The 288,358-nt window shown below is 38.8% G+C and overlaps 1 protein-coding gene and 1 long non-coding RNA gene across 3 annotated transcripts in view; both read right to left on the bottom strand.

Annotated features, from left to right (window-relative positions):
- Positions 1-127,625: 127,625 nt before the first annotated feature.
- LOC107969310 (uncharacterized) lies at positions 127,626-276,514 on the bottom strand. The gene is made up of 5 exons (XR_008540539.1): positions 276,225-276,514; positions 262,323-262,417; positions 244,785-244,938; positions 214,653-214,744; positions 127,626-127,848 (listed from the first exon to the last, which is right to left on the bottom strand). It is a non-coding gene; the product is annotated as an uncharacterized LOC107969310 (long non-coding RNA).
- Positions 276,515-286,099: 9,585 nt separating this feature from the next.
- Positions 286,100-288,358, bottom strand: part of MAP2K6 (mitogen-activated protein kinase kinase 6) — a 140,482-nt gene continuing 138,223 nt past the window's right edge. For both annotated transcript variants that reach the window (XM_523699.9, XM_063799916.1), the window contains exon 12: positions 286,100-288,358. This exon is cut by the window's right edge and continues 9,937 nt beyond it. The gene's annotated coding sequence lies outside the window, so the exon portion shown is untranslated.

The following is a 288,358-nucleotide window of genomic DNA, read 5'->3' as shown; positions in this document are numbered from 1 at the left end:
ATAAATGAAATCATGTGGTGTTTGTCTTTCTGTGCCTGGCTTATTTCATTTAACACAACGTCCTCCAGTTTCACCAATACAGTCACAAATGACAGAATTTCCTTCTTTTATAGGGCTTCACACTATTTCATTGTGTATATGTGTCACATTTTCTTTATCCCTTCATCCACTGATGTACACTTAGGCTGATTCCATATCTTGGCTATTGTGAATAATGCTGCAATAAACATGGGCGTGCTGATATCTCTTCAAAATATGAATTTCATTTTCTTTGGATATATATTTAGTAGTGAGATTTATGATGTTAGGGATCAATTTCATTATTCTGCATGAGGATATACAGTTTTTCCAGCACTGTTTATTGAAGAGACTGCTGTTTCCTCATTGTGTGTTCTTGGCACCTTTGTCAAAAATCAATTGAGCATAAATGTGTACATTTATTTTAGGGCTCTCTATTCTGTTCCATTGGTCTATGTGTGTTTTTTATGTCGGTATCAGACTGTTTTGATTATTATAGCTTTGTAGTATATTTTGAACTCAGGTGGTATGATGCCTCCAGCTTTGCTCTTTTTGCTCAAGATTGCTTTGGCTATTCAGGGTCTTTTGTTGCCGCATATGAATTGTAGGATTGTTCTTTTTCTATTTCTGTGAAGAATGTCACTGGTATTTTGATAGGGATTGCATTGAATCTGTAGATTGCTTTGGGCAGTATGGACATTTTAACAACATTAAAGATAACTTTGGATAGTATGAACATTATAACAATATTAATTATTCCAATCCATGAACATGGGATATCTTTTCATTTATTTGTGTCTTCTTCAATACAATTCTTGTTTAATTTACTGTCAGGCTAGTCCGATTGGTAGATTATACAATATAATAATTTACTTGAAAAATAAAAGAATCATACATTTTAATAGATCTAACAATCCAGAAGAAATAATTTTATGATTCATGGAATTAAGAACATTTTGGCCGGGTGCAGTGGCTCATGTCTGTAATCCCAGCACTTTGGGAGGCCAAGGTGGGTGGATCACTTGAGGTCAGGAGTTCGAGACTGGCCTAGCCAACACGGTGAAACCCAGTCTCCACTAAAAATACAAAAATTAGTCAGGCATGGTGGTGTGCACCTGTAATCCCAGCTACTCGGGAGGCTGAGGCAGGAGAATTGCTTGAACCTGGGAGGCGGAGGTTATAGTGAGCCGAGAATGTGCCATTGCACTCCAGCCTGGGTGACAGAGTCAAATTCCGTCTCAAAAAAAAAAAAAAAAAAAAGGAATGTTTTGTGTTGGAGGCAACTTCAGAGACTCTCTAGTTCAACATTTTTTCCTTAAGGATTACTTAAAAATGTTTCTGACAGATAGTGACCCAGCTTCTTCTTGAACACAAACACTACAGATTTGTGTGTGTGTGTGTGAGAAACTCTATTTGGGGGAATGCTTCATTTCTTAGTTTTTCCTTCCATTAAGACAAAACATGACTCCTCATATCTTCTAGTTATTAATCCTAGTATTACTTCTTTATAATGTTACATTGATGAATCTAATTCTTTTTCCATAGATTACTTTAAGTGTTTGAGATAATTATGATTAGATTCCTCAGCCTTTGAATTTTTCAACTGTCCATCATCTGTCTCTATTTTTTTAAACTATAAATAATGTTCAGTCATCACCACCTGCTAGCCCTTTTCTGTATGTGGTTCAATTTAAAGTCAATGTATTTCTAAAAATGCAGCATTAGAATTAAACACAAAATTAAAGATGTGATCTTTTTGATAGGGGGTACAAATATTCTGTTATCTGCCTACTTCTAGACTAGTAAACTTCCATCCAAGCTGTTTAGTGTTAGCTGTTTTTAAATTTACCATATTAAAATACTATTCATAAGTTCCTTACAGTTATCTAAAACCTCCAGGATTATTACTAAATTATTATAAATTATTACTATGCTATTAACTTTCTGATACTGTGTAAGTTAATAGCCGTTTGTAATGCTATTAAGGATATTGAGACTGTCTTCTCACCCACCCACCCCGCTAAAAAAAGCTGAAAGTGGTTCATTAAGAAAACTTATTTTGGGCTGATTATCTTCCCTACTCTTTTTCTTGGAACGAGGCAATGTAGACGGTCATGTTTTTTCCCACCATATAATTATTCCATGCACATTACTTTACCTGGCCTACAGAAATATCCATGAGGATCTTTACTAAAATATTTGTATAAATAAGATTTAAAGCATTTGTTCCATCTATCAATATAGTATTACTTGAAAGAAAAGAAAATGGGAAGGAAGGAAGGAAGGAGAGGGAGGGCAGGAAGGAAGAAAAAAGGAGGAAGGGCAAAAATGTGTCAGGTTTCAAAAGAGTGGATGTTAGTAAACCCTTAGCAGCCCCTAAAGATCCTTGCTTTCTTTCTAAGTGTTCATTAAATAGGCAGTTAAAAAAAAAAAAAGTTAAAGCAAACACATAAACAAAAAACAAAGAAAACAAATAAAAAGTTAGTACTTTTTATAAAGCATCACATTTCCAGATTTATAAACTTGGTTAAAAACTTTGCATTCTTGTTTAATTTATTTTCAATTTTTGTACTCAAAGAAGTATAGCCTTTGAGAAAAAGGATACAAAAGTCACAGACAAAGGTAAACCTCCTAGGATCACCACTTGAAAGAGAAAGCCAAGCCCTCACCCCAAAATTCATTTGACCGCCACTTTTGGACAGGGAACTGAACTAAAGAAGTGACTAAAATTGCAGTAGGCAGAAATATATTAGTGAGCACAACTATTTGCACATTGTATATAGCCAATTAGTTCGTATTCTGAATAGCACTTTTTGAAGAAGAACAAGTCACAGTATCATGATCTTTTCTTTAGATCCCTTTCATTTGTCATTTTTGCCTTGGGACAATCTGAGCTAATCCTCAATCAAGGCAATAATGTTAGATAATGTTTGTGATTTTATTTCTCAAGTAAAATTTCAAATACCTAATATAATACATATTCTATTTAGGATTATTAAGGAGATATAAAATAGCATTTAGGTCTTGTTATCTGATTCTACATGTGATTCTTAAAGAACCCAGCTTTGCTACCAAAGGGAGAAAAGTATTTTATTACTTAGAGAAAATTCAAATTTGAGTCTTCTCAGGGCAAAGTCAAGTTGAGGGTCATGTAGTCATGGGAGATTGGTTGATGGTCAAGAAGGCTTTCAAAGTTTTAGAATTATGTAGAGAGTGTGTTGACTTGTGTGAACTGAAAATAGCAGGACACAGATTATAGATAAAATATAATAGCAAAATGATGGTTAAGAACTTGTACTATAAAGTTAGACTATCTCAGTTTAAATCAGAGCTTCACTACTTACTTTGTCACACTAGGCAGGTTATTTTAAAATCTCTATGCCTAAATATACCCACCTGCAAAATGGGATAATAATGCTACCAACCTCATGTATTGTTCAGGGGATTAAAATGATTTAATGCACATAAAGTACTTAAACAGTATCTAGTATACCATAAACATTCAATAATTGTAAGCTATATTCCTACAATTTTAACCATGTAACTTATGCTTTTAAAAAGAGTAGACAGAAAGACATATAAATCTGTGTACAATGTTTTGCAATGTCTACAATGGTTTATACAATAAGTTACAATTGTTTATTCAATGGCTTTTGTAATTGTGTATAAAAGCACATGTTGCTTTTATAATCGGGGTAGGGTAGATGGGTAGGTATTTAGCAAAAATGTTTGTTTTTCTTCTTTACTCCAGAGTTCTGTCTTTGGGGTTATATGTGTATTAAGATGATATTTAATGATCGGCTTTGTCAGTGGTAACTAGGCACAACAACAGCAACAGAAAAAAAAAAAAAAACCAGCTTATGCAACTCAAACTCACATGAGACTGATTTGTGTCAAAGAACCAACAGAGTAATTTATGAGGCTCTGACTGCCAAACAGACTGATATTCATGTTGGCTATTCAACACATTCTCTTCTTAGTAGAGAAATTTACTCCAGAAATGACATGAAGATCAAGCTGCCTGGTGAGTAAGAACTGGGAAGAAATCTACAGAAATAGCCCCGCTCACGCAACCAGAGGTTCTACCAGTTAGTTAGGATACCTTCTTCCCTGAAGGGCCATGAAGACATACTCCTTCAGTCTTTTCCAAGTTTTCTTTTCAGTTATTGGATAATATCAACATCAGTGTTTTCTGTTTACTTCAGAGAGAACAGCTCTAATCATTTGTCTTCAATTGCAATTGACCTCCTATCAAGAAAGCTGTGACTGTACCTCCTAAGACACTAATGGAACCCTTGGTTCACCATGGTTCCCAAAGAGTAAAGATAACGTCTCTAAAGAAACGATCCTATCCCATTCATTATTTGCTATGCTGTGCCATAAGATGTATCGCTAAATGTCTTTACACATAATCACAAAATAGAGAATTAAAGATATCTCTAACAAAGATATACAAATGCACATGGATGGAAATGCTTATAAAGTGATGAATTCAACAACAATCTCAGTATATCTGAGTACCTTCATTATTTCCAGAAGCTCTACTAATCTTAAATTCTGCAGATGCATAAAAATTTATTCTGAAATCTGAAGGTGTTGAATTCACCTCATGAACTCACCCTACCTGCCTTCCATCACAGACCACAGATTGAGCAGCTCATCCTTCTAAAAGATAAGAATCTGAAAATCCATACACTTGATAGGAGAAAGGTAAAAATGAGATGCATGGAAAAATATGTCCACAGACAAATTAACTGACTAAAATACTATGGGAGGAGAGAGAGGTTAACACTGGCCCAGTGAGATTTCAGCCTCAACAGCGTTAGACAGTATACTGAAATATTACAACAATGATATGGCTCATGCTGAATCACAAGAAAAAGAATATCTGAGTAATTATTCTGAATGTTCTTCATTTTAAAAAATACATGCAGAAATATTCAGAAAATTCTGGAAAATTAACACTATTTTTTGTATGTTTGTAAATATTTCCCAAAATATCAATCTCCAGGATGTATGGTCTTCTCATTTTTGATTTGGTTAAATATGCCAGTCACACTTCAACCAAAGCTGTTTGCATATTACACAAATAAATCTTAATACCCCCCACACACTTGCATTTGAGAAACTGTTCAAATACCAGATGAAGCCAACTGTTAAATAACAAATCATAATATTTGTTAACTAACTTTTAAATTGACCTGCTGTTTTCCCCCTCTAAGCTAAATGAGTTCCCTGTGTCATTATTTTGCATGTGCTCGAGAAACACATTGTGTAATGTCTACAAAAACATGGCTGAAGGTTTTTAAGTTCTTAATTTTAAAAAAAACTAGTGACACTACTGGAGAAATAAACATGATGTCTAGGAACGGGCTCTTTTAACAAATATGAGGAACAATTTTCAAGTTGTTGTAAGTGATTCAAAATTCTCAACTTACATAACACTGATCACTTTGCAAAGAGTTTAGGAAACATAACACATTCAGCTTTGGACGTTTCACAAGGCAAAATGTCAGATCCCCTCAAACCAAATATGATAAAGGCAAGCACTTTATTTTCCATAGATCATAATACAAAACAGTTCATGGATTTCAAAGGGAAACTAGGGGTCCCAGTGTTTTTGTGTGTAATGGGCCAGATGCTGCTTCTGTGCCCAATTTTGGGGCAACCTCCCCGAGAGATTTTTATGCAATTCCCTAAACTGGATGAATATTTGTTCTCCTAGACTCTCACACCAGTTTATTTTCCCAGTGGTAAAAAATATTTTTTGTGTGCCTACTTGTGTACTTCGTCTCTTCCTTAGTAGATGGGATGCTTTTAACAGCTGAAACCCTGTCCTATTCATTTATAACAAGGCTTCCTAGAGGTTTTCCATTGGCAGAGATATTCAGTAGTTTACCTTTCAACCCCCCAGCCACCTCATGCTTCATTTTATTCCTCGCTCATTTTGATATCTTTGTACATCCTGCTCCTCTTCTCCAAAAGATTGCTCATTTCCCACACTCTATTAGCCTCGTTCACACACATACTCTACTTCAGCACTTCTCATGTTTACGGTACTGTGTTCGTACATCTGTCTCCCCGTCTCCAATTTGTTAGCTCATTGATGATAGAAAACAAATAAAATTTTATTTCTCTTTACCTAGGGCCAGGTGCATAGTGGTCATTCAATAAGAAAACAAGTTATTATAATGGTTAAGAAATCAGGCTCTGGGATCAGACTAGACATGTAAAACTCCAGGCTTTGCCCTTTCTAGTGGTATGAACTGGACCATTTAAAAAATTTCACTAAGCCTGTTTCCTCATCTATAAAATGGGGCAAGTTATAGAGTCCACCTTATAGAGTTGTTGGGAAAATACAATGAGAAAAAATAAAGCAGTTAGGAAATACACAATGACTCTTAGATATTAATACATTCATGGAATTAAGTGTAATTTCATAACCTCTGCCAAATCACCTATACTCTAGGATGCTATATCCTCAATAAAAAATAATCATATGAAGGGTATAAAAAACTTTTATTCTTATGCCATTATAAAAAAATTAAAATGTTATTAGCTAGAAGACAGGACCAGCTACTAAGTAGTTAATGCATGTTTAAAATGCTTTCAGCTGGGCGCAGTGGCTCATGCCTGTAATCCCAGCACTTTGGGAGCCTGAGGCAGGCAGATTCCTTGAGCCCAGGAGTTTGAGACTAGCCTGGGCAACATGGTGAAACCTCGTCTTTACAAAAGATGCAAAAAAATAGCCAGGCATGGTGGCGCACACCTGTAATCCCAACTACACAAGAGGCTGAGATGGGAGAATCTCTTGAGCCTGGGAAGTCAAGGCAGCAGTGAGCGAAGATCGTGCCACTGCACTCCAGCCTAGGCAACAACTCTGTCTCTCTCTCTCTCTCTCTCTCTCTCTCACACACACACACACACACTCTCTCTCTCTCTCTCTCTATATATATATATATATATTTACATATGCGGTCTGTTTTAAATATTTTAATTAAGACAAATTATTTCCTTCACTTCAAATTTGCCTTAAAAAAGAAAGAAGAATATATTAAAATAAATCAATATAACAAAGGAAGTCCATTTTAAAGCTGTATGTTACATTTCTGTTTTCACCATGAAGGAATAACTGGCACCAGATTGATCTTCCCATCACAGAAAACTAGAATGTAGAAAAAATGTATTTGTAAAATGGCTTTCAAACATTTGGCAGCTGGCTGGGAAGGACTGTGGTCTTCAAGAGAAGAGAAACAAATGAAATGATTTCTCTGATCATCCTGGCTTTCTATCTTGAAGGCTTTACTGAAAACCAGCACATAGCTCAGATACCCAGAAAGGGCATGACATTCTCCATAAGCTGGAGAGAAATGATGAGAGGGAAGGGAGGGAAAAGGAGAGGGATGGAGGGAGAGAGGCAGGCAGGGAGGGAGGGAGGGAGAGAGGGAGAGAGAGAGTGAGAGAGAGAGAGAGATTGATCTCGGAACTCAGGAAAGCAAAAGCAGCTAGAATTTGTGGAGCTATGTACCTGAGAAAACTATTTAGGAAAATACCTCCAGAAATCTTCGTAAGAGTCTTCTTAAGCCTTTGGCTGAACTCTAACCTGCACGTGCATAGGGTGAGACTCTGAGATTGGATAAAAAACAAGCAGTTGGAAAAGAACAATTATTTCTGGAGCTTAACAAGTAGGAGTTATATCTGTTCTAACCAATCAGTGTAAAGGAAACTTGTTGATCACTAGGGCATTCAGTGGACATTCATGAAAGACTATGTTTCAGAGGAGGACTAAATTAAGCCTATACCCAACTCTACATAAAGTAATAATATAAAGCATGTGGAATAGTATTAAAAAATTCAAGGACCAAATATACAGAAAAATCTGCAGACTCAGAATAAGCAAAGATTTCTTAGCTAGGGCATAAAATGAATGAACAATGAAAGGAAAACAATATGTATCAATTAGACTTCATCAAAATGTAGAATTTCTGCTCTTGAAAAGACACTGTGAAGAAAATAAATGGCAATTTAGAGACTAGAATAATTTTCAATATATCAACAGAGAGGTGGAATACAGAGACTAGATAATCTTTAGAAGATTTGTATCCAGAATGCATATATTTATATATACATAGTCAAATATTACAAATGGCTCATTAAAAAATAGGTCAAAGATTTGAACAGACATTTCACAAAACAAAATAAAGGAATAGCCAATAAGCATATGTTCAATATCATTAGCTATCAGGAAAACACAAACCAACAGTGACACTTCACACATATGTAATGGCTAAACTGAGAGTCCTGAGTGTTGGCAAGGGTATGGAGCCATCCAAACTCTACTATATTGCTAGTGGGAAAAATGATAAAATCACTTTGGAAAGCAGTTTGACAAGTTCCTGTAAAGATGTACATCTATACATTTACCATGTGACTTGGTAATTTTAATCCTAGAGAAATAGAAACCTATGTCTACACAAAGAATTGTAATTCAGTGTTTATAGCAGATTTAAACATAATAGTCAAAAGTCTACAAACAGTCAAAATGTTCCACCTCAAGGGAATAGATGGCAAATTGTGGATATTCATGACATGGAATACTAGTCAGCAGGAAAAAAGGAACAAGCTACTGTTATGTGCATGTATCTTGTACAGGAATGAATCTCAGAAATATGCTGAGCAAAAGAAGACAGAAGCAAAAGAGTACACACTATATGATTCTATTATATAACCTTAGAATAGGCAAAACTAATCTAAAGTTATGTAAATTAAACTTCTGATTGCTAAAGGTGGGAGACTGCAAACAGGCATAAAGAAACTATTTGCAGTGACAAAAATATTCTGTACCTTGATTTAGAAGGTGGTTATACAGATGTATACATTTGTCAAGTTGAACTAAACATTTAAAAGAGACACATGATTATGTGCAATATTGTAAGTTGTATTTGATTATCTATAAGCTATAGTTCAATAACATTAACATTTAAGTTTTCATGAAGAAAATCCTCTTGTGTGAATAAAGAAATAATCCTCTTGTATGAATAAAGGAAAAAATAATAAATAAGATTTTCTTAAATTTATCTTTTTTCTTTTTCTACAAAAGAGGCATTATATCATAGCTATTTAATACAAAGCTTTAGCAGTGGAAAAGACCTGTGGTCAAAATCCTAGCATTGTACTTTACTAGATACAGACTTTTGGCCAAGTTACTTTACCTCCCTATACCTCTGCTTTCTCATCTGTAAAATGTGAATAATATTACCTCCTGGGAGAATTATTGTACAACTTCATTGAGACAATGCCTCCAAAGCATTTAGCACAATGCTTGCATATAAGTACTCATTACCTATAGCCATTATTATTTTAAATGCTATTATTAGTTATTTCATCATAGCATGATTTCAGGAGGAACTTATAAATAAGCATATACGTCAAGTCTATTTATCAAGCCAAAGTAAATAATAAATAATGACTTGATCTTATAATGATATCAATAACTAGAGGCTTAAGCAACAGCTCGAACTTTTAATATCACTTGTTTGCCCCCACTGAAATTACAATCAATGAAAGAAGAATATGGATTTTGATTTCTGAACAAACAAGAATTACTCAGCAGCTCAGTATAACAAAACATAGAACTTCATCTCCAGCAGAGGAGGTCCCTGTTGCTAATTAGAATTTTCACACCTTAATAGCTGCAGTGTCTAAAGCTCTTTTTTAGATCATTGTATTAATGTTGCTGGCTTAGATGTCAATTCAATACATGGCATGGAAAAACATTGTCCAACGCAGCGTTTCTTACCCATGGGAGTCTATAAAGCCCTGGGCTTTTCAGGAGTTCTGCTACTTACCCGAAACTGTAGGCAAAGCTGAGCAAATGTATTTATGAATGTATTTTGAGGATGTGGTTATAAGTCAGACATTTAAAAGAGTCTATGAACCAAGCAAAGATAACTTAAAGCATCCTTGAGAGACAAACACATTAGTAGCCCTGAAGGTTCCCCAGAAAATATCCAGGAAAACGTCTGAACACCACTATTGTTTTCCTATTTTTAAAAATGGTATTTCATTTGCTATAGTAAAGTGTCTTGGAAATTCCCTTGATGTTGATGATACTAGATTAGTCCATGTGACTGAGTGATCATACGAAGGGTAGCCCCAGATTAAAAGCATTGCATAGAACAAGCTGATCGGAAAGGAATTCTATTTTTAGCCTCCAGCTTTGTCATATGTCTAATTTTCCCTGTGGTTACAGTGGCCCGTTGCCAGTGTCCTCTGAGGATGACTGGGCTGAGGAAAATAGGGATTCGCTTCCTACTGCTGACCACCAACAAAGGCAGGATATATTGGAAATCCTGGCATGAGATGCTATTCTTTATTATGAATATTATTATGTTATTTCATTATTTTTTAGGTGCTGAAGGGCACAGTCTATTTTTGAAACACAGAGGAAGAAAAACAGAAATCTTATATGCTACAAATTTGTAGACTTCAGAACCCAAACAGGACTAACATGCTTTCTCCTTCGCCTTGGAGGTGGAGGGGGTGCTTTGAAGGTTGTCCTGGCATGTTCTAGGCCCTGGACTCCTAGAAAGTTTAGTTACATAATGGGCACCTGTACCTTCATAGGGTTTATCTACCACCCTGTGAAAGTTGTCAGAAAGTTGTCAGAAGGAGTCACTAATGTTAAGAAAATCATGACAGATAGGGCCAGTGAAGGCCATGAAGAGAGGATTCTCACACTTGTATGCTTGATAACAACAACAACAAAAATGAGACAATCCACAACCTTCACAAAGACCATAATAACTTTACACAAAATATACTTCTGCCAGGACATCTGCCCAGCAACTGCCTCCCTAACCTCGACTGTCGTCACTCTTGTTATTGATCTTTGTTACAAAGGATAATTATTTCAAAACAATTAAGTAATACTCCTGAGTTTTTCCCTTTAAAAACCTTTGTCTTCCTTTACCTCCCTGAATATGCACATATTTACTATGGCATGCATATATTCCCATCGCAATATTTTATTCCCAAATAAGTGTTTTCTTTTAGAAAGCCTCTGTTTGTTATTTAGGTTGGCAATCCTTTCAAGTGCATATATCTTACCAAGACTTCCAATAGATTTTCCATTTCCTGTTCATCCATTCCAATAATACAGTATCACCCATATAGCTGACCAGTGTAATGTGCTGCAAAATACCAAGGTGACCCATATCCCTTCAGACTTTATTCTGATTATGGGAGGAAAATTAGTTTGGCCTTGGGACAAGACTATAAATATATACTGTTTTCTATCCCATGCAAATTTGATTCTGTACTGTTTCTGGTTGTCCTTCCTAAGAGTGATGGGAAAAAAATGTATTAATTAAGTCAATGGTCACATGCTATGTACCAGAAGCCATATCAATCTGCTCTAGCAAAGATACAGTATCTACCACCACTGCTGCCATCAAGAGGCTTCTAGTTGATGGAGTCTGTGATAGCCCACTGTCGTTCAACAGAGTCTGTGCAGCATTGTAGCAGGCCCTAGAATGGTGGGTTAAACAGAGACATGATGGGGATCATCATTCTTGCAGCTTTTAGCTCTTTAAAGTTGGCATCAATTCTGTCATTCCCCCTGGAATTCAGCAGCATTATTTTTCATTTACCTCGAGTAACATTTACTGCTTTTGGTAGACAGATCTGAGTTTTTACACACACATAAATTTTTGTAACTATACTGTATATAGGATACAGGATAATTCCAACACACCAAAGAATTCTCTTGTGCCATCTCTTTCATTCCAATCCCCCACAACATGCACACATAGACACATAGACACATATCTAACCTCTAACCTCTGGCAATCACTGAGCTATTCTCTCTCTTGCTTTTTCCAGAATGCCATGTAAATGTAATCATACACAAGTAATTTTTTGAAACCGGATTTTTTCACTTAATAAAATGCATTTAAAATTAACCCAAATTGCATATAACAATGATTCATTCCTTTTTCATTGCTGAGTAGTATTCTATTGTGCAGATGCACCGTAGTTTATCCGTTCATCTACTGAAGGACATTTAGATTGTTTCCAGTTTGGGAAAATTATACATTTTAGAGCTGTTTTAAACATTTTTGTACTGATTTTTATGTGAATCTATTTTAAAATTTTTCTGGGTTAATGTATTTATCATCTATTGCTATGTAACAGATTATGCCAAAACTCAACAGCTTAAAACAATATGAATTTATTTCTCTTTATTTCTTTGATCAGGAATCTGGGCATGGGATGGCTGTGTCTTCTACTTCAAATCTCTCACAGGAGGCAATCAAGTTTTATCAACTGGCCTAGGGAAGGATTCAAGTCTTGGGTCTTCCATGGTGGTTAGTAAGACTGTTCCATGTGGCTTTTGGATGGTCTGAACTCATTCAACATTGTCAGTGGGTAGGTTTTCTGACCTTCAGTTGCATATCCAATTGGCATGTCCACTTCTCTGAGCCTTTTGAACCCTTCCTCTACCATTTTCCATGGCAATCCTGGCATTGCTACTTCACTTAGTAGTGGCTATCACCTTTTACTTGTTTTCTTTTCTTTCTTTCTTTTTTTTGAAATGGAGTCTCACTCTATCACCCAAGCTTGAGTACAATGGCGCCATCTCAGCTCACTGTAACCTCTGCCTCCCAGGTTCAAGTGATTCTCATGCCTCAGACTCCCCAGTAGCTGGGATTATAGGTGTGCACCACCACACCAGCTAAATTTTTTGTGTGTTTGTATTTTTAGTAGAGACAGGGTTTCACTGTGTTGGCTAGGCTGGCCTCAAACTCCTGACCTCAAGTGATCTGCCAGCCTCAGCCTCCTAAAGTGCTGGGATTACAGGTGTTAACCTGTAAAAGGAGGCCCGGCCTCCTTTTACTTGTTTTCAAAAGTCATTCTAGCAGCATATTAGTACCATCTCCCAAGGTTGCTAACAAGGTATAAAATCCTACACTACAGGAGGGATATCCTGTATCAACACACTCTACTTCATCCAACTTTACATATTATCCCCCTTGATCCACTACCCTCAAGATCCAGCCCCAGATATACTACCCTGGCTAGGTCCTGCAACTCCTTCTGTCTATAGTCAGTGTCTTCCTTAACTAATTTATCACTTCCTCAGCTGGGCCAATGCCACATTGCATTTCAAATCTATTAGTCTATTGGCTAGCAGAAGAGGTGAGAGTATCATCTGAGATTAATCAAATGCAGATAAACCTCATCAGTAAAAAGTGGGCTACTTCTGCAGGGCCAGAATGTCCAAAGAGATTCAAGACTCTCATGTGCATCAGCCCAGGTATAACCAACCCAACTTTCAGGGTCTCACTCTTTCCCAATAAAGGCCCTGACGATGGCATAGTAGATCTGTTGGGATTAAGAACTTGACTTTCTCTGGAGCTTAGCTACTCTTGAAATTAAGTTCTATGTTATAATCACCTTTTTCTGTCCACTAGCTAGAGATGTGAAACTTTATATGTTGCTATGGAGACTGGCTTTCAAGCTTTACCTTATATTGATTATTCATCACAGGCTTTTTGTTATTTTCTAATAAATTGATAACCATCATAAATAAACATCCAATTCCACAGTATTTATAATTAATACCCTCCTCCAACTTCTAAAATGGATAAAACAGTGTTTTTCTAAGGACATTTTCTTTCACTGATTTCCCATCACAGTCAGCTTCCTGGGTCCACTTTCAGTGCAACTTCTAATACCAACTGTCATAGGTCAGGTTCACTAGGAAATAAACATTGAGATTCTGAGTTTTATGTGTAGCAAGTTCATTGGAGAATAAGGACAACAGGATTTGGGATAGAGAAGTGTTTAACTGTGATGCAATGCAAGAGATGCCTCAACCAATCCAGTCGGGGGTTTTAGAACTTGGAGAGTTCTTCAGAGTGATCCCCTTGGAGCAAGAGGACAGAGCTTTGTGCTCTTACGTCAACCAGTCATTGGATATGGGTCATCCACAGGGATGGAGCATAACCTGGGATGAGGCAGTTTTCTTACACTGAGGACAGTTTCTAGAGAATAACTATGCTGCTGGCCATTAATGGGCAACACCTCTGGCAGCTAGAAGAATGAGTTCCTTGGTTCTGAAGTGGGGATCAGGGCAGTGTTTACTGAAAGGCATAATCCCAAATTGTTTTAAGTACTTATAACTTATGCAGATGGAGTTAAAGAATGTAACAGAGAGCCTTATTTCCATTGGAGATTTGGGAATTCCTCTTGACAATAGGCATTTAAACTAGGGGGTAGGGGTGTTGAAGGTAAAGCATGTGTGACAGTCCTGGGGTAGGAAGAGCTGGGCAACTCGAAATCTAAGATTTCTGGAGCACTGATTTCAATTGGGAGAGGATGAGAGTAAAGATGTAGGAAGGTAAAGGTCACATGGAAATTTATAGACCACTTAAGAGTTTTTGGATTTTATCAATGGCAATAAACTACTGAAGAGATTAAAGCAAGAAAGTGTCATTATTATTATTACTGCAGTTAGAAAAGCTCACTTTAGCTAGCTATTGTATGCCAAATGAATTATAGAGGAGCATAAATAGAAGTTAGGGAACTAAGAGAGTTTGTAATAACCCAAGTTAGAGATGTTGATTTAGTGTGACAGAAATAGGTTTAGGAATAAGTGGACTGATGTGATATGGATTTTGGAAGAAGACTTGTTGCTTAATTACAAATGGAGAATGAGAGGGTGAACCTTGTTAGGAATGATGTCCCAGTCTCTTCCTCCTCTGTAGCAAAAGAGAATGAGGAGAAATGACCTATAAGATGAACTAAAAATAAAGAATTTTACATTATGTATTCCCTCATAAAGATACTAGATTGGTACCAAGAAAGAAACAACATAGTTTAAGGACATTATTTTTTTCTAGACTCAAATTGGGCAGAAAAGAAAAATATTTTGTCTAGCTGAGCCACAAACTGTTTCACCTTCACTTTTGAAGAAACTTTAGGCCGGGCACTGTGGCTCACATCTGTAATACTAGCACTTTGGGAGGCTGAGGCGGGTAGATCACCTGAGGTCAGGAGTTCGATACCAGCCTGGCCAACATGGCAAAACCCCGTCTCTACTAAAAATACAAAAATTAGCCAGGCGTAGTGGCGGGTGCCTGTAATTCCAGCTACTCAGGAGGCTGAGGCAGGAGAATCACTTGAACCTGGGAGGCTGAGGTTGCAGTGAGCCAAGATCACGCCACTGCATTCCAGCCTGGGCGACAAGAGCGAAATGCCGTCTCAAAAATAAATAAATAAATAAACAAACAAACTTTAGCAAATCCATGAGGTTTTCCTTATCTGCTGGTTTGTTTAGGACTAGGTTTGGAGACTTACTGTAGGTGGCCTTTAGAGAGATTTTATGAACAAACGTGATCCCTGCCCTCCAGAAGCTTATTAGAGAAATGAAGTCATCTATACACTGGATGTGTAGTGAGTATCCTAGACAAGGAAAAAGAGGAGGGAAGGCATGGGCTATCCTTATAGCTATCACTCCCGTGTTTATTTCCTCCTTTCTATTTTTTTTTTAAAAAAAGAGAAGATAAAAATGTTTTTTAGTGAAAGAAAAATTGCTAAAAGGCCATACTGAAAAGTACATAGAAAAAAATGTGGCTTTAACGGCAACCAAAAATATCAAGTCCAAAGACTACACTAGTGTTACAGGATTCTTGGGGTGTCAGTTTTTGGCCAGAAACCTCTGTGGCCAGTGGCACCTTGGCCCGGGTTTTTCTCGGGCCTGCTGGGTTCGTTCTGCCACTTAGCCTGGTGGGCTGCGCTTAGCTCATGCTACCAGCCTGGATCCCACGCCTGCCAAGGGCAAGTCAACCACAGAGCGGCGAGGGGTGTGTGAGTGAGCATGGACTCTGGCCACTGCATAATCAGACATGCCAGGTGCTGCAGTGGGGTGGGCAGCTCCAGGTGCCGGCATGGGTGCCAGCTCTCTGTGAGGCTGTGGCTGGATCAGACACACTGCAAGCAGCTTCCACAGCTAGCACTGGGGAACGTGGTGGTGCACAGAAGCTTGGAGATGCCAGGAACCACAGGATTCCAAAGAGGGAGTCACAGCTCTGGGGAGTTCCCAGATCTGGGCTCCCCAAAGGGCTGCAGCTCTTCTTTCCTTCTCTTTACCCACAATGTGGTAAGCAAGGGACATGTTTCAACCCTGTTTGTGTTATAGCTCCTTTAGCCCCACCATTCAATGGGTTCTGAGTTCTTGTCCTGTGACCATGAAGAATGAGGTACGCAGAGAAGTGGAGGGTGATCAAGGTGAAGAGGACCATGTTGAGTGATAGAAGAGCTCAGTGGAGACCTGCAGTGGGTAGCTCCTTTCTGCAGCCAGAGTGTCCCAACAAGTGTTCAGCTCCTAGCAGAGAAGAGACCCTGAAGTGAGAAGCTCCTCTCTGCAGGCAGGTCATCCTGTCATCTCTGCAGCTCTCAGCAGAGAGGAGGCCCTGGAGAGGGTAGCTCCTCTCTGCAGCTGGTTGTCCTGACATCTCTGCAGCTCTCAGCAGAGAGGAGGCCCTAGAATGGGTAGCTCCTCCCTGCAGCTGATCATCCCAATGTCTGATGAGGTCTGTCTGAGCCTGGAGCTTTTATGGGTCTTAGATGTGAGGAAGTGCATGCCAGTTGGTCCATGAACGGCCATGGGCAGGCCCAGAAAAGGTACCACAAGTTCCTACTCCAGTCTGCAGGACTGGCAACCCAGGCACCAGCCTTGAGGCCCTCCCTGGCCTGAAGGTGAGGCCTCACCAGGGACCCAGCCCCTTCCACCCAGAAACCTGTTAGCCTCCTGCTGCTGTTCATGGTGCCCAAGCTGTAGGTGCCAAGGGGTGCCTGAAGGCCAGCACCAAGCTGCTCTCAGTTCCCCCTAAGCTTCCCCCCATGCCCGTTGGTGCCCAAAGTTGGCACCGTTGGGCCAAGGTGCCAGGGAGCTGGTGTGTCAGCACTGCCCCAAGTGTGTGCACACCTAGCCAGGCTGCAACAGTGCCTGAGTACAGCCTTGACTTTGCTTCAAAATCGGAGTGGATGCCAACAGCGGGGAGAAGCCAGGCAGTGGGAGCAGGCACTTCCGAGCCTGCGAGTGAAGGGGGGGCTTTCCCAGGCCCCCAAGAGTGCAAAGGTACCTGGGTTCACAGTCATGGTTTGGGAAGGTGCTGCTGTGCAGGAGTGAGGCGGTGGGTGAACTCCTGCCTGCTCCGTGGAGGTGGAGGCCTGGGTCTACAGCCATGACTTGGGTGGCTGCAGCTGCACCTGGGAGGGTGGGCCTCCTGCCTGCTTCTGGGCCCCAGGAGCACGGAAATGCCTGGGTCTGCAGCTGTGGCTTGGGCAGCTGAAGCAGCACCTTGGGAGCCTCTGCCCTAACACAGAAGGGGCAGGGCTTTGCTTGTTTCCAGCTACCACTGGCTCCATAGACTATGCAGCCAGGCTGCACCTCCCTGCTGCAGCTGGCATGGTGGCAGCAGCTGCTCCAGATGGCCTGCCACTGTCATCACTAGAGTTTTATGTAATGGCACTTACGAGGCTATGATTTGTTTCAGGAGTTTTCTAGGAGTTGAGGTTCCCATCAGAAAACTCAGAGGCCAATAGACCTTCAGCCTTTCCAAATCCTGACTCGGTGCATCAAAGCACACGTCCAAGCAGGCTCTACCCAGCCTTCTCTTCACAAACTCTGCAGATGAATGAGTAGTATGAAGGGGAAAGAAATAAAAGGACCCGAAGTTAGGTTTATACAGTGCATGTCCAGGAGTCTACTTTAGGCAGTATTAAAGGCACTGTAGTCCAGTTTTCTCAAATCCCATACTCATTCTACAACTGGCTATCTACGTAACCTCAGAAAAGTTCCCTAAGCCTCCATTTTCTCATCGGAGAAATGAGGACAATAATGTTGTCCCATTAGAGTTCCTACAAAGATTAAATGTGACCACTGATACAAAGAGTAGAGGCTTGCTCCATCAAGGCTTCTCAATACATGTTAGCTGTTATTACCAGTACCACTAGGCAGAGAAGGAGGATACAAAAGTAGTAAAACAGAGTCCTTGCAATTCATTAAGGAAAATAAAACATTCATATAAAATAATTTTATGGCCAATAGAGGTAAGTCACCATAGGACTCAGCGATATCAAACCAAAAAGGTAGGAATGAATAAGTGGAATGTTTAGGATTTCCAAGTAGTGACATTTTGTCATATAAATAGAAAAATAAAGAAGTTCACTCAACACATAATATAAATTATTCACCAAGTCACCCAAGAAGACCATAGATATTCAATAATGTCAATTACCTCTACATCTATGTTCCAGTTACTATAAGTGGTTTCATAGACTATCTTACAGAAGAAAACAGGGTTGGGGATAGAATGAATTGATACACAACAGTATTTTCTGTGAAATAACTATTAACTTGGTAGCAGCGGGATTTCTCTGTGACCTTGGTTGCTTGCAATGCATGAAGAACAGGAAGTTAATTAGCAAATGAGGCAGAGAAAAAACCATTACTGATTTTCCTTTCTACATGTGCTCAAAGGTTAGTAGGAGAGGGGAGAAAATGGACTGACAGTCCCGTGATGGTGAGCCAGACCACTCAGCCTTTGCTGTTTGGAGCAGCAGCTGTGGCACAGAGTGAGCAGCCTGTCACCAGAAGAATGCAGCAATTCCTGGGCATAGAAAAAATGTTGTGAAAGTCTCTTTAAGGGAAAATGCACACCCAGCCATTGAAAAAAAAAATGGAAACAAAACATAAATAGATTCAGAAGTGTGGTATTTTGATTGCTGAAGTTTAGGAAATGTGGAAAATAAGAAAATGGAGATGAAATTAAAACGGAATCAAATTATCCTTTTTAATTTATCCATATACAGAAATTAGATGCTGGTGGACTCCCAGGGAAAGTTCAGATTCCCACAAATGATTCAGAGCTTGGTTTTAAGTAGCAGCCGATAAAAAGGAGCCATGTGGCTATTTTGGTGTTCGCGGTTAAGGGAGGCTTCAGGGCTACAAAACAGTCCAGTTTTTAAACCACTTTAAAATAAATAATAGAAAATGACTTTACCAACTTACCCAAATCTGTTGACATTATTTCAGAATTCCTTAAATATCCGTGTGTAAGAAAATTCTTGTGAACTTAAAGTGACGCTTTTAATAGTATTAGTTATTTTTTGTTAAAGTGCCCAGGGACCTTGATTGCCTGTGAGATCCAAAGACCTACAATGGGCTATCCTTTCAGTAGAATCAGGAAAATCACCATTTTAAGAAGAAATTGAATTTTTCCACCTTAAAAATTCATGTACTAAATTGCATTTACAGAGATTTGAAGAGTGTTATTCTACTGCATGTAGAAAGCCACGCAAATGATTTTGCTGCCTTAACTATTTGCCATCTCTAAGCAGTTTCACAAGGAGATTGACCTGGGATACACACCCACTCACCTGGCAGAACTCTGAATGGGGGTACTTACAGAAGGCAGCTACTATAAAAATGTTGGATTTAAACTGTTACATGTAAATAAGAAAAAGAAAAAAATGAAAATATTTTCAAATGTACTAGAAAATGAAAGTTCTGAGTGCACTAAGCTAGCTTCTTAAAAAGTTGTTTTGGTAAACAGTAATTTCAAAAGAGGCTTGAGGAGGTCCATACCATATCCCACCTCTAGATTTGCAGGATCCTCCCAAGTCAATAGGGTTCACTCACTCGGTAAGATATCTGGAGTCAGGACACACAGGAGTCAGCCTGCTGTTCTCTTTTTCATCTCAAGGAAAGCGAAGAAAGTGCAAAGTTATTTCACTAGTCCCTGGAGGCATGCCCACATTTTTACGGAAACATCTTTAGACACGAGTCTCCAAAAAGATAAGAAGTTCTTATGCATGACTCTTCTCCACTCCTTTATCCCACTCTGAATGTGTGCATTTGGAAATGATTGAAAACATGCCACAAATGTGTTTTTGACCTGGATGTCTTTGAGTTGAGGCATCCCTCCTTTGAACAAGTGCCTAAGACACGGGTTGAGCACTGTGGGTAAATGTAAATATAAATACACACTGTCCATGCATATTATGTAACATTTACATTTACCTATGGGAACCAGATGAGAGGGCAGACTGAGGATCTTAAAAGGAGATACTTCTTGGAGACAATGACTTCATAAAGAATATGTGAAGGAAATATCACAGGCAGGATAACAAATTTTGTACTTCAGAAGCCTGATGTCAATCAGCCTTAATTAAATCAAGACCTCAGGATTTCTGATGTTTCTGTGAATGAGTGAGCAGTAGATATGTTTTAAATATTGTAAAAAGGTTCCTTAAATAAAGACTTTTATGTCAGTTCAAGGCATGAAAAAGATTCAGGATATATCCAAGGACAGTTTTCCCAGTGGGACATATCACATCCATCTTTTATTGTATCATGTCAACCTGTCTTCTTTTTTGTTTTGTTTTGTTTTGTTTTATTATTATACTTTAAGTTTTAGGGTACATGTGCACAATGTGCAGGTTAGTTACATATGTATACATGTGCCATGCTGGTGTGCTGCACCCATTAACTCGTCATTTAGCATTAGGTATATCTCCTAAAGCTATCCCTCCCCCCTGCCCCCACCCCACAACAGTCCCCAGAGTGTAATGTTCCCCTTCCTGTGTCCATGTGTTCTCATTGTTCAATTCCCACCTATGAGTGAGAATATGCGGTGTTTGGTTTTCTGTCCTTGCAATAGTTTACTGAGAATGATGATTTCCAATTTCATCCATGTCCCTACAAAGGACATGAACTCATCATTTTTTATGGCTGCATAGTATTCCATGGTGTATATGTGCCAGATTTTCTTAATCCAGTCTATCATTGTTGGACATTTGGGTTGGTTCTGTCTTCTTATAAATATTGGTAAATAGTTAACTGAGACTCAGAAATAAAAGAAAAAATATCAAAATATAAGATTACAGGCTATGTTCTAGAAATGCCACATCAAAACCATAGACAAAGCCAGCTTTACAGCTGTGAAATCATACTTAAAAAATACTTTATTTTAGTCACCAAACTCACAGATAACTATGATAATTTTGTGTAAATAGTCAATGAACACATAAGTCACCTCTATTGACTCAAGTTTATTTCCCAATTTCCATCGGAGCAATGGATGGATGATATGTGCTTAATATTTGTTAATTGTGATTGAGTTTGATTAACAAGATAAAATAGCAATTGAAAGTGAAATTATTTTTTGTCTGCACCCATCAACTACCCATTCTCCAGCTGACTTTATATGATCAAAAATATGTAAAATGTGGATCTCAGTTAAAATTGAACATAAGGTCAGGCGCCGTGGCTCACACTGTAATCCCAGCACTTTTGGAGGCCGAGGTGGGTGGATTGCTTGAGCCCAGGAGTTCAAGACCAGCCTGGACAACATGGCGAAACCCCATCTCTACAAAAAATACAAAAATTGTGCAGGCATGGTGGTATGCACCTGTGGTCCCAGTTATTCAGGAGGCTGAGGTGGGAGGATCTCTTGAGCACAGGAGGCAGACGTTGCAGTGAGCAACGTCACACCATTGCACTCCAGCCTGGACAATGAGAGTGAAACCATGTCTCAAAAAAAAAAAAAAAAAAAAAATGGAACATATTTTCCCATCCAAACATTAGCCCTCTGCCAAACTTAGAAGAAAGTGCATCTTATTCTTCTACTATAGTCTCCAAAGGCAGCCGCAAGATTATAGTTCTGAATGTAGACAGAACTGAGAACATTGTGTTCACTTTTCTGTTCTCTTCATAATCATTCCAACAGGGATAGTTATCAGTGAGAAATAGCTGGACAATCAAATGACAGTAATCACAAGAGTGTAAACAAATCAAGGAAGGCAGGAGGGTGGGGAATGAAAAATGAGGTTTTTTCTTTCAGGGAGTTCATGCACTTTTTGAACATCAGTTGAGTTTAAATAAGTCAATTAACAGGACACCAAAGATAAAACCTTGAAGATTGCTAAGGTCTCAAATAACGTCTCAGGTCACACACGGATAGAATCAGCAGGAGAAAATTTAATCATATATAATAGTTAAATTTTCTGTGTGTGTGCGTGCGTGTGTGTGTGTCTGTGTGTCAACACCAAATCTCAAAGAAATTTCTATGACTTCCCTTTCAGAAAATTTCTTACCACCTTTCTTCTATGAAGTGTTAAAATCAGTATTGTCTAAATAATTTTATTCCAAAGAAAATTGGTTCTTTGGATTGAAATCAATTGGGGACACACCAGTTCCCTGAATATCAAGACAATTTTGGCTAAAATGGGAAATATCACCTATTATTTTTATGTAACTAACCAAAGAAACAGGTGGATGATTATGAAAAAAGCAGTAGCATCCAAGAAAAATAATAATCAAACATTTTACAAGAAAGCCCAAGGAAATTCTGACACCTCAGTTCACGTCATTCGCAAACTCTATTTCCCCTTCCGCCTATCTGCATTGACATTTTACTTCACTTTCAAAGTCCCCATGTCTTTCCTCTATAGCACAACCAAAGCACCAAAGTTCATTTGCCTTCTAAATATTTCAAATTTACATTTCAACAAACGAAAACCATCAACAGAGTGAAAAGACAACCTACATAATGGGAGAAAATATTTGCAAACCATACATCTCGTAGTGGAATGAATCTCCAAAATGTCATATATGTAACTACTACAATTCAACAGAAAAAAAGAAACCTAATAACCAGAATTTTTTGAGGAGCTAAGGGCTTGACTAGATAGTTCTCTGGAGAAGACATATTAATGCCAACAAATATATGAAAAATGCATATCAAAAGCACAATGAGATATCCTCGCACATCTGTCAGGATGGCTATTATCAATAAAACAAAAGACAACCAGTGTTGGATGAAGATGTAGAAAAATTGGAACCTTTCCACACTATTGGCGGGATTACAAAATGGTGCAGCTGCTATGGAAAACAGTGTAGAAGTTCCCCCCTTAAAACAAAAATAGCACTACTATATAATTCAGCAATCCCAGTTCTGGATATTTATCAAAAATAATTAAATTATAATGTGGAAGAAATATTAGCATTTTTATGTTTATCGAGCACTACCTCATAGTAGTCAACATTGGAAATGACCTAAATGTCTTTTTTTTTTTTTTTTTTTTGAGATGGAGTTTCACTCTGTTGCCCAGGCTGGAGTGCAGTGGAACGATCTCGGCTCACTGCAAGCTCCGCCTCCCGGGTTCATGTCATTCTCCTGCCTTAGCCTCCCGAGTAGCTGGGACTACAGGCACCCACCACCGTGCCCGGCTAATTTTGTTTTTGTATTTTTAGTAGAGATGGGGTTTCACCGTGTCAGCCAGGATGGTCTCTATCTCCTGACCTCCTGATCCACCCACCTCGGCCTCCCAAAGTGCTGGGATTACAGGCGTGAGCTGCCACCTCCCGGCCCCTAAATGTCTTGAGAGATGAAAGGCAGATAAAGAAATGTGGTATATACATACAATGCAATACGATGCAGCCTTAGAGAAAAGAAGAAAATTCTGCAAAGACAACATAGTTGAACTTTTATGAAATAGGCCATCCACAGAAAGATGCATACTGCATGATTCCATTTCTATGAGGTACCTAAAATAGTCCTATTGATAGAATCAAAGAGTGAAATGGTGGTTGCCAGCTGCTGAGGGGAGAAGGAAATGGGGAATTATTAATCAATTGGTATAAAGTTTTAGTCAAGCAAGATGCATAGGCTCTAGAGATCTGCTGTACATTGTACCTAGAGTCCATAATAATATATTGTACACTTAAATTGTTAAAGGAGTAAGATGTCATGTTAAGTGTTCTTATCACAATAAAATGAAATAAAATTTACATTTGATTATGATGGAAATGAGATATTACAGGGTGAGTAGCTGATACCTAAAAATTCATGCAACTAAGTAAAATTTTGAAGTATAGTGTATGTTGAAGTATTTTCAAATCATTATAAAAACTAAGGAAAATGGTACAGAATGAAAGTTGGCTAACAATTTAAATGAAAATCACATCCTTTAAAGACAGCAAAAAGAGATAGATGACTAAAACATAATTAAAGACTAATCATTTTAATTGCTTCTGTCTTATGGCTGGGCAAAATGAAGTGAATCCATGGAATTGTCAGGAATTCATAATCAAATTAGCATCTTTGCACTTGGAGAGTTCATTGCATGACCTTATACTTCTTCATTCCCAAAGTCTGAAACCATGTCTCTGTTACGATGAAGCACAGACTTGGCCCCTGCAGCATTTTGAAATGTGTTTGGTCTGAACATGCACAGGCTATCAGAGACCCAACCTTAAAACCACAGAGGATTCTAGAGTAACCTAATGCTTTCACCTGTCTCTAATCAAACCCTTTCCACATATCCAGAGTTTGGTTTTAATTTTCTAGTGCAATCAGGGAAAACTGTTGAGATTTTATATTTTTGGTCTCTCCACATCAGCACGAATGGTAATACATCATCATTTCAGTTGGTTTATATTATTAATCACCTTCCTGCTTACAAATGCCTCTTGTAATTTGTGTTCTCCAAAAGAATCCAATAAAAATAAAGAATGGGGTGAAGTAAGCAGGCTTCTGAGAAACAAAGCAGATTAAACGCTGTGCTTTCATGACCAGTGAATATTTTCCAACAGCATATATGTTTTTGAGTTGTTATAAAAGAACTCATAGCAATCATTGGAACTCATAGGGGCTCTTTGTTTGTCTGCAATTACATTCTCCTGAACTAGTGTAATACTTCTACTTTGTGGAGCCACTGTTTTGATCGTTCTGGTGAGAGGCCTGATTCTTAAACTATAACATTTCACTTGTAGATGTTTGTGGTTTCTAATATTAAATCAATTGAAAAATTAATATCAAGAGCAACTAATTTTGGTTTTGTCTCTCTCCTCTGTCTGTCTGTTTCTTTTTCTCCTCCTCCTCCCCTCTCTCTCCAGATACCAACGTGCCTGTTGGAAGCAAAGTGAAATGTCTTATTAAAGTGACTTTTTTTCTATATTTTAATCTTACATATAACTCTATACACTCTTATGATGATTTTACATTTAAGAGTACCTTATATGGCATTAGTTCCTTATCTTTAGCTGTTTCATCCCGCCCATTACATTCATCCAAATAAGATTAATTAAGTCATTATTATATGCAAGTCATCCCTCACTAGCAATTGTGGGATTGACTGCAGGATGCCTGTAGATATCAAAATCCAAGGATGCTGAACTCTAGTATATAAAATGGCAAAATATTTACATATAACCTATGTGTACTCTCCTGTATACTTTAAATCATCTCTAGATTACTTATAATACCTAATACAATGCCTACACATGACTTCATTCACAGGGATTCGACATAGTAGTACGTTTAGCATGGCAAATTCAAATTTCACTTTTGGGAACTCTGGAATATTTTTTTCTAAATATTTTTGGTCTTCAGTTGGTTTAATCTGCAGAACCCATGTATATAAAGGGCCCACTGTACTAGCACTGGGTGAAGCACTGGAGACGTAGAAGTATAAATAAGGTATCACTGACCTCCAGGAACTTACAATCAATCTCCTTCATAAGCACATCTATTCAAGAGAAGCCTTTGGAGAATGCAATTATCTTACCTCCATCAGCTTCTAATATATAATCAGGCACTTATGGGTTTATTAAAGAAGAGTGGTAGTGATACCAGTGTGCTAAGGGAGGTCCTCAAACACCAGTGGGATGTCAACCCCAGTGGTTTCAAGGCTCTTGACACCATCGTGAGAAGGAATTCAAGGATGAGTCAGAAAATAGTGAAAAGTATGGAGACGTATTGCAAAATGAAAAGTACACAAGAAATAAAGAGGGGTGTGGGTGCACTCAGGAGAGTGAGTTGTGCAATGAGGTTTGAGGTTTCTACCTTTATGGGTTTGTTTAACCAAGGAGTGGAATATTTATGAAGATTCTTGGAAAAAGGTAAAGATTTCTTGGAAGTACGGTGCCACCCATTTTTACACTAGATATACGTGTTCCCAGAACTGTCCTGGTGCTGGTGGGTGTGTAATTGAGAATGTTAATGAGCAGATAATGAGGTCCTAGGTGAAACCTAGGTCAAATCTAGCACTATGTAGGGACCAGTCAGTCTTAGCCAGCTTGGCCCACACTCTGGTTTTTTAGGGATTTATCAGCTATTACCTAACATACACAGCTATTTCACTGGCTTCCTTTTGCTAGTCATGTAAAACTGCTGCCTGAAATTTTCTATTCTCCTGCCATCACCCTGTATTATTCCTGTCTCAGTAGAGTAAAATGATAACTCACTCTTACCCTCACGCTTACATCATATGCATTTTTTCTGGTAACCAAGTGGTAGCGATGCTGTCAAATTATTTTACATTATATCATAACGTGTAAGGTATAGTGACAAAAACTGAAGTTTGGAGTCAGACACAGCTTTTGATGCTGAATCTGTATTTTTGTTTTACCTGGGCTGGCGCTGCCTTTAGAAGGAGTCATCTGTACTTGATTGTACTTCACTATCTAATTCTAAACTCATAAGCAATCAAAACTCATTTTCTCCCTGATCATATCTCATGTTCAAGCAAATCCAAGTATTTTCAGCCTCAGGAAACACACCTTAACTCCTAATCTCCATGACTTTGCTCATGCTATCTCTTCTGCCTAAAACATCTTTCTAATCACCTGTGTCTGGCTACTTCTTGCTCATTGTTTAAGATGATGCCTAGATGTCACCTTCACAAAAATTTTTTTTAGTCCTGAAGATTGATTTTAGTACCCTTCCTATGTACTCTCATAATAACTACCAATTCTTTCTCATTGCAGTCTAAATGAAAAAAAAGTGATTTATTTATCTTTCCTACATAACTTCATGGTTTTCTAATATCTATACATTTGATTTCTAATATGAAGGTAAGATAATCAGCCTAGAATCAGTAGGCCATATATAGTATCATTATTTTAATAACAATGATGAATTTGCCTAAGCCAAATATATACCCAATCAGCAGGCTTAAGGAAGAGGAGTGACCTCAGAGAAAAGGTAAATATTTCAAAGAGTCCTACATAGTTCCAGCTAAAGAGAAATAAATCTCTAACTAGATAGTAGATAATGTAATTTCGACAATGATAAAGAAATTGTATTATCATGATAACCAGAGTAATCTCAGAAAATAGCAAAGACTAAAACTGCCCATGAAGACATAATGGAGAACTAAAAGAAGTCTGTTTGCATTACAAATTCATCGATTTTTAGAGGTCGTTCAAAGTTTTTATTACACAAGTTTAGAACCTCAGGCCAAGAGATGATATGATATTCGGAACTGCCTACTGTTTTGATGAATTATATTAGTCAGAGTTATCTGGAGAAATAAGATAGATAGGATACATATTATATATCCTATTTTATAATATAAAATAAATATGATATAAATATTAAATATTATATAAATATTTTATACAAAATGAAGATTATAATATATAGTATGCATAGAACCAATAGTGTGAATGTGTGCATATACACATGAGATTTATTATGGGAATTGGCTCACAGTCTTATGGAGGATGAGAAGTCCCATGATCTACCATATGCAAGCTCAAGACCTAGGAAAGTCAGTGATGTAATTCAGTCTGACTCCAAAAGCCTAGGAACAAGGGAAGATGAGGATGTAAACCCCAGTCTGAAGGCAGGAGAAGGTGAGATCAGATGTCTCAGCTCAGTGAGCCAAGAAAAAAAAAAAAAAAAAAGCAAATTCCTTCTTCTTCTACCTTCTGTTTTATTTCTTCTTTTTCAATGGATTAGATGATGCCCCCCGCCCCCGCCCCATTGCGGAGGGCAATCTACTTTACTGAATCCACCAATTGGAATGGTTGTCTGATCTGGAAACACCCTCACAGATACACCCAGAAAGAATGTTTACTCTGAGCATCTCATGGCCCACTCGAGTTGACACATAAAATTAATCATCACATGAATTCGACTTTGTTTCACAGGCCAAGCACTCTACAATATCAGCCTCAACACTAGGTCATCATAAACAAGAAAGGTACCAGCTAATACTCAACCATTTCAGTGGTTCCTACTCTTGGCCGAATGTCAAAATGAAATTGGGAGTTAAAAAATAACGGACTCCTGGATCACATCTCAGATCTTACAAGATGAAAATTTCTTGAGCGTAGACAACAAGCCTAATACTTTTTAAAGTTCCAGGGTATATTCTTACATATCTTTTCTCATCTCAGTCACTGGACCAGCACTGGGGAACCCTCTTATATCTGAGACACATTTTGAGACACAGCCCTAGAAAGAAACCTGAAAGGCATGAAGTAAAGAAAATAGGTGAGGGTCAAAATCAGAAAGATCTATCAAAATGGTAACAATAAACAGGGAATTTGAAATTAGTAAATAGATATCTTTTACATGGCTAAAAATAAGCCTTCATATTTTAATAAGTTGTTTCTATGAATGCAGTGAGAAAGCTCTCATAGATAAGGTCTCAATAGCATGCAATACTACAATATAGAGGAAGTTATATGAATATTTGTATGCTAAATTTGTCTCAACTCACAGATACAATGGTGTATGAAATACAATACAGTACTTATTTTTCCACTTCATACACACAAAAATACAGGATTATTGGCATGTTAAGGTTTTCCTTCCATTTTCAATTGATGGTCACCAAAACAGCTGTAAACAAACTAATCTTTCAGAAAAGTTTTTAACAAAGCAAAAAAAAAAAAAAAAAAAAAAGGAAGAAGTCTCACTCAGAGAGGCATTCTCCCAAATTACTAAAATTATATTCATTTCAGAATTAAATACTGAATCATCTATTGTGCCAGCACATTCAGCATTTCAGGCTTAATGTGATTGTATTTGTTTACAATTCTTGTTATTACAAAACATAATGCTACTGAGACATGTTCTAACATTTAAAGCAATGTCTGGACATTACCCGCGTAGTCACAGACTGGCTACAGTTTCACTCATAGCTGAGTTATGTGCTATGCCAGCAAGAGTGGTCTGTTTTCTGAGCAGTAGGAATCTACATTGCTTGTCTACATTTTTGTAAATTTTCTCTAAAGATAATAATTGATGGCTACATGTCTTCAGCCCAATAAGAAGAAAATTGGAGAATCTGTTCATTTTAGGCAAAAACAATGATGCTTGATGCTTTAGTCAAGGATGTTTATGACCTTATTTTATTTAATTCATAGTGCATATAGGTTATCAGTCTATGTTATTATACGACAAAATTAGTTGACAAGACATTAGAATACTGATCATCAATCAAAAAAGCAACCCAAATAATGAATACCTAGATATGCTAGTTAGCTTGGGTCACCATAACAAAATACCAGAGACTGTGCAGCTTAAACAACAAACATTCATTTTCTCAAAGTTCTGGAAGCTAAAAGAATGAGATCAGGATGCCAGCATGGTTGGGTTCCGGTGAGGGCTCTCTTCCTGCCTTGCAGACAGCCGCCTTTTCGCTGTGTCTTCATGTGATGGCGAAAAGGAGGGGAAGCAAGCTTTCTAATGTCTCTTCTCATAAGGACATTAATCCTATCATGAGGGCCCCACATTTTTGACCTTACCTAACCCTGATTACCTTTCAAAGGCCCCATCTCCAAATACCATTTCATTAAGGGTTAGGGCTTTCATGTAAGAATTTGAGGGTGAAACATTCAGTTTATAACCCTGCTGTATATCAACAAGGCCACCCAATTATAGACAGATTATTGGGCCAAAATACCCAGGCTACTATTACTCAGTGGAGATTGAGGTAAGGATTCATGTTTAACGGCTTTAGACAAGTTAAGCCATGTTCCTGAAGAATGGGTAATCCATTTGATTGACACATGCTAAGCAGAGAGATTTATCTTAAAGGGTTTTAAACATGACTCTCATGGCCTTGGCCAGATAATTATTAATACTGCATAGAAAAGGAAAGCCTGGAGTGATTCTGTTAGAGAAGCAGAAAAATAGAGCTCTGTCCTGCCATTTTCTATAACAAGGAGAAAAGGTGGCCAAAAATTAGCAGAAAATATTAGATGAAAACAATGGCTTCCCAGGAACATGGTTAATATATTCAATATAAACCTTACACAGGTACATAAGCAAAGATTACGAATGCTTTAGTAGTTAATAAGTGTCCTGAGCAAGAATTGTGTAATTGTATTAGACTAAGTGGACTATCATAACAGATTCCAAAAATCTATAAGAAAATTTCAGTTCTGGCCTGAACTGTATCTGTAATGTTAATAGTTAAGAATTATCACCAAATTTCTAGGAAGGAAAAACTGAAGATTCATAATAGAAAACAATTTCAATGCCAAAATTTTCTTGAGAAAGTTGAGAATATTTCTGAAGTATAAATTCACATATTAAATTATGTATAGTTTCAATTACAAACTATGCTATTAGTGAATGTCAATACATTTTTTCCACCTTGATATAAAGTCCTGAGTTAAAATACCACTCTAACATTTCTTACCCATGAATAGCTGCATCAGATGAACCCTTCCTATTAGATTCAATTTTTAGGAACCCAGAGTGAGCAAAAACAAAGCAGGTTGCTCTCCTTACAATTTTTTTTTACCCAAACTTATTTCATATTTATATGATAATAACTGCTCAAAATAATAATGTTAATAGTAAGGATTAAAATAAAAAGTGCTAACAATTCTAATTTAAAAACAAAACAAAACAGTGATGCCGATGATTTAGTTGTAAAAGATGCTGGTGGCCAGCGATAGAGATGTCTGGAATCCTACTACATGCCTAAGTTGCTATCTGAAGACAGTATACTGCAGAGGTTAGCAAATACTCTTAGATTATAACACTCTCAGTGTTTCAGAAGCTTTTTCAAGGCAACGATAGGCCAAAAGAAATAACAATTCCATGTACTAAGTCAGGTTTAAATGACTTAGATATAGTCATCTATAGTGTCTAATAGATGTTGCTGTGTTTCTCTAGAAAAATTAAAATATCCCAAAGTAACTCCAGGGGTTTGCTTACATTATCCAAGAGTGTCTCAGTACACAGTTTGAGAACCATGGGTATATTGCATAGGTTAATTCAGGTTTTCGAGCCACACTACCTGGATTTGAATCTGGTCACCACTAACGATTATATATGTAACCTTGTGCAACTTGTGTGACTTGTAGTTAAACTTTCATACTTTGGTTACTCAATTATAAAATGGTTTGATAATAATACTTTATGGAGTTGTTATTATGATCATTCAATCAATAAAATCTATGTACAATTAAAATGCCTGGAACTTAGATCAATAAATATTAGCTATTTTGTTATTATTGAGCATGATATATCAAATAATATTCTCATTCTTGTGATTGCAATAGATTTATAGAATACAAGAGATTCTTAGAAAAAGCTGTACATAAGAATGGATACAAGTTTTCACCTCTCCCTTATTTGTAACAAGCTGGAGTTACAAAGTTCTGAAGATAATCTTACCAAGGGATTCTCATGGGTATTTCCTCCCAAAACATACCAGAAGCGGAACTAAGTCTTCCATGCTGTTCCTCCTTGAAATAAAATTCTTGTGTATTTTGTTTTTTGTTTTTTTGAGATGGGTTCTCTCTTTGTTGCCAAGGCTAAAGTGTAGTGACATGATCACAGCTCACTGCAGCCTCTACCTCCCCCAGGTTCAAATGATGCTTCCACTGTGGCCTCCCAAAGTGCTGGGATTATAGGCGTGAGCCACCACGTCCAACCCCTTGTTTTAATTAGTGCTTGAGTCATGCAAATAGTTGGAGTTTCCTCAACTATAATGTCTCTATATCTTTAGCATCTAATTAAATGCAAAAAGAAATGCAAGAAGTTAGCCAAGCTTTTGACTGTAGACATGAAGATTTTCCAGCCCACTGAATGAACTAGCATTTCACTCCTGCACTTTTATCAGCAGAAAAAGGTAGTGAGATTATGATGCCTTTGAAAAAAGAAATTGCCAATAAAGGAAAAGAGTAAATGTAGTGAAATTTTGCAGATATGTGTGTAGTTCACTGCATGTACTTTGTTTTGTTTAACCACTTAATTGGTTTATAGTTGTAGGATATAGCTTTAGAGAATGGAAAGCACATGAATTCCAAAGTGTGGTCATTGCCTAGCTCATTTTTAATACTAACATGATCTTTTGGCAATTTTGTGATGATATAAGCTATATATTTCTATTACAAAGATTGTCTTTTTAAGCTTTGGCAACTGGTTTACAATCTTCCTCTTCAAATTAGGAACCCATAACATTTGTAACAACCTCATTATCTGTATTATCAACCATGGTAGATTAAATTATTTGTTCACCATGTTTCCGTAGAAGCAAAACGTACTTATTTTGCCCCATTGGTTTTGGGGTAGGTCCTGTAGCTTTCTTTGACCATTGGAATTTAAATGAATAGGAGGTATACTGCATATGGGCTGAACCTCAAGGTACAGCTTTATTGTTTGATTCTGTCTCATTCCTTTTGTCCTGACCAACAGAACAGCATATTCCAAACACTGGCTGCTTAACGGGTTTGCACACAGACCTGAGCCCAGCAGAGCCAGGTCATAACCAACTTCATCCTGACATCAATGAAAGAGGATGTCTTTTTTTGCAAGCCCCTGAGATATTGAGGTTGTTTGCCACCACCGCAAGAGTTGACTAATACCCATTAAAACTCTACTTGAAAATTACTCTAATCTCCTCTCCCTTCATGGCATTCATCTCTATTATTCAAAAGCTTACTATACATGTAATCATTATTCCCCAATTTCTTTACTTCTGAAATTTTAATTTCCAGGATTTTACTCCCTTTCTTACTACAATGTCCTGACTCTTCAGATTCTCCAACTTTTTCACTTCTTTGCTCCCTCCGCATGCAGCCTTAAGATGAATTGAGATTTCTGTATCTTTAACATCTCATATTTTATTCACTCCATTACCCAGTTCATGGGCCCTACTTCTTCCTCTTCCTAGCCTGGTGCCAATGGTGCTTCCTTCTATACTATTTATGCCATTAACTCTCCAGGGAACAATCCTACAATTGCCCCCTCTCTTTTTCTATATCCATTCTAATTTATTCTGGAAAAAGTCCACACACCTATTTCTATCAATGGTTACTATTCTAGTTACTATTGCTACATGTCGAACTGCTCACACAGTTTTATTTATTGTATCCTTTGGATCAAGACGTTGCCCACACAGTTTTATTATTTATTGTGTCCTTTGGGTCAAGAAGTCAGGAGTAGGACTCAGCTGAGTGATTCTTCCTAGTGTTGTGTAGTTTATTGGTTACAAATAAGACATAAAGCCAGCCTGAATTCATGAGGAGGAGAGTTAGACGTTACGTTTTCAAAGGAGGATGGCAAGTGTTACTGAACCAAACTGGGTTATTTTGTCTGCACTCATTGGAAAACCAAACACCAAAGCACCAGTAAACTGGGAAGGACATAGGAAGAAATGTTCAAATGTGTCTCCTTGAGCAGGGCTGGGTCAGGTTTTATAAGCATAGGCTGAGATGTGATTTGATTGGATCTCACAATGAGGTGATGCCAAGAGGCATGATCTGACTGGATCCTCCCATGGGGTGACAACAAGGCTCCATTTGATTGGATCCTGGATTCTGCTATAGGGCATCTGTTTTGTAATTCAGTCCCCACTCAATGTGAGCACTTACATTCCACCCAGGGTGCACTCTTGGTTCATCTGGGCATGCTCAGGTTATGTGACCTTCAAACTGGGGGCACAGGGCAACTGAAAAACATCTCACTGCTTCATGACATAAAAGTTGAACCAGATTGGTCTGGTGTGGTTACACAAGGCCACATCTCAACATTGCACGTAGAATGGTTAAAATTGTTGAAACCATCTATGGAAAATACAAAATGCCATTCTAGCCCCCCAAAAAGTGGATAAATGGCTTTAATAAGTTTGAATGATGATATTATATTCATCTCATATTTGTCTCATAATTATTATGCTTATAATTTATTCTGCTCATAATTATTTGGGTCATAATCTCATTTCCTAACAAAATTTAAAACAAATGTTAAGTAACAGTCCCGAATATTGAGAAAATCAGTAGAGTCCGCTTATTTTCTAGGGGCATGGGAACAGCAGGCCACACAGACAATGTTCTACAGGTCAGGAGATCTGAATTAGAGCAAGTAGACCTGAATTTGAATAAAAAATAGCAAAGAAAAAATAACAAATCTGTGCAGAAGACTTTATTTTTATATTACATCTCATATTAGAATCAGTGGGGAAAGTCTCAATAACTAAAACGTGCTTTCTTGAAGGCTTGCTTTCATTACCTTACATTCATGACTGATAACTGTGTGTCCCATCACACCAGGCAATTTCACACACACCATTTCATTTAGTGCTCAGTTGCGTCAGGTGAGAATTATGATCCTGACTTCCATTGAAAAACATTGTAGTGAAAATAGAGCATGTAGACACACTGTAGTGTGTAGTGAAAATAGAGCATGTAAACACACTGTAGTGTGTAGTGAAAATAGAGCATGTAGACACATTGCAGTGAAAATAGAGCATGTAGTTAGTAAGTAGAAAAATAAAGATTCAAAAATGACACCTTTGTGACCCAAACCCAGTGCATGGTCTACAAACATAAGATTCATTCTGAAGAAGATGCAGAGAACTCTGTGAGTAGTAACACTAAGAGTGACAGGATTATATACACAGGGTAGATAACAACTGAAATAGCATAGTAGCAATTGCTAGAGAAGAAGTACTCTCACTGACCCACATGAAGGGATTTCTGGGCTAAAGGGATGCATGTTCAAAATAAGATTGCATATTCATGAGCTAGCCCTGCCAAAAGGCTGTACTAACTTATTTGGTCACAACTGTGAAGGAGCACGCATCTTTCTCCCACCCTCACCAACACAGAGTAGAACAAATTATTTTCTAACATGTATCCTTCTCCTAGACAAAATATATCTCATTTTATTTGTAGTAAATTGGCTATTATTGATAATGTGCACCTTATATGTTTATTAATCACGTGGATCTCCATTTTTATGTATGTATACTTCATTCTTCCTGGTGCTCTAGTGAGAATACCTCTCCAGCAGCACACTACTGAGAAATGTCTTCCAAGTCCAGTATCTCAAAGGAAGTCTCTCTTCATCTCTGAGAACAGTGGGCCATTCAGTCTCCCTACACTTTCCAGCTTAAAATATTCATAACCCCCCTCTAAAACTCCATACAAAGAAAAGCCTCACATCTCTCATCACCCTAGTGTTACAGATCTTTGGGGTGTCCCTTTTCTGACTGGAAACCTGTGGCCAGCGGTGCCTTTGCCCAAGTTTTGCTTGGGCCTGCTGGGCTCATTCTGCCCACTCAGCCTGGCGGGTGGTGCACAGCTCACGGTGCCAGCCTAAATCCTATACCTTCAAGAGAGACACAAGTCAGGTGTGGAGCAGCAATGGGTGTGTGAGTGGGTGTGGGGTCTGGCCACTGTGCAGTCAGACCCACCAGTTGCCTGCCAGCTACCATGGGGCAGGCAGCTCCAGGTGCTCTCATGGCACTGGCTCTCTGCGAGGCTGTGGCTGGACCAGGTGGACAGCAAGCCACTTCCCTGGCTGGCCCCGGGGAATGCAGTGGCATTTGAAAGCTTGGAGATGCCAGGAACTGCAGGGCCCCAGAGAGAGAGTCACAGCCCTGGCTCAGGGAGCTCCCACGTCTGGGCTCCCTGAAAGGCTGCAGCTCTTCTCTCCTTCTCTTCACCCACAATGTGACAAGAAAGGGGCATGCTTCAGCCCTGTTTGTGTTACAGCCCTTTTAGCCTCACTATTCAGCAGGCCCCAAGTTCTTGTCCTGAAACCAGGAAGAATACATTATGCAAAGTGAAGGGTGAGCCAGACAAAGAGGAGCTTCATTAAGCAATAGAACAGCTCAGTCTCCTGAAGGGGGCAGCTCCTTTCCACAGCCAGGGTGCCTTGTTGAGTGTTCAGCTCCTAGCAGAGAGAGTAGCTCTGCTCTGCAGGCAGGTTGTCCCAACAAGTGTTCACTCCCAGCAGAGAGTGTAGCTCCTCTCTCCAGCTGGTCATCCCACCATCTGTGTAGCTCTCAGCAGAGAGGAGGTTCTGTAGTGGGTTGCTCCTCTCTGTAGCTGGTCATCCTGATGTCTGCAGCTCACAGCAGAGAGAAGTCCCTGGAGTGGGTGCCTCCTCTCAGCAGCCAGTCGTCCCAATGTCTGCTCAGCTTTGGCTGAGCCCAGGGCTTTTATGAGCCTCAGAAGGGAGGAAGTGTGTGCCAATTGGTCCAGGGGCAGCCATGGGCAGGCCTGGAAAAAGCACCACAAGTTCCCACTCCAGTCTGTGGGACTGGCATCCTGGCCCCCAGCTTTCAGGCCCTCCCTGTCCTGAAGGTGGGGCCTCACCAGGGACCTGTTCCCTTCCACCCAGGAACCTGCCTCTCTCCTGCGGCTGTTCATGGCTCCCAGGCTGTAGGTGCCAAGGGGCACCTGTAGGCCAGCATTAAGCTGCCTTCAGCCCCCTCATCAGCTTCTCTCCTATGCTCATCAGCATCCAAAGTCCGGAGGTGGCCAAGGCAGCAGAGGTCTGGCATGTCAGCATTGCCCTGAGCATGTGCACACCTGGCTGGGCTGTGACAGTGCCTGGGCTTGGCCCTGAATTTGCTCTGAGATTGGAACAGACACCGACAGCAGGGAGAAGCCAGCAGTGGAAGCAGCTACTTTCGAGCCTGCAAGGGTAGGGGGAGCCTTCTCAGATCCCCAAGAGTGCGGCAATGCTTGAGTCCACAGCCATGGTTTCAGCAGTTGCAGCTGGGCCTGAGGGGTGCAGGACTCCTGCCTGCTCCTAGCATCCCCAAAAGCACAAGGAGGCCTGGGTCCGCAGCCACAACGTGGGCAGCTGCAGCTGTGCCCAGGAAAGTGGGGCTCCTGCTGTTCTTTGGAGCAGGAGGCCTGGATCTGCACCCATGACTTGAGTGGCTGCAGCCCTGCCTGGGAAGGTTGAGCTCCTGCCTGCTCCATGCAACAGGAGGCCTGGGTCTGCAGCCATGGGTTGGGCAACTGCAGCTGTGCCCAGGAGGGTGGGGCTCCCACCTGCTCCTGGGCCCAGAGAGCACAGGGGTTCCCGGGTCCGCAGCTGAGGCTTGGGTGGCTGCAGTGGCACCTGGGGAACTCTTGCCCCAACTTGGAAGGGGTGGGACTCCCACATGTCCCTGGCTCCCACCGGTTCCATGGAGCAGGCAGCCCCAGCCATGCCTCCCTGCTGCAGCCAGCATGATGACAGCAGCTACTCAAGACAGCCCACCACTGACATCAATAATCTCTAAGACTCCAGCATGAAGCCTCATCCATCTTCACCTGGAAACATAACCTTAATCTGCTAATCTAACCTTGTATCATGTCATCTTCCCTATAGTCCCAAACTCTTATTTTGACGTATGGAACTTGTGGCCCAAGCATGGGTAAGCACCTCTATATCTTCAATCTCTATTCTGATTTGTTCTTTCACCTTTTTTCTCCTAAGTCCACTTTAGGTCTCCCTGAGAACAGTGCCAGCTTGGCAGTTCTTTCACTGAAAGTTGATTTTTGTTTAAACCCCAAGTACCTCAGTGTCTGGAGGTGAAGGGATTATGCTTTCTTCCCTCCTAGTTGTCTCTTCTAAACTCTTTTCTCTCCTTCCTCCTTTTCTTTCCTTCCTTGTTTGAACTGAATGCAGCCAGAACATACCTATCCCTTGCCTTTATTATCATCATCTATGATCTCTCTCTCTCTTTCTCTCAATTTCTCTCTCTGTCTCCCATTTGTTGGATATTCTATTCATTGATTCACTATTTTCCTCCTTACTCCTACTTCTGTCGTTCCTGTGTGACTTCAACATGAATCCACATGAATGTCTCATCAACTACCTTTTCCCCTCAATCTTCACTCCTTTCCTTCAATAATCTTTTCTTCAGCCTTACTTCAGCACTCCCAGGGTCCCAACCTTGGTTTTGTCATTCCTAGTAACCTCATGGTCTTCATAATTTTACTTTAAGGCACCCTACTTTCTCATTTCCATGCCCTATTTTTCAAACTTACTTGTACTTGTTTTCTCATGCCAACCATTCTGTGTGTGGTCAGCTAAACATATACTTTGTTGATCCAACAATCTTTTTGTTACTTTTATTATACCTTTCTGTGTTCGTCTGCTAGTGCTGTCCTGACAGTATCACAGACAGGATGGCCTATGCAACAGAAATTTTTTTTTTCTCACAATTCTGGAGGCTAAGACTTTGAGGTCAAGAAGTCAACAGGGTTGGTTGGTTTCTTCTGATGCCTCTCTCCTAGGCTTGTAGATAGCCATCTTCTCCTTCTGTCTTCACATGGTCTTCCCTCTATTTGTGGCTGTGTCTTAGTTTATACTTCTTGTGAGGAAATGTGTCTTTTTGGATAAAGGCTTTTCGCTAATGGCCTCATTTTAACAGACTTGCTTTTTTTTTTTTTTTTGAGATGGAGTTTTGCTCTCGTTGCCCAGGCTGGAGTGTGCAATGGCACGATCTCAGCTCACCGCAACTTCTGCCTCCTGGACTTGCTTCTTTAAAGGCCGTGTCTCCAAATACAGTCACATTCTGAGGTACTGAGGATTTGCATTTCAATGTAGAATTGAGTGGGACACAATTCCACACATAACACTCTCTCATCTCCACAGTTCCCTCTTTATCCAGCTTAGATTCCATGTTCTGTCCCTTCAGTCACTACTTTGCGAAATCCATCAGCCCCTTGCCTCTATCTTCCTCTGCTACAATAACCTAGGAAAACCCCAAACTCTGTGAACCCTATTATTTCTTTATTCCATACTTATGCCCATGTAGTATACCTGGCAGGAAATGTATACACACATACATACAGCCACGCCATTTGGCCTCCATTTAAATTAATAACCACGGGTCATATAAGCACTTAATACTAAGCATCTTACCACGTCTAGTGTTTTTCTGAAACAATTCTTTTATACTTTTTTGTATCACCTCAATTTCCACCACCTTCTTCTCTTACCACGGTTTTAGCCTCCAATCTTGCCTCTAACTACACTGTAGGGGAAAATAGTTATACTTTGAGGACTTCCTTAAAGAATACCACCAAGTCTAGTGGCCTATGCATGTCTGATGGACACTGCCCGCCATACTCCCTGGCATAACCACATCTTACAGTCGGCCCTTCCGCTTCTCTTCTGGGTTCCAGCTCCTTTTACCTAATCACCAGTGAGGCTCCTTGGTTTTAACTGACCTGTCTTTCATTATCAATTTCTTTCTCCCTACAGGGTCACTTCCATCAGAATATCAGCAAGTTTAGAATATTTTATTTTTCGGCCAGGAGCAGTGGCTCACACCTGTAATTCTAGCCCTTCAGGAGGCTGAAGTGGGCGGATTACGAGGTCAGGAGTTCGAGACCAGCCTGGCCAACATGGTAAAACCTCATCTCTACAAAAATACAAAAATTATCCAGGTGTGGTGGTGGGTGCCTGTAATCACAGCTGCTTGGGAGGCTGAGGCAGGAGAATCACTTGAACATGGGAGGCAGAGGTGGCAGTGAGCTCAGATTGTGCCATTGCACTCCAGTCTGGGCAGCAGAGCGAGATTTTGTCTCTTAAAAAAAAAAAAAAAAAGAATATTTTATTTTTCAAAGTGGCTTGCCCTTTATGCACTGCCACATTTTTTCTCCCCATAAAAGTAAAATTTCTGAAAGAATTGGCCATTGTGGACTTCCTTGTAACCTAATCTCTCCTTAGCCCTCTTTGACCAAGACTCCATCTCCACCACTCTACTGAAACTGCCTTTCTTAGGGTCACCAGTGATGTCTTGTTGCCAAATCCAGGAGACACTTTGCTGTATTCATTTTACTCAGACCACAGTAGGAATTTACACAGTTCGCTGGTCTTAGTTACTAAAACACCACCTCTTCTCGCTTCTGCGATACTCATGCTCCTGGTTTTCCTCCTACCTCACTGACTACTCCTGCTTAGCCTCCTCTGATGGCCACCACCCCCTTCTGCTCAGTCTTTAAACCTTTGAGTGCCCCAGGGACTAGTCCTAAGCCCCCTACTTTGCTCTTTCTATACTTTCTTTGTAAGTTTTGTCTCCAGTTCCAAGCCTTTAATACTACCCTTCTGCTGATAACTCATTTCTCTAAGTGTTTATCATTTCCCTAAGTTCCGAATTCAGATATCCAGCTGCCTGATGCATATCCATACATGTGTCTAAGAGGCCCTTCAAGTTTAGTATGATGTAAGCATATTACAGGTTAAGAAAAGTATTCCTAATCCATAACCCCACTTCACAAAACTCCTTGGTCCAACTCCCCCTCGGATTACTGAAATATACTCTGATTCATTTCCCTGTCCTCTCTCTTGCCCCCAAACCTCCCCCAAACACACATAGCAGCTGGGACAATCCGTTTAAACTCACGATCTCAATATAAAACTCTCTGTTGGCTTCCCAATGCAGTAGGATGTTAGCCCTAACACTTTACAATACATACAGTGCTTCACATGACCCGGCCTTGACATGCATCTCAACCTTAATCCCCTGCCGCTCTCCCCACGTCCTGACATACAGGAAGCCAGATATACTGGCTTTCTTCCTGTCCCTCGAACAGGCCAAGATCTTTCCTATTTCAACGTCTTTGCACTTGTTTTTCTCTCTACTTGTAGTGCTCTGCCTTCCATTTTTATACACAAGTACATATTTTCACATTTGGGTCTCAGCTTAAATAGTCCCTCCTTATTGAAGTTTTTCTGTCCACTCCCTCTAAAGTGAGCTACCAATTACTTTTAAAATAATCACCTTATGTTATTGTTGCCATAACACTTATAATCTGTTGATTGTTTGTTTGCTTATTTATGATGTTCCTTGCTTCGAAAAATGTAAGCTCCACAAGGAGAAGGTTTTTTCTTTCTACCCCTGTAAATCCCCTGTGCTTAAGCTAATACCTATCTTTCTGTATAAATGTTTATTGATTCAATGAACAAATAAATGAAAGAATGAATTCTGCCTCAAGAAATTTATCCTAATAAGATAATTGAACTACACATACAAGGATGTCTATGATAGTACTATTCAAAAATAGCAAAGAATTAGAAACAATCTAAATGACCAACAGATCAACTCCATGACTTGTATATTACCTATGTCACAGAATAATGAATAAAAGAATAAGAATTGAATAGATTTCTATTTATTGACTCGGGAAAATGTTAACTAGATATTGTTGAATGAAAAAAGCTATGTAACCAAAGCCCAAAGTGTGCACCCATTTATATAAAATTATGTCTACACAACATTATATTGAACTATGCATTAATACAATGTATGTATGGACAGATGTCCAGAATTATGTCTGGAAACATTAACAGTGATTATCTTTGAGAAATCTGGGACTGATTTTTACTTTGTTCCTATACTTTTTTGAATCATTTCAATTTTTATATGAGCATCTATTGTGTTCACAATTAGAAAAACAAAGACTAAAATTTCTACTACTAGCCTTTGGCTCATCAGATTGACAATCCTAGGATTTTTCCAAGTAATTTTTGAGAAAAAAAAAAAGAAGTTTTTCAATATACTTCTTCTAAAGATCTCTATTTAAAGTTTATTTTTCCTGTCTTGCTTTTCTTATTGTTATTTGAAATGTGGAAACACTGTAAGCATTGCAAAACAATAATAATAAAATAAATCAAAAAAATATTATTAGGCTAAGCTTTTCAAAGTGTATTTTAATGTAGCGTCAAGCATGTTCGCATTTTTATTACTGATTATAATGTTCAACAGTCTGTGACACAACAATTCAGACTTCTTGGCAGACAGACCCCTGTTTCCATTTCTTTTAGTACAAGATGTAGGGTGTGGAAACTTTCTACTTCCTTGGAAACTCTTCTGAAAACGGGTTTTCACTCAATGCAGCCTCTAAGTGTTTAAGAGGTGACTGAATTTCTGAAAGTGGTCTGACTGTTTTAGTGCTGCTGGCAACCACTGTAACTTTCACACTATGTGAAAGGGGGAAAAATCCATATTATTAAAAATTTGCCCTAGATCTCTTTCCCATTTCCTTCTTTTTTTTTTTTTCATACAGAGGCCAAAATATCAGGATAATTTTTCTATGGAAACATTTAAGCTCAGCATCAAAATATTTGCTTATATGACTACATCTCTGAATAATAATGATCATATTAATCACTTAATTGTTATTGAAAAGGCAGCTACAAAAAAAAAAGATGCCTAAATTCCATGCAGGTTTTTCTTTTCTTTTTTTTAACCTCTGTACTGACAAATAGAATATCCATTTCTATTCAATTTCCTGAGGCTCAATAGGATACCTAAACCCTATATATTTTTTATGGAAGAAAACAAAACAAAACAAAAAACCACTGTCTTTAATTAACTTTTTAATTGGGAAAAATATATTATAGCAATTTTTTTCAAATTAAAATAGTCTCTGTCTGCTCCGATCATTCAGAAGTTGGCTGGTGTATTAGTCCATTTCAGCTCCTATAACAAAATACCAAAAACTACGTGGCTTGTAAAAAACAGATATTGATTTCCCACAGTTCTGTAGGCTGGTAGATTTAGTGGCTGGTGAGGGCTGTGACATTCTGGCTCACAGAGAGTGACTTGTTGCTGTGTCCTTACATGGTGAAAGGCATAAAAGGGCTCTCTGGGGTCTATTTTATAAGGGCACTAATCTCATTTATAAAGTCTCCACCCTCATGACCTAATCACCTCCCAAAGTTCCCACTTTCTAATACCATCACCTTGGGGGTTAGGATTTTAACATACTAATTTGGGGGGAACACAAGCACTCCGACCATTGCATTTGGCTTCCTAGGACAAAATCCTAAAACTAGGCAACTTTTATGTCTGATCTGGATGTAGCTATTTGCTTTGCTGGAGTAACAAGTTAGCGTTCCAACTTCCTAGAGAGTCCTTTTGCATTCTCTGCTGATGGAGTTCAGGAAGAAGCTGGCCATGAACTTTTGGGGACACTGTCTCTGTCCTCAAAGCTATCTTTCCCACTCCCTTAGCAGGGGGAAGAAGATAGGTAGACTGTGGTGAAGGATCCAAATTATCCAACATGTTTTAGGGCATAATCAGAGATGGAATATAGGTTTCCATCTGTGTGTATCACTGATTTTTTTTTCAATTCCAATATCTCATCAGCTCCTATGACTTTGATTATCAAGTCATCATTGATGCTCTATACATCTTAATCCCCAGCTTCATTTCTCACTTCATTCCTGAACTTCAGGTCCATGTTGACAAATGCCTTCCCGAAAATTCAGCTCATCACAAATTGAATCCGTCATGTTCTCCACAAATTGGATTGCTCTCTTTTGAGTTCTCTATATTGGTTGATATGCATCACTCAATATCCATCAGTGCTGATATCTAAAATTGAAACTTAAAAGTCATGGTCAACTCCATCATGGTCAACAGACCTTCCTCAAGACCTGTAAATTCCACCCTGGTGATGTCTCTGGTATCTATTCTTAGCTTTTTATTCTAAGTGTCATTTTCACAATCAAGTCCCCATTATCTCCTGTCAGGTCCAAGAATTGGCAGTCTCTGGCCTGTAGGCCAAACTTTAGTCCACTGCCTCTCTTTGAAACAAAGATATTGGACTGTTTGTGGCTGCTTTCACATTACAAAGTCAAAGTCGAGTAGTTGTAACAGGGACTATGTGACACATAAAGTCTAAAATATTGACTATTTAGCCCTCACCTTCATGGTCTAAACCATAGCAAAAGCCTTCAAAAAGTTTACATTGCTTATGTAAAATACCCAATAGGAGGAACCAATAGATAGTTACGCAGAGAAAAGGAAAGAAACAAACACAACCTTTCAACCCACAATAACCACTATAAGTCTTTCTGTGCTTTTCCTGGGCACATAATATTATTCTTTACAATAATTGAATCTTATTGTACATACTATGTTTCCCAAGTTGAGTCTTATCTTTTAGTAATATTAAATGAGTTTTGTCCTGATAAGTTTTTACAGTTATGTAATATTCAATATTATAAAGATTTTAGGGCTCTGAACTTTTTTAATAGGCATTTTCAAATTACTTTCTGGACAGGCTGTATATTTACATCACCACCAGGATTGGGACTTAAAGCTAAACCAAGTTTTAGCCTCTTCAATTCTAGCTAAATATAAGCATCACTTTTTATGATATGGTAACTCAATGCTATTTTTATTTTTACCTCTGTGATTAATAGTAAAATTGAGTATTTTATAATATGTTTAATAACCACTTGCATTTTTCTTCATGTGAATTGATTAGGCTTATTATTTTCCACTTTGCAATTTCAGTGAACATCTTGACCTTAATTACTTACTAGTATTTCCAATAAAACAAAAATAATCGTGGTCCACAAGATCACAAGGTAATGTACAGTGATGCACAATATCAAGATTCTAGATATGGTTCTTTTTTTTTTTTTTTTTTTTTTTTGAGACAGAGTCTCGCTCTGTCGCCCAGGCTGGAGTGCAGTGGCGCGATCTCGGCAGACTTATGAACTAAATAACTAGTTGTCTTATTGTATTAGTCAATTCTTGCACTGCTATAAAGAAATACTTGAGACTGGGTAATTTACAAAGAAAAGAAGTTTAATTGATACACGTTTCTGCAGGCTGTAAAGGAAGCAAGACACTGGCACCTGTTCCACTTCTGAGGAGGCCTCATGAAACTTACAATCATGGTGGAAGGCAAAGGGGGAGCAGATACGTCTTACATGGAAGGAGAAGGAGCAAGAGAGAATGAGGCAGGAGGTGCTGCATGCTTTTAAACAACCAGATCTTATGAGAACTCACTCACTATCATGAGAATGGCACTGGGGGGATGGTGCGAAACCATTCATGAAAAATCCACCCCCATGATCCAACCACTTCCCATCAGGCCGCATTTCCAACATTGAGGACTACAGTTTCACATAAGATTTCATGAAAGCACAGATTCATATCCATATCACTTATCCACAGACACCCAATATATGCAATAGTCATTGTTAATAAAACAGCCATAATAATGTAAGACTTTACATACATTTATTCACTTCAAATCTCACAACAGTGCCATGAGCACATATCATCCCCATTTTATAGATAAGAAAACTGAGGCACAGAGCACTTAAGAGATCCAAGGGCTCGCTTGGCATCAAAAGCCATCCTTTTAACAATACACTACGCTGCCTCCTATGCTGATAGTAAAAGTAGGAATCCTCTGTTTATCTTATTAGCCTTAAATATTGTGGACAGTGGCCCTTTAATTTTTTTTTGTTATATGTGTGCTTGAAGGAAATTTTTTGTTATATAGAAATTTCCTATGAATACCTATGAATACATAGTTAAATATAATCATATTTTCATATTTATTTTTTCTTTCCTTTTCTTTTTTGACAGAGTCTTGCTCTGTCTCCCAGGCTGGAGTTCAGTGGCGCGATCTCGGCTCACCGCAACCTCCGCCTCCCAGGTTCAAGCAATTCTTCTCCCTCAGCCTCCCAAGTAGCTGGGATGACAGGCATGTGCCACCAAGCCCAGCTAATTTTTATATTTTTAGTAGAGGCAGGGTTTCACCATGTTGGCCAGGCTGAGTCAAACTCCTGACCTCAAGTGATCCGCCTTGGCCTCCCAAAGTGCTGGGATTACAGGCATGAGCCACAGCGCTTGGCCACGTATTTATTTTCTTTCTTTCAGATTGTTTAGAAAGACATGCCCAAGCATAGAATTTACTTATTTTTTTCTATTTTGACTATAGTTGTATTTTCAAATAATTGTTACATATCTCTGATTGTAGAAAACTTAACTCTACGTTGTCAATTCCAAATCATCACTCACTGAGGCATCATGTGTATTCTTAAAATCTCAATGTAGTCATGCAACATAGCTTCCCCAAAATCTTCAGTAACATCCCAGATCATACAGAAAAAAAAGAAAAAATTTTTTTTTGAGATGGAGTTTCACTCTTGTTGCCCAGGCTGGAGTGCAATGGTGCATCTCTGCTCACCGCAACCTCCGCCTCCCGGGTTCAAGAGATTCTCCTGCCTCAGCCTCCCGAGTAGCTGGGATTACAGGCATGTGCCGCCATGCCTGGCTAACTTTGTATTTTTAGTAGAGATGGGGTTTCTTCATGCTGGTCAGGCTGGTCTCGAACTTCTGACCTCAGGTGATCTGCCTGCCTTAGCTTCCCAAAGTGCTGGGATTACAGGTGTGCACCACTGCACCATCTGATAATTTTTGTTTGTTTCTTTGGCTTTCAAGATCTTGTAGGATCTAGTTCCAATCTACCTCTAATACACTCCTCACTATTTCTCCAATTTTCACTAGATAAGCTGTTCAGCATTTCCAGAAGACACCCCATATTTCCTATCCTCCTGCCTTTTCTTATTACCTGGTTCATTTTTAGAGGATGACCTCCCAAATTGGACACCTTATTTGCCATCAAGCTCAAATACTGTATCTTCTCTGCAGACTTCTTGAGTCCTTACTAGGAATTATCTCTTAGGTTGTCATTTCATGGTACACATGATTATTGCATCAATTACATGGAATAATAAAGCCCACCCCACATCCTCACAAATGTTCATTAGCTCCCAAAGGGCAAGGACCAGATCCTACTCAGTTATCTTTCCATTACAGAGCTCAGCAAATGAGCAAATACTCAATAAAAACATTGTGCAAATCAAATGGAATGAAAATGCTTGTGTCAGTTCACTCATTTGTCTCTAATGCAGTTCTTTCATCTCCTATTTTATCTCTTCTCTATTCACATCATTGTGTACCATATGTGAAGTTATCTGCAGCAGCATTGTAATGCATTATTCATATCCTAGAGCCCTTTTATGGAACGATTAATTTGAGGAATAAAAATATTTGGAAGTTTTCAGCTTTCTCTTTTACTCACATTTTGACTAAAAACGTTGGATAGCTATTAGCAGCAGGACTCTTAAAGGTAATGACATCTTATGAATGTGAATAAACTGTAGTCTAAGACATTTTAGGCAAAAAAGGTGTTTTGAAAAACTGACTTTTCCCGAATCAAGTTGTTTTAAAAAATACCCACAATAACATAGTCATAAATATTTGCCAGCTGAAAGCTATACCTCTATGAAAATTGAGTGTTCAAAAAAAATGCTGTATGTATTTTTCAGGAACCTGAAGTCGTACTTACCTTATTTCTTTTATTAAATAGCCTAGTAACAAAATGTGTACTCCTTCAGAAGATGTAGGGTATTAGTTGAAGCTGTACTAGGCTTCCAGAATTGCAGTTCTCTTCCAGCAGTACTTCACAATTAGTATTCAAAAGCACTCATATAATAAAATAGAGATTATCTTATTTGAAAATACTATTTATGTCTTTTTCTAAAGAGGGCTTCCTTTTAAAATTAAGCATCAATCTCTGAAGTGAAATATGCATGTAACGGGCATAAAGCAGTTAACTGGAAAATCTTTTGTGACCACAAAACAATTTGGGAATACTAAGAGAGCACACATGTGAGAGCATCTTGCAGTCAAAATTCAACTAAGATGAATTTCAAAACTACTGTAGACAATAAACATCCTTCCCCCAACTTCAGCAACAGATATTTTAAAGCAGTAAGAATACTTTTAGGAAAGTTTAGCAAAAGAGAGTAAGTAGCAGAAATGGACATTTCTGCACTGCACTCATTGGATACATTTCAGGATCTCTGGTTCGGCACACGAACTTGCCACAGCCTCTTTCTTCCATATCATCATCTTCTACCGTTCACCCTTCATCCCACCCACACCAGTTTGTGCTTTTCTTTTTGCCTCAGCATATTTTGGACTAAAAGGGCCAGAGATATTACAAAATTAAAAGAGGGTTTGGGCCTCTGAATTCTATCGACAGGAAACAGGCTGAAAATACTACCACTCAATTGCAAACACAGGGCAATGCTCATTGAAAAGGAAAGATGACTGGGTGTGGTGGCTCACGCCTGTATTCCCAGCACTTTGGGAGGCCGAGGCTGGCAGATCACTTGAGGTCAGGAGTTAGAGATTAGCTTGGCCAACATGGCAACACCCCGTCTCTACCAAAATTAATACAGAAAATTAGCTGGGCATGGTGGCGGCTGCCTGAAATCCCAGCTACTCAGGAGGCTGAGGCAGGAGAATCGCTCGAACCCGGCAGGCAGAGGCTACAGTGAGCCAAGACCGCACCATTGCACTCCAGCCTGGGCAATAAGAGCAAAACTCCATCTCAAACAAACAAAAAAAAAAAAAGGAAAGAGTACTCAGAGGTCAGAGCCAAGAGCCATGGAGAATCATTTCTAGGATAGAGGACTAAACCCTAACCTAGAAAGCCATAACTGTGTCCAGATGGATTTCAGAATCACTATGGACTAGGGATGAAAGTGTCTTCCAATTTCTTCCTTTTTGAACTGGAGTGACTATAGCAGTTATCCTATGCCTAGCCCACATTCCATCATTGTATGTTGAGTGTGTGGTGAGCAGATAATTTGTCTTCATTGTTCACAGGCTCTCACATTGACAAAAACTGTATTAGAGGATTTGTAGTCAGTGAACTGCAAGGAGCCTCATGGACTTGGATCTAATGCACTTGGACCTGATTTGGATTGTGGGATCCTGGACCATGAATTTGAGCATAATGCCATAACAGAATGAGATAAGGGGAGCCTTGAAGAGGATAGGAGTTTATCTTACCAGTGAAAAGGTTTGAATTGTGTGGCCAGAGAGCAGACTGTATTTTCAGAAAATGTCCACAGCAATTCTTCCAGGCCAGAATCTTGCCAACCCACCAGAAAGCAGTAAAGCTGTATTTTCCCTACCCTTGGAGCCAAAGAGCCTTTGTGACAGCTTCAAAGAACAGAAGTTGGTGAAGTAATGACGCAAAACACCTAAGGCGAAGTCATAAACAGATACAGCTTCTGCCTGACTCTCTCTCTCTCTCTCAGGATACTTACTGTTAGGACTCAGCCACCCTGTTGTGAAGAAGCCCAGGCCACATGGAGAGGCCACATAAAGCTGTCCCAGGCAACAAACCCAGCTAAGTTCTCAGTTGACAGCCAGCCTCAAAGGGCAGATGTATGAATGAGTAGCCATTAGCAACTGCTAAATGCCCTTAAAGACTCTTCACTGGCACTGCTGCTTTTGGAAAGCTTTCTCTTACGCCCATGATCTGGTGTGGATTCCCCTCCTCTGGGTCCCTAGCATCCTGTGCCATTTCTAGTGGCACAAATCACACATACATTGACTGTTAGGTTAGTATCCATCTCCCCCATCAGAAATAAAGATCTTATTGACAATACCTGCCTTTTTTATTTATATTCTCAGCACTTAGCATAATGCACAGTGGATAGTTGAACAATGGTAAATAAATGTGTTGGACCAATGAGGTAATAAATATAAAACCAGAAATAATAAAAATAGCATAAGTGATTAACTAAGATAGTTGAACGAGGACACCAGCAAACCATTAAATTTGTTTTTAGTAGACAGACACTCTGAGCACACTCTGCAAACAGACAATAAGACTGATACCAAAGTCTGAGGTATGGATGAGAGAGGGATGCCAAAATGACCAACTCAGTGTTTGCCGCCAAGGGGTTTTTTATACCTTGAAAGATCATTAGGAGTCCCAAAGAGATTTTGTTTGCATGGGTTAAAATTTTCGGTATCTGCTACATTAAAAAATTAACACTGAGAATTACAAAATATATTTGTTTACTTACTCATCTTCCAATAACAATAAGAAACCAATTATATGCTAATATAAATAACATTTTATGAAAAATAACTATTATTCAAAAATAATTTAGTGAGAAGAGTGGCATTGCTTTACAATTTTGAAAATTCCTTTAATGTCTGGCAGAACAGAGAAGGCCAGATTCTCATACCAGCTTGGGCATTCCATCTGCTATGATATATTGTTTTGGTTGACGTATATAAAGAAAATCCATCCACACACAGCTATGTAGTTGAAAAAATTAACTGTCTCAGATAATTGTGATACTTACTTTGATACCTCATCAAAACCCAAGTGATAATTTCCTAAGGGTTAGTTGCAATATGGAATCTAAAACAATATTAATGACCTTTCACTCTCAGTTATATTAAAATCCATTGATCTATCCTGCACTTTGAATCGATCTTTTAGTTGTCCACAAGTTTGTAACATCATATATTGGTCATTTAGAAAATGTTGATTCATTGAGTTATACAGATTCTTCAAGTATTAACATATTTTATAATTCAATATCAAAAATTCAAGCTTGACACTTTCCCAGTATTTAAAGACTTAGCTGATAAGATCAGAAGTGATATTAACAATGATTAACAAATATTAACAAGGATATTAATAATGTTTAACAAATATTAACAATGATTAATATTAACAATGATATTAACAATGATTAATAGTAACAACGATTAACAATGATATTCACAATCATTAATATCTCTGATTGTATCAGCTAAGTCTTTAAATACCAGGAAAGTGTCAAGCTTGTAGTAACAGGCATGGTTTTTAGAAATTCTAATTTTGGTTGAAAATCTGAATTTTTAACATTAGCATCAGATATTGTTAATTGTTTCCCTTGAAGTGAAAGACTCACTTGATCCTTTTCAAGAAAATGTCACTTAAATACTCAAATCTGAATATCCACAGTTTATCTCTCAGCTGTTCTTTCAAGTAAAAATTGTGTTCTGTGAACAAAAAAGTGTCTATTCCAGCTCACAGCCCAAACTATCATGCACATACTTCTTCTTGAGACAATCATCATGCTTTGGAATGCAGCAGAGGTGCTTAATGTGAATTTCCCATTTCATCACACAGACTATTGGGGGCAAAGGTAATCAAACTTTGAGATGTAATAAAGTCAATAATTATTAAAGCTTTATCAAGGACATTTGTTAGTAAAACCGATTCCTTTCTTTTTTCCTTCCTCCCTTCCTCCCTCCCTCCCTCCTTTTTAAATTGTATATTATTGCTATTGAGGTTTCAGCATCAGTAGCTTAACTCTCCATTGCTTTTGCAACACCAGTAAAAATGTCAACAGAATAAGAGAAAATATTGTCTCAGTGTTAGAAAAATAGTTTCAGCCTCACAAACCTCCTGCAAGGACTTGGAAAAAATTATACTTTTTGCTTCTTCTTCCTTGCCCAAGGCTCCACGGAACACACTCTGAGAACCATTGTACCATCTTTACACAGTCCTCATTAAGAGCTTTATTTGTTTTCTAGCATTGAAAAAAGGGTAACTTGCAGAAATGCTATGTAGTTAAACCTCAGATTTTAAAATTCAATGTACCTGTCATCATTTTTAGAACAACATTCACATAACTCTGTTAACAGAAATTAACATTTGCATCTCAACTAACTAATTTGATGTGAACAATAATATTATATTAAAATACAAACAGAGAAACAGGATAGGGAAAAAAGAAAGACGAGTAAGTCTGCGAGTTTGTAAATAATAAAGAAATTTGATACTGGCACCTTATTACAAAAAATGTGCTAATTCTTCTCAGATATTAGGTATTACTATATATACCTATATATGGATGTATGTCAATGAGTCTAAATAGACATATAGTTGTAACCCTATGTAAGGTTGCGTACAATTCCTCCCATAATGTGAGTTCAATTCTTTTCAAGAAGAATCTTTCATCTTTACACAGTTGCAAGGTAAAGTGTCTGTATTGGTTTAATTGTGTTCTCCCTAAATTTCCATATTGAAGTCCTAACCCTTTGTGCTTCAGAATGTGACTCTAATCCAAGATGACTGGTGTACTCATAGAAACAGGAGATAAAGACATAAACATACACAGAGAAAGGATCATGTCTTCTGTGAAGACAGACGAAGCTGGCTATTTACAAGCCTGAAAGAGAGGCCTCAGGAAAAAAATCAACTCGGCTGACACCTTGATCTCAGACTTCTAGCCTCCAGAATTGTGAGAAAACAAATGTCTGTTGTTAAAACTACTCAGTCTGTGGTATTTGTTATGGCAGCTCCAGCAAACTAACACAGTGTCCTTCAAGTTAGTTCAATAGAGGTAGTTCAGTGGAGCAGACTAAATAGACATGTATTATGCCCTTAGTGTTCTCATCTGGTAAGATCAGCTAAGGGAGGATACTCAGAACCAGCGGAACTTCACATTTTGAAACCTCCAAACTCTAAACCTCAGCTGAAACTTTTCCAACATGGAAGTTTCTTCTTTGGGGAAGTGTATTAGTCCGTTTTCACACTGCTAATAAAGACATACCCGAGACTGGGAAGAAAAAGAGGTTTAATGGACTTACAGTTCCACATGGCTGGAGAGGCCTCACAATCATGGTGGAAGGCAAGGAGGAGCAAGCCAAATCTTACATAGATGGCGGCTGGCAAAGTGGGAGCATGTACAGGAAAACTCTCGTTTTTAAAACCATCAGATCTCGTGAGACTCATTCACTATCACGAAAACAGCACAGGAAATACCTGCCCCCATAATTCAATCACCTCCCACCAGGTTCCTCCCACAACAGGTGGGAATTGTGGAAGTCATAATTCAAGATGAGATTTGGGTGGGGACACAGCAAAACCATATCAGGAAGTAAGCAAGTTCTCATATGTATTATTTCTCTGACAACTCTGTTTTGTTTGATCACAAAAAGAGAATCCAACCAGAAATATGCCATGACTTTCTGTCACCTATTGCTTCTCTCCTATCTACTGTGATCTCTAAATTACTTACATTTAATGAACCAATGAGCTTGAACCTATTTCACATCTCTCATTCATTCATTCATCTTCTTTGTCATTTTAATAATTGGAAAAACCTACTGAGAGCTAACTAGAATTAAAGAACTATTCTATATGCTGGCAATACAATTAAAAACATAGTTCCTGCCATTATGGAGCTTACATTCTATTAGAGGAGACAGAAGATAACAACAATATCAATATCAAAAAGAATAATATGCCAGCTACTTAGATTTTTCTTTTTTAGACAGAGTCTCGTTTTTGTCACCCAGGCTGGAGTGCAATGGCATGATCTTGGCTCACCACAACCTCCACTTCCCAGATTCAAGTGATTTTCCTGCCTCAGCCTTCTGAGTAGCTGGGATTACAGGCACCTGCCACTATGCCTGGCTAATTTTGTATTTTTAGTAGAGACAGGGTTTCTCCATGTTGGTCAGGCTGGTCTCGAACTCCCGACCTCAGGTGATTCACCCACCTCAGCCTCCCAAAGTGCTGGGATTACAGGCGTAAGCCACCACGCCTGGCCTTGCCAGCTACTTAGATTCTATGAAGAAAAGTAAATTATGCATAGGACAGAGACCAGGTGAAGCAATCCTATGTTACTTAGGCATCTCTGATGAGGTGAGAGTTAAGCCCAATCTGGAAGGAAGTACAGGTGCAAGTCAGGCAGATATCTAAAGAATTTCATTCTAAGTAGAGGAAGCAGAAACTTCTAAGGCCCTGAGGTGGAATTTGTGGAAGAATTTGGGGACACCTGGATTAGAGTATGCAAGAAGGAGAATAACAAGAAAATAGGTTTGAGATATTGGGAGTTAGCTTTGGAGGTTACTCTAAGGAGCATTTGATTTTTATTCTTAGTGAAATAAGAAACCATTATGCAGAGAAGTGATCTAATCTAACATTTTCTTAATTTATTTATTTATTTATTTATTTTGAGACAGAGTCTTGCTTTATTGCCCAGGCTTTGGTGCAATGGTGTGATCTTGGTTCATTGCAACCCCCACCTCCTGGGTTCAAGTGATTCTTGTGCCTCTGCCTCCCGAGCAGCTGGGATAACAGGAGTGCACCACCATACCCAGCTAATTTTCATATTTTTGTAGAGATGAGATTTTGTGGTGTTTCTCAGGCTGGGTCTCAAACTCCTGACCTCAGGTGATCCAGCCTTGACCTCCCAAAGTGCTGGGATTACAGATGTCAGCCACCATGCCCAGCCTCTTAATTTATTTTTTTTAATTGACACATAATAATTGTACATACTTACCTGGTACAATGTAATGTTTCAATAAATGTATACATTGCATAATGATCAAATGAGAGTATTTAGCATAGTCATCACCCCATACATTTATTATTTCGTTGTGGTGAAAACACTCAAAACCCCCTCTTCTAGCTATTGTGAAATATGAAATACAATATTGTTAACCATAGTCACCCTACTGTGCAATGGAACATCAGAACTTCTTCTTTCTAATTGTAACTTTGTACCCCTTAACTAATCTGTCCCTATCACTGCCTCCTCTCTCCCTTCCCCATCCTCTGGTAACCGCTATTCTACTCTCTACTTCTATGAGATCAATTTCTTTTGCGTCCATATATAGTGAGATCAGCTGGTATTTGTCTTCCTGTGCCTGGCTGATTTCACTTCACATAATGTCCTCTAGGTTCACCCATGCTGCCACAAATAACAGGATTTTATTCTTTCTAACGGCTTGCATTTTCTGGCCCAGTGTGGTGGCTCACGCCTAATAATCCCAGCACTTCACGGGGCTGAGGAGGGTGGATCACTTCAGCCCAGGAGTTCAAGACCAGCCTGAGCAACATGGTGAAACCCCAACTCTACAAAATACACTGCACTCCAGCCTAGGCTACAGAGTGAGATCCTGTGACAAGCAAACAAACACATTTATAAAAAGAATACAAAATAAAAATAAGAGCCTGAATAGTATTCCACTGCATATATATACCACATGTTTTTATCCATTCATCCATTGATGGACACTTAGTTTGATTCCATATTTCAACTATTGAGAATAGTGCTGGAATAAACATTGGAGTGAAGTTATCTCTTTCACACACTGATTTTATTTCCTTTGGATATATACTCAGTAGTGAGATTGCTGGATCATTTGGTAGTTCTATTTTTAATTTTTTTAAGGAACCTCCATACTCTTTTCCATAACAGCTTTCCTAATTTTCGTTCCAACCCCTAGTGTATAAGTGCTCCCCTTTCCCCACATCCCTCCCAGCATTTGTTATTCTTTGTCATTTTGGTAATAGCCATTTTAATTGGGATAAGGTGATATCTCAATGTGGTTTTAATTTGTATTTTCCAGATGATTGGTCATGTTCAGTATTTTTTTCATATACCTGTTGGTTGTTAGTAAAAATATCTCCTCAGGACTTTTGCCCAATTTTAAACAGGATTATTTGCTTTTTTCTGTTATGGAGTTAGTTGAGTTCCTTCCATATTCTGGATATCAACCCTTTGTCAGATGCATAGTTTGCAAATATTTTCTTCCATTCTGTACATTGTCTCTTCACTTTGTTGATTATTGTTATCATTTTTTGTTGTACAGAAAGCTTTTTAGCTTCATGGAATCCATTGTCTATTTTTGTTTTCATTGTTTGTGCTTTTAAAGTCTTATCTGAAATATCTTTACTTAACCCAATGTCTTGAAACATTTCTCCTATGTTTTCTTCTACTAGTTTTATCAGTTCAGGTCTTATATTGAAGGCTTTATCCATTTTGAGTTGATTTTTGTATGTAGTAAGACACAGCTTCAGTCTCCATATAGATATCTAGTTTTCCTAGCACTGTTTATTGAGGAGGCTAATTATTTCCCCAGTGTACATTCTTGGCACCTTTGCCAAAAACCAGTTGGCTATTAGTGTATGGATTTATTTCTGTGTTCTCTATTCTGTTCCATTGGTCTATGTATCTGTTTTTATGTCGGTACCATGCTGTTTCTATTTCTGTACCTTTGTAGTATATTTTGAAGTCAGGTAGTGTGATGCCACCAGCTTTGTTCTTTTGGCTCAAAATTGCTGTGGTCATTCAGGGTCTTTTGTGGGTATAGGTGATTTTAGAATTCAAAAATCAAGCAAGAACACACACACACACTCAAAAACACAAAAGAAAACCACAAGCCAATATCTCTGATGAATATAGGTGCAAAAATCCTTGACAAAATACCAGCAAAACAAATTCGACAGCACAGTAAAAGATCATTCACTATGGCAAGTGAGACTCATCCCATGGATGCAAGGATGGTTCAACACACAAATCAATAAATGTGATATATCATATTAACAGAATCAAGGACAAAACTCATATGACCATTTCAATAGACATAGAAAAAGCATTTGATAAATGTCAACATCCCTTCATGATAACAAAAAAAAACCTCTCAACAAACTCAGAATAGAAGGAATATACCTCAGCATAATAAAGGTCATATGTGACAAACCCGCAGCAAACATCATACTTCACTGGGAAAAATTGAAAGCTTTTTTTCTGAGATCTGGAATAAGACAAGGATGCCCACTTTCACCACTTTTATTAACATAGTACTGGAATGTCTAGTCAGAGAAAGAGAAAGAAATAAAAGACATCTAAGTTGGAAAGGAATAAGTTAAATTATTCCTGTTTGCAGACTACATTTTCTTACAGACAGAAAACTCTAAAATTGCTACTATGAAACTGTTAGAACTAATAAACAAATTCAGTAAAGTTGGAGGATACAAAATCAACATGCAAAAATCAGTAGCATTTCTATATCCCAATAGCAAACTCTCTGAAAAAGAAACAGAAAGCAATTCCATTTACGATGGCTACCAAAAAAAGATACCTAGAAATAAATTTAACCAAAGATGTGAAAAATAACTTGCAACGAAAACTGTAAAACCTCAATGAAAGAAACTGAAGAGGATATAAATAAATGGAAGACAATCTGTGTTCTTGGGCTGGAAGAATTAACATTGTTAAAATATATGTACTACCCAGTGATCTATGGATTCAATGCAATCTCAGTAACATTCTACACAGAAATGACCTAGCTTTTTATTAGGACCCCTTTGATTGCCATTTAGAAAATGGACCAGAGCTGAAGCTGGAAGATCGATTAGAAGATTTTTGCAACAAGCCAGGTAGGAAAAATGACAGTGGCTTTCTGCAAATCTCATACTTGCTTGACAAGGGTCACCTTGGACCCTTTACAAACTTCGATTTAATCATTCCACATTGTATACATTTATCAAAATATTGTATTGTTGCTCCATAAATGTGAGCAACTATAATTTGTCCTTTAAAATAATATCCATTTAAAAAACAGACAAATAAAAAATACAAGACTTGCAACATTTGAAAAAATTTGGATTCAATACGCTTGAGATGGAGCTCAGCAATTCATGTATTCAATAAGTTTCTCAAGTGATTCTTCTCACTGGGCAAATTTGGAAGCACAGGCTTGGAGCAAGTGGAGAGGAGAGAGGCAGAAGACATCAGAATCTGGATAGATATTTTGAAAGTTGAATAGACAAAAATAGATGCTGACATGACAAAGGACAAAACCAAGGCTGATTCCAAAAGCTGGGGCCATTTAGAGCCACAGAACTGGGCAACAAATATGGGTTTTCTTTTGGTAGAAATATTTGGGGAACCCCTAGCAAGGACAACCTACCTAAAAATTTTAAAAGATTTGCTTGAATCCCCACCTCCAACCCACTGAACCCAGTAATTTGTATTGACTCTTGACCCACCCTATCCATCACATCCACCCTGCTTAGAAGCATGGGCGAATAGACAAGGCTGAGGAGCTTGTTGGAGGGGGTAGAAACAATGGGTTCAATAACTTACAATAACTTCTATGCATTCTTCAGGCAAAGCAAAAATTATCAAATTAAGTGACGTTTAGTAAAGCATTTTCTCACATTCTTTTAAAACTAATCTCTTTTTCTTATTGTGAATCAACACATTGGAACAATACATTAGAATCAACACACTGGAATTCAATCCATTACTATCAATACACTGGAATAAACCATGTGATGGCTGATTTTTGTCAACTTGACTGGGTTAAGAAATACTCATAGCTAATACAACATTATTTCTGGATGTTTGTGAGATTGGCATTTCAATCAGCAGACTGGGTAAAGAAGATCTGCCCCCTACCGATGCAAATTAGCAGCATCCAATTGTTGAGGACTCAAATAGAACAAAAGACAGAGGAAGGGCAAATTCTCTCTCTCTCTCATCTTCATCTGGGATGTTGTTTTTTCTTGACTTCAGAAATCAGGGCTTCAGGTTCTCAGGTCTCTGGACTCTGGAACTTAATAGCAATGGTCCCACCAGTTCTCAGGGCTTTGACCTCACACTAAAAGTTACATCCTTGGCTCCCCACGTTCTCAGGCCTTCGAAATCAGGCTGGATTACACCACTGGTTCTCCTGGTTCTCCAATTTGCAGACGGTAGAAGGTGGGACTTCTAGGCCTCTGTAGTCACATGAGTTAATTCTCAAAAGAAATCTCATAGATATGCATAGATCCTATTGGTTCTGTTTCTCTGGAGAATCGTGACTAACACAAACAATAGTACAAGTTGCTTCACACTTTAACTTTGGGTAACCTTCTTTACGTAACAAAAGCCTGACTGGACAAACTAACTGAGTAGTTAAACAAATAATTCCTTTTTCGCATAGGAAATAGCTAAAATTCTTCTTCTAACCCAAGAGAAAGAAACCTTAAATTTGATATGATTTAAAAAAGAGATTTATAAAGTGATTCATGTTTTCCTAGTGAAGAAAAGTAAACTTATCCATTATAACTCTGATATATCTTATTTATGGAGAGGCGCTCATTGTTTTGTTCCTCTGTGTCTTTCTGTACAAAGGCCAATGCAGTTTATACCATCAAGAGCTGTCTTTCTGAATGTAAATCACATTTAATGGTATCACTTACACATAGAAAGTTTTCCATTTTCTTTAACTTACAGAAAATAAGATGAAAAGAAAAAGACTCCATTTCCCAGAAGTCATGATCAAATTTCAGATGACTTTTTCTACTCCATAATAAGCAAATATCAAATTTAAGCCAGAGAATCATCTGAAAAGGCTTGGCAACATTATAAGAGATCATAGTTTTGAGGAGCTTGTTGGAGGGGGTGAAAATTCCAAGATTGATAACTTACAGTAGCTAGTATGCATTATTCAGACAAAGCGAAAATTGTCTAAGTGGTGTTTTATAGAAAAATTGTTATCAGGTTAGTTTAAAATGTTGAATCTCTTTTTCTAATTGTGAATCAACACATGTTTACATGCAGATATCCAAATTTTACACTTGATCATAGGAGTAGCTAAAGACAGATTACAACATTTTATTCCCAGAAGCCATTTTTCTTCCATTGCATTGGCAATCTCTTCAAGTTTTTGTGGGGCTTTTTAAGCAGATGCTTTAAGTTGCAATTTGAGTTACCGTTCGCATTTCATTCTACCATTGATTGGTAGATTCCAGGCACCCAGAATCTGCTAGAACATTCCCACCCTTCATCACCTTTTGCTAAATATTTGATGGACACGAAAGCATCCCATAATAGTAGAGAAGTAATCAGCTAACAAAAGGAAAAAATTATCCTTCCCAGCATCATTCCCTTTTTAACTCTTCCATGGGCATGTGCTTCTTTTCAAAATTCATGAATAAACAACATGCAGGCCGTCTCAGCCCTGCCTTCTGGGAGCATTTATCCATTCCTTTCTTCAACAAATATTTAGCACCTTCTCTATGCTAGACAATTTCCTGAACATTGAGGGCCTAGTGACAAGAAATAAATTTGTTACCTTTACAGAGATTATATGCTGGTGAGAAAATGGAAAATTAACAAATAAAAATGAACAACAATGCAATTTCTGATGGTAATGTGACATGACAAAAATAAACCATAATCTTTTAAAATTTAATTTAATTTTGTTGTTGTTGTTGTTGTTGTTGTTGTTGTTGTTGTGACAGAGTCTCGCTATATTGCCCAGGCTGGAGTGCAATGGCGTGATCTTGGCTCACTGCAACCTCTGCCTCCAGGGTTCAAGTGATTCTCCTGCCTCAGCCTCCCAAGTAGCTGTGACTACAGGCACCTGCCACCATATCTGGCTAATTTTTTTTGTATTTTTAGTAGAGACGGGGTTTCACTATGTTGGCCAGGTTGGTCTTGAACTCCTGACCTCGTGATCTGCTTGCCTCGGCCTCCCAAAGTGCTGGGATTACAGGCGTGAGCCACCGTGCCTGGCCTAATTTAATTTTTTTTTTTTTTTTTTTTGAGACAGGGTCTTGCTCTGACACACAGGCTGGAATGCAGTGGCTGGTATGATCACAGCATGATCACGGCTCACTTTCCAGGTTTAAGCAATCCTTCCACCTCAGCCTCCCCAGTAGCTGGGACTACAGATACACACCACCACACCTGGCTAACTTTTTTCTTTTCATAGAGACAGTGTCAAGCTGTGTTGTCTCGGCTGGTCTCAAACTCCTGGGTTCAAGCTATCTGCCTGCCTCGGCCTCCAAAAGTAAAAGCAGAATTTTAAAACAGAGAAAGGCCATTAGTGAAAAATTGGTGAAATTTGAATAAAATCTTCGGTTTAGTTAATATTACTGAAACAACATTAATTTTCTGTTTATGATTATTATACTATGGGTAGGCAAGATATTAACATAAGGGGAAGTGGGATAAGTGGTATAGAACTCTCTTTTTACTATTTTTGCAACTTTTCTCCAAGTCAAAATTAGTTCAAAATAAAATTGAAACAAAAATAAACAAAGTAGAATAAGAAGAAAAAGAGTAGGCCTGGCGCGGTGGCTTATACCTGTAATCCCAGCACTTCAGGAGGCCGAGGAAGGAGGATCACAAGGTCAGGAGTTTGAGACCAGCCTGGCCAATATGGTGAAACCCCGTCTCTACTAAAAAAATACAAAAATTAGCTGGGCATGGTGGTGGGCGCCTGTAATCCCAGCTACTCAGGAGGCTGAGGTGGGAGAATTGCTTGAACCTGGGAGGTGGAGGTTGCAATGAGCCGAGATCGCGCCACTGCACTCCAGCCTGGGTGACAGAGCAAGACTCCATCTCAAAAAAAAAAAAAAAAAAAGAAAAAAGAAAAGGAAAAAAAAAAGACTACTATTATAATCCTTGAATTATACAAGGAACAAGAGGTTTCCAGAGTTCATATGAGTCATCCGTGGCAGAGATGGGAGCAGGATGGGGAAGATTTTAAAGAAAGAAACAAATATAAAAGACAAATATAAACAAGCTTCTATTAACTATAGAACTATGGTAGTGCTGGTATTTGAAGTAGGAAGATACATATGAATAGATACAGATACTGATAAGGAGATAGATGTAGTTGTAGATGCAGACATAACCTGTCCTGTAAAAGGTAAAACTATTGAGCCTGCACAGCATTTTCACTGATATGCAGTCACACGATGGCTATTAATTTGCGGGCAGAGGACAAAACAGGTATAACTAGACTTCTTCTAATGTGAAAAAGCAAAGGAGAAAAGGGTGCAATCTGAAGAATCCATTAAGACATAGAACCGGAGCTGTGTGTATGCTAAAAGAAGTTAGAAGTTCACGGTTAAGGAACAGAAAACCCTAAGTCAGCCTTAGTCAAAGCCAGGCAAATTTTTTTAAAGAAAAAGCTGCAGGGTTTAGAAGCACGGTGTTAGCCATGCAGTCAAAAAGATGTGTATGAAGGACATGGGTTTTAGAGTTAGAAGCCTCACTTCAAATAGCAAGTCTGTTACTGTCTTGCCTTGGTTAAGGTTTCTAACTTATCTGAACCATAGATTTTCAGCTGTAAAATGATCATAATAATTATAACCATTTCTTAGCATTGTTATGATGAATAATATGAGAAGATTTAGGAAGTGTGCCTACACAGTATCTAGAAGTTTAGTAACTGATAATATGCTTTTGCTTCCCACCTTCTCCTTACCAATCACATGTCTGTATACCTCTCCTATTCCCAGAACTTACACCAAATTTTCAGAGAGCAATGCTTGCCATACAGCAAAAAATGACATGACTACAGAGGCTCTGGGGCAGAAGGCCAAGAGAAAGCAAAGGTGCACACCTCATAGATTCTGACAGAAACATCCTTTTCTTCCAGATAGCTACCAACATTGCCACCGACATTGAATCACATATCACGTGGGGCACTGCAACGTGGTTTTTTACCATGAAATTTATAGTGTTTGTCGGCTTTTTTTTTTTTTTGAGGGGGGGAGTTGTTTCTTTTCTACCATCTCAGATTAAGAATGCAAGAAAATAATGGTGATTAGTTTGTACAGGGATTTATTTGATGTTAATTCCTGGTTTTCCAAGTGTTTGATCAAATAAGACAAAATGTGATAACTCCCCAGAATAAGAAATTATTGTGATATTATACTCCTGTGTATATAAGGATGTTCCATGCTACATATCAGAAAAGATGAATTTAACACTAAAAAGATGAAATGTTATGTGTAAGTCCTCACTTCTAATCAAAAGTACAAATTTCAAATATAAGAGCTGATATGAAATCAAATCTCCTTAGAGAAACTAATTAAGGCAGCACACCACCCCATTTCATTTCTCCAAAAATATGTTTAGTGCCCCCTCAATTATGATTTTCATTCATAAAAATAACAGATGAAGTAGGGAGTTGATACAGTTACCTAATTCATTTGGACTTCAAACTTACAGAACAGACAAGACCATGTAAAATTCCCATGAAATAGGGGCATGTCATCCATAACCCACAGAAGTGATAGCTTTCCATTCCCTACCACATGCATCATTTTTGCCATTCTCTTCCTTCCCGTATAGTCTTCTCCTAATCTCACCTTTCGGGCTAAGGAGTATAAATGGAAATTAGTGTATAATAATGGGAATAATCTCAGGAGTTCTATTTGTGTAAATGAACATGTGTGAGAATGTTTGGTTTTTGGCTATACAAAAGAGAAATGCAGATGGCACAGGAGAAAAAAAAAGGACTATTTTTGGAAATGGCATTTTTTAAGTTTGAGGCACAGAAAGTGTTCCATGGAATCCTTACAAAAATATGAGAGATTGAGAGATCAAGGTTTGGGAGAAAACCACCTGCCATCACAGACCTTTATTTCTTCTTGACAACTCATCAAAACAGAGGTGCTGAGGGAATGCAGGGGGAGCAGAGTTGGCAGTGTGAGGAAACAGACAAGGCAGAGGAAGAGAAGACATGATTGCGGTTATTTTGTGATCATTGTTGGCGCTGCTGCCCACCATTGAGTCTCACTCCAGTGGCAGGAGCATCCTGTATTTGCTTTAAGGGGAGTACACTCCCTTACTTTCAGCCTTCATGTTTGTGGTGGAGCTAATACCAGTTCTCAGCTCCAAGAGTGGAGAATGACGCCAGGTGAAGGCAATCAGTGCATTTCATCTCCCAGGCCACAAATTCAGATGTAAGCACCTACCCCAGGCTAGACCAACCAGAGCCCCAGGCTCCATTTGGAGATTCTACTTGAGCTTTTGAGGAAGTCAACTCTCCCTTCAAAATTTCCCAAAATATCATGTTGGGTAGTTGCCACCACCAAAGTGTGACAATAAAGACATCCTAGAGAAACTGATGCCAGCCTTTGAGCCTAATTCAAGTGATGCAATAAGGTACAGGCAGACCTCAGAGATATTGTAGGTCTGATTCCAGAACACTGCAACAAAGTGAATATTGCGATAAGGCACGTCACACAAATTTTTGGTTTCCCAGTGCACATAAAAGTTATGTTTACACTATACTGTAGTCTATTAAGTGTGGGATAATATTGTATGTAAAAGCACAGTGTACATATCTTAATAAAAATAATGCTAAAAAATGCTGATCATCATCTGAGCCTTGAGCAAGTCATAATATTTTTGCTGGTGGAGGGTCTTGCCTTGTTGATGGCTACCGATTGATCAGGGTGATGATGGCTGTGGCAATTTTTCAAAATAAAACAACATTGAAGTTTGCTGCATTGATTGACTCTACTTTGCATGAAAGATGTCTCTGTAGCATGCAATGCTATTTAATAGCACTTTACCCACAATAGAATTTCTTTCAAAATTGAAGTCAAACCTCTCAAATCCTGACACTGCTTTATCAACTAAGTTTATGGAATATCCTTTTGTTGCCATTTCAAGTACGTTCACAGCATCATCAGCAGCAGTTTCCATCTCAGGAAATCACTTTCTTTGCTCATCCATAAAAGCAATTCTCCCACCATTCAAGTTACATCATGAGATTGCAGCATTTCAGTCACATCTTCAGGCTCCACATCTAATTCTAGTTCTCTTGCTATTTCCACCTCATCTGCAGTTACCTTGTAGACTGGTCTTGAACCCTTGAAAGTCATCCATGAGGTTTGGAATCAATTTTTTCCAAACTCTGGTCAATATTGATATTTTGACCTCCTCCCACAAATCATAAATGTTCTTTTTTTATATAATTTCAACTTTTATTTTAGAATTAAGGGTAAATGTGCAGGTTTGTTACATGGATATATCACACAATACTGAGATTTAGGGTACAATTGATCTTGTCACTTAGGTACTGAGCAAACAGTCCAAAATAGTTTTCCAACCCTTGCCTCCCTCCCTTCTCCCCGTCTAGGTGTCCCCAGTTGCCATCCTTATGTCCATAAGTGTCCACTGTTTAGCTCCCACTCATAAGTGAGAATATGTGGTATTTGGTTTTCTGTTTTCACATTAATTCGCTTAGGATAATGGCCTTAAGCTGCATCCATGTTGCTGCAAATGACATGATCTCATTGTTTTAATGGCTGTGTATTAATCTACACATTTTCTTTATGTAATCTACTGTTGATGGGCATCTAGGTGGATTCCATATCTTCACTATTGTGAATAGTGCTACAATGAACGTATGAGCATGTATTCTTTTGGTAGAACAATTTATTTTCTTTTGGATCTATGCCCAGTTAAATAGGACTGCTGGGTTAAGTGGTAATTCTATTTTAAGTGATTTCGGAAATTGCCAAATGGCTTTCCACATTAGCTGAACTAATTTACATTCCCACCAACAAGGTATAAGTGTTCGTATTTCTCTGCAGCCTCACCAGCATCTATTGTTTTTTGACTTTTTAATAATGGCCATTCTGACGATTATGAGATGATATCTCATTGTGGTTTTGATTTACATTTCTCTGAGGATTAGTAATGTTGAGCATTTTTTCTTATGTTTATTGGCTGCTTGTAAGTCTTCTCTTTTGAGAAGTGTCCACTCATGTCCTTTGCTCACTTTTTAATGGGGTTGTTTTTTGATTGTTCAACTGTGTAAGTTCCTTACAGATTTTGAATATCAGACCTTTTTTGGATGCATAGTTTGCAAATATTTTCTCCCATTCTGTAGGTTGTTTGCTTACTCTGTTGATAGTTTCTTTTGCTGTGCAGAAATTCCTTAGTTTAATTAGGCCCCATGTGTCAATTTCTTTTTTTTTTTTTTTTGGCAGTTGCTTTTGAGGACTCAGTCATAAATTATTCCCAAGGCCAAGGTTCAGAATGGTGTTTTCTAGGTTTTCTTCTAAGATTCTTAGAGTTTGAGATCTTACATTTAAATCTTTAATTCATCTTGAGTTAATTTTTGTATGTGGTGAAAGATAGGAGTCCAGTTTCCTTCTTCTGCATATGCCTAGACAGCTATTCTAGCACCATTTATTGAATAGGGAGTCCTTTCACCATTGCTGAGGTCGCCTTTGTTGAAAATTATATGGCTGTTAGTGTGCAGCTTTATTTCTGGGTTCTCTATTCTGTTACATTGGTCTATGTGTTTGTGTTTCTGTACCAGTACCATGTCTATTTTGGTTATTTCTACCCTTCTATTAATAGTTTGAAGTTGGGTAATGTGATGCTTCCGGCTTTGTTCTTTTTGCTTAGGATCCATTGGGCTATTTGAGCTCTTTTGGCTACTTATGAATTTTAGAATAGCTTTTTCTAATTCTGTGAAAAAAAATGACATTAGTAACATGATAGGAATAGGATTGAATTTGTAGATTGCTTTGAGTAGTATGGTAATTTTAATCATATTAATTCTTCCAGTTCTTGGAATACTTTTCCAATTTCGTGTCATCTATGATTTCTTTTACCAATGTTTTGTAGTTCTCCTTGTAGAGATCTTTCCTCTCCTTGGTGAGATGCATTCCTAGCTTTTTGTTTTGGTAGCTTTTGTAAATGGGACTGTGTTCTTGATTTGGCTCTCAGCTTGAATGTTATTGGTGTATAGAAATACTACTGATTTTTTTATACATCACTTTTGTATTCTGAAACTTTACCAAAGTAGTTTATCAGTTGCAGCAGGCTTTTGACAGAGTCTTTAGGGTTTTCTAGGTATAAAATTATATTGTCAGAGAAGAAAAATAGTTTGATTTTTTTCTTTTCCTATTTGGATCCCTTTTATTTCTTTCTCATGCCTCATTGTTGTGGCAAGGATTTCCAGATCTATGTTGAATAGGAATTGTGAGAGTAGTAATCCTTGTCTCTTTCCAGTTCTCAAGCGAAAAGCTTCCAGTTTTGCCCATTCAGTACAATGTTGGCTGTGGATTTGTAATACATGGTTCATATTATTTTGAGATATGTTCCTTTGATGTCTAGTTTCTTGAGGGTTTATATTATTAAAGTATGTAGACTTTCTGTATGGAAAGCTTTTCCTGTATCTATGGAGATCATCATATGGTTTTTGCTTTTAATTCTGTTAATGTGGTGAATCACATTTATTGATTTGTGTATGTTGAGCCAACTTTGTCTTCCAGAAATGAAGCCTACCTGGTCATGGAGAATTAACATTCTCATGTGCTGCTGGATTTAGTGTGCTAGTATTTTATTGAGAATTTTTGTGTCTATGTTCATCAGGAATATTGGCCTGTAGTTTTCTTTTTTCATTGTGTCATTGCCAGGTTTTGGTATAAGGGTGATGCTGGCCTCATATAATGAATTAGGAAGGAGTCACTACTCTTTGATATTTTTTGCAGTAGTTTTAGTAGTATTGGTACCAGCTCTTCTTTGCACATCTGATAGAGTTGTTGTTGTTGTTGTTGTTAGTAGTAGTAGTAGCTTTTTTTTAATTACTGGTTCAATTTCAGAAATTAATATTGGTCAGTTCAGGGCTTCCATTTCTTCTTGATTCAATCTTGGGATCTTGTGTGTTTCCAGGAATTTATCCACTTCCTCCAGACTTTCTAGTTTGTGTGCACAGAGGTGTTCATAACAGTCTCTAAGGATTTTTTTGCATTTCTGAAGGACTGGTTGCAATGTCACTTTTGTCATTTCTGATTGTGGTTATTTGGATCTTCTCTCATTTTTTCTTTGTTAATCTAGGTAGCAGTTGATTGATCTTGTTTATTCTTTCGAATAACCAATTTGGGGTTTTGTTGATTCTTTGTATAAATTTTTGAGTCTTAATTTCATCCGTTCTGCTCTGATTTTAGGTATTTCTTTTCTTCTGCTAGCTTTGTGGTTAGTTTTTTCTTCTTTTCCTATTTCCTCTAGGTGTGACTTCAGATTGTTAATTTGTGATATTTCTAACTTTTTGAGGTAGCCATTTAATGCTATAAACTTTCCTTTTAACACTGCATCCCAGATATTTTGGTATGTTATGTCTCTGTTTTAATTTACTTCAAATAATTTTTTAATTTCTCCATTGAAAATGAAGGAAGAAATAAACATCTTAAGAAGAAATCAATCAGAGCCTCTGGAATTGAGAAACTCACTTAAGAAATTTCAAAACATAATTGAAAGCTTTATCAATGAACTAGACCAAGTAGAAGAAATAGTTTTACAGCTTGAAGACCCATCTTTCAAACTAAGCCAGTCAGGCAAAAATAAAGAAAAAAGAATTCAAAAAAATGAATAAAGTCTTTCAGAAATATAGGATCATGTAAATCAAAACCTACAAATTATTGGCATTCCTGAGAGAGGTGGAAAAAAGAAAACAACCTGGAAAATATATTTGAGGGAACAATTTTAAGAAAATTTCTCCAATTTTGCTAGAGGGGCAGACATCCAGGTACATTAAATCCAGAGAACACCTGTGAGATACTATACAAAATAACCATCACCAAGGCATATAGTCACCAGACTGTTCAAAGACAATGCTAAAGAAAAAAATCGTACAGGCAGTTAGAGAAAAAGGTCAGATCATATACAGCAGGAACTCTATCAGGCTAACAGGGGACTTTCAGCAGAAATCTTTCAATTTCTGCTGAAATTGAGAGCATATTTAAAGCCAGGACAGATTGAGAGCATATTTAAAGCATTCTTAAAGAAAAGAAATTCCAACCAAGACTTTCATATCCCACCAAACTAAGCTTCATAAATGAAGGAGAAATAAATTCTTCCTCAGACAAGCAATCCCTAAGGGAATTCATTACCACTAGACAAGCCTTTCAAGAGGTCCTTAAGGGAGTTCTAAATATGGAAACAAAAGAATAATACCCGCTATCAAAAAAACACACTTAAATACATAGCCCACAGACCCTATAAAGCAATCACACAATGGAAACTACAAAGCAACTAGCTAACAACTTTGTGATAAGTTGTTGTTATCACACCTCAATATTAACCTTGAATGTAAGTGGTCTAAACACAGCACTTAAAAGGCATATAGTGTCAAGTTGAATAAAAAATAGGAACCATTCATCTACTGCCTTCAAGAGATCCATCTCACATGTAATAACACCCATAGGCTCAAAGTAAAGGGTTTAAGAAATATCTATCACATAAATGGAACACACAAAAAAGCAGTGCTCACTATTCTTATATTAGATAAAACAGACTTTAAACCAACAACAGCAAAAAAGGACAAAGAAGGGCATTACATAGTAATAAAAGGTTCAATTCAACAAGAAGGCTTAACTATTCTAAATATATACACCCCCAATATTTGAGCACCCAGATTCATAAAACAAGTACTTCTAGTCCTATGAAAGGACCTAAACAGCCATACAATAATAGTGGGGGATTCCACCACCCCACTGATAGCATTAGACAGTTCATCAAGGCTGAACACCAACGAAGAAATTCTGGACTTAAATTCGACACTTGATCAATTGGACCCAATAGACATCTACAGGGTAACTCCAACCCGTCAGACACAGAATGAACATTCTTCTCATATGCATATGAAACATACTCTAAGAACAACAACATGTTCAGTCATAAAGCAACTCTCAATAAATTCAAAAAAATCAAAACGATACTAAACATACTCTCAGACCACAGTACAATAAAAATAGAAATGAATACCAAGAAAATCTCTCAGAACCACACAGTTACGTAGATATTCAGTCTTGCTCCTGAATGACTTTTTGGTAAAAAAAAAAAAAAAAATGAATGTTTTTAATGAAATCTAAAATGGTGAAGTCTTTCCAGAAGGTTTTCAATTTACTTTTTCCAGAACCAACAGAAGAATCAATATCTATGGTAGCTATAGCCTTACAAAATGTATTTCTTAAGAAACAAATTTTGAAAGTCAAAATTACTCCTTGATCCATGGACTACAGAATGGATGTTGTGTTAGCAGGCATGAAAACATTAATCTCCTTGGAAATTTTCAGCACAGTTCTTGGGTGACTAAGTGCATTGTCAATGAACAATAAATTTTGAAAGACTTTTTTTTTTTCTCAACAGTGGGCTTCAAATATTCAGTAAATCATGCTGTAAATAGACATGCTGCCATTCAGACTTTGTTGTTTCATTTACAAAGCACAGGAAGGGTAGATTTAGAATCATTCTTAAGGGCTATAGAATTTCTGAAATGGTAAATGAACATTGACTTTGACTTAAAGTCACCAGCTGCATTAGCTTCTAACAAGAGAGTCAGCCTGTCCTCTCAATCTATGAAGCCAGGCATTGACCACTCCTCTCGAGCTATGAAAGTCCTAGATGACATCTTCTTCCAATAGAAGGCTGTTTTGTCTACACTGAAAATCTGTTGTTTAGTGTAGCCACCTTCATCAATGGTCTTAGCTAGATCTTCCAGACAACTTGCTGGAGGTTCTATATCAGCACTTGCTGCTTCACTTTGCACTTTTATCTTATGAAGATGATTCTTTGATTAAACTTCATGAACCAATATCAGCTGGCTTCCAACTTTTCTTCAGCTGCCTCACCTCTCTCAATTTTCGTACAATTAAAGAGAGTTAGGGCCTTGCTATGGATTAGGCTTCAGCTGAAGAGAATGTCATGGCTGGTTTCATCTCTTATCTAGACCACCCAAACTTTCTTTTTATCGGCAATGAGGCAATTTTGCTTTCTTATCATTTGTGTGTTTGCAGAGTAGTGTTTTTAATTTTAAGAACTTTCCCTTTGCATTCACAGCTTAGCTAACTGTTTAACACAAGAAGCCTAGCTTTTGGCCTTGCCTGGCTTTTGACATGCCTTCCCCATTAAGTGTAATCATTTTAGCTTTCAACTTGAAGTGACAGGTGTGCAATTCTTCCATTCACTTCAGCATTTAGAGGCCATTTGTAGGGTTATTAATTGGCCTAATTTCAATATTGTTGTGTCTCAGGGAATTGGGAGGCCTGAGGAGAGGGAGACCAATGGGGGAACAGCCAGTCATTAGAGCAGTCAGAACACATATAACATTTATTGATTAGGTTTGGTGTCTTAGAGGGGCACAGTTTGTGGTTCCCCAAAAGAATTACAATAATAACATCAAATATTATTGATGACAGATCACCATAATAAATATAATAATAAGTTTGGAATATTGTAAGGATTACCAAGATGTGACAGACGGACATGAAGTGAGCATATGTTGTCGCAAGAATAGCACTGACAGACTTGCCCGATGCAGGGTTGCCACAAACCTTCAATTTGTAAAATCACATATTATCTGTGAAGTGCCTTAGAGCAAAGTGCAATAAAATGAGGCATGACTGTAGTCATAGTCATAGACTGTAGTAGTTCAAATCGTTTCTTTTGGTTAAAGCTAATTTGAGTTGGGTTTTCTAACACTTGTTAGAGAAACAAACCATATTCTCAGAACTCCCCAAATGGTACCCACTTAAATTATTCATTATCATCAGTCTCAGGAATGATCATATACCTCTGTGGTCATAGTGAGTGCAAGCACCTTCTACAGACTCCTGTATTGGGATGAGGGGGAGGTGCTATTAAGGACTCTAGAAATCTAAAAAGTAGGATGTCTTGGGAAATCTGAAGTCCTTAAATGGAAATATAAAACATCAAAGACCAATTCTGCCTGACTCAGATGTTTCCCTGGAGCCAACTCAGTGTCACAACTTAATTCAAATTGCCAAGAGAAATAACTGTCAAAGACACGTAGATTCTTAATAGCAAACTGGGACTATGTGACATTATAAGATCTGTCTATGTCTGTTCAATGGGTTTAAAGCCCAAATGAATCAGATCATTAGATCAACTCTCTGCTCTAGCTGAAAACCCTGAACTAAAAAAAAATTGAAGCTCTCATATATAGTAGAAATGAATTTCCTAACCTTTAAAATGCCCTAGCATAAACAACATAATTGCTGAAGGTGATGGTTGAAAACAAAGGTATAATTGAAGAAGTTTAGTGATTAGAATCACTGAAAAATTGGGAGCATTTCTTTCTATTTGTTGATGTAAAACTGAGTTAAGCAAATTGAAACAGCATTTTGCAATAAAAGTAGAAAATTTAAAATTGATGTTAAAATACTGATCCATTGATGATTGTCTTTGAAATAATAGCACACATGGAACAACAGAAAATTAAAACATCAAATATTTAAAAAAAAAAAAAAGTGGCCAGGCACGGTGGCTCACGCCTGCAATCCTAGCACTTTGGCAGGCCAGTATGGGCAGATCACTTGAGCTCAGGAGTTCCACATGAGCCTGAACAACATGGCAAAACCCTGTCTGTAATAAAAGTACAAAAATTATCTGGGCATGGTGGTGCATGCCTATAGTCTTACCTATTTGAGGGGCTGAGGCAGGGGGATTCCTTGAACTTAGGAGGTCAAGGCTGCAGTGAGCTGAGATGGTGCCACTGCACTTCAGCCTGAACAAAAGAGTGAGACCTTGTCTCAAAAAAAAAAGAGAGCCCTGAGGGTGAGGACAAGGGTTCTGTTACAGAAATCTAGTTCATAAAACAAAAAGGCAATTTGGTAGATTGTCTCCTAAATGGTCACCATCAATTAATTCCTTTCCTCCCTGTACATATGTGCCACATCCCATGAAGCTCATTCCTTCCATCTCCTTGAATCTGGTCTGGCCTTAGTGACTTGTTTGACCAATAGAATATGGTAGAAGTGACATCCCAGGACTTCCAAGACCAGGTCACAAGAAGTCTTGCAGTTTCACCTGGGCCTTTTCATGCTCCCTCTATGGGAAAGCTTCTTCTGGGAGAAGCCAGCTGCCATGCAAGAAATCTGACTTCCCTGAAACCACCATGCTGTGAGGAAGCTAGTCATGTGAAAAAGTCACATGCAAAGAGAGAGAGACAGAGGAGGAGAGGGAAGGGGATTGTGGAGGGGTAGGAGGGGAGCAGGGAGGGGAGAAGGGAGAGGAAGAGAGAGGGGAGGGGAGGGGAGGAAAGGGGAGAGGGGAGATGAGAGGGGGAGGAAAGGCGTAAGGATGGGGAGGGGAGTGGAAGGGAGAGAGTAGAAGGGAGGGGAGGGGAGAAGGTAGAAGGGAGGGGAGGATAGAGGGGAAAGGGAAGGGAAGAAGGGGAGGGGAGAGGAGAGGGGAGGGGAGAGAGGAGAGGAGAGTGAAAAAGGGGGAGGGAAGAGAAGAGGGGGAGGGGAGAGAGGAGAGGGGAGTGAAGAAGGGGATGGAAGAGAAGAGGGGGAGGGAAGAGGGGGAAGGGAGAGAGGAAGGGAGGGGAGAGAGGAGAGGGGAGGGAAGAAGGGGGAAGTAAGAGGAGAGGGGAGGGAAGAAGGGGGAAGGAAGAGGAGAGGGGGAGGGGAAGGGAATGGAGGGGAGGAGAGCAGAAGGGAACGGGGAGGGGAGGGGGAGGAGGAGGAGAGGGGGAAGGGGAGGGAAGAAGAGAGGGAGGGGAGGGAAGAAGGGGGAGGGGAGAACAGAGGAAGGAGGGGAAGGGAGGGAAGGGGGAGGGAAGGGAAGGAAGGGGGAGGGCAGGGGAGGGGAGCGACTGGGGGAGGGGAGGGGGAGGGGAGTAGAGAAGAGGAGAGGAGAGAAGAATGCCTGGCCAGCTTTACCTTTTCCAGCCATTGCAATTCAAGTTCCAGACACATGAGTTAAAAAGCTATTGTGGACATTTCAGCACAGCAGATGTGTTATAGAGAAGAAGTAAGGAAGGCAACCACCATCCCATACCAATATCCTAGTCTAGCCATCCCAGCCAACTCCAGCCATTAAAGCCATAGCCATATGCCACCTGAGGTCCCAATCAGTATCGAGCACAGATCAGCAATCCCAGATGTATCCTGCTCCAATTCCTGACACACAAAGTGATGAATATGATAAAAATGATCGTTGTTTTGTACCACAGTGTTAGAGTCATTTGTTACACAGTAATAGGTAACCAGAGCAACAACTGTCAGCTGAAGTCAATATTGTTCATCTGAAATTAGCACTTTCGAAATTGATGGCTCATGAAGGTCTAAAATATGCATCAAGAAGCAGGAGAGTCATACGCTTAACAGAAGCAAAGTCAAAAATGAGGTACCAAGTTTTTTAAATGGTCATATTGCACTTTGTTAAAGCCAAGAGCAAATAACAGAGATCTTATAGAACATTGTAAGGAATAAACAAATAGAAAGCAATACTTACAAACCTGAGTTCTGAGACTGCGTCTTAAAATATTAAAGATTATGAAGATCATGCAATCAGCAATTGATGACTTAAGGAACAAAAGCTTCTCACCATCTGTTTCAGTTAATTTGGCCAAGTTAACACATCTGAGATTAAGTAGTTTTGCCAACACACACTTTGTTTCAGATTTTCTAAACTTACACTACCTCTGACCTTTATGATTAAAATCTAATTAAAAATGTAGTTATTTTTAAAAGATAAAGATGGTGTAATTGTCTCATCTATTAAAGTTATGACTAATTGTTAACCTTCTTAAATTGCTGATTCACTGCCATGCCTTTCATTTCAACCTTTTCAAAGCAAAGTCCAAAAAATTCAGATTGCAAAACAAAGTCTGCTGAAAAAGAAATGCAATTCACTTTCATTGCATGATCAAAGCAATTTGAAAGACTTTTACAGATTTACGGGTCTAACCTTCAGAACCATGAATTAACTGAATCTTTGATTCACTTACCCAACTTTTCAATTTAAACTTATTAACCAAAAATATGTATTTTACAACTGCTGTATGCCTATCCCTATCCTAAGTGCCATGAAGAATTATAAAAGAATTAGAAAGCATTGCCTCTTGCTATCTTATTGGGAAAATAAAACTGTGAACACAAATCAATCTAATAATAACATAAGACAGGTCTGCTTTCTTCCAGGGACATAACTTACCTACAGATGGAAGAGGAAAATCACATATGCAGATGGCAATCTTGTAACCCACTGAATACCACCAAGTTTTTCCCAGTGTTTTCTCTGGATACTAGTTGGCCTTCTCTGCTAGGCACAGAAGGATCCTTATTTTTAAGTAAGTCCCTCTCTGCTGTTACCCTGGATCATAAAGTTGCCCAGTGAGAAACAGCTGTCACCGAAATTCCAACATTTCAGGCTTCGTTCTTGAGACTTGATTTGGGGCCCACGTGAGGACCCACCATGTTCTCTGTCCATGGTCCTCAGTACCAGGCCTCTTGTCAATCTTGGCTTTAAACTCTTCAAGAAGATGACTCAGTGTCTCTTTGATGTATTTCCCAGGGAGTCTCTAAAGTTAATTCTTTGTATGCCACATAACTGTATGTGAAATTAGGTCACAGAAAAATGCTGTGCAAATTTGATGAAAACACTTCACAGCCATACTCACATAAAGCACTAACAAATACAATTTTCTTAGTTTTACTTGTTAAAATACATAAAGCATTTTAGGAAGGACTAGGTGTATTTGAATTGCATTTGGCTTCTAAAAAGAGTTAGGAAAGATTGTGTATTTGCTCCTCAAATAAGGTTTTTCTTTGTTAAGTGTAAGTGCTTTCAGAAAAAAAATCTTAAGCAGAAGGTGAAAATAAAACAGATTAATTAGTATTGTTCTGATGCCCTTTAAAATACCATCTACCTTGTCTCCAACCACTTGGCTCAAAGGCTTCACACAGAGCCCCCACTGTACAGTACTCCCCAGAAATGCTGAAACGCCACTGAACCCCCCAACTACATATTCTCTCCTAATTTCTAGCTCATTCCTCTCTCACACATGTGTCATTGAATTAATGTTTTTTTCTTTAGAACCACCATAACCTCAGATTCATCTCTCCAGAGATCAAAGATAGGCAAATTAAGAATGTCAAAAGACTTTGCTGAATGCAGCTCCTTATAAAGTATGTCAGGATTAAATGTTCTAAAGCCAAGATTATCTAGCCCCACCTCCACCCTCCAAAAAAGGAAAAAAGACAAGAAAAAAAGGCACCAATCCTTTAACAGCGTCTGTGTATTTACGGAGAACTTACTTTGCTTTTCTCATCCATCCGATTCAAAATTGTCCATGTGGATTTTAGTTTTGTGGAAGAAAGCTCATTTTTTTTGAGACAGTACCCCTAAATGTACACATTTAAGCCCCTGACACAGACAATTTGTATCATAAAAATACTTCATCTGAAGCACAGGGCTTTGATTCTTTGATTTGATTTGACCTGTAGTTACCTCTTGCTTTCCCTGTCTCCTTTTCTTCCATTTAGCTACAATTAACTATAACATGTCTAAGTCTTCGTCATTCCTGGGCTAGCACGTCCAAGTATGACCATCCATCATTCCATTCCTGTAAGTTTTCCTGTCTCTTGGTATCCACTTGGGTAAAACTTGAATTAAGAAAAGTGATTTTTGTTTTACATCATTGGGCATCTTCTATTGCTTCTTTAAAAAATGATTCTTAGAAGTCTTGTGTACCTCACCCCAGTTATGCTGTTATATCTGAGATATTTTTCCTCTCCAAAACTAAACTGAGTCTTTTAAAAAGGAATAGAGACCTTTGTAGAAAAAAAAAAATCTATGGTCCCAAGAATGGGTAAACATTCCAGAGAGGTTATTGTTTTTCCCCCTACAGGTCTGCCCATCCCTACAAATTGCATTCTTGTAAGAATACTCTCAAAGTGAGTCACAACAACAAAGTAAACAGAGGGTTTCTCAACGTGACACAGGAAGAATTTTTTTATTTGAATTTGCATGTTGTTTATATTTTCAAGCAGGAACTGGAAGAAAAAGGTTTCACTCTCATTGAGGATATCCAGTCATGAGTTCTTTTTAAGCTTTGCTGTTTGCTCAATTCCCTTCAGCAGTGCATATTTGGACTGGGGGACTATGACTCAATTTCCCTTCCTTTCATCTCACTTACTCTTTCATCCATCTTTCCCAACACGCCATGAGGAGATTCTTTGCCAGTGTTCATTCCAAACTTCAGTTGTAGCCACATCTCTCCACCAATCTATTCCTACCTTCAAAAGTCCAAGTTTCCACCCTTTCAAAGTTCCTCATAGCCCTTCCTCATTCTCTGCTCATACGCATCCTCTGTTGCTCCCCTCACACACTGCTACCCCAGCTAACCTCCTCTGTGTGTCTTTCTTCTTGCCTAAAACAATATTTTTCTAAAATTCCTAATTCCTTTCCCCTTTATTATTTGGTCTCCAGGTCCATAAATAACTATTCTGAATTTCACCTCTAAGAATAATTCTTAGAGCAACACCTTTGCCCTCAATTATTATATTTTTCATATTTTTGCCAAGTACATAAAATACTGCCTTTTATGGCTAGGCTTCCCATATTTCTTAAATCAATATATAAATAAATCATGTTTGTCCTTGTTGTTGCCAATTTTATCAACAATTCTCTCTCCTTGGGTCAAGAATAATGAGAATTCTGATTGTATATCCTACTGCCAAGATCGACGTGTAAGGAACACATTTGGTATGTTATAGTGAAGCATGGCTATGTAGTAGCCCAGAGGACGAGAAAAAAGGAGTCCTGTACCTGGTCAGATTTGAGAGAAAAGGGAAAGGAAGGGAGGTGTTAGATAGAGAAGCAGGAGGACAGGATGAGAGCAACATGGTGGGAAAATGACTCAATCTAAAATAATTTTAATTCCCAGTCTCATTTTAGTCAAGTGATCTGTGCCAGAGTTGCAAGATGTAGTAGAAGGCCATCAACATGTAAGGAATCCTGGTGAGGCATCAGGCATAGGAGCCCTATTCAAAGTATAGAAGAACTGCAGCAGAGAGAAGTATAACATGGGGGAAATTCTGGGTCATTCAAAATAGAAAACTTTAGGAAGCCTCACAGTTTATGTTGGGGTGGATGGGATTGGGACTGGCATTTATTTAAATACTTCTTAGGTCAATATTAGGGATGTACAGCGAGACTGGTCCTATATATGAGAAAATTAGTAAGCCCAGCTTTCGAACTAGGAAGCATAGAGAAAAAAAGAGAGTGAGACTGACAGTAACTTTGATTACTCAGACATTTCATGTGCAATGTGTGAAAGAGAAGAAAATCTGCTGTGTCATTCAAGCCCTAGCTGCCATGCGTTTGTGGTTTAGTTTTGGGGAGATTACCACTAGGGCCTCAGTTTTCTCATTGGTCAAATCTGGTTGTTGAGTCAGGTATTCTCCAAGGGTTTTCTAATTTCTAGAGCCCTCTAAGTCTGTGAAGAGTCTCTCTAGCCCTGTTTACACCTCAATCCAATTCACCATCTCAGCCAAACTAAATTAGTGCTTAGAAAGGCTTTGCTCTTTCTTTGACTATTCTTTGGTATACATGGTCCTGCCTAGTGTTGTGTTGGTAAACACTTAACATTACCTGATTTAAAATGTTTCCCAACTTTTATGGTGTGAAGATTCCCATCATAGCCAATGTCAAGCTACCAACGTGAGGTCAACTGACTGCATGGCAGTGCCCCACCATATAGCATTTCTGCCACATGAATACATTAGGCATCAGTAACCTCAGTGACAAGTTTTGAGTATTCTTTACCTTTGTCTTTAATATCATCTATTTATATAATTTAACTTTTAATAAGGGCTCACAGTTCTCCCCCCTCCCCCTACACTGCTGAGTTCAGGTGGGTAACTTACTACAAGTCTGGCTCTCTATATAAGAAAATTAACAAATCAAGCTTTGGATCCAGGAAACACAGAGTGAGGACAAATGAGAGCAAGACTAATAGTAACTTTGGTTAACGGGTGGTTGTATTCCTCTGGTTCCATTTCTTACTCTGTAAAATGGAGAGAGTAAGATTTGCCCTTTTGCCTAGCTGGATTATTTTAAAGTTCAAGTGAGAAGAATGTGAAAAGACACTGAAAGCCAAAAGATAAATTATTAATGTTGCTATTATTTTCTCTGTTTGGAATTGAAAGTTTCCATTAGAAGTCTAAGTCTGACACAAAATAGTAATATAAAATCAGGAATATTAGAAAACCCCCGTGTAGTAGAAAGCAGTTCATCAACTCAGAGAGGCTGAAGACCTAGTTTCATCCACTTGGTTTTAAAGCTCTATGATGCTTAATGGTTTGACAGAAGTTTAATTTGAGCTCAGAACCACTGCTATAAAAAATACCGCACTGGATGCACCTGTGTTCATTGTATTAAAATAAAGACCAAAAAAAAAAAAAAAGAGGGCTTTTTGGCATTTCTGTATTTCTGGCCATTTTCTAATGATTTATGCAGCTGCTCACTGAATAGGAAAACTTATTTAAGGAAGTAACGGTTAAGAATTAAGGGAAAAAAGAGAAATCTGGAGGTAGTGATAGAAGCATTATTTTCAAGATCTTGGTAACTTTGTCAATGTTTTTGTTGTTGTTGGACCATTATGGTACCAGCTTACTCAAAATTAAATAAGTAAATGATGTGTGATGCTACCTGGATGAAAGCCAGGCTCATATGGATGAATGAAGTATTCAAAATGATATCCTGACTTTTATTAAAGTAAAATATGTTGTGGAAAACAATTCTAAGACCATGAAAACCATTATCTCATGTTCAGTCACTTTGCATGATTGAAACTGATGGTGAAATTTCACTTGGAAAAAGTTATGATCATTCGCTATCTGTGTTTCTGTTACTATCCACATATAGGTGGTAGGTTACCAAAAAAATGTAGTACAGTTTGAACAAGAGGTAACAGTTTATAGAGCTCCTCCCAATCCACATTTGCAATAAGCAGGGTAGCTTTGATCAAATGAGCAACTTCTCACAACTAAGTCAAATACGTAAGATGTATATTTGATAAGAAACCATGAAAGTGGGAAGAAATGATAACTATGTAACATTCTAAAAAGGCTTCACGTACTAACAGAGCTCCATGGGAAACAGTCTCTGACTCTATTGAAAAACATTATTTATTTGAACTAAAAGATTAAAACCTTTTTCTTGGAACTTAGAATAAAGTATGCTTGTTTATTTTAATAAAGGCCCTAAGGTTTCTGTGGGCATGGCATTTTTGATTGATATTTTTGTTGCACTGTATCTAAGGAAAGGCAGTACAATGCGTGGCTATGTAGGCTTCCAAATGCATGCTTAACCCCTGGAGAAGGATCAGACAGAGGTGGTGTATGTACAGCCCAGGTGCTTACTTCTCTTAAGCAAAATGAAATTTAATAATAGGAAGAATTCTGATGAAAATTTAAAAGTTGTGTTTAGAACGTAAAATAGGAGTTGATATTGATAGTGTGACTTTTTGAGAAATGGACAAAGGAAAATATGTGTAAGACTGAATTAAGGCAGATTAATGGGGAGGCAGGTATATGATACACAGAAATGGGTTTTGGAGTTAGTCAAACTTGGATTCAAGTTACTAGCACTGTCAATTACAAATTAGATGACCTTGGGTTAGTTAGTTGACTAAACTGTCTTGTTTTTAGCTTCCTCATCTACCAAATGGGAATTTAATGTCCAACAGAACAGGACAATTATGAGGAATCAATGCAGTGATAATTGTGAATTACCCAAAACTTGGTCACTATGAGGATAAAAAGAAATTGTATAACAATCTCCCACTTGCAATTTCTGTAGAGTCCATGGGTATGAGGCACCCACCCTAGAATGAAATCGAAAAATACTTGAGCTAGGTCATATACAGTACTGTGTCTTTCTATAAAGAATGGGATAGTTGAAAGTGATTAAACGCAACAGTCTGGAACTAAAAAATGGAAAGATTGGGCAAGATATTCAAAACAAACCAACCACAATAACCTCCCAAGTTGTAACAAGAATTGGGCAATAGAAGGGTAGCCTGAGTCACCATGAGGAAGATGCAACGATAGGTTAGAAAGTAGATGAAACCACTCTGGAATGACTACAGATGAAGACTGCTTGAGGTCGATGATATGAAATGGATTTTCCAATCCCAATCTAGTTTATTTTTATCTTCCTCATGAAAAGTAAAATAATTCACATGACATTTTGATTGAGACCTTATGAGTACCATTTCCATTGTGCAAGACAGGAACGTTTAGGGCAGAAAGCTTTTGCCAAATAGTAACAGAAGATGGCCGGTATGAGTGAGAGTCAAGACGAGAGTTGAGCAAGAATTTAGTGAATTTGAGAGAAAAGGCTACCAGGGTAATCCAAATCAAAATGTGTCATTGTCATCGTTAAAGTCTCCTTTCATTTGTGTCACTCATAGACTTAATGAGGGAGGAAATAATAAAAGCCTAGAAGTCAGGACCTTTATCAATGCCCTCTGGTCTGTATTGTGGGGTTACCCTTCAGGGAGTGTCTGCATATTACATACTAAAACAAAGCCCTAGGCAGCTCTCAGATGCCCCCAAAGCCTCTGTTTCTACAGCAATTCCTGAAATCTATGGGAAATTGCAAAATTAATAAATTTGGCTTACAAGTCACTAGCTGTGTGTCCTTCAGGATTACTACTTGGTACCTGTGACAATCTAGATGAGATTTTAAATTCTCTAAAAAAAGTCCAAAGACCAATGTAGACCCAGTTTTAGACAATCTGTTCCTAATTTTTCTTTGCCCGTGGAGGACTGTTAAGAGTTTTATAAAAGGATTGCCATTTCAGTAATGGCAAGCTCAGACAGTTTACATCTCCAATGTATGGTTGAGAGTGAGAATAATTAGAGTTATGAAAAATCAGTCTCTTCCATCAATTTCCAGGTACAAGCTGTACCATTGTTGGGCAATTTCATAATCTCATTTGCACATCTGTGTTTGTTTAATGTTTGAGTGTGCTTGGATATGCTGGCCATCTATAAATCCCCATCCATTAGGTAGCCTGGACTTTCATTAGGAGATCCAAAGACCTAATGAAAAGAATATTTTGGTACCAATTCTTTGTTTACAGAGAGCATCTTTTTCTTTTCCCCCAAAGAGCTCAAAGTACTTTTCATTAAAACATTACTGCATGTCTATGAAATAGGTAGAAGGTTGGAAGCAGAAGCTCTATATTTTATAGATGAGCAACTAAGCCTCCAGCCAGCATGACAGAATCCTTGGAAGACAGAACCCAAACTTCCAAGCCAGCTAAGCTCAGTTGCTTTCCACACAGTCACTTAGTAATACACAAGCCAAACAAAATTTAAGTTTACACTAACTGCAGAAAAATGAAGACTTAACCTGAAAAAAAGTGTATTTCCAATGCATTTCCATGATGTTTCCTTTTCAGATGTGTATTTTTAATGCTATTCTATTAATAATAACAGCATCATGGAGTTCTCATTTACCTTTCAGAAGTAGGGAAATACCTCTATATATGGTAGGGAGATAAGACCTGCAAAATCAATCATAAAAATGTGAGAACAAAAACACAATTCTAAATACTCATTTTCAGGGAAAATTGTTATTAAGACATGTTTTATAAAACACATCTGATAATGTTCACCATATGTATGCAAATGTGTGTGTGTGTGTATAATTGTAAATGTAAGAAGAAATGGCTTAAGATAAAGTAGGGAAAACTTCTGTTTGATACAAGAAAAATATTTCAAATAACAGAATGACAACCACTAGAACAAGTTACCGGGAAAGATTGTAGGCAAATCTGCCCTTAGCATTTTCAGGGCTCGAGCAATAGTAAAAATGATGCTTGATTTAAATATTCTATTCCCCAACTTTGACAAATAGACCTTTGTAATCACAAAATAAGAAACGCATTAGGTTATGGTTTGTCATAAGACTAAGAATTGACCAAATATCTAAGAAGATTGAGCATGGACTAATGGAGTAAAACATAAAATGTAATTGTATTCAAAGTATTCAAGTTTGAGTGTATTTTCATCTAAAACTAAAATTATATGTAAGATATAAAAAATAAATTGAATATATTTTTTAAAAGTCATTTTTCTTTAAGAATTCAAAATTATAGAGTAAGCTATACAAATAAAATTACAAATTAAAAATATTTTTGTAAAAATGAAATTATTTGCAATTCTAGTATTTGGGACCTATCTAGTCAGCATTATAAACACCAGTATCACACATCATGCATGCTATTTACATATATGCAAATTTAAGAATAATATGGATTGTTTAATATAATAAGATAATTTTTGAGCTAATCCTTGCAAATCCTGCACTAATTTAAGAGTTTCTCTGGAATCGCAAATTAAAACATTAAGAGAAGCAAGAAAATGAATAGTTGGCACTGTTGAGAAATGATATTTTATCATGTAGTAATCTAGTATTCCTATTACATAATGCATCATATTATTGGACAAATTAGTTGATTTGTCTTTCCTCTAAATCAAGCCCTTCTACTGCTCAAATTCTCCCTGCACTCTGAAGCAGTGTCCATCTCTGATGTCAACAGGGTTGCAATCCACAAACCTGCATGGCCTTTGGACACAGCTTCTTTTGTTTTGTGGACACACAGCAAGGAATATAGAGGAGCTTTTCTCAGGGATTTGGACAGTGTTGGTTGAAAGAGTAGATGTTTAGGATTATTGGTCACACTATGCCAGCACCAAGTGCTGGACCCAAATGACAAAGAATCCTGTGTGTTCTTTAATAAATTGTGTGTGTGTGTGTGTGTGTATGTGTGTGTGTGTGTGTGTGTGTGTTATGTAGGACCCTCTAAAGTTCAAAGCTCAGAAGAAACCTTTTGCCTGGGTCTCAGGATGTTATTGGTTATAGAGTCTTAGCACCATCAAAACTTTCAAGAAGCTTTTTATAGAGCCATAAGTTATTCAAGAACGTTTGTAGGGCTAGGGGAGAGGAGAACCTCCATATTAATGCTGATTTGTTTTTCTCCTTATAACTGGATATGTGGGCAATGCACCTCAGATCTATAAACCAGGTTGCAGGACTAAAACATTTGCATGCAATTTATATAAGGATCTTTGTAAGATTTGTAAAATGGGTATGGTGAGTTGTCCTGGTTTAATGGTAGCAAAGGAGAGATCCTGTTTTATTTTAATCAATTAAGACCATACTCCATGATAACAGTGTATACCTAAATTCAAATCTCTCTATGCATCCACAAAACACCAGGTAGGTCAGCAAGCAGAGTAACTAAAATCTACCATAGTTCATGCCTCTAGCATAATGATAAAACAGAAATGCTACTGACTCTGATGTTCATATAAGTAGGTAAATATCCATTGAGACCAGTAGTGAAAGATCTGGAGTCATGCCTGAGCAAAGAATCAGGTGAGGGCTATGTAATAAAGAAGAAAGTGTGATAGGGTTCAAGTGGCGAAAGAAACCAGACAACGTCACTCACAGAAAGAGAGGAACCAGTCCTGAGTGGGAAAACAGAGAACAGTTCTGACACCCGAGGAATCAGAATTCTGGCACTGCAGCTTCAAAAGGAAGAACACTTGAGAATGTGTAACATCAGAAGTGGCCCTGTGAGAAGGCAGCACTCCTTGGGGAGAAGGAGGTGACATATAATGGAAAAGCTTGGCATCTCTATTGGATCAGCAGAAGGGAGGGAGTGCTGGACAATTGGGATTCTGGGCTAATGAAAAGCATTCAAATGGAATAACATGCTAGTTCAGTAGGATGGTTTACCAAGTACATTCTAAGCAATTGAGTAGAGAAGATATTCCAGATGCATGTAATATCATCTGGAATATCTTCCAGAGCATGTAGATGGCCAGGGTTGCTCTTGCCTGCTAAACACACAGCATACCAAGTACTGTGATGTCAAAGAGTAATCTGCTTTATTTTCTCTTTTATACTGACAACTTTTGGGATATTAGACATTCAATAGACGCTCCTAAAGAGATGATTTGAGATGAAGTAATAATTATTATTACTTCAAATCAAAGGGACAGTAGGTATAAGCGAACCCATTTATAATCCTCTTTGTGTTTGTTTGGTTTTTTTCATTTGTGAGAATTCTGACACTAGGACAGAGAATAGAAGCATCCCTGCAATCATAGAGCAAGTAATCAGATAGTTAGAACTTTGAACAACAAGAAAAAATGATCTGCTCCCTTCTGAACCAAATTGTCATTTTCTGTCATAATGACCTCAGAATTCTGCTGATAGAGGAAATAAAACACTTTGGACTAGGGTTCTTTCCCTCTTAGGAAAAAAAGAAATCTGCTTTCAAATTCTGCCAAATCAATGTTGATCCAAAATCCAAGAGAAGAAAACCCAACGTACTTGGAGTATTTTAAAAAGACATTTCTACTTTTGTCTACCCACCCCCACCACTTCAAAAAGCAAACGCATTTGAAAAAATCATGAGAACAAAAAGCACTAGCACTAGCAGGTTATACAAGTTGCTTCTGGATATATTTTGCCTAGAATTCTGTGTTCTTTTAACAGATGTTTGATTTCTAGACAGTTTTATTTTGCAAAAAAGCTTGGATGAGAGCTCACATTTATACACATGTTACCTTTCACCCAGCTGTTAGATAAACCTGGAACTTATTGGCAGTTTCATCACCTGCCATTACTGAGATCAAAATGGAAATGATCTTCTCCAGAATCAGTTGAGAGAATGATGGGGAAAGACAAACTTTTGCCTCTTTCTTCCTTATCCACCAATTCAAGAGTGAAAGAGCAAAGCATCCATCAGCAACCAGGCTTCCCAGCTAACTATAATGACAAGCCATCAAGCTCATCATGGGTCAGAATGAAAATAAGGGTGACTTGCTATTCTCCTTTAATGTCTGAGACAAGAAAATGGCAGTAATTAGGGCTGGGAATAATTTGATTTAGACTGAAAAAGGCAAGCTTCTAAATACATGAAATTTGGAACCATTGAATGGATCCAAGATAAAATGGAAAGCTTCTTACCCCAGGTCCTTTAGCAGAGAAAGAAACCATATTAGTCAGCAATAAGAAAGAATGAAATCTTGTCATTTGCAGTGTCATGGATGGAAATTAAGGACATTATCATGAGTGAAATAAGCCAGGTGCAGAAAGACAAATACTACACGTTCTCACTCATATGTAGGAGCTAAAAATGTAGATCTCATGGAGACAATGAGTAGAATGGTGATCACCAGAGGCTGACAAGGGTATGTGGGAGATACGGATGAAGAAAGGTTGGTTAATCAGTACATGCAATTAGATAGAAGGAATAAGTTCTGGTGTTTAATAGCATAGTAAGACAACTATATTTATCAATAATGTATTGTGTATTTCCATATAGCTAGAGGACAAGTTTTGGAGTGTTCCCAACACAAAGAAATGATAAATGTTTGAGGTGATGGATAGCCCAATTACTCTGACTGGATCATGATACATTGTATGCTTGCATCAAAATACCACATGTACCTTGTAAACATGTACTATTATGTAGATAAAAAATTAATTTCAAGGGGAAGAAACCAGAAAATAAAAGATGACAAGAAAATAATGTAAAATGAATATCTAATATGTATTGATTACTTACTAAATATGAGATACAATGATAATTATGTACATGCATTATTTCATTTAATCATTACAATTATCTTTATAAGGCTGATATTACTATTTTCCAAATGTCCATATAGGAAAGTTAAAGCTCAGGGAGGTAAAACAACTTGTCTAAAATTAGAGCTGAAACTCAAGTCCAGAACTTTCTGATACTACAGGTTATAATGATTCTTATTACTATATCCTATGGGGGAAAAAAAAGACTACACACAAAAGACTGAAAAAAATTTATAAGACAAACAATTGGAGAAAATATTGGCAACATGTGACTGAAGAATGGTTAATATTCTTAATTTATAAAGAGCCTTTAAAAAGCCATAGGTAAAAAGTTCAGCAATAGAAAAAAATAAGCTAAGGGTGAAGGGGAAAACAAATATGAAAAGAAGAAAGAAGGCTGGAGCAAGTTACCACAAAACAGTGGATTAAAAGAGCATAAATATATTATCTTAGAGTTCTGGAAGTGAGAATCTAAAATGGGTCTGCAAGAGTGTTGATATGGTTTTGCTTTTTCCCTCCCCAAATCTCATCTTGAATTGTAGCTTCCATAATTCCCATGTGTTGTGGGAGGGACCCAGCGGGAGGTAACTGAATCATTGGGGCAGGTCTTTCCCATGCTGTTCTTATGATAGTGAATAAGTCTCATGAGATTTGACGGTTTTACAAGGGGGAGTTTCCCTGCACAAGCTCTCTCTTTGCCTACTGCAAAGAGAAAAGACTTGCTCTTCCTTGCCTTCCACCATGGTTGTGAGGCCTCTCTAGCCATCTGGAACTGTGAGTCCACTAAACCCTTTTCCTGTATAAATTACCCAGTCTTGGGTATGCCTTTATTAGAAGCATGAAAATGGACTAATAAAGATGTGTTCCTTCTGGAGGTTCTTTGGGAATCTGTGGCTGGCCTTTTCCAGCTTCTAGAGGATGCCCACATTTATTGGTTCATGGCCCCTTCCTCCAATTGCAAAAGCATAGTATCTTCTCTCACCTCTGACCTCTGCTTCCATCCTCACATCTTCTTTCTATAACTCTTGCCCTCCTGTTTTCCCCTTATAAGGACTCTAGAATTACACTGGCCCCAACAGGGTAATCCAGGATAACCTTCCCATCTCAAAATCCTTAATTCAATCACATCTATAAAGTCCTTTTTACTATATAAAGTAACATATTCATTATTATTATTATTATTATTATACTTCAAGCTCTGGGATATATGTGCAGAAAATGCAGGTTTGTTACATAGGTATACACGTGCCATGGTGGTTTGCTGCACCCATCAACCTGTCATCTACATTAGGTATTTCTCCTAATGCTATCCCTCCCCTAGTCCCCCACCCCCTGACAGGCCCTAGTGTGTGATGTTCCCCTCCCTGTGTTCATGTGTTCTCATTGTTCAACTCCCACTTATGAGTGAGAACATGCAGTGCTTGGTTTTCTGTTCATGTGTTAGTTTGCTGAGGATGATGGTTTCCAGATTCATCCACATTCCTACAAAGGACATGAACTCATCTTTTTTATGGCTGCGTAGTATTCCATGGTATATGTGTGCCACATTTTCTTTATCCAGTCTATTATTCATGGGCATTTGGGTTGGTTCCAAGTCTTTGCTATTGTGAATAGTGCTGCAATAAACGTATGTGTGCATGGGTCTTTATAGTAGAATGATTTATAATCCTACAGTAACCAAAACTGCATGGTACTGATACTAAAACAGATATATAGACCAATGGAACAGAACAGAGGCCTCCGAAATAACGCCACACATCTATAACCATCTGATCTTTGACAAACCTGATAAAAACAAGCAATAGGGAAAGAATTCACTAATTTATAAGTGGTGTTGGGAAAACTGGCTAGCCGTATGCAGAAAACTGAAACTGGACCCCTTCCTTACACCTTATACAAAAAATAACTCAAGATGGATTAAAGACTCAAACATAAGACCTAAAACCATCAAAACCCTAGAAGAAAACCTAGGCAATACCATTCAGGACGTAGGCATGAGCAAAGACTTCATGACTAAAACACCAAAAGTAATGGCAACAAAAGCCAAAATTGACAAAGGAGATCTAATTAAACTAAAGAGCTTCTGCACAGCAGAAGAAACTACCATCAGAGTGAACAGGCAACATACAGAATGGGGAAACTTTTTGCAATCTATCCATCTGACAAAGCGCTAATATCCAGAATCTACAAGGAACTTAAATAACTTACAAGAAAAAAACAAGCAACTCCATCAAAAAGTGGGCAAAGGATATGAGCAGACATTTCTCAGAAGACATTTATGCAGCCAACAAACATATGAAAAAAGCTCATCATCACTGGTCGTTAAAGTAACATATTCACAAGTTCCAGAGATCAGGACATAAGCAGTTTTTTTTGGTTGGGGGAAAGGTGGGGGAAGCATGATTCAGTCTACCACAGTTGAAACCAAAATCTTTATTTAAAACAGCAAAGAGATGCCATTTTTTGCCAATTGAATTGGCAAGAATACAGAAAATGAATACATTCACACTCTATTGGTAGGAGCACCAACTGGCACATGTTTTTTGAAAGGCAATGTGGCACTATATATCAAAAAAATTAAAATTCTACTGCCCCTGACTCGGAATTCAATTTGTTGGAGTTGATCATAAGGAAATAATCATAGCCATTAGCCAAGGATGATAACATAATTGGCAAAAATCCAAATTGCTTCAATACATTATGGTTTATCATCCAATGGTACTCAAAGCTGTTTTAAAAATCATAATGTAGAAAAATACTTAAAGATATGGGAAATGTCATTTTATATGAGAAGGGCTATAAGCAAAAAGATATATTTCCTTTTTAAGAAGAATATTAATAAATAAAAATTTGCATATTTGAAGTTATTTTTCTATTCTCCAGCTTTTCTTCAGTAAGCATGTAAGACTATTATAATGTAGTAATATCAACGCTATTTATCAAAGAACCCTCTTCACCTTGATACCGAGCAGGTAGAGTTTCTGTCTTGCCAGGTACCAGGGAGAAGGATGTGATCACCTTCTGGGTCCTGACCAGCCTTGGACTTCTCTAATTTTCCTCACTATCAATAAAGTCTATGACAGTTCATGAGGATGAAACACTAGAAGCCAGGAAAACAGTGGAAAGAGAAAGGACCTTGAATCAATGACCTAAATTGGAAAGTCAGTTTGGCTATTTATGAGCTGTGTGATACTGGACAATTTATTTAACTTATCAGAGCTTTGGTTCATGAGTTGCAAAGTGGTTCTAATGATACTTATCTTCAGGATTCTCATGAGGAGTACATGAAATTATGAAGAATGTAGAAGTCACACACAAGTGCTTTGGGGTGAGGCAGCTGGTATTCAGAGCCTGGGTTTTTCCTTTACTGAATACATGGATAAATTAAGTATGATTTTGCCCTTTCTTTCTCAGCTTTCTCCATTTTTTATAGAGCTAATAATACTTAGAAAATAAATGTATAAAGCACTTTAGAGTTTAGCACAGTGCCTGGTCTCCCATACATAGTGAAAAAATAATAATAACTGATATGGTTTGGCTGTGTCATCACCCAAACCTCATCTAGAATGGCAGTTCCCATAATTCCCATGTGTCTTGGGAGGAACCAGATGGAGATAACTGAATCTTGGGGGTGGTTTCCCCCACCCTGTTCTCATGATAGTGAGTTAGTTCTCACAAGATCTGATAGTTTTATAAGGAGCCTCCCCCTTCCCTGAGCACTCATTCTCCTTCCTGCTGCCCTGTGAAGAAGGACGTGTTTGCTTCCCCCTCCACGATGATTGTAAGTTTCCTGAGGCCTCCTCAGCCATGCTGAATTGTGAGTCAATTAAACCTCTTTCCTTTATAAATTACCCAGTCTCAGGTATACCTTTACTAGCAGAATGAGAACTAACACAATAGCAAATATATCAGATATTCAGGCAATTATCATGTTTTTGTTATTTCTAATTATTATAATGTTACACAAGCATGTTTTGACAGTTCTTGGTTAACATCTTGATGACAAAAATCAGGTTACTTATGTCTTGTTTTATTTTCTATTTTTCCTACTGCCTGTATAATTGCAGAACAGGTTACTCATCTCTTTATCACTTAATTTTGGAATAGCCAAGCGGCTGAAGCTTCATATTGGTCAGATACATGGCTTGAGAAAGTATATTCTTTCAGACTCTCTACAAGTCTTCCTTCTGTATCAATGAAGATGTGAGTGTTTGGTATAAATGTTCCTAAATTGGTTACCCATGGTAATAAGCCTAAGAAATTGCTTATGGAGATCCCTGCAGGAATAACTATTATTATACTCTCTACCTCCATGAGATCAATTTTTTAAGCTCCCACATATGAGTGAGAATATGCAATATTTGCCTTCCTACATCTGGCTTATTTTACTCAAAGTAATAATGTCCAGTTCCATCTGTGTTGCTGTAAATGATAAGATTTCATTCTTTTTTATGGCCAAATAGTATTCTATTGGCTGTGAGATATATAGATATATATACAGATATAGATATATATCACATTTTCTTTGTGCAATCATCTTTGATGAACACTTTTGTTGATTCTATATCTTTGCTATTGTGAACAGTGCTGCAATAAACATGGGGGTAAATGCAATAGCTTTTCAGCCTACTATTTTCTTTATTTTCTCCCAAAATATCCCCTTTCATTCTAATTCTCACTCATTTTCAACAGTAATTTTTGCAAAATTTGGCCAAGCCATTTCCAAGCTATCTCTACAGAGAATCCTTGAATAATTCCCCTTCATGCTTAGGATGAAAATTCAAACTCCTTATAACAATATGCAAGGTTCTTTAGTAAATCACCAGGTCATCTATTTAGTCATATTTCCTATCATGGTCCTTCATGCATCTTACCCTTCAGAGTTGCAAAATTACTAAAACTCTACAAGGCAATTTCAATGTCCTGGTCTAGGATGCTTTTCCCAGTTTCTGACTCTTGCCATAATTCACCCCAACATTTACATGACTAATTTTGAATTGTTTTGCAAGTCATCTCAGTTGCCACCTCCTCTATGAAGCTTTTCTCAAAGAAGACTCTTCTTGAATAAAGTCTCACTTCTAGTCACGAACATTTGCACAGACTAGAGAATCACTGTTCAATAAAATTTTCTGTGATGATCATAATATTCTACTTCTGTCCTATCTAAAATGATAGCCACTAGCTACATGTGGTTGTTGAACACTTGAAAGGTGACTATTGCAACACAATTGAATTTTAATTAGATTTAATTCTAATTGATATCCATTTAATTTTAATTGATGACACTTATCTTGGGCTGCACAGGTCTAGAGGATAATTAGGTACTTACAGTCTATATGTGACCCTGGATACTTTCATACAAGTTGCAGCCATACATTCTTGGAGCAATGTTTTCTCATTATAGGGGGCCTCTCTGACTTTGCAAAGGGATAGACAAAATCTTTAAATCAGGAACCCTTTTACCTTAAGGAGAGTTCCCATTTGCCAACTGTTGTTCTGATCTCAACTATAGGTTCTTCCTGAGAGTATGCACACTTAGCCAGAATTGCATAGACACATAGGACGTCTAGTTGCACATTCTTATCTTACTGCCCAGTTGTGCCTCAAATTCTTGTTTCTTTGTCATTTCAGGTGGCTTGAAATTTGAAACACCATATGAAGGTCGGGGAGTCTCAGGGACAGCCCAGCTGGGGATCTGACGTTGCTGGAGAAGATTTTGCCTAGGCTGGCCAGCAACTGGCAGACAAGAGTCATCCTTTCACAATGCTGGAGACAGTAGACCTTCTTCAGGACCACAAGCAAGTCACCATCTCTGGGTCACAGCTTCCTCAATTAAAAAGTTAGAAGATAGAATCACATTGCCTTTGAAGTTCCCTTTACCTCTAATAAAACTTTACCAATAGCCAGGCCTAGGTTTTACCCTATTTCCATTTTAAGAAGTTTTCTTTTCCACACAAAGTAAATCTCCTTTCCAGATGTGCTTTACATTGGAAAGAACAGAAGAGCTGAGAACAGAAAGATCTAAGTCTAACTCCTGCTCTCTACTTCTTAGCGTTATGATATTTGTTAGGTTTCTAGCTCCATTTGATTTGTCTGTAAAATAGGATGATAATGTTGTTGTAGGAAACAATGGCACTTAATGTCCTTAGTATGAGACACATAGTAAGTACTAAATAAATATAGTTTATTATCATTTGTGTTATGGGAAAACCACTCAAGGTTACAGGCTTTCCCCTAATGCACAAACTCCTATTTTTTCTGGTTATCTTTAATATCTAAGAAATCTGAGATAACCAGTTTGGGGCCATCATTTTATTTCCACATTTGAAAGATTCTTCCTTTGTCTACTTATGATTCCCAGCACTAGCTGTGCAGTCCGGACCAACAGACAAATTTTCTTTCAAGGGAAAAAGGGTATTTACAAAACAGAAAGAAACCATTTGAGAATGGCTGCCTCCCTTACTCTTCCAAGAAAAGATGGGTCAACCCCTTGATTCCTGTAACTTAAAATTATAAGTCATGTGTATACTCAACATTTAATTATTATTCTGAGCTCGATTTAGTATTATACTCAAGCATGAGACCTGGATCACATCAGCAAAGTCGAAAAGCATAATGTCTATCTTATTCAAGATACCAGACTATGGAAGAAATATTTAAGATATACTAGAAGGCACAGGGTTCAAAAATCAGGCCTGGAATCTTTCATATGACTGACATTTGTAAGAATTCCCTCACTGCTACTCTACCAGAACTAAGATCAGGATATTATCAAAACCCAAGATGGAGATCTCTCCGTTTACCTTTCATGACTTTTCCAAATGTCATATGGTTCTCCAGAGAAGGAAGATTTCAATGAACAGAAAACTGGGGACTCTGGGAAGATGAGCCCTACTTATCTGGCAAAGTACTTGAGAACCCCAAGATACACTAACTTTACCAAAAGAACAAATACAGTCACTAATTCTGGGTGGAGGAGAGAGAGTGCCCTCTGCACCTAGGACAGAATTAGCCATGAAAACCTAGGCTGCTTACAGATTAAAGATACCACTTAGCTCTTACCCAGTGTCTGAGCAACATGCTCCCTGTGTTGTTATTAATGAAAATTTCCAGGTAGCTTTTTCATCCACAGCATCCCTGGCCAGAATAGTTGATTCCTACCTGTCCCAGCTATAACCCAAATCTGCATTGACTGCATCTATGGCTCAAGTCCTGCTAGTAAACCTAATTCGCACTGATGCCTACCTTCCCCACCAGGCCTTTGTGTCCAGTGTAGGCTCAGCCCTTCTAAGTTTCAGTGTGCTGTCCTGGTACCATGACACAGCCCAAGAGGTAAAAGTTCAAAGCCAAGATTTCTTCTAACATTATATTCAGATAAAGCAAAAATGAATTAATTAGATCATATTCCAACACCAGTTTTAATACTTTGTTATAGATTGAGTACTCCTGGAAATGAGAAGTTAACAATAACAGTGGGGCAGGCCAAGAAGGACCATCCCTGAGGATGGACTCCTGCCCACTCACACTGCCAAGAGTGTTAGCGCACAACACCCCTGTTCCCTCAACCTCACCTCCCAAGATGTTGATCTCAGTCCTGACCCTCAACACATCTGGCTGAGATCTGATTGCCCTGGGCTTTCTGAGAACAGCAATCTGAAAAAAGAACACGTCGTCCAACAGTTTCATGGCAGGCAAGAACTTTTGCCTTTGGCATCGTTCATAGGCCATCAGAAGATTTAAAGATCTTTCAACCCAAATGTACTGCTCTGACTTTCCCACTTTTTCACAACTCCCTTCTCACACTGTGCTCTCTGGTTTCCATCCCCCAACACTCCACTAACACTGTCCTTTCCAAGGTCATCAGCGACCTCACTCTAAATAAATCTCAAGGCGATTTCTCTGTTCTCATCTTCCTTCACCACACCCTTCTACTTAAAAGTCTTTCTTCCTTTTCTTTGCAATTTGCAAGCTCTATTCTGTTCTTCTATCTATCTATCTATCTATCTATCTATCTATCTATCTATCTATTTGTGTGGGTACATAGTAGGTGTATATATTTACAAGGTACATGAGATACTTTGATACAGGCAAGCAATGTGTAGTAATCATGCAATCATGTAATAATCATGGAGAATTGAATATTCATTCCCTCAAGCATTTATCCTTTGTGTTACAAACAATCCAATTATACTCTTTTAGTTATTTTTAAATGTACAGTTAAATCATTGTTGACTATAGTCAACCTCTTGTGAATAGTAGGTCTTATTCATTCTTTTTTTTTTTTTTTAGTACCCATTAACCATTTCTACCTCCCCCCAACCCCCACACTACCCTTCCCAGCCTCTGGCAAACATTCTTCTATTCTCTATCTCTATGAGTTCAATTGTTTTGATTTTGAGATCCTATGTTTGCTGCAGCACTGTTCACAATATCCAATATTGGGGAACAACCTAAGTGTTCATTAACAGATGAATGGATAAAGAAAATATGGTACATACACACAATGGAGTACTATTCAGCCATAAAAAGAATGAGATCCTGTCATTTGCAACAACATGAATGGAACTTGACATTATATGAAGTGAAGTAAGCCAGGCACAGAAAGGCAAGCTTTATTCTCTTGACTCAACATCTTTTTGCCACCTCTTTCCTCTTCCTTTACTCCCTTATTTTTCTCTGACACATTTGTGCTATAAATGTCTTCCCAAGTATTAGTCTTTTTTTCTCCCTGTACATGCACACCCTCACCAAACACTTCTATGGTAAGACCACTCAGAGCTCCCTAGAGGAACTTTCATTTGCCACCATCCACAGCTCTGGCCAGGCCCTCTGCTTTGGCCACCAGTGTTACCAGGCCCTTTCTGCCTTGGTCACAGGGCTACCAATCTTGATCTGTCCACACTTGGACAGAGCAAACTGTGACAAAGAGAAAATGCTTTTGAACAGGGCAAGAAGCCCTCTGGCCAGAACTTGGGGGAAGGCACAAATCTGGTGTGCAGACTCCACAGGCAGGGGAAGAACCAAGCCCTTTTATTTTGCAGCTGGGAGACGGGTATCCTGGGGCAAGTTCTCAATCCCACCTTGCTCACCGCCTGGAAACAGACTCAGGGCTGTCAGGGCACAGTGGGAGTGAGACCGGCCCTTCAGTTTGTGTGGGAGCTGAGTAAGGCCTGTGACTGCTGGCTTGCCTTCACTTCCCTGACAAACTGCATGACTCAGCAGAGGCAGCCATAATTCTCCTAGGTACACAACTGCACTGACCTGGGAACCTCACCCCATCCCTCACAGCAGATGCAGTAAGACCCACCCAAGGAGAGTGTGAGCTCAGACATGCATAGCCCTGCCCCCACCTGATGGTCCTTCCTTACCCACTCTGTTAGCTAAAGACAAAGGGTATATAATCTTGGGAGTTCTAGATCCCTGCCCACCACCGGTTCCTCTCCACACTGCCACAGCTGATGCTCTCTGGAAAGTGCTACCTCCCATCAGAAGGCCAGCCAGCATGAAAATACAGCATTAAGCCACCAAAGCTAAGAACCCTCATGGAGTCCACTTCACCTCACTGCCACCTCCACCAGAACGGGTGCTAGTATCCACAGATGAGAGACCCAAAGATGGTTCACATCACAGGACTCTGTGCAGACAACCCCCAGTACCAGCCTGGAGCTGAGTAGACTCACTGGGTGGCTAGACCCAGAAGAGAATCAACAATTATTGAGTTTAGCTCACAGGAAGCTACATCCAAGAAAAGTGGGAGAAAACTACATCAAGGGAACACTCCATGGGACAAAAGAATCTGAACAACAACCTTCAGCCCTAGACCTTCCCCCTGACAGAGCCTACTCAAATGAGAAGGAACCAGAAAACGAACTCTGATAATATGACAAAACAAGGCTCTATAACAACCCCTAAAAATCATACTAGCTCACCAGCAATGTATCCAAACAAAAAAGAAATCCCCTTTTTACCTGAAAAAGAATTCAGGGGGTTAGTTATTAAGCTAATCAGGGAGGCACCAGAGAAAAGTGAAGCACAATGCAAGGAAATCCAAAAAAATGATACAAGAAATGAAGGGAGAAATATTAAAGGAAATAGATAGCTTAAAAGGGGTATTCAATTAGGAAAAGAGGAAGTCAAATTGTCCCTGTTTGCAGATGACATGATTGTATATCTAGAAAACCCCATCGCCTCAGCCCAAAATCTCCTTAAGCTGATAAGCAACTTCAGCAAAGTCTCAGGATACAAAATCAATGTACAAAAATCACAAGCATTCTTATACACCAACAACAGACAAACAGAGAGCCAAATCATGAGTGAACTCCCATTCACAATTGCTTCAAAGAGAATAAAATACCTAGGAATCCAACTTACAAGGGATGGGAAGGACCTCTTCAAGGAGAACTACAAACCACTGCTCAATGAAATAAAAGAGGATACAAACAAATGGAAGAACATTCCATGCTCATGGGTAGGAAGAATCAATATCGTGAAAATGGCCATACTGCCCAAGGTAATTTACAGATTCAATGCCATCCCCATCAAGCTACCAATGCCTTTCTTCACAGAATTGGAAAAAACTACTTTAAAGTTCATATGGAACCAAAAAAGAGCCCGCATCACCAAGTCAATCAATCCTAAGCCAAAAGAACAAAGCTGGAGGCATCACACTACCTGAATTCAAACTATACTACAAGGCTACAGTAACCAAAACAGCATGGTACTGGTACCAAAACAGAGATATAGATCAATGGAACAGAACAGAGCCTTCAGAAATAACGCCGCATATCTACAACTATCTGATCTTTGACAAACCTGAGAAAAACGAGCAATGGGAAAAGGATTCCCTATTTAATAAATGGTGCTGGGAAAACTGGCTAGCCATATGTAGAAAGCTGAAACTGGATCCCTTCCTTACACCTTATACAAAAATCAATTCAAGATGGATTAAAGACTTAAATGTTAGACCTGAAACCATAAAAACCCTAGAAGAAAACCTAGGCAATACCATTTAGGACATAGGCATGGGCAAGGACTTCATGTCTAAAACACCAAAAGCAATGGCAACAAAAGCCAAAATTGACAAATGGGATCTAATTAAACTAAAGAGCTTCTGCACAGCAAAAGAAACTACCATCAGAGTGAACAGGCAACCTACAAAATGGGAGAAAATTTTTGCAACCTACTCATCTGACAAAGGGCTAATATCCAGAATCTACAATGAACTCAAACAAATTTACAAGAAAAAAACAAACAACCCCATCAAAAAGTGGGCAAAGGACATGAACAGACACTTCTCAAAAGAAGGCATTTATGCAGTCAAAAAACACATGAAAAAATGCTCATCATCACTGGCCATCAGAGAAATGCAAATCAAAACCACAATGAGATACCATCTCACACCAGTTACAATGGCGATCATTAAAAAGTCAGGAAACAACAGGTGCTGGAGAGGATGTGGAGAAATAGGAACACTTTTACACTGTTGGTGGGACTGTAAACTAGTTCAACCATTGTGGAAGTCAGTGTGGCAATTCCTCAGGGATCTAGAACTAGAAATACCATTTGACCCAGCCATCCCATTACTGGGTATATACCCAAAGGACTATAAATCATGCTGCTATAAAGACACATGCACATGTATGTTTATTGCGGCACTATTCACAATAGCAAAGACTTGGAACCAACCCAAATGTCCAACAATGATAGACTGGATTAAGAAAATGTGGCACATATACACCATGGAATACTACGCAGCCATAAAAAAATGATGAGTTCATGTCCTTTGTAGGGACATGGATGAAGTTGGAAATCATCATTCTCAGTAAACTATCGCAAGAACAAAAAACCAAACACCGCATATTCTCACTCATAGGTGGGAATTGAACAATGAGATCACATGGACACAGGAAGGGGAACATCACACTCTGGGGACTGTTGTGGGGTGGGGGGAGGGGGGAGGGATAGCATTGGGAGATATACCTAATGCTAGATGACGAGTTAGTGGGTGCAGCGCACCAGCGTGGCACATGTATACATATGTAACTAACCTGCACAATGTGCACATGTACCCTAAAACTTAAAGTATAATAATAAAAGAAAAGAAAAGAAAAATATAATCAAAAATTCAGGAAACATTGGACAAACTTATAGAAATGCAAAATGCCCTGGAAACTCTCAGCAATAGAAGTGAACAAGTAGGAGAAAGAAATTCAGAGCTCAAAGACAAGGTCTTCCAGTTAACCCAATCCAACAAACACAAAGAAAAAAGAATAAGAAAATATGAACAAAGCTTCCAAGAAGTCTGGGGTTATGTTAAACAACCAAACCTAAGAATAATCGGTGTTCCTGAAGAAGAAGAGAAATCTAAAAGTTTGGAAAACATATTTGTGGGAATAATTGAGGAATACTCCCCTGGCCTTGCTAGAGATGTAGACATACAAATACAAGAAGCACAAAGAACACCTGGGAAATTCATGGCAATGTGCCTAGGCACATTGTGATCAGGTTATCCAAAGTTAAGACAAAGGAAAGAATCTTAAGGACTGTGAGACAGAAGCACCAGGAAACCTATAGAGGAAAACCTATCAGATTAAGAGCAGATTTCTCAGCAGAAACTCTACAGGCTAGAAGTTACTGGGGCCCTATCCTCAGCCTCTTCAAACAAAACAGTTATCAGCCAAGAATTTTGTATCCAGTGAAACTAAGCATCATATATGAAAGAAAGATACAGCCTTTTTCAGACAAAAAAATTGCTGAAAGAATTTACCACTACCAAGCCACCACTACAAAAACTGCTAAAAAGAGCTCTAAATCTTGAAACAAATCCTGGAAGCACATCAAAACAGAACCTCTTTAAAGTATAAATCACACAGGCCCAATAAACAAAAATACAAGTTAAAACGCAAAAACAAAAAACAAAAAAACCAAAGTACACAGGCAACAAATAGCACAATTAATGCAATGGTACCTCACATCTCAATACTAACATTGAATGTAAATGCCCTAAATGTTCCACTTAAAAGATACAGAACTGCACATGGATAAGGACTCACCAACCAACTATCTGCTGCCTTCAGGAGACTCACCTAACACATAAGGACTCACATAAACTTAAAGTAAAAGGGTGGAAAAAGGCATTTCATGCAAATAGACACCAAAACCGAGCAGGAGTAACTATTCCTATATCAGACAAAACAAACTTTAAAGCAACAGTGGTTAAAAGAGGCAAAGAGGGACATTATATAATGGTAAAAGGCCTTGTCCAACAGAAAACTATTACAATCCTAAACATATATGCACCTAACACTGGATCTCTCACATTTATAAAACAATTGCTAATAGACCTAAGAAATGAGATAGACAGCAACACGAAATAATGGGAGACTTCAATGCTTCACTGGCAGCACTAGACAGGTTATCAAGGCAGAAAAGTCAACAAAGAAACCATGGATTTAAACTATACCTTGGAACAAATGGACTTAACAGATATATACAAAACATTTCATTCAACAACCAGATAATACACATTCTATTCAACAGCACATAGAACTTTCTCCAAGATAGACCATATGATAGGCCATAAAACGAGCCTAAATAAATTTAAGAAAATTGAAATTATATCAAGTACTCTCTCAGACCACAGTGGAATAAAACTGGAAATCAACCCCAAAAGGAACCTTCAAAACCCTGCAAATACATAGAAATAAAATAACCTGCTCCTGAATGAGCATTGGGTCAAAAACAAAATCAAGATGGAAATTTAAAAAATTGAACTGAATGACAATAATGAAACAACCTATAAAAACCTCTAGGATACAGCAAAGGCAATGCTAAGAAGAAAGTTCATAGCCTTAAACACTTACCTCAAAAAGACTGAAAGAGCACAAACTTGAATTCTAAGGTCACACCTGAAGGAACTAGAGAAACAAGAACAAACCAAACTGAAACCCAGCAGAAGAAAGGAAATAACCAAGATCAGAGCAGAACTAAATGAAATTGAAACAAAAAAAAAATACAAAAAATAAGTGAAACAAAAAGCTGATTCTTTGAAAAGATAAAGTTGATAGACCATTGGCAAGATTAACCAAGAAAAGAAGAGAGAAAATCCAAATAACCTCACTAAGAAATGAAACAGGAAATACTACAACTGACACCACTGAAATACAAAAGATCATTCAAGGCTACTATGAACACCTTTATGCACGTAAACTAGAAAACCTAGAAGAGATGGATAAATTCCTGGAAAGATAACCCTCTTAGCTTAAATTAGGAAGAATTAGATACCCTGAACAGACTAATAACAAGCAGTGAGATTGAAATTGTGACTAAAAAATTACCAACAACAACAAAAAAAGTCCAGGACCAACAGATTCATAGCAGAATTCTACCAGACATTCAAAGAAGAATTGGTACCAATCCTTTTGACACTATCCCCAATACAGAGAAAGAAGAAACCCTCCCTAACTCATTCTATGAAGCCAGCATCACCCTAATACCAAAACCAAGAAAGGACATAACTGAAAAAAAAATCTACAGACCAATATCCTTGACGAACGTTGATGCTAAAATCCTTAACAAAACACTAGCTAACCAAATCCAACAACATATCAAAAAGATAATCCACCATGGTCAAGTGGGTTTCATACCAAGGATGCAGGAATGGTTTAACATATGCAAGTTAATAAATGTGATTCACCACATAAATATACACACATAAAATCACATGATCATCTCGATAGATACAGAAAAAGCATTTGACAAAATCTAGTATCCCTTTATGATTAAAACTCTCAGCAAAATTTGCATACTAATGTAATAAAACCCATCTATGACAAACCCACAGCCAACATAATACTGAATGGGGAAAAGTTGAAAGTATTCCCTGTGAGAACTGGAACAAGACAAGGATGCCCACTGTCACCACTCCTCTTCAACATAGTACTGGAAGTCATAGCCAGAGCAATCAGACAAGAGAAAGAAATATAGGGCATCCAAATCAGTAAAGAGGAAGTCAAACTGTCTCTGTTTGCTGACAATATGATCGTTTACCTTGAAAACCTCAAAGTTTCCACCAGAAAGCTGCTAGAACTCACAAAAGAAGTCAGCAAAGTTTCTAGATACAAGATTAATGTACACAGATCAATAGCTCTTCTCTACACCAACAGCAACCAAGCAGAGAATCGAATCAAGAACACAAACCCTTTTACAATAGCTGTGAAACAAAAAATAAAAATAAAATAAGTAGGAATATACCTAATCAAGGAGTTGAAAGACCTCTACAAGGAAAACCACAAAATGCTGATGAAAGAAATCATAGACAACACAAACAAATGGAAACACATCCCATGCTCATGGATGGGTAGAATCAATATTGTGAAAATGACCATACTGCCAAAAGCAATCTACATATTCAATGCAATCCCCATCAAAATACCACCATCATTTTTCACAGAATTAGAAAAAACAATTCTAAAATTCATGTGGAACTAAGAAAGAGCTCACATAGCCAAAGCAAGACTAAGCAAAAAGAACAAATCTGGAGGCACCACACTATCTGACTGCAAACTATACTGTAAGGCCATAGTCACCAAAACAGTGTGGTACTGGTACAGAAATAGGTACATAGACCAATGGAACAGAATAGAGACACAGAAATAAACCCAAATATTTACAGCCAACTGATTTTTGACAAAGCAAACAAAAACATAAAGTGGGGAAAGGACACCATTTTCAACAATGATGTGGGATAATTGGCTAGCCACATGTAGGAGAATGAAACTGGATCTTCATCTCTCACCTTATACAAAAATCAACTCAAGGTGGATTAAAGACTTAAACCTAGGACCTGAAACTATAAAAATTCTAAAAGATAACATTGTAAAAACCCTTCTAGATATTGGCTTAGGCAAGGATTTCATGACCAAGAACCCAAAAGCAAATGCCAAAAAAAGAAGAGATAAATAGCTGAGACTTAATTAAACTAAAGAACTTTTGCACGGCAAATGGAACAGTCAGCAGAGTAAACAGACAACCCACAAAGTGAGAGAAAATCTTCACAATCTATACATCTGACAAAAGACTAATATTGAGAATCTACAATGAACTCAAACAAATTAGTAAGAAAAAAACAAACAATCCCATTGAAAAGTGGGCTAAGAACATGCATGAATAGACAATTCTCAAAAAAGATATACAAATGGCCAACAAACATAAAAAAATGCTCAACATCACTAATAATCAGGGAAATGCAACTCAAAACCACAATGCAATATCACCTTACTCCTGCAAGAATTAGCATAATAAAAAAATCAAAAAACAGTAGATATTGGTGTGGATGCAGTGAACAGGGAACACTTCAACACTGTTGGTGGAAATGTAAACTAGTACTACCCCTATGGAAAACAGTGTGGAGATTCCTTAAAGAATGAAAAGTAGAAAACCATTTGATCTGGCAATCCTACTACTGGGTGCCTACCGAGAAGAAAAGAAGTCATTATACAAAAAGATACTTGCACATGCATGTTTATAGCAGCACAATTCGTAATTACAAAATCATCAGACTAACCCAAATGCCCATCAGTCAACGAGTGGATAAAGAAATTGTGGTATATTTATATGATGGAATACTACTCAGCCATAAAAAGGAATGAATTAATGCCACTCACAGCGACCTGGCTGAGATTGGAGACTATTATTCTAAGTGAAATAACTCAGGAATGGAAAACCAAACATTGTATGTCCTCGCTGATATGTGGGAGCTAAGCTATGAGGATGCAAAGGCATAAGAATGATACAATGGACTTTGGGGGAAGAGTGGGATGGGGCGAGGGATAAAAGACTACAAACATAGTGCAGTATATACTGCTTGGGTGATGGATGCACCAAAATCTCACAAATCACCACTAAAGAACTTACTCATGTAACCAAATACCACCTGCACCCCAATAACTTGTAATATATATATATTTTTTTATATATTTGTATATTTATATATGTAATATATATGTAATATATATAAATTATATATAATATATATCATATAAATATTAAATATATATATTATTAAATATATAATATATTTATATATCTGTTATATATATATATATATAAATAAAAGAAAATGCCCTTTGTTTGGAGATGAGTGATCCTACCTCTCTAATGCTGTCTCTGAACCCGAGTCGATTTTTAACTTCAAAATGAAGTTCAGAGCCTGCTTCACTGGAAATTCACATCTTGTCCATCAGCTCCTTCAAACTAAAATTGATACTGATCTTGACTTGTTTGCTTTAAAGCCCCTTTAGAATTGTTTTCCTCAGTTGCTTTTCATTCTGCTTCTTTTTAACTTTAAATTTGGCACCTCCTTCTTGACTTGACTCATGCTTTCCTTGCATAGAGTTCACCATGGTCTTCCTCCACCAGGGTCATGATAGTGCTGGAAATAGAGTCCTTGTCCTTATTGAGGAGGAAAAGTAGGCATCAGCTAAGTACTCCCAAACTCTTGTAGGATGACACATTGTGATCAGAGTTAAGAAGGAGATTTACAGATGCTGTTTGAGGGAGTGACAGGGTAATCTGAGTGAGTCTGGAAATTAGGGAAGAGAGTAAGCATGAGCTGAGATTTGAAGGATAAGAAGCAGTTAACTTTTACAGAGACCAGTGGGAAGAGCATTCCAGGAAGCTGGAATGGAATGTGCAATGGTCTTGTGGCAAGAAGAACCACATGCATTAGACAATCAGAAGAAAAGACCAGCAGAAAAGACTGAATTGTGGAGAATGGGTTTGTGAGTGCCTGAGAGATGATACTGGTGCCAAATCAGGTAGGACCTTTTCGGCCATGCTAAGAAGGCTGACCTCAGGAAGCACGTGTGATCTTTATTCCAAAGATAATAGGATAGTATTAAATTAATTTAAGCTTGTCATGATTAGAATTGCCATGTATATAGAACAGATTGAGGATAGGGGAAAGGGACCCAGGGACGGATGCAGGGAAATCAATTAGGAGGCAAGAGATACATAAGGCACAGTAACCACTTTTGAGGTTCTCTGAGTTTATATGGGAAAATTATTAGCAATTAATAAAGCAAGACTGCACTTCTCCCATTCACAAGGAAAGATTAAATGATCTGTAGTAATAGAAATCACTATCTCCAACATCAACTACAAATTTAACTTTTTATGTATTTTCCTAGCAATTTTTCCCTTCTGTATGACAGAAATAACCCCTTCCTTAATGTCCACACCTAAATATTAAAGTATAATTACACAACGATCATAAGAGAAAATGCCATAAAAATATGTGACATTGCTGCTGCCTGTGATGACATTTCAAATTGGAGCCTGCACTGGAGATAGTAACATATTTAGGGAAACTATGTACAAAAGCAAGCTGGAAACTATTGTGTCTGTGTTCTCTTAAATGCAACAACAACAGTAATAATGGTCTCTATAATGCCACACCTGAAAGAGAAATTTGGGGAAATAGCCAACCTTGGCTAGGAAGCAAATTGTAGAGGGTGGTACAGTCAGTTTGCCCAAGGCTGTGGAAGACTGGCTCCTGGCTGCCCACAATCTCATAGTCACATGTTGCTTCAGGCTTCAACAAGCTTAGTACAGTCATAGGCAGGAAATAGCAGAGTCAAAGGGATTAAGTGACTCTGCTGCCTGCATGTGTGTTGGCCCTATAGCAGACTCAGGAGCTGCCAACTGGCACTCGAGCTGCAGCTTCCATCTTAAAGAGAAGCAAGCTGTCCCCTTACACAAACCCAAATTTCCTGCTTCTGAATTAACCTGTCCTGGAAAGCCATCCTTGGCTTTGCAAACATTGGTAAAAACACAGCCCATCTTTTCTCCTCTCGCCACTGTGCATCTGCAAATCCCTACTGGGCACAAATGCAAAACAGTTGCCAATGTCCTTTTTGGGATTTGTAGGGCAAGCAGCCAACTGGCTGCCTGTAGGTTATTCACACTGCAATAGGGAACAAATTTCTTGCTGCAATTATCCCTAAAGTTCTACTGTTTACCCCAGGAATAAACTAATTGCTGCTGTAAAACACTGTTTCCCACACTGTCCAGCACACATCTGTAAATTCCAAGAGGAATGAGGGTGAGCAGGTTACCAGTTCAACACTTTTGGGAAGGAATGGAGATTGGCCAACTGGAATTCAGCTTATTATTCATGGTGGAATAGAATTTGAGCTTCTTATTGCAAATACTCTTGCATGTTTCAGTGCTTACCTGTGTACTTAACCCAACTTGGATCTCAATTTGTAATATGCCCTTGTTTACTACTGGCTGTGAACTGGAGGAAATGAAAAATAAAGACAATATGCACACCTCGAATATTTACTGAATACCTGCTAAATGCCAAGTAGTGTGTTTGGTGCTGAAAATTGTCCACGGGAATTTTATATTATTTAAAGAATTCAGTAAGGTATACTTTTTCCATCACCATCAACTGTTTGACTTGTAAGTGGAGATTTCATTCCAAATAGCTTTTCAACTTCCCTTCACTAAGCTTCAGTCATCAAGCTTGGTGGTCTTCTTATTCCCAGCCAACACTTCATACAGTGTTTACTGAAACCACCTTCTGAAGTAGCTCGCCTTTAGAATGCTTATGCTTCTGTCCCTTTAAATAGACTATTGTTTTTGCCTGGAATACCCTTCTCCTGCCTCTCTGACCATGAAAAGCCTACAAATCTTTGTAGACCCATCTCAAGTATGAGGAGGCAGGGAGAGACACTGATATCCCTTAAGGGTGTGGTAAGAAATTTCACAGGCAAAGACTAAAATGAATCCAGAGTTGCAAAGATTGGAACTGGGAAGCCCCTTAGGAATCTATATTTTAAAATATGCCTTTCAAATATTGTGATCTGTTTCTCATCTGCTTTCTGTCTGCCTCTCTTCTGATTCTTCTTTTAGCTGACCAACCACCTCTGATTGCACAGTGTCCAACATAAACAATAGCCTCATGGCTTTATCATCTTCAAGGCCCAGTGATCACCATTAATGATTACATTCTCTGTGTTGTTTAACTAATGTTTAAGGGAGATTCTAATGTGTTCCTGGTCTATAATGGCTCCAGCCTGGACCAGTGTCTCACCCTGGATGAATTGCCTATGTCTGGGAAACTGGGTTCCATGGTACTAGCCAGCTAAAGCTGTCATTTCAGCGAGACCACAGACAGGTTCATGGAGGAAGATTTTGTGAGCAACGCAGAAAACAGTCTGTTGTGTAACTTACCACACTTATGTTGTCACTAATGGATGTGTCTTTCTTCCCCCCACACACACTCCAATCTATTATGCTATAGATGCCTCTCCAGAGCCATATGTTATTTTTCTGCTACAATATCACTTGGCAGAGTCCTTGGCAAATAAATAGATTTTCAATCAACATGTGTTGAGTAAGTCTTTTAAAAATATAAATTGGATTAAGTTGCTCTTTTTCTTAAAAACTTCAGTGACTTCCTACTGTATCTAAAATAAAATTCAAATTTCTTTCCATGACCCCAAAGGCCCTGCAGGTTCTGATCCCTCCTACCTCTCCAAGTTAGTCAGGTGCGTCTCTCCTACCTCTCCAAGTTAGTCAGGTGCATCTCACCTCTTCATTCTCAGTGGTCCCACTAACGGAATTTTTTTCCTTTTATTTCCTCTAACACATAAAAATTGTTCCAGGCTCAGCACCTTGACAAATATTGCTCCCTGTGTCTGGGATGTGGTTCTGATCTTCTCAGGGCTGGCGCCCTCTCAGTTCCCCTTTGGGATGCAGCTTAAATTTTATATCACCAGAAAACCCTTTCCTGACTCTCCATGTTTCCAACACCATTCTCTATCATTCTGCTCTGTTGGGTTTGTTCAAAGTGTCTATCACAATTTTGGATGGTCAGTTTACTTATTTACTATCTTTACCCCAGGTTAGACCATAAAGGCCACAAAGTTGAGGGCATATCCCTTTTGTTTTCTTCCATATATAACAAGCGTCATATGGTGCTTAACACTCAATACATATTTGTGAATGGATGAATGTATCAGAAAAAAAGTGGTTCCAATTCTGTATTGCTCACTGATGGTGATTTTAGGCAGATAGCTTTTCCTTTCTAAGCTTCAGTTTCCTCTTCTGCAAAATCAAGAGATTCCAGAACTGACAGAATGGTTATTTCTCTTCACCTAAGAACTTCTAAGGCTTTCTCTTCTGCGATGCTTTCCAGAGCTAACCAATCTCATTCTGGGCCCACTGAATGCCTAACCTGAAATACTATTTTGCAGTGGTTGTCTTAGTTACTGTAAGGTCCCTGGAGACACGAACCGGGGGCACTTGGAGAAAGAGAGAAGGCTGGGCCACATAGAAATTTTGAGAATCCTGAAGAATCTTTTAAGAATGAAGAAATTCCCAAATATGGTAACAAAAAGTGTCAGAAATGTAACCATTTTAATTTTGATGAAAAAAAATCTGTCAAAATTTCCTTCAACAGAAGTACTATTCAAATGTTTACTGAGCATTAATTACATGCATTAAAGACCATAAAACATTTTTCGTCTACTATCTCATTTAATGTGACAACATTTGGGGGATCCCATTGAACGATGCCTCTCAGATGCATACACTTGTAAGTCTCTATCCATTTGGAGTCTGAGTTGGCCCTGTGACTAGCTGTGACCAATAGGATGTTAGCAAGAATAATGCAGTGGAGGTTTGAATACGTGCTTGCACACTGGGGCTTGTCTTCTTGAACTGTTCCTCCATGAAACCCAGCCACCATGCTGTTACTAAACCCAAAAAGTGACCTGCAAAGGCCCACAGAGAGGAGAATCAAGGGCCCTGGTCCATAGCCCCAGTAGGGCTCCCAGGCCACAGCCAGCACCAATTGCCAGCTATGTGAGTGAAGACATTTGGGGCCTTCCAGACATCCCACAGTGACACTCCATGAAGCAGGACTGCCCAGTCAATAATCTATAGAATCATAAGAAAAATAATGATTTCTTTTTCTAAGCCACTAAATTTGGGGGTGATTTGTTACTACCACAAGCAGTCTCAAGACTAGATAGTATCTCACTTATACAGAAGAAAAACAGACTCAAATGGCAAATGATCAAAATCTGATTATTATTTTAATTCTGGTTTATATTTGCCACCTTCTCTGGAGACTAGTGAAAGACCCTTCAAAATAGCTGATTTACCTAGAGCTCCAATTGAAGAGGAATCCTTGTATGGATCACATGACCCAGTTCCCTCCACCTCAAGCCACAGGTGACTAAAACAAATTGGCAACTAACTCAAAAACAGCCAAATCATCAGCTGGCCAGCAACCTACAGTGTGGCTTGGAGTGCAAGTCAAAATAACAAGTCAGACTAAACCCCATCAGGTTTCCTGTCTGAAGAATTTTAACTGAAAATACTGAATGACTAAGGCAGCTAAGCAGTAGAACCTGAAGTCAACATGACAGCATGTGTTAGGCAGAAATATGACATATTGCAACACACCAAAGTTATGAGAAAGCATAATATAAAGTAATATGAGCAAGCAGAAAGTATAAAGAAAAACAATATGTAAGAATACAGGTGAATATTGTATTGATTGATACCCAAAAGCAGAAGGAGGCAGAGGGAGCTGTGCAAAGACACAGAAAAAGGAAAAACAGCCATGTGTCAGAGCCTCCATATGACCCCCTATACCTGCCTAGTTTCCCAGTGGTTTTTCAGTTATGAATTTAATTCGTTGTCTTTTAATGAAGCCATCTTTCCTTAAAATAATTTGAGTAATTTTCTGTCTCTTGCAACTGTGACAGCCAAACTAAAACAAATTTCAAACAGGAAATAATTTCCACCATGAAAAATTTACCTAGGAATGATCATGATTTTTTCTAGTTCCTTTTAACAAGCATTTATTTAATTTTTAACAAGCAGGCTTTTGCAATTGTTAGATAGAGATAACGGAAATGGGGAACTCTGAGAAAAATTTATGTCCCAAGATAATTTTCTATCCAGAATGACTTTAAGCTATGCAGAATAATTTGAGCTATTTGATTACCAAAACGTTCAATTTAGAGTTCAAGGCCCCAGCACCTTCTTCAGACACTTGCAACCAACAGCTTCTCATTTGACCCAATTTGCCTTGTGAATTAGTATGCACATAAGCATGATAACCAGCCCCCCAAAATTTATATCATCCATGAGTAGCTATATCGAACTTTACAAGTCTAGAAAGGAAATGAATAAACTAGTAAAAGGAAGAAGGGAAATATTAGTGCTGCAAAATAAGTTAATTCTATAAACAATTTTTTATATAATTTTAAACCTGATTTTGATTAGAAGATTTAAACCCTTAGAATTATTTACTTTGGTTATTCTTTGTCAGATTTATGAAGTTCTGTCTTTAAAAAATGTGTATATTGCTGAAAGATTGTAAAATTTAATAGCAAACAGATTACGTACTTAGGAATAGACTAAGCATAATTAGCGCTCACATTCCTCCCACTCCTATAAATAACTCAGTTTCCTTTCCATGTCTGCAAATTTCATTAGAGTAGTGGAAAAAAAGAGGGGGGGAGAATAAAAAGGGAAAAAGAAAAGGCTTCTGATTCTCTTTTACTGCAAAGTACAGATCCAATCATTCAATCAGGGTCTTTGTACAGCCCTAGGAAGGGGCACAGGGAAGGAGTGGGGGCAGAGTAAAATGATTCTGTCTCTGGGTCTTATCCCCCTAGCTTTGGAAAGAAACTTTTCTACACGTGGCTTTGGAATTCACCTGCTAAAAAAGTGTACTGGCCTTTCCAGCAAGCAACCTGCCTCATGGACTTCTCCAAGATGAGCTTCAGTGATCTCAGAACAAAACACTTTGTCCCTTGCATAGTTTCAAGTTATATTTACTTTAGAGATTCTACTTAATTTAGCAGTTTAGTGTTAATCATGTCTGTAAAAAGAAAAAGACTGAGACAGGTGTTAGAGGAAGGTATCTGGAAGAAGTGAAATTCTGGAAGCATGAAATGTACAAGTTCCTTCAGAGACTCTTGTGCCCCACCCACCATGTCACTCCCCTCTAGGGAAAAGTCTGTGCCTAAACATATTTTAAGCACCTGGGTTTATGTTCAGTTCTTGGAGAGGTCTGTTTGTGTAAGGTGAGGTGGAGAATAGAGAATTTTCTTCATTTTTGTACTGTGTGAAGGAAAAAACTTTCTGTTTTCATAATCTGGATATTTCAAAACACTCTTAGGTGAAAGTTTGTATTTAAAACGTGAAAAAAATCTAGTTTAAAAGTGGGTAAAGGACTTAGTAGATATTTCTCCAAAGAAGAGATAGAAATGGACAGCACGTATATGAAAAGATTCTCAACATCAGTAATCATTAGGGAAATACAAATCAAAACCACAATGAGATACCACCTCATACCCACTGGGATGGCTATTATTAAAAAAAAAGGAAAAAAGAAAAACAGAAAATGACAAATGTTGATGAAGATGTGAGGAAACTGGAACCCTCGTGCATTTTTGGTGGGAATGTAAAATAGTGTAGCTGCTGTGGAAAACAGTATGACAGTTCTTTAAAAATTAAAAATATAATTATCATATGATCCATCAATTTCATTACTGGATATATACCAAAAAAATTGAAAGCAGGATCTCAAAGAGATATTTACATATCCATATTTATGGCAGCAGTGTTCACAATTACCAAAATGTGGAAGCAACTCAAGTATCTACTGACAGACAAATGGATAAATAAAATGTAGCATATACATATTATTCAGCCTTTAAAAAGAAGAAAATTTTGTCTCAGGCTACAACATGAATGAATCTTGAGGAGATTTTTATAAGTGAAGTCAACCAGTTACAAAAAGACAAAAACTATATGAGTCCACTTATATGAAGAACCTGGAGTAATCAAATTTGTAGAAAGTAGAAGGGTGGCTGACAGAGACTGGGGAAGGAATGAGGAGTTGCTGCTTGATGTGCAAAGAGTTTCAGTTTTGCAAGATAAAAGAAGTTCTAGAGATTGCTTGCACAACAATGTGAACTAATTTAATACTAGTGAAGTGTATGTTTAAGCATGATTATGATGGTAAAATTTATGTTATGCCTATTTTTACCATAATTAAAATTTTTCAAAACTATTTAAAAGAAGTAATTACCATAAAGTTACTAGAAGATTTTTATAGGACCTGCTTTCTGAGAAGTAGAGTCTGATCCCTCATGATAATTAGAAAAATCAATAAATCAAGGTTTCTTTCTTCTTCCTCTTCCTCTTCTCCTTCTCCTCCTCCTTTATCTATACTCGCATCCCACCCCCTTCTCTCTCTCTTTCTTCTTAGATTTTCTATTTCTGCTCTGTGGCAGACACTCTTTAAGATGACCCTCCATATGACCTCTGGCTTCTAATAGCCACACACTTGTGTAAGCACCTTCCCTTGAGTGTGGGCACAACCTGTGTCTTGCTTCCAATCAATAGAATATTGCAAAGGTGATGGGGTGTCACTCCTAAGATTACATTACTGTATATTGTAACTCCTGTATTGCTTGCAGATTCTTCCGTTGCTGGCCTGATAAAGCAAGCTGCCATGCTGTAAGCTGCCCTGAGGAGAGACACACATGGCAAGAAACTGAGACTCTCAGATGACGGTGAGCTAGGAACTAAATCCTGACAACTATGTAAGAAAGCTTGGGAGTGGACCTTTCTCAGAGGAATGTTCGGATGAGACTTCAGTGCCAAGCTGACATCTTGATTACAGCCTTGTATAATCAGAAAACTCTAAAACAAAGAACCTAATAATCCCTGCCCAGATTCCCAACTCATAGAAAAAAAAATGAGAGAATAAACTTATATTGTGTTAAGCTACTAAATGTATGATAATTTGTTACAAAGTCATATATAAAAAATGCACGCTCTATTCCCCACCACAGACTAGCTCCCTTGATAGGATTTTAGTTTTTATGAATATGCATAATGTGATTTGCCCCAGACCTTGTCAAGGATTGCCTCAGCTCCACTATTGCTTCTCATAAGCAACCTAACTGATCTCTGGGTCTCAGGTCCTAGTACCTAGGAGTATCAGCTAGCCCAACTAGGATCACACCCATTCACCATGGCAGATGAGCACCTGCAGCTAACAGATCTGCCTTCCCATCAGTCATCAAGACTGTAATTGAAGGCAGATATTTTATAAAAGGGAGAGTGGCCTGAAGGCCCTGACCAGTGTCTTCAGCACGTTATACCGGCCCTCTCTCTGTTTTCTTTTGAAATGAAGTTGAGGGTCAGATTATTGTAAAAGTTGTCCTGAGGCTTCAGAATTCTTCCATATAGATGGAAGAAACAGTATAAATAATAGTAATTATCTAAGCTTTGCAACTCAATAAATAAATTTTTAAAACTAAAAGTATATAAACAATATATACAGTATTTAATCTAGCAACTAAAACCCAACATCTCTGACATTTGCAGATTACAGTGGCCTTCACAGGTGCCTGAAACTAAATTTGCATCCAAACTAAGTTTTCATATTGGAAAAACACTAAATAGTGAAATATTCCCAGTGCGAGTAGTTCAATTTCAGTTAGAATAATTATTTGTAACATTTATCAAAACCTTATTTTGCTAAACATAAATACTGAAAAACCATCCAATAAACCTCTGTATAATTATTTTTTCTTTGGTATGTATTTTCATTAGCTGCCTGAATTTTTTTGAAACAAGGTTATATTTATAAAATAAAGGGAGAAAAGTTATTCTCTTTCTCTAAAGTCTTGTTATTGGGCCATCAACAAAGGATCAAGAAGATATTTTGGAATTCTAGCCAGTGGAGCAGCAGAATTGAAATGCTTGGGACCTTTGGCTTGCCTAAATGTCTTCTAAGCTACTCGTGAGTAGAAATCAGCTGCATATATTAGCATGTGAGATAAGTTTTTCTTAAATCAGGAAGTAAATTGTTAAATTCTTTGGTGTTTCCAAACATGGAGCAGACTTCTATCTCTTCTCCAAAAAAGTTGCATAATTAATAAAATTCATATCATTGAACCAATTCTTTGCTCTCTTTGCTTGCAAAAGTCAAAGTTTATTTTCCTACTCTCCCTTTGAAGAAAGACACTTGTGATAGATGGTGGATGACAGTCCAGGAATCCGACCAAAATGACAGTACACGCCCTATAAGCAGCTGTGGGTTGGCTATGATTCTGTTTTTTGTGCACATGTAGTGCAATGCAGCCAATGGAAAGAAATAGTCACATTTGATCATGCCACTAATCCAGAAGGCATTTGCATTGGGTGTCAAAGACACACAAGATGCAGTCAGTAGAGGTCACTCCAGCTTACAGAAATGGGAAGACAGGTAGGACAACTTTGACAAACTAGTTTAAAACTTCTCTGCGTATATGTCTAATTCAACTGTATCTAATTTTAACCATTTAAAAATTGTGGTACATAAAGGTGGGCTATGGAGAGAAGGCATGGGAGGGTGGCTTAGTTGATGTAGAGCATGTACGTGCAGATGGGGAAGAGAATCAGGTCAGACTCCATATAAGGAGGTATGCAAGAGTCACCACCGTGCCCACCTTCTGTGTTCCAGTGGCTTGGCTTGCCCGACTGCTCTGGGTACACCAGCATCCTCGCTTGGTCTGCACGAAGCCCCACAAGGGGTAGTCACTTACAAGTGGTGGCAGGGTTGGGATGGAAGACAGCTGTGTTTGCTTTTTCCTTCCCACAACGAGTAGTCTCTTATAGTCTGGAGAAGAGATGGAACCTCAAATCTGAAGGTCACCACCTATGATCTCATTATTGGTAATTTACCTAAAATCACATAATTCACTGGTGTGATACACCCATACCCATGATCTTGAACATTTTGTAGATTTATATCTACAATATTCAGCTGAATCCCAGGTTTTGTTGTTGGTTTTGTTTTTCCTTTTTTCTCCCCTAAAGAACTGATGTAACATAAAAAAGGTATTTTTTAGCCAGTGGCTCGAACTAGTTGAGAAAAGATGCAACAGTATCTTATTATATTTGTAAAACAGTGAATGTAGTGCAAGCTCAGCACATTTGGGGTCTTTGTTGAAAAAGGCATGTGCCCTGGCCCCATATCAGAGGAGTCTGATTCAGTCCATCTGGGCCTGAAGCCCAGAAATCTGTATATAATACAGTGCCCTCAGGTGATTCTGATGCAGCCAGTCCAGGAACCCATATTATAGAATTAGTATTTAGAGCCCTCCACCATTCCCACACCATTAGATTATTACAGAAATATAATATTCTGGGCTTTTGAAAGCCTGTTGTTTGGAAGAGTTCCCCTGTTCATTATTTCCTGATTCTACCAAGTCAGAGAAGGCAATCTATAGCCCCTGGCAACATTGTTGACATCTATCCTTCCTCCCTATTCCCTTCCCTCTTTTACTTTCCATTTCTTCTATTTTTGTTCCTCTTCTCAAACTCTTTCTTGTTTCTTATTATTTTCTTTTATTTCTAATATATTTCCCATGCTTCAGCCATGGGACCATGTGGGTTTTTCTGATACAGCTGCCTAGTCAAAGAGTGAGCTGGCCTAGAGTGTTGGTGCCCTAGAGTGTTGCTCTAGAGTGCTGCACTCTGCTGCCCTAGAGTGTTGGTGTAAGGAAATGCATTCTCAGGAGTAGAGGGATGTATGGTCCCGAAAAGCTATTGTGAGGATCTGGCATAAACTTCAGTGGCTGCCATTGCATTGTCCAGTGTGTCACTCTCTCACTGGGATTCAATGAGAAGTCAGGAAATTATTCAAACTGATGACCCACACAGTTATAGTGCCAGGAGTCTCATCAGAGTTTCTCCATAGCAAAGGTGTCCAGGACAAAAATTCAGCCTAAAATCGGTCCAGATTTCATCAAAGGCAGAGTTCCAGAGCAGGTAATCACTGGGAGGCAGCCTAACATCTGTTGAAGGTTGTGGACAATTGGATTATAAGGGCCAAGTCCGGCTAAGATCACACTAGCAAACTGAGCCAGCCACATTCAAGGGGATGAGAGAAAAGGATGGAAGACTGCCAGTTGAGCCCTGCTGTGTGTCAGGTGCCATAGGATACATTTGCATAGGTAACACCCCATGTGATCCTCATGAGGGACCTGTGAGGGTGAGTGGTTTTGTCCTGTTTCCCAAATGAGGGACATGAGACTCAGAAAGTAAGTATAATTCACCCAGGGTGACACATTTACTAAGTGGAGTGGACTAGCTCCAAATTCAGAGCTCTTTTTATTCCATGACACTCTCCCTCCAATATCTCAAAGGTTCTGGGCTTCGGATTACCATCAAGTATTAAAAGAGAGATGGCGGGGGGATGGGGGGAGTTGCCTTGTTCAAATTCACTCCTCTGTGAGGATATTTTGGATTCTTCTCACATCACAAAATTATGGAGCTAGAAAGGATCCTAGTGGTAATTTAGCTATAATCCTCATATTTCAGATGAAGAAACAGAGACCCAAAAAAGAAGAAGTGCTTTGCCCAAAGTCACATGGTTACTGATAGATCTGAATTAAACCCAACTCTTCTAATATGCACTTCAGTATTTTTCTTCTTGTTGCAGCATTTTACAAAAGACTATCATACACATTTTGAAAATACATCAGAAATTAAAATGTGGCCATGTAAACTTTTCCCCAAGTTTCTATCCTAGTCCCAGCATGAAACTTGCTTAGCATCTTTTGAAATACATGCTCTTAAAATCCCATTATGTGAAGCTGTGTGACTCTGTCTCTAGGTCTCTGTTCCAGTTGGAACTATCTAGAATTGCTATAAATTCTATTACTCGTTTTAAGGATCTTGCCACATAGATGCTCCCTGCCAAAGCTTGACCTCCCAAATTAACAAGACATTAGTCATAGAGATCTCTAACTTTAGGGAAATCCTATGCCCCTTTTATGTGAATGTCGCTGGCATCAATAAAATGGGAAGCTTACAGAGTGGTACCTGCCCTCTCTAACTCTCAAATCCCAAGACAAAAGATGAGAGAGGGAGGACTTAATGATCTTCTGCCACTTACTCTTCCTCACTCAGTCCTTAATCCCTGCAGGGAGTCAGCCTTGAGATAGATAGATAGATAGATAGATAGATAGATAGATAGATAGATAGATATATGTTTGTGTGAAGTATATACCAGGCAACTCCTAAAGTTAATCTCTTGCTCCTTTCCTATATCTTATTAGCAGAAGGTGTTGGGAGGCTGAGTATATTAGATGTTAAAATCCCTGCAGGGAGTCAGCCTTGAGATAGATAGATAGATAGATGATAGATAGATAGATAGATAGATAGATAGATAGATAGATAGATAGATTTATATATGTTTGTGTGAAGTATATACCAGGCAACTCCTAAAGTTAATCTTCTCTTGCTTCTTTCCTATATCTTATTAGCAGAAGGGGCTGGGAGGCTGAGTATATTAGATGTTAAAATCCCTGCAGGGAGTCAGCCTTGAGATAGATAGACAGATAGACAGATAAATAGATAGATAGATAGATAGATAAATAGATAGATAGATTTATACATGTTTGTGTGAAGTATATACCAGGCAACTCCTAAAGTTAATCTTCTCTTGCTCCTTTCCTATATCTTATTAGCAGAAGGGGTTGGGAGGCTGAGTACATTAGATGTTAAAATCCATGGGATTTAAGTATAACTCTTGCATGAAAATGATAGCTTTAGCATCTGTCTTTTAGCCCAGTATGTGCATTTCTCCTTCCCACTTGTTCTAACTTGTAATGACTAACTTGATGCATATATTTCTTAGTAGTTGATGGACTCCACCAATACAGAGACCAACCTGTCTGATGTTTTAAGAGACAGCATTTTGCTCTGTCACCCAGGCTGGGGTGCAGGTACATGATCATAACTCAGTGCAGCCTCAACCTCCTGGGCTTAAGTAATCCTCTCACTGCAGCCTGCTGAGTAGCTAGGACTATAGGTGCATGCCACCACACCTGGTAAATTTTTATTTTTTTTTATTTTTTGGAGAGATGGGGTCTCACTATGTTGCCCAGGTTGGTCTCAAACTCCTGGCCTCAAGTGATCCTCTTGCCTCAGCCTTCTCAAAGCACTGGGATTACAGGAGTGAGCACTGCACCTTGCCCTGTCTGATCTTTTGATAATCAATCTTCAACACCTAGAACAGTGTCTAGAACTAAGGAAGTAGTTAATAAATACTTCTTGAGTGAATGAATAAGTGACACGGCATAACATGGTATGACACAACATTGAATAGCAAAATGTATTCACTAATCCCACATGATCAGTGTCTCAAAACCCAAGACTCAGTTTTCCCAAATTAGCCCACGTTCAGTGAGTAAAACAGGTTAACACCACTCTCACTGCTAACTAGTGTCAGATCTAAGAGAACTTCATAAAGATCTTATAAAAAATTAATCAAGCATCTCTGAAGTCAGAGATCAGGCAATATATAATAATTAAATTAGAACAAAGAGAAAATTTCCAACATGCAGTTGAAATTCAACAAGCTGATTGTAGGAAAGAGAAAGGAACAATACTCGTTTTCATGTTAGAAAAAAATTTACATGTATTTCATATGATTATAGTTATATTAATTTTTCTTCTCCATATTTTATATTTTAAATGTTCTATAGTAACCATTTGTTACCTGGGATGGAAAAAGAATAAAATGTGTTAAGAAATAAAAAGGATGAAAGGGATGGAGAGAGAGAAGAAGAAGAAAAAGGAGAGAGAGACAGAGAGGGTGAGAGAGAGAGAGAACAGAGGGCGGAAAACACCTCACGAGATGAAAAAGGACAGTCTATTTCTCCATGACTATAAAACCACTGATTGAAAATGGAGAAAAGTCAAATCAACTGGTTGTTTTGTCTCCATGACACTAAACACTACTGGTTTTACTTTTTCAAAGGATATCTTGAAATGATTAGCTATTTTGGCATCATGGAGACACACCACCATGTAAACAAGGAAAACAACATATGAGCAACCAAGGAGGGCCATAGCCCACGTTGAATGACTTAAAGACACCACAAAACACATTGGTGTATCCTCATCTTGAGAAATTAACACAATTAATTAGTTTCTCCAGAGAATCAATATGGTTCAGTCAGTGGAAAATATTCGAGACTTAGGAATCTGAATCCCTGGGTTCTATTGTCGACCCTTTCAACAAGTAAATCTGGGAACTAAAGCAGGTGATTTAACCACTCTTCCTCTTCTATGAAAATTAGGATAATAGCTTCTGTCTTATTCATTCTCACACTGTTGTAGGTAGAAAAGTGTTTAGAAAATTACATTTTGTAAATTAGGGAAAAGTGGCATTTTTAATATAAAATAGTTAATATAAAATGGTTGCATAAGTATGACCTTACCATGTGCAATCAATTGGATACTTTAAAGTGCTCCTCATGAAATGATAATGTGAAAGTCTTTATAGTTATTTGTTAACATTTGTTTCACAGAGAAATGGCAATGGAATTAAGTGCAGTAGCTACAAGTTAAAAGCAGAATATGGTCGACAGACATGAACAAAGCTATAACTCTACATGATTGGCTACAGATTATTAGTTTCTGGAGCACAAGCTTTGCACTTACACTCATTTGTATTCCTTTAGTATGGCTTTGATATAGTAAAGTAAGGACTGAATGTTTTGACACTTAATGATATTTAAAATATCTTAATAAAATAAAAGGGTTAAAGTAGCCAGTCTCTACTATACAAGAGGATTTTCAAAAGGTATTTTATCTGAGGACAATGGTAAGGAAGTAGGTAGCACCTTAGTGATTCATGTCAAAAGGAAACTAAGAAAAATAGGTTTTCCCTGCTGCACCTGGCCCGACAGCATCTCATTAAGCCAGTCCTGGTCACGGTCGTTCCTGACGTCATCTCAGGACAATCTTCACTAATGTGTTTGTGTGTTAGGCTCCTCCACGGACCAACAGAAACTGATGCCCACGACTAACCAGATGCAGTGGCAACCACCCCTGCTTTCCACAAAGTTCTGTAAAATGCTGATGGAGCAGGAAATAGCTATAAAAGTTCCCCTGAAATCCTCTAGGGATGTCCTGTAACATTTTCCATGGAAATGTCATAAAATATTCCATGCAATTAGTTTCACTTAAAGAAACATTTGTCAACTTGTTTTACCTTCTTAAAGGTGACTTTTTTTCTTTAAATATGTGTCATGTATAAAAAGGTTTTTGTTGTTTAACAAAATACATCAACAGCATTACCACCGTGGGATTCTGACTGACAGAAAGATAACGATGGCAAGATTAACTTCAACAAAAACCAAAGTAAAATACCATAAATGAGGAGCAGAGTTGGGGGTGGTGGAGTATAGAATGCGGATGAAATTTTTTTAAAGATTTTTTTAAATCAAAGTCCTACCTTTTTATGGGGCTATTTTCATTTTCAGAAAATATGAAATTACCTAAGAATAGAAAGACTCACTGTTATCCATGTAACCCTAGAGAATTCATATGAATTAAAATTTATTCCCAGGCTCCTAATCTGACATTAAGAAAACATGCTACAAATCAAACTATATTTTCCCAAGAAGACAGTAATGTTACCATGTCGTCCCCACATGCTTGGGATGGAAAACAGGTGTATGGGTGAGGTTTCCTGAATGCAGCTATTTCACGCTCAATCCCCAGGTGGCTCATCTATACCCTGCTCCACACATAGGTCACTCCAAAATCGGCATAGAGTAATTTTCCACTGGGAACCCCAGGGTTTTCAGAGTGACTGTGGAAATGCAGGATTAACCCACAACACTTTCCCTCCCTGAAGCCATGACACCTTTATATGTCTTTCCATTTCACCAGAAAGTCTGCCATCTGCAGGCCCCCATGACCTTGCCGGGTTCTGCCCAACAGCAACCAAAAGCTAAAAATTCCCCCGTCTGGACTGATTGGGTTGTTTGATTAGTAGTTGTTGCTCAAATGCCCTCATTTCACCAGTTTCCCAAAAGTCTTCTTGCTCTTCTTCTGTGGTTCACCTTTATGGTATAAGGGGATGATATGACTAAGAAGAATTATCCAGCTTCAAAAGGCATTTTTAAAAGTTTAGAGAGATTGGAACAATGGAGAGGGGGAAAAAGAGGTAGACCGAGGAAGAAGTACCAGATAGAAGTCTTAGACTCTGTGTACACAGTCTTTAGAAGGAGTCACTGTTGAGCAAGGTGCAGGAAAACTGGAAATATAATTTATACACAGAACTGAAATCAGTCATCAAAAGACATGGGCAAAAGACATACATCAAAACCTACTTTGTGAAGCAAAAGCAGACTTAAGAATGTGACAAACCAGGAGATACCCATCTGAGGTGAACAAAGGCAACATTTAGAAGGTATAGAGAAAGGTAAGATTCATTAAGAGAATGAGCTCAAAAGTCATCATGGGCACATAATTTTTTCAGACAAATTTGTATAAATACTGAGTTAATTGTTTCCAACAAAAATAACCCTGGAACCTAATTGGGTCATTCTACCAGTTGTAGCCTTAAGAGTCTTGTTTTATGATGAGATCTCAATTAGGGATCAGAAATGGGGGGGGAAAAAATGATATAGGGACTAAAAGGAAGAAAAGGACAAGCTAACCATCCAAAAGTGTTCTCAGAACACTCCGGGCCTTAACATTGGTCAAGAAGAAAATGGAAATCAAGCTTGATGGAACGACTGAGAAAATAATTTCCTAGTTAACTGAATGAGGACATATGACATTGTCTGGCTAACAGAACATGACTGGCTGCCTTCAAAGAGATGTGCAAAGGGTGCCACGTCCTCTGGGATTGTACCAAAGGCTCAAGCCAGCACCCCAGATTGTACCAAGCCAGCACTCCAGTGCTAGTCATTTTCTTAAGACCAACTCATTTCATCTAGCCATCAATCTTAGGTTTAAGACAAGAATTTTAATCTATTAATTTACATGCAAAAAGGAAAGAGCCTCTGAAATGAAATTTTTACTCAGGAATGAACAGTGTAAGCTATCCTCATTCAAAGTTTATCGATGGAGTTAGTAAAAAAAAAAAATTCATTAGGCTGATTGATGATCATAGAATATTAACAAGCATTGTTAATAATTCATCTGAACGTTCCATGAAATCAATCTAAGAAAACATAACATAGCCATCTCAACAACCAGGATGGCCTTGTCTGGGAGCCAGGAGTGCTTAAAGTCCCTCTACGAAAGCTTTGTTTCCCCTGGATAGCATTTTATAGAACCCTGCCAATATTCACCTCTGTGAATTTTCTGTTTGCTTTGCTCACCCATCCGACTGGCATAAGCTTTTCTAATACATTCCCTGGCTACAGTTCAGTCTTCCAAGCCATAGAGTCTTTCCCTTTCCTTGTCTCTACACATCTCTTTTGTGACCTATGTAATAATGCACTGGTTTTGAAGTTTAACTTCTAGAGATTAATCCCATGTCTGCTTTTAGGTTCTCGGAGGGAAGGATAGTATAAGGCACTCTCTGTACTACCAGATTCTGGAACAGAAGTGACTGGCTTTCCTTCCCATTTAAAAACTTAATGAGATTTTTAAGGCCTATTATTGTACTTTTCTTATTTATATGTTCATATCAACAGGCCCCAAATCATTTTAGTCCTCCCAGCATGCTGGACATGGAAAGTTCTTTTTAGCAAGGTCATTAATGAATTCACACTAACAAAGAAGCTTTATCTGTGTTACATTCAATATTTGCAGAGGCAAAATAGTGAGCTTCTCTAGAGAAACCCTAGCAAGTGATAATCAAAAGTATCGAGGAAACAAATGAGAAAAGAAGATAAGTTGGGCAAATCACATTCGTATTTTAGAAAGGCGAAGTTGAAAGAGACAGATTTAAGGCGAACTCAGAATTATACAATGGAAAAATACTGCACCGAAGATTAAAGGCCTGCCTGGCAAATAGATAATGCCAAATTTGATGAGAAAATACATTACATTTCCTTTTCTTTGAAATCTTAGTTGATATTTTCCACTTTAACTGGAAAGAAATAAGCTCTAAGATGTCAGTCAACACTTGGAAAGAGAGGCCTCCCTTTCCAGATACAAAAACATGGAGGAAATGCCTAAATGTTTTTTCTATGAAGCACAAACCCCTGGAAAGTTCAAGATCAGCTCACAGGCTGTGAAAAAAAATCTGCTTCAGGCCTTTCGTTTGGCTGTTAACATTTTTTTCTCTCTAAGGAAAACTGCTGAAGGGGCTGGAAGCAGGAGAGAGAGGTGGGTGAAAAGAATATACTTTTCCTCTGCTTTTCAGACAGGTCCTCTCCCTCGGGGCCTTTGCTTTGATCTTGCCTTTGTATTTACTTGTTACCTGGGCTTTAATTTGCCACCAGGTAACTGCTGACCTTGCTCTGTCTAACCTACATAGATTAGGGGAACATGCTCATGAACTTAGTCAAAATAATCTCAGGAGACCTGAGACATTTTCTCACTACTCTCACCTGGACCGTCTTGGATCACTGGACCCTTTGCTTGTCATCTATAATTCTGCAACTAAACTGAGTTAAACTCTCAGTTCTCTGTTATCTTCCCCCATTTTAGAAGCACCACAAAGATTAACCTGTTCGTTTCCAGCTGGATGCTATGTGCTCTGTGATCAGAGTCAATTTCATATGTGTGCTACACAAGTCTCCAATCTTAAAAGGGCTCTGCTGATGGTTCCTTGAAATTCTTAATGTTTGCATAGTTGCACACAAGGCCAGCACGAGGCCCTGCAAATTATATAGCTGGTCTTGTGTGTAACTATTTTTCCCTGCCTGAAATCCAAAAGCACAATCACATTCCTGATGTGACGTGACAAAATCCAGTCTAATGGGGTAAAACATGCATTATCAGTCAAGAAAGCACCTAGATTAAAAAGCTAAGCATAGCCAGCTGCAACTCCAGCCGCCCATGCTGTCACGCTTGTAAAATATTCAGGAGCATGCGCTCATTTGCTTGGTCACTGCACTAAGCAAAATAAAGGCCTCCAGTCATGTCACATGCTAACATCGAGGAGAACCAGAGACTACGGTTTGTATTAATTGAAAAGTCATGTCCGGACTTCAGCCCTTGCTTCCAGAAAGTTCAGGGCAAAACTCATGAATTCCAGGAATGCACGGAAAGAGAACCAAAGAACAAAACTGGATTTCTACCTAAGTTTAGAAATCAAAGGCTACTGATCTAATGCTTTAGCTGAAATCTTTTATTAGAAATGGCAATAAAACCCAACTAAACAGCTAGAACACAGATCATGTTTTATTCCTTTACATAATCATTTCTTAACTTCATGTTGACAAGAACAACGTGATCATGAGTTATATTATTTCCTGGCTTAGAGTAAAAATGCCTACCTTTTTACAGCTGGGGAATGATTTGTCACCCTTCCTCTCCATACCACACTTCTTCTCTTCCACCAGAAACCCATTATCTGTTGGAGGGACTGAGGCAAGGGGCTGAATCATATATTTTCCTAGTGTCCTTTACTTGTTACATCTGTCTTGTTAAACACAGAATGGAAACTGATATGCTTTGGCTCTGTGTCCCCACCGAAATCTCATCTCGAATTGTAATCTTCATAATCCCCACATGTTGAGGGAGGGACCAGGTGGGAGATGATTTGATCATGGGCACGGTTTCCCCCATCTGTTCTTGTGATAGTGAGTTCGCACGAGATCTGATGGTTTTACAAGGCAGTTTTCCCTGCTCACTCTCTCTCACCCGCCACCATGTAAGATGTGCCTCTTCCTCTTCTGCCATGATTCTAAGTTTCCTGAGGCCTCCCCAGCCATGTGGAACTGTGACTCAATTAAACCTCTTTTCTTTATATATTACCCAGTCTCAGGTATTTCTTTATGGCAGTGAGAAATCTGACTAATACAGAAACCTATGAGGCACTTGCTTCTGAGGGACCCAAGGGACCCAAAGGCAGGTTTCTATTTGAAGAATTTAAGACAAAATTGTTGTGGCAAGATTTTCAGAGGGGGTCAACTACATCTACCAACCTTATCACACGCTTGCACCTCAAACTCTTAGTGCAGACCTGTGTTAAAATCACAGCCCCACAATCAAAGAAATTCAGACACCAACTGGATATTAGATGGTATTTTTAAAAAATCATTGTTTTAATTTAGGTATAAAGTGATGTTTTCATTATACATTAAACAAATATTTCTCTTTTGGAAATATGTACTGAAATATGCTATCTATAACACATAGCATCTGCTCCACAGTAAGCCATGTGGGGAAGGACTGGAGTAAGGCTGGTAGAGATGAATAGAATTGTTTATGAGTTAATAATTTTTGAAACTCAGCGATGCGTTCAGGAAAGTTAATTGTGATGTGCTTTCAACTCTTCTATGCATATGAGATTTTCCATAGTGAAAACTATAAAAAATATATTTTGATGTGTTACATGTTATTGTGGTCCTGATGCTACCATTTCTCAGCTGTGGAATATCAGGCAAATAGCTCTCTGAGCCTGTTTCATCTGTGTACTTTTCATAGTCATAGCTACCTCTTGGAGTAATGAGAAATGAATGAGATAGTATGTATAAAGTGACCAGCAAAGGGTAGTTACTCAGTGAAGGAAAAGGCATCTTCATCATGGCCCGATTTCTTCTTCCACTCCAGATCATCCTTCAAGTAGAGTCTGCTACTGGCCTTCAGCTGAGTGTATTCCTTTCTTTTGTCTGCTTGTCAGCCAGAGTCTAGACTGAGCTCCAACTTCTGCTTACTTTATGAAATCAGATAGGACTTTAAGAATTCAGCTTGCCGAGTGGAAAGACAAAGTCTTAATCTCCTGTGTGAGCTCCCTTCCAACTCCCACCCCTTCTAAAAGAACACAAATATACATTTGGATTTTCCATAAACAAGAGCACGTGCCAAACAGGTTTGTGTAGATTGCAGAAAAATGTTCTTTTGATTCAGATCCTGAAAACACATCACTGAATGACTGTACTAAGAAACAGCATTCACCAGTTCAAAGTTGCAGCTGCCTGCAAAGAGCTAATACAACAGATAAAGTTATAGAAGTAACTTGTGACTATTTTAATCATGCTGACCTTCTGAATATTTTTAAATTGATACTTTATTTTTATTTTTATTTTTTTTACCAAACACAGCATTGAATCTCCCTGAATGTTAATGGTGTAAACCAAGCTTGTCCAACCTGTGGCCTGAGGGCAGCATGTGGCCCAAGACAGCTTTGAATGTGGCCTCACACAAATTTGTAAACTTTCTTAAAACGTTATGAAGTTTTTGTTTGCAATGCTTCTTTAGCTCATCAGCTATTGTTAGTGTTAGTGCATTTTATATGTGGCCCAAGACAATTCTTCTTCTTCCAATGTGGCCCAGGGAATCCAAAAGATTGGACACCCATGGCTATAAGCAAAAGTGAACAGTGACCTAACGGTGTTTGCGTAGTGGACCTTCTGCTATGCTGAATTTCCTTAAGGGAGGTAAATCATTGTAAACAAACACTGTGTTCTTCCAAGAGAGTTGGTAGAGAGAATTGTAAATGGAAAACTATCTCAGGTTAAGTTACATAGAAAAGGTATTTTTCCAGCGTTTTAACCCTAATTTCATCTTTGGAGGATTGGAGTATTATTTTCCCTCACATAGCATCTTCTTTCTGTATTCTAGCACTGTGCTGGGTATTGAAAGTAGAACGACAAAGTCCTCACTTTAAAGAAAAATTACGCAAACAACCAACATTGACTAAGGGTTTAATGTGTCCCAGGCATTGCAAGGAACACTACATTTATCCACTCCTTTAACAAATATCAAGCATCTACTTTGTGTTAGGCAGTGTTCTGGCACTGGGGATGCCGCAGTGAATGAAATATAAAATTGCTTCCCATGTGGTGCGAACAGTAAGAAAATAAAATGAATTTACTTATTAAAAAATTTCTATGAGATGGTGCTTTATAATTCCCGTTTACAGATGAGGAAATTGAGGCACAGAAAGGTTGAGTCATTTCCTTAATATTCTAGCAAACAGTAAACCTGGATTTTGTATCTAGTGATTCTCTCTCCAGAACCCAAACTCCTTATTATTCTATTGATGATTCCTCTGGTTCTGTTTTGCCACCCAAAAATGGGTCCAATGAGACTGGACCCAGTGGGGCGCTGCAGCTAGAACACCATGCCACCCAGAGTCACACCTGGACAAATTACTAGACTAATGAACTGGGGGAGATATTTCGGAGGCAGGGTCAGGTCTGCTAAAACCCATCCTGGCCACTCTGCTCATCAACCCAGGCCAGCCTTACCAATTTGGCCTTCTGCCTCTGGCCTTTTGCTTTTCGTCTCAGTCATTATTATCATATAATCTTAAACCCTTAAAGATGGGAGAAATCTGAGATCATTCTTAATCTGGTTTAAACTGAGAATGAGCCCGTGGTTGGCATCTCTCTTCTCAGAGCTAAAATTAAATCTGCAAAGCCCTGTATCAGATTTCTAATTTTTTTTTCTCCCTACCCTTTCTGCCACTTTAATCTCTTAACCCCAAATCACAATTGGTGCAACAGCTTGGCGCCAAGCCACTTCAATCAAATTCCTACTGGTGATAGGTTTTGCAATATACCAAGACTGCAAGGGCAATTAACTTTGGCAAAATAAGGGTCACACCTAATTTCCTGAGAAACTCATAAACTTCATGTAATCCTGAGTAACTGGACATCTATCAAAGGGTTCATACAGTAATTCTCTTGAGAGATCATTGTAATCTGCCAGTTTGATTAATTCCCCAGAAATATAAAGCTGAAGTTGATAAGCTTAGCCCTCATCCCGCTGCACGGAGAAAAACTTGAGCTGTGGCAACCTTCTAAGACACTGCTTAGGCCCTCCTTTCCCGTGGGAAATTGTTTTCACACTTTTGTAATATTTTCCATTGACTCTGTGCTCAGGGGAAGAATCTGAAGCTGTATAGACACAGATTCACTATGTTTACTTCTCAGCTTCATGAGATCTCCGACTTCACCTTTAAACAACACCCATCTATTTGGTAACTCCAATATTATGAAAGAACTGGTGTTGGTATAAAGATGTGAGTTTCCTTGTACATATTGTTAAAGTCAAAGAAAATCATCCATATTGTGATAAGAGAGAATATATGCCAGTTGAGCTCTCTGCTGTCAGACAGCGGAATAAAGACATGATATGAAACCAGGAAAGATACCTAGAAGCCCACTGCCTCCTTGGCTTGATGCTTGGATGTTCTGGTGTTCGCCTATTACTTGATTCCTCAAGGTTGCTCAGAAACTTACACTTCTGTGTCACCAGGAGACAATTTGAATATTTTGCTACTGTTCCTCATTCAGCTTTGACCTTCCTAGCAGATAAAGGACAAGAACATACCACATTTTAGGTATTCACCAAATAATCTCAACATAGGCTGTTTGCTCAAGCAATTAGAAACATCTGTGCTGTTTTCAATGTGTTTTTGTTTGGTTGATAGTTTTGCTGGTAGTGGAGGGGGCTGTGTTTTCTTTTTTTAAATTTCTTTCAGCAATTATACAAACCTTGATACATTTCTTCGTCAAAGGATTTGAATCAAGTATTAGGAAATTGCATGGAATATTTTGGGCATCAGCTCCTTCTACCAGGACTGATCCTTAAAATCAAAGGCAAAAACTGCTCTATTCCCTTTTCATGCTTGTTTGCAGTCTGTTTGTCAAATTATCTGTTTGTTTTTAGCAAAGGCTATTAAGAATTATTTTTAGTTTAGATACGCAGACCCTTCTCAAAATGTGGTGATGTTAGTTTCCTGGATACTAGATATGACATTTGCAAGTAGACATTGGTTTTCCACACTATATTTTTTAAAAAATTATTATATCATTACCCATGATTTATTCCACTCCAAGGGGCCTCCCAGGCATTGTTAAGTGATGCTTGCCTGAGCCAACTTTTAAAAGTCATAATGCCCTTCTAGTATTTATTCAGGGACATTCCATCTATTCTTTCCCTGAAAAAAAAAAAAAGACCACATTGCTTTTCTTCTGCGTTTAATAGCCCAACACAAATCACTAACCAGTGTTAAGGCTGACAAGCTCAGCAAGGGCCGTCCATTCAGCAGCCAAGCTCAGCAAAGGTGCATCTTCCACAGCAAACAAAGGGCCCAGAATTGGAAACATCTGCTGGCTGCTCTGGTCCCAATCTGTTAATATTGTGAAATGAATGATTAAAACCACTTCATTAACTGTAGGTACTAGAAATGCTACATATAGGTGCATTATCACTCAATGTGTGGTTTAATTTAATGTCTTGATTCCACTGGGAAAATGCCTAATCCATAGGCTATCAGTGATTTATCACTATCCTCAGATATCTACAGTATTGCTAACATTTTTTAAGTTAAAACATTCTTTGTCAATGATGTTTAAAAGGAAATGGTATGGAGCTGGTTAGTGGAGGAGAAAATGTAGGATAGAGGATTACTAGATATTGATGGCTTGCTTACAAAATCATACGGTTTTTTTTTTTTAATTTTACAATATACAGATCTGCTGCTTTGGACATCAATTATGATATTTTGCACAAGTTAGTCACCTGCCCTTGCTGCTGACTTTGCTTTGATTCACCTCTCAGTTGACTCATTGATTTTTGGACTCCAGTGCAAGCAACAACAAACTATGAAAATACCAAGGTTTAAGGCACTAGATGAATTAGTCAATGATTCTCTGTTACTGCCACCGAGGCTCTGAGCAAAATACAAAGTATAGAAGTGTAGATTCCCCAGTTCAGTTTGTGTATTTGACCAGTTTCTCAACAAAAGCACACTTAGCCTGTGGGCATGACAATTATTTGTGTCATCTTACTGCAACTGTAGGATGTTTAGTATTCATGGCCCCAGAACCAGACGGTAGTATTCCCCTCCCAAATGCACGCACACCTACAAACTCAGTCACACCCCGCATTTCCAAAATCCTAAATATCTCATTCTTTCTGCCATCTTGTAGCTGTCCAAAGTACACACCCAAAATACTTCATTCTCCCATGTTTTCCCTCCCTTTTCCATGCCCCTTCCCCACCCTCCTCCCCGCCAAAAAATTGCCTAAGTCCTGGTAAAATGCCTCAGCCCAAATTGTTCACTATAATATTTGTTGATTTAAGGATCAATACGTGTTCTGATCCTTGCCATTTGTAAAGATAAAAGCAATTTAATGATCCAATTAAATTAACTCACAGTAAGGTCTCAATGACTAATAGACGTAATCTTTTTAGGGGTAATTACACATGAAGAAAGAATAGCCCCAACTACAGCCTTCTCCCAATGCCTGTCATGCAAGACAAAAATCATGAACTCAAGACTCCCTTTATGAAAGGTTGATGACTCCCGGTACAGTGGAAAACTCAGGAAACCCTCTTTTTGACTACAAAAAGTTTATAACAAAGAGATTTCATTTCTCCAGTGTCATCAAAAACACCATATCCAGATTAGTGTTATTATTTTCCCATTCTCTAAGAGCAAAGCAAAGTTAAAACTAAGGGAGAGGAATAAGAGGACTTGGGTTTTCTGGTTGTACCTTGATTCTGACAAGTCTTTCTGACTTGTCTTGTGACAAACTAACCAGAAACCCCAGACATGTCTTCTCAGCAAATCTCCTAAGTTTTTATTTTATTTGGCTGCAGGAAAAAAGCAGTTTTATTTAAGTTTTTAGGTTTTACTAAATGCAGTCCCTCTTCCCATAAAAATTACAGCAAAATTCAAAGTCCAACGAAACGACAAATGGTGTTGCATAAATTTTAGTACATAAATTTTCGGAGGGAAAAACAGGTTTGACTTTCATTTTATAAAAATTTCATAGTCAGGACTTTCTTCTTGTGGAATTGCATTGCTGTCTTCAGCATTACCTCACAAATACTCAGAGAAAACACTGGTGCTCTTAAAATGATTTGAGTTATTTGTCTTCCTTGGTACGCCTTGGTACATCATTACGTTGAAGGATTTAATTGCAAGTGAAGAAACCCAGTATGTTCTCGGAGTTATTTTCCATTTTTCCCTTAGCATGGGCATTTTACTTTGACGTCACTAACAGTCAGTGAGAGCAGAGACAGGCAGTGGTTAAAAGAAACCACAACTAGCGGAAAATACACTGATACTGTTTCTTTTGTAGTTGTCATTCATTGGTGGTGTCATTCATCATACACTATTGTATAAGTAGTCATTTTTAGCCCTACTGTGCAAGAACAGAGGCAGATTATGCTGTTATTCCTGGAAAACTGGTACAAGAAAGAAGGGTCACAGCTCCCCCTTGGAGCTGCTGATGATAAAAATCTGTTCACAATGTTTAGCTGCAGCTCTGTGACTGGCTCGTTTGAGGAAAATTCATCTTAATAGTGCTATTTTTGGAGACATTTTTGTAAAAATTACTTTAATCATTTATTTCTCTAAATTCTGTGATTTTTGCCTTCTATAATCCTTTGCAAATGGAAATTACAACTCACTAGTTAATTAAAATATTATTATTGGGGCTTCAGTATAGACAGCAAGAAAGATATAACACATGAGAATTATTTCCTTACTGTTGTCTTATGTCAATATATGTGTATACATGTGTGTGAAAAAAATAATTTTTAAATCATATTGTAAAAACCCTAAGTTGAGTTTTTTTAATCAATAGAACATCATGTTTAATATAGCTGATAATTGAGTACTATGCATCTCAAGAGAGGAAATTTCTAGTGCTCTCATTACAAAGTAGGTGAAGTATTTGAGTGGATAAATATGTTAATTCACTTAATTTACTCATTCCACTTTATATTGAAAAAATCATAACACCAGTTTGTGCCCCATAAGTATATGCAACTATGATTTGTCAAATACAGTTAAAAGTAAAAAACAAAACAAAAAATCCCTCTAAAAAAGAACCTGTGGAATCAACTTAGCTAGTTCTCATTCTTCTATTTATACCCTGAGTCATCAAGTTCTATGCTTTAACATGTTTTAAAACATATCTTGAGTTCATTTAGAAATGCCAAAAAAGTATAATTACAAAATGAGCAGCAATGTACCAACCACCCAGCTTAAGAAATAAAGTGGGCAGGGTGAGGTGGCTCATGCCTGTAATCCCAGCACTTTGGGAGGCTGAGGCAGGCAGATCACCTGAGGTCAGGAGTTCAAGACCAGCCTGGCCAACATGGTGAGACCTCATCTCTACTAAAAATACAAAAATTAGCCAGGTGTGGTGGCTGGCAGCTATAATCCCAGCTACTCGGGAGCCTGAGGCAGGAGAATAGCTTGAACCCAGGAGGTGGAAGTTGCAGTGAGCCAAGATCGTGCCACTGCACTCCAGCCTGGGTGACAGAGTGAGACTCTGAAAGAAAGAAAGAGAGAGAGAGACAGGGAGAGAGAGAGACAGAGAGAAAAAGGAAGGAAGGAAGGCCGGCCAACATGGTTGAAGCCCCAAAGAACCACTTCCCGATTATATCTCCTCTCTGTCCCTTAGAAGCTAATTATTGTCCTGAATTTGGAATTTATTATTCTAATAAGTTTCTTTATACTTTTGCTACCCACATCACACAATGCGTGTCTCTAAACCATATGTAAGTGGCACGCTTTTACCTTTATATGGCATTATACCATATATTTTCTCCTGCACCTTGTCCTTTTTGATGCTCTATGCTGTATTTGTGAGATTCATCGTAGTACAGTACATTCTTAGTATGGAATAGTATATAGTAGTGAAAGAAAAAGAAGTGTAAATGATGTTCTGTATTTGTTCTTCCTCTGCATTGTAATGACCAGTGCCTTACTGCAGCCTCTCTGGCCTTTATACTTGGACCATTATCACTGCCTCAGGTCTCTACCTACTCTAAAGTAACTTCCATTATACTGCCAGGCATGTGCTTAGAAACACTACTTTCAAGATACTAAAGTGTAAAAATATTTAGTGAATCTCTGCTCTTTAGCACATCAGGGCCAAGCTCCCATGCCTAACTTTCAAAATGTCAGTGCCATGCACACATCCTTCAGCCCACCCTGAAGGTCACCTGCAGCATCAGGGGGCAGTTGCCACACACATTCATGGTTTTCTGCCTCAACTGTCTGCACCGCTTCCTGCCTGTGGCTCTGGCTACAGGTGTGAGCTCAGCCTGCAGGAGGACCGGCCAGGTAAGTTATTGCCCCAGGCAATAAGGAAGCACAGAAGCTGGTAAATATACTGTGGGGCCCAGGTGAGAAAGGCCCACCTGTGTCCTGGCTGAGGGTCTTCAGGGTTCTTTGGGGCCCAAGGATTCCTGAAATAATGGATCACCCACCTATACTTTGAGACATGCTTTAATTTTTTTTTTCTGGAAGCCCTGTGACTTCCCTAAAAACTGAATGAATTCTAGAACAGACCTGCGGTGCCAATGGGTCATGTTTGGTTAGAAGGTGATAATCTACAGAATTCTATGGATTCCAGGTACTATGGACCTATTCCGTATGGACTAATAAGAGGACGAATCTTCTTTAAGATTGGGCCTCTGAGTGATTTTGGATTTTTACGTGCCAGCCCTAATGGCCACAGATTTTCTGACGATTAGTAAGCATTTATTCTTTTGACTTAATTATTGTCTCCTTTTCATGTGAATTTATTACTCCCGTTGAAATCATGTACTTACCAATAAACTATTTGCTATTCAAAAAAAAAAGAAGCTGGTAAATAAAGACCCAGCTTTTTTGCCCACAGTGGAACACTCCTGAGATATGCTCTGTGTGGCCTTTTAGAAAGTCTCTAGGATGATGGAGCCCCAGTTGTCCATAGTGATAACCCATTCATTCACCTAAACTGTATTGGCTTTTCTCCCTTCCTGTCTCACCTCCCCACTGTCCACGTGTGCCTCACAGGTTCACCTCCCACAAAAACTACTTATACTTGAGTCCTTGCCTGAAGGTGTGCTTTTTAGACAATTGCTACCAAAATTGCCCCTTGATAGTTACCCTCAGGATAAGATTCTGCAATTGAATCACTTGCCAGTCAATGGCAAGGGGCATCCTCCTGCTGATGGTAAGTGTGGTCATGATAAGCCTGGCGGGCTGCAGCCTCACACTTACTAAGATGCTCACCTGTGGTGGGTCAAGTCCAGGTAGAAGGTATCATGCGTTTACTCTGGCACTGGAAATTTATAACACTAGCTTATGGGAGTTCTCTAGCGCTGGAAAGATATAAGAGCAATGTAAATTGTAAAGATTCTAGAGTTAAAATAGTTTTTGTCAAATGTCCTAAGCAGCTTAAAGAAAGAAAATTACAGTCTGGAATAGCTAGCCATCAACTCATGGCAAGCTATAGGAGCAAGAAAGCCTACAGGCATCTACAGAGTTGTAGGGAAACCTACACATCCTGCAGCCAGCAGACAGACTATGCTGAAAGGCATGCCTAAGCTTTGATCTTAAAAGTGGCGGAGTTACAAAGAGATTGAATTCACAGCTTACAATGTTCCCTAGATAAAAACCCAAAGGGCTAAAAAGGTGGCAGTAGGACCTATAAACTTAAGTGGAAATCTTGTAGGCTGATGACCTTAGGAATTTTGAACTACCTAAATGCCCTTAGGAACTTTGAACTTTGGAGTCTGATGAATGCTCCAAGTGTTCAGAAACAGCACCTTGCCCTTACTAGTAAAGAAGAGCATACCACGACCTGAATACTATCGCCTAAGACAAAACCCATGCAGGATGGTATTTGACTGCTCAAAAATGAGCCTTGGCTCCCCTCATTGTTTCTAGATCAAAAACTAGGGTCAATTCTCAGTACAGCCCAGGTGAGGAAGTGCATTGCTGCTGTGGGAGGAAATGAATTATCACCAAAATAGCTGAGGGATATGGCTTCTCTGTACTTGGGATAACCAAGAGAAAATGCCTGGAAATTGAAATGAGGACACAGGACTAAGGATGGTGAAGGGCACAATATAAGCTTGGATAGGAGTTAATTTACTGGTAAAAGGGAACTTTTGTTTGACTTAAAATTTAACCTCCTGGCAAAGACTCCTCGAGCCTTTCCTAATACATTGCTGGAATAATAGCCCCTTGATGACTGGAGAGGATAATGGCCTACAGCAAATTAGGTGGAGATGCCAGAACAGGCTTAGCAAAGTTTTAAAGGGATCAGAAGGTCTAGTTTTAGCATCAGCTTGGGGTTAATATCCTAAATGTTGGGGTACTGTCCTTCAAAATGTGGTATATATGTTGATCAGACAACCCATTATATGGTGCTATCTCCCCAAGAGCTAGAATATATGGTCTTGGAACCAAAGTTCTGCTTTATCTTATTAGAAATTAAAACTGAGATACTTATAATAAATTCATTTCCTGATTTGTAGTGATATAAGCCTATTACATGTTAATATAAATAACATTTTATTAATAATAACTGTATTTGCCTAAAAAAATTTAGTGAGAAGAGTGGATTGTTCTGTTTTATAAATCTGTCATGTCTGGCTTGATTAAAGACATTTAGTCTTTGTTAATAATGTAAGGACCTTCTATTCTGCCTTTCATTGCCCATGTAATGTAACTGTTGATAAAACTCATCATTGTAGAACCAACAACACATCCATGATGTTGTTCTCAAGAAATTCAATCAGCTGAGAAATGCATGGGAAATGGAGAAGTGAAACTTCAATAGAAGACTTTCAATTGACTTCCTTAGAACTCAACTTATGGACTCCATAAATGATCTATTTCTATTTTTGTTAATGACTCAATTATTAATTTACAGATTATTTGCTTCTGTAGTCACTTGCTAAACAAGCTGTATTACAATTATTCATTTACATATTTATTAATCATCATGAGTTTATTTACACATCTGTCAAGCACATAATATATTCTGGATGTTCATTTTCAAAATGAATAGTGCATCATTTCTACTTCTGAACAGCACCAAATCTAGCCAAGGTAATAGACTGCAAAGAAATCATAACAGTAAGTGGATATAGATTATACTAGCCATAGGAACAATGGAAGCCCATTTAACTCTACATTTAATATGTAAATGGTAAACATTTAACGCTACCTGGAAAGGTCAAAGAAGGTTTTGACAAGGAAGCAGACTTCAAGATGAAATCAGAAAGGACTAGTAGATTATTTTTCAGGTTGATAAGATAAAGAAGATAGCAGAAGACGTTTTATGAAGAGTTAACAGCAGGTACGAAATCATAGGGGCTTGAGGGACCACTGCAATTGCAGACATACAAGCGATTTTGTGGTTGGGATATAGGGAGAGAAAAGAGGGAGACGGGCACTGAGAAGATCATAAAGGCCTTGCACAGCATAATGAGGAGTTCCTACTTTGTCCTGTAGAAGTGGGTTTCATGACCAGGCATGGTGGCCCATGCCACCTGTAATCCCAGCACTTTGGGAGGCCAAGATGGGAGGATCGCTAGAGCCCAGGAGGCATAGGTTGCAGTGAGCTGAAATTGAGTGACTGCACTCCAGCTTGAGCAACAGAGCAAGACCCTGTTTAAAAAAAAAAACAACTTAATTTTATAAGAAAGAAGTGAGTTTCACATCTGCCCACACACTAGCCTAACAACAGCACATGCATTTGTGAAATTGCTAGGGTATGAACATGCAGATATTCTTTCAGATATTCCTTAACTTCTTACACAGAACATAATGATTGTCAATCAATAAATTTACATTGTCTAAAAAAAAATATGTGGTGGGACAGTGGTAGCAGCAGGAAAGAGAAGGTGGACATGGTAGCAAAAATATACCATATCACAGCCCCCATCACAGCAGGTGAAAGAGATTTACAAGGTACTCCAGAATGTCAAAGGATGTCAAGATGCAAGATCGAGATTGCAAGAGCTCAGGCCACTGCTGTTTCCTTACATCTGGAGTGGGGTGGGTGGGAATGATACAAATTCTCACACAGACCTACACTCAAAAATTCACAAATGCCTATTCAGTCTGCCCCAAGTTAGCTATGACCACTAGAAGGGACAGGTCAGGAGTGGTGCCATGGGAAAAAAAGAAAAGCTGCTCTGTTTTTTGTTCATGCTCCATAATCAATAACCACATCACCATGGTGTGCTGCTCTGTGCCCCATAACATGGTCCCTTATTTTAACTTTAATGTTCCTCAGACCCTTCCAATTTACCAATAATAACATTATAAGTTTCTAATGATTCAGTAAATGTTTCTATGGAGATCTTTGTAAAAATTTCTTCAATTTGTGAGGCCAAATAAAGAATATAGACATGCACTTTTGGGAGGCCGAGGTGGGTGGATCACCCGAGGTCAGGAGTTCAAGACCAGCCTGGCCAACATCTCTACTAAAAATACAAAAAATTAGCCAGTTGTGGTGGCATGCACCTGTAGTCCCAGCTACTTGGGATGCTGAGGCAGGAGAATTACTTGAACCCAGGAGGCGGAGGTTGCAGGGAGCTGAGATCATGCCATTGCACTCCAGCCTGGGCAACAAGAGCAAAACTTCTCAAAAAAAAAAAAGAATATAGACATGATAACTTAAATACATGTCATATGAAAATATTGAAAACAAAAAAATTAAAGATTATTCATATTCCTATCATTTTTAGTAAAATAATATAAGAAGTAGAACTATCCTCCATGTTCATACTATGATGGTGGTTAATTTTATGTGTCCAGTTGACTGGCCACAGGGTACCCAGATTCAATGTTATTTCTGGGTGTGTCTGTGGAGGTGTTTCTGGATGAGATCAGCATTTGAATCAGTGGACTCAGTAAAGTAGATGGCTCTGCCCAATGTGAGTGGGCATCATCCAATCCACTGAGGTTCTGAATAGAATAAAAAGTGGAGAAAGGAAGAAGTCATTCTTTTTCTTTCCTGCCTCACAGTTTGCGCTTGAACATCCCATCTCATCTTCTCCGGCCCTTGGACTGGGATCTACGACATTGGCTCCCAGGCCTTTGGACTTGGCCTGAGTTATACCACTGTCTTTCTAGGATCCCCAACTTGGACAGCTGATTCTAAGTCTTCTCAGCCTCCTTAATCTGTGAGCCAATTTCTCATTATAAACATACACACACACACACACACACAACACACACACACACACACACACACAAACACATACATATCCTACTTATTCTGTTTCTCTGTAGAATACTGACTAATACTAATCATTTAGGACAACCTCCTAATATTACTCTATTTATAAACATATATCTATCTAAGCTCACATGCATTTTTTAAAAGAAAGAGCAACAGCAAAAAGACTGTTTTATACCTACAGACATGTCCCATCCTATATTTTTTCCTCCTGACGATTTAATGTACACACTTCCAGGTCTCTGTACAGTAATCCCCCCTTATCTGCAGTTTCTCTTTCTGTGTTTTCAGTTACCCACTATCAAACAGGGTCCAAAAACATTAAATGGAAAATTCAAAAAATAAACAATTCATAGTTACAAATTGCATGTCATTCTGAGTAGATTGATAAAATCTCAAGCCGTCCCTCTCTATTCCACCTGGAATATGACTCATCCCTTTCTCCAGCATCTCCACACTATAAACACTACTCACCTGTCAGTCACTTAGTAGACACCTCAGTTATCAGGTCAACTGTCCAGGTATTGTGGTGTTATGTTCAAGTAATCCTTGTTTTACTTCATAATGGTTCAAAAGTGCAAGAGTCTTGTGCCTAATTTATAAATTATACTTTAACATAGGTAGTACGTATGCATAGGAAGAAACATAACGCATAGAGGGTCTCATGTTATCCAAGGTTTCAGGCATCCACTGAGGGTCTTGGAATATATTCCCCATGGATTAGTGGGGGACTATTGTACATAGATGTGCCCCTTCTGAAGATTCAACTGATTATAAAACACTGTCTTTGGGGCTTAAGAAATGGGGGAGAAGAAATGGAGGAAAGAGAAAGAGATTCACTGAAAATAAGAATTCTTATATGATATTTACTACATAAAATATCTCATTTTGTTGCTACGTAACTATACATATTAGTATCCCAGATTTATCAATGAGGGAACTGAGGCATAAAGGAGCTAAACAGATATTAAATGATAAGGTTGGGTGGGATAAATCTTAGGCAGTGTGATGGTTAGTATTGTCAATCTTGATAGATTGAAGGATATAAAATATTGTTCCTGGGTGTGTCTGTGAGGGTGTTGCCAATGGAGATTAACATTTGAGTCAGTGGACTAGGAGAGGCAGATCTGCCATTAATCTGGCTGGGAACCATCTAATCAGCTACCAGCATGGCTAGGATAAAAACAGGCAGAGGAACTTGGAAAGACTAGACTGGCTAAGTCTTCTGGCCCTCATCTTTCTCCCTTGCTGGATGCTTTCTGCCCTCAAACATCGGACTCCAAGTTCTTCAGCTTTTGGACTCTTGGACCTACAGCAGTAGTTTGCCAGTGGCTCTCTGCCCTTCAGCCACAGACTGAAGACTGCACTGTCAGCTTCCCTACGTTTGAGGTTTTGGGACTCGGACTGGCTTCCTTGCTCCTTAGCTTGCAGACGGCCCGTTGTGGGACTTGACCTTGTGATTGTGTGAGTCAATACTCCTTAATAAATTCCCTTTCATATATACATTTATCCTATTAGTCCTGTGCCTCTAGAGAACCCTGACTAATACAGGCAGTCTGTTTCTAGGATCTTAACAATCAATCTCGGTACTGTTCTACCTTTGAAAAAGAAAGTAATCAATATATCCGATATTATGGCAAAGAAGAAGTCACATCACACTTGGATTTAAAAAGAGAAAACACTTAAGATGTATTTTGGCAAACACTCTCAGTACATACAGGTTTGTGTTTGTTTTTAAGAACTATTACTAACAGCCTTCAATGGAACACAGTCTTGTGAACACTATTCTGGAAATCCATGTGTTATAACGGAATACTCGATGCTTGTTCAAGCTCCTGCTTTTCACCTTTCTTTGAAGCCTCCTAGAAGTTTATCATCTGGGGCTCTTGCTCTGGCCTTTGAACTAAGGCTGAAAGTTGGGAAACAGGACATTTTGGGAAAACCTAGAAACTGTGTTTCTCAGAATATTAGGACTGTCCAGAGGTAGGCAGTGCTCTCACCAAAAACCGTCACCTCCCCTGGAGTCCTAGCTCCATTCTAGACTTTACAAGTTGAAAACAAAGAAACAGTTCCCTCTTCTCTCTAATCCTCAAAAGCTTGGCACCCAGAAAACCTCTGGGACTGAATAGAGAAGCTTGGTGGGATACAGGTGAATTCAGAACCTCTTAGAAACCAAGACTTCAGGTTGCACCAGTGCATTGGTGAGTTGATTCTCTGCTGGACTAAAAGTGAGTGTATTAGTCCGTTTTCATGCTGCTGATAAAGATATACCCAAGACTGGGAAATTTGTAAAGAAAAAGAGGTTTAATGGACTCACAGTTCCACGTGGCCTGGGAGGCCTCTCAATCATGGTGGAAGGTGAAAGGCACGTCTTACATGGTGACAGACAACAGAGAATGAGAACCAAGTGAAAGGGATTTCCCCTTTTTATAAAACCATCAGATCTCATGAGACTTATTCACTACCATGAGGACACTATGGGGGAAACCACCCCCCTGATTCAATTATCTCCCCCGGGTCCCTTCCCACAACACACGGGAATTATGGGAGCTACAATTAAAGATGAGATTTGGGTGGGGACACAGCCAAACCATATCACTGAGAAACAAACATAAATTTGAAAAAATTGTTCTCAATAAATCCTGACCAGAGCCTCTCTTTCCTGAATATCTCATATTTTGAGGGAAGCAGAGTACAAGTAACAGGATGACAAAAAGAGCAAAATAAAGAAAAAAGAGGAAATGACAGGGATAACTGATGCATGGGTGAGAGAGAGACAGGGGTGGTCAGAGAGAAGACAAAGGCAAAGAAGAGGTGTAAGAAAAGTCAGAGAGGAAGGAGAGTGTAGTGAGTATTTGGGATTGCTTATCAACTTACATTTCTCCCTTTTTCCTGGTTGGCAAAAGCCTCATTTTGTTAAGGTATCTAATTATTACCGCCTCCATCCCACCCCACATGTATGATTCAAAAGAGGGTCGGCTATTCCTGCTGAGGGGGAGCCCTGATTGACACGGGTCAGTCATGGTGATACTGTTTTCCTTGCCAATGATGAAGTTCAGGGCAAAGTTCTACTAACTGATGCTCCAACAGAGGCCTGCCATGTGGCATCTGCAAAATGTTTCCACTCTTAAGGAAACACAGAATGAGACAGTCCCTGATATGGTTTGGCTGTATCCCCACCAAAACCTCAACTTGAATTGTATCTCCCAGAATTCCCATGTGTTGTGGGAGGGACCCAGGGAGAGGTAATTGAATCATGGCAGCTGGTCTTTCCCATGTTTTTCTCATGAGAGTGAATTAGTCTCAGGAGATCTGATGGGTTTATCAGGGGTTTCCACTTTTGCTTCTTCTTCATTCTCTCTTGCTGCCACCAGGTAAGAAGCACCTTCTGCCTTCTGCCATGATTCTGAGGCCTCCTCAGGCATGTGGAACTATAAGTCCAATTAAACATCTTTTTAATCCCAGTCTAGGGTATGTCTTTATCAGCTGCATGAAAACAGACTAATACCGTACATTGGTACCAGTAGAGTGGGGTGTTGCTGAAAAGATACCCAAAAATGTGGAAGCAACTTTGGAACTGGATAACAGGCAGATGTTGGAATGGTTTGGAGGGCTCAGAAGAAGACAGGAAAATGTGGGAAAGTTTGGAACTTCCTAGAGACTTGTTGAGTGCCTTTGCCCAAAATGCTGATAGCAATATGGACAATAAGGTTCAGGCTGAGGTGGTCTCAGTTGGAGATGAGGAACTTGTTGGCAACTGGAGTAAAGGTGGCTCTTATTATGTTTTAGCAAAGAGATTGGTGGCATTTTGCCCCTGCCCTAGAGATTTGTGGGACTTTGAACTTGAGAAAGATGATTTAGGGTGTCTGGTGGAAGAAGTTTCCACTTAGCAGCAAAGCATTCAAAATGTGACTTAGGTACTGTTAAAGGCATTCAGTTTTATAAGGGAAGTGGAGCATTAAAGTGGAAAATGTGCAGCCTATGTGATAGAAAAGAAAAACCCATTTTCTGGGTAGAAATTCAAGCCTGCTGCAGAAATTTGCATAAGCAGCAAGGAGCCTAATGTTAATCCCCAAGACCATGGGGAAAATGTCTCCAGGCCATGTCAGAGACCTTCATGACAGCCCCTCCCGTCACAGGCCTGGAGGCCCAGGAGGACAAAATGGTTTTGTGGGCCAGGCCCAGGGTCCCTGAGCTGTGTGCAGCCTAGGGACTTGGTGACCTATGTCCCAGTTGCTCCAGCCATGGTTGAAAGGGGCCAACATACAGCTTGGGCTGTGGTTTCAGAGGGTGGAAGCCTCAAGCCTCAGTGGCTTCCATGTGGTGTTGAGCCTGCAGGTGCACAGAAGTCAAGAATTGAGGTTTGGGAACCTCTGCTTAGATTTCGGAAGATCTATGGAAACACCTGGATGCTCAGGCAAAAGTCTAGTGCAGGGGCAGTGCCCTCATGGAGAACCTCTGCTAGGGCAGTGTGGAAGGGAAATGTGGGGTTGGTCAGAGGCACCACATAGAGTCTCTACTGGGGCAGTGCCTAGTGGAGCTGTGAAAAGAGGGCCACTGTTCTGCAGACCCCAGAATGGCAGATCCACCAACAGCTTGCACCATGCACCTGGAGAAGCCACAGACACTCAATGCCAGCCATGAAAGCAGCTGGAAGGGAGGCTGTACCCTGCAAAGCCACAGGGATGGAGCTGCCCAAGACCATGGGAACCCACCTCTTGCATCAGTGTGACCTGGATGTGAGACGTGGAGTCAAAGGAGATCATTTTGGAGCTTTAAAATTTGATTGCCCTGCTGGATTTTGGACTTGCTTGGGCCCTGTGACCCCTTTGTTTTGGCCAATTTCTCCCACTTGGAATGGCTGTATTTACCCAATACCTGTACCCCTGTTGTATCTAGGAAGTAACTAACTTGCTTTTGATTTTACAGGCTCATAGGCAGAAGGGACTTGCCTTGTCTCAGATCAGACTTTGGACTGTGGACTTTTGGGTTAATGCTGAAATGAGTTAAGACTTTAGGGGACTGTTGAGAAGGCATGATTGGTTTTGAAATGTGAGGACATGAGATTTGGAGGGACCAGGGGTGGAATGATATGATTTGGCTGTGTCCCCACTCAAATCTCAACTTGAATTGTATCTCCCAGAATTCCCACATGCTATGGGAAGGATCCAGGGGGAGGTAATTGAATCATTGCGGCTGGTTTTTCCCATGCTATTCTCATAATAGTGAATTAGTCTCAAGAGATATGATGGATTTATCAGGGGTTTCTGCTTTTGCTTCTTCCTCATTCTCTCCTGCTGCCACCATGTAAAAAGCACCTTTCACCTTCTGCCATGATTCTGAGGTCTCCCCAGCAATGTGGAACTGTAAGTCCAACTAAGCCTCTTTATCTTCCCAGTCTAGGGTATGTCTTTACCAGAACATGAAAACAGACTAATACAGCCCCTTTCTGCCTCTGGCTATTGTCACATCTGGAGGTGATGCTTGAATCTGCTCCTGCCCTTCTCCCACCACAAGGAAAATGAGCTTTTAGAAAGCAGGCTTTACTGGCAGTGACAGAGATGGAAGTATGGAAGAACACTGGATTCTAAAATTAGCTTTTCCTGCAACCATAAACAGCTCCAATGTGTTAGTGGCTTAAGGCAACACACTACACACTTTTCTTTCCCTTTGTCATGTGAGGGCTGTGGGGCTTCTGGCCTCCAATCACCCCCAAGTGTCTTCTCATTTCAGACCCAGGCTAAACAGCAGCCACTACTGAGACCTGCTGCTCTCAATATCCAGAGGCAGAAAGGGGCTGTCTCATTCTGTGTTTCCTTAAGAGTAGAAACATTTGGCAGAAGTCGGAAGGCAGCAGCTTGCAAAGGGAACTGGGGCCAACCTACTCCAGAAAACTTTCTACGTGGATGTGTCATGCTTGCTGTCTCCCTACTGTCCAGAGCATGTTATGTATGGGCTAAGCCCAAAGTCAATAAGGTGAGGGGTAAGGGGGTTGGTGGGGGAGTGAAGAGAGTGGAGAATCCTCTTCCCATAAGGACAGGGCAAGTCATGTGACCATAGGCAGAAACATTTAATCCTCTTACAGAGAAGAAATAAAAATTTGGGAACAAAAATCCAATCAGCCAAAGTCCTTGGTGGCATTATTGAGCCACTAGTAAAAGTACCCCCAGGACCCTATTTCTGGATTTCCACTTCTGTGAGATAAGATACTTCCTTATTAAGTCTGAGTTTTCTGTGATTATGCTTTTTTAGAAAAGAGCACCTTAATTATGCAGAGAAAACACCAAACGATTTGCTCATATTCAGAAGTGGAGGAAGAAAACGGAAACTGTCAATGGACCCGGCAAAAGACAAAACGCTAGGCACTGATTCTCCTTCCCAAACAGATCAACGCTTTTCTCTCCAACTGTGAAAAGGAAGACAAGGCTTCCTAAAATGTTGGGGTAGTTCTGAGGCTAGATAATGAAGAACAAATACAGCCAGGAGGTTTGGGCAGTATGATGGGTGTGTATGAGTTTTTACAGGTTTTGTTCCCATTCAGTTAAGTACATGTATATGTGCCAATGAATCTGAGAAAGAAAGAAACTCAAATTGACATTATTTTTCCTTACCAGTTCAATCAGATATATCTTACAAGAAGAAAAATAAAATGTATCTGTTTATATCTTCTGTGGAGTCCTAATTAGGAAAAAAAAAAAAAGTCAGGCTGGTGGGACCGAGGAAAAGCAAAAAGAGAAAGCAGATAGGCTATGAGTCTGTCTTGCCTTTCTTCATGGTCCAGGACATGCCCTCCTGCACAAATAACTCACCATCTTCTGGCGCCCAGCTATCACCAGACCCACGGCTGATAGAAAATTGTAAGTTAGCTCACTGTAACCTTGGAGTTATCAGTATTGCACAAAGCCCTCTTCAGCACACAGCACCATCCTATAAAAACCCCAGCAAGCCTTCGTCTCCTCACAGTCAGCCCCTCTCTTACTCATCTGCCCATTGCACCCTTGCAACATATTTTCATACTTTAATAAATCTTTCTTTTTCTTTTTCTTTTTTCTTTTTTTTTTGAGATGGAGTCTCGCTCTGCCACCCAGGCTGGAGTACAGTGGCGCAATCTCGGCTCACTGAAAGCTCCGCCTCCTGGGTTCATGCCATTCTCCTGCCTCAGCCTCCCAAGTAGCTGGGACTACAGGTGCCTGCCACCACGCCCAGCTAATTTTTTTTGTATTTTTAGTAGAGACAGGGTTTCACCATGTTAGCCAGGATGGTCTCGATCTCCTGACCTCATGATCCGCCTGCCTCGGCCTCCCAAAGTGCTGGGATTACAGGTGTGAGCCACAAACGTGCCCGGCCAATAAATCTTTCTTTACCTACAACTATCTTGGTAAATTATTTTACCACCCACACCATCGGCCTCAGATAGTCATGAACCACCTGCAACATCTTCTACTTACCCATTCCTTCATTTCAATATGCTCCAACATGGTCTCTCTGCCAGGCTAAAAAAGTATATAAATATATATCCATACATATCACTAAATATATAATTGTAGTTATATGTATGGTATACGCATATATGTAGATGGATTGATTTTTATATCTGTGTATGTGTTTTTTAACATATATGTACAATTTACATGAGAGAGGGCAGATTTTAGAGTCTATTTATCTGATAAAACACAATCTTTTTTTATTATACTTTAGGTTTTAGGGTACATGTGCACAACGTGCAGGTTTGTAACATATGTATACATGTGCCATGTTGGTGTGCTGCACCCATTAACTCGTCATTTAGCATTAGGTATATCTCCTAAAGCTATCCCTCCCGCCTCCCCCCACCCCACAACAGTCCCCAGTGTGTGATGTTCCCCTTCCTGTGTCCATGTGTTCTCATTGTTCAATTCCCACCTATGAGTGAGAACATGCAGAAAACACAATCTTATCATACGGAGTCTGGGAAGAGAGGTAGACCTAAATGATCTGCTTAAGCTACTGCTACAACCTAAAATGGCCTGGTAAGAACTTTTACTGAACTCACTGAAAGAAAAAAAAATTAATGAAAACATTCGAGCTGTACAAGAGGACAGAATCAAGGGAGTTACAACAATCATCTTTTGTTTCATTTTGCTTTATTATTTTTCTTTCTTTTTTTAAGAACATTGAAGCTGTGACCACAGAGGTGATTGGAGAATCACAGCCCTCCTGAAATGATATCCAAACAGAAAATTTTCCAATACATATCCTAAAATCACAGAGCATGTAATTCCACATCAGCTCCAGGAAAGCAGCATCTTTGCTTAGGATATGGAAATTTGGAAGCTCATTGCTATAATCTGTGGTTATGATTTCAAGCTCCCCCAGTGATGCCGGGAATCAAACCACAGACTCCTAGTGCTAGGAGCCTTTATTGTAATCCAATAAAACCTTAACAACTAGTCTTCATTTTTATGATAAATTAAGGGCCTCATTTGCTTTAAAGCAGCCCCTCTGCCCTGGAGTTTACCTCACTGTGGAAGCAGTCCTAGAGAAACACTCAATTCAGATGGGGTAAAGATGGTGGGGGAAAAAGAGCCCAGATTCCCCACCTTGGTTGGTTTCATGGGTTCAGAAACTTCAAAACAAGTGAAAAGCTCTCTTTCAAAAGAACTGATCTTTTAGTATGAGACTGTGCTTGGGATTTTTGACAATGTCTTATGGACACTGACTTCTTAACCTGGCACTTCAGTCAGTCACAGAATGTCACCTTGAAATCATAAAAGGGACATCTGGAACTGAGGCCATGTGTACTATCCACCCACTTTCAATTTAACTTTTTTATTTTATTTTATTTTGGCTAATTTGAATTTTTATTCAGAAGCTCAAATTCTGCTCCAAGTGCCACTATTTGCTTTGCTGTTATGTCATCTTTGTGAACTAATTTGTTGCAGAATGACCTTTAAGTCCAAAACAAACTTAAAACAAGGATCATATTTATTTCACAACATGAATTCCTTTCTAAGATCCAAGGCACTGGGACATCAAGCTACCCCAACATCTACATGTGTGTTTTTAAAGAATTCCAAAGGTCAGCTTAGAAGGGTCAAAAATGTTTAAAACCTACATTAGAGAGACAATAAATTTTGGCAAACTTGAAATGAAAAGTTTTTCAAATTTAAATTCAAGGTCTCAATTAAACCTTCCCCAAATTAAGAACAAAGTATAGGCAGCCATCTTTGCATCTCCCAATTATTCCATAACCAACACCTTAAAAAAAAAAAAACATTTTAACATTGAAGTTTCTGCATTTATTCAATTACTAATTAAATGTATTCATGTCATGTATTCATTCATGAGTAATGCATGTAGTAGGAAATGAATACGTTACACCAAATTAGAAGTTTCAAGACCAATATTCTAGTTCTAGGCAGCCAATTCACCGGCTCCGTATTCTCAGAAAATCAATCATTGTGAGAACTTAAAAATGAGGTAATTACTCTAGAGCTGATCTTTAGAAATAAGGTCTCCTTTTCAATACTACTAGTCTATTATTGAACACTAAGATTATCGATTAATATTAAAATTTGAATTTTAATTATATAAAAACCTGTTAAATAGAAACATGGAGAAAACATTACTAAAGCATGCTCGGTTATCTATGAATAATCCAATTCACATTTAGATGATTCGGAGTCACTTGTAAATAATTATAATAACGGCTAATAGTTAATGCTCACTCTGTGATAGGCACTGTTTTGTCCTAAATGCTTGACACACATACACTCATTAATTCTCATCCAAATCATGAGTTACATTTTATTAATATCTCTCATTGTACAGATGATGATGCTGAGACACAAAGAATTGAGTACCTGCTTATGTCTCATATTGCTATAAAGTTAGCCAATATCTAAATCCAGAAAATTTCATTCCCAAGTCTGTGTCCTTAATCTACATTTAATGTCCCCAGTAAGTGAAGGGGAACTAGATTAAAGCAGTAAATATTGAATATATTTCAGCAACACAGTTTATTCTGAATGCATACATTTAAATACCAATGTTTCTATACCATTCATATTTGGAGGAGATGTTTGTGTTTATTCAGAAAGTAGACAGTATAATGTATAGCTCTCCAAGCTTATCTCAGAAGCCCATTGATCCCTAGTAAACATGTCTTTTCTTCTGTTATTGACATATTTTTGGATGAAAGTATTCATAAGATAACTCATTTATAAAACACATACCACTTGTCAGGCAGTATGGATGGCAGTCTACAAACATGGTCCAAATAACTGGTGTCCCTGCATCAATGCTCTCAGTTAGTCATCTCTCACCCTCACTCTGGGCTTGGTGATGTGACCTTCCATGGCCAGTGAAATCATAGCAGTAGCAAATGGGATACTAGCAGACTTGAAAGGTACTTACTCATTGGGTACTAGCATATCCTACTGTTCTTGGAAACACTGCTGGTTGGTAAAAAATTAATGGTCAAGTCTTCCCTGTTACCCCAACTGAAAACAAACCAGTCACCAGATATGTGAGTGAGGCCATCCTACACCAAAACATTCCAATCAAAAGACCCACCCAGACAATCCAGAGATTCTTAAGAAATAATACATGTTTGTTGTTTTAATCTACTAAGTTTTGGAGTGGTTTGTTATACCAAAAAGGCTAAATGATACGTGCATTATGCCAAGTCTTTAACAAACATCATCTCATTTAATCCTCACAATAACCAGGCAAGGTTAACATAATATGATTATGTTGTTTTCAGTATAAATACAGTTGTGTCAATGAGGTACTTTAAGTGTAGTTAAATTGCGTGGGATCATAGAACTTAGTGTATCTCAAACCATAAGACACAAAGCATTTGCTCATGACATTTGTCACTTAAGAGCTACACTGAGGTTGATACTATAAAGGAAGAATTCTATATAAGGGTATCCTGCCCCATTTGCTTGTTTCTTACCATGCTAAACTTTGTGTAAAAATTATACTTTGAATAATTTCCAAAAATCATACTTTGGATAATTTCTCAGTGAGTAGTAAATTGGACACTATGATTACTAATTCTTTGGCAAATTAAAGATGTTAACTTTCTGCAAATGCTGAACTGTGGCTGATATTTTGACTCTGCTTATGTATGATAGCAACCCTAGTGCAGATAATTAGTTCATCTATCACTCCTGTTATATTCTAATTTCTAAAATGTTTTTTGTCAAATACCAATTAATATTCTCTCTATAGCTATGATGACTCAAAAAAGTAAACATAATAAAAATGTTTTTAAAAAGATAAAATACCCTAATGAATAAACTATAATAATAAATCTTATGGGGCCCAAAGGTTCATCATTGACATTTATCGCATTAGTTAAAAGTAAATCTAAAAGATGATCACCTATTAGACTTTTTTTCTAACATCCTTAAACCTAGCAGTGGCCCTAAAAATAAATATTCATTTCCAGGACTTTCATTTTAATATTCCTAGTTATATTAAAATGAAAAGGAAATGGAAAATGAAAGCCTAAGAATATGGAAGAAGGAGACAAAAGAGTTTGAGGGAGAGAAGGAAGATGAAAATGACCTCGTGGCTAGCATGAAACTCAATGTTCAGCTCCATCTTCTATATCCAAATATCAGGAATGGCCAGTGATAAATTCAGCCCCTGGGAACTCAGCCCAGTTCCTACTGCACTTGCTAGTAGGTAGAAACTTGATATATACATTTAAAAACCTGGAAACTCTTTTATGCATGCACAGCTTTTCCATGTCCAGTTTATTCTCAATTTTATGATTTTCAATAAATGGGAGAAGAAAAAAGGAGAAAGAAATGAACTTATCCAAGCTGTGAAATTTTAGATATTATAAAATGCTTCAAAATTAGTGGTTTGAATGAGGTTTATACTGGTTTATGCTTTTTTCCTTTCCACCATCTCCCCAACAAAAGAAAATCCCACATTGCTGATTCCAAGGGGGTAATATTTATTTAAAGATAATTGACAGCTTCAGCCAATCATTTCCCTTCTCTTTCCAAAGGAAACAGTGGATTTTGTAATTCCAGATGCCTTTCTTTACACACTGCAGCAGTCATATGATTTTTCAGTAGTAAATTGGACGTTATTATTACTAATTCCTTGGCAAACTAAAGATGTTAATGTATTAAACTAGAGCACAATATTTTTACTTTACAATGTATTCGCAATTAGTAGCTTTTCTTGCTCTCCCTATGATTCTAACTTAATTATCAGTTGACATATCAAGTCCATTTTATTTAAATAGAAATTCCATTTGAAAATAACATGTATTTTCTGGGTTTTATCATCCCATCAATATTTGCTCAACTGAGAAATCAAAACTTTCAGTTTAATTTGGTTGTATTTATAATCCTAACTATTCCACTCCAGACCCTCTTAAAATAATAATTGTTAACATTGTTGATATTAATAACAAATTATCGTGCTGACAATGGCTGTCTCATCATATTGGTCTCCCCACATTTGGTTCTCATCCTGCCTTCTCTTTTAGAAACGTAATTTATCATTGTCGTATATTCATGTAGTATAAAAAATTAAATGGGTCTACAGAACTCATTTTGAAAATCCATGTATTGTATTCCCATTCCCCAGAAGCAACTACTTTACACTCTCTTAGACGTTTCTTTTGGTATTTACTTTCCAATATCTGAGCAACAAATAATATTATTTCTTAATTTTCAGTTTTAGAGATCTGCCTATTGGCTTTTGCTATAAGAGATATAAAATCTTAGCTATATTATATTTTATTTTATATTTATATTTAATTTTATATTTTATAACTATCACTCTAAAATCTGAGGTTTTAACTCCTAAACTACCTCTACCCCCAACAACTACTCTCCATATGCTCACCCTCCCTGCAGTCTCTCAACATTGCTATATCAAAATTTGTTAGATTAGTACTCAGTCATGATATTATTATTACTATGCAAAAATTTTTCACAACTAAGCCATGACATATAGGTCAAGCATATTATCTTTGTCTCATACGTGTGATCATCATGGAGTTGATGTTTATTTTGTTTTGGTTTGTTTTGTTTATATTGTTGGTGCTTATTTTTATACCAATCAATCACGATTTTATATCCAAATTCTCCATCAGAAATATTCTCTCCTCAATTACATTTCAGGTATTCTACCATTTTCAGCCACTTAAAGACTATCCCTGGGATTCTTTGTTCTGTAGTTGCAACTGAGACTAGTTGCTCTCTACATTCACTATTTTGCTCTCATCCCGGACTCTTCTTTCACCACCTTCCCGGAGATTCCTTTTACCGCCTTGTATTGCAAGCCCTGTGTCCCCCTTTGTGTTTGTTTACTACTTTAAATTGTGGGAGTACATTCTTTAGTAGCACCAATGAATAAAAATGAGGTAAACTTTTTGAGATTTGAATGTCTAACATTTTCACTTGATTCATGGATATAGAATTCTAGGTGCAAAATCATTTTCTCTCAAAAATTTAAAAACACCATTCCATAATTTTCTAGCTTCCAGTTTAGCTGTGGAATCTCAAAGTCACTTTGCGTTTTCCCAGGCAGTCAGCCACACAGTCTCATTATACATCAGGAGTGTCTCTTGAATTTGTTTTCTTCTCCTTATGCTGCTGTCACTGCTCCAACCAAGACATTTGCCATCTCTTCTCTATACTGCTATGATAGCCCTCTCATGGATTTCCCTGCTTCTAGACTTTCCTTCTCCAACAGTTTTCTATTTCCAAACACAGGTCTGATCATGCTACTCCCAAGCTGAAAACTGGAAGGTGACTTTTTATTGCTTGTTTTTTAGAATAGCAGCCAAGATCCTTCCCCTCGTTCTACTTTACCATCACCTCCCACTCCCAACCATCATTATTCTCTCCTCTAACCACAGTGAAGAACATGATTTTCCATTTATCTACATCATACATGCTTTCATGCCTTGGAAGATCTTTGTGGAATGCCAAGCTGTCTGCCTTTTCTATCTGGTGAACTACTTATCCCTAAATACAACAACGTGGTGTAGAGAAAAAAGCACAGACTTTAGAACCCCAGCTTTAATACCAACTATCTGCATGGCCTTAGGCAAGTTAAATAATTTTTCTGAAGATACTTCTTTATTTGTAAATTAGTAATAATAATGCCTCCTTCATAGGATTGCTACAAGATTGAGTGAAATGATGAATGTAAAGAAATTAGCGTGGTGAGAGGCTTTTCATGAATAAATATTGTTTTTTATTTTCATTTATTCAATCTGACATCTTTTTGTGGCACATATACACCATGGAATACTATGCAGCCATAAAAAATGATGAGTTCATATCCTTTGTAGGGACATGGATGAAATTGGAAACCATCATTCTCAGTAAACTATCGCAAGAACAAAAAACCAAACACCGCATATTCTCACTCATAGGTGGGAATTGAACAATGAGATCACATGGACACAGGAAGGGGAATATCATACTCTGGGGACTGTGGTGGGGAGGGGGGAGGGGGGAGGGATAGCATTGGGAGATATACCTAATGCTAGATGACGAGTTAGTGGGTGCAGCGCACCAGCATGGCACATGTATACATATGTAACTAACCTGCACAATGTGCACATGTACCCTAAAACTTAAAGTATAATAAAAAAAGAAAAAAAAAAAAGAAAAGAAAAAAAAAAAAAGAAAACTGAATTCCCTCATTTTTATTCTCATTACCAATTACCTTCACTCTCTTTCACTCATTTTTATTCTCATTACCAATTATCTTCACTCTCCTTTTACTCCCATTTTTGTCCACTTCATAATAACATTTAAACTCTCTTATCTTTAAAAAAAATTCATGGTGCCAACATTGTCACTGGTATGAACATGTGAACAGACACTGGTGGGCACCCCCCTGAAGCACCTACACCCCCCTGCAGCACTGCCACTGCTGGAGTGACTGCCCAGAGGCTGGAACCTTTGCACCTGCCAGCGTTCCACAGCAGCCAACTAGAATGCATCCCACCACACTGCTACCACTGCTGGCACATGTGAATGAGCATGGATTCCACTGCCACTGCCTGATGAAGAGCTTTGGCTGGCACCACCCATCAGAGTGTTGTGACCAGTGGTCTGTGACCACCTCAGACCCTGCAGTGCAGCAGGTTTGTAAACTCCAGGGGCTGAAGAAAAAAGTCAGGGTCCAACAGCAGCCCTCCAGAGCTACAGCATGCAGCCCAGGAATCCTGAGCTGAGCCTTGGTCCCTTCAAGTCTTCCAGAAATAAAGCCAGTTGATGGAATTCATCTTATACCATAATCAAACCCCAAAGGATATCAAAGAGGATAAAAGAAAAAAAAACCATCCAAAAAAACAGCAACTTCAAAGGTTAAAAAAACACCAGCCCACAAAGATGAGAAAGAACCAGGGTAAGAACTCTGGCAACTTGAAAAGCCTGAGTGTCTTCTTACCTCCAGACAACTGCACTAGTTCCCCAGCAATGGTGGGGAACTAGGCCAAAACGACTAAAATGACAGAAATAAAATTCAGAATATGGATAGAAAAGAATATCATTGACATTCAGGAGAAAGTCAAAACCCAATCCAAGGAATCTAAGAATTAAAATAAAATGATACAGAAGCTTATAGATGAAATGGCCATTATAAGAAAGAGACAAACAGATCTGATAGAGCTGGAAAACATACTGCAAGAATTTCATAATGTAATCACAACTATTGAGAGCAGAATCAACCAAGCTGAGAAAAGAATATCAGAGCTCAAAGTCTGGCTCCCCAAAATAACTCAGTCAGACAAAAATAAAGAAAAAACAATAAAGAAGAATGAACAATAAAATATGGGATTATGTAAATAGACCAAATGTATGACTCCTTGATATCCCTGAAAGAAAGGAAGAGAAACCAGCCAATTTGGAAAACATATTTCAGGGTATTATCTATGAAAATTTCCCCAACCTTGCTAGAAAGGGCAACATTGAAATTCAAGAAATGCAAAGAATCCTTGCAAAATACTACACAAGAAGACCATCCCCAACATACATCGTCAGCAGATGCTCCAAGGTCAAAATGAAACAAAAAATGCTAAAGACAGCTAGAGAGAAGGCGTAGGTCACCTACAAATGGAAGCCCATCAGGCTAACAGCAAACCTGTCAGCAGAAACTCTATAAGCCAGAAGAAATTGAGGGCCTATAATCAGCATTCCTAAAAAAAATTTCCAACCAGGAATTTCATATTCAGCCAAACTAAGCTTCATAAGCTAAGGAAAAATAAGATCCCTTTTGGGCAAGCAAAAGATAAGGGATTAGTTACCACCAGACCTACTTTACAAGAGGCCCTGAAAGGGACGGCTAAACAGAAAGGAATGACTATTACCAGCCACTACAAAACATACATTTAAGTAAACAGCTCAGTGATACTATAAAGCAACCACCCAAACAAGCCTGTGTAATAACCAGATAACAACACGATGACAGGATCAAATCCACACATATCAATACTAACCTTTAATGTAAATGGACTAAATTCCCCCAATTAAAAGGCACAGAGTGTCAAGCTGGATAAAGAAGCAAAACCCAATGGCATGCTGTCTTTAGGAGACTCATCTCACATGCAACGACACTCATAAGCTCAAAGTAAAAGGATGAAGAAAAACCTATCAAGCAAATTGAAAACAGAAAAAATACAGGGATGGCCATTCTAATTTCAAACAAAACAGACTTTAAAACAACAAAGATCAAAAAAGACAAAGAAGGGCATTACATAATGGTAAAGGGCTCAATTCAACAAGAAGACCTAACTGTGCTAAATATATAGGCACAGAAGCACCCAGATTAATAAAGCAAGTTCTTACAGACCTATGAAAAGACTTAGATAACCACATAATAATATAGGAGACTTCAACACCTCACTGATAGTATTGGACAGATCATCAGGGCAGAAAACTAACAAACATATCTGGGACCTGAACTCAACACTTGACCAAGTAGACTTAATAGACATCTACAGAACTCTCCACCCAAAACAACAGAATATACATTCTTCCCGTCTGCACATGGCACATACTCTAAAATTCACCACACGATTGGGCATAAAACAATATACAGGACATTTTTTTAAAAACTGAAATCATACCAACCACACTCTCAAACTATAGTGCAATAAAAATATAGAAATCAATGCTAAGAAAATCACTCAAAACCTTACAATTACATGGGAATTAAACAACCTGTTCCTGAATGACTTCTGGATAAAAAATGAAATTAAGGCAGAAATCAAGAAATTATTTGATACTAATGAGAAAAAAGGTACAACATACCAGAATCTCTGGAACACAGCCAAAGCAGTATTAACGGGGAAGTTTATAACACTGAACACCCACATCAAAAAGTTAGAAAGATCTCAAATTAACAACCTAACATCACAACTAGAGGAATTTGGGCCGGGTTTGGTGGCTCACACTTGTAATGGCTCACACTTATAATCCCAACACTTTGGGAATCTGAGGTGGGCAGACCACTTGAGGTCTGGAGTTCAAGACCAGCCTGGTCAACATGACAAAACCCCAGCTCTACTAAAAATACAAAAATTAGCTGGGTGTGGTGGCACATGCCCATAATCCCAGCTATTCAGGAAGGTGAGGCAGGAGAATTGCTTGAACCTGGGAGGCAGAGGTTGCAGTGAACTGAGATCATACCACTGCACTCTGGCCTGGGTGACAGAGATTCCATCTCAAAAAAAAAAAGACTAGAGTAATTAGAGAAAAAAGAGCAAACAAACCCTAAAGCTAGCAGAAGACAAGAAATAATCAAAATCAGGCCAGGCATGGTGACTCATGCCTGTAATCCCAGCACTTTGGGAGCCTGAGGCAGGAGGATTGCTTGAGCCCAAGAGTTTAAGAACAGTGTGGGCAACATGATGAGACCCTGTCTCTACCAAAAACAAAAAAAAATTAAAAAAGAAAGAACCCATCTCAGAGCTGAACTGAAGAAAATTGAAATGCACAAAAGTATGCAAAATATCAATGAATCCAAGAGCTTGTTCTTTGAAAGAATTAATAAGATAGATTCAAGCTAGACCAATAGAAAAAAAGAGAGACAATCCAAAATCCAAACAAACACAATCCAAAATGACAAGGGAGATGTTACCACTAACCCCACAAAATACAAAAACCTTCAGAGACTATTATGAGTATCGCTATGCATGTAAGCCAGAAAACCTAGAAGAAATGGATAAATACCTGGAAATATGCAGTCTCCCAAGATTGAACAAGGAAGAGAATAAATCTCAGAACAATCAATACGAGTTCTAAAATTGAATCAGGATTAAGTAAAAAGCCTACCAACCAGAAAAAGCTCAGGATCAGATGATACATAGCTGAATTCTACCAGATATATAAAGAAGATCTGGTACCATTCCTACTGAAACTATTCCAAAAAAACTAAGGAGGAGGGACTCCTCTCTGACTTCATAACCAAGTAGGCTTCATTCCTGGGAGACAAGGTTGGTTCAATGTACACAAATCAATAAATGTGATTCACCAAATTAACAGAATTAAAAGCAAAACCCATATGTTCATCTCAATAGATGTAGAAAAAGCTTTCCACAAAATCCAATATCACTTCATGATAAAAACCCTCAAGAAACTAGGCATCAAAGGAACATATCTCAAAATATGAGCCACCTATGACAAACCCACAGTCAACATGCTGAATGTGCAAAAGCTGGAAGTATTCCCGTTGAAAAACAGAACAAGATAAGGATGCCCTCAATATTCCTATTCAACGTAGTACTAGAAGTCCTAGCCAGAACAATCAGGCAAGAGAAAGAAACAAAAAGTATCCAAATAGAAAGAGAGGAAGTCAAACTATCCCTGTTTGCAGAGGATATGGTTCTCTTCCTAGAAAACCACACAGTCTCTGCCCAAAAGCTTCTTGATCTGATAAACAACTTCAGGCAAGTTTTGGGATATAAAATTAATGTACAAAAATCAGTAGCATTCCTGTATACCAACAACATCCAAGCTCAGAGCCAAATCAAGAATGTAATTTTATTACAATAGCCTCAAAAAGAATAAAATACCTAGGAATAGAGCTAACCAAGGAGGTAAAAGATCTCTACAATGAAAGTTACAAAATACTGCTTGAAGAAATCAGAGATGACACAAACAAATGGAAAAATACATCATCCTCATGGATAGGAAGAATCTATATTGTTAAACTGGCCATAGTGCCTAAAGCAATGTCCAGATTCAATGCTATTCCTATCAAATTGCCAATAACATTCTTCACAGAATTAGAAAAAACTATTTTGAAATTCCAGTGAAACCAAAAAAGAGCACAAATAGCCAAGGTAACACTAAGCAGAAATAACAAAGCTGGAGGCATGACATTTCCCAACTTCAAACTATACTACAAGGCAACAGTAACCAAAACACCATGGTGCTGGTACAAAAGCAGACACATAAGCCAAGGAAACAGAATAGAAAGCCCAGAAATAATTTCACACACCTACAATCATCTGATTTTCAACAAAGCTGACAAATGCAATCAATAGGGAAAAGACCCCCTATTCAATAAATGGTGTTGGGATCATTGGCTGTCCATATGGAGAAGACTGAAATGGGACCACCCTTTCCTTACCCTATATACAAAAATCAATTCAAGATGTTTAGATTAAAACCTAAAACTATAAAAACTCTGGAAGATAACCTAGGAAATACCATGCTGGACACAGAACTTGGCAAAGATTTCAAGATGAAGACACCAAAAGCAATTGCAGCAAAAACAAAACTCAACAAATTGGATCTAATTAAATTTAAGAACTTCTGCACAGCTATCAATACAGTAAACAGGCAACCTACAGAATGAGAGAAAATATTTGCAAACTCTGCATCCAACAAAGATCTAACATCCAGAAACTGTAAGAAACTTAAACAAATTTACAAACAAAAGCAAACAACCCCATTAAAAAGTGAGCAAAGGATATGAACAGACACTTTTCAAAAGAAGAAGCTGGAAATGGTGGCTCACACTTGTAATCCCAGCACTTCAAGAGGCTGAGGCAGGTGGACCCCTTGAGACCAAGAGTTTGAGACCAGCTTGAGCAACATGATGAAACCCGATTGCTACAAAAAATACAAAATTAGTCAGGCATGGTGGTGTTCACCTGTAGTCCCAACTACTATGGAGGCTGAGGTGGGAGGATTACCTGATCCTTGGAGGTCGAGGCTGCAGTGACACCTGATCATGCCACTACACTCCAGCCTGGGTAACAGAATGAGACTGTGTCTCAAACAAAACAAAAAAGACATATGCATGGCCAACAAGCAATGCTCAACACCATTAATCATTAGAGAAATAAAAAAACCACAATGAGATACCATCTCACACCACTCAGAATGGCTACTATTGAAAAATCAAAAAATAATAGATGCTGGCAAGGTTGTTGAGAAAATGGAACACTTATACACTGCTGGTGGTACTGTAAGTTGGTTCAGCCACTTTCAAAACCAGTTTGATGATTTCTCAAAGACCTTAAAACAGAATTACTATTCAATCTATTTTTTTTCTTTTTTTTTATTATTATACTTTAAGTTTTAGGGTACATGTGCACAATGTGCAGGTTAGTTACATATGTATACATGTGACATGCTGGTGTGCTGCACCCATTAACTCGTCATTTAGCATTAGGTATATCTCCCAATGCTATCCCTCCCCCCTCCCCGCTCCCCCCACCCCACAACAGTCCCCAGAGTGTGATGTTCCCCTTCCTGTGTCCATGTGATCTCATTGTTCAGTTCCCACCTATGAGTGAGAATATGCGGTGTTTGGCTTTTTGTTCTTGCGATAGTTTACTGAGAATGATGATTTCCAATTTCATCCATGTCCCTACAAAGGACATGAACTCATCATTTTTTATGGCTGCATAGTATTCCATGGTGTATATGTGCCACATTTTCTTAATCCAGTCTATCATTGTTGGACATTTGGGTTGGGTCCAAGTCTTTGCTATTGTGAATAGTGCCGCAATAAACATACGTGTGCATGTGTCTTTATAGCAGCATGATTTATAGTCCTTTGGGTATATACCCAGTAATGGGATGGCTGGGTCAAATGGTATTTCTAGTTCTAGAACCCTGAGGAATCACCACACTGACTTCCGCAATGGTTGAACTAGTTTCCAGTCCCAGCAACAGTGTAAAAGTGTTCCTATTTCTCCACATCCTCTCCAGCACCTGTTGTTTCCTGACTTTTTAATGATTGCCATTCTAACTGGTGTGAGATGATATCTCATTGTGGTTTTGATTTGCATTTCTCTGATGGCCAGTGATGGTGAGCATTTTTTCATGTGTTTTTTGGCTGCATAAATGTCTTCTTTTGAGAAGTGTCTGTTCATGTCCTTTGCCCACTTTTTGATGGGGTTGTTTTTTTCTTGTAAATTTGTTTGAGTTCATTGTAGATTCTGGATATTAGCCCTTTGTCAGATGAGTAGGTTGCAAAAATTTTGTCCCATTTTGTGGGTTGCCTGTCTAGTAATCCCATTATTGGGTATATACCCAAAGGAATATCAAATTTTTGCCATTAATACACATGCATGTGTATGTTCATGGCACCACTGTTCACAATAGTGAAGACATGGAATCAACATAAATGCCCATCAACAGTAGACTAGATAAAGAAATGTGGTACAAATACACCATGAAATACTATGCAGCCATAAAAACGAATAAGATCATGTTCTTTGCAGCACCATGGATAGAGCTGAAGGCCATTATCCTAGGCAAACTAACACAGGAACAGAAAAACAAATAGTGAATGTTCTCACTTATAAGTGGGAGCTAAACATTGAGAACATATGGACACAAAGAAACAAACAACAGACACAGGGGCCTTCTTGAGGATGGAGAGTGGAAGCAGAGAGAGGATTAAAAAACCACCCATCAGGTACTAGGCTCATTACCTGGGTGACGAAATAATTTGTACACCAAACCCCCATGACATGCAATTTATCTATATAACAATCTTGTGCATGTACTCCAAACCTAAAATAAAAATTATCTAACAAATTAAAAAAATATTTATCTTATCTCCCCCTCCCTCTTGCTACTGTCCTTCCTATTAGGTTGGTGAAAAATAATTGCACATTTTGTGTTTTTCGCACTAACCTAATACTTTCTATTACTGCCAGGCCTCTTTAATAAACAGATTCACTTCACTGTTTCTATTTCCCCTCCCACTAGTTACTCCTTTTCCCACTATGATCCAGTTTCTGTACCAACAGCCTTCTGATACTACTGTCTTCAAGGACATGAATTTTGTCTGTGTTGCTGAATCCTATATATATATATTTACATTTAGATATGCTGAATTTCATGTAACATAAAAGTGGAGATGCTCATTATGTTGTTGAAAAATGAGTCTCAGGCTCAGGAGAAAGGTTCAAATTGAAGATATAGAGTTGCAAGTCTTCAGGATATAGGAAGTAAATACATCTATATCTATCTATCTATCTGTATCTATATATCTATCTGTATCTCTATATATCTATATCTAGATATCTATCTATAGTTTATAGAAAATGAACAGACAGGTAGAAGGTCAAGCTCTTGCTTTGCTTGATAGATATATAGATAGACTGTTCTTTCCAGTCTACATCCAGGCTCCCTCCAAGAGGAAAGAGATTACATTTGTCTTTATCATCATTTTAACCCCCAATGTCTTACACTGTGCATGCTTTTTACATGAAGAGGAGGTCTTCTAACACATAAACGCTGTAGAGTATAATGATTACAAACAGCCCTCTGTGCCAAACTGCCAGAGTTCAAATCTCACTTACCAACTGTGTGAGTTGGGCTCCATTTATAGAATTAGGAAATAGTCCTACATTTTTACATTATTGCAAAGATTACATGAGTTAATATACAACAAACACTTGGGAAGAATCTGCCAAATTGTAAATACTTTAAAAAGTAAATTTGCTATTATTATTTATTGCATTGAGTTTGAACTTTGATATACCTATTTTTTTCTAGACTTTGAAAGCACTCGTTTTATTCTGACACATTAAATACATCTCAAGGATAGCTTGTGTAATGACGCATGAATTAAAAAAAAATGCAAGATTCATATACTTGAATTAGGCATGGATGAAAGTCATGGTAAATCCAATCCATCACAGCCAAGCCATACAATTTCAATGTGATGAGTAATTTCCAAAATGTGAATCTTTGACATTGATGAGATGAAGTTCACAAGTAACAACGACAAAAATTCAGACAGGCTCATTGCATTTTAATTTCATTGTAGCTAATTATCTTGTTGAGGATGCATAAATAGCAAGAAAGCAGATTTTTTTTGTAAAGCTGTGCCTAGACATCCATTCTCCATCATAAAACCAAGAAACTTCTTTCAAATAGAAAAATGAAAGAAAAGTACCCACGATCTTTGCATTTTATTGAGTGGACCACTTTGACTTCCGAATTATGAATAGAACCAAATATAGAAAAACTGGATTATAAATTATTTATTGTTAAACAAATGAAATTATGCTACAAATCAAACCGTATCACTTATATTAATATATATCCTATATTTTTAAAAGCCTTAGGCTAAGATGTTAAACTTGACGATTAACACTAGAGCTAAAACAAATATTTTATGATTATATATCATCTCTGATTTTTAAAAATCATATTGCTACAATTTTTTGTTATGCATCAATATAGATGTCTATTTAATCTAAACTAGTTTATAAATTTATGCAATTCCAACAAACGGTATCAGATTTTGCTTTAAAGCCGGACTTTATGAGTTGATTATTCAGGTTATTTGGAAAAACAAATAAGCAAAAATAGTAAAGAATACCATGAATAAAGATGAATATGTAGTAGTGAGAGAAGAGAGCCCTGCCAATATCAAGGCGTACTATGAATTCTCTAGAATTAAAACAGTATACTAACAATACAAAAATTGTCACAAACTAATGGGAGTTATTAGAAAATCCAGAAATATACCCAATTAAAGGTACAAATTTAATATGCTGTAAAAGCAGCATATCATATCATTGAGTTAAAGATGGACTATTTAATAAGTTGTGTTGAGCTAACTGGGTAACCATTTGAACAAAATAGCACTGGATCCTTTTCTCATATCATGCTCCAGGTCAAATTCCAGATGGATAAGCTATTTAAATGTAAAAATTTAAATCTGTGGTACTAGAAGTGAATTCCTTTACAATCTGAAAGTAAGAGAAGCTTTTCTATGACTGAAGTCTTAAAGACATAAGAAATTGGAAAGATAAATTTGATAAAACAAAAATTAAAACTTTTACACAGCAGAAGATTACCAGAATTAAACTAAAAGACAAATGACAAAATATTAAAATATTTTAAATTTTTAATCATAAAATTTTAACATGAAACACTTCTAAACATAGGGAAATTCAAAACACTAGCAATCCAATAAAAAAAAAAATGGGCTAGATTAACGAAAAGAAAGTTCACAGAAAGAGAAATGCAAGTTACTCTTGACTACCATAACAGAAATACAAAACTACACAAAAGAAATCAAAGCTACATTGAGTTACCTCTTCTCAATTATTTATTTGTCAAAAGCCAAAAGTTTGAAAACACTCTGTGTAGAAGTCATGAGGAAACAGTCTCAATGTTGTTGGTGAGAATAGAAAACAAAGGATAATTTTGCAACATATGCCAATATGATATATGCATCTACTGTTTCACTCAGCAATCCCACTTCTAGGAAGCTATCCACAAAGCCACATTTACACAATACACAAGGGGTACATGCACCAGATTGTACACTGCAAGACTTTCACAGTAGCAAAACACAGGAAACAACCCAACTGTCCTCTAGGAGTCTGACTGAATAATCTACAGCACATTCACACATGTAAACTCTGCACAAACGCAGAGGGAGTCCCTCTACATAATACCAAGGCATGATTTTGATGTGTATGAAGTAAAAAGAACAAGATAAAGAAAAGTTGTTTTGGTGTATCACCACTCATATAAGACAGGTTGATATAGGAATACATTAAACTATCTGCTTATAGCTTAAAACAAACAATAAAATAATAAATCTTAATTTTTAAAAAAGTCTGCATATATGACAGGAAAAAAAAGAATGGAGTGGACAGACCACGAGAAGAAATTAGCTTTGTATGAATCTACCTCATTCTAGATATTTGCCTTTGAAACCATGTAAATGTTTTACATAATTATAAAATACAGTTATTTGTAATGCAATGTCAAGAAATTTAAAAATAAATAAATAGTCTTAAATATATTACAGGTACAAATATAGTTGGTGGCATAGTCACATGCAGAGAAACTAAACTATGTGACTCTAAAACACAACAATTTGTCTGCACATTCTGGAAGGGTGTACTCTAACGCTGTAATATGCTAAGGACAAAGACAACTTCCAAAAAATAAAGTTGTATACTCTTTTCTATAATTATATTGTTGGTATTAGCATTGATATTGTTATTTCCAGACTGTTGTGTGTACATTATAGGAACAAAAAGATGAGTATTTATGTGATACTCTAATTCTATAATCCCCTATATTATTGAGAACAGGATTACTGAATTGGAGAAAGAAGATAAAGACGTGATATCAAAATAGGTTAAGTGAAAACCTCAAGTAGTTGTGAATTTGAATTGGAAGATCGATACAAACTCATGATTTTTTATCTTTAAAACATATCTATATATTTCTTAGTACTGCCGACTAAGAAAGCCAACCCAGTAGCAATGATGACCCCTACAGACTAGACTGTAGCGTCCAAATACTTTTTCCCACTGAAACGAACCAGGGCTTCCTGTAGAAATGGTTGTGTACAGATATAGAACAGGAAATGTACAAATTAGACTGGAATTCTACCATATGAAAAGAACCCTCTAGAAGACAATAGATGTCTTGTAAAAGCACTCAGGAGCCACCTGAATAAGCTCCCACTGGTCAAAGTGGGGGATAATTTGAACATCGATAAGGAGAATAACTGCAATGGATTGGCACATCCCAAGGATGTATTTCATGTATGCATGCCTGCATTTTTATATGTATGTATAATATATGAGAACACAATAATCTCCCCAAAATAAATAATCACACTAATTGATCATAGTTGGATGATGCTTACTACCTCATTATTTTGAAAACTAAAAAATACATAGAAAAAAATTCAGCATTTATTATTTTCCTATAGAAATTGTACCGTTTGGAAGAAGAGTTGTAAATGAGGCATTTCTCTTTATAGAAGTTCCTAGCTAATGCATGAAAAAAATGTTAGAATTAGACTACAAGAATTTTTCAAACCCCAATGAATTCACCTAGGATGTAGGTTGCTAACAACAGCATCTACAAACATCATAAAAAGAAAATAAGTCTCCCTCCAGAAGAAACTAAAGCTACCCACAAGCCTCCCCCTGCCCACAACCATACCACCAATTAATTTTCAGATTTATTTGATGAAGTCCTTACACATAACTATCAATTTATAGGAAGCTCAGAGGACAGAGCTGTGTGAAATACTATCTGCAAAATCCAGACTACAGACAGAATAGCCCAGTTTATTAAATGAATAAATTGCAAAGAGAGAGAGAAAGAAACAGAGAGAGCGAGCAAGAGAGAGAGCCTATAAATTAAAAGTTATTTGAAAGACTTCAAATATCAACCTATTGTAACATGGAAATTATTTGGATCCGAATTCAAAGAATTTGTAAAAATTTAAAATACAAATAGTCACTGACTACATATTTGATGATACTAAGAAACTACTGCTAATTATTTTTAAGTGAGATAATGGCACTGTGGTTTTATATTTTTGAGACCTTGCCTTTTAGAGATGCAAGCAGAAATATTACGGATAACATAATATGATGTCTAGGATTGCTTTCAAAATAACATGGGAGGAGGGTATCAGTGCAGAGATAAAATGAATTTGGCCATGAATTGTTAGTTGTTGAAGCCGGGGGTTGAGTACTAGCCAGGTCGCAATAGTGGTCTGTTTTCTTTTGTATGTTTGGAATGTTCTATGATTAATATTTAAGCAAGGAAAAAGATCTTGAATGTGAAGTATTTAGACAGTACCTGTCACATAAGAAACAATTACTTAGGGCCGGGCGCAGTGGCTCACGCCTGTAATCCCAGCACTTTGGGAGGCCAAGGTGGGCGGATCACCAGGCCAGGAGATCGAGACCACCCTGGCTAACACGGTGAAACCCCATCTCTACTAAAAAAAAAAAAAAAAAAAATTAGCTGGGCATGGTGGTAGGCGCCTGTAGTCCCAGCTACTTGGGAGGCTGAGGCAGGAGAATGGCATGAACCCGGGAAGCGGAGCTTGCAGTGAGCTGAGATTGCGCCACTGCACTCCAGCCTGGGCGACAGAGCGAGACTCCATCTCAAAAAAAAAAAAAAAGGGAATATTCATTTAGTTATTGGTAATTAACTATTAATATTATTTTATTACTTTATAGATGAGAGTTCACAAGGTTAGTTTTCCCAAAGATATTTATTTTATTTTTAAGTAAGGTATATACATGTGTATAAAACATACAGCAATTCAGTAAGTAATACATATATATGTATACCACAATAAACCATTATTATCAGTATCACCTCATGTTCCATATCATTGGGCTCTTCAGAGGTATGGGTTATTGAGTTCAAGACTAGCAACCCACTTCACAAAATGGCTTTTGTAAAAAGATATTTTAGAATTCATTCATTGAAACATCATAAATTTTAACAAACACTATAACGAAATGTAATTGACCAATTTTATTATCTCTTTATAAGGAGATAATTACTCTTTATAAACAGTAATTTACTGTAATTTTACTGTAGTAAATTATTTTGTAAAAAGTAGTAAATCATGAGAAATTGACATGTTATGTTGTTCAGTTGCATAACCACTTTCTCTATTTGTCTCACTCCAACTGAAAATAAACAAGGTCTACCCCATGCAAAGCCCTGATGTATTGTTGCTTGCTTATATGCCCAACTTCCCCTTTCTGTACCTGTTTTCCCATTGTCCTGCCTGATAATCTTTCTTACAAACTCAGTCATCCAACACCCTCCTGCAATCTTCAGTCCCTACGCTATCAAAAGAGATGTAAGTGGTTTTCACTGGTCAAACTGGATATACTTTGATTCACACTAAATCATACCAAAAATCCAGCTTTAATCTGGTATTTACATTTTAAAGATTTTGTTTGTTTGTTTTATAGAAGAATACACTAAAGCACTTCTCTACTTTTATTAAGGGGAGATTTGGTGATCAGAAAAGATCTATTCAGGCCTGGCACCCTCTGTCCCAGGTGGTGGAGACAAAGCTCATCTCTAAGTCAACATAGGTAATAAAAATAATTTCAGGAAGGTGGCAATGGAGATGACATTCTAGGCAAAGCGAAAGGCAGACATAAGCACACAGCTGCAGGTGATATGCAAGTGCATAACTTGTTTGGGGAGAACGTTGTAAAGGATTTGGTGGTTGGGGGATTTATGCTTTAAGCTATAGGTCAGCAAACTGGAGCCAGAGGCCCAAATCCAGCCTGCCACCTGTTTGGGAACCATAAGCTAAGAATGGTTTTTACAGTCTTTAATGGTTGGAAAAAAACATAAGAATAGTATCTAGTAAGATGTGAGAATTATATGAAATCCAAATGTCAGTGTCTATAAATAAATTTTCTTTGAGCACAGTTTACCTGTGTTCTATGGCTGTTTTGTGCATGACAGCAGAGCTGAGTAATTGAAATAGAGACGACGTGGCCCGCAAGCCCTAAAATATTTTCTATCTTGCCCTTTACAGGAAAAGTTTGATGATCCCTGCTTTAATTAAGAGGGAACCAACAGAGGATTATAATGCAGAAAACCATGGTCATGTTTATGTTTTAGGATAGGTAAAATAATATAAAGAGTTGAAATTCTGAATGCGTATATTACCAAATTGGCCTTTAGAAAGTTATACCAATTTGGGCTAGGTGTGGTGGCTCATGCCTGTAATCCCAGCACTTTGGAAGGCTGAGAGGGGCGGATCACCTGAGGTCAGGAGTTCAAGACAAGCCTGACCAACATGGTGAAACCCCATTTCTACTAAAAATACAAAAATTAACTGGGTGTGGTGGCGTGTGCCTGTAATCCTAGCTATTCCTGAGGTTGAGGTAGGAGAATCGCTTGAGCCTGGGAGGCGGGGGTTGCAGTGAGCTGTGATCACACCACTGCACTCCAGTCTGGGTGACAGAGCAAGACTCTGTCTCAAGAAAAAAAAAGAGAGAAGGAAGGAAGGAAGGAAGGAAAGAAAAAGGAAGGAAGGAAGGAAAGAAAGAAAGAAAACAAAAACAAAGTTACACCAATTTCCAAGGCAACAAGAAGTTTAGAAGAATGCCTGCTTCATTAATTGGGCACTTGATTTCAATGGGTACCATTATTGAATATATTCTTCCTGTTTATGCTATTTACTTTAATGGGCCCAAAAATAATGCTGTCATATTACTTTCATTAGAATTACTTGCTTGTCAGAGTGAACATTTTTTCAAATGTTTAATAGTAATTCCACATTTCCTGCATGTCTGTACTCTATTTCCAACAAACTTTTAAATTGATGTGTAAGAACTCTCTATGTGATGTTTAACCTTCAGCCTCAAGTCTGAGCAAATAGGTCAACCAATGTCTCCTGGAAGGGAAGGTCTCAATAGGATGTCCTAGTGTGATGTCCCCTTGTGGGATATCAATTTGGTGAGTTCATGCTCTCAATAACACTGATACAAAATCGCCATCTGGAGAGTTAGACTAAAAGAAATAATGCACATATTCATCTCTTTGACTTATTTTCCTTTGATTTTGTATATTAAGAGACTAGTTTGTTCTTGTTTCTGGTTTTGCTGTTTGTTCATTTGCCTGTTTGTTTTTCCTTTGAACACAAAATTTGTTTCAAAAAATTCCAAGGCAATAGAATCAGCACCTTCTTAATGTATCTTATCTGCCACTAACCATCTGTCTGGGCCAACTTGGATGCCTTGAACAAGCTCAATGGCTTACTCATCAGGAACACATTTTCCTGCTAGGACACTGATAAGCCATCAGCAGTACAACTGATCTTAACTTCCCCAGACTAATTCCAAGGAAATTTACCCACATTGACTACTTGCAGAAAGCCATTTAACTACTCAAAGACAGTGAAATTGGTATAGAAACACTTTGCAGGAAATAAACGTAAACCTAAAAAACCATCCAGTCACAGTTAAAGACTTGGCTCTGTATAACTCCAAACCTGAAGTTCCTATTTTCCGACCTCTGGGTTTTCTTTTCTGCCAAAGGACTAAGAAGAATAAGTGATAGAACGAGAGACAGAGACAGAGAGAGAGAGAGGTATTTTCTTTCAATAATTATCAATAAAAATCATGAATAGAGTTATGAAAATTGTATGTTTACTAAAGAAACTGCAATGTGACATCTCACTTCAGACTCCTAATCTTCAGTCCCTTTATTCCAAATATTCAAATTTCATTAGAAAATAACAATTCCAAAATTTAAAATTCTTTAATTAACATGTACTTAAAATTACTAAATAATAGGAAATTTGAAGATAGACTTTGCTCCATTAAATTTTCTCAGCTTTTGTACTCTGTCATGTTGCATAATTTGAATTTTAAACTTTCTATGGAAAAGCTAATAATCTATTGAGATAAAAACTCATCTAAGTTTTGCAGCCAAGGACATTGAGGTAAGCACATTCTATTCTGTAGAAGAGAAATAAAACTTTACAATATTCACTAGAAGGAATACAGTGAAAAACTAGCTGCATGAAACTAATCCCCCCAACCCAGAAAGAAGTATGGACAATCGAGGCTTAATTGCGGCAGTCATGAAGAAAAAAGGTCAAGTCAAATTTACAATGGTAACAATTTTTAAGGGAACTCTGAAAGTTCATTGATTGTATTAGAAGAGTATTGCTTATGTGGCCCTCATTGTCCAGGGTGGAAATCAAAAGCTCAGTTTACTAGGGGTCTCCACGTTGACACCATGTGGCCTCTCTTCTCTACCCATTCCCACCCTGTAACTATACACAAGTGTTTCTAGGTTTCCAACGTAGCCAGGTTTCATGGTGCGATGAAAGTATCATTCCAAATTCACAGTTATTCAGGAATAGTGAGAAGCCCCAAATCTCCCGGTTCATTGCCCCAGACAAAAGCATTGGCTTCCTCCTCTGTCCCAGGAAACTATACTGCTTGGGCAATTGGAGGGTGTAGATATACTGCATTTGGATCTCAATCATTGTGCTCAGTGGTTGCTCTCCCCATTCAGAGTTCCCAGGGCACTCAGTGGTGGCGTGACCCAACATCACTTTCTCAGACCATCTGTAGAGGCAGCACCTGCTAATTCCCTGCTGAGATTTCTATTGGCAAGGCTTGCTCAAAGCACTTGTTCAAAGCTCTGGGAAATTGCATAATATTGTGTTAACTTTCTGACTGCACTTTCTGCTCCTGTCTGTGGTTCTTTAAGGTAAGGTACATTTTCATTCATCTTCTGTTGAGTGAAAGTCATACAAAATTCGAATTTCCTTACGTATTCATTCAACTTCTGTTGAGTGAAATTCATACAGAATTTGAGTTTCCTTAATGGCCCTCACAGACAGCAGCAATATATAGTTTATCAGTCACCTCTCCTGGGATAGAATGCTGTATTATAGTCCCTTGCTGTTGGAAGGGTAGTCTGAGGACCAGTAGCATTGGCGTCACCTGGGGGCTGAATAGAAATGCAGAATCTCGTCCCCCACCTCAGCCCCATTAAATCAGAATCTGTATTTTATCAAGAACTCAATGTGATTCATATGCACCTTAATGTTTAAGAAGCATGGCATGCTGGTGGGGCTGTGGAGAAATAAGAACACTTTTACACTGTTGTTGGGAATGTAAATTAGTTCAACCATTGTGGAAGACAGTGTGGCGATTCCTGAAAGACCTAGAACCAGAAATACCATTTGACCCAGCAATCCCATTACTGGGTATATACCCCAAAAAATGTAAATCATTCTATTATAAAGATACATGCACAGCTATGTTCACTGCAGCACTATTCACAACAGCAAAGACATGGAATCAATCCAAATGCCCATCAATGATAAACTAGATAAAGAAAATGTGGTATATATACACCATGGAATACTATGCAGTCATAAAAAGGAACAAGATCATGTCCTTTGCAGGAACATGGATGGAGCTGGAAGCCATTATCCTCAGCAAACTAACAGAAACAGAAAACCAAACACCACATGTTCTCATTTATAAGAGGGAGCTGAACAATGAGAACATGTGGACACAGGGAGGGGAACAACACATACTGGGGCCTGTTGTGGGGAGGTAGGAGGAGGGAGAGCATCAGGAAAAATAGCTAATGCATGTTGGGCTTAATACCTAGGTGATGGGTTGATAGGTACAACAAACCACCATGACACACGTTTACCTATATAACAAACCTGCACATCCTGCACATGTACCCCAGAAATTAAAATAAAATAAAATGAAGTGTGGCAAAAAAAAATGTTTACTTCAGTGCATCCCACTTACATATAAAACAAAGGAGCATACATCCAAAACTCCTTTTGGAAATAGCCCTTACATTTATTCAGTAAATTTCCAAGGGAAATGCACAAAAAACATTCTAATATGTGTGGGTTATACCTAAGTGAAGAATCCCTTGAGGTTCATCAATGGTTTTCTGTGCAAAAATGGAAATCAATGGCATTTGATATGAGCTGATTTAACTTGCAAATGATACGGCATATTTATGCAAATAATGGCAAGTAGGCCCCTAGTCGTCTCTACCAAAACCCACACTTTATGTCACACCTGATTTTTGTCTCATACTCATGGAACTGTTCATGATGACACTTTCATGAAACTGTTCCTAGTGAGAGGAAGAAAACCTGAAAATAATTTTTAATATTCTTTGTGAGTTACCTATAATAGTTCTTCAATAAAAGCCAGAAATTTTGCAAATTTGCCTCTTACCTCAATATTCCTCACTGGTATTAACTTTGATAAGAATAACTCAGCATATAAATCACCCGGTTTCATCTCCACTCAGCATCTTTAGTAAAAGGGCCTAAAAGGCTGAATGTTTAACAAGCACCAGCATGATTCTTAGCAACAAGGAATTCTGAAAAACTTGGCAAGTTGTTCCACACTTGAGAGGGTATCAGATTCACCAGTATGCACTCTGTTAAAAAGATCAGGTTTCTGGATCCCAGCCTGAGGTCCTGATTCAGTAGGCTGATGGAGGAGCACAGGATCTGCATTTTAAACAAATAGCCGAGGTGATGTTCAACGAACTATTCCAAAAACCACCCCCTGAAGGGCATTGCATAGGGGTATTACCCTACTGCAAATTTGTCCCCATCCTGTTGTCTGGGACCAAAGCCACTCTCAAGTCATAGTCTACTGGATCATATTTCCCATGGTTATGGTTCAGACCTTTACAGCCCAATTTAACACAAAATGTGTTCTTGCCTCAATGACGTTACTAACTAGTTCCCTGTAATTTTCCTATCAACAACTAAACTCCCTACCAGTCCGTTAGATCCTTAGTAGTTAAGGTTCCCGTCCTCAAAGCCCAAATTACCCCTGATAAGGTCATGGAAAAATTCTTCCGGCTCTGTCCAATGCCAGCTTCTTGAGCAGAACTTTGCTGTCTACCTGCTGCCTGCAATTGGGGATCCTTGTTCATTGTTGTGATCTTTTCTTTGCTTAATTGATCAGAGGTTTTCATATTTATTTTTAGCCACAAAACTTTTCCAAGAAAAATCTTACATGGAACTCCAGTAAAATATCAACAAAGCAAAACTGCTCTGAGATCGTGGGAGAAAGGAAAGTGCAGGCAGAATCTAAGTAGGCATTCTTCCCCCTCCCCAGTGCACACATGCCTGCACACAGTCACATCCTCATTCACCCATTTACACACACACAACTATTTGCTCACATTTATGCACACTTGCATTTGCACACTCCTGTTCAATCACACTTACACATACACAATCACATGTACATCCTCATGTATACAAATACACTCATATGCACACACCTTATTTGCTCACATTTACATGCACACATACACACACGACCCTGAGGCAGTTCTGCAGAACCTTGTGGATCTATGGAACACAGTCTGAAAATCTCTACCCTGGGTCACGGATTCAATTTTTTCACCATTGTCTTATTGGACTGCCTTCCCAGACTTGAATTCCTGACTTTCAATCCACCTTCAAAGGATAAAATGTCTCTTCTTGAAAAACAACTAATGAAATTAGCTCCCGTGTTTACACTTCCAGTTCCATCTTACTCCATGGATTGGGTAAAAGTTCCCATCCAAACAATTCCTATTCAGGCCTACTCAACCATTTATCAAGCTTGGGCTGTTATATGCTCATAAATATTTTCTGGAAAAATATATTAACAAATTAAAGTTAGAAATCATCATGTGCAACTGAAATACCTAAGTATTTAATGCTTTGGTACTTTATAAATTTTATTTTTTAAATTTAAATTTATATTTTTTCAATGCTAATATATTGAAATATGTTGATTTTTGCACATTGACTTTGTATCCTGCAACTTGCCAGGCTCATTATTACTTTTAGTACCCTTTTGAAGATTCTTTAGACTTCTCTACACAGGCAATCATGTTGTCTGCAAATATAAACATGGCTAGTTCTTCCTTTCCAAGCTACATGCTTTTTATTTATTTTGCTTACATAATTGCACTGGCAAGGACCTCCAGTATGAGGTGGATTAGGAATGGTGAGAGCAGACATCCTTGTCTTGTTTTTAATATTAGAGGGAGAACATTCTATCATCAAGTATGATGTAAGCGCTAGGCCACCTTTTAGTATATGCTCTTTATCTTATATAAGAAAGTTTCATCCTACCCCTGGTTTACATAAAGAGTTTTTATCATGGGGCAAGGCGGGGTGGCTCACGCCTGTAATCCTAGCACTTTGGGAGGCCAAGGTGGGTGGATTGCCTGAGCTCAGGAGTTCAAGACCAGCCTGGGCAACATGATGAAACCCTGTCTCTACTAAAAATACAAAAAATTAGCTGGGAGTGGTGGTGCGTGCCTATAATCCCAGCTACTCTGGAGGCTGAGGCACAAGAATCGCTAGAGGCAGAGGTTACAGTAAGCCGAGATCGTGCACTGCACTCCAGCCTGGACGACAGAGTGAGACTCTGTCTCAAAAAAAAAAAAAATAGAGTTTGTATCATGAACAGGTGTTAAGTATTATCCAGAAGATCATATGGTTTTCCTTCTCCAAGCTGTTGATATGATGAAGTTCATTGATTGATTTTTGCATATTGAACCAGCTTATATATTTGGCATAAACCCCGGTAGGTCATGATATATTATCCTTTTTATATAGCACTGGATTCACTTTGCTAGTATTTTCTTCAGAATTTTTACATCTACGTTTATGAGTGATATTGGTCTGTAGTGTTCATTTTTTGAAATGTCCATGTCTGGTTTTGGTATCATGGTAATGTTGGCCTTATAAAATGAGCTGAGAAGTATTCTTTTCTTTTCTTTTTTTTTTTTTTTTTTTTTTGAGACTGAGTCTCACTCTGTCACCCAGGCCGGAGTGCAGTGGTGCGATCTCAGCTCACTGCAACCTCTACCTCCCAGGTTCAAGCGATTCTTCTGCCTCAGCCTCCTGAGTAGCTGGGACTACAGATGCCTGCCACCACGCCAGCAAATTTTTTGTATTTTTAATAGAGACAGGGTTTCACTGTGTTAGCCAGGATGGTCTCGGTCTCCTGACCTCGTGATCTGCCTGCCTCGGCCTCCCAAAGTGCTGGTATTACAGGCGTGAGCCACCATGCCCAGCCGAGAAGTATTCTTTCACCCTTTATTTTCTGAAAGACTTTGGGTATAATTCGTTTTTGTTTTTTTGTTGTTTTTTTTTCTTAAATCTTCGGTGTAACTCACAAGCAAAGACATCTGAGCCAGGAGTTTCCTTCATAAGAAGATTTTTAATTACTAATTCAGTTGCTTTACTTGTTACAGGTACCTTCATATTTTTCTCTTTCTTCTTGAGTTGGTAACAATAATTTGTATCTTTCTAGTAATTTGCCCATTTTATCTAAATTGTCAAATTTTTAAATTTAGTGTGTTCTAAGCTGCTATTTAATTTATTTAAGCTCTTTTTTCTAAAAAGGGTTACTCTTTTACAATAATCAATAATGTTCTTTCTCAATTTTTTTAAGAAAAGATATAGAGTACATATATTTCATCATTACATTTGAGTATCTTGACTAAATTCACAGAAACTACATTTTCTTCTTTAAAAATTTATTTTTATAGAAGAAATATATGTCTATTATAGAAAACCTAGAAAATGATACAATCAAGATCTTACTCATTGATAAATATGGGACATCCTTCAATGTATATTCTCCCAGTATTTTTTCCTGTGAAAAATATTTTTCACCAAAATGAAAACATGTTGAACAAAATGCATTGTTGGATGGTGGATTAGTTTCCTATTGTTGCTACAACAAATTATCACAACCTTTGTGGCTTAAAACAAAGACAACTTTGTAATTTTACAGTTCGGGAAGGCAGAAGTCCCAACGAGTTTCACTGGGATTAAATTAAAGTGTCAGCAGGGCATGCTGGAGACTCCAGGGAAGAATCCGTTTCTTTGCTTTTTCCATCTTCCAGAGGCTGCCTGGTTTTCTTAGGTCATGGCCGCTTCCTCTATCTGCTAAATGAGTAGATGTTAGCTCTCTTGCCACAAAAAACAAAAACAAAAACACCAAAGGTAACCCTGTGAGATGATGGATATGGTAATTAGCTTTTCTATAGTAACCATTTTACTATCCACATTTAACCAATAACATCATGTGATATACCTTAAATATGCAAAATAAATTTTATTTTAAAGGCCATGAAATATTGCCAAGTTTTTGGCACGAATTTTTTACAGTATTTCTTGATAATCATTTTATTTTCTGCGGAGTTCATAGTGATGTCTCCTTTTTCATCCCTGATTTTGCTAATATGTGGCTTTGCTCTTTAATCAGTCATTTTAGCTAAGCGTTTATCAATTTGTTGATCTCTTCAAAGAATCAACCTTTGCTTTTATAGATTTTCTCCACTGTTTTTCACTGTTGTTTTATTGATTTTCAGTGTAATCATTATTGCCTTTCTTCTGCTTCTTTGATTTTAATTTACTCTTGTAATTTCTTATAGTAGAAGCTCAGGTTATTGATTACAGCTATTTCTTCTTTTCTAATACAGGTATTTAGTTTATAAATTTCCCCCTGGGCAATGCTGTAGCTCAGTCCTCAAGTTTCGATATGTTGTATTTTCATTTCATCTCATTCCTAATATTTTCTAATTTTCTCTGAAAATTCCTCTTTGACCATGGTAGTCTTTTTAAATTCCCAAATATTTAAAAAATTTCCGTATACTTTTCTGTAATTCATTTCAGGTTTAATTCCATCAGAGAGCACAGTTTGATTAATTTCAATTATTTTAAATATGCTAAGACTTGTTTTATGGTCCATCTTGAACTATCTTGGTAACTGTTTCCTATGTGCTTGGAAAAAACATGTTTTCTGCTGTTGTTGGGTGGAGTATTCAATAAACATTAGATAAGTTGATTGATAGTGTTGTTCTGGAATTCTATAGTCTTACTGGTTTTCTGTGTACTTCTTATAGCAATTCCTGGGAAAAAATGATTGTTTATGTTTTCTTCCTTTTGCTTCTAACCTATCTATGTCTTGATATTTAAAGTGTGGGCATCATAAAGTTGGGAATTATCTCTTTTTTAATTCAATTAGACAACCTGTTAATTAATTCGTTCAGGTCATTTACATTTAATGTATTTATTGATATGGTTGAATTTAGGCCTATAATTTTATTATTTGTTTTCTCTTGTCTCTGCTGTTTTCCCCCTCAGTTTCCCTTTTCTGCCTTTTAAAAAATTGTTTGAGTATTTTAATATTCCATTTAGTTTATCTACTAAGCTTTTGTTTATACCTCATTATATAAATTTGTATAGTGGCTACTGTAAGTTTTCCTATATACATCTAACCTTTCATGGTTAGATCTAGAGTTAATAATTTAATATTTCAGGTAAAATGTAGAAGCCTTCCTAATATATAGATGCCTTTACCCTCCCACTTACATTCGTCAAATGTATATCTACATATACTGAAAAGCAAATCAGAAAATGTTGTAGATTTTGTTTTCAAGAGTAATGCAGACCTTAAAGAACTCAAGAGGAGAAAAACTCATTCTAATATTGACCTAGACATTTGTCACTTTTACTGTTTATTCTTTATTGTTTCTCTTCATTCTAAAGAACTTTATTTAGCACTCATTTTAGAGCAGGTTTATTAGTGATGAATTTTCTTAGTTTCACTTCATCAAATGTGTTTTATTTTGCCTTCATTTTTAAAAGAAAGTTTCTCTGGGAATTCTGGATTAATAGGTTTGTGTTTTGTTTTCTACCTTTTGTTATGTGCCACTGGCTTACTGGTCCCAATGATTTTTGTTCATTCAGATTGCATTTTCTCTTGCATACAACATGTCATTTTTCACTAGCTTCTTTCGAGATATTTTTGTCTTTGTTTGTATTTTTGTCCCAGCATTTTGACTATGATATGTCTGGGCATGGATTCCTTTGCATTTATTCAGTTTGGGGTTTGCTGAACTTCTTGAATCTGTAAATGTTTGTCTTCCTCCATATTTGGGGAGTTTTAAGCCATTATTACCTTAGACATATTCTCTCAATCAACCTTTTTCCTATCATTCTGAAACTCCAATGATACATTAAAATTTTTTATATTATTCTATAGGTGTGAGAGACTCTGTTCATTAGTATCCTAATAAATTATTCTCCCTTTTCTTCATATTGAATAATTTCCATTAATCTAGCTTCAAATTCACTGACATTTTTTCTCATGCCCATTCTGGAATTGGGTCTATATGATGGCTGTTTTACTTTAGATTTTGTCTTTTACAGTTATGGAATTTTTATTGCCTTTTTTTTTTTTTAACAGGGGCTCCGTTGCCTGGGCTGGAGTTCAGTGACACGATCTCAGCTCACTGAAACCTCTGCGTCCCAAGCTCAAGTGATCCTCCCACCTCAGCCTCCTAAGTAGCTGGGACTACAGGTGCATGCCACCGTGCCTGGCTAATTTTTGTATTTTTTTTATACAGATGAGGTTTCACCATGTTGCCCAGGCTGGTCTGGAACTCCTGGGCTCAAGCAATTCTCTCACCTCAGCCTCCCAAAGTGCTGGCATTACACTCACAGCCTACTGCTTTATTTGCCTTGGAATCATTTCTATTTCTCAGATTAGAATTTCTTTCTGTTCATTTCAAGTGTGTTTACCAATACTTTGTCTGATGCTTCCAACATTTATTTAAGCTAGAAATTTAATCGATTAATTATCTTTTCTCTTGAGAATTAGTCACCTTTTTCTGCTGCTTTCTTTATGGACTAATTTTGAATTATATCCTGGACATTTTAAAAATTATGTTGCTTAAGCTCTAGATTTTGATAAAAATCTATTGGGTTATGTTCATTTGTTGTAGCCAGCAATAAATGCAGTTGGATTTATAATGCATGTTGGGTCTCACTTTTTGTGTTCAGTGATCTTAAACTCAGCTCTGCTGTCAAAGGCTGTGCTGTGCTGCTTTGGGTCTGTCCCGTAGATGCACCACTCAGGGATTAGCCTGAAACCTGGGCAATGGTTTAAATCTTCATTCAGTTCTCAAGGCCTTTGCTATGTTGTTTGGTCTGTCTCTCAGATGTGCTGCTCAGAGATAAGCCTTGGACCTTTGGGGGTCCAGACACAGAATTAGGCATTGTCTTCTTCAGCCATCTGCTCTCTGTGATGCCCCCACACCCCCATGAACTCATAGACTGTTTTTTTTCCTGGTTGCTCTGGCTGGGAAGATAAGACTTCTCTCTGAGTTTTAGCTGCCTGCACTGACAATTTCATGCTTCTCTGTCACTGAGGCCTGCCTTCAAAGCAAAACAAGAGAAAAAAAAAGAAATAAAATAGGCATCTGCTCACATTATTCAGACTACAGGGACAGCTTTTTCTGCTCCCTTAAGGTAAATAAATAAGGTTGCTATTGGGGTTTTCACCTCCAATTGCACCTCCATTGCATAGTTCAGGACTATAAGAGTGAAGAACAGGCCAGGCGTGGTGTCTCATGCCTGTAATCCCAGCACTTTGGGAGGCCGAGGCGGGCGGATCACCTGAGGTCAGGAGTTGGAGACCAGCCTGGCCAACATGGCGAAACCCCGTCTCTACTAAAAATACAAAAATTAGCCAGGCATGGTGGCAGGCGCCTAACTCTTCAGGAGGCTGAGGCAGGAGAATCACTTGAACTCAGGAGGCGGAGGTTGCAGTGAGCCGAGATTGTGCCTTTGCACTCCAGCCTGGGGGACAAGAGTGAGACTTCATCTCAAAAACAAAAAAAATGAAGAACAACAGCAGCAAAAACACATTCCCTTAAGGTTCACTTCTCCAGTGTTTTACTGTATTCCACAACACTCTAGTTTTGTTGACTTTTAAGTAACTTCAGAGAGTTGATTTTATTGTTTTGTTTTACCCAAACATTTTTAGTTGTCATCAGGGGAGGAGACAGGCTTACATTATTTCATCTTGGACAACACCAGAAGCCAGAGAAATCTATAAGTAAAACTTAATATACACGGTCCCACATGAAATATCAGGTTATCATAGGTCTTAATTAATCTACTTCTAAAGTGTAATGACCCTGGATTACAACTTTATTGAAAACTTTTAACAGCCTGGTTATCAAATATAAGTTACAGAGGACAATATAAGAACATACTAGAAGATACTCCCCAAGATTATTTTGGTAATGCTCAAGTATCTTAAATCATTTTCAAAAGGTTTTGAGAAGCAAAAAAAAAAAAAAAAAAAAAAAACCTAAGACAGGCTGTGCCTTAATCCTCTCTTATACCTTAATTTCACAATTTGTGTGTATTTTGAAGGAAATCAAATCCATCCATATCTAATCCCTTAAACTTTCATCAATCAAATGTTGCTTTTTAGAGCCATTTGATATTTCAGACCTTAGTAGAGGTTGTTTTTTTCTTCCTTATAAAAACAGGAAGTGGTCATCTGGCAAAAGTAAATTTACTTGAAAATTTTAAGTTGGTCATGCTCAGTTCACAACTTCAAATGCGTGGTTCATGGGCACACTCTTGACTTGGCAACACTAACTTATTTGCTTCCTTCAGTCCTAAAAATCACCTGGAATTAGATGTTTTACAGAAATTAGAATTCATTAATTTTTTTTGTTTTTTTGGAGTCTCGCTCTTGCCCCCCATGCTGGAGTGCAATGGCGCGATCTCGGCACATTGCAACCTCCGCCTCCTGGGTTCAAGTGATTCTCCTGCCTCAGTCTCCCGAGTAGCTGGGATTACAGGCGCCTGCCACCACATCCAGCTAATTTTTGTATTTTTAGTAGAGACGGAGTTTCGCCATGTTGACCAGGCTGGTCTCAAACTCCTGACCTCAGGTGATCCACCTGCCTCGGCCTCCCAAAGTGCTGGGATTACAGGCATGAGCCGCTGCGCCCAGCCCACTAATCTTAAATAAATATCATTTTTTATAAAGGAAAGGGATTGGGTGGGCACTGAGGAAAAAGCATAGGAAATTTTCATTGAATATAAAAGCTGAAACAATCTGAGTAAGATAAATAACATAACACTGTTGACCTTTGAACAACACAGGGATTAGGGACACTGACCACCCATGCAGTTGGAAATCCAAGTATAACATTTGACTCCCTAACATCTTAACTACTAATTGCCTACTGTTGACTGGAAGCCTTAGCAATAACATAGATAGTAGATTAACACATATTTTGTGTATATATCTCTAGATATAGATAGATATAGATATAGATACAGTATTCTTACAACAAAATAAGTTAGAGAAAAGAAAATTGTAAGGAAGAGAAAATGTATTTACTATTCATTAAGTAGAAGTGGCTCATTAAAAAGTCTTCATGTTGAGTAGACTGAGGAAGAGGAGGAAGAGGAAGAAGAGGAAGACTGAGGAAGAGGAGGAAGAGGAAGAAAAGGAAGGGTTGGTTCTGCTCTCTCAGAGCAGAGGCAAGAGGAAATCCACATACAAGGGCCCATGCAGTTTAAACCTGTGTTGTTCAAGGTCTACTGTATTGAATTATTCCCTAACATGTAAAATAAATACTTATGAGTGCATACTGACATAAATATCATTGAATGAATGGATAAAAAAATAAACACATAAATATAAGGAAAAAACAAAATTGTTTCCTTTTCTACACTCACAACACTTCTAACACCAAATGTGTATGGGTTTTTTTCCACCACAAGAAATTTTTCAGGTCTCTGTGGACCCAAACGAGGTATCCTACAATTCAACTCAATTCTGACGCTATTCACCTGCAGTTAGCTCAGACCCCACAGGTTAAAAGCTCAGACCCATAAGACTGCCCCTCACTTCAGACACCAATCGCAAGTGGTGGGTCCCCTGGTTACTCACTACTTCTATCCAATGGGCTACAAATCAGAGGTACCCACAACCCCCTTCTCAGGTTCAAGCATTTGTTAGAATGGCTCACAGAACTCAGGAAGACAGTTTACTTGCTGGATTACCAGTTTGATTACAAGAGATACAACTCAGGAACAGCTAGATGGAAGAGATGCATAAGACAGGGTATGGAGAAAGGGGCATGAAGCTTCTTTGCCCTCTCCAGCCATCCCACCCTCCCAGCACTTTCACCTATTTGAAACCAAGGGCTAACCTGATTAAGCCCATCAAACTTAATCTGCCTTGCTTGCCTTTAGTCACTTCTTAATCTTAAAACATATGCAGCTAAAAGTTACATAGCTAAGCAATCCACTAGCTTTCTTATAGATAACATCTCTGACATATACATCTCCATGGTAATGGCTGCTTAGAGTTGTTTTTCAGGAATTGGGGGTTGGGGGTAGGCTGGTTAAAGGTAGTTGAAACCACCAACTCTCTGACTGGGCCTGCTCAAATGCCCAAGAGGTGACTTTTTTTGACATCAGAGGGCCAAAACGTGCTCCCTTGGAACATGCTAATGCCACCATTTTCTGAACACATGCTCTATTAAGAACCACGATGCTTGACTACACATGGCAGATCAACAATTACCTCGTTATGTAGTTTGGATGTTTCATGCCCTCCGAATCTCATGCTGAAATGTAATCCTCAATGTTGCAAGTGGGCCTAGTGGGAGATGTTTGGGTCATGAGGCTGGATTCCTTATGAATGGCTTAGTGCCATCCCCTTGGTGAAGAGTGAGTTCTCACTCTATTAGTTCAAGTAAGAGCTGGTTGCTTAAAGAAGACTTGTATCTCTCTCACTTCCTCTCTTACCATGTGACATGCCTACTCCCCCTTCAACTTCTACCATTATTGTAAACTCCTGAGGCTTCACGAGAAGCCAAGCAGATGCAACTACCATGCTTGTACTGCCTGCAGAACTGTGAGCCAAATAAACCACTTTTCTTCATAAATGATGCAGTCTCAGGTATTCTTTTATAGCAATGCAAAATAGACCAGTAGAAAATCGTAAGGAAGAGAAAATATATTTACTATTCATTAAGTGGAAGTGGCTCCTTAAAAAGTCTTCATGTTGAGTAGACTGAGGAAGAAGAGGAAGAAGAGAAAGGGTTGGTTCTGCTGGAAAAGCATACCTTGCTTTTCCTTGTCCCCAATCACCTTTCCCCGTGTTTTGGACCACTTTGCACCTTTATCCCAAAAATATCTTTAAAACCCTATCTTTGGGGAAGCAGATATGAGATTTGCTCTCCCTTCTCCTCACATGGCAGCCTTGTGCATAAAATCTTTTCTTTTTTCCAAAACCTGTCATCTCAATAATTGGCTTGCTGCACACAGGCATCTTGAACCTGGTCACTAACATACTCACCATTTTGGAAGCTCTCTGAAAATTATCCTTGTGGGTTTCTATGGAGGCTTTATTATATAGTCATGATTGATTAAACCATTGGACACTGGTGGTCAACTGAACCTTCAACCTCTCACCTCTATCTGGAGGTCAGAAGATAGGGTTGAAAATTTCAGTCCTCCTTGGTTGGGTGTGGTGGCTCACGCCTGTAATCTCAGCACTTTAAGAGGCTGAGGCGGGTGCATCACCTGAAGTCAGAAGTTCAAGACCAGCCTGGCCAACATGGCAAAACACCATCTCTACTAAAAATACAGAAATTAGCTGGGCGTGGTGGTGCATTCCTGTAATCCCAGCTACTCAGGAGGCTGAGGCAAGAGGATCGCTTAAAGCCAGGAGGCAGAGGTTGAGTGAGCCAGGATCACACCACTGCTCTCCAGCCTGGGCCACAGAGCGAGACTCCGTCTCAAAAGAAAAAAAGAAAAGAAAAGAAAAAAAAGAAAAGAAAACCTCAGTCCTCTGATCACAGGCTTGGCCTTCCCTGTAACTAGCCCCCATCCTGAGGCTCCTCAGGAGCCACGAGCCATCAACCATCTCATTAGCATGCAAAAACACACATCAGTTAGGGGATTTTAAGAGTTTTAGGTGCCATATGCCAGAAAATGGGGATGAAGACCAAATATATATTTCTTTTTATAAATCATAATATCACACTAAATAAGGAATAAGAGATAATTTTCCCCTCAAAGAGATAGACCATAACTCCCCACCCCATAAGTGTAAGCTACATATATTGACTTCTTTCCAAACAGTAAAGAAAGGAAAGCTGGCTGTGGTGGGGAGAGAAGGAGAGCATAACTTTATAGTAGAGAAACCTAATAAACCTCATCTCAGCCAAGTGATCAAGGTTAGCAGCAACAGTGATGTCATGTTAATACCATGTACCTTTGATATGATTTAATAAGAATAGCCCTTTACCTCTGTGTTCTTCCTCCTCAAAATCTGTAACACCTGTATAACTGAAAAAAATCATAAAAATTGCATACGGATGCACCCTACAAACTGACTACTACTCCTCAAAACTGTTAAGGCTGGACCGATGTGATGGGTCACACCTGTGATCCCATCATTTTGGGGGGCCAAGGCAAGTGGATCACTTGAGACTAGGAATTCGAGACCAGCCTGGCCAACATGGTGAAACTCTGTCTCTACTAAAAAATACAAAAATTAGCCGGGCGTGGTGGTGCACACCTGTAATCCCAGGTACTCGGGAGGCTGAGGCACGAGAATTGCTTGAATCTGGTAGGCAGAGGTTGCAGTGAGCCGAGATCGCACTGCTGCACTATAGCCTGGATGACAGAGCAAGAGCAAGACTCTGACTCAAAAAAAAATAAAAAAATTAAAAATTAAAATAAATAAATAAAAACTGTTAAGGCTATTAAAAAAAATAAGAAAAGTCTGAGAAAGTGTCACGGCTAAGAGAGTCACTAGGAGACATGAGTAAGTATAATGTGATATCCTAGATAGAATGCTAAAAGGATCACTAGGTTAAAATGAGGGAAATCTGAATAACATATGGACTTTAGTTAATATATCAACATATTGGTTCATCAGTTATGACAAATGTCCCATACTAAATGTATGATATTAATCATAGGGGAAACTGAGCACATGACATAGGGGCACCATCTGGACTACTTTCACAATTTTTCTGTAAATTTAAATCTATTCCAAAATTTAAAAGTTTACTTAAAAAATCCATTCTGAGTTATCTTCTCCAACTACCCACTACCAATCTTAAGAAAAGAATGTCTCTACTCATTTTAAATTTGTAAAAAGTAAATTGAAATCAACATTTTCAAAATGCCCCTTTTGATCATCCTCAATATTGGCATGTGGCAAGTTTATTGGCAATGATAAAAGTGTGTGTTTTGTTTATCTGTATTTCTCCCTGCAAGGAAATAGTCAAACTTTCATGCTCTATTGTCTGACAGTGTTCCTGTTGCAAGGCAGAAGTCTGAAGTTGTCTGAAGACAACTTCATTTTTTGGCTTGTGTCTTCAAAACCCTAAATTTTTTTTTAGTAGATCATAGTAAGTGTATTTCATATAGGGTGAAAGAAGTGAGAGAAGTATTAAAGAAAATGAAGTATTAGGAATAGAGAGAAATAGGAAAATGTATAGTTCCCCAAACTCAGGTATGTTACAGAGATCCTTGAGTCCTATGACTAGTAGGGATCCCAAACCTGTTTCCTCTCAGCTTCCTAGAAAATGACCAGGCCTCAGTAGACTGAATGGATCAACCTAGGAAGGCTTCACTCAGAACACTAGCAATCCTGATCTTTCCAAAGATGCCAATGCCCAGACAGAGAAGCGGCAGAGCCCCTCTACAAGGGCCCACACCAGGGTTAGCCCTTGAATGTTTTCTATACTGCCTAAGATGCCAGGAACTTTCCTTCAACTCCCTAGGAACCCCAGTTTTGATTGACAGTCAATTCCCTGCTAAGCCAGCAAGTTAGAAACTGAGAGTCAAATTTAATTAAATTTTTGTAAAAATAATCTAATCTTTCCTCTGAATTTGTACAGTAAGTTTTGCACCTGCTTCAGAAACAAAGTGTAGAGCTATCACTGAAAGAGCATCAAACACTGCACTTTGAGTTGAAGAATAAAATGTTGCATACGAATATCATACCAGATAGAAGGGAGACAAAGGACTCCTGAAAGATGCTCTCAGCAAATATTTTATAATAAATATAATATCATTTACTGAATCCCTAATTGGACACGTCCCTATGTAAGCTAAAAATCATCAAAAAAAAAATCATCTACCAAAAAAAAGCCTATAGCTTACATCATACTTAGTCATTAATGGATTATATGATAAAAATATGCTAGGATTGTGCATACATAATTGCAGTTATCCATACTGTATGGAGGGAACCAGACAGAATTAGCCCACTTTGAGATGTGAGAAATGAGTCTCTATGCAGAAAAATAACTCACCCGAGATCGCGCTGCCAATAACTGTCATAGCTACAGAGATAGAAGGAAACTCTAAACCTGCCCTCTCTTGAATGCTAAGGTTCACCTCCCTCTTTGGCCTCAGCTAGGTCTGCCATTTTTATCACGGGACTATTTTTATGCAAGATTTGCCAACCTGGGAAAGAGTGGCTTTGTTTTTATAGGTTGTGTCTTCTTCGGGTAAAGAAAGATTTGGGTCAAAAACAGTTCCATTTCATTTTGTAATCAGAAACGTTTCATGGAAAATTAAAATTGCTACACAAGCTATACTGCACACATCATGAAGTGTTCACTCATAAGAGATCATTGAGGCATCCCAGGACACTTTGCCCGTCTTCAGATCACACTCCTTTCATTCGATGTAGAACATTTGGTCTGGGCTTCAGAACCCATGAAAACCGAGCTGATACTTCAAACGTTGGATACTTCGGGTCAGGCAAAATAGCATGGAAACTTGTACATGCCATAAGCACCTCATCTATCCGAGCCAGAGGAAGACATCCACTGAATGTCTGCATTCAGCTCTAATCCAGCCTCCCTAGGACCCACAAAAACACGAGCATGTCCCTCCATTGTAATGCAGACTCTACCAAATAAACAAGCACCTATAGATTTAAAAACTTTTGAGATAATATATCACATTTTAAATGATAACATAAATGAAGCTTCTTCAAGATTAGGACCTTACATAAGTGGTATTAGAGTCACTGCAGCTGTTCAGTGAAAGTGTCTCTTTCTACTTCTTCCTGCTGATTTTTTTTGTCCTTCTCTGCCAAAAAAGCATTTACTACATTTTTTTTCAATATTTTCTTCGTGTCAAGTGGAACTTTTTCATCCAAATTTCACTGCTCAGGTCCATATGTCTCCTTTTTCTTCTTTTTGTATTTTTTTTTAAGATACCACATAACAAAAATGTTTCTCTTATATTAATTTTGTTACTCAGGCAAAGTAAACCATCAGTCCTTGGTATGTCATACAAAAGCCAGAAGAGTAGTGACTCACTCATGCAGAGATTTTATTTAAAACATTTGCTCTGTGGTCAGAGTAGATTAAAGACAGATCAGGTTACCCTCAGAGCAGTGCAGACATAGTGAGAGTGAGAGATGTTGCCACTTGGTAGATAAACCACACACCACTCACATGACAGTCACTTTCCTTGGTCCCCTCCTTCAAGACTGGAACACCTGCATTCAGCCGACTTGGGCTTTACTGACCTTGTAACTCTGAAGGGTTCTTGGAAGGATCTGACATTTTAATTTTGTGATAAAAAATGAAATGGCTGCTGAAAGAAGATCTGAATGTCCCTTAGGGACTCCTGGTACATGAAGAAATGAAAAAGAGAAACTGGTGGGGAAGAAAAGGGAAAAGAAAAAAGAAAAATGAGGGAAAGGAAATAAACCAAAAAGAGAGCACTATGACAAGTTTCCATTGTTCTTTTTCTGTGCCAGAGAGAGTGGAATTTTAAATGATTGCAAATTGAGCGGCTCATGGGTAATCGATTTGGTCTCCACCAGTAGAGGTCAGAAACCCATGACATGTAAATAATATTTATGCAGTTGAAACAAGGAACAGATGAAGTCCATGGAAAAGAATGAATCTCTGCTTTTTGATTTTTATAGAAGAGCACAAATTTCAACATCTGAGACCAACACAGTAAGAAAACTGCTCATAGTAAAAGCTGATGTGTGAATGAATATCCGTAACTGCCAGTATTTATTAGTCTATGTGCTATTTAGCTCAGGTCTACCAACTAAAATTAGTTAATAGTCGACCAAATTCATTGGTCAATTCATAAAAATCAGCTAATTAACTGATTTTGTGTGTGCGCGCGCATCCATTTTCAAACATACTTGTCCTAGAGAACTTTTCTTCTTCCCTTTCATTCTTCCTCCCTTTTTTCTTTCTTTTTTTAAATATGCAAAAAAACACTAATTCTTTCACACTTAAAACAGCTTGTGACCTGCTGAAGATGGAAACTGTCAAGAAGATCATAGGATCTGTGGATTAGAAGAAATTCCAGTGGTCATCTAGCTGGACCTCTGATAAGGGCAGGAATCCTTTCTACAACATCTGGTAGTATATGGTCACCAAAGAAAGCCTGCTTGTATATTCTCATTGATAAGGGACCTGCTATTTTGTGGGGCATTTAGTTTCATTGTTTATGCATCTATGTGTTAAATCCATATTTTTAGGTGTGGGTAATAAATTAATAAACAAGAAAATCATAAGATAGTGATAAGTATAATTCAAAGCATTAAAACAGAATAATGTGAGAGTGTGTAGATAGCTACAAAAGACTGGGTGTTCAATGATGGTCTATTGCAGGATATGACATTGGGGCTCAGAAATAAGTGTTTTCCAAGCAGAAGGAATAGGTAAGATGAAGAGTCTAAGGTGGGAATCAGCTTGGCATGGAAAAATAAATAAGCAGGCTGGAGATGATGGGCTAGGTTCAGGGTACTGAAAGACAAGCCTGGAATGGGTGCAGAGATCATTCAATGCTGGGCTTTGTGGGCTGTGACGAGGATTGTGTGTTCTATTCTAAGCACAATCAGATCTATTAGGCAGTTTTAAACAACATATTTAAAAATATTGCTCATGTAGAGAGAATAGAATCCAAAGCAGCAGAAATAGAAGCAAGGAAACCAATTACAAGGCTATTATGATAGATCAGGGAAAAGATTTTGATAGTTTGGATTGTGGTGGCAATGCAAGAAATGGAGAGAAGTGGAAGAGTTTGGATTATGCTTTGGGGAGGTTAGATTGGCACAACTGGCTAGGTCGACTTTGCAGCATGGGGTGGAGATGAGTTAAAAAAAAAAAAAAAGAATCATATGCACTGTCAAGATACCTGGCTTGAGCACCTGAGCAGGAGATGGTACAAGTTACTGACATGTAGAAAACTGGGGGATGACTAGGTTTCCAGGCAATAAAAGTAACCCAAGAATTCTGCTTTAACCTCACTATGTTTGAGATGTCTGCCATGTAGGGAGTTGGCCAAACAATTCAGATGTTCCAGATAGAAGCCAGATATTTTTAGGCATCTGCATTTTGTAAGATAATTAAATTATTAGTAGGTTAGTCGTAATATTGAACTGAAATTTTCTCCTTGTAATTACTACCCACTAGTCCTAGTTTTGTCTTCAAAGGAAAGACCACTTCTCACATGATGATATGGTTTGGCTGTGTCCCCAGCCAAATCTCATCTTAAATTGTAGCTCTCATAATCCTCATGTGTCGGGGAGGAGGGACCCAGTGGGAGGTAATTGAATCATGGGAGCGGGTTTTTCCCATGCTGTTCTTGTGATAGTGAGTAAGTCTCACAAGATCTAATGGTTTTACAAGGGGCAGTTCCCCTGCACATGCTGTCTTGCCTGCTGCCATGTAAGACATGCCTTTGCTCTTCCCTCACCTTCTGCCATGATTGTGAGGCCTACCTAGTCATGTGGAACTGTGAGTCCATTAAACCTCTTTTTCCTTAAAAATTACCCAGTCTTGGAAATTTCTTCATAGCAGTCTGAAAATGGACTAATATACATGACAATTCTCCAAATATCTGAAAAACTGAAGGTTGATATTTACTGTACACCTGGTATGAGCCAATTATTTTGCTGATAGTCTCTTATTTGGACTTTCTAGGGTATATGAGGGCATGAATTATTTCCCCCTATTAAAGAAAATGGAACTGAAGTACAGAGAGAGTCTCTTGTCTAAGGTCACAAAGCTACAAAGTAGAGAAGCTGAAATTCAGTGCAGATCAGTCTTATTCCCAAGCTCATCATTGGACTGTATCTCTCAGACCCAGGTGAGTTAATACTAGTGCTCTCAAGTGTTTCTCAGATAGCAGGGCTTCCAGAATGTTTCACCATTCTCAAAGTCTTCTGCTAGCTTCCTACTTCAGCAACATCTCACTTAAAATGTTGGTCCTTCCAGTGAACACATTTGACCTGACCAAGGAGGAATACACCCATTTTCTGAACAGATGCCTTCATAGAATGATGCTGGACATTGCATTAGAGTAACCACATCACACTGTTGGCTCATATAAAATTTGTGGTCAACTGCTGTCTAGCCAGGGCTCCCACATCCTATACTTGTGCTATAATTTTTTTTGCCTACATTAAAAACGTCAGGATATTTGAAACCTGAGTCTTTTAACTAGCAAATTAGTTGTTCCCTCCACTTTTCTTCCAAAAGCAGGTCTGATAAGTGAGCCTTTTGTCTTTGTCTCATTTATTGATTAAAATGACATTTATGTTATAGAATCAAAAATTTCAATATAATAAAAAATAAAGGTTAAGATTTATTGTGTGCCTACTGTGTTTCCAATATTATTTTAAGTCTCAGTTTTCTCATCTTTAAGATGGAAATCATAATAGTACCAAAGAGCGAATGACAAATTGCCTGTGAAATTCCTAACTATAAGGTCATACTTATCTATCACTCAAAACTTTGGAAGACCATCTTATTTTAAGACAATGTCCAGCCTTTGATATTAAGCCACTCTCTGATGTAACTAAGGAATATTGTATTGGGAAAGTATACAGAAACTAAAAATTAGACCGCCAAAAGCAGTTTGCAATGGAAAACAAGAGTAAATGATCTTATTATGTCACTGAGAGTTGCAACCACTGCTTAATTGCCACCGATAGTCTGGTAAGTAAGGCATTGTTAGTGTGCTTCCCATTCTACCCCAACAAGGAAAGGGGCCTCCAGGAAGAAGATCCTAGGGAAGGACAGTAATGGAAGGAATGTGCTGAAACTCCCCCCTCTGCCCAAATCCAAGACATCTATTTCTTTGTGCCCTGCACATAATCTGTGCTTCCCTTAGTTCAGATTCCCAGAAGCAGATCATGAGACAAGGGCTCAAGCGTAAGTTGTTTGTTTGGAGGAGATGCTAGGAAACGCCAGAAAAATGGGAAAGTGAGCCAGGAAAGGAAAATAAATAAAAGGTGCATTATTAAGGTAGTTACTACTGAGAGTAAATGGGACATAATCCTGCTGCGGAGCTCTAGGAGCCAGTGTAGAATTTGTGTCTCAGCGTTATCCCATCCTAGTTAGTTAATTATACACTAATTCCCATCAGTCATTGATTGAGACTGTCAAGGTAGGGGGTTATTTCTCAAGCACTTCCAGAATGCCCTGTGCACCAAAGAAAGCTGTCAAAGAGTTGGAACCATGATCAGGCCTGAGGGAATGTAGAGTGGGAATAACAGAATATGCTACACCCAGTGAAGGTTTTTCAAGACCTCCAAGCTCTCCAATAAGCTAGATGATCAAATGTATATTTTTCTGGCACGGTGCATGGCCAACAAGAGCAGTTAAAATAATAGAAGGGTGGCCAGGCGCCATGGCTCATGCCTGTAATCCCAACACTTGGGACCCTGAAGCAGGCAGATCATGAGGTCAGGAGTTTGAGACCAGCCTGGCCAACATGGTGAAACCCCATCTCTACTAAAGATAAAAAAATTAGCTGGGTGTGGTGGCACACACCTGTAATCCCAGCTACTCAGGAGGCCAAGGCAGGAGAATCATTTGAACCCGGGAGGTGGAGGTTGCAGTGAGCCGAGATTGAGCCATTGCACTCCAGCCTGGGTGACAGGGTGAGACTCTGTCTCAAAAAAAATAATATAAGGGTGTACTCTGGACAACTCGACAACAGCAACCACAAAAATTTGTAAATGGGCAAAAGGACTTAAATAGACATTTCTCCAAAGAAGATACACAAATGATTATTCACTGTGCTTATTGCACATGAAAAGATGCTCAACATTAATAGGGAAATGCAAATCAAAACAACGGTGTGGTATCACTTCATGCTCATAAGGATGGCTCTTATGAAAACAAAACAAAACAACAACAACAACAACAACAAAAACTAAAAATAACCTGTGGTGGTGAGGATGTGGGGACATTAGAACCCTTGTAAACTGGTAATACAAGTGTAAAAATGCAGCCACTATGGTAAACAGGAAGTTCCTCAAAAAGTTAAACATAGAATTATTATACTATCCAGCAATTTCACTCCTAAGGATATAACCAAAAGAACTGAAATTGAGGACTGAGACATATACGTGTGCACTAATGTTCCTAGCAGCATTATTCACAATATTCACATTATTTACATTATTGTTCATATTTTCCCACCAAAAGGTGGAAACAAGCCAGCTGTCAATAGATTCATAGATAAACAAAATGTGTTACATACATAAAAAGGAACATTATTCAGCTACAAAAAGCAATAAAATTCTGATACGTGTTACAACCTGGATGACCCTTGAAAACATTATGGTAGATAAAATAAGCCAGAAGGACACAAAAGGACAACTATTGTACAATTGCATCTAAATAAAATAACCTAGAATATGCAAATTTATAAAGACAAAAAGTAGAATAGAAGTTACCAGGGTTTGAAGAAGGGGCATTAGTGTTTAATGGGTACATAGTTTCTATTTGGGAAGATGAAAAAGTCTTGGAAATAGTTAGCAGTGATGATTAGCCAATACTGCAACTGTCTTTAATACCACTGAATTGTACACTTTAAAGTGGTTAACATGGTACATTTTGTTATATATATTTTACCATAACAAGAAAGGTCAAAACAACTTGATTTTCTTTTAAATTACAAGTTGAAGAATAGTTTTTCAAAGATGGGCACATAGTGAGACCCCATTTTTCAAAATGAAAATAAAAGGGGAACTTTGGAACAAATAAATGCAATGCATTACAACTGGGACCTACATCCCTCATTGTAGATTATGCTATCTGAGTGCCAGAAGCTTCAGTGAATAAAAACATGAGTTTGCAAAGGATAAGATTTCAAATGTGTGAACACATACACTAAAAGACCAACAACTCTTATACCTATAACCAGATTTCTCTTTTTATTGCTATAAACTTGGTAATAACATTAATATTACCATTTTCTCCCAAAGTTCTGTAACATCTGCATTACTAGGTCTTTCTTGGTCAAAACGAACATGTCGTCAAGTCCAGAGTAAGTTCTTGCTAAACTATTTTTGATACAAATCTATTTTCAAAAGTTGTATAAACCAATAATTTATTAACGGCTCAACTTTCTATTTTGCCTGCTCCCTCTCTCTTATTCCTTCATAAAATTCTCTTACCCCTTGCATAAAATGTATCTCTTTTTTTTTCTTAGTTGAACACATTTTGCCATGAACATGAGGCTTTGTGCATGAAAGGTACTCCAATGGCAAAGTTTGTCTCCCACTTCCTCTTCCCAGTGGCACAGTCTTTCAACTGCCAACTCCCCTGACTTGAACCTTGGTGCTCCCTCCAGAGTGGCAGCATGGTTCAGAAGGAAAAATACAACTGGTGGGTACAATCAGACCTAGGTTCAAATCCCAACTCTACCATCTACCATATGATCTTGAGTAAGAAACATGGCCTTTCTGAGTCTCAATCATATCTTACATAAAATGAGCCTAATACTACCATCAAAAGGATGATGAGTGGCATATATTACACTAAAAAGCATCTGGGGCTGGATGCCATGGCTTACACCTGTAATACCAACACTTTGGGAGGCCAAGGTAGTAGGACTCCTTAAGGCCAAGAATTCAAGACCAGCCTGGGCAACAAAGCAAGATGCCATCTCTACAAAAAAATTAAAAATTAACCTGGTATGGTAGCACATGCCTGTAGTGCTAGCTACTCAGGAGGCTGAGGCAATAGAATCACTGGAGCCCAGGAGTTTGAGGCTACAGTGAGCTATGATTATGCCACTGCATTCCAGCCTGGGTGACAAAGCAAGACCCTATCTCAAAAAACAAAACAAAACAAAACAAACAAAAAAACCTGGTTTATTACATGCCATATTCAGTGCTTAATAAATTATTTCCTTTTTTCCATAACTTCCTTCCCAGATTGTAATTGTATTCTATTATCCTATAGCAGACAATGATATTGGACCCACGGTACTCATTTCCCTCTTCTTTAATTGTAATAGTATGTTTGGCTCGACATGGGCCATTCATAATAGAGATTCCATGATCCTTGCAGCCAGTTATGGTCAATTAAAAGGAAAAAGCAGAATGCACTCTCTGATATGAACCAGATTGTTAAACGAGTAAGTTCTAGAGATCTGCTGTACAGTGTAGTGTCCATAGTTAACAATATAATATTGTGTTCTTCAAATTTGTTAAGAGAGTAGATTTCATCTTAAGTGTCCTTACCACACAAATGAGGGGGAACACAATGAAACTCTATTACCTTGTTTATTAGTCTGTTTTCACACTGCTATACAGAATACTTCCTGAGACTGGGCAATTGTAAAGGAAAGAGGTTTAATCAACTCACAGTTCTGCAGGTGTAACAGAAAGCACGGCTAGGAGGCCTCAGGAAACTTACAATCATGGCGGAAAGTGAAGGAGAAGCAAGTACATCTTACATGGTGGCAGGAGAGAGAGAGCATGTGTGAAGGAGAAACTGTTAAGCACTTATAAAACCATCAGATCTCGTGAGAACTCACTCACTATCATGAGAACAGCATGGGGGAAACTACCCCAAGATCCAATCATCTCCCACCAGGTCCCTCCCTCGACATGTGGCGATTATGGGGATTACAATGAGATGAGATTTGGGTGGGGACACAGAGTCAGATTGTCACTTTGATTGTGGTGATGGTATGTGTCCCAACTCAGCAAATTGTACACATTAAATATGTGAAGTTCTTTATCAATTAAACTCAAACTCAATAAAGCTCAATATACACCTCAATAAAGCTATTTGTTATTTTTTTAAAAAAAGAATGCAGGAAGCTTCCCTAAGAATGGTTGATAGATGAATGAACCCCTTGCTCTCTTCTTTTCCAGTCTGCTGACTGGGACACATACACTGATATTCTGGAACATGAAGACAAAGGCTTGGGACAAGGGATCAGAGATCTGGAAGAAACCTACATCTGAAGATTCCATGGAGAAAAGCAGCCATATCGTCCTAACCCACTCACCCTCAAGCATTATTTATATGGGAGAAATAAGCTCTTTTCTTCTTAAAGCCACTTTATTTGGAATTATCTGTCACTCATAGACAAATTTTATACTAACTCACATCTTTCTAGGAATCCTACATTTTCTCTTTTGGGTAATGGAAGAGTCCTCCTCAGAGTTCTTTCCTATTTCCCATGAGAGGAACCATACAGGTGTGCCAACTGAGGCCAATCTAGCAGGCTGTGATGAACACTAAATGGCTGGGGACTTTTGCTCTGACATACGTCATCATCGAAGTGCATGAGCATTTCATGAGAAGATCAATGCTAAATAGCAGACATATTTTGCTACAGCATTAAATAGACTAAAACCGTCTTTACAAGGAGAAAATGATATATTGAAAAGGATTATCTAAGAATCTAAAGGAAAGTTATTTTTATGGTCATACTTGTTATGCTGTAGTAATGTAATATGCTGCTAAAATCAATTTCAAACTGCTATTTCTGTAAGAATCTGTCACACTAATTCTCACTTGCTATACACAAAGACAGAATTGAGTACTATTGATGCAACGAAGCTCTGCGGTAAAAGGAGTCAGGCTCCAATCTGTAGCAGTGTACTTTGGGGGAGTTTTCTTCTTTGTGTCTCAAATTCTTCACCTATTTTATGGATTTATAATAATCACTAACAAGATTAATATGATTCTTAAATGCAATAATAATGTATAGTATTTAACATAGTACCTATAGAAAGCACTAAATACATGTTAGTTGTCATGTTTTATATATATATATATATATATTTTTTTTTTTTTTTTCTTTTTTGAGACAGAGTCTCACTCTGTTGCCAGGCTGGAGTGCAGTGGCACGATCTCGGCTCATTGCAACCTCTGACTCCCCGGTTCAAATGATTCTCCTGCCTTAGCCTCCTGAGTAGCTGGGATTACAGGCATGCGCCACAACGCCCAGCTAATTTTTGTATTTTTAGTAAAGACAGGGTTTCACCATGTTGGCCAGGATGGTCTCGATCTCCTGACCTCGTGATCCACCCGCCTCAGCCTCCAAAAGTTCTGGGATTACAGGCGTGAGCCACTGCACCCAGCCTAATATTTTTTAATACTTGTTTCTGTAAAATTTCTCTGTTCAAAGAAAAAAAAATTCCACAAAATCTAGCATATTGTGGCACTAAAAATTGTAAAATAAAGTATACTAAATACAATCTGGCAAATGGGTTATTTGAATATATTTCATCTTGAAGGTAACTCCAGCTAAAAATGTGCCAAGACCAATGAATGCTAAATTTGGTGAGCAAAAATTTTAGGAGAAACAGGATTTACATAGTCTCACTGTACCTCCTTCAAAGGTATTTATTAAGACCAAAAAGGTAAGATGGTAACTTTACAATCGGTATACCCAGCAGATATTACCTTAACCAAGTGATCAAGGTCAACATCACCAGCAACAAGACAAGTCAACATAATGAACCTCTTATTAATTCATGCTTAGAACGCAGTATCGTTTGTGTAATATTTTGCCAAAAATGAATAACTTCACTCCAAACAGGAGAAAACATCAGACAAACCCAAACTGAAAGAAACTCTACAAAATTTGTTCAAAATTGAAAGTCTTTAAAAATTTGGCAAGGAAACCTGGACGAACATGAGGTATAGATATTTTCATTGGTAACAAATATAAGTAAACCTATATTTGATAGCCAGCCCATATTTGAAAAATGTCAGAGAATAGATATCCACTTTATCTAATGCTTTCACACCTTAAAAAAGAGAAATTTATTTTGGAAATGAAGTAGATCTATAAGTGTTGATTTAAAAAGATTTTGAGTGGAAAAAACCAAATTATCATAATTATATATAAGACTATGGTCTGGGTGCAGCAGCTCACGCCTGTAATCCCAGCACTTTGGGAGGCCAAGGAGGGGCGGATCACAAGGCCAAGAGATGGAGAACCATCCTGGTCAACATGGTGAAACCCCATCTCTACTAAAAATACAAAAATTAACTGGGCGTGGTGGCACGCGCCTGTAATCCCAGCTACTCTGGAGGCTGAGGCAGGAGAATCTCTTGAACCCGGGAGGCAGAGGTTGCAGCGAGCCGAGATTGCGCCACTGCACTCCAGCCTGGCAACAGAGAGAGACTCCATCTCAACAAAAAAAAAAAAAAAAGAAAAGAAAAACAAAAGGACTAGGCACACTATAATCTCATTCATGTAAAACATGATTTACATCTGCATGTGCATTTTTTACCTTTGTATATAAAATGTCTGAAAAGATAAAAAACACAATTTGTGATTAGCTCTTTGGGTGAAAATGGGAAGCTGAGAGATGAAGGGGGAAGGTTACTTTTCACCCTGCAAGTCTATGTACTATTTCAATTTTTTAGCATAAAGATGTATTATCTTTGTAACAAAAATAATATATTTATTTAAAATGAATGTAAATCAAACCTGGATCCATTTCTCATTTTTGTCACATGTCTGCTAAGTTACTTAACCTTTTTGGACCTCATTTTTCTCTTCTGTAAAATGAAATTATTATTTTATATTAGTGATTTAACTGGAAATCCCTGCAGCTTGTCCAACTTGCCTTATTTTGTTGTTATTGTTATTGTTGTTCTGTTTTGTTTTGTTTTAGGCTTTTAGCAGCTTGAAGTCATGGTTTTTAGTTCCTGTCTCTGGTGATAAATGAAAAAGAGGGATGAGGAAGGGGCTTTACTGGCCCAATCAAAAACAGAAACTAAGAACCTATGACTGTATTCTTTCCTTTGAACAGTTCTGCTAGGCTGTTGTGCAAATACAGATTCCTGGGCCCCACCTCAATTCCTATTAAATCAGACTCCTCAGGCATGAGGCCCAGAAGTGAAATCTGTAAAAGCTCCCCAAGGGATTTTGTTGGCCAATGATGGTTCTATTTCTAGATTACTTCCCATGCTTTGTTACTTTCTTGCATTAAGTCATTCAACAATATCTCCTGAGAGCTTGCCATACTTATGATCATGTGTACAGAGTTAGAAGGAACTAACTATACAGACCTGTCATAGTTTTCAGTCTAGCAGGGAAAATGAATAAAGCAGAAACGACTTGAATGTACCAGAGCATGTACCATGTGCCACAAGATAAACTCATCTCAAATTAATTCGCCCCAAAGTTTCTTCTTCCTTATTCCAGCAGGGAAGCTTGGCCCATTTCAATCTCTCCTACCAGCAGATAATTCCTGACAGATTCTTATGTTTGTAAAGCCTGGAATATATGATGAGACTTTGTTAGAGGCTCTCAACCTGATGGGCACAGAGACAGAAGGCTAGTGATAAGAAGAGAGAAGGGAAATTCACCCAAATGGAGATGAAATCACTTCTCAGTCCACTTGACAGTCCACTGAGTGGTTGGGCTTGGGCACTGCTTGTTAGACAGCGAGACCTCAGAGGGTGTAACTTAGAGTGTCTTAGGGATGTTAGGCCCAAGGTGGAGAGTCTACAAGCCTTGGAAAAGATGCCTGTGTCCCAATGTGGCACAGAAATAGCAGAGGACAAGCTCTGAAGGAACATAGAGGCTGGGATAAAAGGTATCTTGGGGGTAACCAGTATTGACTGATTAGGAGAAGGAACTATCTATTTCCTTTCTCCATGTCCACTGGATGCTGTGCTGACCTTGGCATCTTTATGCAATGCTAATGAATGTGGAGAAGAAGAGGGAAGAAGAGAATAGGAAAGACAGGGAAAGATTTCAATAATTATCGAGATATTATTTTTCTTTTCTTTTCTTTTCTTTTTTTTTTTTTTTTTTTTTTTTTGAGACGGAGTCTCGCTGTGTCACCCAGGCTGGAGTGCAGTGGCACGATCTCAGCTCACTGCAAGCTCCACCTCTTGGGTTCATGCCATTCTCCTGCCTCAGCCTCCCGAGTAGCTGGGACTAGAGGCGCCCGCCACCACACCCAGCTAATTTTTTGTATTTTTAGTAGAGACGGGGTTTCACTGTGTTAGCCAGGATGGTCTCAATCTCCTGACCTCATGATCTGCCCGCCTTGGCCTCCCAAAGTGCTGGGATTACAGGCGTGAGCCACCGCGCCCGGCCTATTTTTCTTTTTTTATGGTAAAACCCCGTCTCTACAAAAAATACAAAAATTAGTTGGGTGTGGTGGCAGTCACCTGTAATCTCAGCTACCCAGGCAGAAGAATCCCCTGAACCCGGGAGGCAGACGTTGCAGTGAGCTGAGATCACGCCACTGCACTCCAGCCTGGGTGAGAGCGAGACTCCATTAAAAAAAAATAAGAAAAAGAAGAAGAATACTACAAAGAATACCACTGATTTTTTTGTACATTGATTTAAAGTATCATAAAACTTTACTGGAGATGTTCTAGGAGCCTTTAGGTGGAGTCTTTAGAGTTTTCTGTGTATAAGATCATATCATCAGTAAAGAGAGATCATTTGCTTTCTTTTCCTAGTTGGATGTCTTTTTTTTTTAATTTTTTTATTATACTTTAAGTTCTGGAGTACATGAGCAGAACGTGCAGTTTTGTTACATAGGTATGCAGGTGCCATAGTGGTTTGCTGCACGCATCAACCCATCCCCTACATTAGGTATTTCTCCTAATGCAATCCCTCCCCTAGCCCCCCACCTATATTATTTTTCTTTAGCAAAGGGCAAGATGAGGTTAGGGTCATAAGTAAGTTGGTTTAAGGAAAAGAAATATAAAATATTGTGCACACTGATTTTCTGACCAAATTAATGCACAGTATTTAGGTATTACAAGGTCTTGGAAAAGAGAGAATATGCAAATATATTAATAACTTGAGAAATAAAGAATTTTAAAATATATGTTAAGTTTCTATTCATTTCACCCTTGCACAGTGGCTATATGCTCTTTGGAGTATCATCCTACTTTAAAATGTATGCTATTAGAGCAAAGTTATTATTTATCATTTATTTGAAATAAAATATTTCCTTCCTTTAATTATAATTTAATAAACAGACTTGAACTTCACCTAAAGTCACCTAATTTGGATTAATTTTAGAAATTTCCTATTCCCAAATCTTACCTTGCAAGTGTTTCCCCAATTCCCCTTAAACAAATTGTCAACCTTTCAGAATATTAATTGTGCAAAGACATTGTTAATAGACATAACTTATTAACAAGCACCTCTTCATTTCACAGGCTGTATAAAAAGGTAAAGGCTATAGTTCCCATCTATAGAAAAGTTAGAATCAAATTAGAAAAACATGATTATTGGGAATGACTTAAGATTATTATCAGAATAGACAAAGCAGGGGAAAAAAGGAGGTGGCAAACGAAGCCAGTGAAGATATTCTTAAAACACAGTTTTTTAGGAAGTAATAAAAGATAAAGTAAATTATATATAGCTCTCAGAATAGCTATTCTCAAAACCGGGCATTTGGAATTGGAATACAGAGAGTATACGCTAGAGCAGGGTGGTCAGAGTCCTAGCAAACTTATATTCTCCTGCCTTGAAAGTTGTCCAGGTGTTTAATTCTGAACTTACTGCCTCAATATCAGGAATCTAGGATTAAAGCTGTGTGATGATTGATTTTATGTGTCAACTTGAGTAGTCCATGGTATCCCATTGTTCGTTGAAATATAAGTCTAGATGTTTCTGTGACAGTATTTTTTTAGATGTCATTAATATTAAATCAGATGTAATTAGACCTTGAACAAAGCACATGACCCTCCATAATGTGAGTGAGCCTCATCCAACCAGTTGAAGGCCTTAAGGGAAAGGACTAAGGTCCCTCAGAAAGGAAAGAATTCTGCCTCCAGATTGCCTTTGGACTCAAGACTACAACATCAGTCCCTGTCAGAATTTCCAGCCTGCCAGACTGCCCTGCAGATTTTGGACTTGCCAGCCTCCAAAACTGTGTGAGCCCATTTCTTAATATAAACCTCTCTCTATAGATATAGATAGATACAGGTATAGATATAGATCCTATTATGTGTGGTTATACACACACAGACACACAGACACACACACACACACACGCACATCCCATTGTCTCTGTTTCTCCTAAGAGCCCTGACTAACACAAACTCCTTCAGGGTTAAGCAATACTGCAAGACTTAACATTCTCTTCATTATCAAGACAGCTACCCTGGGATACATTAAATTCTCTTTCTCGAATGCCATTTCCCTTGCCAATGATAGCTATGCCCAGTCTATGTAATTTTAAGTATTTGAACACTAACCAATTGATGCTAGACATACATAAAGGAGCTTTCCTAAAGCCAAATTGTGGAGATAAATGTTTCTAGACAAAGAATGTTCACAGTGAAATATGGAAAGTCCCCTCCTATGGCAACGATTTCCATGTTAAGGATAAAGGTAGCAGAGGTGGCCTAACATTTTTCAACAACCCTCTTTTTCTGGGTATTGGGAGGTGACTGAAATGTAAATAAAATACTGTAATGGGAAAAGGTTTTTTCTTTTTATTAGCATTGTTCATCTATTTCCGTGGAAGAGAGGCTCCTATTCAATCAAATGTTGCACAATCAACTAGATCTCCAAAGATTATAAGAACAGGATTGCATTTTGTTTTATTTCAGTTACCCAAGGATTCCAAATATCCATGGCTAATGAAAAAGAAGGTCCTGTTACCACTGAAAGTTTATATCTCAAGGAAGTGAAAATGATTACTGGCCCGCATGCTTGTGAATATTCCCCTTTAGTAAAGCCGAGAATTTCAATTCCAAGTGTTCAGGATATTCTGTATGCTTCAAAGGTTTTGTTTCTACGTGGGTTAAAGAACCATTTATCCAAGATCACAAATGCTAAGCACCAAACAAACAGTCCAAACGGATGCTATCGTCCAGAAACACAAGGAGACTGAAGGCATAGATGGGTATCTTGGGCTTTAGGTTGAGGTATGGAAGAAGAATATGACTTTTTTCCATGGAAAAATGTAAAAACAATTAAAAAATGGCCACACATGGATGATTAGGAATTAATAAAATAAACCAGTTTGGTTTGAATAAGGAGGCATGGGAGAAAATGATAGAGAGAAGGAAAAAGCCGGAACACAGAAGGTCTCGAATGCCCAATTTAGGACCTTCACTTTTGTTTTGCCAGAGAGATAGATCCATTGAAGATTGTGATCAGTTGACTGGCACATGTATGGTAGATTGCAATTTTGTGTTAATTCTTACTTCCTCTTTGTATTAAAATTTTATATCCACATCACTTTCCACATGACTTATCAGTGCCTCCCAGTAGAGAAAAAAGCATAATTATGCCTGCCATTTTTACTTTGGGATTGGTCACGGGAATTGACCAGTGAAATGTTAACTCCATGAATACCAGCAGGGATGTTCACATGAGTGCATGGATTGGTTTGTTTGCATGTCTTTATTTAGCCATGAGAAGAACATATACTAGGTAACAGCTGATCCACAAATAAGGAACTACAGGGAGCAGACTTGAATTCAATACGTATGTGAAGTCAAGCACAGGTAAGCAATCCTAGGTAAGCCCTCCAAGACCGCTACTGACTCACAGACCTATGAGTGAGTAAGAAATACATTCATTATTGTAAGCCACTGAAGTTTGGGGGTGGTTGTTACACACACAGCATTGCTACAGCAGCAACTGTCTAATAAGAGTGGAAAGTGGAATTTTGGAGAAGTCAGTCCACCAGCAGATTAAACAAGGAATAAACTGGAGACAGGAAGACAATTTAGAGGATTCTTATAGACCTTCTAGAGATGGCTTTGTTCCTCTGAAACGATACTCTACAATGCTTAAGATGCAGTTTTTCTATCTACCTGGCCTCCAGAGTGAGGAAAAGTGGAACAAATCCCCTATTCAGTCCACACTGTACATATAGTGTATGCAAGAAATTAAAATTGCTCTTATAAACCACTATAGATACAGGCCTTGCTTATTTCTTTGGCGTATCTCAGACAATCCTGACTAATACAAGAAGGAAGTTCCAGGATTAATTCAGCAGTTCTGCAATGTCATGGAACATTAAGCTTTCCCTTTTTCCACTTTTCCTTGTTCTGCAGACCACTGTGTCATCCCTTAAAATTTCAAGGTGGCTGTAGCGGATCCAGGCCAGAATCAGGTAACAGGCCCATGTCCTGACTGTAAGAGGAGAAGCTAGAAAAACAAGTGGTTTTGCCTTTTCATTATATTTACTGGAAGACAAGTTTTGCCAGCCATGAAGAAAGTAGGAGGAACAGGTGTTGCGTAGGCAGCCAACAGGTTCTTTGAATGTAGGATGGGATACTATCTACATTTGAGATTCTACTATTTATTGAATGCTTTCTCTATGTCAGTTTATTTTCATAGCTCATAGACATTATTTCATCCCCCGCCACCCATTTTACTGATGAGAAACTGGAACGCAGGGAAGCTAATTGGGAATCACAAAGACAAAGCAACATGTTTAAGATCACCCAGATTGTAGATGACAGAATAAAGGTTTGAACCCAGGCCTGACTGTCTATATTGAAGCCCTCTTATCCAAACACCCTTCATGTAAAGACTTCTGCTTCTCTCCATTGTTCAGTACTTCAAGACAGCTACTGATTCTGCTGCATGACTCTTCTGTACTACAAAAGAGGTGCAGGACACAGACACAATGACAAAGTCCCTCCCTGGGGCACTAAATTACACCCCCCCCCCAAAAAAAAAGACAGATGGTGATCTTTTTTCTTTTTTTTTAATGTGAAAGCCCATTCCAGTGAAACAAGTGCCTGCTGTCCCATGACTTATAATACCAAGTGATGTTCAGATTCTGTTGGGCTCCTGAGCAAGCATGCCAAGTCTGTTTGCAATTTCCGCAGCACATAGCATGCTTGTCAGAGGCTTTCCATTCATTTTCACTAACGCTTCCCTGGCCTTTTGAAGGCTTTTCAGCTGAAAGCCAAGAGTCCAGGCCCCAGATTCTCAGAGGCTGGCAGCCTTCTTAAATGCATTGTTCATGTCTCTGTCTCTGTCTCTGTCTCTCTCTCTCTGCTTTTTCCAAAGAAAGGACATCTTGTTACAACTCAAAAAGCTGTAAGCTGAAAACTCACTGAGAGTTTGGGCAGTAAGTCCCTGGTGTTGCTCATACCCAGAGCATTATTATCCCCTTAATCACCTCTCTCTCTCTCTGGACAGTGGTCTGTCTTGATCTTTCTGGGAGAGGCAACAAAGCAGCTGTGGTAGAATTTGATGCCATGTTGATGGCGTTGCACTGTTTCCTCAGATTCTCACATGGATGTGCTCCCTCGTGGGTGGCCTTCCATGCAGAACAGAGCAGTCTCTCTTCCCAGAAAGGCAGCTGAGCTTCCCAGCTGTGGTATCTTGGGGAAATGAAGCACATTCCCACTGCTGTAGAATCATCTTAGCTTTTTCCACTTTGAAAGCTGGTTCCCAGAGAAAAGATACTAGGCAATTTTTTTTTAGAGTGCTGATTGTATTACTGTCAAACCAATGGACTAATCACCTATATGCATTCTTCTCTCTCCAACTATGAAATTTTTAAATGGGAGAACAGAGAGCTTGGGAAGAAGGAAGCAAAAAGGGCTTTATGCCTCGGTGGTAGAATTCTAAGATTGACCCTCAGTGACCCTAACCCTTGTATAATCCAATCCCCAGCCATTTGAATGTGGGTGGAACATGTGAATATGATGAGCGGTTATAAGGCAAGAGAGAGATTATGCAGTTGAGCCTGAATTAATCACACTAGCCCTTTAAAAGTATGGAGATTTCGATGGCTAATAGCAAAAGAGAAGTCAAACGATTATAAATTTCAGGAGGATTCTATTTGAGAGATCCTGCTACCAGCCTTGAAAAGTTAAGCTTAACTGATGAGAGGGTCTGGGAGAAAGTCCATGGCAAAGAGCTTGCAAGGGGCCTCTAAAAGCTGAGAAAGGCTCGCAGCTGAAAGCAAGTAAGGAAATGGGGTTCTCTGTCCTACAGCAGCAAGGGACTGGATTCTGCCAACACCCTGAATGGACCTGGAAATAGATTCTTCCCCAGGTCTCCAGGGAAGAGTCCAGGCCATCCTTGAATTTAGTCTTGTGAAACTCTAAGCATAGAACCCAGTCAGAACCTCTCACCCACCCTTTTCATTTATATAACTGGGAGATGATAATTGGAAGTTGTTTCATGTGGTGAGTTTGCAGCAATTCGGTGTGCAGCAATAGAAAACTCACATAGCCTTTTTTACCCATTCCCAGGAATCACAACTTTCAATTGGCAACAAATTGCATTCAGTGAGTACAGGCTCTAAATCATATAGGCCCTATTAGTTACATTATCTTCAGGCTTCGTTATGCGTAGTAAGTATGAAATCAATCTTTGTTGATGAAATGAATGAGGCAATGCTTAAAAGCATAGGCTTTAAAGTCAGAGACACATGAGTCCAAATCTCAGCCTCATTACCTAGTAGCTCCATGATCTTGAGTGGGTCATTTAAGCTCTCTGAGCCTCAACCGTTGTTTCATTTGCAAAAAGAGGGTGAGCACAATACCTGCCCCATTTTACTGGTTCCACTACTATGAGACACAGTTGACTACTAGCTTATTTTTCGCCTTCTCCAGTGGATTTGACAAAATTAGACCCTACTAATTTCCCACCTACATGTAAGACCTTTTTTTTTTTTTTTTTCAGTCTCTTGTTGGAGAGCTTTCTTTCCCATCTATTCCTTATATGTTGGAGTTCTTCAAGGTTTGGCTCTTTCCCTTCTTATGAAGTTGTTGCATAAATTTCCATGGCTTCAAATGCCACACACTTATCAACCTTTCTCAATATTCTTTCTCTATACTAGCTCTTTCTTTGGGGCTCCAAGCCCTGAACCCATATATCTAGCAACCTGAGAACTCCATTTGTATCTTACTAGTTTCTCAAACTAAAAGAAGGCCTATATTGAATTCATGACTTTTTCTCCCCAAAATTACTCCTCCCCTAATGTTTTCAATCTCCATAATGTCTCTACCATTCACTCCTACTGGAAACCTGGGAGACATCCTTGAAAACCTCTTCCTCAAACATTCACATTCAACCCAACACAAAGACTTTTCAGTTGTACTTCTTAAAGATATTCCTTATCTACCCTTTTCTGTCCATCTCCACAGCTATTCTTATACCCATCCAAGCCACCATGTTTTGCTTGGACCATGATAGCATCATCTAAATGATATCCCACTTCACTCTCGTTTCTCTAAAATCCATTCTCCATTCTGTGCCCATGTGATATTTATAAAAGGAGAATCTAAGAATATCATTGCTCACATTAATATTTTTAATCTTATATTGGCCTTAAGATAAATTATTAATTATAGATTAAAATTCATGAAGTTATTAGTCAAATATTAGGTCAGTTGTTTCTAATTTCAGCATAAAATAAAATACATGAGGTGTCTGCACAGCTCATGTGCTCTTATTTGGAAATGTTTTTGTCACTTTTGCTGAAGAAGTTGCCAGATTTTTCGACCTGGTTGTCCTGTAGTTCTGACCAGAACTGGCTAAATAGGAGAGGGAAGGAAAGAAAGAGACAGAGATAGAGAAGCATCTGATATCTTTGTAGTTCCCATGACGCCAGTAGTACTTCCCACAGTTGGCTTTCATGAAATTTCCCTTCTTTACTTACAATAAATTTCTTTTTGGCCAACGCGAGTTTGTTTTTCTTTCAACCAAGTAACTCTTAAACAGAAATAAAATTAGCCTTTTGCCTTTCCTTCTCAACATAATCCCAAACTTGCTTCCAAATTTTAATTTGCAAAGTCATCATAATTTGAAAAGTACTGGTGGATTTCCCAAGTCCAGGGATTCATTTGCTGAGTTCTTTAGAAGCAAGCAACCTTTTGCCAACAGAAACACAAATTACCCAAATCAGTGATATATTTTTAACTTTTTATTTTGAAATAACTTGAAATTTACAGATAAATTGTGGAAATAAAAATAATATGACAATCCCCACATACCATTTATTCAGATTCACCTATTTTTAACATTTTACCCCATTTGTTCTATCATTAAGACTATTTGTCAATGTATGTAGCTATCTAGCTACATCTAATTTCTTTTCTGAACCACTTGATGGTAAAGTAAATAGATCATGGCCTTCGACCTATTAATATATCAGTGCGTATTTCTTAACAATAGGAATATTCTGTTATATAACCAAGAAAAGTTGTCAACTTTAGTGAATTTAATATCGGCAAATGTTTTTCTCTACACTTTGTATTCCAATTTTCTCATTTGATCTAACAGGGCCATATATCACATTGCCCCACCCACCACTCCAGTACAAAATTTAGTCTAAGATCAGGTATTGTATTTACTTGTCATGTCTCTTTGGCCTCTTTTAATTTTTTATTAAATATCATCACCATGTTGTAAAATAGATCTCTTCAACTGATTTCTCCTGTTTAACTGAAATATTATATCCTTTTCCCCAATTCCATTCTCCCCCAACCCCTGGTAATCAGCATTCTGCTCTCTGATTTTATGAAGCTTACATTTCTGCATTCCACAGATGAGTGAGATCCTATGATATCTGTCTTTCTGTGCCTGGTTTCTTTTACTTAACATAGCAACCTCCAGGTTCATCCATGTTGTTGCAAATGACAGACTTTCCCTCTTTTTTAAAGCTGAATAGTAATCCATTGTGTATAGATGCCACATTTCTTCATTCATCCATGGATGAACACTTAGGTTGATTCCATATCTTGGCTATTATGAATAGTCTTGCAATGAACATGGCAGTGCAGACAGCTCTTCAACATACTGATTTCACTCCCTTTGTTTATATACCCAGAAGTGGGGTTGTTGAATGATGTGGTATTTCTTTTTTTTTTTTTATACTTTAAGTTATAGGGTGCATGCGCACAACGTGCAGGTTTGTTACATATGTATACATGTGCCATGTTGGTGTGCTGCACCCATTAACTTGTCATTTACATTAGGCATATCTCCTAATGCTATACCTCCCCCCTCCCCCCACCCCACAACAGGCCCTGGTGTGTGATGTTCCCCTTCCTGTGTCCATGTGTTCTCATTGTTCAAGTCCCACCTATGAGTAAGAACATGCGGTGTTTGGTTTTTCTGTCCTTGCGATAGTTTGCTGAGAGTGATGGTTTCCAGCTTCATCCATGTCCCTACAAAGGACATGAACACATCATTTTCTATGGCTGCATAGTATTCCATGGTGTATATGTGCCACATTTTCTTAATCCAGTCTATCATTGATGGACATTTGGGTTGGTTCCAAGTCTTTGCTATTGTGAATAGTACCGCAATAAACATATGTGTGCATGTGTCCTTACAGCAGCATGATTTATAATCCTTTGGGTATATACCCAGTAATGGGATGGCTAGGTCAAATGGTATTTCTAGTTCTAGATCCTTGAGGAATCGCCACACTGACTTCCACAATGGTTGAACTAGTTTACAGTCCCACCAACAGTGTAAAAGTGTTCCTATTTCTCCACATCCTCTCCAGCACCTGTTGTTTCCTGACTTTTTAATGATCGCCATTCTAACTGGTGTGAGATGGTATCTCATTGTGGTTTTGATTTGCATTTCTCTGATGGCCAGTGATGATGAGCATTTTTTCATGTGTCTGTTGGCTGCATAAATGTCTTCTTTTGAGAAGTGTCTGTTCATATCTTTTGCCCACTTTTTGATGGGGTTGTTTCTTTTTTTCTTGTAAATTTGTTTGAGTTCTTTGTAGATTCTGGATATTAGCCCTTTGTCAGATGAGTAGATTGTAGCGCAAAATCTTCTTAAGCTTATAAGCAACTTCAGCAAAGTCTCAGGATAAAAAATCAATGTGCAAAAATCACAAGCATTCCTATACACCAATAACAGACAAACAGAGAGCCAAATCATCAGTGAACTCCCATTCACAATTGCTTCAAAGAGAATAAAATACCTAGGAATCCAACTTACAAGGGATGTGAAGGACCTCTTCAAGGAGAACTACAAACCACCGCTCAACAAAATAAAAGAGGACACAAACAAATGGAAGAACATTCCATGCTCATGGATAGGAAGAATCAATATTGTGAAAATGGCCATACTGCCCAAGGTAACTTATAGATTCAATGCCATCCCCATCAAGCTACCAATGACTTTCTTCACAGAATTAGAAAAAACTACTTTAAAGTTCATATGGAACCAAAAAAGGGCCCACATTGCCAAGACAATCCTAAGCCAAAAGAACAAAGCAGGAAGCATCATGCTACCTGACTTCAAACTATACTACAAGGCTATAGTAAACAAAACAGCATGGTACTGGTACCAAAACACAGATATAGATCAATGGAACAGAACAGAGCCCTCAGAAATAATACCACACATCTACAACCATCTGATCTTTGACAAACCTGACAAAAACAAGCAATGGGGAAAGGATTCCCTATTTAATAAATGATGCTGGGAAAACTGGCTAGCCATATGTAGAAAGCTAAAACTGGATCCCTTCCTTACATCTTATACAAAAATTAATTCAAGATGGATTAAAGACTTACATGTTAGACTTAAAACCATAAGCACCCTAGAAGAAAACCTAGGCAATACCATTCAGGACATAGGCATGGGCAAGGACTTCACGTCTAAAACACCAAAAGCAATAGCAACAAAAGGCAAAATTGACAAATGGGATCTAATTAAACTAAAGAGCTTCTGCACAGCAAAAGAAACTACCATCAGAGTGAACAGGCAACCTACAGAATGGGAGAAAATTTTTGCAATCTACTCATCTGATGATGTGGTATTTCTATTTTAATTTTTTGAGAAACCCCCAGTTGTTTTCTATAATGGTTGTATTAATTTACATTTCCACTAACAGTATACCAGGGTTCCCTTTTCTTTATAACCTTATCAACACTTATCTTTTATTTTTGACCTCTTATAATCTGAAACATTTCCACAGTCTTTCATGACATTGATGCTTTGGAAAAATACATTCCTATTTTTGTTTCATAGAATGTTTCTCCTTTGGATTTTATTGAAGTTATGTGTTCTCAGATGGAATACTGCATAGGTAATGTGGTGTCCTTCCAGGAGTGTCACACCTGGAGGGACACAAGGCCACCTGTTCATGGGTGATGGTCACTGGGACCACTGGTCAAGGTGCAGTTAAGGTGTGATCTGATTCTCCGCTGCATAATTACTGTATTTTTTTGTCTTCCTGTATTAGTCAGGGTTCTCTAGAGGCACAGAACTAATAGGATACATATATATGTATATCTGAGTTTATTAAGTATTAACTCACATGATCACAAGGTCTCACCGTAGGCCATCTGCAAGCTGAGGAGCAAAGAGAGCCAGTCTGAGTCCCAAAACTGAAGAACTTGGAGTCTGATGTTTGAGGGCAGGAAGGGTGCAGCATGGGAGAAACATGCAGTCTGGGAAGCTAGGCCAGTCTAGTCTTTCCACGTTTTTCTGTCTGCTTTATATTCTAGCTGCACTGGCAGCTGATTAGATGGTGCCCACCCAGATTAAGGGTGGATCTGCCTTTCCCAGCCAACTGACTCAAATGTTAATCTCCTTTGGCAACACCCTCACAGACACACCCAGGATCAATACTTTGCATCCTTCAATCCAATCAAATTGACACTCTATTAACCATCATACTTCCTTACAATAGATAAGCAGTCTGTAGAGAGATACTTTGAAACCATACAAATGTTCTGTTTCCCAACAAAATTTCTTCTAAGATTAAGAATCCATTGATTATTCTTATCGGATCCAATCCATACCACGATGGTTGGAAAATGATAAGTTTTCAACTCCAGTGCTCCCCCGACACTTACCAACTGGCCCTCAATATTCTGCTATTAGCAAGAGCCCTCCTCTCCCACTTATTTATCTATTTATTTTTGGTATAAACCCATGAGTTTCTTTTTTCCCAGTGATTTATACTTTATTATTGTACTCCATTATTTGATGCTCAAATCAACCTAGATTTTCCCAGTGGTAGCCCCTTCGAGCTGAATTTTTTTCCTGGTGACAGGTCATGATAGGTAGATGGATGTAGTGCTTTTTTATTTTATGGCATAACAATATATTTCAGGCTCATCTTGTGCCCATCCTGCCCCAGCTCTGAAATCAGCCATTTCAATTATATTTTTAAATTGATGTATTGTAGTTGGGTTTTTATTAAAATGGTGCATATTTATATCTGTCTCATTCTTTGTTATCAGAAAATTTTAGTAATACATTAGAGCAAAACAAAGAAGTTTCAGTGGAAAATTCTTCTAATGGCTTATTTCCCCTCAGTTCTTTGGATAGGAAGATAGGCTGTAATATGGGCTGAATTCTACTTATTGAAAATCAGTGTATTATTATCCTGCTCTTCTGAGAGCCAATGCTTGGCAGACATCCTCAAATTTTATTGTGAGTTACAATGCTGGTGATCAACTAATCCAATAAATTGCTCAGTTCTTCCAGTTCACTTAGACAAAATATGATTTTTCTTTAAAAAAATGCAAACTTGTTGGAATTCATTTCTTCATCTACAAGTATAATGATTTTGACTAATTTTACACAAAAATATTGCCAAGTGTGGGCTTCATAAATCTGTCTCACTTTGTTACTTGCTACTCTCCCCAGCTGCTTTGAACTTAGCAGAAAACTGCCAAATTAAAAAAATAATAATAATAAGCTATCATGTGCTGTAATTTCCTCTTTGGGGGCATTTTTAATTTTTGTCATTGTACATCTTGTGCTTTAAAATATATTAAATACATCTGATCCAGTGCCAAGAAACAATTATTTCCAGTGTTAAAAACAGAATTGAGAATTCAGGGGATGGGAAGTTAGAACTTGAACTCTGTCTTAGATTTTATGTGACATGTGTTAGCATCTCATCTAATTACATTCATTAGATTATTCGTCTTTAGAAACAAAATATTAATGAAAACTGAAAGGACTGAAATAACAAAAAATTGATTTTTCTGGTCTTTATATTCATACTGAATGGAAGTGTACAATTCATTGAATGATACCCAGTTAGGTTGATGGGATGGGGTTTTGTGATGGAGTTAGATACATTCAACAGGATATAATAAATAAAAAACACGTAATGGGTCTGGGCATGGTGGCTAACGCTTGTAACACCAGCATTCTGGGAGGTCGAGGTGAAAGGATTGCTTTAGCTCAGAAGTTTGACACCAGCCTGGGCGACATGGTAAGACCTCATCTCTACAAAAAATGTAAAAATTAGCGAGGTATGGTGTCATATGCCTGTGGTCTCAGCTACTTCGGAGGCTGAGACAGGAGGATGGCTTCAGCCCAGGAGGTTGAGGCTGCTGTGAGCTGTGATTATGCCATTGCACTCCAGCCTGAGTGACAGAGCAAGACTCTGTCTCAAGTAAAAACAAAAACAAAAATGAAAAACAAGAAACGCATAATGGAGTGTTAACGACTAAAAGTTTAAACTGGTTACCATTGGCTCAGAGGCTCCAGCACCATAATCCACACTATCATTTGTCTAATTATATTTCAAAACTCAGAAGAGCTGAGATGAAAGGATGGTTATTTTAAAATAATACTCTCATGAAAATATAATTTACATGCCATAAAATTTACCCTTTTAATGTGTACAATTCAGTGATTTTTTTAGTATATTCACAAAGTTGTGCATTGATCACCACTATCTATTTGCAGAATGTTTTCGTCACCCTAGAAAGAAACCCCATAGTCATTAACATGCATTCTCCTTTCCCCCTTCCCTTCAGCCCCAGCCACTGCCGGCTTACTTTATATGTGTGAATTTGTCTATTCCGAATATTTTACATAGATGCAGTTATACAACGTGTGGTGTTTTACATCTGGTTCCTCTCCCTTAGCATCATGTCTCTAAGGCCCGTGCATGTTGGAGGATGTGTCAGTGCCTGATTCTTTATTATGGCCAAATAATATTCCAATGTTTATATGTATTATAAATATTTTGTTTGCCAAGCACGGTGGCTCACACCTGTAATCCCAGCACTTTGGGAGGCTGAGGCAGGCAGATCACAGGGTCAAGAGATTGAGACCATCCTGGCCAACATGGTGAAACCCCGTCTCTACTAAAAATACAAAAATTAGCTGGGCATGGTGGCGTGCACCTGTATTTCCAGCTACTCAGGAGGCTGAGGCAGGAGAATCGCTTGAACCAGGGAGGCGGAGGTTGCGGTGAGCCAAGATCACACCACTGCACTCCAGCCTGGGGACAGAGCGAGACTCCGTCTTAAAAAAAAAAAAAAAAAAAGAACAAATATTTTATTTATCCACTCATCAGTTGATAGATATTTGGATTGTTTTTACATTAGCAATCTGCTATGAATATTTATGTACAAGATTTTTGAGTGGACATGTATTTTCAGTTCTCTTAGGTATATACTTAGGAGTGGAACTACAGGATCATACAGCAAATCTGTTTTTAACCTTTTTTTTAATTTTTTTTTTTTTTTTTTTTTTTGAGACGGAGTCTTACTCCATCACCCAGGCTGGAGTGCAGTGGCGCGATCATGGCTCACTTCAACCTCTGCCTCCTGGAGTCAAACAATTCTCATGCCTCAGCCTCCCAAGTAGCTGGGATTACAGGCATGCACAACCATGCCCAGCTAATTTTTTGTATTTTTAGTAGAGATGGGGTTTTACCATGCTGGTCAGGCTGCTAACCTCAAGTGATCTGCCTGCCTTTCCCTCCCAAAGTGCTGGGATCACAGGTGTGAGCCATGGCGCCCAGCCCATGTTTAACTTTTTGACAAAATCCCAAACTGTTTGTCAAAGCAGCTGTGCCATTTTACATTCTCACCATCAAAGTCTGAGCCTCCAATTTCTCCATTAACTCACTGACGCTTCTTATTATCTGTCATTTTTATTATTCCCATCCTAGCAGGTGTGAAGTGTTAACTCATTGTGGTTCTCATTTTCATTTCTCTGATGACTAATAGATGTTGAGAATCCTTGTATGTGTGTATTGACCATTTGTATGTCATCTTTAGAGAAATGTCTGTTCTAATCCTTTGCCTGAATTCAAATTGGGTTCTGTGCCTTTTCATTTTTATTTTTTTCCTGAGTTGTAAGCGTTCTTTATATGCTTTGGATACAAATCCCTTATCATATACATGACTTGCAAATCTCTTCTCCCCATCTGTGGGGTTGTCTTTTCACTGATGGTATCCTTTGTAACACAGAAGTTTTTAATTTTGATGAAGTCAAATTTATCTATTCTTCCTTTTGTTGCTTTTGGTTATGTCTAATAAACTACAGCCTAATCCACTGTCACAAAGATGTACTCTTCTGTTTTCTACTAAGAGTTGTATAGTTTTAGCTCTTACATTTAGATTTTTATCTATTTTTGGTTAATTTTTGTATATAAGATAGGGATCTAACTATATTGTTTTACATGTAGATAACACTTGTCCAGCACTATTTTTTTAAAAACTATTATTTTTGTTTGTTTGTTTCTTTCTTTCTGAGATGGAGTCTCGCTCTGTCGCCCAGGCTGGAGTGCAGTGGCACAATCTCGGCTCATTGCAAGTTCCGCCTCCCGGGTTAACGCCATTCCCCTGCCTCAGCCTCCCGAGTAGTTGGGACTACAGGCGCCCGCCACCGTGCCCGGCTAATTTTTTGTACTTTTTTTTTTTTAGTAGAGATGGGGTTTCACCGTGTTAGCCAGGATGGTCTCGACTTCCTGACCTCGTGATCCGCCCACCTCGGCCTCCCGAAGTGCTGGGATTACAGGAGTGAGCCATTGCGCCAGAACAAAAAAAAACTATTGTTTTACCCTTGAGTTGTCTTAGTACCCTCATGAGGAGAAAGCGTTTTGGTTGAGTTTGTCTCCCACAAAAATGTAGAAGACCTTTGAAATTCCTTTAAAATCCACAGTAACAAGTTTCTGGTTTCCAGAGGATTGAAAAAAAAAGGTGTTCCCTCTCCCCACTAATAGGCTAGATGCTGGGTGTGGTGGCTCACATCTGTGATCCTAGTTCTTTGGGAGTCTGAGGAGGGAGAACTGCTTGAAGCCAGGAGTTCAATACCAGCATGGCCAACAAAGTGAGACCCCATCTCTAAAAAGAAATTTTAAAAAATTAGCCAGGCAGGGTGGTGAACCCTGTACTCCCAGCTTCTTGGGAGGCTGAGGTGGGAGAAATGCTTGAGCCCAGGAGTTTGAGGCTACAGTGAGCTAAGACTGCACCACTGCACTCCAGACTGGGCAATAGAGTGAGATGCCATCTGGAAAACTAATTAATTTATTAATTCATTAATTAAATTTAAACAAAAATTTAAAAACTAATATGTTTGGATTCTTCTTTATTGAATACCTGCAACAGATTATCATTCCATCTAGGAACTTATCACAATCACTGTTGTTCTTTGGCCACTGAAGACCATGAAAAAACTTGCCCTGCCACAGAACGTGTGTTTCAAAGCTTAGCTGAGGCTCCAGAATCACAAGAAATGCCTTTATTACTGAATCACTGGATAAGATTTGGAAAAAGTGGTGCTGTCATTGACACACTATAAGACTGCAAATCTACTGTACAATCAAATGTTCAAATAAGGATGAGACACTGAAAGATTGGTGAGGCCATTCTACCTTAACCAACACTTCAGTTGAGAGAGGGTCAGGTAAGGTGGCAGGTAACTTCTTTCCAGAAAGCCCATTGAAGAAAGTGAATCAAAAAGGTCAATCTGAGGCTGATAAATCACTCTACTTCCTTATAGATCCGAATGCCATGATTCATAACCAATTCTTCTTTTATGTCATGTTAAACTCTCTCTCAACAACTTTACCTCTAATTCTTTGTTGAGAAAGAGCAACTCGTTTCTGGTGAACCACTTTGGAGTAGACTACTTCTAAAATAGCCCCCAGTGATCCTTGCCTTCTGGTAGGTATGTTCTTGTGTAACCCCTCACCATGGGTGGCCTAGACCTAATGACTTCCTTCTAAGTAACAAAAGTGATGGGCTATTACTTCTGAAAGTAGGTTATAAAAGGCTGTGACTTCTATCCTGCTGGCACTCTCTTGCTCTTTCTCACTTTCTCATTTTGATAAAGTCAGCTACTCTATTGTGAGCTGTCCTCTGGAGAGGCTAAGTACTAAGAAACTGTGGCTCTTAGTCCAACGGCCCAGCAGGAACTGAATTCTGCAAACAGCATTGTGAGTAAGCTTGAAAGCAAATCTTGCCCCAGTTACGCCTTGAGATGACCGCAGCCTTGGCTGATACCTTGATTGCAGCCTTGTGAGAATCCCTGGACTGGAGGATCCAGTCAAGCCATTCCCAGATTCCTGATCTACACAAACTGTGTGAAAATACATATTCTTCTTGTAATCCACTAACTTCAGGGATGATTTATTACATAGCAATAGATAACAATACATGATATTACTTGATCCATTGTTTTCTATTCTGTGCCCCAGTTCCTCAGCAAACTGCAAGTGATATCAAATAAACGCTTCCTAAATCCTGGGTTTTTAAATCCTTTCTTGAAACTGTATCTTTCCAACCTCTCATCAATGTTCAATTACTGGACCATTCTAACCCTACTCGCTCCTACTCAGTGTCAATGAAAAGTCTCATTTTCACTGCATCATCTGGATGTTCATTGTCTCACCACTAAATTGCACCTTTCTTTTCACAAACTCCTTCAATTTCCTAGTGTTAACCAAAACCAGGTTTCTTCAAAACCATATCAAAGACTTCTTCAATGGAGAACATTCCTGCTGTCATCCGCTGCCCAACCCAGCATCCTGCTCTGGGTTTTTGCCATTTACTAATCATGGGAACTTGAGTCATTATTAAAGCCCTCAAAACCTCAATATCTTCATTTCTTAAATGGGGATAAGATCTAACTCACTGAATTGTTGGAAAATTAGTAAAATGGTGTAGGCAAAAGTGCCTGACAGTGCTCATCTCTCAGCACATACCCGATTGATAATTGGTTTTTTTCTTTCCTGATATCCATTTCTCATTCATTTATGTAATAGTTTCTTACAGACTATATTATGGACCTGCTTTTTTTAGGCAGGTCCTGGTGATACAGAGATGAAGATACTCACCATTTTGAAGATACTCATCATCTGCCAGGGGATACAGCATTTATCACACTTTTATTGCAGTTATTGGTTGGTCCATGATAGACGCTCATATTCTGGGAAAACAAAAACAGGGTACTTCATTATCCCAACAACTCTTTAGTAATTCATGCCACTTACTTATGTCTGCCTCTTTTTTTCATCTTTATTATAATCTACAGAATTCCACAATATTTTTCATCCCTCACTCTCCAACTTTTGGCTTGGAGTCTTTCTTTCCACTCTCATCTGGCCATTACTCCCTAATACAATCAGCTACCATGTTAAAATTATTTTAACATAATGATTCTCACAATTCCCAAACAAATCTTATTATTAGATCCCAAAGATCTAATTAATTCATTAATCATTATTAGATCCCAAAGATCTAATAATAATCCTACCTTTAGTATTGATTAATATGGCTATCTTCACTCTTCTCCCTTAGACCTCATCATCTTTATTCAAATCTACCTCTTCTTGCACTTGCTGTGTCTTCTCCTAGAACATTTTTTCCTTCCCTATTTCTTGACTAATTCCTAATCATTCTGTCAGTCCTTGCCCTCCACTATATGACCCCAGCTAATCACCAAATCAATCATTGTTTCCCTACAGACACCTGATGCTTCAGGTCATTGTACCATTCATGGTTCCCAGACACAATGCATACCATCCTCCTTCTAAAATTACGTTCAATCATTTGCTCCATGAAGGATGCCTTCTCCCCTCAACCAATATTAATCCATCAGAATCTCAATCATCCTTCAAGGTCCATCACAGACACCCATGATGTTTTTCTTGTTTTAAATGCTTGTGCTCTTTCTTTTAACTTTCAAGGATGTTTACAACACTTTTTTTTACAGTATTTAAACTACATTCTTGAGGCTTGTGTGGTAATTTTATAGTTACATGTTTATTGTTTAAAGTATATCTCCTAATGTTTGTTGTTGTTGTTGTTGTTTTTGAGACAGAGTCTCGCTCTGTTCCCCAAACTGGAGTGCAGTGGAGCCATCTTGGCAAGGGTGACACCTCCCAGGCTCATGAGATTCTCATACCTCAGCCTCCTGAGTAGCTGGGATTACAGGGACACACTAATGCACCCAACTAATTTTTGCATTTTTTATTTATTAAGTTTTTTTCTTTTTTTGAGACGGAGTCTCGCTCTGTCACCCAGGCTGAAGTGCAGTGGCATGATCTCGGCTCACTGCAAGCTCCACCTCCCAGGTTCACACCATTCTCCTGCCTCAGCCTCCCAAATAGCTGGGGCTATAGGCACCTGCCACCACACCCGGCTAATTTTTTGTATTTTTAGTAGAGATGGGGTTTTACCATGTTGGCCAGGCTGATCTCGAACTCCTGACCCCAAGTGATCCACCTGCCTCGGCTTCCCCAAGTGTTGGAATTACAGATGTGAGCCACTGCACCTGACTGAAAGTACATACCCTAATGTTTGAAAGCCAAAATGATGTCTGTGGCAGCATGAGAATGTTCCTCACAGATCTTCCAAGACAGGAGGATAATAAAACAAGCTCTGGAATCCAGCATCAGGTTTGTGCCAAGGGTATACCTCCCATAGGCTGCTCCTGGCCAATGACTGATTGTATCAAGGCTAACCCATTCTTAGGACACAAAGGCTCTCCTCTGATGGCCAGCTTTGATTTAGGACCCCCCAGGGGCACTACTGAACTTCCCTCAGAAGGAGGGGGATATCCATTCAGGGTCACACTTGCTTCTCAGGGTCACACTTGCTTCACACTGTGAAGGCTCTCCAAGTCTATCTCAGTCCCCTCCCCATTTTCCTTCATATGGCATTTTCCCAGATGTTTCCAGCTGTTTCCCCACATGTTTAATCCAGTCTTGGCATCTACTTCCCAGAAGACCTGGAATAACAAAAGTGGTGCCAGGAGTGATCCTCAGAAACAGGCAATGAGTTGAGGATTAGAACTGGCTAACCCACCACCCAGCAGAGGAAGAAGACAGCATCCCAGTTGGAAGGAGGGGCATGGATAGTCGCTGGCATGAGGTAGCCCACCATTCCTCTAATAAGGACTAGCATTTCCCACTGCAGATGCCCCTCTCCCATAAAACAACACATGCCAGTGGTAAATGAAATAATAGCCCCACGCCCTCCACCACCCTGCCACACACACACAAAGATGTCAGGTCCTAATTTCTATAATCTCTGAATATGTTACATGGCAGAAAGGACCTTGCACAAGTAATTAATTAGAATACTGAGGTATGAAGATTATCCTGGATTATTTGGGTGGGCTCAAAGCATTCTAAACACTAATGAAAAATATTGAAGACGACGCAAACAAATGAAAAGACATTCCATGCTCATGGGTTGGCATAATTGATATTGTTAAGATGACCATACTTTCCAAAACAATCTACACATTGAATGAAATTCCTATCAAAATACTAGTGTCATTATTAACAGAAATAGAAAGAAAATCCTAAAATTCATATACAATCAAAAAAGAGCCAGAACAGCCAAAGCAATCCTGCATAAAAAGAACAAAGCTGGAGGCCTTACACTGCGTGACTTCAAAATATATTACAAAACTATAGTAACCAAAAAAGCATGGTATTGTTATAAAAATAGATACTTAAACCAGTGCAACAGAACCCAGAAATAAATCCACACATTTATAGTCAACTGATCTTTTGATAAAGCCATCAAGAACAGACACTGGAAAAGGACACCCTCTTCAATAAGTGATTCTAGGAAAACTGGATAATCATATACAGAAGAATGAAACTGGACCCCTATCTCTCATCATATACAAAAATCAACTCAAGGTGGACTAAAGACTTAAACATAAGACCTGAAATTATAAAACTATTAAAAGGATATTGATCTAGGCAGAGGATTAATGGCTGAGACCACAAAAGCATAGGCAACTAAAACAAAAATAGGCAAATGGAACTACATTAAACTAAACAGCTTCTATACAGCAAAGAAAACAGTCAACAGAGTGAAGAGGCAACCTCTTGGATGGCAGAAAATATTTGTAAACTACTCATTCGACAGGGAAGTAATATCCAGAGTATACAAGGAACTCAAACAACTCAACAGTTTTTTAAAAAATCCCATTTAAAAATGAGCAAAGGACATGAATAGACCTTTCTCAAAAGAAGACATACAAATAGCCAACATGTATATGAAAAAATGTTCAACATCATTAATTATCAGAGAAATGCAAACCAAAACCACAGTGAGATAACTTACCCCAGTTAGAATGGCTGTTACCAAAAGACAAAACGTAACAGATACTGATGAGATTACAGAGAAAAGGGAAAAGGGAGCTCTTATACACTGTTAGTGGAAATGTAAGTTAATACAGCCACTATGGAAAACAGTATGAAGATTCTCAAAAAAATTAAAATAGAATTGCCATATAACCCAGAAGTCTCACTGTTAGGTATTTATCCAAAGGAAAAGAAATCAATATATCAAAGTGATTACCACACTGACATATTTGTTACAGCACTATTCACAATAGCAAAGATATGGAATCAACGTAACTATCCATCAATGGATGAATGGGTAAAAACAAAAAAACAAAAAATCTGTGGTATATATACACAATGAAATACTATTTAGCAATAAAAAAGGATGAAATAATATCATTTTCAGCAAGACGGGTGGAACTTGAGGTTAATATGCTAAGTGAAATAAGCCAGGCACAGAAGACAAGTATTCCATATTCTAATTCCTATGTGAGAGCTAAAAAAAAAAAATGATCATATAGAGGTAGTGAGTGGTATAATAGATAACAGAGACCGGAAAGGGTGTATGTGTAGAAGAGGGAATGAAGAGAGTTGGTTAATGGGTACAAACACAGTTAGATAGAAGAAATACATTCAATCTTTGATAGAAAAGCAGCGTGGCTATAATTAACAACACTGTATTATACTTTTCAAAATAGCCAGAAGAGGACTTGAAATGTACCCAACACATGAAAATGCTAAATCCTTAGGTGATGAATACCCTGAATACCCTGAATTGATCATTACCCATTCTATGCATATAACAAAATTTCACATGTACCCCATAAATATGTACAAATATAATGCATCAAAAAGTATTTAAATATAAAAAAAGTTCTTGTAAGAGGAAGGCAGTAGGGTCAGTGTCAGAGAGGAAGGCACAACAATGAAAGCAGAAGTCAGAGAGAGAGAGAGAGAATGGAGATGCTATGTTGCAGGACTTGAAGGTGGAGGAAGAAGCCATAACTCAAAAAAGGCAAGTGGCTTCCAGGAGTTAGAAAATTCAAAGAAACAACTTCTCTCATTTTAGAACTTCTGACTTTCAGAACTAAAAGACAAAATATTTGTATTATTGTATGTCACGAAGCCTGTGGTAATTTATTTTTTTTTTAATTTTTTTTTTTGAGACAGAGTCTCACTCTGTTGACAAGCTGGAGTGCAGTGGCATGATCTCGGCTCACTGCAACCTCCGCCTCCGAGGTTCAAGCAATTCTCCTGCCTCAGCCTCCTGTGTAGCTGGGACTAAAGGCATGCGCCACCACGCCCAGCTAATTTTTGTATTTTTAGTAGAGACAGGGTTTCAACATGTTGGCCAGGATGGTCTCAATCTCTTGACCTCGTGATCCACCTGCCTCTGCCTCCCAAAGTGGCCTGTGGTGATTTATTACAGCAACCATGGGAAACTAATACAGTGCCCCACTCAGGAGCTGCCACATCTTCTCTTCTGCCTTCCAGACTGCTAAATAGGGAAAAATTTCATCATAACCAGGCTAGGGATATGCTGAGTCTGATAGGAGCAGAAAGCAATTATATGCCTAAAAGACTACATCCCTAAGAACTGGCAGGAGTCAGGGAAGTTCTCCTGTGATTTGAATTTGAGGATGCTTGATCAAGGAGACAAAAACGTAAAGCTGGATAAGCAAGATTTCATTGAATTAGAAGTATTTTATTTAACACAGTTTAATGTTCTAGCAAGGTATGGAGGGAATGAGACAAACTCATTGCTACTGTGGCTCTTAGAAACCTGGAAAAAAACAGTGGTCAGCTTTCAGCAATGTAGAAATGCCTGCATTTCCCTAGCAGGTGATAGAGGAAGAAATAAAGGAGCTAAGGGAATATACTTGCTAAAATGGATAAATGACACGAGTCTAGAAGGTCCACCAGATAAGCATGTTCCATGGGAAGCCCAGAGAACACAGATAGCTTTCACCAAGATCGTCAGGAATGCACTGGTGACGAGGGGACAGACTGCCATCACTAAGAAGTTCAAAGGCAGTTTCTTCGCAGACTAGGGTTGAAGGGAGGTGAGGCAGTCACAGGTCTTAGCTTAGTAGCATGCATGGGAAGGATGGGACTGTGTAGAGGACTACGTTAGCACGTTCCATAACAACACTGAGGGTCTGATCTATAGTTTCGGGAATGGGGCTTCAAAGAAGGTGAGTTCAATCTATCGATAAGAAATGTAGCTAAAAAAAAAGGTTTCTATTTCACCCATCCTTTAGTAATACACCACTGTGTTCACTTCAGTAAAGTTTTCATAACACATCTAAAGCCTCTGTGAGGCTCAGAAATATTTGTGAAACAAAATTCTGGAACCGCAAATAAAATGTTAAATGGTTGCTTTAAATAGAAAATAACATATCTGGAAAATTTTCCTGTAACTGTGTGCTTTAATCAGCCTTTCCTTTTCTAAGCATTATATGTTTAAGTAATAAGCAATAGAAATATACTTTAACTAGGCTGGGCTCAGTGGCTCACACCTGTAATCCCAGCACTTTGGGAAGCCAAGGCGGGTGGATCACCTGAGGTCAGGAGTTCAAGACCAGCCTGGCAAACATGGTGAAACCCCATCTCTACTAAAAATACCAGAAATTACCCAGGCATAGTGGCAGTCGCCTGTAATCCCAGGTACTCAGGAGGCTGAGACAGGAGAATCACTTGAACCCAGGAAGCAGAGGTTGCAGTGAGCCCAGATGGCACCGTTGCACTCCAGCCTAAGCAACAAGAGTGAAACTCCATCTCAAAAAAAAAAGAAGATGAAATATACTTTAATCTTTGGCAGTCAAATATTATGTCCTGTAGCCAGATCATAATCAATATATACAAATGTCTTGGAAGTTATATAGTGTGTAATCATAATATGTTGGTTTGACATCTCATATCTCATCAAAGAGGATGCCTGCCTGCAATGCTCTCTTCAGTACCAGAAGCTGAAAGGTCAGATACTTCATCTTGTCCAGAGGCCTCATGGTTTAATGGGGAAAAAAAAGGGGGGGTGGGGTTTGGAGTCCTACAAAAAAAGATACGAATGTCAACTCTGCCACTTCCTAGTTTTGTCAACCTGGACATGTTTATTAACTTCTCTCACCTCTGTTTAATCATCTATAAATAGGAAATAGACACAGGCTTCTTGCAAACAATATATGAGATAATATCAACTGATACCTGGTCAACAAACGCTAATTCTGTTCCAAACCCCACCCTCTCTCCTTCAGTTTTCTTTCTTAACCATCTCTGTGCCCCATGGTATTTAGCCTTATAATGGTAGATTGTGAGGAAATGGACTAGATTAGACCAAAAGATACATAGCCCCATCTTTGAAAGCCACTTCCATTCACAATGGTCAGAAAATATTGAATTTAAAAAAAAGAGGGGGCAGCCAAGAAGGCTGAATAGGAACAGCTCCAGTCTACAGCTCCCAGTGTGAGCGATGCAGAAGACGGGTGATTTCTGCATTTCCATCTGAGGTACCACGTTCATCTCACTAGGGAGTGCCAGACAGTGGGCGCAGGACAGTGGGTGCAGTGCACCATGCATGAGCCAAAGCAGGGTGAAGCATTGACTCACTCGGGAAGTGCAAGGGTTCAGGGAGTTCCCTTTCCTAGTCAAAGAAAAGGGTGACAGATGGAACCTGGAAAATTGGGTCACTCCTACCCTAATACTGCGCTTTTCTGACGGGCTTAAAAAACCACGGACCAGGAGATTATATCCCGCACCTGGCTTAGAGGGTTCTACGCCCATGGAGTCTCGCTGATTGCTAGCACAGCAGTCTGAGATCAAACTGCAAGGCAGCAGCGAGGCTGGGGGACGGGTGCGCCATTGCCCAGGCTTGCTTAGGTAAACAAAGCAGCCGGGAAGCTCAAACTGGGTGGAGCCCACCACAGCTCAAGGAGGCCTGCCTGCCTCTGTAGGCTCCACCTCTGGGGGCAGGGCACAGACAAACAAAAAGACAGCAGTAACCTCTGCAGACTTAAATGTCCCTGTCTGACAGCTTTGAAGAGAGCAGTGGTTCTCCCAGCACATAGCTGGAGATCTGAGAACGGGCAGACTGCCTCCTCAAGTGGGTCCCTGACCCCTGATCCCCGAGCAGCCTAACTGGTAGGCACCCCCCAGTAGGGGCAGACTGACACCTCACACGGCCGGGTACTCCTCTGAGACAAAACATCCAGAGGAACGATCAGACAGCAGCATTCGCGGTTCACGAAAATCCGCTGTTCTGCAGCCACCGCTGCTGATACCCAGGCAAACAGGGTCTGGAGTGGACCTCTAGCAAACTCCAACAGACCTGCAGCTGAGGGTCCTGTCTGTTAGAAGGAAAACTAACAAACAGAAAGGACATCCACACCAAAAACCCATCCGTACATCACCATCATCAAAGACCAAAAGGAGATAAAACCACAAAGATGGGGAAAAAGCAGAGCAGAAAAACTGGAAACTCTAAAAAGCAGAGTGCCTCTCCTCCTCCAAAGGAACGCAGTTCCTCACCAGCAACGCAGCAAAGCTGGACGGAGAATGACTTTGACGAGCTGAGAGAAGAAGGCTTCAGATGCTCAAACTACTCTGAGCTACAGGAGGAAATTCAAACCAAAGGCAAAGAAGTTGAAAACTTTGAAAAAAAATTTAGACGAATGTATAACTAGAATAATCAATACAGAGAAGTGCTTAAAGGAGCTGATGGAGCTGAAAGCCAAGGCTCGAGAACTAAGTGAAGAATGCAGAAGCCTCAGGAGCTGATGTGATCAACTGGAAGAAAGGGTATCAGTGATGGAAGATGAAATGAATAAAATGAAGCAAGAAGGGAAGTTTAGAGAAAAAAGAATAAAAAGAAACGAACAAAGCCTTCAAGAAATATGGGACTATGTGGAAAGACCAAATCTACATCTGATTGGTGTACGTGAAAGTGACGGGGAGAATGGAACCAAGTTGGAAAACACTCTGCAGGATATTATCCAGGAGAACTTCCCCAATCTAGCAAGGCAGGCCAACAATCAGATTCAGGAAATACAGAGAACGCCACAAAGATACTCCTCGAGAAGAGCAACTCCAAGACACATAATTGTCAGATTCACCAAAGTTGAAATGAAGGAAAAAATGTTAAGGGCAGCCAGAGAGAAAGGTCGGGTTACCCACAAAGGGAAGCCCATCAGACTAACAGCGGAGCTCTCGGCAGAAACTCTACAAGCCAGAAGAGAGTGGGGGCCAATATTCAACATTCTTAAAGGAAAGAATTTTCAACCCAGAATTTCATATCCAGCCAAACTAAGCTTCATAAGTGAAGGAGAAATAAAATACTTTACAGACAAGCAAATGCTGAGAGATTTTGTCACCACAAGGCCTGCCCTAAAAGAGCTCCTGAAGGAAGCACTAAACATGGAAAGAAACAACCGGTACCAGCCGCTGCAAAATCATGCCAAAATGTAAAGACCATCGAGACTAGGAAGAAACTGCATCAACTAACGAGCAAAATAACCAGCTAACATCATAATGACAGGATCAAATTCACACATAACAATATTAACTTTAAATGTAAATGGACTAAATGCTCCAATTAAAAGACACAGACTGGCAAATTGGATAAAGAGTCAAGACCCATCAGTGTGCTGTATTCAGGAAACCCATCTCACGTGCAGAGACCCACATAGGCTCAAAATAAAAGGATGGAGGAAGATCTACCAAGCAAATGGAAAACAAAAAAAGGCAGGGGTTGCAATCCTAGTCTCTGATAAAACAGACTTTAAACCAACAAAGATCAAAAGAGACAAAGAAGGCCATTACATAATGGTAAAGAGATCAATTCAACAAGAAGAGCTAACTATCCTAAATATATATGCACCCAATACAGGAGCACCCAGATTCATAAAGCAAGTCCTGAGTGACCTACAAAGAGACTTAGACTCCCACACAATAATAGTGGGAGACTTTAACACCCCACTGTCAACATTAGACAGATCAACGAGACAGAAAGTTAACAAGGATACCCAGGAATTGAACTCAGCTCTGCACCAAGCGGACCTAATAGACATCTACAGAACTCTCCACCCCAAATCAACAGAATATACATTTTTTTCAGCACCACACCACACCTATTCCAAAATTGACCACATACTTGGAAGTAAAGCTCTCCTCAGCAAATGTAAAAGGACAGAAATTACAACAAACTGTCTCTCAGACCACAGTGCAATCAAACTAGAACTCAGGATTAAGAATCTCACTCAAAACCGCTCAACTACATGGAAACTGAACAACCTGCTCCTGAATGACTACTGAGTACATAACGAAATGAAGGCAGAAATAAAGATGTTCTTTGAAACCAATGAGAACAAAGACACAACGTACCAAAATCTCTGGGACGCCTTCAAAGCAGTGTGTAGAGGGAAATTTATAGCACTAAATGCCCACAAGAGAAAGCAGGAAAGATCCAAAATTGACACCCTAACATCACAATTAAAAGAACTAGAAAAGCAAGAGCAAACACATTCAAAAGCTAGCAGAAGGCAAGAAATAACTAAAATCAGAGCAGAACTGAAGGAAACAGACACACAAAAAACCTTTCAAAACATTAATCAATGCAGGAGCTGGTTTTTTGAAAGGATCAACAAAATTGATAGACTGCTAGCAAGATTAATAAAGAAAAAAGAGAGAAGAATCAAATAGATGCAATAAAAAATGATAAAGGGGATATCACCACCGATCCCACAGAAATACAAACTACCATCAGAGAATACTACAAACACCTCTATGCAAATAAACTAGAAAATCTAGAAGAAATGGATAAATTCCTTGACACATACACTCTCCCAAGACTAAACCAGGAAGAAGTTGAATCTCTGAATAGACCAATAACAGGCTCTGAAATTGTGGCAATAATCAATAGCTTACCAACCAAAAAGAGTCCAGGACCAGATGGATTCACAGCCAAGTTCTACCAGAGGTACAAGGAGGAACTGGTACCATTCCTTCTGAAACTATTCCAATCAATAGAAAAAGAGGAAATCCTCCCTAACTCATTTTATGAGGCCAGCATGCATCATCCTGATACCAAAGCCGGGCAGAGACACAACCAAAAAAGAGAATTTTAGACCAATATCCTTGATGAACATTGATGCAAAAATCCTCAATAAAATACTGGCAAACCAAATCCAGCAGCACATCGAAAAGCTTATCCACCATGATCAAGTGGGCTTCATCCCTGGGATGCAAGGCTGGTTCAATATACTCAAATCAATAAATGTAATCCAGCATATAAACAGAACCAAAGACAAAAACCACATGATTATCTCAATAGATGCAGAAAAGGCCTTTGACAAAATTCAACAACCCTTCATGCTAAAAACTCTCAATAAATTAGGTATTGATGGGACATATCTCAAAATAATAAGAGCTGTCTATGACAAACCCACAGCCAATATCATACTGAATGGGCAAAAACTGGAAGCATTCCCTTTGAAAACTGGCACAAGACAGGGATGCCCTCTCTCACCACTCCTATTCAACATGGTGTTGGAAGTTCTGGCCAGGGCAATTAGGCAGGAGAAGGAAATAAAGGATATTCAATTAGGAAAAGAGGAAGTCAAATTGTCCCTGTTTGCAGATGACGTGATTGTATATCTAGAAAACCCAACTGTGTCAGCCCAAAATCTCCTTAAGCTGATAAGCAACTTCAGCAAAGTCTCAGGATACAAAATCATTGTACAAAAATCACAAGCATTCTTATACACCAATAACAGACAAACAGAGAGCCAAATCATCAGTGAACTCCCATTCACAATTGCTTCAAAGAGAATACCTAGGAATCCAATTTACAAGGGACATGAAGGACCTCTTCAAGGAGAACTACAAACCACTGCTCAATGAAATAAAAGAGGATACAAACAAATGGAAGAACATTCCATGCTCATGGGTAGGAAGAATCAATATCGTGACAATGGCCATACTGCCCAAGGTAATTTATAGATTCAATGCCATCCCCATCAAGCTGCCAATGACTTTCTTCACGGAATTGGAAAAAACTACTTTAAAGTTTATATGGAACCAAAAAAGAGCTCGCATCACCAAGTCAATCCTAAGCCAAAAGAACAAAGCTGGAGGCATCACGCTACCTGACTTCAAACTATACTACAAGGCTACAGTAACCAAAACAGCATGGTACTGGTACCAAAACAGAGATATAGATCAATGGAACAGAACAGAGACCTCAGAAATAACGCCGCATGTCTACAACTATCTGATCTTTGACAAACCTGAGAAAAACGAGCAATGGGGAAAGGATTCCCTATTTAATAAATGGTGCTGGGAAAACTGGCTAGCCATATGTAGAAAGCTGAAACTGGATCCCTTCCTTACACCTTATACACAAATTAATTCAAGATGGATTAAAGACTTAAATGTTAGACCTAAAACCATAAAAACCCTAGAAGAAAACCTAGGCATTACCATTCAGGACATAGGCATGGGCAAAGACTTCATGTCTAAAACACCAAAAGCAATGGCAACAAAAGACAAAATTGACAAATGGGATCTAATTAAACTAAAGAGCTTCTGCACAGCCAAAGAAACTACCATCAGAGTGAACAGGCAACCTACAAAATGGGAGAAAATTTTCACAACCTACTCATCTGACAAAGGGCTAATATCCAGAATCTACAATGAACTCAAACAAATTTACAAGAAAAAAACAAACAACCCCATCAAAAAGTGGGCAAAGGACATGAACAGACACTTCTCAAAAGAAGACATTTATGCAGCCAAAAGACACATGAAAAAATGCCCATCATCACTGGCCATCAGAGAAATGCAAATCAAAACCACAATGAGATACCATCTCACATCAGTTATAATGGCAATCATTAAAAAGTCAGGAAACAACAGGTGCTGGAGAGGATGTGGAGAAAGAGGAACACTTTTACACTGTTGGTGGGACTGTAAACTAGTTCAACCATTGTGGAAGTCAGTGTGGCGATTCCTCAGGGATCTAGAACTAGAAATACCATTTGACCCAGCCAACCCATTACTGGGTATATACCCAAAGGACTATAAATCATGCTGCTATAAAGACACATGCACACGTATGTTTATTGTGGCACTATTCATAATAGCAAACACTTGGAACCAACCCAAATATCCATCAATGATAGACTGGATTAAGAAAATGTGGCACATATACACCATGGAATACTATGCAGCCATAAAAAATGATGAGTTCATGTCCTTTGTAGGGACATGGATGAAATTGGAAATCATCATTCTCAGTAAACTATCACAAGAACAAAGAACCAAACACCACATCTTCTCACTCATAGGTGGGAATTGAACAATGAGAACACATGGACACAGGAAGGGGAACATCACACTCTGGGGACTGTTGTTGGGTAGGGGGAGGGGTAGAGGGGAGGGATAGCATTAGGAGATATACCTAATGCTAAATGACGAGTTAATGGGTGCAGCACACCAGCATGGCACATGTATACATATGTAACTAACCTGCACATTGTGCACATGTACCCTAAAACTTAAAGTATAATAATTTAAAAAAAAATGATGAGTTCATGTCCTTTGTAGGGACATGGATGAAATTGGAAATCATCATTCTCAGTAAACTATCGCAAGGACAAAAAACCAAACACCGCATGTTCTCACTCATAGGTGGGAATTGAACAATGAGAACACATGGACACAGGAAGGGAAACATCACACTCTGGGGACTGTTGTGGGGTGGGGGGTGGGGGGAGGGGGGAGTGATAGCATTAGGAGATATACCTAATGCTAAATGATGAGTTAATGGGTGCAGCACACCAGCATGGCACATGTATACATATGTAACTAACCTGCACATTGTGTACATGTACCCTAAAACTTAAAGTATAATAATAATAAAATAAAATAAAAATGATTATTAAAAAAAGGAGAAAAAAACTGACCTCTTTTACCTAAAGGTTTTTTATTTTTCCCCCACAAGGTCATACATACTGTTTTTTTTTCTTTTTTAAATTTTAATGTAGTAAGGAACACTTAACACTTACCACATCTACCCTCCCACCAGATTCTTAAGTGTTCAATATAGTAATTGCTGTGCACATACAGAATGTTGCATAGCAGATCTCTGGGGCTTATGCATCCTGCATAACTGATTTTTGCCCTTTGATTAGCAACTCCCCATTTTCCCCTCCCCTCAGCCCCTGGCAACCACGATTCTCTTCTTTGCTTTCTTGACTTTGGCTGGCAGAGACAAATTCTTAGTAATCACCTATAAAACTGCTAAATTTAGATTTCTGAAGGTTTTAAACTACTCAGAGGGCAGTTGGCAAGGCTTTATTCCTGATTCTCGACTGCACTTATATATATCTAACTACTAGCACCTGCCTTGGCCTTCCTCCTTTCAATCTTGTATTAGTCTGTTCTCACGCTGCTATCAAGAAATACCTAGGCTGGGCATGGTGGCTCACACCTGTAATCCCAGCAGTTTGGGAGGCTGAAGCAGGTAGATCGCCTGAGCTCAGAAGTTTGAGACCAGGGTGAAACCCTGTCTCTACAAAAAATACAGAAATTAGTCAGGCGTGGTGGTACACACCTGTGATTCCAGCTACTCTAGAGGCTGAGGTGGGAGGTTGGCTTGAGCCTGGGAGGTGAAGGTTGCAAAGAGCCAAGATCACACCACTGTACTCCAGCCTGGGTGACAGAGCCAGACTCTGTCCCAAAAACAAAAAAAAAAAAGAAAGAAATAAGAAAGAAAGGCCTGAGACTGAGTAATTTATAAAGAAAAGAGGTTTCATTGGCTCACAATTCTGCAGGCTGTACAGGAAGAATGACAGCATCTGCTTGGTTTCTAGGGAGGCCTCAGGAAACTTACAATCATGGTGGAAGGCAAAGGGGAAGCCAGCACTTCATATGGAGCAAGAGAGAGAGGGACGGGGGAGGTGCCACATACTTTTAAACAACCAGATCTCGTGAGAACTTACGACACAGTACCAAGAGGGGATGATACTAAAGCATTCATGAGAATTCCACCTCCATGATCCAGTCACCTCCCACCAGGCCCCACTTCCAATATTGGGGATTATAATTTAACAGGAGATTTGGGCAGGGACACAAATCCAAACCATATCAAATCTGTGATGTTGCTTTCTTACCACCTATATCACTACCTACTCACAGCTATAAATAATAGAGAAAATAATGCATTTACAATAGCATATCTCATAGTTTCTATCTGCCTGCCAATGTAATGACAAGCAACCTCAGCAGAAACTCAAAGATAGCAGAATGCAATTCTAATCAGAAAAATGCCCCTAACAGTTCAGTGGCTCACTCCAATCTGTAGCAAGCTCACTCACATAACACTCCACCCAGAGATCTCTGCAGCTGATATGGTTTGGCTCTGTGTCCCTACCCAAATCTCACTTTGAATTGTAATAATCCTCATGTGTCAAGGGTGGGACCAGGTGGAGGGAATCGGATCATGGTGGCAGTTTCTCCCATGCTGGTCTCGTGATAATGAGTGAGTCTCAAGAGATCCGATGGTTTTATAAGCATCTGGCATTTCCCCTGCTTGCATTCATTCTCTCTGCTGCCACCCTGTGAAGAGATGCCTTCCACCATGATTGTAAGATTCCTGAGGCCTCCACAGCCATGCAGAACTGAGTCAATTAAACCTCTTTTCTTTATAAATTACCCAGTCTTGGGTATCTCTTCATAGCAGTGTGAGAACAGACTAATACAGCAGCTGTTATCCATCAGCAACATCAGCCTTACTTAGATGGTTAAAAATAAAATGTTGTATTTGGGGTGGGGGTCAGGGTGAATGGGGAAGGCAGTGGCTAGCCCAAGGCATTTTCTTGCTCAAGGAATGATTTTTGAAGATTTACAATTGTTTCTGTTCCTCTTCACTGGTATTTTCACCAGATGGATTTTTTGCTAAATGCTGCAGAGAAAATCATTAGCCAACTTATATCCCTTGAGTAATGGTATTTAATGGTTTTATGCAGAAAAGTTACATTAGTATAAATCAGTGGTCCTCGACAGGTGGCGATCCTTCCCTATCCCAACATTTAGCAAATTCTGGAGACATTTTAGGGGCAGGAAATTCTAGCGGCATCTAGTGGCAAGGGCCAGGGATGCTACTAAATACCCTACAATGCACAAGACAGTCCCCCACAACAAGGAATAATCTGACCAGAGGTAAATCATGCCAAGGGAAAGAAACCCCAGTCACTCCATAATTTAGCTATGAATGCATGTATGCCAAAAGGGGAAGGAGCTATAATGCAATATCAAAAAAAATCACATTATAGCAAAAAAATTAAGCTAACATGATCTTTGTCATAGAAGAAAACTTGTGACATTGGAATAGGGAGCAAAAAGCCTTTGAAACACAGTAAGGGAACTTGCATTTATAACAGGTCACAAAATTAATTCAAAAGATAACAGTGCCCTGAGCTTGCCAAGTATGCCATCGTGACTGTAGCCTCATGGATTCATAGGCACGCCTGTAAGAATACAGAAATAGGTTTATTTAATCCTGACTTTCTTTTGAGCACTGGCAACAGATGAGTTCTCTGCGCCAAATCCTGCCCATAGAAAGCTAATGGGTGTTGCACGCAGTTATCCAAGAACACAAATTGGCTTTGTGGTTTCTTGTGGCATTTGGCTAGCTGAATCAGAGGAAACAACTAGAAGCTGAGGCAGATGGTTCACAGGCAATATGCTATAATGTCTTCTTACAAATATGTAGTTATGTATTAATAGGTAACCTCTTGGGGAACATGGACAAATATATCATTTTTTGCAATTCTCAGTTTCTAATACAGCTCTGTATGTTGTTGGTGCTCAATACCACTGGTTTCATATTTGTTAACTATCTCATACTCTATTCAAACTCATATCCTCATATCTTTGGAATGTGGAAGCAGACACAAACAAGAAGCTTAGCAAGGAGCACTGACTAAATACCAAGTACTGCATCAAGGGCCAGAAACCCAGTGATAAATAAGATGAGTATGTTGTCCACCATTTCTGAGCCTATTACTCCTCTGAGTTTATTGTGGCCCTTTCTATCTAAGTGAGGCTGAAGGCCACTCCTGTAACAGAAGTAAAAGTTGAAATTCTCAACTCCGTGCTTCTTCCGTGAAGCCCTCCATCAGTAACATGCTAACAGGTTGGAAAAAGAGTTGACAAATATGTACACTGGTCAGGTAGAAGAGGAGACATGGTAAAAGAGGAGTAAAGGAGAATGGTATTCTTTCTCAGGTAAAGAAACTATCTTCAACAAACTCCTTTGACAGTAGGAAAGAGGGTGTATAACATGGTATTGAGTGGAGGCAGAAATATTAACCTAAACCAGAGCTACTGGTGCTGAAACAAAGATTCTAGCAATTCTGAGACCAATGGAAAAAAAAAAATTTTTATAACCCGTCTGCCAGCCTGTAAGCCTGTTTCCACTTCAGAATTAATTAGTATCAACATTTTACCAGCCAATATGTCTCAAAAAAAAAAAATCAACAGTGTGCTCTGCTTTTTTTATTGTGCAATAAACCCCTAGGGATTACAGATATATTTATACCACATCTTTCAGGACAGTTGGAAATATTAACCAAAAGTACGTACCTAATGATTGTTTTCATTGTAATGCATTTGTATTATTTTCAATGAATGAAATTTATTAAATGACTATATAAATGTGATATGTCTATATATAAAACAAGTTCCATAAGCATACATAAAGCAGAAAATTTTGTCAGACTATTATATTCTGACTTAGGCATGGTCATCTTCCACTTGTAAGATTCGTATCTCCTATACATAAGCTAAATGACTCTGTAGAAGATTATCTGGTCAGAAGATGTGACTAGAAATTCATAAGTGTTCTATCTCTATTAAACCTGCCTCACTGACACAGCCCACTTTTGTTCTCTCCTATTCTGCAAGACTTCGAAGGCTGGTTTAACATTCTTGTGTTCTCAGCTATATAATTCTGGTCTTTCCACCAAAGCAGTTTTATTTCCTGACAGTCACTACAGCTTATGAAAGCCAGTGCTATTGGGAAAATATTCCAAATGCACAGGTTATGTGGTTGTGGAAAATAGGCATTAATGGAAAAGGGACTGAAACCAAGTTCTCTTCCGATTGCTATTTTGGAACTTCTGGTTTTTCTGTGGAGCTCCAAGTCAGTGGTGATTGCAAAACCAAAGAGACCAAACAGAATATTCAAAAAGCAAATGACCAGGAGGAGTTTATTTAGAAAATAGATAAATACAAATTGTGCTTTATGGGTTTTCATGTTTATGTCAGAAGGAATGGGTAATGTTGGACAGTCTGAAAGTGATGCTGTGGAATTTCTGTATTTCTCTTTTGTTTCAAATCATTCTCCCTGTATCTGATACTAAACTCTTCAGAAAGGTTTCACAGCTGTGTCCTTTGGGCACAGGGCATGTTCTGACATGCAGAGGATTATCTTGTGCAGCCTGTGGCCGCCAGCGCCACCTAGCTTCTGTATACATTTCCTCAGCTCAACAGTTTTCCAAATTGTTCAATTAAATGAGCCAGTCTTCCATGAGAGCTCAGTATCGGTCTCATAGATTTTGAATGATGAAATTGAGGACGCGAGTTGGAACAGCCAAACTGCTCTGAATGGTTGTCAGGTAGAAAGACATGTTCTCTAAGTCTGTGGAACTTTAGGTAGGATTGACAACAATTCTCAATGCATTCATCGCCTGCCTGTCTTTTATTTGACAAACCTTTGTGTGCCAAGCAGTTAGAAAACGTGCATAGAGACCCAGCTTCTGAATTTTAACCACTATGTTTCAAATTAGGGAGGATTTCTAAGAAGAGAGTCTTTGCTAGGCTCACACTCAGGGACTGCTTCCCAATGAAGGAGATCAGAATATGTCACCCCAAAATATGCCGGCATAAGAATTATTTTGAGCTGGGGGCAATTGAGAAAAAGCAGACACAGAAGAGCTCTGCCGTCCCCCTCTGCTTAAAGCAGGGCATAAACTTCCCCTCGTGAAGGTGTTAAAAGAAAAACTTTAGACAAATTAGATTTAACCATTTAATTAAGCTCATGAATCAAGCAGCTCCCAGAAGCAAAATAGGTTCCCAGCGACTCTTGGGCTGCCACATGGTCAGATAACATTAATCGACAGGAAATGGAAAGTGAGGTTCAAAAAATAGAAGTGAGGTACAGAAACAGCTGGATTGGTTACAGCTCAGCATCTGCCTTATTTAAACGCAGTTTAGACAGTTGGCTGCCTGTGATTGGCTGAAACTCAGCTGCTGTGATTGGCTAAAACTTGGCTACTTGTTTCAAGAATAGGTTATAGTCTATATTTCCACAGCCCCTTGAGTTACAGTTCACTGTATATGGAGAAACCTTAGCTTTAGGCTAAACAAAGGTGTCCCCCACCCTCCCCTATTAGAAAGAGGAGAACAACCCTTATCAGGAGATGGAGATAGCACCAAGATGTGCTGTGTAAGCAAACTTTAGTAAATAACTCTTGTTTATTATTGCTTTTCCTCATAAATTTACCTTCCCACCATTCACCACCCCTGGAAGCCCAAACCCTCTTTCCTCTGTCATAGTCGCTTCTCCCCAGGTTATCGTCCTTTGCTAAAATGGTATAGATGCCCTCCAGTTTACCTGCTTTTTGGGGGGTTTTCACCTCTTTTCTATGAAAACCCTGCCCACATAAGAATATTAACATCACATACAATGTGTACAATTTTCTTCCATTCATCTATCTTTGTCAGTTTAACTTGCAGGCCCACCCTCAGAATATAAGAAAGTAAAGAAAAACTTTTACCTCCCATACATTTAGAGTCAGTGAATGATTGATTACTAAACAGAAGAAAAGTTAGAAAATCTAGGGAAAATGTCATGAGGTCATTTGCTCTGTCTCAGAATGTCCTTCATTGTTCTGATGTCACCTTTGAATGGAGTTTATGATTCTTATCTCCTTAAAAGATAACAGAGATCTCATCCAAAGAATCATATGCTTCTATCTTTGGGCTAACTTATGACTATAATGTGAGAAACAGAGGAGCACAGAATCATGGGTCAGGCTCATTCTTTGTAGATGAGACCAATTGCTTCAGGGCATGATTCGGTATACTTTAGAGGCAGTGGGTGTTTGAAATATATAAATGAAATCGACACAGATAAATAGAGCAGTTCGACAAATAGCCTGCTTGGATTGTCTAGAAGTCCTTTTCATTTTGTTTTATTTTGAAAGCCAGGACAATATGATTACCAACTATTAGTTTAATGACGAAATCTTCCAGATGGTTATGTTGATTAGAATGATCAAGAAATTAGAAGCTGTTCAATCCTCATAGGAAGGCTTCAGTGGAATAGACTCCCTGCTGCCTCCTGTAGACTTGGACTTATTTAAGGAAAACCCTACGATGACTAGTTTCCAGTTGTAGAAATTGGAAGAAGAAAGAAATAGCACCTGCAAGCCTAAAAGTTCTCTTCCTTCCAATGAAAAAGCAGCTTAAACCTGTCCAAAGTCATGTATGTTACCTCGGCAAGTAAAATTTTATCATTCTGTGTACTGAGTGAGTCTTCTTCCCCTCCCAAGAGGCTTTAACTATAGAACCTTTAGGTTTTTTTTTGTTTGTTTTTTAAGAAGGGGGTCTAGCAACAACCTCAAGTTCCAGGATAGTCATTCTTTACTGACAAAGGAAGCAAAGATGAAAGTCCAATTAAAAGCCCATGAAATTTCCATCATGTTTCTTTGAATTGAGTTTGGAGTCTTTGGAATTCTCAAAATAATTCACATGAAGATCTCAGATGCCAATGTATTTTCTGACTCCCTTCAAGGTAGCCATATGAGGAAAGGCAATGAGTTTTATACCAGCATTTGCTGACAGTAAAATATAATGAAAAACATTTATTTGTAATAATGTAGACCACATTCTAACTGCCATTTAATGTAACCACACTATATTTCATAAGGTTTCAATTTAGCATAGCTAATCACAGGGCCAGTTCTACTCTGATGTAGACCTTTTGCATTCTGCCTGAGAAAAATCTACTAAAGTGCTGCTTAGGAGAGAGACCCAGCCAAAGTCACATTTGGAATTAAACACGTTAGAGTTTTAAACATTTTGAAATTTATAAATGATAAAACAAAGAATTTTTTTTAAAAAATTATTGTTAAATATAAACCATTAGCAAAGGTAAATGTTTGTTACTATATGTACTGGGTTAATTGGTGGCCCACAACAAAATATATGTCTACCCAGAACCTATAGAGGTGACCCTATTTGGGGAAAGGGTCTTTGCAGATGTAATTAAGGATCTCAAGATGAGATCATCATAGATTAGAGCGGTCCTAAGTGCAAAGACAATGTCCTTATAAGAAGAGGAGAAAACACAGACACAGAGAACGAGGCCATTGAAGACCAAGAGAAAGATAGAAATGGTGCTGCCACAAGCCAAAAATCACCTGGAGCCACCAGAAGCTGGAAGATGCAGGAAAGGACCTTCCTCCAGCACCTTTAGAGGAAGCGTGGCCCTGCCAACACCTTGATTTCAGACTTCTGGCCTCCAGAACTGTGAGAGAATAGATTTCTTTCTTTTTTTTTTTTTTTTCATTATACTTTAAGTTCTAGGGTACATGTGCAAAACGTGCAGGTTTGTTACATATGTATACATGTGTCATCTTGGTGTGCTGCACCCATTAACTCGTCATTTACATTAGGTATATCTCCTAATGCTATCCCTCCCCCCTCCCCCCACCCCATGACAGGCCCCAGTGTGTGATGTTCCCCACCTTGTGTCCTTTTAAGCCACCACATTTGTGGTCATTTGTTACAGTTGCCCTGGGAAACTAACACAGTACATTCAAATATCACAACAAAAAAATCAATTAAGAGGAATGAATGTTTAAAAACAAATCCTGGCTGGGTGCGGTGGCTCACACCTGTAATCCCAGCATTTTGGGAGGCCGAGGCAGGTGGATCATGAGGTCAGGAGTTCAGGAGCAGCCTGGCCAACATGGTGAAACCCTGTCTCTATTAAAAATACAAAAATTAGCCGGGCGTGGTGGTGTGCACCTATAGTCTCAGCTACTTGGGAGGCTGAGGCAGGAGAATTGCTTGAACCTGGGAGGCAGAGGTTGCAGTGAGCCGAGATCGCATCACTGCACTCCAGCCTGGGAGACAGAGCAAGACTCCGTCTCAAAAAAAAAAAAAAAAAAAAAAAATCTTCTCCACCAATCAGTGGAGGAAGCCTTTCCTCACATCCATCCTCCACATCTACCAGCATGGGAAGCTGCAATGAGAAAGTTTACATCTTTTAAAGCAGTTAAAATTTAGAAGTATAAGAATCAACGAAACTATAGAAAGTACTATAGACTCACCATTTCCTAAACATGTCATGTTTTCTTACATTTCCATAACTTTGCAAATACTGTTCTCTTAGCCTGGGATGCCTTTTTCTACCTAGGAAATCTCTGCATACCCTTCGAGATGGGGGACAAGTGCTGTCACCACTTCCACGAAGCTACGTTCTACACACACACACACACTCACACACAAGGCTACCACTTTATTCTGGCTTCTACAACATTTTTTACTCACCTCTAGTACAACACACATTACAATGCTTTGTGGTTTTTGGTTTATGGAACTGTCTCCCCCACTAGGCTGTGAGGTTTACACGTGCAACACTATGACCTACTTATTCTCAACCCCTCTATATATGGTCTCCAATCATTCAGTAGTCTAGCCTGAATTTTCTTACCGCATAGTGGCTAGGTTTCAAGGCCTAAGAAGCAGAAGCTGCCAGTTATCCTAAGGCCTAAATGCCAAAGTCCTAGAAAGTCATTTCTATTTTATTCTATTATGCAAAGCAAGTTATGAAGGTATTCTATATGAAGGGGTGGGGACATAATTTCCTCTTCTTAATCTGAGACACTGCAGGCAGGTACAGAGATGGGAGGAATTGTTGGTGGCCATATTTAGAGACTGACCTACCTCGCCTGAATTCTAATCCCAGCTCTGTCTCTTACTATGACCTTAGCCACGGATACATAATCTCTATGCCTTTACATGCTCTCCTATAAAACTAGGATAACACTATCTAGTTGAAAAGACTGTTAAAAAGACTAAAGGAGATATTATAATTTACTTAGTGTGGTTCTTTACACATAGTAACCTTCTAACAAATGATAACTATTTTTTCTCTTATAAAAAGGGGTGTCTTAGAAAACAGGAAGTTAGTAGACTGCTAAAAGGAAATGCTGAGAGAGACCTTCATGGGGAGAAAAAATGAAAGGCAGAAGGACAATAAAGACAGCCTTTATCTACTTCAATCAATTTTGACCAATTTTGTTGCTACTAGGCAACTGTAGAAGAAATACCCAAATCTGGCCGGGCGCTGTGGCTTACGCCTGTAATCCTAGCACTTTGGGAGGCTGAGGCGGGTGAATCACGAGGTCAGGAGTTAGAGACCAGCCTAGCCAACATGGTGAAACCTGGTCTCTACTAAAACACAAAAAATTAGCCGGGTACAGCAGTGTGCGCCTGTAATCCCAGCTACTCAGGAGGCTGAGACAGGAGAACCGCTTGAATCCAGGAGGCGGAGTTTGCAGTGAGCTGAGATCGTGCCATTGCACTCTAGCCTGGGCAACAGTGCGAGACTCCGTCTCAAAAAAAAAAAAAGAAAAAGAAAAAGAAAAGAAATACCCAAATCTGCAAAATGAAGTATTTTGAGTATTCACCAGCAAAGTATATGCATGTTTAGGAAACCTCACAGTTGAATTTCAGGGAATATATCATAGCTTTGCACGATTTTTTAAAAATCGTACTTTCCTTTAGAAATAATTTTGTTTCTGTCTTTTTGTTTGTTTGTTTGTTTGAAATAGTCTTACTTTGGAGTGCAGTGACATGATCTTGGCTCACTGCAGCCTTGACCTCCTAGGCTCAAGCGATCCTCCTGCCTCAGCCTCATGAGTAGCCAGGACTACAGGCCCATGCCACCACACCCAGCTAATGTTTTGTATTTTTAATACAGACAGGTTTTTGCCATGTTGACCAGGCTGGTCTTGAACTCCTAACTTCAAGTGATCTGCCTGCCTCGACCTCCCAAAGTGCTGTGATTACAGGAGTGAGCCACCATGCCCAGACTTGTTTCTGACTATTAAAGCAACCCATGGCCATTGAGAAAATTGTAGGTAGTATCAAAAAGTAGTAGGAAAAAAATAATAAACATCCATAATGCTATCAAAAAGGGTAGCTACAAGAAATATCTGAACGTATCTTTTTGTAGTAATTTTGTCGTCAACATATTCATCCATAGCTGATTTTATGAGCATACACTGTGTAGTCAGATAGGGCCACACACTCAGAAGAATCCCATTCTTGGTTTAATCCTCTCCTATCACCGTCTTCAAATTCTTAATAATTTTTGAAAAAGAGATTTCAAATTTTTATTTTGCAAAGAGCCCTACAACTATGTAGCCAGAGTCCTGAATGCAGGTATGTCTGTTTCTTGGTACGTATCTGTGTATAAAAACATGGAAGCCAGGCACGGTGGCTCACACCTGTAATCCCAGCACTTTGGGAGGCTGAGGCGGGCGGATCACAAGGTCAGGAGATCGAGACCATCCTGGCTAACACGGTGAAACCCCGTCTCTACTAAAAATAGAAAAAAAAATTGGCCTGGCGTGGTGGCGGGTGCCTGTAATCCCAGCTACTCCAGAGGCAGAGGCAGGAGAATTGCGTGAACCCGGGAGGCAGAGCTTGCAGTGAGCCGAGATCGTGCCACTGCACTCCAGCCTGAGCGACAGTGCAAGACTCCGTCTCAAAAAAAAAAAAAAAAAAAATATGGAAGTAGCTATATATGTATGCATGCATTAGTATCCCAAGCATATTTAGAATTATATACTTTATTTACATATCTTTATGGTTACCTATATTTTATCTATGAGCATGTCATGTTTTAATTAACTATTCCATTCCTCTTACATTTTCAGGCTATTTACATGGAGAGATGCTTGTCCTCAAAAGTTATCATAAGATGTGCTACAATTTTAAATACAGTGTTCAGAGAAGCTTTGCTAATGAGATGACACTTAACTAAAGGAGAAAACTCTCTAGGAATCTGAAGGCAGAATGTTCTAGGTAGAGAAAACAGCAAAAGGAATGGCCCTAATCTAATAGGTGGTTAGATATATTCAAGTCAAAATACAACTGTGGAAATTGGATTGAGGCAATATCCCCTAATGTAATCCACAGATGCCATATGTCAAGAAGAGTTAATGGATCAGGGATGGAGGAGGATGGGGAAAATAATTGAATAATAAAAATGTGATTAAAGGAAGAAGGAAGCTTGCTTGGATTAACCATACGTATACTAACAACTCAGTCTTGTGGACATGAGGTCAAACAACAAAACAATGACAACCAGAGCAAAGGTATCTAGGATACTGGCAAAAAAAGTGAGTCAAGAAATGAAATGTGTGAAGCTAAGCTAAGCAAGAAGAGAAGTAAAGACCAGAGGGAACTGATAGAAATGTTCAAAGGACCAGAGGTCATGAGAGGAACAAAGAATAGGTATAATAGGAGCTCCTGTTAGGAGTTAACCAGAAGCTAAGTGATCAGAGTTAGAGAGAGGGAACTCTGGGTTTCTGAAGTGGAACAACTCGAATTGTCAACATGGCCCAAGGTACAGTCATTGAAAGTGGTATAGAGGAGGTCATTGCGTTAAAGAGGTTATCAAAATTAACAACCAGGGAAAGGAACTCAACAATTGGCAGATTTATTTTTATTGCTATTATTATAACTCATCACAGCATTCTTAAGGACTACAAGGAAAATATAAAACTATATGTAGAACAGGATCAGAGTCTTAGCAAACAAATGTTATCTTACAAAAGTAGTAGCAACAGGTTTTGTCTCCAAAGCTAGCTTATATTCAAATCTATGGTGTCCGAAAGAACAGAAGAGAAAACAGGATTTCAGACAGATCATGTATTAGACCATTCTCACACTGCTATAAAGAAATACCTGAGACTGGGCAATTTATAAAGGAAAGAGATTGACTCACAGATTCACACATCTGGGGAGGCCTCAGGAAACTTATGGTGGAAGGGGAAGCAGGGACATCTTACATGGCGGCAGGTAAGAGAGAGGAGTGTGTGTGAAGAAGGAACTATCAGACACTTATAAAACCATCAGGTCTCGTGAGAACTTACTCGCTATCCCAAGAACAGCATGGGGGAACCGCCCCCATGATCAAATCATCTCCCACCAGGTCCCTCCCTTGACATGCGGGGATTCTGGGGATTACAGTTTGAGATGAGATTTTGGTGAGGACACAGAGCCAAACCACATCATGCCACTAATTATGCTTTTTCATCTTTACTGATTTATATGGAAGGTGCTTCTCTGTCTTTATCTATTTGTTGCTAGTGTTTTTAATGAGGAAATTTCAGAACTGATGGTGCAAGCAAAAAGAATAATTATGAGGTCATCCTGATTTGGAGGGTGGAGAGGAAGGAGAAAAGGAAGATTAAGAAGATCTTGGAAGGAAGATGGCTAAACAGCCCTCACACAACTATGAGATAGATGCACTAGTGAATCTCAATAGCTAACATAAAGAAAAAGGGACTAGCTTTCCATTCTTTCCCATTTAAAACATTTCTACTTTATTCCATACAGAATAATCCAGTGAGATAAGTTTAAAACAACTGAGAATGTCTCTTTTCAGAATCACTCCCTGTACAACATTGCACATAACACATACTCTAACATCTAACACAATATAACATCATTTGGGATGTGCTTGACCAAGTATCTAAAATTGTCATAATAAAGGAAGTCAAAACTCCAATTTTTTTTTCTAATCATTTACATTTTTCCATCACTCCCTACAAACTCCAATTTTCCTTCTTGAATTTCATCTTATTCTACCATTGAAAGTGTTTCAGAATAGAAAGCATAATTAGCAGCTTCGTTTTATTTATCCAACAGTGTTTCTTGCTTTTTACTGAGCCACTGGTTCCCATAGCCTGATTTTGGAGGAGGCAGGATAGCTGAAGGCAGGTTATTTCCCATGCATTCTCTGAATCTGTCCCACAGGCTGTTTAATACAAGTTGAAGGAAGCACATTCCGGGAAGAAAGTTCAGCATAGGATGTGGTACAGGCCTAGGGATAGCCTACACAAATGACACAAGGTCTTAGTGTGGCCGTCAAAACAAGGAAGATGGGAGGCTGGGTGTGACTCAGTGACTAACTCTCCACCTTGGGAAACCATGAGTTCTTGTGAGTAAGCCCTGCCCAAGATAATGAAAGTATAAAAATATATTTACACAATAGTCATTGAAGTTAAGTGTTTTTCATCTTGTTTTCTAGTCTCCTGGCTAAACAGGAAGTTTTTTGCAGGATGCTCCGATATCCTCTGTTCAGAGTAACAACTTTAGCACTTTGCTTTCCTTTTCTCCCACGATACACTTAATGTTTCCGCTCTAGGTCCTGGATTTAGTCACAGATTTCCTGCAGGAAACTAAGGCCCTTTAGCTTTTTTGCAAGAATCAGGCATACTCCACATAAAAGAGTCACAAGGAACCTTTTGTAGATAGATTCGTCTTACTGATGTGCCTTGGGGAAAGTCAGAGTGGGTGAGTTAATAAAACTGTGCAAAATACAACCAGCACCCCTGTCAATCTCCACAACACTCACTGGAAGTCAGGTACTTAAAATAGTTCCAGATCTTAGGGGAAGGATAAATGATTCACTGGGTTCACTGCAAAAGGAAGCTCTTTCTCCAGAGCTTATCTTGGCACCTGAAAATCATTACAAGGGCTAAATGCTATTGGCATATAAAGATGATGATGAAAATAAACTTAAGCCAGTGGGAGCTGGCTATATTGTATTAACATCTAGAGTGATTACATTAACAGTTGCCAATTTTCCTTTAAACTAATATTCTATTCACCTGGACATATTTAATTGTAAGTTATACCCTTCTGATTCGTAGAGCATGGTGACAGATCATGTGGACTTGGAGTCAGGGGCCCCTTCGTTTCAACCCCAGTTCCAACACATTTATCTACATGATATTTAGGAAATCTGTTCATTGGTTGTGGAGTGGATTTCTCTTTTTCTTCATCTTTAAAATGGGAATAATAATTGTATTTGGTTGAATCAAAAACTTAGTCATTCTTGTAAATTAAAACCTACATAAATTTCTTGTAAAGATTAAGGAGCTAATACATGTAAAGTGCCTGGCACACTGCTAATACCTGTGAAAATTTAACAAAGCAATTATATTTTTATTATTATCATGTTCCATCATTTGTTCTTTTGATCTACAGTTATTGAGTAGAAATAAAATGTAGACCACTTAATAACACTCTGGAATATAAGATACTGGGGGACAGCAGTTTTTATATTGGTTCACTGCTGCATTCAACCCTGGAAAAATGCCTGGTACACAGCACATATTCAGTAAACATTTGCTACATGAATGGATGAATTAATAACATGAAGATGACTACAACAAGATAGAATTTAGCACCTGTCTTAAAATCTTGAGCTACTTTATCCCATTTCTTTTTAGAAAAATGTGCTATTTGTTGAAATAGTAACTTTTCTAATTGGACCAGGTGGGCAGGTGCATTTTCAAGATGGTCAGGTACATCTAGTTCTGAAACACTTAATCTCTAGAGATTTCAGGTCGTCCCAGAACTGTCAGTGGCAATCCAACTGAAGAAACAGCTGAAGTCATAGGAGGGTTCTGCTCTGAATAACAGGAACCAGCTTGGATGTACACCATTCTTAAAAACTCATGATAGTTATACCTGTTCAGAGGTAAGAATGACACATTTACTTTTGACATTTCCCTTCTCAATTTGTCTTCTGCCTCAGTTTCTTTTCCTTGCAATAAACAAGGAAACTACAAAGAAGTTCTAAAGTAGAGATATTACTTTTCATTTTCTTTCTTTTTATTTTATTTTTGTTTTGTAGAGACAAACTCAGGATGCTCTTAAACTCATGGACTCAAGCAATCTGCCCACCTTGGCTTCCCAATGTGCTGGGATTACAGACATAAGCCATCACACCCAGCAGATTTTTCTTGATAATTGATAGCAAAAGGTCTTGGGCCTGATCCTTAAAAACTACGTAGTGGCATCGACTGAAGGCCATAGAAATATTAAGGAAATGGCTTTTGGCATGAAATGTTATTGGTGTTTTGGTCTACAACTAAAGAGACATTGATAATTTGAAGAAACAAAATTAGCATACTGATCATGGCTTTTTATTTACCAGCCACAGGGTCTTTTTAAAAGAGTATGGACACAATACTGATGCAGGAGTTTTTCTCGACCCCTCCATTGGACTTGCAACAGAGGTGCCCTGTTTATTTGGCCCACTGCACTCAACCTATTGTGGGAGGGAGTACATGAGTGAGTGAGTGTTCCAGACAGCCGCTTTGGGTGCTGGCAGGAGCATGCTCCATGCAGGCCCCGTGGCAATGCCAGGGTGGGGGTGCTTGTGACCCGTGAAGCCCCAGAGGGCATGTTACAATCCTCTCTTAGCTCCGCCGTCCATGGACGGCAGCGTGTTATCAGCTCAGTAGATTCCTTGACTCATTGTGTGGGGCAGCTGCCCTCCACCAGTGAAAACAAAGAGCCAGTGTGACAGCCTTTTTTGGGTACCTGCATTCGGTGGGTCCCAAGCTCCTGTCTGGCATCCAAGAAGAATTAGGTTGCACGGACACTTGAAGGTTGGTGGAGGTAGAGAATTTTATGTAGCAATGGAAATGGCTCTCGGACGATTGAGAGGGGACGGGAAGGGAAGATAATCTTCCCTGATGTCTGGCTGGCTCTGGCTGGCTCTTCTCCAAAGTTAAACTATCTCTCCTCCAAAGTCCAGCCATCCCCCTGAAGTCAAGTCACCTCTCTCCAGTCAAGCCACTTCTCTCCTCTACTGACTGAGTCTGGGGTCTTTATAGGCACAAGATGGGGATCCTGGCAGGCCATAGGTAGTTTTGGAAAAGGCAATATTTGATTGTTAGAAAGACATTATTCAGAAAGAACCAGTTGAGAGAGAGTGAGCAAATAGGGATAGAAATTCTCACTTTTGGGCCACGGGTTTCAGGATTTTCGACTTGAAGGTGGGATTTTGCCAGGGACCCACCCCTGTCTGCCTAGAATTTCTCTGCCTCATGCCTCTATCAATACAATTCTTATTAAAATGTATAAATGGTTCTATCAATATAATTCTTATTAAAATGTATAAATGGTACAGATAGGCAAGACTGTAAAGGACAAGCAAGCCAGCTCTGAGCCACACTGCCTGGGTCTCAGTCCTGGGTCTATCACTTACTAGCTGTGAGACACTAGGAGAGCTACTTACCCTCTCTGTGCATAACTTTCCAGAGTATTAAATGAGATGCTACCCAGGAAGCACCTTGCACAATGCCTGGAATGGCAAACACTTAATAAATGTCATCTTTACTAATCCTATGATGTTTAATAAAGATAACATCTGCTTTGGAAGAGATGCTTTTAGAGAGACAGGATCATCGAAACTCTTTCTTCTTTTTGTTTTGTTCCCATTTACATCATTTCCCTTAAAATAGTGTCAGTTCTGAGGTATTTAAATTTTTATTCAGCTAAAAAAAAAAGTTCGACATTGTAGATATGGCATGGTTGGTCATACTCATGTGTTTAAAAATAAAAGATCAACAACAACAACAAAAAATCCTTTTGATGGTGTCCACTGGAAATCTTGACACTTCGATTCATCTTTTGACCATCTTCCTGTTTCAGTAAGATTCTCATGAGACTCTTGGAAGAATATAGTCGAACACACTCGAGAGTGAACTGTGCACTTACTTGTGTTGTAAGGATGTTGTTTATATTTTAGATCCTGTTTTCTTCCTGGATGAAGTGCCGCTGTTACCAGGTGCTTCTCCCACTGTTATCGTCTCCTCCTCAGGACTCAGCCTGCTGGAAGCAGCTTCCTGCAGCCTCTTTGTGAAACTGGCCACTAAAGAATAGGAGAGAGCCTGTCAAAGGTTATCTCCCACCTGGGTTGCAGTTTCCATGAATATCAAGGTTCATCACAATCTGGTGCAGCAATTTATAAGATGTGTCACAGGGCACATAGAAGAGACAGAGTTCTTGCTGAAGGAGAGCTCAGAAGGGGGAAAAAAGATAATGATGGTGGGCAAATGAGATGCTCAAGGGAATTCCTGCAGTCAGATGCTGTAGACACCAGTTAAAATACAATGCCTAACCCTTCTGGGGAAAATAATGAATGCATGACACCCTGTACAATTAATTCTAAATTGCTTTGCACATATCTGATGGTCATGTTGCTCCCAAGAATAACTTTGGTTCAGCTACACAAACAGAATGAACACCTACCTCAAAGAAAAAATATTGTTACCTTCTTAGATAATTCACCTCTAAAACTGAGACAAAATGGACCAATTTTACTCTAAGGATTAAGAGGCAATTCATGAGCTAATCAGAAAGCAAGGATGCTTAATTATGCATTTAAACCTCCTGATTCAGCTATGCCATGCCATAGAGCCAAAAGGAAGATCGATCTCTGTCCAAGTCTACTTCCCAGACTGGGAAGATTAGCAGGAGAGCAGAGGCTCACAGGGGTACAGAAACTGACAATATGGAAGCTCCACTGAAGCCCTGTTAGATACTTCAATATCGGCCAAGAAGTAAGCATCATGCCTGTAGAATCCACTTACTTAAGGAAATGAATTACTAAGGTTGCATCCTCTGAGTTAGCAGTTATTGACGGTAACAGCAAAGACTTGACTTAGGAATGGGGAAAATATCACTGGTTACACTTCCTTTAAGCCAATCTCAGCTATTTCCTCTTCACTACTCATGGCTTCCTTCCAGGCACAGACAGCCTCAAGTAACATTCCTATAATTCCCAAACCAGCCCGTCCTACCCCAAACCAGTTCACTGATTTCAAGGGCAAATCATAAATGGTAGTCATAACAGCAAAACGCAAAGCATCAACAGGAATTTTCCCTTTGTTGACAAATTAGGGGAAAAAATGGAGCCAAAGAGGGTGATGTTGAATAAGAGAATATCATTATCATTTCTTAGAAGTACTATTGTGATCAGTTTTTATAGATTTCAGAAAATAGAGATTTGGAAAATACATAGAACTGCTTTTATTCTGAATTAGTTGTTCTGGAGTCAGGTAAAAATCTTTCCTGAATCCCTAAGACAATCACTTTCCACCACTTGGATAACACTAAGAAGGTTTTAGACCACAAGGGAATTTGGAACACTTCCCACTAAGCGAGAACTAGAATATGTCTAGGGAAAGCCATGTTTCTGATAAAGAGATTTCAGTCTCAAAAGCAAGTGAGAAAAAATTGATTAAATTTTTAAAAATCAAGTGAGCCTGACTACTCAGAAAATATTAATCAAAAAAGAAAAAAAATCATGGTTTTTGCTCACACTGGCTATAATACTGAAGCTATACTCCAACATATGCCTAATACATTGTCTAATCCAGTGTTTAACATTCCATATTTAGTGGTTTAGTCATTTGAGTTAGGACCTGCATTCAAAAAAATATTTATTGAATGCCTAACATTTCCATGCACTATACTAGGCAACGGCTATGCAGAGATGTTTGAAACACAGCGTTTGACCCTGAGTATTTCAAGTTACTACCTAATGAATCATTGTTAAAAGTAAAAATTTTCCTAGAACATTTTGAGCATCAAGATAAACAATGATAGTTATAGATTATAGACCACAAAATAAAAGTAAAAATCCATGGGATGAAAGAAATAAAGAAAGAGAGAGAGAAGAAAAAAATGGAGGGAGGGAGGGAGGAAGGAAGGAAGGAAGGAAAGATGTGAGGGAGGGAGAAAGAGAAGAAAGGAAAGAAAGAGATAAAAGAGAAAGAGGGAGAAAGAAAGAGAGAGAGAGAAAGAAGGAAAGAGAAAGAAAAAAGAGAAAGAAAGAAAGAAAGAAAAGAAAAAAAAAGAATGGAGGGAGGAAGATCCTTGCTAAGAATAGATTTCACACTAGTAAATATGGAAGAATAAAGGAATTTCACTGTATTGGCCAGGCTGGTCTCAAACTCCTGACCTCGTGATCCACCCGCCTCGGCCTCCCAAAGTGCTGGGATTACAGGTGTGAGCCACCAAAGCGAATTTTAAAATTCCTTTATTCAGCTGGGCATGGTGGCTCATGCCTGTAATCCCAGCACTTTGGGAGGCTGAGGTGGGTGGATCACGAGGTCAGGAGTTCAAGACCAGCCTGGCCAATATAGTGAAACCCCGTCTCTACTAAAAATTAAAAAATTAGCCAGGTGTGGTAGCAGGTGCCTGTAATCCCAGCTACTGGGGAGGCTGAGGCAGGAGAATCTCTTGAACCCGGGAGGCGGAGGTTGCAGTGAGCCAAGATCACGCCACTGCACTCCAGCCTGGGTGACAGAGCAAGACTTTGTCTCAAAAAAAAAAAAATCGCTTTGGGCAACCACCATAATAGTAATTGTTATAGAGATGAACTATCAGTGGATGCTAAAACTACTGGTGGAAGTTTGATTTAAAATATGATACTTACATAAACTCAAAGCATTTTCCCACAAGATACGTATTAAGGACAAAGGGAAAAACAATTTTACAGTGGAGAAACCCTATCATCTTAACCAAAGGGATCAAAATTACCACCAGTAATGAGAAAAATAGACATCATGTGCGCCCCATTAGATTGCACTAAGAAAGACAAAACATCACATCTGAGTATTGCCAAAAATGCTTAACGTAAATCAAATCACGAGAAAAGTTCACAAACCTACACTGAAATGTGATATACAAAATAAATGTCCTGTATTTATCAAAAGTATCAAGGTCATGAACAATAAAGAAACACCAAATAATTGTTTTACAATGAAAGAGAATAAAAAGACATAACAATCAAATATAATATGTGATCACGGACAGGATACCAAATGAGAATTTTTTTTTTTTTTGCAGTAAAAGACATTATGGACAAATGATAAAATTCGATAAGATCTATCAACCAGATGAAGCCTCACAAGTGTTTCCTCTAGAAGATCAGATGGTAAATGTTTTCAGAGACTGCAGGCCATGTAGTCTCTACCACAACTATTTAACAATACCATTGTAGGCAGAAAGCAGCCAAGGATGGTCCATAAACAAATGGGCATGGCTATGTTCCAATAAAACTTTATTTACGAACATAACTGGGAAGGCACATTTGCCAACTGCTGGACTAAATTAATACTAGATCAATATTAATTTCCTAATTTGCTTATTGTACTGCAGTTATGTGAAAGAACATTTATTTTTAGGAAACATGTACTGAAGCATTTTGGGATAAAAGACACCATATTTGCAACTTACTCCCAAAAATTTCAGAGAAAGAAAAAGAAGACAAGTAATAAACAAGCTGAAATTTGAATATTTGGGGAACCTGGTGAAGGATATATGGAAACTCTCAGTACTATTTTTGCAAATTGTCTTTAAGTCTGAGATAATTTCAAAAACAAAGAGTTAAAAGCCAAACATGGTGGTACGTGACTCCTCTAGTCCCAGCTACTCAGGAGGCTGAGGTGGGAGGAGCCTAGGAGTTCAAGACCAGCCTGGGCAGCATGGGGAGACCCTATCTCTAAAAAACAAATCAATTTAAAGTTGAGAAAATGAATTATGGGAGGAAGCCCAAGTGGAATAATGCCATGTAGATACAGAAGATGACTTGAGAGGTAGGAGTGTAATAGACAGTCAGCAGCAAGACATAAAAATTACAGTTGACAGAGATAATGGGGATAAAATTTCCTCTAGGGCTGCCTTTTAAAGACCAACTTAAATAAAACTGATTCCCGTTTTCTTACAGGCCATAACTTTCAATGATGCCCCAAAGGCACAATTCACATAAATGTTCCACCCACTATGCATTGTGTGCAAAATGCATAACTCTGAAGGGAAATTGCATCTACATTTTCTCCCCCTCAACTCCCACATTGTTGGGGTTGTCTGAGCATTTCAAATGCCACAGAAATACTTTGCAGAGCACAAAGAGCTGCCAAACACTGCAACCAAAGTTTGTCCAGACATATGCATAAGTAACTGGGATGTGAATTATGAGACTGTGGAAATAAAATCTTTACCTCTCAGACAGTTTCTAAGGCAATGCCTTAGAAATGATAAGGACAAGAGTCAGGAGGGTGGGGGTCCCCAGCAAAGGCCCTACCCTCAAGCCTAGATACCTGAGGCCCTAAATGGGAACAGGCATTCCAGTTTTTGCACCCAAAAGTTGCCTTTTGGCCCGCCACACCCCCCTATCCTTTACCCATATAAAACACAAATCCCCAGCTCTAGGAGGAGAGAAGCAGACAAAGAGAAGAGCAGAAGAGTAGTAGAGAAGGGGAGAAGAGAAGGAATGTCGAGAGGAGTTTGGCTGGGGACGGTTGGAGAATCAGCCACTGGACAGCCAAACCCCAGGGAAAGATCATCTTCCCACTCCATCCCCTTCCCAGCTCCCCATCCACCCCCTAAGAAAGACCTCCACCACTCAATAAAACCCCTGCATTCACCATCCTTCAAATCCGTCTGTGACCCAATTTTTCTGGGATGCTGGACAAGAGCTCAGAATACAGAAAGCTGTCACTCTGGCCCTCCATCCTTGCAAAAAGGCAGAGGGTCCACTGAACTGGTTAATACTTAAGCTTTACATGGACGGCAAGGTTAAAAGAGCTCACCATAACACACACCTGCTTGGGCTCCTGCCCCTATCTGTCTGTGTGCTCCCCCTCCCATAAGGGGTTTGAGCAGTGGCAGCTACCGAACAGATGAGCCACACCCCTGTCACATGTCCTGCAAGGGGGGTCAGGGAACTCTCCCATTTCAGAACTATGATAAAAATTTGGACAGTCATCCTGATATTATACAAATTTGAAAAATTAACCTTCCCTCTGGTAAGGTAACAAGAGAAACCCAAAATATGGGGGAAGGGGTGCTCTACACCGCAAAGGTTCAATTCTTGCTCATGCTAAGTCCAATGCAGAATTTTTTCCAGGAAAATTCTCTCCAGGACTTCTCCAACTTATGTTGCCACCATTTCCCCATCTCAGCTCTCAAGGCCTCTGCAGCACAGGAGGAAAGAACCCAAGATTCATGGAGGGATTTGGGGGGCAGAAATGAAAGGAGCAGACATCACTTCTGCTCACAACCCGTTTGCCAAAACGGGTCCACAGCTCGAACTTAATCGCGAGCAAGGCTGAGAAAGGAAGGCAAGGAAGCCCTGATATTTTGTGAGCACCAAATATCTCTGCCACCAAATCTCTTCTGGTTTTTGTTTAGTAAAAACCCATAAACTTTTATCAAGATTGTCATTTAATAGAGAATGGAATTGGATACATACCAAGACTCCCCCATACACATGTACTGTGTTTAATAGGACAAACTGACCGACATGTGATCAATAGGATCTTAAACTACTGTAACAATCCATCCTTTCCCCTACCCCCAACTTCAAGTCATGAAATAGAAACCAATTGAAAAGTATTTCCTTGGCATTTGGTCTCAAATGATCCTTAGCCACACGACTAAGTTTTAGGGCACTCAGGTCTCTGTTCTAAACCTAAGGTAAACCCTATAAATGTCACAATGCATTTTGGCACTAAATCTCCAGGCTTTGAGAAGGTTAATGTGACATTTTCTTTGTGACAGAAATGATTGCAAGAGTTGATTTTGTTGGTTGGCTTCTTGTTTCAATTGCAACAGAGGTCTCAAAAACCACCCGGCAACAAGTAAACAGAATACCCCTGTCCCCGTAATAATACTGCAAGAGAAAAACATCTCAGGGAGAAAGAAGTCAGTAAATTTCTGACATTCCAAGGTGTGAAAGGAAGCAATCTGACGTCTGAAAGCCGGAAAAAAAACAGTTCCTTGGCCCATGCTGTTCATACACACCAAGGTCACCTAGAAAGTTATCAGAACTCAAAAATAAATAAAATTCAAAGTCTATTTTAAATGATCTCCTGTATCCAAAAGCTGCAAACAAGCACGTGAAGATTTCAACATTTTATCTCTCTTGTTTGAAAGTCCTCATTAATACTATATTATGCTGAGGGGTTATTGAACTCAGGTAAACACTAGAATTACAGAATGAATTCCTAACAAACACATTGCTCACTATATATAATGAAGACCATAAGAGAAAAATCCTGGGAATGTTGTTAACTCAAAGGTGCAAAAATGAGGAAATGTCATTACTGAAGAATAATTAGATTAACTGAAAAGACAACTCTTAATAGAACTAATATCATACTAAAGCAAAGGAAGTAAAGCAAGCTTTGTCTTGAAAGTCAAATGGTCTCCTTTTATATATGTTCATTTCTATGGGAAAGGGTGGTTTTAAGCTGCCAAATCAGTATAAATAAAAGTCCCACTTATGGCCAGGCACAGTGGCTCACGCCTGTAATCCCAGCACTTTGGCAGGCCAAGGCAGGCAGATCATGTGGTCAGGAGTTCAAGACCAGCCTGGCCAATGTGGTGAAACCCTGTCTCTACTAAAAATACAAAACTTAGGGCCCGGTGTGGTCACACATGCCTGTAATCCAAGGGACTCGGGAGGCTCAGGCATGATAATTGCTTGAACCCGGGAGGCAGAGGTTGCAGTGAGCCGAGATTGTGCCAGTGCACTCCAGCCCGGGCAACAGAGCAAGACTGTCTCAAAAAAAAATAAAAATAAAAAGTCCCACTTACATTAAAATTTGAAGAGTCCTAGTGCAGGTGCTCACGTGCACACATGCACACACATACACACACACACACAAACTGTATATTAACTGGAATATATTTTTAATATATATTTAGTGTGGCAGATGGTAAAGATTGTTGTATGAAACAACTAAAGAGGAGAGATACTAGAAAAAAATAGAAAAAAATCAGAAACACTAATAGCATGAAATGATGGAGAGTGTCCTAGCATATCTTCTCTGTACCTTGTTTTTGTCATTTGTTATTTCTGTAATCTGAGAAAAATCATACTTTATTTCTCCAAGCCCCTGGTTGATCTTCTGGAACATGGGAATGGTAGCATGGATTCTGGACGATACATGGAAGGATGAAATAACAAAATATGTGTATATGACTGGAGTTGATCAAGCACTTTCTCGCTTTTCTTCCCTCAAGGATATCACTAATATGATTGTGACTGAAAAATTTCTAACCACTCACAGGTGTGTTAAACAATAGATTGAAACCAAGTAACAACTAAGTAATATACAAATAATTAAATGAAGAGTCATTGGCTGGCAAAGATATAAAGAAGTGTAAGAAAAACAAGATGCTAGGAAGGTTGTATTGTGTTTAATAGGACAAACTGATCTACATGTAACCAACAGGATCTTAAACTACTGTAACAATCCATCTTTTCCCCTGCCCCCAACTTCAAGTCACGAAATAGAAACCAATTGAAAAGTATTTCCTTGGCATTTGGTCTGAAATGATCCTTAGAAAATCTACAAATGTGGACATCTATAGGCTCATGATTCTGAAAAGTTATTTGACTCAAAATTTTGGCTCTTGCTTTCCTCATATATAAAGTGATAGGCCAGGCACAGTGGCTCACGCCTGTAATCCCAGCACTTTGGGAGGCCGAGGCGGGCAGATCACGAGGCCAGGAGTTTGAGACCAGCCTGGCCAACGTGGTGAAACCCCGTCTCTACTAAAAAGTACAAAACTTAGGCGTGGCGGCGTGTGCCTGTAATCCCAGCTACTCAGGAGGCTGAGGCAGGAGAATTGCTTGAACCCGGGAGGCGGAGGTTGCAGTGAGCCGAGATCGTGCCACTTCACTCCAGCTTGGGTGACAGAGCAAGACTCCGTCTCAGAAAATAAAATAAAATGTGATAATGATTATCGTAAAAATAAGGCATTATAGAGAGAGAGCCCCTAGCACAGTGCCTACCAGAAGAATTGCCCTTCACTTCATCCTTTCCCTCACTTCATATATTCAGTTTCTGTGACCTGTAACTTCAACACGTACCACACCACCCATTTCTTCTCATCTTTACTCTTGTCACTTTAGTCTCTCCTCCTTTCAACTTATTATTCATGTAGTGTATTAGTCAGGGTTCTCCAGAGAAACAGAGCAAACAGCATGTGTGTGAGAGAAAGAGATTTACTTTAAGAAATTGGCTCATGTGATTGTGGAGGCTGGCAAGGTGAAAACCTGTAGGGTAAGGTAGCAACCTTGAGATCCAGGGAAGCTGATGTTTCAGCTCAGGTCCAAAGACAGTCTGCAGGAAGAATTTCTTCTTCCAGAGGAGACACCAGCCTTTTTTCTCTTAAGGCTTTCTAGTGATTGGATGAGGCTCACCTGCATTTTCAAGAGTAATCTGCATTTCTCAAAGGGTTTTTTTTAAAGAATAACTTCTATTTTAGATTCAGGAGGTACATGGGCAGGTTTGTTACCTGGGTGTACTGCGTGAGGCTGAGATTTGAGATATGAATGATCTCGTCACCCAGGTAGTGAGCATAGTAACCAACAGTTAGTTTTTCCACCCTTGTTCCTTTCCTTTCCTCCCCACTCTAGTAGTTTCCAGGGTCTATTGTTGCCATCTTTATGTCCATAATTACCCAGTGTTTAGCTCTTACTTGTAAGTGAGGACATGCAGTATTTGGTTTTCTGTTCCTGCATTAATTTACTTAGGATAATGGCCTCCAGCTCCATCCATGTTGCTGCAAAGAACATGATATATACCCCACTTTTTATATCTACCACATTCTCATTTTCCAGTCCACCATGGATGGGCACCTAGGTTGAGTCCATGCCTTTGCTGTTGTGAATAGTGCTGTGATTAACATAACAGTGCATGTGTCTTTTTGGTAGAACAATTTATTTTCTTTTGGATATATAGCCAGGAATGGGATGGCTAGGTCAAATGGTAATTCTGTTTTAAGCTCTTTGAGAAATCTTCAAACAGCTTTCCGCAGTGGCTGAGCCAATTTACATTCCCGCCAACAGTGTATAAGCATTCTCTCTTCTTCACAGCCTACCAGCATCTGTTGTTTTTTAGCGTTTTTAATAATAGCGATTCTGACTGGTGTGAGATGGTATTTCACTGTGGTTTTGATTTGCATTTTTCTAATGATTAGTGATGTTGAGCATTTTTTCATATATTTGTTGGCCGCTTGTATGTCTTCTTTTGAGAACTGTCTGTTCGTGTCCTCAAAGTGTATTGATTTACACAGAATCTCATCTAAAAAATATCTTCACAGCAACATCTAGACTAGTATTTGACTGAGCACCTGGCTACCATGGTGTAGCCAGGTTGACACATAAAATTAACCATCATACATACAACCACCAAACTCATTATTTCCTCTGGGCCTTAGAGCCGCTGTTCCCTCTGTTTGGAAAACTCTTCCTTACGTGCTTCATCACTCTCACATGCTTCATCACTCAGATCCCAGCACAAATGTCACCTCTACAGAAAGACCTTCCCTGCCCAACCTATGTATTGCATTTTCCCTACCACCTTCCTCACCACAACATGATCTCTTACGTCTCCCAATTTTATTTTATTTATATTATTTATATGCTTATTACTACCTGCAGTCATCTCATTTCTGCATTCTCCCATTTGTTATGTTTCCCCATTGGCTACAGGATAATTAGCTCTGTATGTGCAAGGATCTTATCTGCTTCCCACTCTATCTTCAGTATATAGAACCCTGTCTGACACATAGTAGGCACTCACTAAGTATTTGATGAATGAATCAATCAACCAATCAATCCTAAGTACTCAAATACTATTTGATTATTATTTTTATTAATAATTAATTTATATAGTTTATTATCCCTATTATTATTATTTGTACTCTGGGCTTTAAAAATCATACCCATCCTGCCAGATGTGGTGGCTCACACCTGTAATCCCAGCACTTTGGGAGGCCGAGGCGGGTGGATCACCTGAGGTCAGGAGTTCAAGACCAGCCTGGCCAACATGACAAAACCCCATCTCTACTAAAAATACAAAATTAGCCAGGTGTGGTGGCACATGCCTGTAATCCCAGCTGCTCAGGAGGCTGAGGCAAGAGAATCACTTGAACCCGGGAGGTGGAGGTTGCGGTGAGCCAAGATCGGGCCATTGCACAACAAGAGCGAAACTCCATCTAAAAAAAAAAGCATTCCCATCCCATATCTGGATTATATTTTAATGACAGATGCTGAATTTATCCTTAATCCCACTATAGTGATGATTTCAAATAAGTTTGTGAAATTTAAATTTTATTATATGAGAAGCAGGAGATAGATTATTAAGAAAATTGAAATAAGAGTTATAAAGCTTAATATTTCATACATTAGCTCATCTGATTATGGATATAAAGAATAGAGCCCTAAAATAGACTGTGCCTACACACACAAAAATGACTTAGAAATGATTCAATAATTCTGTATAATTCAGGCTGAAATAACCAAGATTTTAGATATTCGGGTAAGTAAAGTAACAGTGAGCTCCTATTTCTTGGATTAGCTTGTTGGCTGGTTGTATTTCCTCCATTACGTTGTGCATGCAGACCTAACCGAGGAGTGTTTCAAAATTTACACTTGGCAGAGAAAAGGAGCTTCCCTGAAAATTTACTTTCTTTGCGAAGGATGAAAGTTATGGCTTCATTATTTTTGGAGAGAATGAAAAGATGTAGGTAGATGTTGGACGGTGAAACCAAGTAAATCTCTTACTGAGGCATCTTTTCATATTTCGTTCTATCTATACAATATAAAACTAAAGTTTTTGACGTGCTAATGAATATGGTGGTTGTTGCAGAAACAGATCTTTTTTTAATGACTGAGGCTAGATTTTGTTAACATAAAGGTGTATGTAGAAATAATAAAGTCCCAAGGAGGTCTCTTCTACAGGGAAGAAGCCCTTCTTTCCCAAGAATCTCCTGGATGCCTCAGCTTCGTCTTTTCTCTCTGTTTTACCTGAAACCTTCACACGAGCATCTACATTTAATCTTTTTGGTTTTTCATCTTTGAGGAGAGTTGCATTTTGCCATGAGGCTAATTATTCTTTCAAAAAATGTATAACGATGAAAATACAGGAACAGAAATTACCTACTTTCTTTTTCCAAAAAAAAAAAAAACAATATGCTAAAGCAGGAAAGAGATAGGCACTCCCTTGATACCCATAGGACATCCTGAGAACCACTTCCCTGTAGAGCATTTATTAGTATTAACTGAAAGCAAGACAGTAAAAGAGACCTTCTCATCCCTGTTGTTCTCTTCTTTAGAGGAACTAAATCAGTATCCAGTTCATTTTGAAGATAAGAGGGAGAAAGGAAACTAACACCCTGCCCCTCCTTTATGACAAGCCTAGTCCTGAGCTCTAGACCCCTAAGCCCACTAGTTATTGAACAACACTGTGAAATATGGATTATTATCCCGATATACAGACCTGGGCAACTGATTTGTCCTCTTGGAGTCTCAGCCAATGTGAGACAGAAGTGAGGCTTAAGTTAGTCTGTCCAGCTCCAAAGCCTGCCTAGAAGCAAGCCTCATATCCAGTGACAGAAAAGGCCATCCAACATCCAACGCAAAAAGCAGAAACCATAAAGGAAAAGATGAATATGCCTAGCCACTTAAAAACGAAGGAAAAAAACATTGTACGGCAGCAAAAATGCAAGTGACAAACTGGGAAGATATTTGCATATATAAGAGAAAAATAATTAATACCCAATAGGAAAGTGATTCTTATAAATCAATTAGTAAAAGATAACCTCACAGGAAAAAACAATGGGAAAGGATTAAACAATTCATGAGAGACAGATTTAAATAGCTCACAAATATACACAAAGATACTCGAGTTACCCAATAACAAATACGACAGCCAAAGTAACAAAGATTGAGAAGCAGGCAAACAAAACCCTCTGTTGGCAAGAGTTTGAGGAAATGGAAATTTATATACACCTTTGTAGGAACTGTAAATTGGTACTGTCTTCCTGGAGAAATGGGTGTCTATAGTTGATAATAATGTACTGTGTACTTGAAAAACTGCTAAGGATGCAGATGTTAAATGTTCTCACAACAAAAGTAAGTATATTGTGGTAATGGAGATGTTAACTAGCTTCATTTAACCACTTCACGACTATGCATATATCGAAACATGTCGCATACCATAAATATATATGATTTTCATTCATCAGCTATAACTTAATTTTAATTTAATTGTGTATGCCTTGAGTCAGTAATTACACATTTAGAATTTAATCTGAATGATAATGATAGAAAAGTTCACTCATAAATGTAGGAGGAAATTAGTGGCACTAATATTGATAATACCTCTCCAAAAATGATATCAATAGGCAAGTGGTTGAATTATAATAGCCCAAAAATGAATTCCGATATTGAAAAAGATACTGCATGCTCATATATTTTTCTATTTTTATATATTTCTATTTCATTTGAATATATATAGATACATATATATTCATTTCAGAATCAGAAAAAACAAACTATAATTTTCGAGATCTTTAATATACCTAGCACTTTACAAAATTTGCAAAGCAATTTCTCATATTTTATTTCATAGTAAAAACTAAGTTTTCTGTCCAATGATGTTATAGTGTGATATGATTTCATACTAAAAGCAATACTTTCTCGTTTTGCCTGTGAATTTCTTTTAATTATTTCAAATATTTAAAAGTAGGCAGGCTGCCCAGGTGTTTGGGTTCAGCAACCATGATCAAAAGGAGAGGGAAAATGTGGTTTTTTTTTATTGCATTTCCCTTGAGCATCTTCAAGACCCTTTGAAAGAACAGCTGCCTAGCCCAGGCAACCTCTCTGCTTAGCCTACACGGAAGAAATGAAATTCACTCCCAAAGTGCGGGTGTTTTCAGGACCCAGTGAACTGGAACTTTCAGCGTCTTCTGCAAGCTCCGTTGGGCCGGCCTTTCATGTGAGCAGGAAGGAAATGACTGACAACTTTCTCGTCTTTATGGAAGGCGGACTTTATTTCCAGCTCTCAGGTCAAAAGGCGGCGGAAAGAAAACAAAACCACTAAGAGATAAAGGCTAAAAATAACGTCCTGTGGGGTGAATCAACCCAGTTTGGGACCCTGAAGACAGCAACAAGGCAAGGATGTGCGTAGGGCTAAATTTGCGTCATCCTTCACAGGTGGTCGTGACCAGAATCAAAATGCCTGGGCAAGAGAGGAAGAAGTTCTGCAAACAGGTGTGCTGGAGGGAAGGCGTGGGGAGGGGAGAGGAAGAAGCCATTGAGTCGATCCTGGGCTTGAAGCCCACACACTTTCCCAGCAGTTCACCTCCGGGAGAGCCCAGGGGCTGGACATGGGCTCGGAAGGAGCTAAAAGTTGATTTGGGGTTTTGTGGTTTGGGTGAATGCACTTTCAGTTTAAAATATAAATAGATGTGTTTATGCAGTTGGGCTTTCTTTCTCTTTGCTTTTAATTGTCACTTTAGAAGAAATAAGTCTATGATTCACAGGCTAATGCCAAAAAAAAAAAAAAAAAGGAGTTCTCATTGGGTGATTTCCTACTTTATAGGAAGCAATGGGGGAATGGGTTTAAAAGTCACACGAAAGACATCCGCTAAGGACTTTGATGATGAGTATAAGAATGATTCATTTTATTTATATAGCACTTTAATTGTGTTTTTAGTCACATTCTAATTTGGACACACAACTATTCCAGGAGATAGATACGGTGATTATTATTCATCATATTTTACAAGTTAGAAAACAGAGGTCAGATAAGTTAAAGATTGCACGTTCCCTTATAGACTGAGCTATAATACACACACACACACACACACACACACACACGAGGCAGAATCATTATCATTATTTCCCTAACTGCACCACTGGGCAAACCTCCAAAGGGGAAAACTGGTATTAGATGCTGCTAAGGAGAATAGTGCAAAAAAAAAAAAATACTGAGTACAAGAAGTATGAGAAGGATTCTAGCCTACACGGATTTAAAAACAAACTAGATCCCAACGGAATTTGAGCAGTGCTACCTTACAAGGTCTTTCCAACTGGCTGCTAAATATTTCCACCAGAATGTGCCATTAGTCCTAGATACCACGTCTATATGTACTAAACAAGACTGATCATCTTTCTTTATCCTCCTCCTTCCTTCCATTTCTATGGTAATGATGTCCCTGTTTTCCCAGGCTCCCAGACTCCAATGAGTTTTCCAATGTATCCACCTTCCCTGCCTTCTAAATTCAATCAGTCCTCTTGCTTCAACCACTGAAATGACTCTTACATGTTTTCTCTCTTATATCCTAATACGATCTAGGATTCCTCCCACCTAGACAAATGCAATAATTTGTTCTCGCTTCCCACTGCCTCCAGGTCTAATACAGCAGCTCCAATTCATCTCATGATCTATTCCAGCCAATCTTTCCTTAAATGTGACCTGATTATAACACTGTGCTGCTCAACACTCTCCACTTGCCATAGAATAAAGTCTAAATTTGTTGGCCATGACATTTGACATTTGAGATCATTCATACAATGGTCTCCAATTGTACATTTACAAAGATCCCCAATTTAAATAACACTGTAAGACCACTTTCCCCAAATATTTCCTCTTACCTCAATATCTGCCTGCTCAAGGTTACTTTACCCTAAATATGCCTTCTTACCTCAATATCTGCCTACTCAAATTCCTACATCTCCCTTCTTTGTCTTCAGAAATACTCACATCCTTCAAGGTCCAGTTCAGATGTCTTCTACTTGACGGAGCGCTTTCCAGTTCTCTGAGTCATTAGACACCCCATTCTTTCCTTCTGCTCCCACTAGACTTGGCATCTCCCTTGCACCATCTATCACATTTGGCCTCTTAATAAAATTGTTTTGTTTGTTTCCTAATAAATTGCAACCTCTTTCAAGGGAAATCATATTCTATACTTTACATCCTGGAAAGTGCTTGACATAACCCTTTGCTCATAGAAAATACCTAATATATATCAGTTGTAATAAATTAGAAAGACTAACCAAAGCTTGTAGCATAACTTCCACGTTATTAAAGCATGCAATAACAACTCCAAGCTACTTGCAATTCCCCAGACATTTATAGTGAAAGCAATAGCTATTATTTACTGAGCATTTATTATATGCTAAGGATATCCTATGCATCTTCTAGCTCACAACAACCCTGTGAAATTTGTCATGTTCACATTTTACATACAAGGAAACAGAGGATTAATAACCCCTACAAAGCTACACAGATGGGAGGCAAAGGACAGAGAATAAAGGTTATCTAATTCTAGAATGTGCTCCTCATCGCCATGCTATTGCCACAACTAATGTCACGGATGTGTTTCCACAGGTATCCTGGACAGTATAACCAGTTTCCCTAAAGAGGTAATACTTTTTCACCAAGGCATACACATCCTCTTGCCCAGCCTCCCCTTGAAAACAGCTGGATAAAGTCATGATGGGTATAAACCATGGCTCAACACCAAGCTGTGAGCTAAAAGAAGGAAGAGAATCTAGAGCCCAAGAGTAGAACGGGGGTCACCAAAGCAAGGCCAAGACAGGAGCAGACCCAGTAGCTGATAGGAATTGAATCCAACGACAGTGAAGCTGGAAACCTGACTTGGAACAGACAGGAGCAGACATATGGACAAGTGCAAGGTCTGAAGAGGCCAGCAGTAGACAGGAACAAAACAAAAAGCTGACCTGCAAGGGGTCCAGAACACAGACATGAAGAATGGGCAAGGAGTCAAATTCAAGCAACCCCAAGGCCACAGCTCCAGATGTGCTGATGTTTCTGGGAAGGCAGACACAATCTCAAAAATTATCTGACTTGGGATTTTTAGGTACAGTTAAATGGAAAGTCCTGCCTAGAGAAGAGAATGGTGTTTGGGGGGAAAGTAATTCAGCAACTTCCGATAATTTATTTTTATGTCCCCAAAAAGGCATGGCACAATTGAAAGTGCACAGTAAACACTCCATAAACATTTGTCAATTACCTAATAGAGACGGAAGTTTATTTGTTTTTCTCTTGTAAACACAAAGTAAATCATACCCAGTCAAGTGCCCCTTGCTTAAACTAGCACAATAAATCCAAAGTACCCTAAAGAGGCCATTCTTTTGCAGAGTGCAGAGTTGAGTCCTGCGGGAGAAGACTGCTCTATTTCCTAAGCCTGAGTAACTGGAAATGCCATACATCGCTGCCAGGGAATAAGCAAAGATCCCCTGCCTACTTAAGAGCAGTACAAGCATTCTCCAAGATGTTATGATTTCAAGCAGCATTTGGGAAGCTAGCTTGAATCAAAACTAGACTCTTCCAGAAAGACCCATTCCATAACAACACTTCAAAAACTCATCTTTCCCAGATAAGAAAATTCACTATACATCATCATCAAATTTCCCAAAAAATCCAAGTTATCTCTGTTATAAAGGTCAAAATTCAAGGCCAATTATTCACTCCAAACAGAACTTTTTCAGAGGTCTGAAATTCCCGATGAGTTAGACCAGACAAGATAAACTCTGCCCTTAGAGATTGCAGGAGAGGGGGGTTTATCTTCAGCAATTTTCCCTTGTAATCTTTGCTCTCAGATATCCTGAACTGAACTCATTATTCTATTTCAAATAGTATCAGTAACCAAAGTCAACAGAGAAAAGATTATTTTTATTGTTTATGAAATACTTAATATTTATTGTATGATATTGAAGGCTTAAACAAAATATCCTTCTTCATGGGTTACTCTATAATAATAATACCACCTGTAATGGCTTCCATTCAGTCCTAAATAAATTCTCCCTTCCTGCTAAACAGGAATATAAAACTTTAAAACCCATGAACAAAATTAACATTTTTAACTAGGTCATTTTAACTAGCCAGTTCTCTATTTATCGCGGATGTTGTGATCTAATCATTATTTCCCATAATAGGTTTTGCTTCTTTAATGATGTCAGTAGGAAAATCAGCCCCTTTTATGGGAGCTAGGATAATACACACATCCCATAACCGGTATCAGCCCTGTCTAAGTCACAAAACAAAAAGGCAACACAGTCATTTAAATCACAAATGAATACTCACATTTAGGCTAGGAAGAATATGTCCTAAGCTTTACCATAAGCCAATGGCCAAACTGATAAGTCTACATAGATGTTTCTATGAATCTACTGAAAAGTAATGAAAGTATGAATATAGGAGAGGGTTCTCACTGAAGTCTAAAACATAGGTTAAAAATTATTTTTCCTTTACCCTTACAGAAAGGAGAGGAAAATCAGAAAAATATTAACATAACATAACTGCCCTATGGAATAAATGCAGGTGTCCCCTGATGGGAACATAGTTCCCTCAACACCGTAGTTAAGACATTTGCCTCTAAGGCTAAGTAGAAGCAACAACACGGGTCTTATGCACTTACCCGTGCAGAGGCAGAGCCAAAAAGTGTGTTCGACCGTCCAAACTCTGCTGGCCAGCCAACCTTAGACATTCGCGGAATATGACTTCTTCACCTGACTGGGTAGAAAATAACTGACATTAAACACCTGGAACCCACAACATTGTTCTTATCAGGCAGGCAGCATCAGAAAAACCTAACTGTCTATTTACAGGAGAATGACCACATATATAGAGTACACCCTACTATAACATGCAATCTGCAGTTTAAAATTAAGAGTGGTTCTGAGTATACTTATACAGAAAGAGCTTCAAGAGATACTTGACATGTTACAAGCACGTTTATGTTTGGGTGTGCAGTGGGATACCATTTACAGAAAGCCCAAATCACAAAACAGCATAGCTCATCTAGAAGGATAAGTCAATCCAGCAAGAGTGCCAGGATTGAGGGTCGGCCACCGACAAGGGCTTTGGGTTTATTTTTATATTTTCACAATGAGAAGTGTTGATGTATCTTTTATGTAAATGCCTTCTGCTCTTCTCTCCTTCCTCCAGCAAGGGTTCTGGCCAGTCATGGTCGTCATGTTTAGTTGCAAGAAGGGCAGCCTCTCATGCAGCAAGCAGCCATGATGGGCCATGTGGCTTACTATGTAGGATACATCACCTGTGTCCATCTTCTTGGGAGATTTCTCCTAGCACTTAGCTCTGGCTTCTTGAAAGTTATTTTATTTTATTTATTTATTTTTTTTTTTTTGAGGCGTAGTCTCGCTCTTGTCACCCAGGCTGGAATGCAGTGGCACGATCTCGGCTCACTGCAAGCTCCACCTACCAGGTTCACGCCATTCTCCTGACTCAGCCTCCCGAGTAGCTGGGACTACAGGCACCTGCCACCATGCCCGGCTGATTTTTTTTTTTTTTTTTTTTTTTTGTATTTTTAGTAGAGATGGGGTTTTACCGTGTTAGCCAGGATGGTCTCAATCTCCTGACCTTGTGATCTGCCGGCCTTGGCCTGTCAAAGTGCTCGGATTATAGGCGTGAGCCACCACGCCTGGCCCTTGAAAGCTACTCTTAAACTTTTTAGCTAAATGACAAAAAGTTTTATCTTTTTGACCCCATTGCCTTTCAACTTCTTAGAAAATGCTCCATTTCAATCAAACAAGGTAGTTTGTTGCTCATAGTACTATTTTCCTGCTCAGAGACCTTCCGGAGCCCCTCTGCTCCCTGAAGCTTCCTCTGGTGGTCCTCTGAACCAGTATCTTTTTTCCTGAATTAACAAACTTTTTAGTAGATTTCCAAAGCACTTTAGTGAGTACTGCAGCTCATAAACTAGGATTAAAAACAACAACAACAAAATCTATGCCTTTTTTATTTCCTCCAGTTCGCTAGGCTTCCCCACAGCAGAATAACAGCATCAATAATTTATAATAATTCTCCAAGTAAACTAATCATGCAAACCACACTAATAAAACATTGTAAGCCTAGAACTGTGCTAATGACAACACAGTGGTTACAAAATTAATGATCTCCCTCAACTCTTTATCCAAAAATATCCCACAGCACTTTACGGTTTTAAGATATCAAGAAGCATTTTCCCTCTGCACAAGCAATTTGCTGGCTTCCCCCAGAAAGCACAAATGGCCAGGATAGGAAGTGTATGCTCAAAACTGGAAAATTACAAATATGTGAACCAGCTCTTGAAATTCCCCTTTGCACTGGATTAGAGCCAGGATAACGAGTCTTACGCTTCCAGCCATGCATGAAAGATGTTTGGGGCTTTTTCTAATCCAAGACGCAGAGCACTTTTTCATGTTGACTTCCAGGGGACAAGGCACTAAGTGAAAGCATATCTTGCCACATGATTGACTTTTCTATTTTTTCTATTTATTTAAATGTGTCATCACAGCTAACCACATCCTTCATTTTATCCCATCCCACTAAGAAATACGATAAGAGATTTGAGCCCATCATTGGTTTTTTTTAAGTAAGGATTTAAACGGTAGACATGAAACAGAAGGAATAGTCAAAGGCCTGAAATTGACCACTATTCGAACACAGGTAAAATGCATGAAATACCACCAAATCTGACCACCCATCGTACATTCACTTATCAATATGAAAACACTTCGTCCACGGTAAAGGGCTTTGAAAATGTAAGTATTATTTTAAAGGCTATTATAAAATGTCCAATGAGGACTTTGGGCTAAGCATATCATATAGCAGTAAATGTAGTGTTGATAGGCACTCGGGATTTTTAAACATCGTTACTCATTGTTATTAAGATGAATAATTAGTGTAGCAGCTGTTGGTGAGCCAAACACTGATCTTTGATATGGACTTACCAGGAAGAAATGCCCATTTTCTCAGCCTCTTTCCTCTCCCCTCCCCTTGGACCCCAAAGCCACACAGGATGAGCAAAGCAGATCATGTGTTTGATGCATTGTATATGTGCAAACCAGACTGTGTACACATCAGTCTTCTTTGAGGAACTTGCACTAAGAGGATGGTAAGGAAGGAGCAAAGCTGACTGTCCGAGTTGACTTCCAATCAGGATATCCCAGCTGGAAGCAAGCCAGCTTCCGCTCCTTTGAATAAAGCAAGAAAGACGTGATCTTTCTTATAAATGAATGAACAATACCATCGGCGTGACCCCTTTTACAGGCTTCAGCCTTCAGTGTGACTCTAAGTCATTTGGTAACAAGTGAATTCCCGAAAAAGACTGGTCCGGCAATCAAGTCTGAATATTCCAAAAGGCAGAATTAAACTGCCTAGTCATTCCTCTTTAAAAATCCACTTTTAAGTATTTCCTTTAACTTCAATGATTACCCTCAGGAGTAGTGAGAATCTAGGCATCTCATATACTGCTGACAAAAGAATGTGTGGGTGAGACCTCTTGGTGTCTTCGCATTACTTAACAACAAAAGCTTTCAGAATGTCCTTAACCTCTAACATAGAAATCCTGCTTCTAGGAATTTATCCTAAGTAAACATTTGTAACGTCACAAACACTTGGCTACAAGAACAATTTTTATAAAGCAATTTATAAGAAAGAAAAATTGCAAGACATCTTACATACACAGTAGTAATAGCCAGTTACATTCACTATAGTACACTCATATGATCACATATTTTGCAGTTATTAAAGAATGAGTATGCTTATTAAGAGTAATAAGAGCAAATATGTTTTCGTTTTGGTAAATTTATATTTGTATTGGTTGTGTGTAGGAGAGAAAGACACACACACACACACACTTTGAGAGTCTAAACCCAAAAAATATAACCAGAGTTATTTCTGAATGCTAAGATTGTGTTTCATCTTTTTCTACTTGCTTATCTACATTTTCCCAATGAATATCTCTTATTTTAATAACAATTTCTTAAAGTTATGTTAAAAACCTGCAACCCGGAGCAGTACAAGATAGTTTTTGTTTTTGTTTAGTTTGGTTATTGTCATTGTTAATATTTTCTTTGTTTCTGGTTCTTATGTATGCTTTTTACTTGTTTGTTTGTTGTTTTAAAGGCAAGGTTATTAAGGTATGTTTAGCTCATGGACAAAAAGAGTTCTCCCAGCACATTTCCAGATTATCCTGCTTCGTATGCCTTTCCCTGCTGACCTGATGAAAGAGTTCTCAACTGCACTGGGGAAGAAAAATAACTTCAGGATGGAGAGTCAAAATAACCCAGATGAGGTTTACAGCCTGGGCAAGGGTGAAGGTTGTTGTGTGGACCCTTATGAACACAACTGAAGTTCCGGACTGGTTGGTAGTTAGCACACACCCTCCAGTTTCCATAATTGTACTTCCTTAGGCCACTGGTGTGAGATCCTTACTCTACCCCTTCTCCCATGGGGTCATGAAGTTAATCCTGTTAAAACACACACACAAGATTAAATCATCTTTTCATTTTTCAGACAAGCACCTACCACCACCCTGACACTGAGCAGATCATCTCCAGCTCCCTTCATATTATGCTACTGGAGACCAATCTTTATAACCAGAAGAGGAGGAGGAGGAGTTAGTCTAACCTGTCGTTTTCTTCCTTTACATCACTTTTTCCTTTTAGGTCATATCCAAAAAAGGAAGGTAAATATATGTTTTAAATCATCTGCAGCAGTGTCTTAAATTATGTCATTTCTTAAAGGAGGAGGAAGAGGGAGTAGAGGAAGAAATAAGAAAGAAAACGGGAAAGAGAGGGAGGGACGTGGAGGGGAGGAGAGGGGAGGGAGGGGAGGGGAGAGGGGAGGAAGAAAGGGGACAGGAGGAGAAGGAAGGAAAGGAGAGGGGAGGGGAAGAGAAGGGAAGGGAAAAAAGGGGACAGGAGGGGAGGGGAGGGGAGACGAAGGGAGGGGAGGAAAAGAACATTAGTGATTGTCTTTCTGGTTCCTTTTCTGCTGAAGCTTCACCTGTGAATTCTTTCTATGAGATCCACTACTGGGCAATTCTGGGAGCTCCAGGGAAGAGCTGCACAGCACATTTCTGGCTAAATAAATAAGGTTTTCTATCTTGATTTATTCACTCAGCGAGAACATGTCTCCATGTCAAAGGCTGACCTAAGAATCTTCCTTGTAAAAATTCAGCAAGCACATCATTGCATTTTTTTTAATTAAAAGGATTGTGTGACAAGGGAAGCAGTATTCTACAGTTTATCAAGAATGAGTAGAAGAATCACTATACAAAGTATAATTTATGCCTTTTTTCATATCTGACTATTCTATGTTTTTTTGTTTTTTTTTTTTTTTTTTTTTTTTTTTTTTTGAGATGGAGTCTCACTCTGCCACCAGGCTGGAGTGCAGTGGCGCGATCTCAGCTCACTGCAAGCGATTGTCCTGCTTCAGCCTCCTGAGTAGCTGGGATTACAGGCATGCACCACCACACTCGGCTAATTTTTGTATTTTTAGTAAAGACAGCGTTTCACCATGTTGGCCAGGATGGTCTCAATCTCCTGACCTCGTGATCCACCCGCCTCGGCTTCCCAGAGTGCTGGGATTACAGGCATTGAGCCATCGTGTCAGCCTTTCTATGTACTTATTTTGTAGAATTCCTTCTCATCTGCTTAAATAACCATAAGTGATGAGAAATCTACCAAGTATAATATGACTTTTCATTTGCAAGTGTGTACCGCCCCAAGAAACATCATGGCGCCTTCTTCAAAGTACGCAGAGAGTACTCTTCAGATTGTAAGTCTGGCTCAAGAATAAAGAATGGAGAGATGTTCCTAGGCAAGTTGGAGGCTTCTAATCCCCACCCACACACTGCCACACCTTACCCCACATTCTGACACAGTCACCCAGACCCCTTGCTCTGTAGAGAGACAAATTCACAGAAAGTCAGTATGTGCCTCAAGGCCTACCCTCAATAAGAACAAACGGGGTCCACTTAGAATTCTCCCCAAACCACAGCAATTTAATATCAAGGGCACCAAAGAGAAAAACAAGACAATTCCCATTTAGGACATAAATGAATACTACTGTTAAATATGATTTTTAAAGTCAACAGATAATTAAGAGGATATTTTAAGAACATTTGCCATTTAGATCTAACCTTTTGAAATTGGTGTCACGGTGGCCAAGTGCCAAGGGGCACGCTCAGCAGCAGACTATTTACCAAGAGGGATCTTGCTCAGACTCTGTTTTACTCTGTGATGTTCACTGTATTACAGGAGTAAGTGAGGATCTGAGGACAGCTTTTATTCATCTTGGGGGACCCCAAAGTTTCTGTAAAAGAACGTGGGAAAATCCATAGGTACTAAAGGGAGTATCTTCTATCATTTCCATATTGTCAGTTGAAATAAGGAATAAGCATGTATATAGGTCAGCAGGCTTTTTCTTTGTAATTCTCTGCGGTCATCTCTCTTAGGGGCGTAACTACTGCTCTACAATAACAAAGAATTGGTGGATAATTAAGCTGCTTTACACAGAGAGGGTGTTTTTTGTTTTGTTTTGTTTGTATGTTTGTATTTTTAATTTAAAAAGTGCATTCACAGCCAGGCGCGGTGGCTCACGCCTGTAATCCCAGCACTTTCGAAGGCCGAGGTAGGCGGATCACCTGAGGTCGGGAGATCGAGACCAGCCTGGCCAACATGGTGAAATCCTGACTGTACTAAAAATACAGAAATTAGCTGGGTGTGGTGGCACATGCCTGTAATGCCAGCTACTCGGGAGGCTGAGGCATGAGGATCGCCTGAACCCGGGAAGTAGAGGTTGCAGCAAGCCGAGATCGCGCCACTGCACTCCAGCCTGGGTGACAGAGTGAGATCTGTCTCAAAAATAATAATAATAAAATAATTAAAAGTGTATTCAGTGTGGTTTCTCACTGCACATGGTGAGGACATGCTTCTGTAAGCCTGTTAAGTAAGAGTGCCTTCTCCAATTAAACATGCAAAGAAGGGTCTTTCCATTTCCATATTGAGAGAGAGCAAATAGAACAAATTCTATGCACTTAACTGATTATTTCTTCAAGACTTAAAAACCTCGGGAACATTCTGATTCCAGACATCCATATAGCTCTTCACCATAGATGAGTCAACTCATTTCAACAATCACTTGCCCCCATAGACAAGGATGACACTCGATGATGTAGGAGATACACAAATAAGTGCTCATGAGTTTAAGGTATGTTGCCTTGGAGAGATTTTTCCAGGTGAGACTGATTTGGGTTTGAGACATGGGGGTAATACTTGCTTCCTCCATGATTACTAGAAAGTCTTTCCTCTCCTCCGTCCCCACACCCTGGTCTGATTAGTGCATGAGAAGACTCATGTGATCCTGCCTCGTGCTGGCCTACTGGAACTTCTAACTCATTCCAAGATCTATTAGGTGACTTCAGGTGACTTTAGGAGTTACCAGGAAGAGGGGGAAAAAAATGATGGTAGCCTACCTACACAGGTGTGGTTGAAAGTACCTGAGCTGGGAGTCAGAAAAACGATAGGTTCAAATCCTAGCTTTTCTGTTTATTTATATTAGGCAATCAGTCCTTTTGAACCTCAACTTCTCACCTATAAAAATGGAGAGAAATAAAACTGGTCTCTCACACTAGTTGTAAGAATTAAATGAAATTACATATAATCATTTAGTTACCAAGAAACAATACTGAGTAATACCACATGCCACTCATGTATGATAGTAATTTTATAACTGTTAATTCAATTCTTATCATATGTCAGCCACTGAGTTGGCATATATTATTTTACTTAATCTTTAAAGCAACCTATAGAATTAGCCTCATCTTACAAGTGAAGAAACTAAGACATCTAAAGGCGAAGAAATCTGCCCAAGCTTGTACAGTTTCACACCAAGAAAGTCTGACAATAAAATCCAGGTTCGACCAGTACCCTGGACTCTTCCCTGTGGAACAGTGCCTGATAATTGCCAAGTGATTCATAAGTATTTACTGCTTCTGCAAGAGGGTCTGTTTCTTATTTTTAAAAGTTAAATCTAACTGATACTTTACCTATTGTTATTTGCCCCTGGAATACAGAGAAATCTTTATAGGAGAAGGAGGAAGAGGAATTTACAATTTGCTCCACTGGTAAGTATCATGAGCTACTGACAGGTTTTCGCCCTCCCTGGGTGCAAATCACAGTAGCCCTTCATAAGAAATACTTAGAAAGGGGCCGGGCACGTGGCTCACGCCTGTAATCCCAGCACTTTGGGAGGCCGAGGCGGATGGATCACCTGAGGTCAGGAGTTCGAGAGCAGCCTGACCAACATGGTGAACCCCCCACGACTCTACTAAAAATACAAAAATTAGCTGGGCGTGATGGCGGGTGCCCATAATCCCAGCTACTCCGGAGGCTGAGGCAGGCGAATCGCTTGAACCCGGGAGGCGGAACTTGCAGTGAGCTGAGATCGCGCCACTGCACTCCAGCCTGGGTGAGGGAGCGAGACTCCATCTCAAAAAAAAAAAAAAGAAGAAAAAGAAAAGAAATACTTAGAAAGTTGGTGTCTCATATTATTCAGTTAGGAAGTATAGTGTCTCCCCTGCCGGCTTCACTGTATTGGTACTAGAAATGCCAGTGTTTGAAGACGGCTCAAACGCCAGGTACTTTAATTCGTTCTTTCGTTTGCCTTCGTAAGACACAGCGAAATGTTCCTGCGTCAGTGGATTCAGGGAATCCTGTGTGTTTTGCTGCCCCCTTGTGGCTATTTTAAATGTCTCTCAAGTGATTTATAACCTGGATTAAAATTTTCCAATTCAAACTCCTCACGGCGGAAGGTTAAGTATGCATTCTTGGTACCATTGCCTTTGATGTAAAACATGCACATACACTAGCACACTGAATTTTAATTTATCTCTGAATGATAGAGTTATGGCTAAATTCTCAACTGCACTTGAAAGAGATCTTTTAATTCAAACTTCCACAAGGTAGGATATTACTTGTCTCCAAAGTTTAATATTGGAGCTTGATCATTCACCATATTACCAACATAAATTGACCCCTGTATACAAAGGGACAGGAGGAAGATTGTAAACTTACCATTGTGTTACCTGCTTCCTAGAAAGATGTTAAACAATTTTAATACTTTAAATTGAGAGAGAAGAGAGAAGACCACACAAGACACAAGATACAGTCATTTTAAAAGGGTTTTTTCATCAATGCTGTGGAGATGCCAGAGATCGCAGCCACAGCTGAGAAGCGGATCAAGAAAGGAAAACAATAAAACAGGAACAAAACTGATCAAAATATGCCTAACTTTTCAAGAGAAATATTTATTGGATAGTTTAAAATCAAGTTTGTTAATTTAAACATTTATCAACCCCTTCACTCCAGCTTTTCCGCACTCATCAAAGAATTCCTACATAGGAGCCTTAACATTAAAGGGTTTTTTCCAAGAAATATGAAACAGATAAACTAATATTGTAAGGAACTACAATTATATACTATGAAACAATAATCAAACATTTGAAAAGAACTTTTTGCTGTTCCATTTTCTGTCAAAATTTACTCTCCTCCACTCCCACTTAAGTTAGTAAACCCTAAGTTTTGAAATAAATTGCCTTTGGGTTAGCCAAAATGTTATAAAGTATAATTATTAAGGTGTTATATATTACATACTTCATATATAACATATATGAAGTCTATATAATACCTCATATGCATTATATTATATAATATAATATATATCTTATATAGTATATATCATATATAATATAAACTTCCACAATGTAGAATATTTCTTTTCTCCAGTTTAATATTATTATTACTATATTATATATTGTTATATATTATATATAATAGCTCACATATAATACATTATATATGAAGTATATATTAATATATATCTATATATTTATGTCATTATATATTATATATGAAGTATATAAATAATATATTCTATAATATGTAATATAGTTATATCATATATTATTTATATAACTAGTCTAATATATTAAATATTAAGCATATGTTAATATATTATAATGTTAAATATATATAATATGATTATGATTATTAAATAGTATATTATATATTTAATACATTATAATATAGTATCACATAATATAAATTATTATATAAGGTATATGTGAAGTATATTATATATACCAAGTGTAATATACCTATATATTATATGTTAATTTATTAAGGTATAATTGTAAAACATTTAAGGAATGTAAGGTATATTTAATATGTAGTCAATGCATACAGAGACCTTGTTTTACTTTGTGGAAAAGTTGACACGGATGTTTGGGTATTAATAGGTTACAATCGTTTAGTTACTTGGTCTGGATAGGAGATGGGGCACATTACTATAATTTATAAATATTAGGGTACCCTTTATGAAAATTGCATTTCTTTTGATAGGAGTAAAGCAATAGATTTTATCCTTTAATTTTATTCGTTGCAAGGTTTCACTGCTATGGATCCTCTTGGGAAAATGTGCGCACAATCATATACACGCAATTTTGCATTTAATTTTATGAGGCTCACAGCTCCTTAGAAGCCATCCGTGGGTCCTAGACACCCACGGCCACCTTGATCTGAATGCTATCCAGAGCTGTCCATTCAGCACCAGTGAGGCCGCTTGCATTGATGGAAAGAACACAGGTCCACCAGGCTGAGGGAAAGAGTAAATTTCAGTTCCTATTATGTGGTGATGGGGATGTACAAAGCTGAGCACCTAAAGTGTCATTCTTGGGATGACATATTCAAATTTCACTCAGGATTTTTTGATGTCAAAACAGTCTGATTTCCCTAGCCATAGGTCCATGAGAATACTGCCTATAGATTTTATTACATAGATATTATTACTGTCAATGCTAATGGTACACCAACATAAATGTATCATTTAAAGAATGCACTACACCCTCAGTAAATTATTAAAATCAGGATATGTTACCAAAGGTAATTTTAAAATTTGAAAGAGATGCAGTTTTCTGATGAAAAAAGATGGTTATTCCATTTCCTATGAGCTTGATAATTTCTTGCCTCAAAAGACATAATTCCTTTGGGGGTGAAGAGAAGAAATTTGCTGCATTAGCTGAATTGTTGGCAAAGGTTAGAATTATCATCTACCTGATATGAAGCAGATCATGACCATGGAAATACAATGGGAAGAACTGAAGCACAGCTTTTGTGCTGCTCATGTTCACAAATGAGACAGTTGCTTCTAAACCTTCTAGAAGCCATAGTATAAAATATGATTTCCCCTTTTGGATTTTTGCTAACTAATGGAGAATAATGCAGCACTCCACTGGGTTCACTTCTGTAAGGAAAATGAAAATTCATGTTACAGGCCCATGTGTATTATATATCTTAAAATATTTCCATCGGCTTCTGAAGTTTCCATAAGAGAATGCCCGAAAGTCTTTGACAGATTAACAAGAGAGCACATGTAGAATTTCAGTGGAGGTTTGTCCCACCTCCCCCTGCCTGCCACCTCACACACACCTAGTAAATGTTTGGAATAATTTAGCTCTGAATGAGTTCTCTATTCACATGCAAAAGTTATTACACTTACATTTTCCATAACTTACTCTGACCACAAAACATTCATTCACTAACACCAGACTATCCAGAACACAGATGCTGTTTTCCTGTCTTCATCAGGACAGAATTGCATATTGGAAGGCTGAGCCCCATCCCCTACTAATCCCTTCACAGGTCTTCCAATCTGATGTTAGAAAATGTTGCCATCTGATGAATCACTGTAACTGTTTAAAGGAGCTAAACCTAACTGGGTATTTTTTCAGTCCAGAGGCATGATTGCATTTCCAAATAATGGTGGAATCCGTCTTTGACATGGCTCTTAGAGAATGAATTCCTTTCTTTTGCTCCTTTGAATTGAGGCATAAAAGTAGTTCACATGCTCTAGAGCTACTGGTTTCAACAAGTGAGCCTGATTTTTTGCACTCTACCTGAATGGCATGGACAGTGCTGCCTACAACAACCCCCAAGTTTCAAAGGGAAAAAGACATCGTGCCAGGTGACAGCCCTCACCTTTCACATTTCTTAAGGAGTTCCCAAAAGGGAGGAACACATGGCCAGAGATCTCTTTTTCCCAATCCTCTTGTCCTACACTTTGCATGGAGTCAGTGTGGGATCACCCATTCCCTCCAGCTGGGAAATAGAATTTGTTGCCACTGCTACAAGCTCAAGTTTATAGGTTCTGGCTCCTAGCCCCTCAATCCCCTACCTTTCCTTAGTTGGCTCCACCAGTCCCTTTCACCTTAGGTCTCAGTCTCAGCCTGCCAGTCGTGGCTGTGACTGGCCCCTTTCCACCCCTCCATGCTGGGGAGTTGGCTTGTAGCCCTGCTCTCAGACCTGGCGGCCCTACTATCTTGACTGCCGGGCCACTGGGTTGCCTCTGTCTGGCCCGATGTCCCATGATCTCCTCCACTGCAATTTTTTAAAATAACTTCAACTTTCATTTTAGAGTCACGTGATGCATGTACAAGTTTGTTACATGGGTAGATTCCTTCACCGCCATTTTTATATGAGATCAAGTATAGAGGGAAAAGTTCAGGTCTCCTACTTACTCTTCTCTGTCTCTCTTACGTTGGTTCCCTGGTCTAAGTTTCTATTTGCACACTCTGTCTCAGTCCTGATCAAAATCCAAGTCTCTATTCTGCCTGGCCCTATTCTAACAAAACAAGAGCTCACCCTAAAGCCTGCCCAATTGCTGAAGTCCTGGTGATCTTCCCCGATGTCCACTGGAATACTACCTGCCCATCCAACTGAGTCTCCTAATTCTACCCTTTGCAACGCCTCTGCAGTTGAACTGGCTGAGCTGGTCCTGACCCCTTATGGGATTTGGTCCTCAATAATTTGCTCTGGAGTTTGATCCTCAATGATTTGCTCTGCCTTTCTGGATCACCCAGAGTACCAAAGTCCCAGCTTATCCATCTCCGCACATTGGCCCATATAAAACATTGCTTCTCCTGCAAAACGGAAAGCCCAAAAACGTAGTCTCAGGGTCAAGAAAGTGAGAAAACCTTGTCTTTGTTTTAACACAAATCCAAAAGACACAAGATAGAGAGGTTAGCCCCTCTCTATCTGTCTGGCTCCTCTGTTGACTAGCTGGGTAAACTTGGTTATTGAACCTCCGGGTCTCCTTTTCTCCAGTTGTAGAAAGGGTGTCAGTAACGGTTCTTGCCTTGTTGACAATTTTGTAAGGATTAAATGAAACAATGCTCAGTCATTAATTTTATTGTTGTTTCAGATGTTTCCTTTTAAAGTGAAATGTTATATTTTCTTTTTTTTAATTTTTCATTTTTGAGACAGAGTCTTGCTCTGTCACCCAGGCTGGAGTGCAGTGGCACGATCTCAGCTCACTGCAGCCTCCACCTCCCAGATTCAAGTGATTCTCCTGCCTCAGCCTCCTGAGTAGCTGGGATTACAGGCACCCGCCACCACGCCCGGCTTATTTTTGCATTTTTAGTAGAGATGAGATTTCACCATGGATGGTCTCAAACTCCTGATCTCAGGTGATCCACCCACCTCTGCCTCCCAAAGTGCTGGGATTACAGGCGTGAGCCACCGCTCCCAGCCAAAATGTTGTATTTTCTTATTGACATTTTTAATATATTGAAATTATAAAACTGCCACATATTAAAAACTTTTTATAGATTTTGTTGTTCTGCATGTTGCAACACGTGCAGAAATGTGCATAACTGAAACGCACACACAAGGGAACGGTGTTCCATGGTTCCATGATAACTAAGATCATCACCTGCAAAGGGAGGTTTGCCTGCCTGTGACAGGCACGGTGCCAGATTCTTTACTTCTTCTTACAATTTCCACTCCCCTCTCTTCCATACAGTTCTTAATCCTTTCTCTTATTTTAGGTTGAAAACTGAGGCTTAGAACGTTTAAGAAATTTATCCTTGGCCGGGCGCGGTGGCTCACGCCTGTAATCCCAGCCCTTTGGGAGGCCGAGGCGGGCGGATCATGAGGTCAGGAAATCGAGACCATCCTGGCTAACACGGTAAAACCGCGTCTCACTAAAAATACAAAAAATTAGCCGGGCGCGGTGGCGGGCGCCTGTAATCCCAGCTACTCCGGAGGCTGAGGCGGAAGAATGGCGGGAACCCGAGAGGCGGAGCTTGCAGTGAGCCGAGATCGCGCCACTGCACTCCAGCCTGGGCGACAGAGGGAGACTTCGCCAAAAAAAAAAAAAAGAAAGAAAGAAAGAAAGAGAGAGAGAGAGACAGAGAGAGACCGAGAGACAGAGAGAAAGAAAGAGAGACAGAAACAGAGAGAGAGAGGAAGGAAGGAAGGAAGAAATTTATTCTCGACCCCAAAAGCTATTAGGCAGTAGAGCACAGATTCGAACCCAGGTATGGGTGGCGCCAAACACGACACACTTTCTACTGACATACGCTTTGTGCTTTCTCTGAGAATAAAGTTAGCGTATTAGTCCATTTTCATGCTGCTGATAAAGACATACCCAAGACTGGGTAATTTATAAAGAAAAAGAGGTTTAATGGACTCACAGTTCCACGTGGCTGGAGAGGCCTCACAATCATAGTGGAAGGTGAAAGGAACGTCTTACATCATGGCAGGCAAGAAAGAATGAAAGCCAAGTGAAAGGGAAGACCCCTTATAAAACCATCAAATCTCGTGAGACTTACTCGCCGTCATGAGAACAGTATGAGGGAAACTGCCCCCGCGATTCAATTACCTCCCACCAGGTCCCTCCTACAACAGGTGGGAATACTGGAGCTACAATTCAAGATGAGATCCGAGTGGGGACACAGCCAAACCGTATCAGTAGAATAGCAAAGTATATATGTCTTTTAATCCTCAAATCCACATGAAATCCTTTCTCAAGTATTTGATAAATTGGAAAAAAAAAAGTTTATTTAAAAATATTTGAGGTCGGACACGGTGGCTCACGCCTGTAATCCCAGCACTTTGGGAGGCCAAGGCAGGTGGAGCACTTGAGGACAGGAGTTCGAGACCAGCGTGGCCAACATGGCGAAACCCCATCTCTACTAAAAATACAAAAAATCAGCCGGGCGTGGTGGTGTGCACCTGTAGTCCCAGCTACTCAGGAGGCTGAGGCAGGAGAATTGCTTGACCCTGGGAGGTGGAGGTTGCAGTGAGCCGAGATTGCACCACTGCACTCCAACCTGGGTGACAAAGGAAGACTCTGTCTCCAAAAAAAAAAAAGAAAAAAAAAGAAAAAGAAATTATTTGTGTGTATTCAGTATTTAAAGCATAGCCCAGCAATCTATAGTGTTTTAGCATCAGTGGCCTAATCTCTGTTAAAAAAAAAAAAAAAAAAAAGCAAATATTGAGTCTGCCTCTTTTTCTGATGTATTATATCTCAATCTTAATGAATACCCTGAAAATGTTTTTCAATATACATTGCATTTGCTGTTTCAAAAGTGGTTGTCACTGTTTTAATCTCATAATACAGGATTTGCAATAGGAAAAACAAATTAGCCCTATCACTTACATGAGAGGGTGAACAAAGTTTTTAGTGTAATATACAAACTGAAAAATATGAACATTTGTTGGAAACATTGAGATGTGGCTCAAATGTAAGCTCTGACACGTTCAGCCAACAAAAGCCAAGTATTATTGGGCTTGAAGGTCTAAAATACCTTCATACTTAAAATTGCTGGGTTATCTTTCCTTTACATACATATTTGTTTAATCACATTTGTTGCAAAAGGGGTTTGATTAGAGGATAATACTAAAAAAAATGTATTGAGTGACAATGATGTGGCCGACACTAAGTGCTTGCACTTACAGATGATATTTTATTTAATTCTTATAAGAATTCTAAAGTAGTTCTTATGATTATCTCCATTTTAAGGAGGAATAAATTGGGGGCACAGAGAGCTTAAGACATGTGTCCAAGATTTTAAACACCATACTTGGCTGTAGCTCTAGACTGGAGACCTATTCCCTTTTACTTTTTTTTTTTTAGACAGGGTCTTACTCTGTCTCCTGTCCAGGCTGGAGTGCAGTGGCATGATCACTGCTCACTGCAGCCTTGACCTCCCTGGCCTCAAGCGATCCTCCCACCTCAGCCTCCCCCAGCAGCTGCGACTACAGGCACATGACACCATGCCTGGTCAATTTTTTTGTATTTTGTTTTAGAGACAGGGTTTTGCCATGTTGCCCAGACTAGTCTCGAACTCCTGGGCTCAAGAGATCCTCCCACCTCAGCTTCCAAAATTGCTGGGATTACAGGGGTGAGCCACCGTGCCTGGCCCTTCCTTGTTTCAGTATCAACAGGAGCTCCATCTCTTGTTGAGTGAGTTTTCAACCAGTGTCATTGTTTTGAAATTATTATTCACCCATTTTATTAGCATTATCAAGTCATATTTCAACTCATATTATACAAAAGTATGTCATGAATCATGGATGTTTCTGCACACAAATACAATTGTCAGAGAAACTAAATTAAAGCTCACTGGCTCCTTTGATTCTTGAGAAATTACTTAGATAAATGAAGAGAATTCATGTTCTTTGTTATTGGCAAACAGAGTTGCCACTTGCCCTAGGCTTGTGTCTGGAAACAGAGCTAATCTATCCTTCTCTATCAGCTACGGTTTAGGGAATTGGAGGCTCTGGCAAATAGATATTTATGTTTATCTCCAGCAGTGACTCATTTGATTCCAGCGAAGGAGTCCCAAAAGCCAACCAGCTCAAGGAAAGGATGACCCATCGAAAGATCACTATCTGACTAGCAAGACTAATTTAGCCACTTTATGGTGGAAGTTGTGAATTGTCCAGAAGTTTTCTAAAGCACACGATGTCACTGGCTTGACTTTTCTGGCTGCCAAATTGCAAGAGCCAAGAGAGATGGCATGCTCCTGATAAACAGTTCTGCAGCTGTTGAAAGGTCAAGTGGTTTAGCAAGTTCTTGTCTAAGAACAACTCTTCGCCTTCCAGTCTGCAGGGTCATTCTGGATCATAGGAAAATGCTCTGAGCTGAGCTGATTACTTTTAGGCAAATAGCATTATGTTCCAAGTCTGCCTCTTGTCTCTCCTTGGAAGACAGAGAGCCACCACTTGCCAAGGAAGCTTTTGACCAGACTGTCAGTGCAAGAAACTCCAAGGACCCAAGGTGGGGCACATTAAGTCTCAGACAATACCAGAAATTTCCTGAATTTGGAGAGAGCAAAAGCAGCATTCTTTTAGATCATCTCTAAGCTTTGAGGTCACTATCTCCTAGACTTCCTTCGCTATGAAGCCTACACAATGTTTTGCATCCCTAAAACAGCATCAAATTTGAATCTATAAAATAATTTTATCTACAACTGATATAAATGTATGCAAGGATAAGGGTCACCTTTTCTCCTTCCCATTACTTCTTTTCAATAACTCTACAATTTAAAAAAAAAAAAAAAAAAGAGGCCGGGTGCGGTGGCTCACACCTGTGATTCCATCACTTTGGAAGGCTGAGGTGGGTGGATCACCTGCGGTCAGGAGTTGAGGCCCACATGGTGAAACCTCATCTCTACTAAAAATAGAAAAATTAGCCGGGCATGGTGGCACACACCTGTGTTCCCAGCTACTCAGGAGGCTGAGACACGAGAATCACTTGAACCCGGGAAGCAGCAGAGGCTGCAGTGAGTGGAGACTGTGCCACTGCACTCCAGCCTGGGCGACAGAGTGAGACTCCATCTCAACAAAAAGAAAAGAAAAAAGAAAAAAGTGGCATTTAACCCAACATTAGAGTGCAAATACACTTAAATACACTTTAACACAAAAATCCTTCCATCGAATACAGATACTGTACTTTATACATCTAACACCACCAGAAGCACCTTTTGTCTGTAACACAGGGTAAATATCAAAAGTATTGCAGTAACAATTGAGGTCTGACAATCAAACATTCAAAGCTGGATGAGATGAATAGACCAGCACTTCTTAAGCTATCATTTGAATACGAATCACCTGGGGATGGTGTTGAACTCCAGATTCTTCTCTGTAGTGTTAATGAGCTCCCAGGTGATTGCAATGATGCTGCAGCGTTGATGTACAAGGATGGAGAAGGCAAGTCTCAGGACCGTGTAGAACTTCTCAAACAACATGAGGACTATAGGTAACAAAATATGATTCACGCCCAATGTGCAGATTTTAGCTGCTCTTTACACAAAACCAAAAAAAAAAAAAAAAATTGGGTCACTATGTGACATGATGTGCATGTTAATTTGCTTCACCATAGTAACCTTTTTAAACTACATGTATCCTTGCACACGTATGTTTATTGTGACACTATTCACAAGAGCAAAGACTTGGAACCAACCCAAATGTCCCTCAATGATAGACTGGATTAAGAAAATGTGGCACATATACACCATGGAATACTATGCAGCCATAAAAAAGGATGAGTTCATGTCCTTTATAGGGACATGGATGAAGCTGGAAACCATCATTCTCAGCAAACTATTGCAAGGACAAAAAACCAAACACCGCATGTTCTCACTCATAGGTGGGAATTGAACAATGAGAACACTTGGACACAGGAAGGGGAACATCACACACCGGGGCCTGTCGTGGGGTGGGGGGACAGGGGAGGGATAGCATTAGGAGACATACCTAATGTAAATGACGAGTTAATGGGTGCAGCACACCAACATGGCACATGTATACATATGTAACAAACCTGCATGTTGTGCACATGTACCCTAGAACTTGAAGTATAATAAAATAAAAATAAAAAATAAACTACATGTATCTTATAACATCATGTTGTATGCTTTAAATATACACAATAAAATTTATTTTTTAATAAACTAGAATAGCTGTGCCATATCTGGAAAGGGTTTCTAGGGCTAATGACCATTGAGTAAGTGATGACTGGGTTTGAGCTTTTTTAGGTTGTTGTTTTTTTCATTGTTTTTTTGTTGGTGGTGGTGGGTTTTGTTTGTTTGTTTTTGCAGAGTTCTAGCTCTAGCTTCCTGTAGACTTACGTGGCCTTAAGCGGTAGAGTGTGAACCAGTCAAACTAGAAATTCTCTGCTTGCTTCTTACTGGCATGATGTACTCATTAAACAAAAACTGCTAGTTTAAAAAAGGCAACTTTTGCTTCTCGGTGGCAGATTCCATTTCTCTGTTCCTATGCCCTGTATTTTTCTTTCAAGTGTTTCTTGCGGAACATTTGTTCCTATGTGGGCATTTCTGAAAGACATTGCTTATACTCTATTGTACTCAAGGAATACACCTTTAGGACCAGGAGGACATGATTATGTGGGCAAATTCTAGCACTGCAAATTCCTGATTTTGGTTTATTGCCGGGCAAATCTTTTCTCTATGTTAAAGCTGGACCTGGAAGTGGGTAGGCATAGGCACCACAAAAATGGAAGGAAAGAGCTGCGCTGAGACAAGCAAAATATTGCTGGTGTTCAGCCCTGGGGAAAGTGGTTGAGGTCCTTCAGCTCTTTAAAACCTCTCCAAAACAATTAGACTGGTGTATAAAGATGTAAGAATATTTTTCAGAACAATCAAAAGGAAATAATCAAAACTTTCACCATGGAGGAGTAGTTAAAATGTGTACGTGTGTTTGTGTTTTAGGGAAACATATACAGAACTATATATATATAATTTTAATTTTTACTTCAATATTTTGGGGGTACAGATGGGTTTTGGTTACAAGGATAAGTTCTTTAGTGGTGATTTCTGGGATTTTGATGCATCTGTCACCCAAGCAGTGTACACTATACCCAAGATGTAGTCTTTTATCCCTCAAGCCCCTCCCACACTTCCCCTCCAAGTCCCCAAAGTCCATTATATCATTATTATGCCTTTGTATTCTCATAGTTTAGCTCCCACTTATAAGTGGGAATATACAATATTTGGTTTTCCATTCCTGAGTTAATTCACTTGGAATAACGGCCTCCAGCTCCATCCAAGTTGTTGTAAAAGACATTATTTTATGGAGTAATACATTTTTAAGTGCATAAACAATTAACTTGGCCAGGCGCAGTGGCACACACCTGTATCTCAGCACTTTGGGAGGCTGAGGCAGGCGGATCACCTGAGGTCAGGAGTTCGAGAACAGCCTGGGCAACATGGTAAAACCCTGTCTCTACTAAAAATACAAAAATTAGCTGGGTGTGGTGGCACATGTCTGTAATCCCTGCTACTTGTGAGGCTGAGGCAGGAGGATCACTTGAACCTGGGAGGTGGAGGTTGCAGTGAGCCGAGATCGCGCCATTGCACTCCAGGCGGGGTGACAGAGCAAGACTCCATCTCGGAAAAAAAAAAAAAAAAAAAAAAAAAAAAAACAGAAACAAACAATTAACTCAGAATCGTAGAAAATGTTTATTTCCCTGTATGTATTCTCTAGGTTTTCTCAGAATGTATTATTTCAAAAATACAAAACAAAGCTATCTTCATTTGGAGGAAAAACACCTACTCAGCAAGTATTTATGAACCATGACCGTCTGGGGTGGTGGGGAAGTATAGATAGGAGATTTGTGAGTCATTTGTGTCAATGTTTAATTCTCTTCTGTGTCATTTTAATTCCAACTATGGCTTAAGTCTTTCAGGCAGAGATGGCCAATTTACCCTCTGTAGGATAAGATTTTTTTTTTTTTTTTTTTTTTTTTTTGAGACGGAAGTCTCGCTCTGTCGCCCAGGCTGGAGTGCAGTGGCGCGATCTCGGCTCACTGCAAGCTCCGCCTCCCGGGTTCACGCCATTCTCCTGCCTCAGCCTCCCGAGTAGCTGGGACTACAGGCGCCCGCTACCACGCCCGGCTAATTTTTTATATTTTTAGTAGAGACGGGGTTTCACCGTGTTAGCCAGGATGGTCTCGATCTCCTGACCTCGTGATCCGCCCGCCTCGGCCTCCCAAAGTGCTGGGATTACAGGCGTGAGCCACCGCGCCCGGCCAGGATAAGATTATTTTGATCAAAGTGCTTTCTTTGACAAAACTGTAGATAATAAATAAATGGAAACAAATTTTAATATTAATTTTAATACTGTTTTTCCACTTTCATCATTGATTTTAATACATCGTTTCCACTGCCTCTTGGCCACCAATTTTGGAAAGTAGGAATAAGATCAGATTTTAAAGTTTACTGGCATATTCTAACTGTATTAGACTAACCAAGCATGGTAATTAGTTTTCAGACATCCTCACCATGAAGCATAACCTCCAACTATTCACAGTGGAAATTACACTGTGTGATTAACTTGGAGCTTCTGTGTGGGCCTTCTGTATCACTAAAGCTGGGGAAGTACAACTTCCATGAAAGAATTCCAACTACTATGAGATGCCCAGGCTATGAGCAACCCAATCTAGCCACATAGAGAGGCCACATGAAGCAAGAGATGCTCCACTGGCCCCTGGATATTCCAGCTCCCCTGGTCCAGACACCAGACATGTGATGGAAGAAGCCCTCCAAGACTCTCACCCCAGCCACCATCTGACAACACATGCATGAGAAACACCAAACAAAACCACTCAGCTGAGCCCAGTCAACCCTCAAGATTGTCAGTAATAAACTGTTGTTTTAAGCTACTAAGTTTTTGGGTTTGCTGTGTTTAAGTACATAACCAAAACATCAAGAAACAACCCCAAAATGCTTTTGTTATTAACCCAATTTCCTTTCTCCATTTTCTACTTTAATTCAGTTTCCTACAAAATCTTGAGTAAACAGGGAATCATTCTGATGGGGCAAATTAGTATCAGTCAACATGAGGAGGGGAAAAGATGGAATTATCCAAATCAAAAGAAAAATACTTCAAAATCTAATTATATAAAAATCAAGAATGGCTGTGGAGAAGTGGATAAAATAACCTTCACATGTGATGTCTGAGAATCATGTTTGTTCATGCCCTCCCTCTCCACATACCTGCACCCTTATAGGAACTTAAAATTTGTAATGTCAAGGAAGGCCTGTCACTTAAGAATGATGGAGGATTATGACAGTCTTGATACAGTTTAGGGAAGAAGGACTCCAAAGTCAGCATAATAGAGTTCATGGTCCCTGGGAAGTCATTTGAGTAACGTACACAGAAGTAGAGTGAGCCCTCTCCTTTGGATTCTAACTCTTGAAATGATTTAAATCTGACGTGAAACACTAAGGGCTTTTTAAAAATCTACTTCTGATTCAGCAGCATCAGTCTGTTTAAGAAGCAAGCTAGAATCCCATTACTGGGTATACAACCAAAGGAATATAAATCATTCTTTTACAAAAATATATGCACGCATATGTTCACTGCAGCACTATTCACAATAGCAATGACATGGAATCAACCCAAATGCCCATCAATGATAGAATGGACAAAAAATGTGGCACATATACACCACAAAATATCATGCAGCCATAACAAGGAATGAAATCATGTCCTTTGCAGGGACATGGATGGAGCTGGAAGTCATTATCCTCAGCAAACTAACACAGGAACAGAAAACCAAACACCGCGTATTCTTACTCATAAGTGGGAGCTGAACAATGAGAACACAAGGACACAGGGAGGGGAACAACACACACTAAGTTGGGAGGTGGGGGTGGGGGGAGGAAGAACATTAGGAAAAATAGCTAATGCATGCTGGGCTTAATATCTAGGTGGAAGGCTGATAGGTGCAGCAAATCACCATGGCACACAGTTTACCTGTGTAACAAACCTGCACACCCTTCACATGTACCCTGGAACTTAAAATAAAAATAAAATTTAAAAAAAGTTTGAGAAAAACAAAAGAAGCAAGCTAGAGATAAATGGGTGCTTCCTGGTATAACTGGTGATCCACTCAAACAGGAACACTCAGGTCTAGCAATTTTTCTCTAAACTGGATTAATATGGATACAAGTCAAATGGATCTAGTCCCTCCATTTATAGGAGAAATCAGAGAACTGTGCCTTGTACTATATTTACTTGTACTAAGTACAACCATATTTACTTGTACTAAGATTTTCTTTCCCAGAACATCTGGATCATGGCACTGACAGATCACGTAAAGCAAATATCCTAATATTACACCTATAGGACCAGGAAAAACTTGAATGACTAGTTTGGCCCCATAGTTCAGTGTCAGCAACACATGGAAGCCAAAAGACAGTTGGTCTTAATCTTTTCATTTGATCCATCTGGACTCATCCTCACCAAAAGCCATCTGATTTTAATAATAAAATCTTGGCCTTCACTTCCAACCTAGGCTGCCTATAATAATATTGAGTCTGAGGCTGGGCACGGTGGCTCACACCTGTAATCCCAGCACTTTGGGAGGCCGAGGCAGGCGGATCACGAGGTCAGGAGTTCGAGACAAGCCTGGCCAACATGGTGAAACCCTGTCTCTACTAAAAACACAAAAATTAGCCAGGGGTGGTGGCACATGCCTGTAATCCCAGCTACTCAAGAGGCTGAGGCAGGAGAATTGCTTGAACCCAGGAGGCGGAGGTTGCAGTGAGCCAAGATCACGCCATTGCACTCCAGCTCTGGGCGACCGAACAAGACTCTGTCTTGGGGAAGAAAAAAAAAAAAACAAATATATTGAGTCTGAAGTAGACTAGAAATGATTTTTTTTTTTTTTTTTTTTGAGACAGAGTCTAACTCTGTCATCCAGGCTGGAGTTCAGTGGCATGATCTCTGCTCACTGCAACAACCTCCGCCTCTCAGGTTTAAGCAATTCTTGTGCCTCAGCCTCTCAAGTAGCTGGGATTAGAGATGTGCACCACCACACCCAGATAATTTTTTGTATTTTTAGCAGAGATGGGGTTTTGCCATGTGGCCTGGGCTGGCCTCAAACTCCTGAGCTCAGGCAATCTGCCTGCCTCTGCCTCCCAAAGTGCTAGGACTACAGGCGTGAGCCACCACGCTTGGCCTTGAAATGATTTTCTAATGAGTCTTCAGGGCAGCTGATATGGTTTGGCTATGTCCCCACCCAAATTATTTTAGTTCCCATAATTCCCATGTGTTGTGGGAGGGACCCAGTGGGAGATAATTGAATCATGGAGGCAGTTTCCCTCATACTGTTCTCATGAGAGTGAGTAAGTCTCAAGAGATTTGAGGGTCTTATGAGGGGCTACCCTTTTGCTGGGCTCTCTCTCTCCTCTTGTCTACCACCATGTTGAGACATGCCTTTCGTCTTACACTGTGATTGTGAAGCCTCCCCAGCCACGTGGAACTGTGAGTACATTAAACCACTTTCTTTCGTTAATTGCACAGTCTCAGTTATGTTTTTATCAGCAGCATGAAAACAGACTAATACGACTGCAATACTGTTGTGTTGTTAGGTTTTTTTCTAGTCTGTTTTGGAAGTGCGGTGGTAGAAATAGGAAAAGCATAGAGAAAGAATAACAAGAATATATAGTCCAGGAAAGCTTTTACCGGGAGAGCCTTTTATACCATGTTCCTGGAATATAGGGTTTCCAACAACTCAATTAATGTACAGACTCACTACGCTTTTTAAAATGTCTTTTATTGGTTGTACATTTTCTTATGAGATCAACACACCATTTTCTTTCAAGAACACTTTGCTCCTGAATACTTAATGTTACTTGTCCCAGCTATGAAAGCCATAGCAAGCACTTTGACGGAAAAAGGTGGTTGGGTGTTTTTTTTTTGCCATTATCACTGTCTTCTCTATCGTTAAACTTTTGTTTGAGTCAGTTTGTAGATTGACACAACATTGAACACAACACACACGGTGTGAAGTTTTACACGCATATACACACATCTGGAGACCAGTTACAGTGTCTGCAGCTTGTTCCTTTCTCCTCAGCAGTATGAAACTGAAGAATATCCTGAGATAGGAAGTCAACGTGAAAGTTCCTCATTAAAAGAGGAGGTCAAGCTTGATTTAATCTCCCAATTTCATTTTCTTTTTGAGGTGGTCAGAGGGGACCCAGAACGGTAGCCAGATGAACCGTGGAACAACCACATGGTTTAATATCTCAGCTGTTTCCTTGGTCAAAAACACAGATTCACAGAAATATTTCATGGCACATCAGAAACCTACTTTTTAAAAATATGATCTTGGATTAGAAAGGAGGGAAATGAAAAGGTTGTTTTTTACTAGATGTGATGGGAAATCCCACCACAGAATGACCTACATACTTGTAAGGCAAAATTACCCTCACCTTTGGCAATTATTATACTTCCTTGTCTACTGACTGATAGAAGTCAATCATCCAGTCTTGTCCCCCATCAATGTTATTTGCATGAAAAGATGAATTTCTCAAGAATAGGGACCCAGGACAGGTGGCTTCTCCAAATGTTAAAAAGAAACATAATTTCTTTAAAGCTACATTATGCCTCAATTCAGTATATTTCTGGGAACACTATCAAAACTTAACCTATGTTAACACCAATGCTTATATCTACTGCAAGTCCTGCATACTGGCTATTTCCTTGGCTTTGGGATTTGGAGATAACATCATTAATAATGATAAACAATAGTTCAAATGAAAAAAAAATGCACACAACCTGGGTGACAGGAAAGCTAGCCTAAAATGAAAATGTTTGGAGCCACCAAAGCCAACAGGCAAAGAAAACAAAGGCATGCTGTCCCACAAAACAGGTATTTTAAATACAATCCTGAGGCCTTATTGAAGTTATCACTTGATGCTCATATATTTCCATATAGAAAAACACAGTTAGATATACACCCCCAACTCCTTCTTTCCTTCTTCAGCTCACAAGCAAAGAGTTCCCAAAGGCCAGAATTTAAATTTAATATTCACCTCAAGAGCATGGAAACATTCCACCCACATGCTTTACAGGTCTTTACTTTATAAACTTCTAATGAGTTTCATGCTCTACAGTTCAGCCTGCCTCATTCACAAAGAGACAATGCGGCAATCCGTAAAGAAGAGATGATTCCAACCAGAAAAAGCTGCACCTGGCAGGAAAGATGGGAGCCTCAATGAGGGAATCCACTGAATAGCATTCATTCTTTTATTTTAAACTCTCCAGAGACACTACTTTGAAGTGCTGGAGGTGGGTTTTGAAAGACAGGGGTGCATAGGACCTCTCCGATCTCCTTTCAGAATATTTCAGGTACCAAGAAGAGGTAGCAAGCTCCTAACTAGCTTATGGAACTACCTCATTCTAGCATCAGGGCATTTTCCACTTGCCCAAAGGCTCTCTTTGCAATAAACATGGTTTGAAAATAACTTTAGGGTGCAACAGGCAAACAATCAATCATATATACAAATAACATGTGTCTATCACAAAATTTACAGAAGGTAAGAAAACGTGTTGTTGTGTTTCCTTACAAAGTCCATATTAACAAACGGAAGCAGCATTTTCAGCTATGAAACTGAAGCACAAAGAAAGCTGAAGAAATCCACCTCTTTTATTAAAATTCTTGTAAAGTTCAATTCCATAAAGAAATTCTAGTGTCTCATCAAGATTTTCACAAAATATATAGAAAACTGTTCATGTATTTAAATAATGTGAAACTACATTCCTAACACCTCTTTCAGCTTTAAATGACTCAATTTGATGATTCAGTATCATAGGAAGTATGTCCTAGTTGTGTAAGCGAATTACACAAAAAAAATACTCTTCCTCTAAAAATACCTATTATTCTATTAAAACATCATTTCAGTTCATATAGAAAATCAGTCCACTCAGAAAATAAATTTGAGACTAAAGAATAAATCAAACACAGAGGTAATACAGGAGATAAACAGAATTTTCTTAATCAAACCTC

This window comes from Pan troglodytes, chromosome 19, assembly GCF_028858775.2.
Source record: "Pan troglodytes isolate AG18354 chromosome 19, NHGRI_mPanTro3-v2.0_pri, whole genome shotgun sequence".
Lineage (NCBI taxonomy): Eukaryota > Metazoa > Chordata > Mammalia > Primates > Hominidae > Pan > Pan troglodytes.
Note: the sequence above shows the minus strand (reverse complement) of the source record. Positions and strands in the feature narration are given on the sequence as shown.